This window comes from Ranitomeya imitator, chromosome 2 (genome assembly GCF_032444005.1).
Source record: "Ranitomeya imitator isolate aRanImi1 chromosome 2, aRanImi1.pri, whole genome shotgun sequence".
NCBI lineage: Eukaryota > Metazoa > Chordata > Amphibia > Anura > Dendrobatidae > Ranitomeya > Ranitomeya imitator.
Window position 1 is genome coordinate 134,197,848 of NC_091283.1, and position 288,358 is coordinate 134,486,205.

The 288,358-nt window shown below is 43.5% G+C and overlaps 1 protein-coding gene across 6 annotated transcripts; it reads left to right on the top strand.

The window, feature by feature from the left end:
* Positions 1 to 27,883: 27,883 nt before the first annotated feature.
* Positions 27,884 to 217,919, top strand: NLGN3 (neuroligin 3). Of its 6 annotated transcripts, XM_069747287.1 has the most exons (9): positions 27,920 to 27,999; positions 146,130 to 146,180; positions 174,036 to 174,869; positions 179,603 to 179,662; positions 205,878 to 205,937; positions 207,073 to 207,222; positions 212,591 to 212,776; positions 214,249 to 215,038; positions 215,406 to 217,919. In XM_069747287.1, the coding sequence occupies exons 3-9, from the start codon at positions 174,431 to 174,433 to the stop codon at positions 216,250 to 216,252; spliced, it is 2,532 nt and encodes an 843-aa protein (XP_069603388.1). In that variant the 5' UTR covers positions 27,920 to 27,999; positions 146,130 to 146,180; positions 174,036 to 174,430; the 3' UTR covers positions 216,253 to 217,919. The 6 variants fall into 6 exon arrangements, with proteins under 6 accessions (XP_069603387.1, XP_069603392.1, XP_069603390.1 ...); XM_069747286.1 differs by lacking the exon at positions 146,130 to 146,180 and having other exon boundaries at positions 27,884 to 27,999; positions 174,259 to 174,869; XM_069747289.1 differs by lacking the exon at positions 179,603 to 179,662 and having other exon boundaries at positions 27,886 to 27,999.
* Positions 217,920 to 288,358: the final 70,439 nt, after the last annotated feature.

The window sequence follows — 288,358 nt, forward strand, 5'->3', positions numbered from 1 at the left end:
TGACAGAAATGAAAATGTGTATTTTTACCACCAAAATGTCGGTAACTTCTGAACAGGTTACTACAGCTGTCAGACTCTAAGGCCGCTATTTGGTCGTGAATTGCCATCGCAAACATCAGGACCACATAATCATGATCTGAGGATTTGGATAAAGAGGGAGCCCCCACGCTCTGTTAACCATTTATAATGATGTAGTGACTATTGACAGCAGCATCTAAGGGGTTAAACAGATATGTACGGTGCCAACACTGATCGTGGCTGAAACAGCAAGTTGTCAGCTATAGTGTACAGCCGACAGCTGCTGGATTGTCACCTGTATGGGGAGGCTATTCTCTTAAATCTCAGGTCAGTTAAAAGACGTATTGGCTGTCATTAAGGGATTAAATGTTATGTTTTCGGATCCCTTTTTTTTGCCATTTTTATAATTATATTTTGGGTACCCTTTTTTCCAATATTGGTTGGCTATCAACCCTTTGCTGAGCATAATGTTGTTACTAGGCAAACTTCACCTGCATTCTAGACAGTGCCATCTTATGACCGTTAGTTATTACTGCAGCCCACAGGGGAATTACAATTGTTATAACTAGGAAACATATCAGGAACAAAACATTATACACACTCCCCACCACAGTAGCATTGATGTCTTCAGGGCGAACACGGCAGCTGGTCCATCTCCTTACATTTGTTCTTTCTTTAATAATGGTCGTCCTCGACCATCTGGTAAACTTGCAAGACACCAATCCATAAAATCAAACAAAAACGCACATTAATTCTTTGCATCTCCAGAGTCAGCATGACTTTGTTTCTTCGGGTCAGTATGACCCCAGTCCCATTAGGCTGGGACCCCGGAATCAAGTGTCCATGTCCATATTTGACAGAAGCACACAGGCCAACACAGCAGTAGCCGTACCTGTCCAAGGACAGTCTTCAAGGTTCCTGACCTGGCTGGAACATCAGGTCATCCGTTTCCCCAAACGTTATTCCTAACGACCAGGACACGGTCCATGTGAAGTACAGTCCATTGTTCCCCACCAATCCATATTGAACGAAGTCGATGGGGGCTTTGTCCCAATGCCCCTAATTGGAAGGGCATGGTGCCCAGCGAATGGTGTAGAACCCTCTCGCAGCTCAAGGTTCCTCAACAAACAGGGAGGGGAATAGGCATGGGGCAAACCAAACCTTCAGCTATCTGCGGCCAAAAACAAAGTCCTGTACAGATGGGTCCTAGACCCGCCGAAACATTCGTCCTAGCGTTCCAAGCTGCTCCAGACAAATGTGCAACTAGCACCACGTGTACTTCAACAACAGACTCAGTTTTCCTCACCGGTCCTCTTATTTTTCTCTAGGTGAGCGGATGACCTTTACCGCCAGATCACATGGCTGCACTTTAGCATTAGGCCGCAGGTCTGTATCTCTCCTGACCCTGGATGGGCTTGTGACAGGAACTGGTACCTCTTGGGATGACACCTTCTCACTCAGGACTGGCGTCTGGCTGGACAGAGAGGCGATCACTTCCTCCATAAAGTCGTCCTTCAACCCCTGTCTCACGAGGGCCATTAACTTCCACAGCTGACCACAGCTACTACAGGCCCACCAGCCCTCGAGGATATCTTGAACAGTCCCTCCGATTCCTTTTAGGAAAATCACACAGGCTTTCTGGTCACGAAGGTACCAACAGTCCTTCTAAAAATAACAAAGGCGAGGAGCCTTAAACTGCGCTTCCTGAGACTTGACTGGTCTCTAGCCTTTAAATTGGGGTTCCTCGGAACGCCATCCCTCAAAATAGCCTGCAGGACCCACCGAGTAACTGCAACTGCCCAAGTGGCACCATGGTTTCTGCTCAGGTGTTTCCTGGAATTTCTCCATCTTCTTCCAGACTGTTCTCAGGCAGAACCAAGCCACTTCCAGATTTCCAGATGAAGTCATCACTGGAACTACCTGCACATCTGCATCAGGCTCTCAGAGTGAAGTAAAGGCCTAAAGTCCTTCCTGGAGCTCCTCTACCATCTTCCTCCCCTCGGCATACCAATGCTCAACACTTCTGAGGAATTCTGTTGTGAATTCTGTGGTTGAATTCACTCCTGTGGTCACAAGTGGTACTGCAGCTTCTGAGCTTCCTCCCTCAGGTGTTCTGGTGAGCTCGTTGGCTGTTTTGTTATTTAACTCCACCTGATTCTGTCTTCCTTGCTCCTTGTCAATGTTCCAGTGTTGGACCTGAGCTTCTGGATCTTTCCTGTGGCCTGCTGCTCTGCTTAGATTAGTGTTTCTTTGCTTTTGTTGCTGCTTTTTCTGTCCAGCTTGTCTATTCGTTTTTGCTGGAAGCTCTGAGACGCAAAGGGTGCATCGCCGTGCCGTTAGTTCGGCACGGTGGGTCTTTTTGCCCCCTTTGCGTGGTTTTTTGCTTTAGGGTTTTTTGTAGACTGCAAAGTTCTCTTTGCTATCCTCGCTCTGTCTAGAGTATCGGGCCTCACTTTGCTGAATCTATTTCATTCCTGCGTTTGTCTTTTCATCTTGCTAACAGTCATTATATGTGGGGGGCTGCCTTTTCCTTTGGGGTATTTCTCTGAGGCAAGTCAGGCTTGTTTTTCTATCTTCAGGCTAGTCAGCTCCTCAGGCTGTGCCGAGTTGCATAGGTAGTGACAGGCGCAATCCACAGCTGCCTTTAGTTGTGTTTAGGATAGGTTCAGGTATTGCGGTCTACAGAGATTCCACGTCTCAGAGCTCGTTCTATTGTTTTTGGGTTATTATCAAATCACTGTATGTGCTCTGATTGCTGGCACACTGTGTCACTGGATTGCCTTCATAACAGTACAAGGAGCCGACCTAATGATTGTCAATAGAGGGAAAAAAGAAGTTCTGACATCATTTTTTTTTCTCAGCTCTGTGTTCAGTCTTTTTTTTCCCCTAGACATTTGGGTGTTTCAGGACACAGGTGTGGACATGGATATTCAGGGTCTGTGCTCTTCAATGGATAATCTCGTTACAAATGTACAAAGGATTCAAGATACTATTGATCAGAAATCTATGTTAGAACCAAGAATTCCTATTCCTGATTTGTTTTTTGGTGATAGAACTAAGTTTCTTAATTTCAAAAATAATTGTAAGCTATTTCTGGCCTTGAAACCTCATTCTTCTGGTAATCCTATTCAACAGGTTTTGATTATTATTTCTTTTTTGCGCGGCGACCCTCAGGACTGGGCATTTTCTCTTGCGCCAGGAGACCCTGCATTGAGTAATGTAAATGCGTTTTTCCTGGCGCTCGGATTGCTTTACGATGAGCCTAATTCAGTGGATCAGGCTGAGAAAAATTTGCTGGCTTTGTGCTAGGGTCAGGATGATATAGAAGTATATTGTCAGAAATTTAGGAAGTGGTCTGTACTCACTCTGTGGAATGAATCTGCGCTGGCAGCTTTGTTCAGAAAGGGTCTCTCTGAGGCTCTTAAGGATGTCATGGTGGGTTTTCCTATGCCTACTGGTTTGAATGAGTCTATGTCTTTGGCCATTCAGATCGGTCGACGCTTGCGCGAGCGTAAATCTGTGCACCATTTGGCGGTATTGTCTAAGATTAAACCTGAGCCTATGCAGTGCGATAGGACTATGACCAGACTTGAACGGCAAGAACACAGACGTTTGAATGGTCTGTGTTTCTACTGTGGTGATTCCACTCATGCTATTTCTGATTGTCCTAAGTGCACTAAGCGGTTCGATAGGTCTGCCGTCATTGGTACTGTACAATCCAAATTCCTTCTGTCCATTACCTTGATATGCTCTTTGTCATCGTATTCTGTCATGGCGTTTGTGGATTCAGGCGCTGCCCTGAATCTGATGGATTTGGATTATGCTAAACGTTGTGGGTTTTTCTTGGAGCCTTTGCGGTGTCCTATTCCGTTGAGAGGAATTGATGCTACACCTTTGGCCAAGAATAAACCTCAGTACTGGACCCAGCTGACCATGTGCATGGCTCCTGCACATAAGGAAGTTATTCGCTTTCTGGTGCTACATAATCTGCATGATGTGGTCGTGTTGGGGTTGCCATGGCTGCAAACCCATAATCCAGTATTGGATTGGAACTCTATGTCGGTATCCAGCTGGGGTTGTCAGGGGGTACATGGTGATGTTCCATTTTTGTCTATTTCGTCATCCACTCCTTCTGAGGTCCCAGAGTTCTTGTCTGATTATCAGGATGTATTTGAAGAGCCCAAGTCCGATGCCCTACCTCCGCATAGGGATTGTGATTGTGCTATCAATTTGATTCCTGGTAGTAAATTCCCTAAAGGTCGATTATTTAATTTATCTGTGCCTGAACACTCCGCTATGCGCAGTTATGTGAAGGAATCCCTGGAGAAGGGACATATTCGCCCATCGTCATCACCACTGGGAGCAGGGTTCTTTTTTGTAGCCAAGAAGGATGGTTCGCTGAGACCATGTATTGATTACCGCCTTCTTAATAAGATCACTGTTAAATTTCAGTATCCCTTGCCATTGTTATCTGACTTGTTTGCTCGGATTAAGGGGGCTAGTTGGTTCACTAAGATAGATCTTCGTGGTGCGTATAATCTGGTGAGAATCAGGCAAGGAGATGAATGGAAAACTGCATTTAATACGCCCGAGGGTCATTTTGAGTATCTAGTGATGCCGTTCGGACTTGCCAATGCTCCATCTGTGTTTCAGTCTTTTATGCATGACATCTTCCGTGAGTATCTGGATAAATTCCTGATTGTTTACTTGGATGACATTTTGATCTTCTCAGATGATTGGGACTCTCATGTGAAGCAGGTCAGAATGGTTTTCCAGGTCCTGCGTGCTAATTCTTTGTTTGTGAAGGGATCAAAGTGTCTCTTCGGTGTGCAGAAAGTTTCATTTTTGGGGTTCATCTTTTCCCCTTCTACTATCGAGATGGATCCGGTTAAGGTCCAAGCCATCCAGGATTGGACTCAGCTGACATCTCTGAAAAGTCTGCAAAAATTCCTGGGCTTTGCTAATTTTTATCGTCGCTTCATCTGTAATTTTTCTAGCATTGCCAAACCATTGACCGATTTGACCAAGAAGGGTGCTGATTTGGTTAATAGGTCTTCTGCTGCTGTGGAAGCTTTTCAAGAGTTGAAGCATCGTTTTTGTTCTGCCCCTGTGTTGTGTCAACCAGATGTTTCTCTTCCGTTCCAGGTCGAGGTTGATGCTTCTGAGATTGGAGCAGGGGCGGTTTTGTCACAGAGAGGTTCTGGTTGCTCAGTGTTCAAACCATGTGCTTTCTTTTCCAGGAAGTTTTCGGCTGCTGAGCATAATTATGATGTGGGCAACCGAGAGTTGCTGGCCATGAAGTGGGCATTCGAGGAATGGCGTCATTGGCTTGAAGGAGCTAAGCATCGCGTGGTGGTATTGACTGATCATAAGAACCTTACTTATCTCGAGTCTGCCAAGCGCTTGAATCCTAGACAGGCCCGTTGGTCGTTATTTTTTGCCCGCTTCGATTTTGTGATTTCGTACCTTCCGGGCTCTAAAAATGTGAAGGCGGATGCTCTGTCTAGGAGTTTTGTGCCCGACTCTCCGGGTTCATCTGAGCTGGCGAGTATCCTCAAGGAAGGAGTCATTGTGTCTGCCATCTCCCCTGATTTGCGGCGAGTGTTGCAAAAATTTCAGGCGAATAAACCTGATCGTTGTCCGGGGGAGAAACTGTTCGTCCCTGATAGGTGGACTACTAAAGTTATCTCTGAACTTCATTGTTCGGTGTTGGCTGGTCATCCTGGAATATTTGGTACCAGAGAGTTAGTGGCTAGATCCTTCTGGTGGCCATCTCTGTCACGGGATGTACGTACTTTTGTGCAGTCCTGTGGGATTTGTGCTAGGGCTAAGCCCTGCTGTTCACGTGCCAGTGGGTTGCTTTTGCCCTTGCCGGTCCCAAAGAGGCCTTGGACACATATTTCGATGGATTTCATTTCTGACCTTCCCGTTTCTCAAAAGATGTCAGTCATTTGGGTGGTCTGTGATCGCTTTTCTAGAATGGTCCATCTGGTGCCCTTGGTTAAATTGCCTTCCTCCTCTGATTTGGTTCCTTTGTTCTTCCAGCATGTGGTTCATTTGCATGGCATTCCTGAGAATATTGTTTCTGACAGAGGTTCCCAGTTTGTTTCGAGGTTTTGGCGAGCCTTTTGTGGCAGGATGGGCATTGACCTGTCTTTTTCCTCGGCTTTCCATCCTCAGACTAATGGCCAGACCGAACGAACCAATCAGACCTTGGAGACATATCTGAGATGTTTTGTTTCTGCAGACCAGGATGATTGGGTGTCCTTTTTGCCTTTGGCTGAGTTCGCCCTTAATAATCGGGCCAGCTCGGCTACCTTGGTCTCTCCATTTTTCTGCAATTCTGGGTTCCATCCTCGTTTCTCTTTAGGACAGGATGAGTCTTCGGACTGTCCTGGTGTGGATTCTGTGGTGGACAGGTTGCAGCAGATCTGGACTCAGGTAGTGGACAATTTGGCCTTGTCCCAGGAGAAGGCTCAACTTTTCGCTAATCGCAGACGCCGTGTGGGTCCCCGACTTCGTGTTGGGGATCTGGTTTGGTTATCTTCTCGTCATATTCCTATGAAGGTTTCCTCTCCTAAATTTAAACCTCGTTTTATTGGTCCGTATAGGATTTCTGAGATTCTCAATCCTGTGTCTTTTCGTCTGACCCTCCCAGACTCCTTTTCCATACATAATGTATTCCATAGGTCGTTGTTGCGGAGATACGTGGCACCTATGGTTCCATCTGTTGAACCTCCTGCCCCGGTTTTGGTGGAGGGGGAATTGGAGTATATTGTGGAGAAAATTTTGGATTCTCGTGTTTCTAGACGGAAACTCCAGTATCTGGTTAAATGGAAGGGTTATGCTCAGGAGGATAATTCCTGGGTTTTTGCCTCTGATGTCCATGCTCCAGATCTTGTTCGTGCCTTTCATGTGGCTCATCCTGGTCGGCCTGGGGGCTCTGGTGAGGGTTCGGTGACCCCTCCTCAAGGGGGGGGTACTGTTGTGAATTCTGTGGCTGAATTCACTCCTGTGGTCACAAGTGGTACTGCAGCTTCTGAGCTTCCTCCCTCAGGTGTTCTGGTGAGCTCGTTGGCTGCTTTGTTATTTAACTCCACCTGATTCTGTCTTCCTTGCTCCTTGTCAATGTTCCAGTGTTGGACCTGAGCTTCTGGATCTTTCCTGTGGCCTGCTGCTCTGCTTAGATTAGTGTTTCTTTGCTTTTGTTGCTGCTTTTTCTGTCCAGCTTGTCTATTCGTTTTTGCTGGAAGCTCTGAGACGCAAAGGGTGCACCGCCGTGCCGTTAGTTCGGCACGGTGGGTCTTTTTGCCCCCTTTGCGTGGTTTTTTGCTTTAGGGTTTTTTGTAGACTGAAAAGTTCTCTTTGCTATCCTTGCTCTGTCTAGAGTATCGGGCCTCACTTTGCTGAATCTATTTCATTCCTGCGTTTGTCTTTTCATCTTGCTAACAGTCATTATATGTGGGGGGGCTGCCTTTTCCTTTGGGGTATTTCTCTGAGGCAAGTCAGGCTTGTTTTTCTATCTTCAGGCTAGTCAGCTCCTCAGGCTGTGCCGAGTTGCATAGGTAGTGACAGGCGCAATCCACAGCTGCCTTTAGTTGTGTTTAGGATAGGTTCAGGTATTGCGGTCTACAGAGATTCCACGTCTCAGAGCTCGTTCTATTGTTTTTGGGTTATTATCAAATCACTGTATGTGCTCTGATTGCTGGCACACTGTGTCACTGGATTGCCTTCATAACAGAATTCACTGCAGACTCCTTGGGTTGACAACTGAGCACAATGCAATAGTTGCTGGTCTGTGTCCAGCCTTACTGAATGTGATGGAGCTGAGGCTTACATACCTTCTGCAGGGGGCTCTGCCTCTTCATGGTACTCTGGAGTGGTCATGAACTCTCCTGTTCCTTGAGCGGTGTACACTGTGTGTCTCCCTTCAGGCTGAACCACAATAACTGTGGATGGTAGTATCTCTGGAACTACTTGATTGCGGTAATCAGGTCCCCAGGGCAGACAAAAGATTCCAAATCCCCACCAGTACTCGTCCACTGCATACGGGTCCCCATATTGGCTCTCACCACTCATGTCCTCCATCTCCTCATCGTCACTGCCAATGCTCATTCACCAAGCAGGATGTGCCATTTCCATGGGGAGACTCCTGCTGCACTCCTCACCTCTCACGCGTCACAGGGAAAACGGTGCCTAGAGCTTCTGATGCCACACTTCCTGCGCATCTGTTTCCGCTTCTCTCCAGGGCAGAACCTCTGACGCGACCGCCGTGTCACACTTCACTCTTGGCCGCTCCGCCTTCAATACACAGCTTGTCTGGTGCCTCCCGACACTTTGATAATCATCATGACGGCTATCTCAGCAAATTGAGGGTTAATGCCATTGAAAAAATTCCTCCACTCAAAAGGGGAGGTGACAGAACACGTATCTTAAAACACAAGGAAGTGTGATGGTGTGATATGCTATGTGGGTATCATTTTTGTGTATATTTCTATTTTACTTATTTTCATGGTGTTCTCTTGTAGAAAGAGTTATTTGCTAATTGATGAATGGCTGTTGCTGCCATCTGATATCAGCCCCACAGTACTGTATTGTATGCTAATGACATGTTGACCTAGCTTGTTGAAACAATGAGCCCCTGAGACCTTCCCCCTCCTGACCTGTGAATGAGGAGGGAGACTTAAAATATCAGGGAGGTGAGACAGAGTCAGTCCTGTGTGGAATGATCATGTGTTCACAGCATCTCAGAGAGAAAGAAGAGTATATGGAATATGCTATCCTCTGTCTGTTGGATTGTTGGACTTTTATCCTGTTACTGAACTGCATTCGGCTTCTGGACTATTTTATCCTTTGTGTGGTGGATTATATATGAACCTTTCGTATTTTTTGCCTAAATAAAGGTCTTGGAATTGTTTACTATACTCTAGCTCTGTTGATTGTGTGATACCGGAGAAGGACCCCGTGACAGGAAGCATCATGGATTTTGAAACTAAACACCAGAACACCAAATGGCATGAATATTAGAACATATTTAATATATATTTGTTAAAGGAATTAACTTAAAAAACAATAAATGTAAGATATAAGTAATTAATATTTTTGTTAATGAATGGTGATCTATTCACATCATTTCCTGTAATATTACTATTTAAAACAACACCCAATACTGGGATATCATATCACACTATGACTAAGAATGCACCAGATAAAAACGTGTCAGTTTGTGCATATCCCATGGAACTGCACTTTTTTACCGTGACTATTTTTTAATATATTTTTTCAACAAAATGTTTTTGTACTAAAATATTTTTCCCCTGATACATCCATTTTCAATTGAATTAGTCTTGCCGCCAACTGAAGTTCCACATCCTTGCACTTTGATTCCCCTAAACATAGTATGATGTCCCCTCAGTACATTCACCCCAAACACAGTATGATGTCCTCACAGCATATTCCCCCGCACACAGTATGATGTCCCCACACATAGTATGATGCCACCACAGTACATTCACATACACAGAATGATGCCTGCATAGTATATTCCCTCACATACCATATGATGCTTTATGGTATATTCCCCCACACAGCAAGATGCATCCACGATAAATACAGCACACACAGTATAATGCTCCCACAGCCAGGGCCGTATTTAGAGTTTGTGCTGCTCTAGGCACTTTTAGTCCTGCCTCCTCCATTGGTGAGTATGACACTATCAGCAGTGACTTTGCCATAAATCGCTGATGTGAAAGTAGCCTTTTGCAGCAGATCTGCCACGTAACGGATCACTTACAGCAACACTGCGTTCGGCCTCATTCATTCCCCATGGGACTTGCGGACATGTGCGGCATTTGCGGTTTTGCAGCGATCCAGCAAATGCGGTACTTACAGCAATGGAAAAAAAGGCTGCTAGCAGTGTTAATTTGTCTCACCGCAAGTGCAAAACCGCAAGTGCTGCACATGTCCGCAAGTAGCCATCACCACCTGTCCCTGCACCTTGCTAGCTCATCCCTCTCTGACCTAAAACTGCACTATAAAGCTTTAGAAAAACAATTTATTAACTGACATAGTCCTATGATAATGAGGGCTCCAGGCTATGACGTAGAGTGGGACGGGCAGTCTCAGGGTCTCCATTCTCTCTATGTGCACACCCTCAGTCCCTACCTCACTGCCTGTGCTGCACTGTGCACAGACATCCCTCCACCGGACCCGGTAATCGCCGCTCGCAGTAGCATACCGGCAGAGGTGTATCTAGGTTTTCTGGCACCCGGGGCAAGAATTCATTTTGGCCTACCCCCCTTCCCCACCAAGGACATATGCGATTTGCACACTTAGTCATTTACCCACAAGCTCCTCTCCCTAATGTTCTCAATGCTCAGTGAAAAACTGAGAGAAGCTGGAAGAGAAGCTCGTCGTCACAGGACCACAAGTATGAAAGTCGCATATGAGTGAAGTGTCTATGTGACGACTACTGGAACCTGCAGAGCTGAATCCTGACATCACAGCTTCTGAATTCTCACAACTCATGCACTGCACACTTTTAGGATTCTCCCTTGCCGGACAATCATGTCAGCACAAGCATGTGATTTGTATACTTCTGACCACATTCCGACTAGACGTGCCCGGCCTCGCTCAGTTCATTTTCATAGAGTGAGGCCACACATGTCTAGTCAGCACGTGACCGCATGTATGTAAATCGCCAGCATGAGAGAATCCTCAGAACTCAGAAGTCTGCAGTCACAAAGAATGACTACAGAATCATTACAAACCTGGACATACCCTTTAATGCTCCTAACATAAATAAAAACGTAAGAATTAGTCAATATCACAAATAACATTTACATCCAGGTGCCTGATAGATGACGTCGTCTCTGGAGTCGTTCTCTGTCTTTTCTTCATCTTGTCCAGACCCCATGATGAGTTTTCTCATCCACAGCCGTCTCTGCAGACTTCCATCTTCTCCGTTCTTTTGCAGAAAATCTCCACATGATGCCCTTAAAGATACAAGTGTCATTATAATGCTCCTGAATAAAAAAAATTGCCCCTCACTATATTGTCTGCACAAAATATGACTCCAACATTGTCCCTCTTATGGTACATGCTCTTTACACGGCTGCAGCCGGAGCCTGCGCTCTTTTCTCCTGCCTTGGGCAGGTGCAGTGAGCGCTGCCCGTCTGTCCTCATATGCAGTCCAGCTGACTGCGCCTGTGCGCCCGCCCTGCCTGTGAATCCCAGCCCCGTAGTATGAATAAATAAGAAGACACTGTGGAGCTGGGATTCACAGGCAGGGCGGGCGCACAGGCGCAGTCAGCTGGACTGCATATGAGGACAGAGGATGGGCAGTGCTCACTGCGCCTGCCGAAGGCAGGAGAAAAGAGCGCAGGCGCCGGCTCATTTAAAAACATCGGTGAGGAGGCGGCGCCCGGCGCCAAGAAGATTTGAGAGACGGCTGTGTGGTGTCTGCAGCAGGGGGAAAGGCCTGCCTCCTTGACTGAAGAAAAGGTATTTAGGACAAATTACAAAACTGATTATTTCGGCAGTTACAGCACCCAGAACTAAAAGAGCCACTTTGTCAGAATGCAGCATTACTGCTGCACAAGGTGGCTCTTTTAGTTAAAACCGCCGGGGGGGGAAGGGGGGGAATGACAGGTTCCCTTTAAAAACTTCCATCCCCACTCAAATTCTCCACACATAATAAATCCCCCCATCCCCACTCAAATTGTCCATCCCCCCCATCCCGTGCACTTAATATTCGGTGTCTTCTGCTCCACTGGAGCACTTACCACCAATGTTCGCCTCTGCAGCGTGAGTGAACGACGTCAGCAGCGTGATCACATTATCTTTTGTAAGATGCGAGTACAATTGATCCCTGGGCAGGGATCAACAAACTGACAGCTTGGGGCCCCTGTGCAAGAACTGTGTCTGGGCCCCCTCCTTTTATGGCAACAAAGCTATATTTGCCACGGAAACTGGGTAAGCTTATTGACTCGAGTATAAGCCGGGTATGTATTGTCCCCTCATTCCAATCCCTGTATGTGTGGTTCCCCCCATCCTGTCCTGCTCTGTGTGGCTCCCCCTGTTGTATGCATGGCTCCCCTGTCCCATCCTGTATGCGTGGCTCTGCTCCCCCTCCTCTTATCCTTGTATGCGTGGCTCTGCTCCCCCCTCCTCCCTTCCTTGTATGCGTGGCTCTGCTCCCCCTCCTCCCATCCTTGCATGCGTGGCTCTGCTCACCCCTCCTCCCATCTTTGTATGTGTGGCTCTGCTCCTCCCTCCTCCCATCCTTGTATGCGTGGCTCTGCTCCCCCCTCCTCCCATCCTTGTATGCGTGTATTATTTACAAAGGGCGGGGGTAGCTATGGGTGCTAAGTTCTCACCCTCCCTCGCAAATTTGGTAATGGCCTATTGGGAGATGGAATTTATTTTTTCTGTGGCCAACCCATTTTTGGAGGATGTGGTGTGGTATGGCAGATACATAGACGACACCCTCATTATATGGGGGGGCTGTGTGTCTGCCATACCACACTTCATCAATTATCTCAATTCCAATGAATACAATATTAGATTCACATACAAGCATAGTTTGACTAATGTTTCTTTTTTGGATCTGGAACTTATGGGACAGGTGGGTAAAAATATAATAACTAAGACATATCATAAACCATTAATAGGTAACACCATCTTGCATGCTCAAAGCAGTCATTGTAAACACACTATCAAATCTATCCCAGTAGGTGAGCTCACAAGAATTAAACGAAATTGTAGTCTAGATACAGATTTAAAGGGTGAATTTGGACGAGTAACCAAGAAATTAAGAGATAGAAAATATCCTCAATGGACAATAAATCGGGCCAGGGGAATTGTGGACAGAAAAAATAGAAAAGAACTAGTAATGTCTAACAAGAAAAATAATAGTAACTCAGAAATGGAAAAAAAAAACCATATATGTTTTCAGTATAGCCCATAATTTATTAAAATCAGAAATATTATACATAAATACCTGCCCATTCTATATGAGGATCAAAAACTTACATACTGGATACAGGAATAAATGTAGTCTCAAGAAGAGGACCAACAATTGGAAACAAAATAGCCCCTAGCATGTTTTCCAGTGAAGGGAACAAATGTACTAGAACCTGGTTAAATTATTTGGGGTTTTTTAGATGTGGAACAAATAATTGTATGACTTGTCAACATGCTGGTGTCTCAAAAAGTTTTTACAATGCAGATGGAACAGTACAATTTGACATAAAACAATATATTAATTGTAATTCCACCAACATTGTATACAAAATTGACTGCAAAAAATGTAATCTATCATACGTGGGATGCACGGCCAGAAAGCTAAAAACACGAATAAGAGAACACTAATATGATATAAAAAATAATCAAAATACAAATAGAAATATATCATCAGCAGCAAAGCACTTTATTATGCATCATGCCCGTAGTACTATGTACCTCCAGGTCCAGGGGATAGAACATGTTAATGCATCACCGCGGGGTGGAGACATCAGGCGGCGTCTCCTAACAAGAGAAGCATTTTGGATTTTTCATTTAAATACACGTTTCCCCACAGGATTAAATAAGCGCAACGAAGTAATGCTGCATTATTGTTAATTATGAGATGAATTCTTATGTATTGTTTATATGTTTGCACTGATTTTATTGAAGGACCTGTCTAAAGGTCATGTGACTAGTAGATGGGATCTGATTGGATAATGTTTCCTATAACTAAGGTGATCAGCTAGATCACAGTATGGCTTTGACAAAGATCGTTTGATCGAAACGCGTCGCCGTGTCTCTGCTGTCCATTGGCACATACTGGAGGGAGAATGTACACCTTGTACAATATGTTTTTAAAGGCATCAATAAAAGAATTATTTTAAGGAGCTGGAACTCAACCCCCCCCCCCCTTTTTTTTTTCTATGGAATACTACGCTTGTGGGCAGCAGAGTTCCGAGCACCTGTGGTGAAGACTGGTGAGGTGGCTTATGTTTTATTTTTTGTATATACCGTATATACTCGAGTATAAGCCGAGATTTTCAGCCCAAAATTTTGGGCTGAAAGTGCCCCTCTCGGCTTATACTCGAGTCACGGTAGGTGGCAGGGTCGGCGGGTGAGGGGGAGAGGGCGCTGAGGCATACTCACCTAGTTCCGGCGGTTCTGACGCTCCCTCTGCCCGTCCCACGGTCTTCAGTGCTGCAGCTCTTCCCCTGTTCAGCGGTCACGTGGGACCGCTGATTAGAGAAATGAATATGCGGCTCCACCTCCCATAGGGGTAGAGCCGCATATTCATTTCTCTAATCAGCGGTGCCGGTGACCGCTGATAGAGGAAGAGGCTGCGGCACCGAAGACCGTGTGACAGGCAGAAGGAGCGGGACGCCGGGAGCAGGTAAGTATGTAATATTCACCTGTCCACGTTCCACACGCCAGGCGCCGCTCTGTCTTCGCGTCCTCTTGCTCTGACTGTTCAGGTCAGAGGGCGCGATGACGCATATAGTGTGCGCGCCGCCCTCTGCCTGATCAGTCAGTGCGGAGAGACGCCGGGACGAGACGCTGGGAGCTGCAAGCAGCGAGCTGAGTATGGCATTTTTTTATTGCAGCAGCAGCAGCAGCAATGGCACAGCTTTATATGGCACAGCTATGGGGCAATAATGAACGGCGCAGAGCACTATATGGCACAGCTATGGGGCAATAATGAACGGTGCAGAGCACTATATGGCAGCTATGGGGCAATAATGAACGGTGCAGAGCACTATATGGCACAGCTATGGGGCAATAATGAACAGTGCAGAGCACTATATGGCACAGCTATGGGGCAATAATGAACGTGCAGAGCACTATATGGCACAGCTATGGGGCAATAATGAACGGCGCAGAGCACTATATGGCACAGCTATGGGGCAATAATGAACGGCGCAGAGCACTATATGGCAGCTATGGGGCAATAATGAATGGCGCAGAGCACTATATGGCAGCTATGGGGCAATAATGAACGGCGCAGAGCACTATATGGCAGCTATGGGGCAATAATGAACGGTGCAGAGCACTATATGGCACAGCTATGGGGCAATAATGAACGACGCAGAACACTATATGGCACAGCTATGGGGCAATAATGAACGGCGCAGAGCACTATATGGCAGCTATGGGGCAATAATGAACGGTGCAGAGCACTATATGGCAGCTATGGGGCAATAATGAACGGTGCAGAGCACTATATGGCACAGCTATGGGGCAATAATGAATGGCGCAGAGCACTATATGGCACAGCCATGGGGCAACAATGAACGCGCAGAGCACTATATGGCACAGCTATGGGGCAATAATGAACGGCGCAGAGCACTATATGGCACAGCTATGGGGCAATAATGAACGGCGCAGAGCACTATATGGCACAGCTATGGGGCAATAATGAACGGCGCAGAGCACTATATGGCACAGCTATGGGGCAATAATGAACGGTGCAGAGCACTATATGGCACAGCTATGGGGCAATAATGAACGGTGCAGAGCACTATATGGCACAGCTATGGGGCAATAATGAACGGTGCAGAGCACTATATGGCACAGCTATGGGGCAATAATGAACGGTGCAGATCACTATATGGCACAGCTATGGGGCAATAATGAACGGTGCAGAGCACTATATGGCACAGCTATGGGGCAATAATGAACGGTGCAGAGCACTATATGGCACAGCTATGGGGCAATAATGAACGGTGCAGAGCACTATATGGCACAGCTATGGGGCAATAATGAACGGTGCAGAGCACTATATGGCACAGCTTTCTATGGTACATCTATGGGGAAATAATGAACGGTGCAGATCACTATATGGCACAGCTATGGGGCAATAATGAACGGTGCAGAGCACTATATGGCACAGCTATGGGGCAATAATGAACGGTGCAGAGCACTATATGGCACAGCTATGGGGCAATAATGAACGGTGCAGAGCACTATATGGCACAGCTATGGGGCAATAATGAACGGTGCAGAGCACTATATGGCACAGCTTTCTATGGTACATCTATGGGGAAATAATGAACGGTGCAGAGCACTATATGGCACAGCTATGGGGCCATAATGAACAGTATGGAGCATCTATTTTTATTTTTGAAATTCACCAGTAGCTGCTGCATTTCCTACAATAGGCTTATACTCGAGTCAATAAGTTTTCCCAGTTTTTTGTGGCAAAATTAGGGGGGTCGGCTTATACTCGGGTCGGCTTATACTCGAGTATATACGGTATTTTACATTTTAAAACTTACAAAAAAGAAAATGGGCCAATGTAAAAGTTTGGGCACCCTGCATGTTTAGTACCTAAGAATCAGGATCCACTGAAGCATGCTACATAAACATCGAACTGGCAAAATGACACAATAGAAGACAAGAAAAAAGTATTAAAGGACTCTCCCAATACAATTAATCCTAAAAAAAATGGAGTGAATATCCACAGATTTCTAATAGTTAATATCAAATAAGTTTATTAAATCATGAGGCATAATACATATAACGAAGAACGTAATAAAAGTCAAAAGACAGAAACGGCTCAGGTGTGAAGGACATCAATACATCATATACGTGATTATTAACAAGTTCCCCCTGGGTAGTTTTAGGTTGATTTCTCACTTTCCTCATTATCAAGGATACCCCACGAGGTGAGATTTTGCATGGTGCCCCAGATCGATGTTGATTGACAGTCATTTTGTATTTCTGCCATTTTCCTACTATTGCACCAACAGGTGGCCCCTTCTCACCCAGCGTCTTACTTATGGTTTTGTAGTCCATTCCAGCTTTGTGCACAGGGCCGCCATCAGGGCATTACAGCCGTGACTGGCGTATGGGGCCCGGTGAGCAGAGGGGGCCCGCATCGGGCCCCCTCTTACCTGCTCACCGGGCCCCTACCGGCAGCCGCAGGCTGAACCGGGCCCTTAGCGGCGGCCGGCGCTACAGCTGTACGCTATTGACATGCGGGCCCGCGCCTGCACGTCAATAGTTAACAGCCGCCAGCCGCAGCGTGCAGGTCGCCGGCGTCTGACGTCATTGTCAGTCGCCGGCGAGTGCACAGTGCAGCTGCGTGGAGAGATCAGGAGCGCGGCAGGTAAGCAGAACTTTTTTTTTTTTCTATTGAGAGCGGCGATCGGGGGGGGGGGGGGGGGGGTTTGGAGGGCAGAAGGCCGCTGGACACAGGGGGCAGTAAAGCTGGACACAGGGGGGGGGCAGAAGGCTGGACACAGAGGGGGCAGAAGGCCGCTGGACACAGGGGGGCAGTAAAGCTGGACACAGGGGGGCCAGAAGGCTGGACACAGAGGGGGCAGAAGGCCGCTGGACACAGGGGGGCAGTAAAGCTGGACACAGGGGGGGCAGAAGGCTGGACACAGAGGGGGCAGAAGGCCGCTGGACACAGGGGGGCAGTAAAGCTGGACACAGGGGGGGCAGAAGGCTGGACACAGAGGGGGCAGAAGGCCGCTGGACACAGGGGGGCAGAAGGCTGGACACAGAGGGGGCAGAAGGCCGCTGGACACAGGGGGGCAGTAAAGCTGGACACAGGGGGCAGAAGGCCGCTGGACACGGGGGCAGTAAAGCTGGACACAGGGGGGGCAGAAGGCTGGACACAGAGGGGGCAGTAAAGCTGGACACAGAGGGGGAAGAAGGCCAATGGACACGGGGGCAGTAAAGCTGGACACAGGGGGGGCAGAAGGCCGCTGGACACGGGGGCAGTAAAGCTGGACACAGGGGGGGCAGAAGGCCGCTGGACACAGGGGGGCAGTAAAGCTGGACACAGGGGGGGCAGAAGGCTGGACACAGAGGGGGCAGTAAAGCTGGACACAGAGGGGGCAGAAGGCTGCTGGACACAGGGGGGCAGTAAAGCTGGACACAGGGGGGGCAGAAAGCTGAACACAGGGGGGGGGCAGAAAGCTGGACACAGGAGGGGGGGCAGAAAGCTGGACACGGGGGGGGCAGAAAGCTGGACACAGGGGAGGGCAGAAAGCTGGACACAGGGGGGGGCAGAAAGCTGGACACAGGAGGGGGCAGAAAGCTGGACACATGGGGGGCAGAAAGCTGGACACATGGGGGTCAGAAAGCTGGACAGAGATGGGGCAGAGTGCTGGACAGAGATGGGGCAGAGTGCTGGACAGAGATGGGGCAGAGTGCTGGACAGAGATGGGGCAGAGTGCTGGACATGGGGCAGGATTGGAAACAGATGGGGCAGAATGGAGACAGATGGGGCAAGATTGGAGACAGATGGGGCAAGATGGATACGATGGAGACAGATGGGGCAGGATGGGGAGATCATATGGGGCAGAATGGATACTCATGAGGGCAGGATGGGAGAACATATGGCTGGAGCCTGGAATGAGACACATGGGGGCTAGGATGGCGAATATTACCATAGGGGCTAATTAAGGGATATTATTATTGCAGTGATGTGTTTATTTTATTTTTTGAGTATACTGTTTTAAATGGGGGGTCGGTCCTGTTACTGTGTAGAGTGATACTATGTTGCCTTCTTCATGTGGTGTAATGTAGAAGTTGGGAAAATTAAGTAATGTGTTCTACAAGCGGAACTCGAGATAACTGTTTTATTTCCTGCAGAGACGAGTCCTGGCTGGATGAAGTGATGGCGATCTGTGCTGGATGAAAGATGAAGGACTTCACTGGTGAGTCAGTGTTACCTATACACTGACACTATACACTGTATACTATATACAGAGGTCCTGTGTACAATGTCACTAGTGATCACTGTATTACCTATACATTATATACAGAGCTCCTGTGTGTAATGTCACCGGTGATCACTGTATTAACTGTACACAGACACTGCTTACTAATTACAGATCTCCTGTGCATAATGGCACTGATGGTGATAGTATTGTGGGTTTTTTTTTTTTATTACTGATCAGTATTGTAGTATTCAGTCATTGGTGGTAATATGCGGTCTGGTCATGGTGTAGCGGTATTTGTTCCTTGTATTTTATATTATTCGATCACTGTGGTGGTAATATGTCATATGGTCATAGTGCTGTGGTATTTGTTCCTTGTATGTAGTATTATAGGTCATTTTAAAAATTGAAAAATAAATAAAAATATACCTAAATTGTATTGCATATTTTAACAAATATTTAGTAGGTTACAGTAGAGTAGGGCCCGGCCAAAAGTGTCTACCTTGTTGTGGTGGCGGCTTAAAAAATCTTTTGGCCAAAACAAAAGCTGCCGGCTATATGTGTGATCTGGTGATGGGAACTGTTAATGTGTGATAGGTGAGAAGTGGAGATTTTCCAAGAGAGAGCAGTGGGACTGTGGACAGTTCGTGGGGTGGAGCCTGGAGGCGGGGCTGGGGTGGAGCCTGGGCGGAGTTTCAAGGGGGCCCCGAAAATTTTGCCAGTATGGGGCCCCGAAATTTCTAGTGGCAGCCCTGTTTGTGCATGTCTATGATCTTGTCCCTGACATCCTTATAAAGCTCTTTGGTATTGCCCATGTTGTAGAGGTTAGAGTCTGTCTGATTAATTGAGTCTGTGGACAGAAGTCTTTTATAGAGGTGAGTCTGACCATGTAAGACAGATGTCTTTAATGCAGGTAACGAGTTGATTAAGAGCGTGCCAGAACGCTTAATAGTTGGTAGGGGATCAAATACTTATTTCTCACTGCAAAATGCAAATACATTTACATAATTTATACAATATGATTTTCTGGATTTTGATATTTTATCTCTCAATGTTAAAATTAACATACTCTTAAAATTATAGACTGTTCATGTCTTTGTCAGTGGGCAAACTTACAAAATCAGCAAGGGACCAAATACTTATTTCTCTCACTGTAAATACCTCTAAAACAGAGGCCTTACCGTTGAACATTCCCCCTAATATCCTTGACAATTTAAAGACAAACTTTAAATTTAGATGGAAATCAGAGGATATTAAATACTAGGGGGTTAATCTGTCCTCTTCCTATAACAATTTATATAACTGTAATTATCCATCTCTTTTTGGAGAATTGAGGATGCTATTGACTAAGTGGATGCCACTTTCGCTCTCACTGATTGGCTGGATAGCTTCAGTTAAAGGGAACCTGTCACCCCCCAAATTGAAGATGTGCTAAGCCCACCAGCATCAGGGGCTTATCTACAGCATTCTGTAATGCTGTAGATAAGCCCCCAATGTAACCTGAAAGATGAGAAAAAAAGGTTAGATTATACTCACCCAGGGGCGGTTTGATCGGATGGGCGTCGCGGTCCGGGGCCTCCCATCTTCATAGGATGACATCCTCTTCTTGTTTTCACGCTGCGGCTCCGGCGCAGGTGTACTTTGTCCTGTTGAGGGCAGAGCAAAGTACTGCAGTGCACAGGTGCTGGGCCTCTCTGACCTTTCCTGACGCCTGTGCACTGCAGTACCTTGATCTGCCCTCAACAGGACAAAGTACGCCTGCGCCGGAGCATGAATACAAGAAGAGGACGTCATCGTAAGAAGATGGGAGGCCCCAGACCGGGCCGCGACGCCCATCGTACCGGACAGCAGCAGGACTGCCCCTTGGTGAGTATAATCTAACCTCCTTTTCTCATCTTTCAGGATACATCGGTGGCTTATCTACAGCATTCCAGAATGCTGTAGCTAAGCCCCTGATGCTGGTGGGCTTAGCTCATCTTCGATTTTGGGGGTGACAGGTTCCCTTTAAGATGGCTCTCCTGCCTAAGGCTGGTTTCACATTTGCGTCTGTGCGCGCAGCGCTTGATCCACATGCATCCACATGCGTTATGCGTACATATATTTAACATGGTGTACGCATGGACATGCGTTTGCGTACACATTCATAGTTTCGCGGTGTGCGGCTGGGCATGTTGAACGCAACATGTTACATTTTTGGAAGCGTCAAAAACCCATCAAATATGCGCAGGCATGCGGATGAGTGTGTTAAAAACGCATTACTGTCTATGGGAACGCATGCTTACGCAAGCATTCAATGCGCTTGCGTACTTCGGACTGCGCATTTACAGGAACTGTTTTGAGACACGCCCATTGAGACACACCCTCCTGGAAATATCGAACACACGCGCATAAAAAATCCAAACGTAGGCAAAAAACGCAAACGCAAAGTGTTTTTTTGGCCGCCATGCATAAGCTGATGCGGATAAAAATGCTGCATTTGCATGCGTTTTGGCATGCGTTTGCGTATGCAGATGATACGCTGCGCACATATATGCAAATCTGAACTTAGCCTTAGCTACTTTATTATTTTTAGACTCTCCCCATTAAGGCTTCCCTTGGGGAACTTAGATCTCTCCAAGCTGCTATAATGAAGATCATATGGAACAAAAGACGCCAAAGAATATCCAAAAGTGTTCTCACATCTCATAGATCACAAGAGCACTTGTCTGTTCCGGATATCGTTACATTCTATTGGGCAGCACACCTGAGGAGAATTCCCTCTTGTGCTTCATTATGGGCTTACCATATTTGGACTGAAATACAAAAGATATGGTTGATTAAACCTATTAAGATACCATTTACTTTGTTGAGCCCTATGCAGTTTACGAGGCATCTTTGGCTCTCATGTGCAAGGCGTTTTGGGTTGGTCTCCCCCAATGATATCTTTTATATACCAACCTCTGATACTAAACAGTTTGGAACTGACAATTATCCACCCTTGGATTTTGGCAGGATTATTTAGATTTGTGGATTTGGTGGATGGAAACACATTGGAAGTTCTTTTGTTTGATGCAATAAAATCTAGATTTGTTATAACTAACAAAGAGTTTGTCACAATCCATTTTTGGATGCGTGACAGCTCGGGTTCCACTATGATTTAAATGTAGATTTTTTCCTTTCAGGCCAGCAGGGGTTAATGTCAGTTTCCCTTGCTGGCTGTGTACTGCAATTGTAGTGTTGCTAGATCAGCTGATGTTGGTGGTGACCACTCCCACCATCCTTTAAAAAAATCACCTGATGCATCAGCTGACTGTTGGTGATGGAGCAATCTATTTTTTACCAAGCCTAGAGTAAGGAGCTCTCTCGCTGCAGTGGTGAATCTGCTGGTTTCATGGAGTTCATTGTCCTGGTGCCTTTATTCTGCTGTGCGGTGCTTTGCAGCAGAGAACGTTGTTACGCTAAGTTTGGTGTTTTTACCTCGTCGGTCTCGTGTTTGTCACTGTCCCCTGTGTTGTACCATCTGCAGTGATGCGGCTGGCGCCCTTGCTAGCCAGTGCACTAGCCAGGGCAGTGCAAGGTGACAGCGAGGGACGAGGTTCTTGATGGTGGTGGGAGAAGGACCCATTTAGGGCGTTAGGGGAGTGCAGGGACAGGCTTAGGTTGGAGTTCAGGAGGTGTCCATCCCTCATTCTCTATTGGTAGGGCCTTCCTCTTCCCAATATCAAAAGAAAGGCGGGCACCACGAGATGTATAATGAATAATTAAACGGAGGTGCAACCAAATTCGCTAAAAAATGTGTGTGAGAGCAAATAAAACAGTAGCGCAATAAACGGTGCACACACCCACAATAGAAACATGAAAAAAGCCTTTAATGAGATGCCAGTGCGAATGAACGTTAAAGACAATTAAAAAACACACCAGACAAAAGTGCATCTGTAATAAGGTGCACAAAAAACAGTCTGAAAAAATAGGTCAAGTAACCAGAGATGAAGTTTACAATATCATTCAAAATGAGGCTCAAATGAACGTACAATGAATAAATATTGGACAATGCACGGAGTATCAATGAAAATCTACTGACCCTGAGACAACATAGCCCCAACCCCCACCTCCAACGCATCCACTTCAACGACAAAAGGTTGACTGAGTATAGGTACAGTGTCAAAACATCTCTTTAAGAAGGAAAAAGCCTGCTGAGCATCATTCGACCATTTAGAAATATCAGACCCCTTCCTTGTCATGTTAGTAAGGTGTTTCACCATTATCTAATAATTTTGAATAAACTTCTGGTAGAAATTAGTAAAACCCAGAAAACACTGTAATGCCTTCAGGTTCTTGGGACAGTCCCAATCAAGTACAGCACAAACCTTCTCCGGATCCATCTTAAAACCTGAAGATGATAACAGGTACCACAAAAGCTGCACCTCCTTGACAGCAAAAACACATTTCTCTAGTTTGGCATAAAGCTTGTTATCCCTTAATATCTGAAGCACCTGTCTCACATGCCCCTGATATGAGACAGGTGGGAAGGGGGGGAAGCACAAACATTAGGGAAGGGAGAACTGGAGACCCCTAGGCAGATCTAACACCCTGTCTCACCTGACGTCCATAAATAGGTTCCACACCTACCGCCGAGCAGTAAAATAATCCTTGCCTGACCCTAGCAATATGCCCTGGATAGGGAAGGGATGGGGTGTGTGGTAGTCAGTCCCCACTACAACTAAATACCGAAAGGGTTGACAAACGAGAGGATACACTTAACTTGAGAAGACCACCGAGATATCACCCTAGCAATCCTCCAAGACTTCTCCACGAAGACACGAGGCGACTGCTAGAATTCCAACCAGAGAGAAATTGAGCTCACACCAGAACCTTGCTGAAGAGACTGAAAGTATTTAAACTTTCAGCATGGGTGTGTTAATTAGCAGCAGAAGGTGGAAGTAACTGTTGGGTTCTAGAGGGAGAAGGATATCACTTCATAACAGAGATGCAAAAATCAAGAATGTGCTTGTAGAGCTAATCACAATGACCTTCTACAGCCAGATCCAGGATGACTGTCTGTCACACCTGACACACCCACGACAATTACCCATGATCGGTGCTAGAACCTATTGCGGGCATTTAACTCCTGTGATGCCGCTGTCAATAGTGACAGCTCCCTCTGTGCTCCTATCGGCACAAAGCAATGAGATCGCGTTATGCCGATGGTCTCCATGGTGATCCCGGCCGAAAGAAGGCTGCAGGGTCACCGAAGGATGGTGTCCTGTAAGCTCATGCTCAGAGCACAAGCTGACACACCTCTTCCCTGCATGTCAGATGCTGCTCTAATGCTTTGCAAAGCAGAAATATTTCAGAATATTAGATCAGCAATCTGTCAGTGTAAGAAAGATGTCCTAGCGTGGAAAAATAAAAAAAGTTTAAAAAAAATTTAAATTTTTTTTTTAAATCACACAATAAAAAAACAATTATTAATCCAATAACTACATTTACTTATGTAAACAAAAAAGTACACATTTGTTACTGTTGCATCCTGAAAGACCCGATTTATAAAACTGTCCCACAAGTTCACCCCTTCAGTGAACACCGTTTAAAAATTAAAAAAAAGAGGCAAAAAACTATGCTTTATCATCATACTGCCAAACAAAACTCGATCAAAAAGATGAATGTAAATAACATGGTATCTCTGAAAACGTCATCTTGTCCTGCAAAAACAAGCCACCATACAGCTCCGTCAGTGGAAAAAAAGTTATAGCTCTCAGAATAAAGTCATTGAAAAATAATTTTTTCTATAAAATAGTTTTTATTGTGTAAAAGCGCCATAAACAAAATATAAATGTGGTATCGCTGTAATTGTACTGACCCGAAGAATAAAGTTGCCTTTAACAATTTTTCCACACACAGAACGGAATAAAACCCCTTTCAAAAAACAATTCCTGAATTACTAGTTTTTGTTCATTATACCCCCCAAAAATCAGAATAGAAAGCAATCAAAAAATATCATGTGACTGAAAATAGAACCAATAAAAACATCAACTCGTTCTGCAAAAAACAAGCCATCACATGACTGTCAGCCGAAATATGGAAAAATTATAGCTATCAAAATATGGCGATAAATAAATAAAACCAATTTTTCACCTGCTGTTGATTTGTTATATCTGTCTCCCAAAGATCAAAGGAAGACTCGGCTCACATTTATCCTGCGCTCTGCGCTGGGCGCTTACATCAAGGTTTCTGTGTAAATCTCTGATTCAGACAGAACCCCTGGCGGAGGATTCACTATAATGAGGCAGATAGAGGTGTTGTGTGGCGCCTGGGCACTAGAACGTACTGGTGACTACAACATACTAGTGACTACAACGTACTGAGCACTGCAATGTACTGTGCACTACAATCACAGTTTTCAATTTTCACTCAACAACATCCACTGTTGCTTTTTTTCTGGAAAACATCGATGGAGTCAAAATCATCACTACACCTGTAGATAAATTCCCAAAGGGGTATAGTTTCCAAAATGGGGTCACTTGAGAGAGGATTCTGCTCTCCTATCATTAAGGGGCTCTGTATATGGAGTGTGCAAACTATTCTAGCAAAAACTGCGCTCCAGGAGGAAAATAGCAGTACTGCACAGCCACATATTGGGTATTTGCACATTCAGGAGAAATTGTGGGACAAATTTTGGTGCCATTGTGTGAAAATGTGAAATCTGGGGCTAAAACTAAATTTTTCTGGTAAAAATGTAATTTTTTCTTCACTGCCCATTGGTATAAAATTCTGCCACACACCTGTGGTGTCAATATGATCACAGCTCCTGTAGATGAATTGATTGAGAGGTGTTGTTTGTAAAATGGGGTGACGTATGATGGGGGGGGGGGGGGCGGTTTCTACCAATGCGACATGGCACCTTCAAACCAGTCCAACAAAACCTGAACTTCAAAATGGCGCTTCTTCCTTTCTAAGCTTTGCACGTGTCTTTAAAGTATTTTTTGACCACATATGGGGTATTGGTGTACTCCGGATAAATTGGACAACATATTTTGGGTACATTTTGCCCTGTTAAATAAAAAAAAATTGGGGCTAAACACTTGTGGAGTGTGTTTTTTTTAATTTTCTAGACTCAACATTATATACTTTGTGAAGCACCTAGGGATTCAAGGTGCTCATCACACATCTAGATAAGTTTCCTGAGGGGTCTAGTTTCAAAAATAGGGTCACTTTTCATGGGGGTTCCACTGTTTAGGCACATCAGGGGCTCTCCAAACCTGACATGACACCTGCAGAACATTCCATCAAAATCTGCATTCGATAATGTCACCCCATCCTTTCTGAGCCCTTTCGTGCCCTCAAACAGTAGTCCTTCCCCCATATCTGCGTACTCAGGAGAAATTGAGCAACACATTTTGGGGTCCATTTTCTCCTGTTACTCTTGGGAAAATAAAAAATTTGGCGCTAAAACATTTTTGTGTGAAAAATGTGATATTTTTACAGCTCAACGTTATAAACATCTGTGAAGCACCTTGGGGCTCATGGTACTCACCACACATCTAGATAAGTTCCCTGGGGAGTCTAGTTTCCAAAATGGTGTCACTTGTGAGCTGTTTCTGTTTAGGCACATCAGGGGCTCTCTAAACGTGACATTGTGTCCGCTAATTACTCCAGTAAATTTTATATTCAAAAGTCAAATGGCGCTCTTTCCCTTCTAAGATCTGCCATGCGCCAAAACAGTAGTTTTCCCCCACATATGTGGTATTGGCGTACTGAGCAGAAATTGCACAAGTTTTGGGGTCCATTTTTTCCTGTTACACTTGCAAAAACAAAAACAAATTGGGGTCTAAAGTAAAAATTTTATGAAAAAAAGTTAAATGCTCATTTTTTCCTTCCACATTGCATTAATTCCTGTGAAGAATTAATAAACTTCTTGAATGTGGTTTTGCACACCTTGAGATGTGCAGTTTTTAGAACGGTGTCACTTTGGTGTATTTCTGTCATATAGGACCCTCAAAGTCTCTTCAAATGTGAGGTGGTCCCTAAAAAAAAAAAGGTTTTGTATATTTTGTTCGAAAAATGAGAAATCGCTGGTCAAATTTTAACCCTTCTAACTTCCTAACAAAAAAAATTATGTTTCCAAAATTGTGCTGAGGTAAAGTATACATGTGGGAAATGTAATTTACTACCTATTTTGTGTGACATAACGCTGTGATTTAAAGGCATAAAAAGTGTCAATTTTTAAATTGCAAAATTTTCAAAGTTGTGTCCAAATTTCCTTTTTTTTCACAAACACAAGAAGTCATATCGAAGAAATTATAACGATCATGAAGTACAATATGTCTCGAGAAAACATTCTCAGAATCAGTGGGATCTGTTGAAGCGTTCTAGAGTTGTGACCTCATAAAGGGACAATGGTCAAATTGTAAAAATTGGCCTGGTCATGAAGGTGAAAACAGACTTGGGGGTGAATGGAGACAAAAATATGAGGAAGTCAGAGGACTAGTTACATATCAAGATATATCGGCTATTAAACTAATGTTAAAAGCAAGTATATTAAGTACTGTGAAGATTTGCTCTGTCCGACATCTGTGACCATGTGTCCCCCCCCCCCCCAAGCTATGATGCACTGGGGTCCCTGCCATGATTAAAAAGAATTTTCCAAGTTGGCAAAAAAAAAAAATGGTCAAAGACAGTGAATAATAAAATATTACAAAACAACCCTATTCTCACATTATGCTGCAGCCAATTACTGGCCTCAATGTATTATGGCACATGAGCAGTGAGGCCTGTGATGGGCTGCAGCGGTCAAGCGGGATGTGACCGCTGCTGCCATGCACTAATGCTGCGGTGCTGGAGCGCTGATTTCACAGGTGACCTTAGGCTGTGTGATTATTTCACCACCTTCCCGCCTTTGGTTATTTTCTGCTTGTGTGGTAAACCTGACTTATCATAGACAAGATGGAGAATCTCTTCCCACACTAGGGGTCAATTATCTTCATGATATTTTTTGTAAACTCCCTCCCAAGGTCAAGCAAAGACCCCAGCAGCACATGACAGCACGGAGCTCAGGGCTGCCCCTTCCAGTCAGCTGCACTCCCAGCAGCATCCAGTCCACATTCCCAGCATCCGCACCAGGCGCCAGTATCTGTACCAGCAGCCGTGGCCCCGCCCCGCGCCGCGCGCCCCCGCATCCTCCGGTCCCTCGTCCTCCTCCTCCTCATCCTTCTGTGCGCGCTCCCGGAGCTGCTGCTGCTGCTGCTGCTTCTGCTGCTGCGGGCGGCGGGAGACGAGGGACATCGGAGAGGCCCGGGGCCGGACACACCCGGAGCGGACACACAGCCGGGTGAGAGCACAGCTCTGTGTTTGTAGATGTTGCACTTTATGGCCGCTGGCGAGGATCTGTTCTGTATTCCATGTGTACAGGATGCATCACCGCTACGGACATCAGTATTCCTGCTGGCTCCCCCCAACCCATGCATACATACATGCAGACAGCAAGTGACAGAGTCCGCTTATACCGCCATCCACACAGCGTCCGCTTATACCGCCATCCACACAGCGTCCGCTTATACCGCCATCCACACAGCGTCCGCTTATACCGCCATCCACACAGCGTCCGCTTATACCGCCATCCACACAGCGTCCGCTTATACCGCCATCCACACAGCGTCCGCTTATACCGCCATCCACACAGCGTCCGCTTATACCGCCATCCACACAGCGTCCGCTTATACCGCCATCCACACAGCGTCCGCTTATACCGCCATCCACACAGCGTCCGCTTATACCGCCATCCACACAGCGTCCGCTTATACCGCCATCCACACAGCGTCCGCTTATACCGCCATCCACACAGCGTCCGCTTATACCGCCATCCACACAGCGTCCGCTTATACCGCCATCCACACAGCGTCCGCTTATACCGCCATCCACACAGCGTTCGCTTATACCGCCATCCACACAGCGTCCGCTTATACCGCCATCCACACAGCGTCCGCTTATACCGCCATCCACACAGCGTCCGCTTATACCGCCATCCACACAGCGTCCGCTTATACCGCCATCCACACAGCGTCCGCTTATACCGCCATCCACACAGCGTCCGCTTATACCGCCATCCACACAGCGTCCGCTTATACCGCCATCCACACAGCGTCCGCTTATACCGCCATCCACACAGCGTCCGCTTATACCGCCATCCACACAGCGTCCGCTTATACCGCCTATACCGCCATCCACACAGCGTCCGCTTATACCGCCATCCACACAGCGTCCGCTTATACCGCCATCCACACAGCGTCCCCTTATACCGCCATCCACACAGCGTCCGCTTATACCGCCATCCACACAGCGTCCGCTTATACCGCCATCCACACAGCGTCCGCTTATACCGCCATCCACACAGCGTCCGCTTATACCGCCTATACCGCCATCCACACAGCGTCCGCTTATACCGCCATCCACACAGCGTCCGCTTATACCGCCATCCACACAGCGTCCGCTTATACAGCCATCCACACAGCGTCCGCTTATACCGCCATCCACACAGCGTCCGCTTATACCGCCATCCACACAGCGTCCGCTTATACCGCCATCCACACAGCGTCCGCTTATACCGCCATCCACACAGCGTCCGCTTATACCGCCATCCACACAGCGTCCGCTTATACCGCCATCCACACAGCGTCCGCTTATACCGCCATCCACACAGCGTCTGCTTATACCGCCATCCACACAGCGTCCGCTTATACCGCCATCCACACAGCGTCCGCTTATACCGCCATCCACACAGCGTCCGCTTATACCGCCATCCACACAGCGTCCGCTTATACCGCCATCCACACAGCGTCCGCTTATACCGCCATCCACACAGCGTCCGCTTATACAGCCATCCACACAGCGTCCGCTTATACAGCCATCCACACAGCGTCCGCTTATACCGCCTATACCGCCATCCACACAGCGTCCGCTTATACCGCCATCCACACAGCGTCCGCTTATACAGCCATCCACACAGCGTCCGCTTATACAGCCATCCACACAGCGTCCGCTTATACCGCCATCCACACAGCGTCCGCTTATACAGCCATCCACACAGCGTCCGCTTATACCGCCATCCACACAGCGTCCGCTTATACCGCCTATACCGCCATCCACACAGCGTCCGCTTATACCGCCATCCACACAGCGTCCGCTTATACAGCCATCCACACAGCGTCCGCTTATACCGCCATCCACACAGCGTCCGCTTATACAGCCATCCACACAGCGTCCGCTTATACAGCCATCCACACAGCGTCCGCTTATACCGCCATCCACACAGCGTCCGCTTATACAGCCATCCACACAGCGTCCGCTTATACCGCCATCCACACAGCGTCCGCTTATACCGCCATCCACACAGCGTCCGCTTATACCGCCATCCACACAGCGTCCGCTTATACCGCCATCCACACAGCGTCCGCTTATACCGCCATCCACACAGCGTCCGCTTATACCGCCATCCACACAGCGTCCGCTTATACCGCCATCCACACAGCGTCCGCTTATACCGCCATCCACACAGCGTCCGCTTATACCGCCTATACCGCCATCCACACAGCGTCCGCTTATACCGCCATCCACACAGCGTCCGCTTATACCGCCATCCACACAGCGTCCCCTTATACCGCCATCCACACAGCGTCCGCTTATACCGCCATCCACACAGCGTCCGCTTATACCGCCATCCACACAGCGTCCGCTTATACCGCCATCCACACAGCGTCCGCTTATACCGCCTATACCGCCATCCACACAGCGTCCGCTTATACCGCCATCCACACAGCGTCCGCTTATACCGCCATCCACACAGCGTCCGCTTATACAGCCATCCACACAGCGTCCGCTTATACCGCCATCCACACAGCGTCCGCTTATACCGCCATCCACACAGCGTCCGCTTATACCGCCATCCACACAGCGTCCGCTTATACCGCCATCCACACAGCGTCCGCTTATACCGCCATCCACACAGCGTCCGCTTATACCGCCATCCACACAGCGTCCGCTTATACCGCCATCCACACAGCGTCTGCTTATACCGCCATCCACACAGCGTCCGCTTATACCGCCATCCACACAGCGTCCGCTTATACCGCCATCCACACAGCGTCCGCTTATACCGCCATCCACACAGCGTCCGCTTATACCGCCATCCACACAGCGTCCGCTTATACCGCCATCCACACAGCGTCCGCTTATACAGCCATCCACACAGCGTCCGCTTATACAGCCATCCACACAGCGTCCGCTTATACCGCCTATACCGCCATCCACACAGCGTCCGCTTATACCGCCATCCACACAGCGTCCGCTTATACAGCCATCCACACAGCGTCCGCTTATACAGCCATCCACACAGCGTCCGCTTATACCGCCATCCACACAGCGTCCGCTTATACAGCCATCCACACAGCGTCCGCTTATACCGCCATCCACACAGCGTCCGCTTATACCGCCTATACCGCCATCCACACAGCGTCCGCTTATACCGCCATCCACACAGCGTCCGCTTATACAGCCATCCACACAGCGTCCGCTTATACCGCCATCCACACAGCGTCCGCTTATACAGCCATCCACACAGCGTCCGCTTATACAGCCATCCACACAGCGTCCGCTTATACCGCCATCCACACAGCGTCCGCTTATACAGCCATCCACACAGCGTCCGCTTATACCGCCATCCACACAGCGTCCGCTTATACCGCCATCCACACAGCGTCCGCTTATACCGCCATCCACACAGCGTCCGCTTATACCGCCATCCACACAGCGTCCGCTTATACCGCCATCCACACAGCGTCCGCTTATACCGCCATCCACACAGCGTCCGCTTATACCGCCATCCACACAGCGTCCGCTTATACCGCCATCCACACAGCGTCCGCTTATACAGCCATCCACACAGCGTCCGCTTATACAGCCATCCACACAGCGTCCGCTTATACCGCCTATACCGCCATCCACACAGCGTCCGCTTATACCGCCATCCACACAGCGTCCGCTTATACAGCCATCCACACAGCGTCCGCTTATACAGCCATCCACACAGCGTCCGCTTATACCGCCATCCACACAGCGTCCGCTTATACAGCCATCCACACAGCGTCCGCTTATACCGCCATCCACACAGCGTCCGCTTATACCGCCTATACCGCCATCCACACAGCGTCCGCTTATACCGCCATCCACACAGCGTCCGCTTATACAGCCATCCACACAGCGTCCGCTTATACAGCCATCCACACAGCGTCCGCTTATACCGCCATCCACACAGCGTCCGCTTATACAGCCATCCACACAGCGTCCGCTTATACAGCCATCCACACAGCGTCCGCTTATACCGCCATCCACACAGCGTCCGCTTATACAGCCATCCACACAGCGTCCGCTTATACCGCCATCCACACAGCGTCCGCTTATACCGCCATCCACACAGCGTCCGCTTATACCGCCATCCACACAGCGTCCGCTTATACCGCCTATACCGCCATCCACACAGCGTCCGCTTATACCGCCATCCACACAGCGTCCGCTTATACCGCCATCCACGCAGCGTCCGCTTATACAGCCATCCACGCAGCGTCCGCTTATACAGCCATCCACACAGCGTCCGCTTATACAGCCATCCACACAGCGTCCGCTTATACAGCCATCCACACAGCATCCGCTTATACAGCCATCCACGCAGCGTCCGCTTATACAGCCATCCACGCAGCGTCCGCTTATACCGCCTATACCGCCATCCACACAGCGTCCGCTTATACAGCCATCCACACAGCATCCTTGTCACCGCCAGACCCTACCATGACCAACAGCATGGTGTATACCGGGGCAGGCTACACGGCACATATCAGGGCAGGCTACACGGCACATATCAGGGCAGGCTACACCGCTACACGGCACATATCAGGGCAGGCTACACCGCTACATGGCACATACCGGGGCAGGCTACACGGCATATACTGGGGTAGGCTACACGGCACATACCAGGGCAGGCTACACCGCTACATGGCACATACCGGGGGCAGGCTACACGGCATATACTGGGGTAGGCTACACGGCACATACCAGGGCAGGCTACACCGCTACATGGCACATACCGGGGGCAGGCTACACGGCATATACTGGGGTAGGCTACACGGCACATACCAGGGCAGGTTACATGGCACATATCAGGGCAGGCTACATGGCATATACTGGGGTAGGTTACACGGCACATATCAGGGCAGGCTACACCGCTACATGGCACATACCGGGGCAGGCTACACGGCATATACTGGGGTAGGCTATACGGCACATACCAGGGCAGGCTACACCGCTACACGGCACATATCAGGGCAGGCTACACGGCATATACTGGGGTAGGCTACACGACACATATCAGGGCAGGCATCTCCACTACATGGCACATACTGGGGGCAGGCTACACGGCATATACTGGGGTAAGCTACGCCGCTACACGGCACATATCGGGGGCAGGCTACACTGCTACACAGCACATACCAGGGGCAGGCTACACCGCTACACGGCACATACCGGGGCAGGCTACACCGCTACATGGCATATACTGGGGTAGGCTACACGGCACATATCAGGGCAGGCTACATCGCTACATGGCATATACCAGGGGCAGACTACACCGCTACACGGCACATACCGGGGGCAGGCTACGCCGCTACACGGCACATATTGGGGGCAGGCTACACTGTTACTCAGCACATACCGGGGGCAGGCTACACGGCATATACTAGGGGCAGGCTACACCGCTACACGGCACATACCGGGGTAGGCTACACGTCACATATTGGGGCAGGCTACACTGCTACTCAGTACATACCGGGGGCAGGCTACACCGCTACACGGCATATACTAGGGGCAGGCCACACCGCTACTCAGCACATACCGGGGGCAGGCTATATCGCTACACGGCATATACCAGAGGTAAGCCGCACGGCACATACCGGGGGCAGGCTACACCGCTACACGGCATATACTAGGGGCAGGCTACACCGCTACTCAGCACATACTAGGGGCAGGCTACATCGCTACACGGCATATACCGGGGGCAGGCTGCACCGTTACATGGCAGACACTGGGGGCATGCTGCTCCGCTACATGGCAGATACCGGGGTCAGGCTGCACCGTTACATGGCAGATACCGGGGGCAGGCTGCACCGTTACATGGCAGATACCGGGGGCAGGCTGCACCGCTACATGGCAGATACCGGGGGCAGGCTGCACCGCTACATGGCAGATACCGGGGGCAGGCTGCACCGCTACATGGCAGATACCGGGGGCAGGCTGCACCGCTACATGGCAGATACCGGGTCAGGCTGCACCATTACATGGCAGATATCGGGGGCATGCTGCACCGCTACATGGCAGATACCGGGGTCAGGCTGCACCGTTACATGGCAGACACTGGGGGCATGCTGCACCGCTACATGGCAGATACCGGGGCAGGCTGCACCGCTACATGGCAGATACCGGGGGCATGCTGCACCGCTACATGGCAGATACCGGGGTAGGCTGCACCGCTACATGGCAGATACCGGGGGCAGGCTACACCGCTACATGGCAGATACCGGGGTCAGGCTGCACCGTTACATGGCAGACACTGGGGGCATGCTGCACCGCTACATGGCAGATACCGGAGCAGGCTGCACCGCTACATGGCAGATACCGGGGCAGGCTGCACCGCTATATGGCAGATACCGGGGTCAGGCTGCACCGTTACATGGCAGATACCGGAGCAGTCTGCACCCCTACATGGCAGATACCGGGGCAGTCTGCACCGCTACATGGCAGATACCGGGGCAGTCTGCACCGCTACATGGCAGATACCGGGTCAGGCTGCACCGCTACATGGCAGATATCGGGGGCAGGCTGCACCGCTACATGGCAGATACCGGGGTCAGGCTGCACCACTACATGGCAGATACCGGGGTCAGGCTGCACCGTTACATGGCAGACACTGGGGGCATGCTGCACCGCTACATGGCAGATACCGGAGCAGGTTGCACCGCTACATGGCAGATACCGGGGCAGGCTGCACTGCTACATGGCAGATATCGGGGGCAGGCTGCACCGCTACATGGCAGATACCGGGTCAGGCTTTACCATTACATGGCAGATATCGGGGACATGCTGCACCACTACATGGCAGATACTTGGGGCAGGCTGCACCGCTACATGGCAGATACCGGGGTCAGGTTGCACCGTTACATGGCAGATATCGGGGGCATGCTGTTCCGCTACATGGCAGATACCGGGGTCAGGTTGCACCGTTACATGGCAGATACCGGGGCAGGCTGCACCACTACATGGCAGATACCGGGGTCAGGCTGCACCGTTACATGGCAGATACCGGGGGCATGCTGCACCGCTACATGGCAGATGCCGGGGCAGGCTGCACCGCTACATGGCAGATATCGGGGGCAGGCTGCACCGCTACATGGCAGATACCGGGGTCAGGTTGCACCGTTACATGGCAGATATCGGGGGCATGCTGTTCCGCTACATGGCAGATACCGGGGTCAGGTTGCACCGTTACATGGCAGATACCGGGGCAGGCTGCACCACTACATGGCAGATACCGGGGTCAGGCTGCACCGTTACATGGCAGATACCGGGGGCATGCTGCACCGCTACATGGCAGATGCCGGGGCAGGCTGCACCGCTACATGGCAGATATCGGGGGCAGGCTGCACCGCTACATGGCAGATACCGGGACAGGCTGCACCGCTACATGGCAGATATCAGGGGCAGGCTGCATGGAATTTAGATATCAGAATGGATGTGATGCCCTCTTACCTGTGAAGACTTTCATCTTCTGTGAATCTAACTGCAGATTGGATCCTGACTCCAGATTATGGTTTTAGGCTAGCTTTGCCATAATACATTTTGGTATCACCCCTACCCCTCCTCTACTACAAAGGGAGCTTGGCATAAATCTGTGCACCCTCATCCTACAGTGGCTGTCACCCACCATTTGCAGAGCGAGAGCTCATCCAGCGCTCACTCCCTGATATATTCCTAGATAATCCCTGAGAAGTACATATTGCTTTCCTTCCTCGCTGTGTTATGTGACGTCCGTCAATCCTTGAATTCCTTTTTAGGTTGTTGGTTTTGTTGTCATTTTAGATTAAGTGCTTTCTTTAGATCTGTGTTCTATTTTTTTTCTCCTCAATCACGTCGGTATAATTGCGAGTTCCCCGTATAGATTTGTTCCAGTGTTTACTTAATCTGGATATAATGTTATTGTAGAAAAGTCAATATTTAGACTTTGTGCATATTGTAACGTTTTTGCTTTAGATGACATCACGAGATGACATGCGTCATTTTACTGTACCCCATCCTTTATATTTTCGATGACAAAGCCGTAGCAATAAAGGTAATTGAAGTGTCCCTGTTCTAGCACAGATCCCAGAGGTGCTCCAATGCTTTATGTCCGTCTCTGACTGTACTTTCCTTGCATGGTCGTAGCCCTTTCTTGAAAGCATATCTTTTAACACTATATTGGTAGAATAATAGCTACAATCCCAATGGGATGCTACAAACTAAAGGCTATAAAGCCATTTAACATTTCACATTTTATATAAAAATGTTGTAAATTTGAGTAGACGTGATGCTCTCATAGCTCATGTGGAATGTGCTGTTGGTTTTTCCTTTAAATTAAATTAGAACAGGAATGTCTGCTAAAGTGAAGAGTTCGTTAAACACATTTTGGTCCAGCAAGTGCCACTTCCTCTTTAGTAGATTTGGCTTCTCTACTTTTTTTTTTTTTTAAATTTCCTTAGGCTTTATACATCAACTAGATGGTAGCCCGATTCTAACGCATCGGGTATTCTAGAATATGTATGTAGTTTATTTATGAAGATTTTAGAATAATACATTGAATACACAGGATTTGGCCGGCCGGGACCAATAAGCGAAGTGTGGTTCAACTCCTGCGCCAAATTCGTGGCCGGACTGCGCCTGTCGCTGATTGTTCGCGGTCGGCCACGTAGTATATAGTACAGCCACGTATATAACAGCCCACGTAGTAAATAGCACAGCCACATAGTATATAGCACAGCCCACGGAGTATATAGCACAGCCCACGGAGTATATAGCACAGCCCACGGAGTATATAGCACAGCCCACGGAGTATATTGCACAGCCCACGGAGTATATTGCACAGCCCACGGAGTATATAGCACAGCCACGTAGTATAGAGCACAGCCCACGGAGTGTATAACAGCCCACATAGCATATAACACGGCTCACGTAGTATATAACATCCCACGCACGCAGTATATAACACAGCCCACGTAGTGTGTAACACAGGCCACGTAGTGTATAACACAGGCCACGTAGTGTATAACACAGGCCACGTAGTGTATAACACAGCCCACGTAGTATATTGCACAGCCCAAGTAGTACATTGCACAGCCCACGTAGTACACTGCACATCCTACGTAGTACATTGCACAGCCCACGCAGTATATTGCACAGGCCACGCAGTATATTGCGCAGCCCGCGTAGTATATTGCACAGCCCGCATAGTATATTGCCCAGCCCGCGTAGTATATTGCCCAGCCCGGGTAGTATATTGCACAGCCCACGTAGTATATTGCACAGCCCACGTAGTACATTGCACAGCCCGCGTAGTACATTGCACAGCCCGCGTATTATATTGCACAGCCTGCGTAGTACATTGCACAGCCCACGTAGTACATTGCACAGCCCACGTAGTACATTGCACAGCCCACCTAGTACATTGCACAGCCCACGTAGTATATTGCACAGCCCGCGTAGTACATTGCACAGCCCACGTAGTACATTGCACAGCCCACGTAGTACATTGCACAGCCCGCGTAGTACATTGCACAGCCCGCGTAGTACATTGCACAGCCCACGTAGTATATAACAATGTGGGCATCATATCCCTGTTAAAAAAAGAGAATTAAAATAAAAAATAGTTATATACTCACCTTCCGGAGCCCCCGGATCCAGGAAGAGTTTACTCACGCTCCTCGCGTGCTCTGGTCTCAAGAGTGTATTGCGGTCTCGCGAGATGATGTCGTAGCGGTCTCGTGAGACCGATATGTCATCATCTCGCGAGATCGCAATGCATGGAGCGGTCACTGGAGCGTCGCGAGGAGCGGGAAAGGCCTGTTCTGGGGCCGACGGACGGTGAGTATATAACGATTTATTTTTTTTATTATTTTTAACATGAGATCTTTTTACTATTGATGCTGCCTAGGCAGCATCAATAGTAAAAAAGTTGGTCACACAGGGTTAATAGCAGCATTAATGGAGTGTGTTACACCGCGGCATAACCCGGTCCGTTAGCGCTGCCATTAACCCTGTGTGAGCACTGACTGGAGGGGAGTATGGAGCGGGCACTGACTACGGAGAGGAAGGAGCGGCCATGTTGCCGCTGGACTGTGCCCGTCGCTGATTGGTCGTGGCAATGGTCGTGGGCGTTTTGCGATGACCAATCAGCGACTTGGATTTCCATGACAGACAGAGGCCGCGACCAATGAATATCCGTGACAGACAGACAGAAAGACAGACAAACAGACAGACGGAAGTGACCCTTAGACAATTATGTAGTAGATGGAGGGAAAGTTATTGTATGGGAGCTTAGTGGATTTACTGAGGGCTTGTAAACCTAAAAAATATAGATTGTGCACATGAATATGGGCGGCGCTTCAATTGTAATACATGCCTGTGGCTAGGCAATACTTAAAAAGCGGGTAGCCAATGTGCCTACAATTTTTACCTATCTTTTTTGGCCTCTTTTGGTGTGTTTTTTTTTTAATTTGTCCATCTACCTTCTATTCCCGGCTAGTAAGTAAGTCAAAATGGGCTGTAGGAGTGATATAACAGGTTCCTGGTAGTGATGAGTGAACCTGCTCGGGTAAGACGTTATCCGAGCATGCTTATGTGCTAACCGAGTGACTTCAGCGTGCTCGAAAAATATGTTTTAGTCCCTGCACCTGCATGTCTCATGGCCGTTAGCAACACATGCAGGGATTATCTATTTGGTAGACAATCCCTACATGTGTTGCAGATGTCGAATAGCTGCGAGACATACAGCTTCTGTTTGAGCACGCCGAAGACACTCGGTTAGCACCCGAGCATGCTCAGATAACACCTTTTCTAAACAGGTTTGCTCATCACTAGTTCCTACTGTATGCAATTGGTTTTCGACTCTGGAAGAATGATCATGGTAATGTTGAAAATGTGTTTAATTACTGGGGTAGTGTCCATACAAGTGGGACATAGACAAAGTGTGTGAACTTTCATCAACACACTAAAGCAGACTTACTAAGACTGTCATACACAAGCTGTAATCCAGATTCTTTGGAGCAAACTGTGCCACAATAGCTAACAGTAAGTGGTAAGTGTTAATAAGTTTGGCTTGTCTTTGACTGACTTTGCTTTATTAATTGAATAGAGATAGATTTGTGCTAACACTTGTATCAATCTCTGGTGTAACGAATGATAAATGGTTGTTCCTTCTCCTCCTGTGTTTAACTCGTCCCTCTTTTCTCATTTCTGAATTAGTAAATGGTGTAAAAAGTCACCAAAGTGCTGATACTGTGTATGCCAAAATATGCAACTTTTTTATGGCACAAAAGTGGCATGAAGCCATTGACAAATGCCACCATGTTGTATACTTGCATGGATGCTATGTTAATAAGGCTTCCATCACACTAGCAGTATTCGGTCAGTATTTTACATCAGTATTTGTAAGGCCGGTTTCACACGTCAGTGGCTCCGGTACGTGAGGTGACAGTTTCCTCACGTACCGGAGAAACTGACTCACGTAGACACATTGAAATCAATGTGTCTCTGCACATGTCAGCGTGTTTTCACGGACCGTGTGTCCGTGTGCAAAACACGGAGACATGTCAGTGTTCGTGGGAGCGCATGGATTACACGGACCCATTAAAGTCAATGGGTCCGTGTAAAACACGTACTGCATACGGACGTTGTCCGTGTGCAGTCCGTGTGCCGTGCAGGAGACAGTGCTACAGTAAGCGCTGTCCCCCCCACGTGGTGCTGAAGCCGCCATTCATATCTTCTGTCCAGCAGCGTTTGCTGTAGAGAAGATATGATAAATCCTTTTTTTTTTTTTTTCATGTCTAAAATAAAGATCCCTGTCCCCAGCCGCCTCCCACCCCCTGTGCGCCCGCCCGCTGTTAATAAAATACTCACCTGGCTCCCTCGCGGCGTCCTGTCCTGGCCGCACTTTCTCCTGTATGAGCGGTCACGTGGGGCCGCCGATTAGAGTCATGAATATGCGGCTCCACCTCCCATAGGGGTGGAGCCGCATATTCATTACTGTAATGGGAGGCCCCACGTGACTGCTGACAGAGGAAGAAGCTGCAGCCAGGACAGGACGCTCTGAGGGAGCCGGGTGAGTATTTTATTACCAGCGGCTGGGCGCACAGGGGGTGGGAGGGGGTGGGGACAGGGATCTTTATTTTAAACACGAAAAAAAAAAAAAAGGATTTTTTATATCTTCTCTCCAACGAACGCTGCTGGACAGAAGATATGAATTCAGCACCAGATGCAGGGGACAGCGCTTATCTCTAGCGCTGTCTGCTGCACGCTCCGTGTGGTACCCAGTCGGCACACGGGCGGCACACGTGTGCCACACTGATGTGCCACATAAACGCACGGACACAGATAATTCCGTTACCGATTTTTCTGGTACCGGAATTATCTGGACGTGTGAGACTGGCCTAAGCCAAAGCCAGGAGTGGAACAATTAGAGGAGACGTATAATAGAAACACATCACCACTTCTGCATTTATCACCCACTCATGGTTTTGGCTTACAAATACTGATGTAAAATACTGACCAAATACTGATAGTGTGACGGCAGCCTAATAATGGTTCTTAATCCTGGACTTTGGATCAGGTTTTAGAGTCTGAATGAGAAGATAAAGTTTACATTTAGAAGTATACGCATGTGGCAACAAGCATAAAGCTAGTAAAGGTGGCCATCACCTTTCAATGAAATGCGTACATACAAATGAAAGCTGTGTAAATTAGAAACGCTACTAATAAACTTTTTTTTTTTTTTTTTTGAGGGCTCAGTCAAAGATTTCAAGGAGGTGTCTTTTTTTTCTTTTTTTTACACATGCTCCCTCTGTATTCTACATACTCTATACTCCTGACATTCTGCTCACAAAGACATAGGCCACGTGCACACGTTGCGGAAAGTGGTGCTGATTTTTCCAGACTGATTTTGGTAAATCCGCAGGTAATCTGCACTGCGGATTACCTGCGGAATTATCACGTATTTTTTTGCGGATTCCACCTGCGGTTTTACCCCTGCGGATTTCTATTATGGAGCAGGTGTAAACTGTTGCGGAATCCGCACAAAGAATTGACATGCTGCGGAATAAACAACGCTACGTTTCCACGTGGTCTTTTCCGCAGCATGTGCACTGCGGATTTTCTTTTCCATAGGTTTACATGGTACTGTAAACTCAGGGAAAACTGCTGCGGATCCGCAGCGGCCAATTCGCTGCGGATCCGCAGCAAAATCCGCAACATGTGCACATAGCCTTAAAGGGCTGCAAGTTTCCAGTCACACTATGTAACATAGTAACATAGTTAGTAAGGCCGAAAAAAGACATTTGTCCATCCAGTTCAGCCTATATTCCATCATAATAAATCCCCAGATCTACGTCCTTCTACAGAACCTAATAATTGTATGATACAATATTGTTCTGCTCCAGGAAGACATCCAGGCCTCTCTTGAACCCCTCGACTGAGTTCGCCATCACAACCTCCTCAGGCAAGCAATTCCAGATTCTCACTGCCCTAACAGTAAAGAATCCTCTTCTATGTTGGTGGAAAAACCTTCTCTCCTCCAGACGCAAAGAATGCCCCCTTGTGCCCGTCACCTTCCTTGGTATAAACAGATCCTCAGCGAGATATTTGTATTGTCCCCTTATATACTTATACATGGTTATTAGATCGCCCCTCAGTCGTCTTTTTTCTAGACTAAATAATCCTAATTTCGCTAATCTATCTGGGTATTGTAGTTCTCCCATCCCCTTTATTAATTTTGTTGCCCTCCTTTGTACTCTCTCTAGTTCCATTATATCCTTCCTGAGCACCGGTGCCCAAAACTGTACACAGTACTCCATGTGCGGTCTAACTAGGGATTTGTACAGAGGCAGTATAATGCTCTCATCATGTGCATCCAGACCTCTTTTAATGCACCCCATAATCCTGTTTGCCTTGGCAGCTGCTGCCTGGCACTGGCTGCTCCAGGTAAGTTTATCATTAACTAGGATCCCCAAGTCCTTCTCCCTGTCAGATTTACCCAGTGGTTTCCCATTCAGTGTGTAATGGTGATATTGATTCCTTCTTCCCATGTGTATAACCTTACATTTATCATTGTTAAACCTCATCTGCCACCTTTCAGCCCAAGTTTCCAACTTATCCAGATCCATCTGTAGCAGAATACTATCTTCTCTTGTATTAACTGCTTTACATAGTTTTGTATCATCTGCAAATATCGATATTTTACTGTGTAAACCTTCTACCAGATCATTAATGAATATGTTGAAGAGAACAGGTCCCAATACCGACCCCTGCGGTACCCCACTGGCCACAGCGACCCAGTTAGAGACTATACCATTTATAACCACCCTCTGCTTTCTATCACTAAGCCAGTTACTAACCCATTTACACACATTTTCCCCCAGACCAAGCATTCTCATTTTGTGTACCAACCTCTTGTGCGGCACGGTATCAAACGCTTTGGAAAAATCGAGATATACCACGTCCAATGACTCACCGTGGTCCAGCCTATAGCTTACCTCTTCATAAAAACTGATTAGATTGGTTTGACAGGAGCGATTTCTCATAAACCCATGCTGATATGGAGTTAAACAGTTATTCTCATTGAGATAATCCAGAATAACATCCCTCAGAAACCCTTCAAATATTTTACCAACAATAGAGGTTAGACTTACTGGCCTATAATTTCCAGGTTCACTTTTAGAGCCCTTTTTGAATATTGGCACCAGATTTGCTATGCGCCAGTCCTGCGGAACAGACCCTGTCGCTATAGAGTCCCTAAAAATAAGAAATAATGGTTTATCTATTACATTACTTGTATGCCATCCGGACCCGGAGATTTATCTATTTTAATCTTATTTAGCCGGTTTCGCACCTCTTCTTGGGTTAGATTGGTGACCCTTAATATAGGGTTTTCATTGTTTCTTGGGATTTCACCTAGCATTTCATTTTCCACCGTGAATACCGTGGAGAAGAAGGTGTTTAATATGTTAGCTTTTTCCTCGTCATCTACAACCATTCTTTCCTCGCTATTTTTTAAGGGGCCTACATTTTCAGTTTTTATTCTTTTACTATTGATATAGTTGAAGAACAGTTTGGGATTAGTTTTACTCTCCTTAGCAATGTGCTTCTCTGTTTCCTTTTTGGCAGCTTTAATTAGTTTTGTAGATAAAGTATTTTTCTCCCTATAGTTTTTTAGAGCTTCAATGGTGCCATCCTGCTTTAGTAGTGCAAATGCTTTCTTTTTACTGTTAATTGCCTGTCTTACTTCTTTGTTTAGCCACATTGGGTTTTTCCTATTTCTAGTCCTTTTATTCCCACAAGGTATAAACCGCTTACACTGCCTATTTAGGATGTTCTTAAACATTTCCCATTTATTATCTGTATTCTTATTTCTGAGGATATTGTCCCAGTCTACCAGATTAAGGGCATCTCTAAGCTGGTCAAACTTTGCCTTCCTAAAGTTCAGTGTTTTTGTGACTCCCTGACAAGTCCCCCTAGTGAAAGACAGGTGAAACTGTACAATATTGTGGTCGCTATTTCCTAGATGCCCGACCACCTGCAGATTTGTTATTCTGTCTGGTCTATTAGATAGTATTAGGTCTAAAAGTGCTGCTCCTCTGGTTGGATTCTGCACCAATTGTGAAAGATAATTTTTCTTGGTTATTAGCAGAAACCTGTTGCCTTTATGGGTTTCACAGGTTTCTGTTTCCCAGTTAATATCCGGGTAGTTAAAGTCCCCCAAAACCAGGACCTCATTATGGGTTGCAGCTTCATCTATCTGCTTTAGAAGTAGACTTTCCATGGTTTCTGTTATATTTGGGGGTTTGTAACAGACCCCAATGAGAATTTTGTTACCATTTTTCCCTCCATGAATTTCGACCCATATGGACTCGACATCCTCATTTCCTTCGCTAATATTCTCCCTTAAAGTGGACTTTAGACAAGACTTTACATAGAGACAAACCCCTCCTCCTCTCCGATTTTTACGATCCTTTCTAAACAGACTGTAACCCTGTAAGTTAACTGCCCAGTCATAGCTTTCATCTAACCATGTCTCGGTTATTCCCACTATGTCAAAGTTACCTGTAGATATTTCTGCTTCTAGTTCTTCCATCTTGTTTGTCAGGCTTCTGGCGTTTGCGAGCATGCAGTTTAGAGGATTTTGTTTTGTTCCAATCTCCTCGCTGTGGATTGTTTTAGAAATGTTCTTACCTCCCTTCTGAGTATGTTTTCCTGGGTCTTCTTTGTTCGAGTCTAATGTTTTTCTTCCCGTCCCCTCTTCTTCTAGTTTAACGCCCTCCTGATGAGTGACTGCAGACTTGGGAATCCTCACATCTCACACACTGCATGCTGTGAGGATTCTCTGGAGCGTGACCCCAAATATATTATTTGAATGTGCGTGGTCACATGCCAACTAGATGGGCACAACCTCACTCAGTGCAAGTGTATAGAATGAGGCCTGACACAGTCTAGTCTGAATGTGGCCAGGAGTATGCAAATCACATACTTGTGGTCATGTGGCTGCCCGCTCCCTGGAGTCTAAACTCCCTTGGATATACAGATGTAGTCCATGTGCTTTCTGCTCCAGTGCTACATTTAGTACATATATGGTACAGTGCAATCATTTAGCAATTTTGGTGTTCATAAATCTGAGCCCTTGATAAAACTTTATAATGTCTTTTGTTGCCATTTATTATTTTGTATGGCTTTCTTTTTTGTCCTTGGGTATTAACTCATATTTAGAAAATTCCTTGTCTAGTAAGCGTCATGGATTTCAAAACATTGTTAGGCCACGTTCACATGTTCAGTATTTGGTCAGTACTTTACATCAGTATTTGTAAGCCAAAACCAGGAGTGGAACAATCAGAGGAAAAGTATAATAGAAACACGTCACCACTTCTGCATTTATCACCCACTCCTGGTTTTGGCTTACAAATACTGATGGAAAACACTGACCAAATACTGCTAGTGTGCATGTGGCCTTAAAAGGTTTTTTGATATTTTAACATTGAAGACCAATCCATGGTGTAATGGAGCTCAGCCAACTAAAAGTCACATTGTCTTCATTCTTCATCTTCTCCCAATCATTGATATCTTGTCCGGGCTGCAAGGATAAAGTAGAAATTAGAGGTAATCTATCAGTAGGTTTTTGTTATGTAATGTGAGAGCACCATGATGTCAGTGACCAGACCCTGATTCCAGCAATGTGTCACTCACTAGGCTATGTGTTGCTATTTCAATAAAATCAGTGTTTTATCAGCCGGAGATTATCACCAAAAGACTAGGTGTCTTCTGCTTCCTAGTCAACTGTTCTATGTAACTTTACCCCCACCACTGATTGTTAGCTTTATCTTTACGCCGTACGACATATCGCTGGAATCTGGATCTGTGCCCCTTCATAGTGCTGCTCTCAGATTACATAGCAAAAACCTGATTACAGATTTGCTTTAGCAAAAGACTGGCTGTGCATGTCAGCAGCTTTGTTCATCTCTTGTAGCTTTACTGTAGAGAATGGGGGCACTTCAACTGTTTTCATGATTAATGGAGGTCTCAGAGCTCAGACCTTTATCCTTTCACTTTGGGGGATGCACCTGTACATTACTTCTGCTGTGTTGGCTTGCTTCTAACAGCTGGAGAAGTCCCAATAACAGGTTGGAAAGGGTAAAATTGTTTGAAAACTAAGAGGTGATTTTTATATATTTTCCATCGCTGAACTCAGTAAAAATATAGAAAAAATGTCACCATGTACAGTTTTTTCACAAACACTGACTCTTACGCCGTGCTTTGATCCCTTTGGGTGACCATTAGTGGATGATTTTGGTGTCAGAGTGCCACAGCTTTTTTCCACAATTCTAATTACCATATATACTCTAGTATAAGCCGACCTGAGTATAAGCCGAGGCACCTACTTTTGCCACGGAAAACTGGGTATAAGCCTATGGGTGCGAGTGAGACAACGCACATCACTTGGATATCATCCTAGTGCTGTGTGATATGCGCCGACGCCGGCAATTGAGGAGATAGAGAAATTAAGGTACCTTCACACATAACGATATCGTTAACGATATCGTTGCTTTTTGTGACGTAGCAACGATATCGTTAAGGAAATCGTTATGTGTGACAGCGACCAACGATTAGGCCCCTGCTGGGAGATCGTTGGTCGCTGAGGAAAGTCCAGAACTTTATTTCGTCGCTGGACTTCCCGCTGACATCGCTGGATCGGCGTGTGTGACACCGATCCAGCGATGTCTTCACTGGTAACCAGGGTAAACATCGGGTTACTAAGCGCAGGGCCGCGCTTAGTAACCCGATGTTTACCCTGGTTACCAGCGTAAACGTTAAAAAAACAAACACTACATACTTACCTTCAGCTGTCTGTCCCCGGCGCTGTGCGTCTCTGCACTCCTCCTGCATCCTGTGTCAGCGCCAGCCAGCCGGAAAGCAGAGCGGTGACATCACCGCTCTGCTTTCCGGCTGGCCGGCGCTGACAGTGCAGAGGAAAGCACAGCGCCGGAGGACAGACACGGAATGTAATTATGTAGTGTTTGTTTTTTTAACGTTTACGCTGGTAACCAGGGTAAACATCGGGTTACTAAGGGCGGCCCTGCGCTTAGTAACCCGATGTTTACCCTGGTTACCGGTGACCTCGGGATTGTTGGTCGCTGGAGAGCTGTCTGTGTGACAGCTCTCCAGCGACAAAACAGCAATGCTGCAGCGATCAACATCGTTGTCGGTATCGCTGCAGCGTCGCTTAGTGTGACGGTACCTTTAGTTTCTCCGCCTCCTCCGCAGCTGTGCTCTGATTCTCTCTAAGCGAGAGGCTCGGAGCAGGAGCCGAGGGTCATTAGCATATCGCACCCGATGCTCTCTCATCAGATGCAATAAGCTAGCGTGACTCTGACCTTGGTCAGAGACTTGGACCTGCCTTAACATTCTGCAGAACTTTTAGGCTCAAGACTAAAAGGAAAAGAACCTGCTAGCTCCTGGTACCTGTTTTTCATGGTACAGAATCTTAGGAAAAAGAATTCCTTCTATACTTTTCTAAAGACGGTGCTCTAGTGTATTGCAGTGATGTTCTTGGGCTGATTAAAAAATGTAATATTGAGTGCAATATGAGCGAGTGGAAACTTTATTGATGAATCATCCAAACAAAAGTCTGAAAGCTGTGCTACTGCACAGTGGCAGCAAGCATGCTTCAGTGCCTGTAGGACATTCTGTATACCTGAAGGAAGTCTATGAGAAGTTAGATTTTATTAATTTCTCAAAAAACTTAACTACGAGGATCAGGGATGGTCAATATCTCATGATCTGAAAGTTCTCTTTGCTCCTTGGCAGGATGCATGAAGTACCAATGCTTTTTAGGTGAATGGGAAAAATAGGATAGGACTTGGCCAACGAGAACATCTTTACGACCTGGACTCAGTAACATAGTTGGGAAATATTTTGTTGCTCCCACTAAAGTTTTCATGCCACCACTTCACATTAAGCTTGGACTGTTGAAACTGTTTGTGAAAGATGTACCGAAAGAAGGAGAGACTTTTAATTACCTGTGTACCAAGTTTAAGGGACTGTCCGAGGCAAAACTGAAGAAAGGCATTTTTGTGGGTCTGGATATTAGGAAACTGAAGAAATGAAAGTTGTTGAGAAAAGGGCTTGGGATTCTTTTAAAGAAATCGTGAAGAAATATCTAGGTAAAAGCAAAGATCCAAAATGTGTCCATCGTGGAGAACATGCTGAAATGTTTCAGAGCCTTGGGATGTTTATGAATTTGAAGTTACATTTTTTACATTCCCATTTGGACTACTTTCCTGAAAACCTTGGTGCCGTTAGCGAAGAGCAAAGAGAAATATGTCATCAGGATATCAAGGAGATGGAACGACGATAGCAAGGTAGATGGAACGTGAACATGATGGTGTCTACTGCTGGATACTTCACAGAGAAGAAACACAGGCCTTCTATATGAGAAAAGGTGTCAAGAGAAGCTTTGAAGAGAAAAGGAAAAGGCACAAGAATTAATTTACAGTAAAGTTGCGGAATGAATGTTCAATAAATTTTTATATATAATATTGTGTACATTTCTGGCTACAATAAAGATTTTTCTTGTTCATCTCGCTTGTACGTAATTTCACGCTCGTTTTGTAGAAAATCCATACTTCAAGGTGAAAAATTGAGTTGTTTTTTTTAAATCAGGGCATAAGAACACATAAGAATCAGTTTTGCATACCTGTGTAATTGTCTGATAACATGCTAGTCAATCGCAATAGAAGGAGGGCAGCAGCCGGTATCCCCACTGATGCCAGTCAAGAGCAGGTCTGACTTTGTTTCCATGTGATAGTTGTTCCATTAAGCCTATCAGATCATACAAGTGCAGCGTCCGGGGCCGTCATGTGACTTCTGATCGGTTACATGGAAGCTGATGATGAGCAGTCATTTAATAGCCTCTCTTACACCGGCTGACTGCTCATCCATGCACACAGAATGATGAGTAACACCATTATACTGCTCGCATAGAATATCATTTTTCTCTACTGTACATATCCTGTTTACCCAGGACAATGTGCTTCCGAGGACAATGATTTTCAAGCAGGTTCAAATTTAATTTCACCCAATGAATGAGCATTTTGCTTTTTGGGTGATCGGCAGCAGATAAGGCTGGGTTCACATTGCGTTAGTGCAGTCCGTTCAACGCGTGTGTTAAACGGACTGCGTTAGCGCAAGTGCCGAAAAAGATTGCGTTATGCGATCGCGCTAGTGCGGATGCTCTATCTGCGCTAGCGGTGACGGACCCGGAAATGCTGCAGCCCGCGTCCGAGGGTCCGTCACAGAATGACGGCGCATCGCTAGCGCATGCCGATTATGGCATGCGTTGGCGATGCTCCCAATAATAGGGGTTAATGGCAGCAATAACGGACTGCCATAACGCAATGTGAACCCAGCCTTATCACGAAACAACTCGTTTCCCAATTATCGGCCAGAGTGTAAGTGCATCTTATGTCATACCAGTGTATTTTTCAGTTGGGGAGTTTAGCAAAAAAGGTTTGTGACCTCTTTACATTTCTCACATCTGTCATTGTTAGTTAGGTGCTTATAAAACCACAACTTTGCACACTGTTCGCACTACGTATCCATCTGTCTGTCTCTGTTTCCTTTTGTATGTTCTGGGGAAATTGCATGACATTTTAGTTGACCAAACTTTTTTTGGGCCGTGTTAGTTATGGTCTGCAATTTCTATATTTCAAGGAGAAAAGAAAATGTGGGGTTTGCTCACTTGTTTCTTTGCTGACATGGCCTCTTACCTGAGACATTACTGCACAGAGACCTCTGAGATCAACCAATCTGCTATATAATACATGGATACTCCATTCCCTCCAGAGCGAGACCTTAGGCCGTGTTCACACGTTCAAACGCCAAAACCAGGACTGGGAGAAAAATACAGAAGTGGTGCATATGTTTCTATTATACTTTTCCGCTGTTCCTCTCCTGGTTTTGACTTACAAATACTGATGTAAAATACTGACCAAATACTGACCGTGGGAACATGGATGGTCTGTATCATGCAACAGTAGGACTGAATGTAACTTCTGACTCAATGTAGCTGAATCAAGCCTCTGAATCTGCTTCTCTGCTGTGTCCATGGGACAAATAATGTGCACTTATCATTTATTTTCCTAAACGTCTCCTAATGCCTACCAATAAGGGTACCGTCACACACTGCCATTTTGATCGCTACGACGGTACGATTCGTGACGTTCCAGCGATATCCATACGATATCGCTGTGTCTGACACGCAGCAGCGATCAGGGATCCTGCTGAGAATCGTACGTCGTAGCAGATCGTTTGGAACTTTCTTTCGTCGCTGGATCTCCCGCTGTCATCGCTGGATCGGTGTGTGTGACACCGATCCAGCGATGCGTTCGCTTGTAACCAGGGTAAACATCGGGTTACTAAGCGCAGGGCCGCGCTTAGTAACCCGATGTTTACCCTGGTTACCATTGTAAATGTAAAAAAAACCAAACAGTACATACTTACATTCCGGTGTCCGTCAGGTCCCTTGCCGTCTGCTTCCTGCACTCACTGACTGCCGGCCGTAAAGTGAAAGCAGAGCACAGCGGTGACGTCACCGCTGTGCTGTGCTTTCACTTTACGGCCGGCAGTCAGTGAGTGCAGGAAGCAGACAGCAAGGGACAGACACCGGAATGTAAGTATGTAGTGTTTTTTTTTTTTACGCTGGTAACCAGGTCCTGCGCTTAGTAACCCGATGTTTACCCTGGTTACCCGGGGACCTCGGCATCGTTGGTCGCTGGAGAGCTGTCTGTGTGACAGCTCTCCAGCGACCACACTACGACTTACCAACGATCACGGCCATGTCGTATCGCTGGTCGTGATCGTTGGTAAATCGTATAGTGTGACGGTACCCTAAGAAACAATGTGAGATAAACAGGGTGCGTTGTAACCATTCTCCTTTTCCCAGAGACCCAAGAATTGCTTCATAGGTGACAGATTAGGCATCTCTGTGTTCTGCATTTTAGAAGAACCTGCGGGATTTGTGAAGAGCTTTTTTTTTTGCACTCTAACGGGCAGAAGTCATTGTATTTTCTGACACATACATAGTGCAAAAGAAACAAAGCAAAATCTACTTTTTCACTAACCTGACTTGTTCTCTTCGATCCAACTGTGCTCTCAGTGAGGTTCTCTGATGGCCAACTGAGTCCCCAGGAGACTGCTAATGAGTCAAGGTAATTTCAAGGAAAATAAAATATTCATTTCTGGGGAAAATCTGTGAGTGGTAATCTTGCTGATTCAAACAGCCGCACTCTGATTCATTCAGACATAGTTAAATTCAGTGAACTATATTGTCATTTCCAGTCCATTAGAGAAACAATTTTTAGACTGGATTGCCAAGAGAGTGTGGGACCAGAGTCTGTTTTGAGGTCCCAAGATCATTATTAGTTCTTCTATTATCATCATTGTTATTAGTTCAAATCTATTTCCATATTTTTGAAAAGTTAGAATAACAAAGAAAGCAGAGAATAATATGGGGAAGGTTAGAATGAAAAGGAGAATATCTACTATATAATTGTCTAAGGGTCACTTCCGTCTTTCTGTCTGTCCTTCTGTCTGTCACGGATATTCATTGGTCGCGGCCTCTGTCTGTCATGAAATCCAAGTCGCTGATTGGTCTCGCCAGCTGCCTGTCATGGCTGCCGCGACCAATCAGCGACGGCCACAGTCCGATTAGTCCCTCCCTACTCCCCTGCAGTCGGCGCCGGCTCCATACTCCCCGCAGTCACGGCTCACACAGGGTTAATGCCAGCGATAACGTACAGCGTTATGCCGCGGGTAACTCACTCCGTTACCGCCGCTATTAACCCTGTGTGACCAAGTTTTTACTATTGATGCTGCCTATCAAGAACACCCTGGGACCGGAAGCTGCCGACGGAACTACAAGGGGCCCTCGGATCGGAAGGTGAGTATGTTTATTTTTTAACCTGTGACATACGTGGCTGGGCAATATACTACGTGGCTCTGTGCTGTATACTACGTCGCTGTGCAATATACTACGTAACTGGGCAGTATGCTCTGTGCTGTATACTACGTGGCTGGGCAATATACTACGTGGCTGGGCAATATACTACGTGACTGGGCAATATACTACGTGGGCTGTGCAATATACTACGTGGCTCTGTGCTGTATACTACGTCACTGGGCAATATACTACGTAACTGGGCAATTTACTACGTGGCTGGGCAATATGCTCTGTGCTTTATACTACATCGCTGGGCAATATACTACGTGGGCTAAGCAATATACTACGTGGGCTGGGCAATATACTACGTGGCTGGGCAATATACTACGTGGCTGGGCAATATACTACGTGGGCTGTGCAATATACTACGTCACTGGGCAATATACTATGTGGGCTGTGCAATATACTACGTAGCTCTGTGCTGTATACTACGTCGCTGGGCAATATACTACGTCGCTGGGCAATATACTACGTGACTCTGCAATATACTACGTGGGCTGTGCAATATACTACGTGGCTCTGTGCTGTATACTACGTGGCTGGGCAATATACTACGTGGGCTGGGCAATATACTACGTGGATATGCATATTCTAGAATACCCGATGCATTAGAATCGTACCACCATCTAGTCTATATCATATGAACGTTCCCATAACCTACAATTTACCATATGGTTCACCTGCCAATGCAAAAATACGTCCACATGGTTTCCAGATAGTGCTATAGAATACCCCAAAAATGTCAGTGTGCGGATACGGCGTGTATGCAGTGTTCAGGTGGTGTCTTACAGTTCTGAGATCGTGCGATACAGTTCCTGGTTTGTTCTATACTGAGTGCAAAAAAAATGTTTACGGTGCCCAAATAACTGCACAAAGGGTCCGGATAGTATGATGAAATGCCCAAATACATTTCTAGCGTGCCTTACGGTTCAATAATACATTTTGTGCAGTTAAGTTGTATATTGTTTTATAAACAACAATTTGAACTGCAGTAAGGCTCAGTGCACACTGCGCTCATGGCCTCCGGTCCCATCAGAGTCATGGCTGGTGTGACTGATATGTTTGTTTAATGGAATTCAACGAATCCCATTGCCTTTAAAGGGACACTGTCACCTGAATTTGGAGGGAACAATCTTCAGCCATGGAGGCGGGGTTTTGGGGTTTTTGATTCACCCTTTCCTTACCCGCTGGCTGCATGCTGGCTGCAATATTGGATTGAAGTTCATTCTCTGTCCTCCATAGTACACGCCTGCACAAGGCAATCTGAATTGGAAAGAAAATAATTTGGCTATGTTCACATTGAGTTTTTTTCAGAAGTTCATAAACCATGAATTTTAAAGCAAAGCCGCTAGGGTTGAGCGAAACGGATCGTTCATTTTCAAAAGTCGCCGACTTTTGGCAAAGTCGGGTTTCATGAAACCCGACCCGATCCCTGTGTGGGGTCGGCCATGCGGTATGCGACTTTCGCGCCAAAGTCGCGTTTCGTATGACGCGCTTGGCGCCATTTTTTTCAGCCAATGAAGGGGCGTGGGCAGAGTGATGACATAGGTCTTAGGGGCGTGGACGCCTATCGCCATGCTGTCGCTTGTGCGCTGTAGCGATTTGCACTGTGTAACACCAGCTTTTCAGGAGAGAGAGAGAGAGAGAGAGAAAAAAAAAAAAAAAAATTCCCATTGGGTTTCGTGTTTCGGTCGATCCTCGACTTTTCGCCATAATCGGCCGATTTCACTCGACTTTTGAGATAGTCGGGTTTCGCGAAACCCGGCTCGACCCTAAAAAAGTCAAGGTCGCTCAACCCTAAAAGCCGCTATAGGAAAGGCTCATTTTTTGGGGAGGTTTTGCAAATGTTTTTCCTTTCCTGAAGGTTTTTTTTTAAGCTGTTTTGGGATAAATTCACACAATGTTTTTTGTTTTCGGATGATTTCAGCAGCAACCTAGGAGAAAATGCTCAAAAGAATGAACATATTCCTTTCTCTGTAAAAACTACTCGTTCATATGTTCAGCCTTTTGAATGGTTTTTATCCGCTTCAGGCCTCCAAACATGTCAAGCGGTTAAAAGAATAGACGTGTCCTTTCTCCTCGCATTTTCCACTCTGAACACGCTCTGTACTTTTCTATACAAGTCAGTGAGAAAAGTCAAAAGATGTCTGAACATGTTTTGGAGCATTTTGCTGTAGTTTTTTTTTTTCTTTTAAAGCAAAAAAGACGCTAGCAGTTCCTTCATTATTCAATGGGGTGAAAAAAGAAAATAAGGGAAAAATGACAGTAACAAAAACCATGGGAAAACCTTCCAAAAAACACATTGCCAAAAGGATTGTAAAAATGCTCAAGAAAAATTTGAAAAAAACTACAGAAAAGGCAACAGGGTTTCTGCTTCAAAAACTGGTTGGGTTTGCCTTAATTTCTTGGTATATTCCCAGGTAAAGCCGCTGGCTGTCGTTTTCCCATAGCTGCTTCGCTGGCAGCTTTACTGTTTTCTTTTTCTAGCGGCGGTTCCACTGCCGGCATCTTTCGCTCTATACTCTCTATACAGAGAGCAGGTGACCTCCCATTGGAAGCGATCTGAGGAATGATCATGTTATTTCTTTTAACAGCTTTAGGCTGACGTGTGGTCAGTGGCTCCGGTACGTGAGGTGACAGTTTCCTCACGTACCGGAGACACTGACTCACGTAGACACATTGAAATCAATGTGTCTCAGCATATTCATGACTGTAATCGGCGGCCCCACGTGTCCGCTCATACAGGAGAAGGTGCGGCCAGGACAGGACACTGCGAAGGAGCCGGGTGAGTATTTTATTAACAGCGGGCGGGCGCACAGGGGGTGGGAGGGGGGTGGGGACAGGGATCTTTATTTTAAACACGAGCAAAAAAAAAAAAAGGATTATTCATATCTTCTTTCCAGCGAACGCTGCTGGAGAGAAGATATGAATGGCGGCTTCAGCACCAGATGCAGGGGACAGCGCTTATCTCTAGCGCTGTCTCCTGCACGCTCCGTGTGGTACTCAGTCGGCACACGTGTGCCGCACGTGTGCCACACTGATGTGCCACATAAACACACGGGCACGGATAATTCCGGTACCGATTTTTCCGGTACTGGAATTATCTGGACGTGTGAGACTGCCCTTAGGGTTTCTGAAATCCTTGATTTGACATTGCTGTCCTCTATGGTCATTTTATGGAATGCCTTTCCAGGCGGAAAGATGCCACTTGCACATTTCCTTAAGGCTATGTGCACACGTTGCGAATTCGTATGCAGATTTTTCCGCACTGGTTTTGCAAAATCCGCAGGTAAAATGCACTGCAGATTAACCGCGGATTTCCTGCTGTTATTGTGCGGATTCCACCTGCGGTTTCCTATTGAGGAGCAGGTGTAAACCGCTGCGGAATCTGTACAAAGAATTGACATGCTGTGGAAAATACAACGCAGCGTTTCCACATGGTATTTTCCACAGAATGTGGACTGTAGATTTTGTTCTCCATAGGTTTACATAGTACTGTACAACGCATGGAAAACTGCTGCAAATCCGCAGCGGCCAAACCGCTGAGGATCCACAGCAAAATACGCAACATGTGCACACTGCCTAAAGATTTCGTATGCAAATACCCTTAGGCTATGTGCAGACGTTGCGGATTTTGCTGCGGATCCGCAGCGGATTGGCCGCTGCGGATTTGCAGCAGTTTTCCATGCATTGTACAGTACCATGTAAACGTATGGAAAACAAAATCCGCAGCTGATCCACAATAGGAATCTGCAGGTGGAATCTGCACAAAAACCTCAGGAAATCCGCAGGTAATCCGCAGTGAGTTTTACCTGCTGATTTTGCAAAAACGGTGCGGAAAAATCCGCACACGAATCCGCAACGTGTGTACATAGCCTCACAAAGGTTTTGAAGAATTATGGGAGGGTTTTTTCTTTCTGAAGAGTTTTATGTAGCCTTTTGATTGGAAAGGGACTATTTTGGAGAGATTTCCTTCAGTAAACGGAGTAGAGAAAGGTGCACAGCCCACAACGGTGGCCTCATCCCCAATTGTCAGGCAAGTGCTAGTTCTCCTCTGCCTGCGCCCATTTTGAGGCCTGGATGGCACGGTTGCAGTGGGATGGCTTTTACGCTTATTCATAAAAAATGTCAACTAAGTACCCTATGTTTTTCATTTGGTGCCATTTAGTTACTTAGTGTGGTTACACATTATGTTTTTATTCTAGGTTGTATGAACTTGGCCTTCCAAGCAATGGTACTTTAATAAAAAGTCAAGGAGATTCACATTTAATAGCCGTTATTGTATAGCAAGTCATTTCCTCACAATTCAGTTCTTTAACATTAATAAAAATGCTTCATAAAGAAACCTTTCAGTCTTCTGTAACAACGAGGCTATGTTCTCAGATGCAGAAAGACAGTGTTTTTTTATGCAGGTGTCCACACCAAAATATACATTAGGCTGCTCTAATGCTTTTCTGAAGCGGCTTTGCCAGGAAAAACTTGGAGGCTACATCGGCATCATATCCTTAGGTATTCTTGCTGAGTCTTTGAAGCGGAAAAAAGTTTTTGCAGAGGGTTTTAGAAAGCTTGATGTGTAAAAGCAAACCTTGCCTGACCAATGTGTGTAAATAAACAATGTCTACCAACTCGATAGACTGCCAACTTCTTGGGTAAACTATTCCCCTCCCCTCGCTTTTTTGGTCAGAATAGTCACTATTTTTTCAGACATTAAAAAACTTTTTCATTTAAAGAATTTGATCATACGATGACGTCCTCTTCTGGTCTTCCTGCCGCGGCTCCGGCGTACTTTGTCTGCCCCAGTTGAGGGCAGAGCAAAGTACTGCAGTGCGCAGGCGCCGGGCCTCTCTGAGCTTTACCAGCGCCTGCGCACTGCAGTACTTTGCTCTGCCCTCAATAGGGCAGACAAAGTACGCCTGCGCCAGAGCCGCAGCGTGAAGACAAGAAGAGGACGTCATGGTATGAAGATGGGAGGCGCCGGACTGCGACGCCCATCAGACCGGACCGCAGCGGGACCGCCCCTGGGTGAGTATAATATAACCTGTTTTTCTTACCTTTCAGGTTACATTGGGGGCTTATGTACAGCATTGCAGAATGCTGTAGATAAGCCCCTGATGCCGGTGGCCTTAGCTCATATACGATTTTTGGATTGACAGGTTCCCTTTAAATCAGGTTATTTGAGTTTTCCATTGCGTTTGGGTGTATTTTTTTTATCGCGCTTTTGATGCTTCAGTTTGTGTTTTTTTGGTGTGTTATGCTTTAAATAAAGCTGCTTTGTTTTTGATGATATTTAGTTTGACAAAACATTTTTCTTTTTTTTTAAAATACTTAGGTGCGGATTACATATGTTTTTGATGTGTTTCCGCAGCGGAAATGCACTAAAACCGCATTGGGCATTTACCTGCAGAATTTTGGCACAATACAAGTCTATGGGGGAGATGCTGCACAAAAAAACTCAGCGTATCCGCAGCAGAGATTGACGTGCTGCATATTTCAAGCTCGCACCGTAGGTCAGTTTATACTTTGTTAACAAGAAGCACAATGGGCAGGAGAGTTCTATAAATCCCCTCCACTTTGTGTCAGAAACGCACCAAAAGCTCATCTTTGGATCGTAGCATAAGAGTATGTTCACACGGAGTCATTTTACTGAGTTATTTGGTCAGAAACTGGCTATGTGCACACCGCTTCCATGCAGTTTCTGCTCCCAAAACTTCTTGAAAAACCTCTGTGTGCACATAGCCAGTTTGTGCTCCAAAAACTCAGCAAAAAGACTGACTTTTTTACCCCACTTGGAAACGTGCTTAAAAGGTGCTAAAAAATGTCCAGTGTTTTTGCGCTTCTTTAACCACTTCAGGCCTTGTAAGTTGTAAAAGAGTTGAAATATACTTGTATAAGTAATGTAAAGCACAATGTAGTGTAAAATAAAGTAAGGGTAAGTTCACACGTTGCGTTTTTGCTGTTTTTTTTTTTAGGCTAATTTTCATCTGCTTTATATAGTACCAACTAAGCCTATGAGATTTCAGAAATCTCATGCACACATTGTTTTTTTTATCATCAGGATTTTGTGCTTTGCATGGTATTTTGGATATAGGGCATGTCACTTCTTTCAGCATTTTTTCAGCATTTTTCACCCATTGACTTGAAACGGTGGTGAAAAAATAAAATCTGATTCTATGTAATAGGCCTTTTTCTCCCCCCCCAAACACTAAACTTTATCTGCATGCACAAGAGACAAATCTAGCATGCCAAAACAGCTGCAAAAACGAAAAAGCGAAGGAAAATATGTTGTTTTTTTTGCAGCTGCTTTTGTGTCAAGAGATCAGGTTTTGCTGCAGAAAAAAATACTCTGAAAAAACACCTAGTGTGAACTTGACCTAAAAAAAAAATGGAATGTAAAATAAAAATGCAGACAGTAAAGTCATAGCAGAAGATGACACAACAGAAGGCAAAACAAACTTCAGGAAAAATTTTGGCAGCGTCTAACGTGTGCACATACTTTGTAAGCTGTTTCACACTAAAATCAGTAGGAAACTTTTTCAAAGAGAATTGGTTGCGGTTTCCATGTGGATTGTTTAATTCACATTAAAAATTATTTAAATACTCTTTGAATAAATTACCTTTTGATTTCAATGGCGCAGTAGTCTTTTGTTGTCGCTTTTTTCTTAATTTTTTTAATATTTCCCATTTTAAATCAATAGTAAGCTTTTTTAAAACAAAGTTTGATGCATTTTTCATGTGGATTTTGAAGCAGAACTTCAGGTTCAAAATCCTTGTGAAAAAGCTCTTTGAACATACCCTTTCAAATCTGAAGTGTTTTTAATAGCTTTTTGAAACTTTTTTTTTTCTATACAATGTTTAGACATTACAGTGTTGGATTTGGAGCATTTTCCGTGAGGAATATGCATTAAAGAAGTAAAATACCAGTTTTCACTTCCATGGCATGATTTTTAAAACGTCTGAAATGGTTCACTTTGAGCAGAAATGTGTCTTTCCCGTTGAAATCAATAGAGAACATATCCAAAGAGCATTTGATTAGGTTTTTGTGGATTCTGAATTGAATCTGCTTAAAAATGTACATAAAAAAACAGCCTTAAAAAATTCCAATGTATTTTCCATCATAGTAGTCAATGCTACATTGCATGTGAATCTGCTGAAAGTTAATAAGGTAGTAACTAGTAACATCCTTTATAAAAAAAAGAATAGAATTCTCCACAATATGCTCTCAAGTACACTCGTCGACACTGAAATTACAACAGCAAGAAGGAAAAGTTATGGAATTATGGAAATCACAGGATGGACGGACAGGTTACTGATATTCAAATGTTGAAAAAAATGGAAACAACATTTTCAAAACATCTCGATTTATACAGTATCGAGTATGAGTTCCACTCAAAGAAATCCCAGCCCTTGCATGCCTTGGCTGCTATCCATGAGGTTTGTAATGGCTGAGGAATGTTCTGCTACGCTGAATGCACTTGGCCAAGTCATCAAGATCCACTGCTGGCAGCTGCCTTTGTAAGTGCGGACCAATGTGCTCGATGGAGGACAAGTCCAGGCCATGGTAGCACGTTTAGTCCATTCAGGCTGTTCACAGTAGCACAAGCGACATCTGACTTGGCATTATTGTATTGAAAATTGGCTCCTGGGACACTTCGGAGAAATGGCTGTTCCACCACTAAATTTATATAATGCTGATCTATTCTTGTGCCTGAAATCAAGACTAGAGGAGTTCGACTACTCTACATTATGCCACCACACACCATAAACCCGGGAGAAGACCCTGTGAGACATTCCCTTGTGAAGGCTTCTTAATTCATGCTCAAAATCTAACATGATGAAGAGTAAGACCACAATGGAGACTGGAATGGAGGTCTAACCTCTGCCACAATGTTTCCTGCTTTTTACTGAGATGTAATGATTTCTGGAAATTTTTCAGGAGTGCGCGTGGGCAATGCCATGGAAAGCACTTAATGAGGGAACTTATTTTTAATACAAAAACACCAGGTCATATGTTGCCCATTGCTCAAGGCAAAACTGCTCCAACTCCTTTAAATTAGATGGTTTTGCTCAAGAATTTCCCTGTATTTCACGCCATCCATCTATCCGTCATCTCTGACCATTTTTCTTGTCCCTGCTGCCGAATAACATTGCCACAGCATGATGCTTTCACCGTGTTTCACTGTGGGGATGTTATTCTTGGGGTGATGAGCTGTGTTGGTTTGGCACCAGACATAGCGTTTACCTGGTGGCTAAAAAGTTCAATTTTGGTCTCGTCTGACCACAGCACCTTCCTCCATACATTTGGGGGGTCTCCCACTTTTGACAACCTCAAAACGAGCCTTACAATTTTTGTGTGCAGGTAAAGGCTTTTTTCTGCCTACACTTCCACAAAGATAAATGTATATTGTACACTTCCGTAAAAGCCATCTCTATAGCGTGTAATGCTTGTTGTGGTTGTATGGACATATACTTCAATGTCTGCTTGGGAACTCTGCATCTCATTCAGGGTCACCTTTGGTCTCTGCTGCCTCTCTTCTTAATGCCCTCCTTCCCCGGGCTCAGAGTTTTCGTGGGTGGCCCTTTCTTGGCAGGTTTGTTTTGGTACCATGTTTTTCCATTTGATGATAATGGATTTCATGGTGCTCCATAGGATCATCAGAGATTGGGATATTTGGTTATAACCCCAACCTGACTTATACATCTCAAGAACTTTGTCCCTGACTTGTTTGGAGATTTCCTTGGTCTTCATGGTGTTTGGTTAGTGGCGCTTCTTAATGGTGTTGCAGCCTCTGTGGCCTTTCAGAAAAGGTAAAGTGTAATATACTGACAGACATGTGACACTTAGTGAAAGAAAGTCCACCTGTGCAGCATTATATGGGGGCAAATATCTGTATGGGGCATCTTATGTGGCCATGTGCTTCATGATATGGGGGCAAATATCTGTATGGAGTATCTTATGTGGCCATGTGCAGCATGATATGGGGGCAAATATCTGTATGGAACATCTTATGGGGCCATGTGCAGCATGATATGGGGGCAAATATCTGTATGGGGCATCTTATGTGGTCATGTGCAGCATTATATGGGGCAAATATCTGTATGGGGCATCTTATGTGGCCATGTACAGCATGATATGGGGCAAATATCTGTATGGAGCATCTTATGGGGCCATGTGCAGCATTATATGGGGGCAATTATCTGTATTGAGCATCTTATGGGGCCATAATCAGCATTTGTGCAGCATTATATGGGGCATATTTTACTATGGAGCATCTTATGGAGCCCATCATAAACTGTATAGAGCATTATATGGGGCTCCTGATTCAATATGGATATTCAAAAACACTTAAAGGGAACCTGTCACCCCGAAAATCGCTGGTGAGGTAATCCCACCGGCATCAGGGGCTTATCTGCAGCATTCTGTAATGCTGTAGATAAGCCCCCGATGTTACCTGAAAAAGGAGAAAAAGACGTTAGATTATACGTCCTCTTCTGATCTTCAGCCACGGCTCCGGCGCAGGCGTACTTTGCTCTGCCCTCTTGAGGGCAGAGGATAGTACTGCAGTGCGCAGGCGCCGGAAAGGTCAGAGGCCCGGCGCCTGCGCACTGCAGTACTTTGTCTGCCCTCAACAGGGCAGAGCAAAGTACGCCTGCGCCGGAGCCGTGGCTGAAGATCAGAAGAGGACGTCATGGAAAGATGATAGGAGGCGCCGGAGCGGACCGGAGACGCCCATCCGACCTGACCAGCAGCGGGACCGCCCCTGGGTGAGTATAATCTAACGTCTTTTTCTCCTTTTTCAGGTAACATCGGGGGCTTATCTGTTATGTTTGCTAATGACAGGTGTTATGAAGGCAATCCAGAAACACAGTGTGCTTAGCGATCAGAGCGCACACAGTGATCTGACAAATACCCAAAAAATACAAGAACGAGCTCTCAGACGTGGAAACTCTGTAGACTGCACACCTGATCCTATCCTAAACACAACTAAAAGCGGCTGTGGATTGCGCCTAACAACTACCTAGGCAACTCGGCACAGCCTAAGAAACTAGCTAGCCTGAAGATAGAAAAATAGGCCTGACTTGCCCCAGAGAAATTCCCCAAAGGAAAAGGCAGCCCCCCACATATAATGACTGTGAGTAAGATGAAAAGACAAAACGTAGGGATGAAATAGATTCAGCAAAGTGGGGCCCGATATTCTAGGACAGAGCGAGGACAGTAAAGCGAACTTTGCAGTCTACAAAAAACCCTAAAGCAAAACCACGCAAAGGGGGCAAAAAAAACCCACCATGCCGAACTAACGGCACAGCGGTACACCCTTTGCGTCTCAGAGCTTCCAGCAAAACAAAAGACAAGCTGGACAGAAAAAAAGCAACAAAAAAGCAAAAAGCACTTAGCTATACAGAGCAGCAGGTCACAGGAACAATCAGGAGAAGCTCAGATCCAACACTGAAACATTGACAAGGAGCAAGGATAGCAGCATCAGGCGGAGTTAAGTAATGAAGCAGTTAACGAGCTCACCAGAACACCTGAGGGAGGAAGCTCAGAAGCTGCAGTACCACTTGTGACCACAGGAGTGAATTCAGCCACAGAATTCACAACAGTACCCCCCCCTTGAGGAGGGGTCACTGAACCCTCACCAGAGCCCCCAGGCCGACCAGGATGAGCCGCATGAAAGGCACGAACAAGATCGGAAGCATGAACATCAGAGGCAAAAACCCAGGAATTATCTTCCTGAGCATAACCCTTCCATTTAACCAGATACTGGAGTTTCCGTCTAGAAACACGAGAATCCAAAATCTTCTCCACAATATACTCCAATTCCCCCTCCACCAAAACCGGGGCAGGAGGCTCAACAGATGGAACCATAGGTGCCACGTATCTCCGCAACAACGACCTATGGAATACATTATGTATGGAAAAGGAGTCTGGGAGGGTCAAACGAAAAGACACAGGATTGAGAACCTCAGAAATCCTATACGGACCAATAAAATGAGGTTTAAATTTAGGAGAGGAAACCTTCATAGGAATATGACGAGAAGATAACCAAACCAGATCCCCAACACGAAGTCGGGGACCCACACGGCGTCTGCGATTAGCGAAAAGTTGAGCTTTCTCCTGGGACAAGATCAAATTGTCCACTACCTGAGTCCAGATCTGCTGCAACCTATCCACCACAGAATCCACACCAGGACAGTCCGAAGACTCAACCTGTCCTGAAGAGAAACGAGGATGGAACCCAGAATTGCAAAAAAATGGAGAAACCAAGGTAGCCGAGCTGGCCCGATTATTAAGGGCGAACTCAGCCAACGGCAAAAAGGACACCCAATCATCCTGGTCTGCAGAAACAAAACATCTCAGATATGTTTCCAAGGTCTGATTGGTTCGTTCGGTCTGGCCATTAGTCTGAGGATGGAAAGCCGAGGAAAAGGATAGGTCAATGCCCATCCTACCACAAAAGGCTCGCCAAAACCTTGAAACAAACTGGGAACCTCTGTCAGAAACAATATTCTCAGGAATGCCATGCAACCGAACCACATGCTGAAAGAACAAAGGTACCAAATCAGAGGAGGAAGGCAATTTAGCCAAGGGCACCAGATGGACCATTTTAGAAAAGCGATCACAGACCACCCAAATGACTGACATCTTTTGAGAAACGGGAAGGTCAGAAATGAAATCCATCGAAATATGTGTCCAAGGCCTCTTTGGGACCGGCAAGGGCAAAAGCAACCCACTGGCACGAGAACAGCAGGGCTTAGCCCTAGCACAAATCCCACAGGACTGCACAAAAGTACGTACATCCCGTGACAGAGATGGCCACCAGAAGGATCTAGCCACTAACTCTCTGGTACCAAAGATTCCAGGATGACCAGCCAACACCGAACAATGAAGTTCAGAGATAAGTTTATTAGTCCACCTATCAGGGACGAACAGTTTCTCTGCTGGACAACGATCAGGTTTATTCGCCTGAAATTTTTGCAGCACCCGCCGCAAATCAGGGGAGATGGCAGACACAATGACTCCTTCCTTGAGGATACCCGCTGGCTCAGATAAACCCGGAGAGTCGGGCACAAAACTCCTAGACAGAGCATCCGCCTTCACATTTTTAGAGCCCGGAAGGTACGAAATCACAAAGTCGAAGCGGGCAAAAAATAACGACCAACGGGCCTGTCTAGGATTCAAGCGCTTGGCAGACTCGAGATAAGTCAAGTTCTTATGATCAGTCAATACCACCACACGATGCTTAGCTCCTTCAAGCCAATGACGCCACTCCTCGAATGCCCACTTCATGGCCAGCAACTCTCGATTGCCCACATCATAATTACGCTCAGCGGGCGAAAACTTCCTGGAAAAGAAAGCACATGGTTTCATCACTGAGCAATCAGAACCTCTCTGTGACAAAACCGCCCCTGCTCCAATCTCAGAAGCATCAACCTCGACCTGGAACGGAAGAGAAACATCTGGCTGACACAACACAGGGGCAGAACAAAAACGACGCTTCAACTCCTGAAAAGCTTCCACAGCAGCAGAAGACCAATTAACCAAATCAGCACCCTTCTTAGTCAAATCGGTCAATGGTTTGGCAATGCTAGAAAAATTACAGATGAAGCGACGATAAAAATTAGCAAAGCCCAGGAACTTTTGCAGACTTTTCAGAGATGTCGGCTGAATCCAATCCTGGATGGCTTGGACCTTAACTGGATCCATCTCGATAGTAGAAGGGGTAAAGATGAACCCCAAAAATGAAACTTTCTGCACACCGAAGAGACACTTTGATCCCTTCACAAACAAAGAGTTAGCACGCAGGACCTGAAAAACCATTCTGACCTGCTTCACATGAGACTCCCAATCATCTAAGAAGATCAAAATGTCATCCAAGTAAACAATCAGGAATTTATCCAGATACTCACGGAAGATGTCATGCATAAAAGACTGAAACACAGATGGAGCATTGGCAAGTCCGAACGGCATCACTAGATACTCAAAATGACCCTCGGGCGTATTGAATGCAGTTTTCCATTCATCTCCTTGCCTGATTCTCACCAGATTATACGCACCACGAAGATCTATCTTAGTGAACCAACTAGCCCCCTTAATCCGAGCAAACAAGTCAGATAACAATGGCAAGGGATACTGAAATTTAACAGTGATCTTATTAAGAAGGCGGTAATCAATACACGGTCTCAGTGAACCATCCTTCTTGGCTACAAAGAAGAACCCTGCTCCCAGTGGTGATGACGATGGGCGAATATGTCCCTTCTCCAGGGATTCCTTAACATAACTGCGCATAGCGGCGTGTTCGGGCACGGATAAATTAAATAATCGACCTTTAGGGAATTTACTACCAGGAATCAAATTGATAGCACAATCACAATCCCTATGCGGAGGTAGAGCATCGGACTTGGGCTCTTCAAATACATCCTGATAATCAGACAAGAACTCTGGGACCTCAGAAGGGGTGGATGACGAAATCGACAAAAATGGAACATCACCATGTACCCCCTGACAACCCCAGCTGGATACCGACATGGAATTCCAATCCAATACTGGATTATGGGTTTGTAGCCATGGCAACCCCAACACGACCACATCATGCAGATCATGCAACACCAGAAAGCGAATAACTTCCTGATGTGCAGGAGCCATGCACATGGTCAGCTGGGCCCAGTATTGAGGTTTATTCTTGGCCAAAGGTGTAGCATCAATTCCTCTCAATGGAATAGGACACCGCAAAGGCTCCAAGAAAAACCCACAACGTTTAGCATAATCCAAATCCATCAGATTCAGGGCAGCGCCCGAATCCACAAACGCCATGACAGAAAACGACGACAAAGAGCATATCAAGGTAATGGACAGAAGGAATTTGGACTGTACAGTACCAATGACGGCAGACCTAGCGGACCGCTTAGTGCGCTTAGGACAATCAGAAATAGCATGAGTGGAATCACCACAGTAGAAACACAGACCATTCAGACGTCTGTATTCCTGCCGTTCAACTCTAGTCATAGTCCTATCGCACTGCATAGGCTCAGGTTTAACCTCAGGCAGTACCGCCAAATGGTGCACAGATTTACGCTTGCGCAAGCGTCGACCGATCTGAATGGCCAAAGACAAAGACTCATTCAAACCAGCAGGCATAGGAAATCCCACCATGACATCCTTAAGAGCCTCAGAGAGACCCTTTCTGAACAAAGCTGCCAGCGCAGATTCATTCCACTGAGTGAGTACTGACCATTTCCTAAATTTCTGACAATATACTTCTATATCATCCTGACCCTGGCACAAAGCCAGCAAATTTTTCTCAGCCTGATCCACTGAATTAGGCTCATCGTACAGCAATCCGAGCGCCAGGAAAAACGCATCGACACTACTCAATGCAGGGTCTCCTGGCGCAAGAGAAAATGCCCAGTCTTGAGGGTCGCCGCGCAAAAAAGAAATAATAATCAAAACCTGTTGAATAGGATTACCAGAAGAATGAGGTTTCAAGGCCAGAAATAGCTTACAATTATTTTTGAAACTTAGAAACTTAGTTCTATCTCCAAAAAACAAATCAGGAATAGGAATTCTTGGTTCTAACATAGATTTCTGATCAATAGTATCTTGAATTTTTTGTACATTTATAACGAGATTATCCATTGAAGAGCACAGACCCTGAATATCCATGTCCACACCTGTGTCCAGAATCACCCAAATGTCTAGGGGAAAAAAAAAAAGTGAACACAGAGCAGAAAAAAAAAAAAAAATGATGTCAGAACTTTTTCTTTCCCTCTATTGAGAATCATTAGTTGGGCTCCTTGTACTGTTATGTTTGCTAATGACAGGTGTTATGAAGGCAATCCAGAAACACAGTGTGCTTAGCGATCAGAGCGCACACAGTGATCTGACAAATACCCAAAAATACAAGAACGAGCTCTGAGACGTGGAAACTCTGTAGACTGCACACCTGATCCTATCCTAAACACAACTAAAAGCGGCTGTGGATTGCGCCTAACAACTACCTAGGCAACTCGGCACAGCCTAAGAAACTAGCTAGCCTGAAGATAGAAAAATAGGCCTGACTTGCCCCAGAGAAATTCCCCAAAGGAAAAGGCAGCCCCCCACATATAATGACTGTGAGTAAGATGAAAAGACAAAACGTAGGGATGAAATAGATTCAGCAAAGTGGGGCCCGATATTCTAGGACAGAGCGAGGACAGTAAAGCGAACTTTGCAGTCTACAAAAAAACCCTAAAGCAAAACCACGCAAAGGGGGCAAAAAAAACCCACCGTGCCGAACTAACGGCACGGCGGTACACCCTTTGCGTCTCAGAGCTTCCAGCAAAACAAAAGACAAGCTGGACAGAAAAAAAGCAACAAAAAAGCAAAAAGCACTTAGCTATACAGAGCAGCAGGTCACAGGAACAATCAGGAGAAGCTCAGATCCAACACTGAAACATTGACAAGGAGCAAGGATAGCAGCATCAGGCGGAGTTAAGTAATGAAGCAGTTAACGAGCTCACCAGAACACCTGAGGGAGGAAGCTCAGAAGCTGCAGTACCACTTGTGACCACAGGAGTGAATTCAGCCACAGAATTCACAACACTTATCTACAGCATTACAGAATGCTGCAGATAAGCCCCTGATGCCGGTGGGATTACCTCACCCGCGATTTTCGGGGTGACAGGTTCCCTTTAACCTACTGATGTCTCAATTAATTTTACTTTTATTGGTATCTATTTTTATTTTTGAAATTTACCAGTAGCTGCTGCATTTTCCACCCTAGGCTTATACTCGAGTCATTAAGTTTTACCAGTTTTTTTGTGGCATAATTAGGGGGGTCGGCTTATATTCGAGTCGGCTTATGCTTGAGTTTATGCGGTAGTTAAAAAGCCAATGGGGTGAATACTTTCACAATCCTCTGTAGATGTATACTGTTGTCTTTAGGCTTCCATTGTGCGGATGTATGAAATAAAATTGTATCCTGAGTCTATGTTTGGGTTTACGTTAACTTTTTTTCAGCGGCATTTCTGCACTTGCAAACATTGAAAAAATTCTGTGTCAAATCTGCACCAAAAATAAGTGGAAAACGCAGCAAAAATTGTAACAAAACACAATAATCAGAGCACCTTGACGTTCCCTATTTTGGTGCAGACACCTGCAGAAAAGGCACATTGGAAAAAAAATTCAGCCTTTTCGCACGTGGGAACATGGTCTTAATGGTTGTTGCAAGAGCGTGTCAAGCACTTGTTGTTTTATGACATATTTATCGGTTCCTAAAAACAGAGTTTTGTCTTATATAACTGGAGCGGATCACATTTGACAATCTAATCTCTATGGAAGCTGACAGATGCTGTCTCGGCGTCCAGTATTGTAGTCAACATGGGTCTTGCTGTGTGGGTTTTTTACTGTCTGATACTTTTGTTTGCCTTGGAGCTAACGTCTACCAGACTTATATAGCAGCCGTTTACCCTCTGAGTATTTTTCAAGAAAGTGTACAAAAATTGGGTATAAACCTGCGATAACCCTAGGCAGAATAATTGCCTATGGCCAAGATTACCAATTGATGGTTAATGTATCGAGTATCGGACTGGGTTGGCAAAGGCCCACCAGTAACAGTGATTCTTGAAGCCCACTACATTCAGAAATAACCTGATCCTAGTAAACAAATTTATATTTTCTTTTATGTAATATTAATTTGGGTAGCTTGTCTGATGATTAGAATATACCTTTTTCAGCAAATTGTCAGTCAAGTGTAATAGCACTAATCAATAGCACTCCTTGACAGGGGGGCCTACCGGAGGATTCTCCTGTCCCCCCGTTGGCCAGTCCGAGCCTGCATGTTTCCACAGCTGTTATGGCGATTTTATATACATGCTTGGGCATGGATATGTCTGACGTTGTAAGGTTCATCAAACCACAAGAGTCCCTTGTTAGGTATATAAACTTTAGAAGCTTTGGGATTATTTTCAGCCACACGTTGATTTAAGGACTAAATCATTGGAATATTGGGCTATAAAGTGCTGTCGTGTGTGCACCACATAACTGAGCTAAATAATGTGAATGGAATGAGTGTTTCTACTTAACTGAATCTGTGCTCCATGCTGTCTTTTCATCCCTTACCTTACATTTGTCATAATTGAAAAGCATCTTAAGAGCAATTAAAGGCACTTTTTGACATTAGTATATATCAAAGGCTGCCTGTTTCTGTGCTAATAATACGCACGAAATAACTTATACACACAATGGCCCCAATTCATCAGTCATTTTTGTACACCAGTTTTGATGAAGTGCGTGTTCGAGTAAGATGCACCAAATTCAATAAGAGGCACGGTCCTATTAATGAATTTGACGCATCTTCAGCTGCCATGGCCATGAAACTCACGGACTGTCTTATATTTCTGGTATAATTGATGAATGAATTGTGATGAGTTTGTCGGCTTCGCTTGGTCATGGACCCTCTTGGCAAACTTTTCAAAAAGTTGGCATAAAAAAATGTAGCAACATTCCAAACCGTTTTATGCCAGAAACCTGTAGGAAACGGCTTGATGAATTCTGCCCTTATTTATCCTTATGTTATAGTGTTGAAATATTGATTTTCTTGGAAAAAGGAAACCAATATTTACGATAACGTTCTGATTGTGTTCACAGGTACTTTTGTACATTCTGCATTCTTCCAGTATCATAGTAAATTCTCTTAAGTGGAGATTCCCTATGTCATTGTTAGGTCCAAGACTATTGCTGCTTAATTTCTTAATAATTTCTGAATAGACATAGCATTTTTTTTTTGGCTGCCTCCAGCCATAACTAGAGTGAGCATTAGCCTTTACGGCATACTGTCTAAGTTATTATTGAGCTTAGTATATAATGCTGTGCAGAACGCTATTTCTAGTGGAATCTACATTTCTGTAGCATTTCTGTATTTTGCATTTTTAATAATGTAGCCTCAGTTAGAGTAATACTGCTACAAAAACTAAAATAAACGGTGCAAAAAAAAAAAATAAACAAGGAAAAGAATGGGTATGTTTTGTATGTAATTGTTCAGAATGGAAAACATTGTCCCGTAATTTTTGAAGGGGGCTCTACAGTTTTATCTATTAGTAAATGATCGGAGCACGTAGAGTCCGCTGGTTTTGTAATTGCTATGTGTTTCTAAGTGACCCTCAAGAGGAGAGCTCAGAAACCACTACTTATCGCGCGTGTGATTGCTTGTCCAGGCAGAGGAGCGAGCCATGATACGTGTGCAGAATTTATATGTGTATGTCCTGTGCTTGGCCTTGGTGGGAACCGTGCCAGCATCTGTAAATATACACACTGGAAGTGGTCTCCTCTGAAATCTCCTCTGTGGCCTATTTCAAGGTCACAATCCCCTTAACAACAACTATAACCATGATGCACTTAGTTGGGGTTAGCAGAATGTTGTTTTCTTCCTCATATATAAATAGTTGAGTGTGTATATTAGGCTAGGTTCAGATTGCGTTAGTGCAATCCGTTTAGCGCCTAGCGCTAGCGGATTGCGCTAACGCAATGTGTTGTAAAGGGGTCGCGTTAAACGTCCCCAATCTCCGATCACAAAACACCGGCACATCGCTAGCGCGTGCTGAAAATGGCACGCGCTAGTGATGCGCGTCCCCATTGCTGTTAATGGGCGCGCTAACGGACGCATTGCACGGCGTTAATTTCGCCGTGCAACGCTGTCCGTTAGCGTGGTCCCATTAACGCAATGGGAACCTAGCCTAAGGAATTTGACTATACCGGACTAGCATATTTTTAGAAGTTTTTTTTCTCCTTCTATCGGCTCCATTTCTAATGTTTAGTTTCCTTGAGTGTTCAGCTCAAGCGTTGATTGAGACTAGTTCTAGTCTTGAGGACTAGATGAGACCTTCAAAAGACTAATCCTCAAAAACAGCATGGGAAACATTATGCAGGAGTACAGAGCAATGTAGCTGTGACTCCAGCTCTGAATTGGCTGTGGGTTTTTCTTTGCATTTATTTCCCTCACACCTCTTCCACTTCCACGCACATCTATGGACAGCACCTGCAATTTGATCCTTCAATGAGCTTTTGACTTGAGTTCACCAAAGATGGATATTATCAGTATATTCTGAGGGAATAATCAGTTATTTCCTAGGTTCTAGAGAAAGGTTATCCAGCTTTAAAATGTAGTTTGAAATCTGCTGCCAATAGTATAAAATATCAAAAAAAGCTTTACTCCCCTTTTTCCCCTAGGAATCCAGCACTGAAACACTGGTGGTCCTACTAGTCCTTGGTTAACAGTGGTCAGCATGTGAAATACAAGTCTCATTGCAGTTCTCAAGCTCCAGTAAAATGTAGCGTGGTTCTGTTATGGTATACACTAGCTCAGCTGCTCTTATACACGGCCCTGGCTGGTCCTGTACCTAATTCCCATTTAGGTCCCTGCATTCTGCTGAATGCCATCGCCAATCATGATGATGTCCTCTGCCTGGGATTTAGTGCTGGAAACCCATTTTAAGAGGTATTCTCCTTCCACGTAAATGATCTTCATTAATAAAGATAAGAACATGTCCTCTGTCAACACCGAGTTTATGAAAACGCAGATCAATCAATAAACAGGAAATGCTGTAATGGATTGATTTTGCATGGTAGTACAGATTAAGGAAAATAGCAATCCAATTATATAGACAGCTCTACGAATGAAATGACGCAGGAAATGTTATTGAAAACTGTGACCTCTTACTCGAATCTTCATGCGAGTAGCAGGGACACAGATCTGGTCAATTCTTCATCAACATAGATTGGCCATGGTTTTCGTATACCAGAACATACTTTACAGATTTTTGTGTAGATTGTTCGTTAAAGGGGTTGTCCAGCTTGATAAAGGTGTCTTTTGATGCAGTGGTATAAGTAAGGGCCCCGGTGCTAAATTTGGACAGGGGCCCTCACAAACATGTTGGTCAGGGGCCCTCACAAACATGTTGGTCAGATCTATGGGCTTCTGAAATAAAGTCCCCATCCTGTAATAATATTCCAAGGCCTATCATAATGTCCCTCATCGTGGCACCTTTCTATTATAATAACGTCTCCCATTCAGACCTTGTCTTGACTCCTTTATTTAAAAAGGGAACCTGTCACCAGGTTTGGCCGATAAGAAATACGGCCATCACCTTTCAGGGCTGATATACAGCACTCTATAATGCTGAGTATCTGCCCCGAACCCGACCTGTAAGAGAAGAAAAAGAACTTATTATACTCACCTATGGGGTGGTCCGGTCCGATGGGTGTCGCAGGTCTTGGTCCAGCGCCTCCCATCTTCTTACCATGCCGCCCTTTTGCTTACTTCGTGTGCATGATGCGTCCCTTCGTCATCACACAGTCTCCCCGACATTGCACGCCTGCACAGGCGTACTTCTCTGCCCTGTTGAGGGCAGAACAAAATGCTGCAGTGCGCATGCGCCGGGGCTCTTTGACCTTTACTGGCACCTGTGCACTGCACTACTTGGCTCTGCCCTCAGCAGGGCAGACAAAGTATGCCTGCGCAGGAGCACGGTGCTGAAGAGGCGCGTCATCCACAAGAAGCAAGCAGGAGGACGGCATTGCAGAAGGAAGGGAGGCGCCAGACCAAGAAGAGCGACACCCATAGGACAGGACCGCCCCGCAGGTGAATATAATAAAAGTTATTTTTCTTCTCTTACAGGTCGGGTTGGGGGCAGAGATACAACATTATAGAATGCTGTATAATGGCATTCGTCCTTACCCTTTTATTCAATAATGTCCTCCATTATGGCACAGTCCTGTGTTAATGTCCTCCATCCTTGGCTGCCTCCTGTAATAATGTCCTCCTCCCGACGCTCTTCTCAAACAAATTTAAACATAAAAAAATTAAACAATTCTTCTTACCTTTCTTCTCTCCCACAGCGAGCAGTGCCCTCCTCCTCCATAGCCAGCGCAGGAGGGTGGGCTGTGCATGGAAGTGATGTCATGCACCGCCTGCATCGGGGCACACCGATGCCTGCTGCCAGCCTATGAAAGGCTGGTAGCCACTGTAGCTGGTGGATTCTCAGCTCTGAAATATATTTCAGCTGAATGTATGTCAGAGGACACACATCCATTTGAAAATGGCCCCATCTCCAAGACCCTATCCCAATATATTGTAGGTGTAACAATAATACTAGCAAATACCTCCAATTAGAAATGTAGTATACGGTAGTTTTTCTGATTTCTCATGTCTTTTTCCTCACGTGCAGGCATTACAAGACCTTAGGTATCTATGGTTAGGACCACTGCTACAGTGACAGTAAAACTATTTGATATCTGCAGGAGTCTCCTGTGGTTGTCATACCTGGATAACTATTTAATAACAATTAAAAAATATAGAAAATACATAGATTTGGTATCGCTAAGGTTCAGAATTGCCCGATCAATAACTAAAATTAATCTGATCGGTAAATGGCGTAATGAGAAAAAAACAAAAAACTCCAGAATTACGTTTTTTGGTCGTCGCAACATTAGAATAACAGGCAATCAAAAGGTATCCATGATAAAAACGTCAGCTCGGTGTGCAAAAAAACAAGCCCTATGGGAGGTGGAGCCGCATATTCATCACTGTAATGTGCGGCACCATGTGACCGCTCATACAGGACTAGCAGCGACGCTGAGAGGAAGCATCGAGGGAGCTGGGTAAATATTTTAATGCTAGCGGGCGGGCGCACAAGGGGAGGGAGGCGGGAGCTGACCGGGAACTTTATTTTAAACACACACACAAAAAATCCCCTGATTTTTCATTCCTTCTCTCCAGCGAACGCTGATGGGAAGAAGGAATGAATTCTGGATTCAGCACCCAAAGCAGGGGACAGCGCTTAACTCTAGCGCTGTGTCCTGCACGGTGCGTGTGGTACCCAGTCGGCACACGGACAGCATCCGTGTGCGGTATGTGTTTACACGGACCCTTTGACTTTAATGGGTCCGTGTGATACATGCGCTCCCACAAACACTGACATGTCTCCATGTTTTTCAAACGGACACACGGTCCATGAAAACACGCTGACATGTGCAGAAACACATTGATTTTAATGTGTCTACGTGAGTCAGTGTCTCCGGTACGTAAGGAAACTGTCAGCTCACGTACCGGAGCCATTGACGTGTGAAACAGGCCTAATACAAAGCCAACTTATCCAAGTTGTAGGGCAGGGAAATTAAGCATTTCAGAATGTTTTAGGCAGGATTTTAGCTTTCTAGGGGCAAATTTGTCCAGTGGTTTGGCCATTAAAGGGACACTGTCACCTGAATTTGGAGGGAACAATCTTCAGCCATGGAGGCGGGGTTTTTGGGTGTTTGATTCACCCTTTCCTTACCCGCTGGCTGCATGCTGGCTGCAATATTGGATTGAAGTTCATTCTCTGTCCTCCGTAGTACATGCCTGCACAAGGCAATCTTGCCTTGCACAGGCGTGTACTATGGAGGACAGAGAATGAACTTCAATCCAATATTGCAGCCAGCATGCAGCCAGCGGGTACGGAAAGGGTGAATCAAAAACCCCAAAACCCCGCCTCCATGGCTGAAGATTGTTCCCTCCAAATTCAGATGACAGTGTCCCTTTAATCTTTTAAAAAAATAAACTTTTCCTCTTGTATTCCCTTTTTTTTGCAAATATTTCAAGGACGGTTGGTCCTAGAGAGCTGAGTTACTCAATGGAAAACTTTCTGAAGCAAGCAATTTACCTATTTTCCAGATTTGGCGCCAGGTGGTTCAGTCATTTGACTGTAAATTAGTATTTGCATTTAGGTTCCATTTTTGGGGAATATCTCAAACTCTTGTATTCTCATTTTTTTGGTCAATATGTCAAGTAGGTAGGTGCCAGAGAGCTGAAACCTGGTCTAAAACCTTCCAAAGTTCCTGATCTACCTATGTAGCAACTTTGGGGCCGTTTGGTCCAGTTGTTTAGCCGTAAGGGTATGTGTCCACGGGCCGGATTACATCTGGATTAGCTGCAGATTGAACGCTACGTACAGCTACAGCGTTCAACCCGCAGCGGCCAGATGTTACAGTATAGTGGAGAGGATTATATGAAATCCCATCTCCACTATGCGTGTGAACATGCATCCGGCGGCCCTGCGTTTCCCGTCATGCGACGCATCTTTTTACAATGCAGCATGTCTGTTTACCTTACGGCGATGCTCCGTTGCCGCAAGGTAAATATCAGAGTCCTATGTATAGGGTGCGGAGATTCCGGATGTGTGCAATGAACACATCCCGAATCACCGCGCGTACAGAAGGGTCGGCGCTTTGGGCAGAGCGGGTTTTCTGCTCCGTCCAAAGCCCTGTCAATCCAGACAGTGGACACATACCCTAAGGCCGGCCTCACACTCAGCGTGTAAAAATACGGTCCGTATTTTACGGCCGTAATACGCCACAAAATTTAAAAAAATGGTGATCTGTAAGTACTCCGTAGGCAGGGTGTGTCAGCGTATTTTGCGCATGGCATCCTCCGTATGTAATCCGTATGGCATCTGTACTGCGATATTTTCTCGCAGGCTTGCAAAACCGACATACGGACATACAATGGATCCATGTGCTCAAAAGATCGTAAAAACATATATACTGTCATATATATCATACAGCGCTAGATAGCTTAAAAGCCGGTAATTCAGTTGCCGGCCTTTCCTATCTCCTTCTCAAACCCGACATGATATTAGACCTGGTTTACATACAGTAACCCATCTCAAATCCCTTTTTTTTGCATATTCCACACTACTAATGTTAGTGGTGTGTATGTGCAAAATTTGGGCGCTCTAGCTATTAAAGTAAAGGGTTAAATCGCGGAAAAAATTGGCGTGGGCTCCCGCGCAATTTTCTCCGCTTGAATAGTAAAGCCAGTGACTGAGGGCAGATATTAATAGCCTGGAGAGGGTCCATTATTAATCTGGCTTAATGTCACCTTACCATAGCAAGGTGACATTAACCCTTCATTATCCCATATCCCACCACTACACGGGAATGGGAAGAGAGTGGCCAAGTGCCAGAATAGGCGCATCTTCCAGATGTGCCTTTTCTGGGGTGGCTGGGGGCAGATGTTTTTAGCCGGGGGGGGGGGGGGCCAATAACCATGGACCCTCCCCAGGCTATTAATATCTGCTCTCAGTCACTGGCTTTACCATTCTGGCGGAGAAAATTGCGCGGGAGCCCACAACATTTTTTTCCGCGATTTAACCCTTTAATTTAATAGCTAGAGCACCCAAATTTTGCACATACAAACTACTAACATTAGTAGTGTGGAATATGCAAAAAAAAAGGGATATGACATGGTTTACTGTATGTAAACCATGTCTCATATCATGTCGGGTTTAGGAAGGAGATAGCAAAAGCCGGCAATTGAATTACCGGCTTTTAAGCTATCTAGCGCTGAATGAAATATTAATATATATACATATATGTGTCTCACTGACATATATACAGTGGGGCAAAAAAGTATTTAGTCAGTCAGCAATAGTGCAAGTTCCACCACTTAAAAAGATGAGAGGCGTCTGTAATTTACATCATAGGTAGACCTCAACTATGGGAGACAAACTGAGAAAAAAAAATCCAGAAATTCACATTGTCTGTTTTTTTAACATTTTATTTGCATATTATGGTGGAAAATAAGTATTTGGTCAGAAACAAACAATCAAGATTTCTGGCTCTCACAGACCTGTAACTTCTTCTTTAAGAGTCTCCTCTTTCCTCCACTCATTACCTGTAGTAATGGCACCTGTTTAAACTTGTTATCAGTATAAAAAGACACCTGTGCACACCCTTAAACAGTCTGACTCCAAACTCCACTATGGTGAAGACCAAAGAGCTGTCAAAGGACACCAGAAACAAAATTGTAGCCCTGCACCAGGCTGGGAAGACTGAATCTGCAATAGCCAACCAGCTTGGAGTGAAGAAATCAACAGTGGGAGCAATAATTAGAAAATGGAAGACCTACAAGACCACTGATAATCTCCCTCGATCTGGGGCTCCACGCAAAATCCCACCCTGTGGGGTCAGAATGATCACAAGAACGGTGAGCAAAAATCCCAGAACCACGCGGGGGGACCTAGTGAATGAACTGCAGAGAGCTGGGACCAATGTAACAAGGCCTACCATAAGTAACACACTACGCCACCATGGACTCAGATCCTGCAGTGCCAGACGTGTCCCACTGCTTAAGCCAGTACATGTCCGGGCCCGTCTGAAGTTTGCTAGAGAGCATTTGGATGATCCAGAGGAGTTTTGGGAGAATGTCCTATGGTCTGATGAAACAAAACTGGAACTGTTTGGTAGAAACACAACTTGTCGTGTTTGGAGGAAAAAGAATACTGAGTTGCATCCATCAAACAGCATACCTACTGTAAAGCATGGTGGTGGAAACATCATGCTTTGGGGCTGTTTCTCTGCAAAGGGGCCAGGACGACTGATCCGGGTACATGAAAGAATGAATGGGGCTATGTATCGTGAGATTTTGAGTGCAAACCTCCTTCCATCAGCAAGGGCATTGAAGATGAAACGTGGCTGGGTCTTTCAACATGACAATGATCCAAAGCACACCGCCAAGGCATCGAAGGAGTGGCTTCGTAAGAAGCATTTCAAGGTCCTGGAGTGGCCTAGCCAGTCTCCAGATCTCAACCCTATAGAAAACCTTTGGAGGGAGTTGAAAGTCCGTGTTGCCAAGCGAAAAGCCAAAAACATCACTGCTCTAGAGGAGATCTGCATGGAGAAATGGGCCAACATACCAACGACAGTGTGTGGCAACCTTGTGAAGACTTACAGAAAACGTTTGACCTCTGTCATTGCCAACAAAGGATATATTACAAAGTATTGAGATGAAATTTTGTTTCTGACCAAATACTTATTTTCCACCATAATATGCAAATAAAATGTTAAAAAAACAGACAATGTGATTTTCTGGATTTTTTTTTCTCAGTTTGTCTCCCATAGTTGAGGTCTACCTATGATGTAAATTACAGACGCCTCTCATCTTTTTAAGTGGTGGAACTTGCACTATTGCTGACTGACTAAATACTTTTTTGCCCCACTGTATATATATAAACCCTATACTATGTGTAGACATTTATCTTAGCTATTCTATTCTAACATGTCAGGGTGATTTTACTGTACACCGCACTGAATTGCCGGCTTTTCTATAGAACACCGCTGCGTATTTCTCGCAAGTCACACTGTTGGTCCGTGCGTAATCCGTATTTTTCTGGCCCCCATAGACTTTCATTGGCGTATTTTTTGCGCAATATGGTGACAAACGCAACATGCTGCGTTTTTCTACGGCCGTAGAAGACCGTATAATTCGGATCAGTAATAGGAGCTGGGGCATAGAGAAGCATTGTACCGTATGCAATCCGTATTTTCAGCACACCTCTCTTACGTCCGTAAAACACGCTAGTGTGAGGCTGGCCTAAATCAGTGTTCCCCCAACGGCGGTCCTCAAGGGCCACCAACAGGTCATGTTTTCAGGATTTCCTTAGTATTGCACAGGTGATGGAATTATTGCCTGTGCAGGTGATGCAATTATCACCTGGGCCATGCTAAGGAAATCCTGAAAACATGACCTGTTGGTGGCTCTTGAGGACCGGAGATGGGGAACACTGCCTTAAATGTTTGGTTCCAGTTTTTTCTTTGCAAATATCTTGAACGGTTGCTCAGAGAGCAGAAGACTCCACAGAAGTTGCATACGTTTCTACCATCTCAGAAAACCACTTTTAGGTAAAGCTCCTCTTTTAGCGTGTGAAGATCAAAGTATCTTGGCCAGGTCAATGATTTTTCTTACACCAAGCATTGTTGTTTTGCTTATACCGTGAATGAAAATTAAACAGGCTCATCCATGACTCTATAGGGGGTATGATGCTTTATTTTTAGGCAGGGTTGTGAAAATTACTAAGTTGGAAAGGTGAGCATGTCCCAGAAAATTGGTGGGTGGAGGTAGTCTGCTGCATCTCATGAATACATCAGACTCCTTTCTGGCATAACACTGAAATTTAATAATCTGTAGCTGTTTCAAAAGCCAAAATATTCCTAGTGACACAAGACGTCACTGAAATCAGTGTAGGGCACACCAGGGGAGGTGGACCCGCTAAGCTTCTGCTTTGGGCGGGCACACGGACCCCAGGCATTGGTGCAGTTTCCAGAGGACATGTGGCATTGTAAGAATTAAGAATATCTGGAGACTCAGGAGTAGATGGATGGATGTGAGTTGAAACACAGTAGTACGAATATTGGAGCATACCAAACAAGGGACACTAGTCCCAATCCCAAAACACGTGTGTGACGATGGGCCCTAAATAGGTCTAGGAGATTATCATTGATCCACGCGGGGTAACCTACAAACCTCACGTGGACACAACAGAGGGCAGCAGACCTAGGAGAAGGGAGCGGAGCCCGGTATAGCTGGGACAGGTGTGTAACAATCGGCATGTCTAGCAGTACTTTTTCCGCCGCCCAGAGTGGACAAAATAAACGGATACAACATGAATAATGTTTGGCATATAAACACCCAACATATTGCAGGGATTTAGATCTCTGTGTAGATTCACACAAACCCCTATTTAACCCTGCTGTTCTGTTCGGTCTGGGGAGACCTATTTTGAACTTTGGTATTTTTTGGGGTGTTCAAGATGCGGTTCTGAAACTTGTGGTTGATTGACTTAAATGAGGATGGGTCGGTCGGCCACGGGTTTCAGAGCCGCATCTTGAATATTTTAAAGAATATTGAAGTTCAAAGTCGGTCATTTTTGACCAACAGAACAGCAGGGTTAAAATGCGATGCAAGGTTGTGTCGCGGCAGTAGCGGGAGGTCCCTTTTCTGCTGCTACTTTATCACCCACCTTTTGGCTGTAAATATTAGTGACAACTCTTCTCTGTCACAGCCCCAGATTAGGTCCTGCAGATTACAAAGTGAAGCAGCCGTTCATCATTTTATATTTCGGTCATGTGTTCCTTATCTGGTCCATAACAGGGATGTGTCGTAAATAATAGATATTCGGAAGTAAAAGGGGCCTTGTTCATCTCCTACAGCATTGTGCCGTGCGCTTTAGGATCAGAAAATGGAGGAACTGACGTCTGCTATAACATTTCTATGAAAGAAACAGTAGCTGCTAAAACCGACAGCGTGCCGGGCATTGTACAATACAGCATCATACAGGTAACGCAGCGTGGGCACAATATTTCGGAAATGTAAACTGACTGTATTCAACGTTCTGTCCGAGGTGAGAATAAAAGAATAGGCAGGTTATCTATTTAATATCCTATTTATAAACTACAGTGAGAATTTGCAATTCCAGTTGGCATGAAAGTAATCAATGTGGTCCGGTCTGTGAAGCATTAACCTAAGCTGGCCCCTAAATATGGACTTAGACATCCTGTCCAGTCATTGTGCCACCCCGGCAATTTGTCCAAACGTTGCCTTTTTTTTTTTATGCTTCAAAGACTGTAAGATTAATTTTTAAAGTACTGCGTTGTATGGTAAAAAAAATCCACCACTCAGACTCCACAACCCTGCTTGTCAGGTGTGGCGGCATCTTAAAGCTGTCTTGTGCACATAACCTTAGGCAACGGTACAAGCATGAGATTTGGGGTAGCCTGGTGGTGACTACAGCGGCAGAGCGAATGACCATTAAAGGGAACCTGTCACCTGAATTTGGCGGGACCGGTTTTCGGTCATATGGGCTTGCCTTGCGCAGGCGTGTACTACGGAGAACAGAGAATGAACTTCAATCCAATATTGCGGCCAGCATGCTGCCAGCTGCTAAGGAAAGGGTGAATCAAACACCTGAAAACTCCGCCCATATGACCGAAAACCGGTGTCGCCAAATTCAGGTGACAGGTTCCCTTTAAGACCAGAGGGCTAGACACTGGACAGCATGGCCACTCCGGACAACATAAACACCCACTGGACCCTTCACAGGTTAATAGCGAACAACACACCACTATAAAAAAATAATTTTACTCACTTTTGCTGCAGATATACGGTAATTGTAAAGTCATCTATTACGGCACGGTGGTGGTTTAGGATGTTAAAATGACGTAACAGGTTCCCCTGATACTATATTAATTATATCCGATTTTATATTTAGAATATTTTTCGGGGTAAGATGTAATCAGAATGTATTGGGAGAAAACAAGTGATCATTTGGTGTTGTAAATATTCTAAAGAAATCTTATTGTGAGATAATTCTCTTGGGTTTTTTTGTCTTCTGATGTCTCCCATTGAATCGAGGCTCATGGGGAATATTATTAGAAACTTGAACAGACGGTTGACATAGTGACGAGCCTAACTGTGAAAATTCAGCGGCGAAGAGCTTTTTATGGAACTGTATTTCCATTATAGAAGTCAATGGAGACTAAAATACCGATCTGTCATTTAGCCTCCATTGTCCTGTACAGCAGAGAATCCACTACAGCAATCATGGCTGCCAGGAATGTTCAGCTCTTCTCTACTCGGAGCTTGGCCAGCTGACCATGATGACGTCTACATTGCTCGTTGCCTTCATATTACCTTTATTTGAATGGAAGTGGTGGTTGTTTGTTTTAGATTGCACTCGCTGACTTTTATTATAGAGGTTTGGAAATTGAAGTGAGAGTCTGGAGGGCATTATTACAAGGTTGCCAGTCCAGCCTATTTATGAGCCAGAATTGCTCTCCGCCATATAGTCAGTGATTGACAGCTCCATACCGTACGAAGACGTTATGTGCACTGTATACAGAACCTATAAATGTAGTAAACTTTTTTTTTTTTTTTTGAAGTCATAGTCTTGCAGTTATGATACATTATTATAGCTGACATAAAAGAAGTGATGGTATACAACAGGCTTTACAAACCGCATAAAGGGAACCTGACAGCTGATTCTTGTTGCCCGATCCACAGGCAGGACAGGTCAGACACTGGCTGCATGACTTCAGCTGTGGCATTCCAGAGGAAAACATACTTTAACCCCTTAGTGACTGGAGACTTTTTTCGGTTTTGCGTTTTCGTTTTTCGCTCCCCTCCTTCCCAGGGCCATAACTTTTTTTTAATTTTTCCGTCAATATGGCCATGTGAGGGCTTATTTTTTGCGGGACTAGTTGTACTTTTGAATGACACCATTGGTTTTACCATATCGTGTACTAGAAAACAGGAAAAAAATTCCAAATGCGATGAAATTGCAAAAAAAGTGCAATCCCACACTTGTTTTTTGTTTGGCTATTTTGCTAGGTTCACTAAATGTTAAAACTGACCTGCCAGTATGATTCTCCAGGTCATTACGAGTTCATAGACACCAAACATGTCTAGGTTATTTTTTATGTAAGTGGTGAAAAAAAATTCCAAACTTTTCTAAAAAAAAAAAAATGCGCAATTTTCCAAGACCCATAGCGTCTCCATTTTTCGGGATCTCGGGTCGGGTGAGGGCTTAATTTTTGAATGCCGAGCTGACGTTTTTAATGATACCATTTTGGCGCAGATACGTTCTTTTGGTCGCCCATTATTGCATTTTAATACAATGTCGCGGCGACCAAAAAAAACGTGATTCTGAACTCGGCGATCTACCAAATTATCTGTAGGTTTGATTTTTTTATTGTTTTATTTTGAATGGGGCGAAAGGGGGTGATTTGAACTTTTTATATTTTTGGGGACAGTGATGATAATGTGTGCAAAACTGTAAAGCGCTGCGGAATATGTTAGCGCTATATAAAAATAAAGATTATTATTATTATTATTATTTTTTTTTTTTTTTTCATATTTTTTAAAACATTTTTTTTTTACTTTGGCCATGCTTCAATAGCCTCCATGGGAGGCTAGAAGCTGGCATAGCCTGATCGGCTCTGCTACATAGGAGCGATGCTCAGATCGCCTCTACTTGCTATGAGCGCCGACCACAGGGTGGCGCTCACAGCAATCTGGCATCAACAACCATAGAGGTCTTCAGGTTGTTGTGCCAATGCGCAGATGACCCCCAATCACGTGATGAGGGTCGTTGCTGCGCATATTTCCGGCCAGATGCGCTTGTTAAATGCTGCTGTCAGCGGCATTTAACTAGTTAATAGCGGCGGGTGGATCGCGATTCCACCCTCCGCTATTGCGCGCTCATGTCAGCTGTACAAAACAGCTGACATGTCCCGGCTTTGATGCGGGCTCACCGCCGGAGCCCCCCATCAAAGCATGGGATCTGCCATCAGACGTACTATTCCGTCCGATAGCAGAAAGGGGTTAAAAGCCGCTGGACGGTAAAGCTAAGTTCACACTAGGTGTTTTTGCGGCGTTTTGTTTTCGGCAGCAAAACCTGATCTCTTGGCAGGAAAGAATTTGCAGAAAGAAATCATGTTTTCCTTGGTTTTTCTTTCGTTTTGGCATGCTAGATTTGTCTCCTGTGCATGCTAATAAAGTTTAGTATTGAAAAAAAGTCCTATGTCAAAGAATGAGGTTCTGGCACAAAAACGCTGCAAAAAATTATACCTATGTTTTTGGTACTTTTTTCAGCATTTTTTTTACCACCCATTCAAGTCAATGGGTGAAAAACGCTGAAAAAAAGTGACATGCTCTATGTTCAAAATACCAGGCAAAGCACAAAGTACTTAGTTGTGCATGAGATTTCTGAAATCTCATAGGCTTTTCTGGTACTGTAAAAAGCAGCTGAAAATTAGCATAAATAACGCAGCAAAAACACCCAGTGTGAACTTAACCTAACTGTCCAGTGTGGCTTCTCCACACCTGCTGCCCTTGAATGACTGTCTACATGCAGGGTGAGACCTGTCAGTCATTGGCAGTGGGTGGGGAGAAGCCCCTAGGAACTGACCTCTTCCACTGATCACTATAGGCTTGGTTCCTGGCAGCTATTAAAGTAGGTTTTTCTCATTTGACTCGTCAGCATGTATCAGCTGTCAAGTTGCCTTTAACATGCATTTACACTGGTCCATAAGGCCGGTGTCACACTCAGCGTAGGGAAATACGGTCCGTATTTTACATGCGTAATACGCAGAAATGATCCCAAAACAGTGATCCGTAGGGATTGGCAGCGTATTTTGCACATGGCATCCTCTGTATGTAATCCGTATGGCATCCGTACTGCGAGATTTTCTCGCCTGATATATATATATATATATATATATATATATATATATATATATATATATATACTAGATGGTGGCCCGATTCTAACGCATCGGGTATTCTAGAATATGCATGTCCACGTAATATATTGCCCAGCCACGTAGTATATTGCCCAGCCATGTAGTATATTGCCCAACCACGTAGTATATTGCCCAGTGACGTAGTATATTGCACAGCGACGTAGTATACAGCACAGAGCCATGTAGTATATTGCCCAGCCACGTAGTATATTGCCCAGCCACGTAGTATATTGCCCAGTGACGTAGTGTATTGCCCAGTGACGTAGTATATTGCACAGCGACATAGTATACAGCACAGAGCCATGTAGTATATTGCCCAGCCATGTAGTATATTGCCCAGTGACGTAGTATATTGCCCAGTGACGTAATATATTGCCCAGTCACATAGCATATTGCCCAGGGACGTAGTATATTGCCCAGTGACGTAGTATATTGCCCAGTGACGTAGTATATTGCCCAGTCACATAGTATATTGCCCAGGGATGTAGTATATTGCCCAGTGACGTAGTATATTGCCCAGCCACGTAGTATATTGCCCAGGGATGTAGTATATTGCCCAGTGACGTAGTATATTGCCCAGCCACGTAGTATATTGCCCAGTGACGTAGTATATTGCTCAGTGACGTAGTATATTGGCCAGCTACGTAGTATATTGCAGAGCAACGTAGTATACAGCACAGAGCCACGTAGTATATTGGCCAGCGACGTAGTATACAGCACAGAGCCACGTAGTATATTGCCCAGCCACGTAGTATATTGCCCAGCCACGTAGTATATTGCCCAGCCACGTAGTGTATTGCCCAGCCACGTAGTATATTGCACAGCAACGTAGTATACAGCACAGAGCCACGTAGCATATTGGCCAGCGACGTAGTATATTGCACAGCCACGTAGTATGTTGCCCAGCCACATAGTATATTGCCCAGTGACGTAGTATATTGTCCAGTCACATAGTATATTGCCCAGGAACGTAGTATATTGCCCAGTGACGTAGTATATTGCCCAGTGACCTAGTATACTGCCCAGCCACGTAGTATATTGCCCAGCTTCATAGTATATTGCACAGCAACGTAGTACACAGCACAGAGCCACGTAGTATATTGCCCAGCCACGTAGTATATTGCCCAGCCACGTAGTATATTGCTCAGCCACGTAGTATATTGCCCAGTGACGTAGTATATTGCCCAGTCACATAGTATATTGCCCAGGGACATAGTATCCTGCCCAGTGACATAGTATATTGCCCAGCCACATAGTATATTGCCTAGCCACGTAGTATATTGCCCAGTGACGTAGTATATTGCCCAGTCACATAGTATATTGCCCAGCCACGTAGTATATTGCCCAGCCACATAGTATATTGCCCAGTGACGTAGTATATTGCCCAGTGACGTAGTATATTGCCCAGTGACGTAGTATATTGCCCAGCCACGTAGTATATTGCCCAGCCACGTATGTCACAGGTTAAAAAATAAACATACTCACCTTCGGATCCGAGGGCCCATTGTAGTTCTAACATACTCGCCTTCGGATCTGGCGCAGGCGATGAGCGCGTGGCTGCCGCCATCTTCCGTTCCCAGGATGCATTGCGAAATTACCCAGATGACTTAGCGGTCTCGGAGTTTAGCATTTCGCAGTGTCCTCCTGCGTTTTATATTCTGCCACAGATTGTTTCCATAGTTTGAAGATCTCCTCTGCTTAGTTACCGTGGATTGTAATGGTGATTGTATCATGGTGCCACTTTGAGTTTTGCTTGTAGCAGATGAACAATTGGTGTCAAAGCAGAGAAGACCATGTAGAACAAAAGTTAGGGATTCTATTGCGGATCTTTTCAGCAGCACTTGTGATGTTGCTCCAAGTAAAGTATCATTGTGAAGATCATGTCCTCCCTCGTTGTGTACTCGGAGTGTGTTCTCAGATGCCTCGGAAATAATTAGAGGTCTATGATATGATATGATATGGTATTATAGTCTGGACGGTTTTCCTAGACCTTTACGTTATTGTTAAATGCTGAATTCATAATGTGTGTACAAATAAAGGAGCGTAACTGACATCCATGATTATACATGATACGCCTGTGCTTCGGGAAGTTTGTCAGCCCCAAATAACGGGTTTATTTGCCCTTTGTAATATTGGCAGCGTCTCACGCTGACTCTCAGCGTCTTTTACACTACAATTGTGAGTAATGAGCCTGTGATAAACACACTTGAGTTTGACCTGTTACAATTGCCGGTTTCACAACAGCCAGGCAATAACTAAAATATGGAGTTACATTTATCTATCGAGAATGGAGTCTGGGTGCAAACCTACTTGTAATGTAGACAATGCTGCCCACAGCTTGAAAAATGGGGATGGCTGTTAAAAAGATTAATTCAATACTAGACATAATAATTGGCATTTGTTTAAAAAGAAAAGAACGTGATGGATCCAAGTACTGCTTATAATGTACAGGCAACTGATGATTATGGCTTCTGATTCATGGTTAGGGCCTGATTGTAGAATGATGGAAGCAGAAAACTGTAGATTACGTGTGAGGGGTATTCACATGTTAAAGCAGTATGCTACATATATCTCAACTGTATAAGGCTACGTTCACATTTGCGGCTTTGGACGCAGCGTCGTGGACGCAACGCACGGCGCACGAAAGACGCAAGTAGAACGCATGCATTTTTGACGCATGCGTTCAACCCTTTGTTAATATATAGGGTCTTTTCAGTGTCTCTATTTTTAAAGTAAAGAACGCATGCGTCCTACAACGCACAACAACGCAATTACTTGCGTCTTCTGCGTTGCCAATACACTTCAATGGAGGTTTTGAAGTTTCGACGACGCAAATACAACGCAGGTGCGACGCAAGCGGTTTTTAAAAATTTTGGACGCAGAAAAAATGCAACATGTTGTGTTTGCAACGCACTGCCAGGTGCGTCGAAAGGACGCATGCGTCGCAAAACGCACCGAAACGCATGAAAACGAACGCACATGCGTCCCCAATGTTAAAGATAGGGAAGCATGACGCGTGCGTTGTTTTGCGGCGACGCCGCTGCGTCCAAAGCCGCAAATGTGAACGTAGCCTAAACTGTCCCCCGCCCCCCCCCCCCCCAAAAAAAAAAATAAAAATAATAGAACCATAATGTTTGGCAGAATGCAGTTACACAGCATTAACTGTGGATCCAATAATCACATGTGTGCAATTAATCATTGGAGTAAAAGCTAGAGCTGCTGTAAGCACCTGGCTATGGGAAGACATGCCCTGGATCTTTTGCCAGGTGCCTTAAGTCTCTTGGCATAACATGAGCACCCCTTCTGCCAGGTGTCTCCAGCGTCCACTAACACTGCATTTGGGATTGTAGCTGTTTGAACATTAATGTTCGAATGGCTTTATAGCCCCTTTTAAAGGTTTTCCTGTCCAATTTTTTAAAATGATAATTTTATCATTCCATATGTCAGAGAAAGCTCACAAGTCCAGAGTGATTATGAGCCAAACTCAAGCATGATCCACCTAGCTTGATTGACTGCTCCTCTCAGCGTCCCTCCTCCCCCGTTGACATCTTACACTCATCAGTAGAAGCTGCTCAGTTGAGATGGATTGGTGGAGATTAAGTTTAGCTCATGAATATGCCAGGACTCAAGTTCTTGTTCTATTTATTTTAACATCAAGCTTGAAAATTTCAGAAAGGATTATACTGCCATTCTGACAGTGATTTTCAAAGTAAATACACCAATCTTATCGGAGATCTATATACAAATATATGCAGTTTGTATTGTACAATCTGCAGACAGATCTTGGTAAATCCTTTTAATATATTTTTCCATGCATAATTCAAGACTTTTAACATCTTTTTGGATGCGTGTTGTTCCATATTTATCACTTTCCTTATGTGTATACCATTTTTAATTCTTCACCTGATTTTTTGAATAGGTAGATCTCACTAAGCATCATTCAATTGATCTTCACACCCATCTGACATCACTATTTTCCTAAACTACAATATTAGTTTTAATATTGGTATTATTTTAACATTTTTCTTTGTCCGTCCAAGAGAATCAAATCATCAATTTTTGTTATTTACAGTACAGACCAAAAGTTTGGACACACCTTCTCATTTAAAGATTTTTCTGTATTTTCATGACTATGAAAATTGTACATTCACACTGAAGGCATCAAAACTATGAATTAACACATGTGGAATTATATACTTAACAAAAAAGTGTGAAACAACCGAAATGATGTCTTATATTCTAGGTTCTTCAAAGTAGCCACCTTTTGCTTTGATGACTGCTTTGCACACTCTTGGCATTCTCTTGATGAGCTTCAAGAGGTAGTCACCGGGAATGGTTTTCACTTCACATGTGTGCCCTGTCAGGTTTAATAAGTGGAATTTCTTGCCTTATAAATGGGGTTGGGACCATCAGTTGTGTTGTGCAGAAGTCTGGTGGATACACAGCTGATAGTCCTACTGAATAGACTGTTAGAATTTGAATTATGGCAAGAAAAAAGCAGCTAAGTAAAGAAAAACGAGTGGTCATCATTACTTTAAGAAATGAAGGTCAGTCAGTCCGAAAAATTGGGAATACTTTGAAAGTGTCCCCAAGTGCAGTGGCAAAAAATCAAGCCTCTGAAAAATGATCATTGGGGAGTTAGTGAGAAGCCTTTGCCTGGGAAGACTCGTCAGATCGCCAAATACTTATCGTGGGAACTTAGCCTTAAATAAAATCATTCTTATTGTCACATGCAACTGCGTTTCTTGAAGTACCATGGGCTGGAGTACACTGGATCACTGTTCCTCTCACACTGGCTGGCTCCAAGCACCCTGATATTAATACTTACGTATAAAAATAAAAAAATACCCAAACTATCCAGTGGATTTTTAAACTAGAGAGATGGCTCCTCTTCGGAAAAGGTCTTCTACAAATACCTTTGCTTACTTTGATATTGATTCTGGTACTGACAGACTCCCTTTTATCTGTAGTGATTCAACTAGTAAAGTGAATATAGTCCCCCATTAGAAAGGACATTGTTTAACTCTTTAAAGGTATTATCTAGGACTATTCCTTTTTTTTTTTGACTATAGGCGTAACAACTTACAGTGAGGTAGTTGCTAACTACCAGTCTGTTCTACCTGTCGACGGCTCAGAGCAATCACTAACCGCTCCTGCCGGCGATTCTGCTGCTTCATTTCAACAGAACAGCTCTTCATCTTCCAGGCTGCTCTGTTGACAGGTCGTTAATGACAGCCGACTTCCGGCAATTAAGCAGCGTGGAGCAGGCTGTGAATCGGCATGATATCAGCAGTCACGTCCGTCAACAGAGCAGAAGAGAAGCAGCTGCTCTGTTGACGTGATGTCACTGTAAGCCACATGAGCCGTCTGTGAACGCTGTGAGCCAGCAGAGATTGTCAGGGGGCAGAACACGCAGGTAGTTCACAGGCCCAATGTTAAAAAAAAAAAAAAAAAAAAAAAAAAAAAGATAAAATGGTCCCGGATAACCCGTTTAATGATCTGTGACATACATTTTCAGGAGCTGAGCCGTCTAAAAACATGTCAGATACCATCTGGAGCATGTTAGATACACTTAATTCCTCTATTGTATTGGAAGGTTTATTCCCATCTCGGACATTTGTTCCATACATGTACGATAGAATGTATTAAGGGTGCTTTGCCACCTGAAACGCGTAGATAGTGTTTTTTATCTATATTGTGCTGATGTTTTATCCTCTGCTTCTCATATGAAGTGAATAAAGTACCAAGTTTTTACTTTTCACTGCCTCGTCGAGCTGGAAATTTTTTTTCTTTTCCATGATAGAATGAAGCCCCTCTGTCGCTCCAATTTTTGTAATTCGTATATATCCTGCAAATGTTCCACAATGGACAAGATGGGGTTAATCTAATCCTGCAACTGATAATCTGGAAACTCTATTTGTCTTGATGTGTTTCCAGTACAGAACAGCAACTATTTTATTAACATTTTCTTTGTAGACCAGTTACAAATAGAATTCTTGATCTGACCTGGTGATATTATTAGCCTGCACGGCACAGACAAGAGGCCACGTGAGCAATGCGCCAAAGTTAATAAATCTCCCCCCATGTTTATAGCCTTTTATGTAGAGGAAACATGTCCTTCCCAGAACCGGATTTATGGGAAGATGCTGTCATGTGATGATGTCACAGCTTTTACGGTGTATCGACCCTGCCATGTTCAGTCTGCAATGTGTACCAGGTGAATGCATGCTATCAAAAACTAGGTAATAAGTGGAAAGACAGCGTAAATGCACAGTGCTTGTTTGCAAGCTGTGACCTGCAGACTTATTGTATATGAGGTTGTATAAGAGGTTGTCCGGTCCCAACCGATAAGTCTGCAGACTTATGAATCCCCCTAGCGCACGCACTGTGCACTGCGAGGATTTGCCAGTTTCAGACCCGGGAACGGAGGGTGTTGTATGAGTTATACATACTCCTTGGAAATGGATGCGACCTTGCTCCATACACTATGTGTGCTGTGGGGGGATTCATAAGTCTGCAGTCACACAGAGTGACTGCAGTCTTATCGGTTTTGACAGGACAACCCCTTTAAATACTTTGATCAAAGTGATTTGTCAAGGTGACCAGTTTGGGTAAAGTAGTGTAACTTGTAACTGTACTTGGGGGTCTCAGAAAGCCATCTGTTCTCTAATGATAAGGTGCCCGGTGACTTGGCAAAATCCATGCAAACTACTAATACCATAAGAGACATTTGTAACTGGCTATACATGTTTACTTGCTCAATAGAAATCTAAATGTTCATATCCCACTTCTAAGCAACATAAAATTGGGTTTGATCATGACTTGCCTCAAGGCTCCCAATTATCTTACATGTACAGTTAGGGCCAGAAATATTTGGACAGTGACACAATTTTCGCGAGTTGGGCTCTGCATGCCACCACATTGGATTTGAAATGAAACCTCTACAACAGAATTCAAGTGCAGATTGTAACGTTTAATTTGAAGGGTTGAACAAAAATATCTGATAGAAAATGTAGGAATTGTACACATTTCTTTACAAACATTCCACATTTTAGGAGGTCAAAAGTAATTGGACAAATAAACATAACCCAAACAAAATATTTTTATTTTCAATATTTTGTTGCAAATCTTTTGGAGGCAATCACTGCCTTAAGTCTGGAACCCATGGACATCACCAAACGCTGGGTTTCCTCCTTCTTAATGCTTTGCCAGGCCTTTACAGCCGCAGCCTTCAGGTCTTGCTTGTTTGTGGGTCTTTCCGTCTTAAGTCTGGATTTGAGCAAGTGAAATGCATGCTCAATTGGGTTTAGATCTGGAGATTGACTTGGCCATTGCAGAATGTTCCACTTTTTGGCACTCATGAACTCCTGGGTAGCTTTGGCTGTATGCTTGGGGTCATTGTCCATCTGTACTATGAAGCGCCGTCCAATCAACTTTGCAGCATTTGGCTGAATCTGGGCTGAAAGTATATCCCGGTACACTTCAGAATTCATCCGGCTACTCTTGTCTGCTCTTATGTCATCAATAAACACAAGTGACCCAGTGCCATTGAAAGCCATGCATGCCCATGCCATCACGTTGCCTCCACCATGTTTTACAGAGGATGTGGTGTGCCTTGGATCATGTGCCGTTCCCTTTCTTCTCCAAACTTTTTTCTTCCCATCATTCTGGTACAGGTTGATCTTTGTCTCATCTGTCCATAGAATACTTTTCCAGAACTGAGCTGGCTTCTTGAGGTTTTTTCTGCAAATTTAACTCTGGCCTGTCTATTTTTGGTATTGATGAATGGTTTGCATCTAGATGTGAACCCTTTGTATTTACTGTCATGGAGTTTTCTCTTTACTGTTGACTTAGAGACAGATACACCTACTTCACTGAGAGTGTTCTGGACTTCAGTTGATGTTGTGAACGGGTTCTTCTTCACCAAATTAAGTATGCGGCGATCATCCACCACTGTTGTCATCCGTGGACGCCCAGGCCTTTTTGAGTTCCCAAGCTCACCAGTCAATTCCTTTTTTCTCAGAATGTACCCAACTGTTGATTTTGCTACTCCAAGCATGTCTGCTATCTCTCTGATGGATTTTTTCTTTTTTTTCAGCCTCAGGATGTTCTGCTTCACCTCAATTGAGAGTTCCTTTGACCGCATGTTGTCTGCTCACAGCAACAGCTTCCAAATGCAAAACCACACACCTGGAATCCACCCCTGACCTTTTAACTAATTCATTGATTACAGGTTAACGAGGGAGACGCCTTCAGAGTTAATTGCAGCCCTTAGAGTCCATTGTCCAATTACTTTTGGTCCCTTGAAAAAGAGGACGCTATGCATTACAGAGCTATGATTCCTAAACCCTTTCTCCGATTTGGATGTGGAAACTATCATATTGCAGCTGGGAGTGTGCACTTTCAGCCCATATTATATAATTGTATTTCTGAACATGTTTTTGTAAACAGCTAAAATAACAAAACTTGTGTCACTGTCCAAATATTTCTGGCCCTAACTGTAGCTGATTATTGGTGGTTTAACAGCCGCTGGTGACATGTGTAAGCCTAGCATAAGTTGCCAGAATGAGATCAGTGGTGCCCAACACTTTGTGAATGTTCCCAAAATTCCTAGAAGGTGTCACGCCATTCTGTCTGTTTCTGGTTTTCGGCGTGACAGTGCATATGTTTGCTTTAACCCTTTACTCTTTTCCCCCTAACTTGAGCTGGGATACTGTTGACTGTTACCTGGATGGAGCCTTCTCTGTTCCCTGCTCTGCTGCGCAGTCGTACATGGGTGTTTAGGTATTTGCCCTGCTGCATACCTTCCTCGTGTGCGGTCCCTGGTGGCTGCTGTGAAGCTGTCTGCGGGTTGTGAGGTCATTTGCAGCTGGTGCATGTCTTTCCATGTGGGTCAGTGCATGCAATTTCAGTCAGGTGCCCTGAGCCTCAGATCCTGCACTGTTTGTGCTGTAATGGTTTCTGTGTGTGCTTAGGGCGTGCACGGCCACACCTTCGCTGCTTTTATCAGGGTTAGGATGTGTACTAAAAAACCTGTCCCCAGCCAATTGCTGAGGGGCAGCTCATATATAAAGTTCCCCTGCCCTATGGGCAGGGCCTGAGCTACTCACAAAGCTCCTGAACTTTGTTATGTGTGTTTGTGTTCCTGCACCTCTCCTGTCTATGTTTTGGTACCAAAGTCCTTGCCTTGATTCCTGTTTTGTCCTGTTCTGGCGCCTGTCCTGGAGGCGGTATATCCAGGCCTGAATCCTTGATCCTGTACCTGTCCTCCCTGTGTCTGATATCCTGATGTAACTGATGCCCTGGCTGCCACGCCAGTGTCCCAGTCGATGACCTGGGCTGCCATGTCAGTGTCCCAGATGTCTATCCGGTATTCCTGATGTCCTGAGGTCTTTCCTGAGTCCAGATGTCCTGTCTGTAGCCTGATGTCTTGTCTGCGCCCTGATGTCCTTGTGTACCCTGATGTCCTGCCTGTGACCTGATGTCCCGCCTATGTGTGCCTCGGGGATCCGTTGGTGCCTTGGGGTCCACTGGGTGGTACCCTTCTGAGGTGTGGAATCGGGAGCCTGACATTGCCATGTTTTGTTTATGTACTGTGTGACTTTACTTTAGTAAACTTTACTTTCTCTATACCTGAAGTTGTGAAGTGTAATCAAGTCCTACGTGTCTCTTTCCTTGTCCACATGCTCAGCTGCCACAGAACCCCGGTCGCTGCCCTCCCCTATTTCGGGGAGGCCGGGTCCCCCTCTGCGGTTTAAAGGGTCCGTATTGCGTCCCCGTATTGGCCTTCTGAGGTTAGTTGGCTTGGGCGCGTCTGTGGGCTGGGCCGCATCTGCGGCTGCAGCTGACCGTGACAGAAGGTAGAAACATTGCTATAAACTAAAGACAATCTTGAACATTGTTTCTACTAGCACGCAGTATGTTTTATAATTTTAGAAGGACTGCTAGAGGTTGAAAACAGAGGTTTTTTTTTTTTTTTTTTTAAGTGAATCGATCACTAGGTCCATTCTGCCTGTACCACGAGTAGCATGAATCAGATGCTTGCTGCACAATTGCAGCCATTTGTATTTTTGGGAAAAGCTGAGGTGTTTCAGAGTAAACTTACCGTATATACTCGAGTATAAGCCGACCAGAGTATAAGCCGACCCCCCTAATTTTGCCACAAAAAACTGGGAAAACTTATTGACTCGAGTATAAGCCTAGGGTGAAAATGCAGCATTTACCGGTGAATTTCAAAAATAAAAATAGATCATTATTTCCCCATAGCTGTGCCATATAGTGCTCTGCACCGTTCATATTTCCCCATAGCTGTGCCCCATATAGTGCTCTGCACCGTTCATTTTGTCCCATAGCTGTGCCATATAGTGCTCTGCACCGTTCATTTTGTCCCATAGCTGTGCCCCATACTGTGCTCGGCACCGTTCATTATTGCCCCATATCTGTGCGCCATATACAATGCTCTGCACCGTTCATTATTGTCCCATAGCTGTGCCCCATACTGTGCTCGGCACCGTTCATTATTGCCCCATATCTGTGCCCCATATACAATGCTCTGCACCGTTTATTTTGTCCCATAGCTGTGCCCCATACAGTGCTCTGCACCGTTCATTGTGCCCCATATCTGTGCCCCATATAGTGCTCTGCACCGTTCATTGTGCCCCATAGCTGTGCCCCATATACAGTGCTCTGCACCGTTCATTGTGCCCCATAGCTGTGCCCCATATACAGTGCTCTGCACCGTTCATTGTGCCCCATAGCTGTGCCCCATATACAGTGCTCTGCACCGTTCATTGTGCCCCATAGCTGTGCCCCATATACAGTGCTCTGCACCGTTCATTGTGCCCCATAGCTGTGCCCCATATACAGTGCTCTGCACCGTTCATTGTGCCCCATAGCTGTGCCCCATATACAGTGCTCTGCACCGTTCATTGTGCCCCATAGCTGTGCCCCATATACAGTGCTCTGCACCGTTCATTGTGCCCCATAGCTGTGCCCCATATACAGTGCTCTGCACCGTTCATTGTGCCCCATAGCTGTGCCCCATATAGTGCTCTGCACCGTTCATATATCCCCATAGATGCTCCACATAAATCTGTGCTGCTGCTGCTGCAATAAAAAAACAAAACAAAACATATACTCACCTCTCTTGCTTGCAGCTCCCAGCGTCCGGTCCCGGCACCTCCATCTTCCCGGCGTCTCTGCTCTGACTGATCAGGCAGAGGGCGCCGCGCACACTGTATGCGTCATCGCGCCCTTTGACCTGAACAGTTAGAGCGCAGACGTTGGGAAGATGGAGGCGCCGGGAAGATGGAGCGACACCCGGCGGCTGGAACGCGGACAGGTGAATATTACATACTTACCTGGTCCCAGCGATCCTGACGCTCCCTCTGCCTGTCACAGCTGGTCTTCGGTGCCGCAGCCTCTTTCTCTATCAGTGGTCACCGGCACCGCTGATTAGAGAAATGAATAGGCGGCTCTATCCCTATGGGAGGTGGAGCCGCCTATTCATTTTTTTAATGAGCGGTCCCACGTGACCGCTGAAGAGGGGAAGACGCTGCAGCACAGAAGACCGTGGGACGGCAGGGGGAGCGCCAGGATCGCCAGGACTAGGTAAGTATGCCTCAGCGCCCTCACCCCCTCACCCGCCGACCCTGCCACCCACCTTGACTCGAGTATAAGCCGAGAGGGGCACTTTCAGCCCAAAAATTTGGGCTGAAAATCTCGGCTTATACTCGAGTATATACAGTACTTGAAAAAGCAGTCTGAGGACTGTGCATCTTAATTACATAGTTATTAAGGTTGAAGGAAGACTAACATGCTCTAACATGTTGATCCAGAGGAAGGCAATAAAAACCCATGTGGCAAATAGTAAGCTCCACATTGGGGAAAAAAATTACTTCCCGACTCCACATACGGCAATCAGACTAGTTCCCTGGATCAACGCCCTATCAAGGAATCTAGTATATATACCCTGTAACATTATACTTTTCCAGAAAGGTATCCAGTCCCCTCTAAAATTTTAGTAATGAATCACTCATTACAACATCATACGGCAGAGAGTTCCATAGTCCCACTGCTCTTACAGTAAAGAATCCGCATCTGTTATTATGCTTAAACCTTCTTTCCTCCAGACGTAGAGGATGCCCCCTTGTCCCTGTCTCAGGTCTATGATTAAAAAGATCATCAGAAAGGTTTTTGTACTGTCCCCTCATATATTTATACCTTAACATAAGATCACCCCTTAGTCTTCGTTTTTTCCAAACTAAATAGCCCCAAGTGTAATAACCTATCTTGGTATTGCAGACCCCCCAGTCCTCTAATAACCTTGGTCGCTCTTCTCTGCACCCGCTCTAGTTCAGCTATGCCTTTCTTATACACCGGAAACCAGAACTGTGCACAGTATTCTAAGTGTGGTCGAACTAGTGACTTGTATAGAGGTAAAATTATGTTCTCCTCATGAGCATCTATGCCTCATCTTGAATGACTACTCCCCAGGCCCCAGGTCGTCTTCTCCCTGCCTTCCTTCTGTTGATTGACAAGTCTCTCCCGTGTGTACATTCACAGAAAGTGTTGTAGGGATTTAAGCACTTCGACGGCTGGCAGCATACACACAGGCAATGGGATCTTGTCCAACAACATGGGGTTTATTTCCTTCATAAACTCCAGTGGACAGACAACAAAAAGAAACTGCTTCTTCTGGGCACAAAGGTAACAGAAAATAAATAGTCCATATATAGCCCAGGTTCACCTGTTTAGATACCAGTCTTTTTACTCATAGGCTCTGGCAGAGACTGAGCAACATAAACAAGGTCTTTCCCTCTCCACACACAGACCTTGAATGTATGAGGCAGCTGGACTGCCTTGAAAAGACCATTCCAAGACCTGAAACTGGCAGCATGGGAATGATCAGCCCCACCCAGCTCTAGTGGCCATTCCTAAGACAAGGACCCAAAATCCAGGCCCATTAAATCTCTCAGCACTCTCAGTAGAGCCTGTGCTGCTAGTTTCACAACACTGAGGCTGGGCACCTCGGTGACACATACAATCCATCCAGGAATTGCCCGGCTGAAATCTTTTACAGTATTCATAGTCACAGAGACAGCTGGGGGCTGCATCAGACTTGTTCCAAGACACACAAACACCAATTCATCAAAGCAAATTTGGCAGAATTTTGTCGTAAATTGCTTTGAAAACTCGCAAATTTTTTGTATATTGTGCAACTTGAAATAGCACAAAAATGTTGTCATTTTCGCTCTAGTTTCTCTCAGCTCCACCAAAATGCTTGGAGCTGGTGTAGGACAGAATAGCTGCCTCTTAATGAGTCAGGAGCGTCTGACTCCACTATGCCCTCTCATCAAGATCGGCGTGAAAATTGCCATTCTTGATGAATCGGGGCTATAGTTCCTGGCCAGCTTTTCAAAGTACGCCTACTCTGAAACTTCGCAGTGTTTCATTGAAAGACGTAATTTTCTGCAATGGCGCAGCCGGTGTCTGATTCATGCTGCCTGTGATTCGGACAGCGTTAATCTAATGACAGGTTGCCTTTAGGTAAAAAGTAGGTACTGTACTTAGAATGTTGAAAACTTTCAACATTACTGTTATATTAATTATTAGAAGACACAAAAGAGAATAGTGAAACCAAAAACACTCAGTTTGAAAAAATGTTGCAGTAATCCGCAAGTGCTAGTAAAAGATGTAAAAAACAGGGTATTTGGTTGATACGTTTTTTGCAAAAAATGTATACTAAGCTGCTCTACCAATCTTCACGGTATACCCTTATCAGAGCAGTCCTAACTAATGTATGCAATCCCTATCTGATGTATTTAAAAACCTGATCATCTGTACATAACCTGTGTGAACAGGGTTCAGAGAGGAAAAATCCATGTGTGCATACAGGGTAGAACAGCTTTTGTGCAGATAGCCCAAGAGGAGTGGTGGAACTCGCCAGTCTTGTAGACACAAGAGAACAATTATGGAAACAGGAACACATGAGCTACTTGCACAGTGAACAAGTCTGTATGATCATGTTCACACACCACCAAGAAACCTGAAGACACAAAAGAGAATAGTGAAACCAAAAACACTCAGTTTGAAAAAATGTTGCAGTAATCCGCAAGTGCTAGTAAAAGATGTAAAAAACAGGGTATTTGGTTGATACGTTTTTTGCAAAAAATGTATACTAAGCTGCTCTACCAATCTTCACAGTATACCCTTATCAGAGCAGTCCTAACTAATGTATGCAATCCCTATCTGATGTATTTAAAAACCTGATCATCTGTATATAACCTGTGTGAACAGGGTTCAGAGAGGAAAAATCCATGTGTGCATACAGGGTAGAACAGCTTTTGTGCAGATAGCCCAAGAGGAGTGGTGGAACTCCCCAGTCTTGTAGACACAAGAGAACAATTATGGAAACAGGAACACATGAGCTACTTGCACAGTGAACAAGTCTGTATGATCATGTTCACACACCACCAAGAAACCTGAAGACACAAAAGAGAATAGTGAAACCAAAAACACTCAGTTTGAAAAAATGTTGCAGTAATCCGCAAGTGCTAGTAAAAGATGTAAAAAACAGGGTATTTGGTTGATACGTTTTTTGCAAAAAATGTATACTAAGCTGCTCTACCAATCTTCACGGTATACCCTTATCAGAGCAGTCCTAACTAATGTATGCAATCCCTATCTGATGTATTTAAAAACCTGATCATCTGTATATAACCTGTGTGAACAGGGTTCAGAGAGGAAAAATCCATGTGTGCATACAGGGTAGAACAGCTTTTGTGCAGATAGCCCAAGAGGAGTGGTGGAACTCCCCAGTCTTGTAGACACAAGAGAACAATTATGGAAACAGGAACACATGAGCTACTTGCACAGTGAACAAGTCTGTATGATCATGTTCACACACCACCAAGAAACCTGAAGACACAAAAGAGAATAGTGAAACCAAAAACACTCAGTTTGAAAAAATGTTGCAGTAATCCGCAAGTGCTAGTAAAAGATGTAAAAAACAGGGTATTTGGTTGATACGTTTTTTGCAAAAAATGTATACTAAGCTGCTCTACCAATCTTCACGGTATACCCTTATCAGAGCAGTCCTAACTAATGTATGCAATCCCTATCTGATGTATTTAAAAACCTGATCATCTGTATATAACCTGTGTGAACAGGGTTTAGAGAGGAAAAATCCATGTGTGCATACAGGGTAGAACAGCTTTTGTGCAGATAGCCCAAGAGGAGTGGTGGAACTCCCCAGTCTTGTAGACACAAGAGAACAATTATGGAAACAGGAACACATGAGCTACTTGCACAGTGAACAAGTCTGTATGATCATGTTCACACACCACCAAGAAACCTGAAGACACAAAAGAGAATAGTGAAACCAAAAACACTCAGTTTGAAAAAATGTTGCAGTAATCCGCAAGTGCTAGTAAAAGATGTAAAAAACAGGGTATTTGGTTGATACGTTTTTTGCAAAAAATGTATACTAAGCTGCTCTACCAATCTTCACGGTATACCCTTATCAGAGCAGTCCTAACTAATGTATGCAATCCCTATCTGATGTATTTAAAAACCTGATCATCTGTATATAACCTGTGTGAACAGGGTTCAGAGAGGAAAAATCCATGTGTGCATACAGGGTAGAACAGCTTTTGTGCAGATAGCCCAAGAGGAGTGGTGGAACTCCCCAGTCTTGTAGACACAAGAGAACAATTATGGAAACAGGAACACATGAGCTACTTGCACAGTGAACAAGTCTGTATGATCATGTTCACACACCACCAAGAAACCTGAAGACACAAAAGAGAATAGTGAAACCAAAAACACTCAGTTTGAAAAAATGTTGCAGTAATCCGCAAGTGCTAGTAAAAGATGTAAAAAACAGGGTATTTGGTTGATACGTTTTTTGCAAAAAATGTATACTAAGCTGCTCTACCAATCTTCACGGTATACCCTTATCAGAGCAGTCCTAACTAATGTATGCAATCCCTATCTGATGTATTTAAAAACCTGATCATCTGTATATAACCTGTGTGAACAGGGTTCAGAGAGGAAAAATCCATGTGTGCATACAGGGTAGAACAGCTTTTGTGCAGATAGCCCAAGAGGAGTGGTGGAACTCCCCAGTCTTGTAGACACAAGAGAACAATTATGGAAACAGGAACACATGAGCTACTTGCACAGTGAACAAGTCTGTATGATCATGTTCACACACCACCAAGAAACCCGAAGACACAAAAGAGAATAGTGAAACCAAAAACACTCAGTTTGAAAAAATGTTGCAGTAATCCGCAAGTGCTAGTAAAAGATGTAAAAAACAGGGTATTTGGTTGATACGTTTTTTGCAAAAAATGTATACTAAGCTGCTCTACCAATCTTCACGGTATACCCTTATCAGAGCAGTCCTAACTAATGTATGCAATCCCTATCTGATGTATTTAAAAACCTGATCATCTGTATATAACCTGTGTGAACAGGGTTCAGAGAGGAAAAATCCATGTGTGCATACAGGGTAGAACAGCTTTTGTGCAGATAGCCCAAGAGGAGTGGTGGAACTCCCCAGTCTTGTAGACACAAGAGAACAATTATGGAAACAGGAACACATGAGCTACTTGCACAGTGAACAAGTCTGTATGATCATGTTCACACACCACCAAGAAACCCGAAGACACAAAAGAGAATAGTGAAACCAAAAACACTCAGTTTGAAAAAATGTTGCAGTAATCCGCAAGTGCTAGTAAAAGATGTAAAAAACAGGGTATTTGGTTGATACGTTTTTTGCAAAAAATGTATACTAAGCTGCTCTACCAATCTTCACGGTATACCCTTATCAGAGCAGTCCTAACTAATGTATGCAATCCCTATCTGATGTATTTAAAAACCTGATCATCTGTATATAACCTGTGTGAACAGGGTTCAGAGAGGAAAAATCCATGTGTGCATACAGGGTAGAACAGCTTTTGTGCAGATAGCCCAAGAGGAGTGGTGGAACTCCCCAGTCTTGTAGACACAAGAGAACAATTATGGAAACAGGAACACATGAGCTACTTGCACAGTGAACAAGTCTGTATGATCATGTTCACACACCACCAAGAAACCTGAAGACACAAAAGAGAATAGTGAAACCAAAAACACTCAGTTTGAAAAAATGTTGCAGTAATCCGCAAGTGCTAGTAAAAGATGTAAAAAACAGGGTATTTGGTTGATACGTTTTTTGCAAAAAATGTATACTAAGCTGCTCTACCAATCTTCACGGTATACCCTTATCAGAGCAGTCCTAACTAATGTATGCAATCCCTATCTGATGTATTTAAAAACCTGATCATATGTATATAACCTGTGTGAACAGGGTTCAGAGAGGAAAAATCCATGTGTGCATACAGGGTAGAACAGCTTTTGTGCAGATAGCCCAAGAGGAGTGGTGGAACTCCCCAGTCTTGTAGACACAAGAGAACAATTATGGAAACAGGAACACATGAGCTACTTGCACAGTGAACAAGTCTGTATGATCATGTTCACACACCACCAAGAAACCTGAAGACACAAAAGAGAATAGTGAAACCAAAAACACTCAGTTTGAAAAAATGTTGCAGTAATCCGCAAGTGCTAGTAAAAGATGTAAAAAACAGGGTATTTGGTTGATACGTTTTTTGCAAAAAATGTATACTAAGCTGCTCTACCAATCTTCACGGTATACCCTTATCAGAGCAGTCCTAACTAATGTATGCAATCCCTATCTGATGTATTTAAAAACCTGATCATCTGTATATAACCTGTGTGAACAGGGTTCAGAGAGGAAAAATCCATGTGTGCATACAGGGTAGAACAGCTTTTGTGCAGATAGCCCAAGAGGAGTGGTGGAACTCCCCAGTCTTGTAGACACAAGAGAACAATTATGGAAACAGGAACACATGAGCTACTTGCACAGTGAACAAGTCTGTATGATCATGTTCACACACCACCAAGAAACCTGAAGACACAAAAGAGAATAGTGAAACCAAAAACACTCAGTTTGAAAAAATGTTGCAGTAATCCGCAAGTGCTAGTAAAAGATGTAAAAAACAGGGTATTTGGTTGATACGTTTTTTGCAAAAAATGTATACTAAGCTGCTCTACCAATCTTCACGGTATACCCTTATCAGAGCAGTCCTAACTAATGTATGCAATCCCTATCTGATGTATTTAAAAACCTGATCATCTGTATATAACCTGTGTGAACAGGGTTCAGAGAGGAAAAATCCATGTGTGCATACAGGGTAGAACAGCTTTTGTGCAGATAGCCCAAGAGGAGTGGTGGAACTCCCCAGTCTTGTAGACACAAGAGAACAATTATGGAAACAGGAACACATGAGCTACTTGCACAGTGAACAAGTCTGTATGATCATGTTCACACACCACCAAGAAACCTGAAGACACAAAAGAGAATAGTGAAACCAAAAACACTCAGTTTGAAAAAATGTTGCAGTAATCCGCAAGTGCTAGTAAAAGATGTAAAAAACAGGGTATTTGGTTGATACGTTTTTTGCAAAAAATGTATACTAAGCTGCTCTACCAATCTTCACGGTATACCCTTATCAGAGCAGTCCTAACTAATGTATGCAATCCCTATCTGATGTATTTAAAAACCTGATCATCTGTATATAACCTGTGTGAACAGGGTTCAGAGAGGAAAAATCCATGTGTGCATACAGGGTAGAACAGCTTTTGTGCAGATAGCCCAAGAGGAGTGGTGGAACTCCCCAGTCTTGTAGACACAAGAGAACAATTATGGAAACAGGAACACATGAGCTACTTGCACAGTGAACAAGTCTGTATGATCATGTTCACACACCACCAAGAAACCTGAAGACACAAAAGAGAATAGTGAAACCAAAAACACTCAGTTTGAAAAAATGTTGCAGTAATCCGCAAGTGCTAGTAAAAGATGTAAAAAACAGGGTATTTGGTTGATACGTTTTTTGCAAAAAATGTATACTAAGCTGCTCTACCAATCTTCACGGTATACCCTTATCAGAGCAGTCCTAACTAATGTATGCAATCCCTATCTGATGTATTTAAAAACCTGATCATCTGTATATAACCTGTGTGAACAGGGTTCAGAGAGGAAAAATCCATGTGTGCATACAGGGTAGAACAGCTTTTGTGCAGATAGCCCAAGAGGAGTGGTGGAACTCCCCAGTCTTGTAGACACAAGAGAACAATTATGGAAACAGGAACACATGAGCTACTTGCACAGTGAACAAGTCTGTATGATCATGTTCACACACCACCAAGAAACCCGAAGACACAAAAGAGAATAGTGAAACCAAAAACACTCAGTTTGAAAAAATGTTGCAGTAATCCGCAAGTGCTAGTAAAAGATGTAAAAAACAGGGTATTTGGTTGATACGTTTTTTGCAAAAAATGTATACTAAGCTGCTCTACCAATCTTCACGGTATACCCTTATCAGAGCAGTCCTAACTAATGTATGCAATCCCTATCTGATGTATTTAAAAACCTGATCATCTGTATATAACCTGTGTGAACAGGGTTCAGAGAGGAAAAATCCATGTGTGCATACAGGGTAGAACAGCTTTTGTGCAGATAGCCCAAGAGGAGTGGTGGAACTCCCCAGTCTTGTAGACACAAGAGAACAATTATGGAAACAGGAACACATGAGCTACTTGCACAGTGAACAAGTCTGTATGATCATGTTCACACACCACCAAGAAACCTGAAGACACAAAAGAGAATAGTGAAACCAAAAACACTCAGTTTGAAAAAATGTTGCAGTAATCCGCAAGTGCTAGTAAAAGATGTAAAAAACAGGGTATTTGGTTGATACGTTTTTTGCAAAAAATGTATACTAAGCTGCTCTACCAATCTTCACGGTATACCCTTATCAGAGCAGTCCTAACTAATGTATGCAATCCCTATCTGATGTATTTAAAAACCTGATCATCTGTATATAACCTGTGTGAACAGGGTTCAGAGAGGAAAAATCCATGTGTGCATACAGGGTAGAACAGCTTTTGTGCAGATAGCCCAAGAGGAGTGGTGGAACTCCCCAGTCTTGTAGACACAAGAGAACAATTATGGAAACAGGAACACATGAGCTACTTGCACAGTGAACAAGTCTGTATGATCATGTTCACACACCACCAAGAAACCTGAAGACACAAAAGAGAATAGTGAAACCAAAAACACTCAGTTTGAAAAAATGTTGCAGTAATCCGCAAGTGCTAGTAAAAGATGTAAAAAACAGGGTATTTGGTTGATACGTTTTTTGCAAAAAATGTATACTAAGCTGCTCTACCAATCTTCACGGTATACCCTTATCAGAGCAGTCCTAACTAATGTATGCAATCCCTATCTGATGTATTTAAAAACCTGATCATCTGTATATAACCTGTGTGAACAGGGTTCAGAGAGGAAAAATCCATGTGTGCATACAGGGTAGAACAGCTTTTGTGCAGATAGCCCAAGAGGAGTGGTGGAACTCCCCAGTCTTGTAGACACAAGAGAACAATTATGGAAACAGGAACACATGAGCTACTTGCACAGTGAACAAGTCTGTATGATCATGTTCACACACCACCAAGAAACCTGAAGACACAAAAGAGAATAGTGAAACCAAAAACACTCAGTTTGAAAAAATGTTGCAGTAATCCGCAAGTGCTAGTAAAAGATGTAAAAAACAGGGTATTTGGTTGATACGTTTTTTGCAAAAAATGTATACTAAGCTGCTCTACCAATCTTCACGGTATACCCTTATCAGAGCAGTCCTAACTAATGTATGCAATCCCTATCTGATGTATTTAAAAACCTGATCATCTGTATATAACCTGTGTGAACAGGGTTCAGAGAGGAAAAATCCATGTGTGCATACAGGGTAGAACAGCTTTTGTGCAGATAGCCCAAGAGGAGTGGTGGAACTCCCCAGTCTTGTAGACACAAGAGAACAATTATGGAAACAGGAACACATGAGCTACTTGCACAGTGAACAAGTCTGTATGATCATGTTCACACACCACCAAGAAACCCGAAGACACAAAAGAGAATAGTGAAACCAAAAACACTCAGTTTGAAAAAATGTTGCAGTAATCCGCAAGTGCTAGTAAAAGATGTAAAAAACAGGGTATTTGGTTGATACGTTTTTTGCAAAAAATGTATACTAAGCTGCTCTACCAATCTTCACGGTATACCCTTATCAGAGCAGTCCTAACTAATGTATGCAATCCCTATCTGATGTATTTAAAAACCTGATCATCTGTATATAACCTGTGTGAACAGGGTTCAGAGAGGAAAAATCCATGTGTGCATACAGGGTAGAACAGCTTTTGTGCAGATAGCCCAAGAGGAGTGGTGGAACTCCCCAGTCTTGTAGACACAAGAGAACAATTATGGAAACAGGAACACATGAGCTACTTGCACAGTGAACAAGTCTGTATGATCATGTTCACACACCACCAAAACCCCGAAGACACAAAAGAGAATAGTGAAACCAAAAACACTCAGTTTGAAAAAATGTTGCAGTAATCCGCAAGTGCTAGTAAAAGATGTAAAAAACAGGGTATTTGGTTGATACGTTTTTTGCAAAAAATGTATACTAAGCTGCTCTACCAATCTTCACGGTATACCCTTATCAGAGCAGTCCTAACTAATGTATGCAATCCCTATCTGATGTATTTAAAAACCTGATCATCTGTATATAACCTGTGTGAACAGGGTTCAGAGAGGAAAAATCCATGTGTGCATACAGGGTAGAACAGCTTTTGTGCAGATAGCCCAAGAGGAGTGGTGGAACTCCCCAGTCTTGTAGACACAAGAGAACAATTATGGAAACAGGAACACATGAGCTACTTGCACAGTGAACAAGTCTGTATGATCATGTTCACACACCACCAAGAAACCTGAAGACACAAAAGAGAATAGTGAAACCAAAAACACTCAGTTTGAAAAAATGTTGCAGTAATCCGCAAGTGCTAGTAAAAGATGTAAAAAACAGGGTATTTGGTTGATACGTTTTTTGCAAAAAATGTATACTAAGCTGCTCTACCAATCTTCACGGTATACCCTTATCAGAGCAGTCCTAACTAATGTATGCAATCCCTATCTGATGTATTTAAAAACCTGATCATCTGTATATAACCTGTGTGAACAGGGTTCAGAGAGGAAAAATCCATGTGTGCATACAGGGTAGAACAGCTTTTGTGCAGATAGCCCAAGAGGAGTGGTGGAACTCCCCAGTCTTGCAGACACAAGAGAACAATTATGGAAACAGGAACACATGAGCTACTTGCACAGTGAACAAGTCTGTATGATCATGTTCACACACCACCAAGAAACCTGAAGACACAAAAGAGAATAGTGAAACCAAAAACACTCAGTTTGAAAAAATGTTGCAGTAATCCGCAAGTGCTAGTAAAAGATGTAAAAAACAGGGTATTTGGTTGATACGTTTTTTGCAAAAAATGTATACTAAGCTGCTCTACCAATCTTCACGGTATACCCTTATCAGAGCAGTCCTAACTAATGTATGCAATCCCTATCTGATGTATTTCAAAACCTGATCATCTGTATATAACCTGTGTGAACAGGGTTCAGAGAGGAAAAATCCATGTGTGCATACAGGGTAGAACAGCTTTTGTGCAGATAGCCCAAGAGGAGTGGTGGAACTCCCCAGTCTTGTAGACACAAGAGAACAATTATGGAAACAGGAACACATGAGCTACTTGCACAGTGAACAAGTCTGTATGATCATGTTCACACACCACCAAGAAACCTGAAGACACAAAAGAGAATAGTGAAACCAAAAACACTCAGTTTGAAAAAATGTTGCAGTAATCCGCAAGTGCTAGTAAAAGATGTAAAAAACAGGGTATTTGGTTGATACGTTTTTTGCAAAAAATGTATACTAAGCTGCTCTACCAATCTTCACGGTATACCCTTATCAGAGCAGTCCTAACTAATGTATGCAATCCCTATCTGATGTATTTAAAAACCTGATCATCTGTATATAACCTGTGTGAACAGGGTTCAGAGAGGAAAAATCCATGTGTGCATACAGGGTAGAACAGCTTTTGTGCAGATAGCCCAAGAGGAGTGGTGGAACTCCCCAGTCTTGTAGACACAAGAGAACAATTATGGAAACAGGAACACATGAGCTACTTGCACAGTGAACAAGTCTGTATGATCATGTTCACACACCACCAAGAAACCTGAAGACACAAAAGAGAATAGTGAAACCAAAAACACTCAGTTTGAAAAAATGTTGCAGTAATCCGCAAGTGCTAGTAAAAGATGTAAAAAACAGGGTATTTGGTTGATACGTTTTTTGCAAAAAATGTATACTAAGCTGCTCTACCAATCTTCACGGTATACCCTTATCAGAGCAGTCCTAACTAATGTATGCAATCCCTATCTGATGTATTTAAAAACCTGATCATCTGTATATAACCTGTGTGAACAGGGTTCAGAGAGGAAAAATCCATGTGTGCATACAGGGTAGAACAGCTTTTGTGCAGATAGCCCAAGAGGAGTGGTGGAACTCCCCAGTCTTGTAGACACAAGAGAACAATTATGGAAACAGGAACACATGAGCTACTTGCACAGTGAACAAGTCTGTATGATCATGTTCACACACCACCAAGAAACCTGAAGACACAAAAGAGAATAGTGAAACCAAAAACACTCAGTTTGAAAAAATGTTGCAGTAATCCGCAAGTGCTAGTAAAAGATGTAAAAAACAGGGTATTTGGTTGATACGTTTTTTGCAAAAAATGTATACTAAGCTGCTCTACCAATCTTCACGGTATACCCTTATCAGAGCAGTCCTAACTAATGTATGCAATCCCTATCTGATGTATTTAAAAACCTGATCATCTGTATATAACCTGTGTGAACAGGGTTCAGAGAGGAAAAATCCATGTGTGCATACAGGGTAGAACAGCTTTTGTGCAGATAGCCCAAGAGGAGTGGTGGAACTCCCCAGTCTTGTAGACACAAGAGAACAATTATGGAAACAGGAACACATGAGCTACTTGCACAGTGAACAAGTCTGTATGATCATGTTCACACACCACCAAGAAACCTGAAGACACAAAAGAGAATAGTGAAACCAAAAACACTCAGTTTGAAAAAATGTTGCAGTAATCCGCAAGTGCTAGTAAAAGATGTAAAAAACAGGGTATTTGGTTGATACGTTTTTTGCAAAAAATGTATACTAAGCTGCTCTACCAATCTTCACGGTATACCCTTATCAGAGCAGTCCTAACTAATGTATGCAATCCCTATCTGATGTATTTAAAAACCTGATCATCTGTATATAACCTGTGTGAACAGGGTTCAGAGAGGAAAAATCCATGTGTGCATACAGGGTAGAACAGCTTTTGTGCAGATAGCCCAAGAGGAGTGGTGGAACTCCCCAGTCTTGTAGACACAAGAGAACAATTATGGAAACAGGAACACATGAGCTACTTGCACAGTGAACAAGTCTGTATGATCATGTTCACACACCACCAAGAAACCTGAAGACACAAAAGAGAATAGTGAAACCAAAAACACTCAGTTTGAAAAAATGTTGCAGTAATCCGCAAGTGCTAGTAAAAGATGTAAAAAACAGGGTATTTGGTTGATACGTTTTTTGCAAAAAATGTATACTAAGCTGCTCTACCAATCTTCACGGTATACCCTTATCAGAGCAGTCCTAACTAATGTATGCAATCCCTATCTGATGTATTTAAAAACCTGATCATCTGTATATAACCTGTGTGAACAGGGTTCAGAGAGGAAAAATCCATGTGTGCATACAGGGTAGAACAGCTTTTGTGCAGATAGCCCAAGAGGAGTGGTGGAACTCCCCAGTCTTGTAGACACAAGAGAACAATTATGGAAACAGAAACACATGAGCTACTTGCACAGTGAACAATTCTGTATGATCATGTTCACACACCACCAAGAAACCTGAAGACACAAAAGAGAATAGTGAAACCAAAACACTCAGTTTGAAAAAATGTTGCAGTAATCCGCAAGTGCTAGTAAAAGATGTAAAAAACAGGGTATTTGGTTGATACGTTTTTTTGCAAAAAATGTATACTAAGCTGCTCTACCAATCTTCACGGTATACCCTTATCAGAGCAGTCCTAACTAATGTATGCAATCCCTATCTGATGTATTTAAAAACCTGATCATCTGTATATAACCTGTGTGAACAGGGTTCAGAGAGGAAAAATCCATGTGTGCATACAGGGTAGAACAGCTTTTGTGCAGATAGCCCAAGAGGAGTGGTGGAACTCCCCAGTCTTGTAGACACAAGAGAACAATTATGGAAACAGGAACACATGAGCTACTTGCACAGTGAACAAGTCTGTATGATCATGTTCACACACCACCAAGAAACCTGAAGACACAAAAGAGAATAGTGAAACCAAAAACACTCAGTTTGAAAAAATGTTGCAGTAATCCGCAAGTGCTAGTAAAAGATGTAAAAAACAGGGTATTTGGTTGATACGTTTTTTGCAAAAAATGTATACTAAGCTGCTCTACCAATCTTCACGGTATACCCTTATCAGAGCAGTCCTAACTAATGTATGCAATCCCTATCTGATGTATTTAAAAACCTGATCATCTGTATATAACCTGTGTGAACAGGGTTCAGAGAGGAAAAATCCATGTGTGCATACAGGGTAGAACAGCTTTTGTGCAGATAGCCCAAGAGGAGTGGTGGAACTCCCCAGTCTTGTAGACACAAGAGAACAATTATGGAAACAGGAACACATGAGCTACTTGCACAGTGAACAAGTCTGTATGATCATGTTTACACACCACCAAGAAACCTGAAGACACAAAAGAGAATAGTGAAACCAAAAACACTCAGTTTGAAAAAAATGTTGCAGTAATCCGCAAGTGCTAGTAAAAGATGTAAAAAACAGGGTATTTGGTTGATACGTTTTTTGCAAAAAATGTATACTAAGCTGCTCTACCAATCTTCACGGTATACCCTTATCAGAGCAGTCCTAACTAATGTATGCAATCCCTATCTGATGTATTTAAAAACCTGATCATCTGTATATAACCTGTGTGAACAGGGTTCAGAGAGGAAAAATCCATGTGTGCATACAGGGTAGAACAGCTTTTGTGCAGATAGCCCAAGAGGAGTGGTGGAACTCCCCAGTCTTGTAGACACAAGAGAACAATTATGGAAACAGGAACACATGAGCTACTTGCACAGTGAACAAGTCTGTATGATCATGTTCACACACCACCAAGAAACCTGAAGACACAAAAGAGAATAGTGAAACCAAAAACACTCAGTTTGAAAAAATGTTGCAGTAATCCGCAAGTGCTAGTAAAAGATGTAAAAAACAGGGTATTTGGTTGATACGTTTTTTGCAAAAAATGTATACTAAGCTGCTCTACCAATCTTCACGGTATACCCTTATCAGAGCAGTCCTAACTAATGTATGCAATCCCTATCTGATGTATTTAAAAACCTGATCATCTGTATATAACCTGTGTGAACAGGGTTCAGAGAGGAAAAATCCATGTGTGCATACAGGGTAGAACAGCTTTTGTGCAGATAGCCCAAGAGGAGTGGTGGAACTCCCCAGTCTTGTAGACACAAGAGAACAATTATGGAAACAGGAACACATGAGCTACTTGCACAGTGAACAAGTCTGTATGATCATGTTCACACACCACCAAGAAACCTGAAGACACAAAAGAGAATAGTGAAACCAAAAACACTCAGTTTGAAAAAATGTTGCAGTAATCCGCAAGTGCTAGTAAAAGATGTAAAAAACAGGGTATTTGGTTGATACGTTTTTTGCAAAAAATGTATACTAAGCTGCTCTACCAATCTTCACGGTATACCCTTATCAGAGCAGTCCTAACTAATGTATGCAATCCCTATCTGATGTATTTAAAAACCTGATCATCTGTATATAACCTGTGTGAACAGGGTTCAGAGAGGAAAAATCCATGTGTGCATACAGGGTAGAACAGCTTTTGTGCAGATAGCCCAAGAGGAGTGGTGGAACTCCCCAGTCTTGTAGACACAAGAGAACAATTATGGAAACAGGAACACATGAGCTACTTGCACAGTGAACAAGTCTGTATGATCATGTTCACACACCACCAAGAAACCTGAAGACACAAAAGAGAATAGTGAAACCAAAAACACTCAGTTTGAAAAAATGTTGCAGTAATCCGCAAGTGCTAGTAAAAGATGTAAAAAACAGGGTATTTGGTTGATACGTTTTTTGCAAAAAATGTATACTAAGCTGCTCTACCAATCTTCACGGTATACCCTTATCAGAGCAGTCCTAACTAATGTATGCAATCCCTATCTGATGTATTTAAAAACCTGATCATCTGTATATAACCTGTGTGAACAGGGTTCAGAGAGGAAAAATCCATGTGTGCATACAGGGTAGAACAGCTTTTGTGCAGATAGCCCAAGAGGAGTGGTGGAACTCCCCAGTCTTGTAGACACAAGAGAACAATTATGGAAACAGGAACACATGAGCTACTTGCACAGTGAACAAGTCTGTATGATCATGTTCACACACCACCAAGAAACCTGAAGACACAAAAGAGAATAGTGAAACCAAAAACACTCAGTTTGAAAAAATGTTGCAGTAATCCGCAAGTGCTAGTAAAAGATGTAAAAAACAGGGTATTTGGTTGATACGTTTTTTGCAAAAAATGTATACTAAGCTGCTCTACCAATCTTCACGGTATACCCTTATCAGAGCAGTCCTAACTAATGTATGCAATCCCTATCTGATGTATTTAAAAACCTGATCATCTGTATATAACCTGTGTGAACAGGGTTCAGAGAGGAAAAATCCATGTGTGCATACAGGGTAGAACAGCTTTTGTGCAGATAGCCCAAGAGGAGTGGTGGAACTCCCCAGTCTTGTAGACACAAGAGAACAATTATGGAAACAGGAACACATGAGCTACTTGCACAGTGAACAAGTCTGTATGATCATGTTCACACACCACCAAGAAACCCGAAGACACAAAAGAGAATAGTGAAACCAAAAACACTCAGTTTGAAAAAATGTTGCAGTAATCCGCAAGTGCTAGTAAAAGATGTAAAAAACAGGGTATTTGGTTGATACGTTTTTTGCAAAAAATGTATACTAAGCTGCTCTACCAATCTTCACGGTATACCCTTATCAGAGCAGTCCTAACTAATGTATGCAATCCCTATCTGATGTATTTAAAAACCTGATCATCTGTATATAACCTGTGTGAACAGGGTTCAGAGAGGAAAAATCCATGTGTGCATACAGGGTAGAACAGCTTTTGTGCAGATAGCCCAAGAGGAGTGGTGGAACTCCCCAGTCTTGTAGACACAAGAGAACAATTATGGAAACAGGAACACATGAGCTACTTGCACAGTGAACAAGTCTGTATGATCATGTTCACACACCACCAAGAAACCTGAAGACACAAAAGAGAATAGTGAAACCAAAAACACTCAGTTTGAAAAAATGTTGCAGTAATCCGCAAGTGCTAGTAAAAGATGTAAAAAACAGGGTATTTGGTTGATACGTTTTTTGCAAAAAATGTATACTAAGCTGCTCTACCAATCTTCACGGTATACCCTTATCAGAGCAGTCCTAACTAATGTATGCAATCCCTATCTGATGTATTTAAAAACCTGATCATCTGTATATAACCTGTGTGAACAGGGTTCAGAGAGGAAAAATCCATGTGTGCATACAGGGTAGAACAGCTTTTGTGCAGATAGCCCAAGAGGAGTGGTGGAACTCCCCAGTCTTGTAGACACAAGAGAACAATTATGGAAACAGGAACACATGAGCTACTTGCACAGTGAACAAGTCTGTATGATCATGTTCACACACCACCAAGAAACCTGAAGACACAAAAGAGAATAGTGAAACCAAAAACACTCAGTTTGAAAAAATGTTGCAGTAATCCGCAAGTGCTAGTAAAAGATGTAAAAAACAGGGTATTTGGTTGATACGTTTTTTGCAAAAAATGTATACTAAGCTGCTCTACCAATCTTCACGGTATACCCTTATCAGAGCAGTCCTAACTAATGTATGCAATCCCTATCTGATGTATTTAAAAACCTGATCATCTGTATATAACCTGTGTGAACAGGGTTCAGAGAGGAAAAATCCATGTGTGCATACAGGGTAGAACAGCTTTTGTGCAGATAGCCCAAGAGGAGTGGTGGAACTCCCCAGTCTTGTAGACACAAGAGAACAATTATGGAAACAGGAACACATGAGCTACTTGCACAGTGAACAAGTCTGTATGATCATGTTCACACACCACCAAGAAACCTGAAGACACAAAAGAGAATAGTGAAACCAAAAACACTCAGTTTGAAAAAATGTTGCAGTAATCCGCAAGTGCTAGTAAAAGATGTAAAAAACAGGGTATTTGGTTGATACGTTTTTTGCAAAAAATGTATACTAAGCTGCTCTACCAATCTTCACGGTATACCCTTATCAGAGCAGTCCTAACTAATGTATGCAATCCCTATCTGATGTATTTAAAAACCTGATCATCTGTATATAACCTGTGTGAACAGGGTTCAGAGAGGAAAAATCCATGTGTGCATACAGGGTAGAACAGCTTTTGTGCAGATAGCCCAAGAGGAGTGGTGGAACTCCCCAGTCTTGTAGACACAAGAGAACAATTATGGAAACAGGAACACATGAGCTACTTGCACAGTGAACAAGTCTGTATGATCATGTTCACACACCACCAAGAAACCTGAAGACACAAAAGAGAATAGTGAAACCAAAAACACTCAGTTTGAAAAAATGTTGCAGTAATCCGCAAGTGCTAGTAAAAGATGTAAAAAACAGGGTATTTGGTTGATACGTTTTTTGCAAAAAATGTATACTAAGCTGCTCTACCAATCTTCACGGTATACCCTTATCAGAGCAGTCCTAACTAATGTATGCAATCCCTATCTGATGTATTTAAAAACCTGATCATCTGTATATAACCTGTGTGAACAGGGTTCAGAGAGGAAAAATCCATGTGTGCATACAGGGTAGAACAGCTTTTGTGCAGATAGCCCAAGAGGAGTGGTGGAACTCCCCAGTCTTGTAGACACAAGAGAACAATTATGGAAACAGGAACACATGAGCTACTTGCACAGTGAACAAGTCTGTATGATCATGTTCACACACCACCAAGAAACCTGAAGACACAAAAGAGAATAGTGAAACCAAAAACACTCAGTTTGAAAAAATGTTGCAGTAATCCGCAAGTGCTAGTAAAAGATGTAAAAAACAGGGTATTTGGTTGATACGTTTTTTGCAAAAAATGTATACTAAGCTGCTCTACCAATCTTCACGGTATACCCTTATCAGAGCAGTCCTAACTAATGTATGCAATCCCTATCTGATGTATTTAAAAACCTGATCATCTGTATATAACCTGTGTGAACAGGGTTCAGAGAGGAAAAATCCATGTGTGCATACAGGGTAGAACAGCTTTTGTGCAGATAGCCCAAGAGGAGTGGTGGAACTCCCCAGTCTTGTAGACACAAGAGAACAATTATGGAAACAGGAACACATGAGCTACTTGCACAGTGAACAAGTCTGTATGATCATGTTCACACACCACCAAGAAACCTGAAGACACAAAAGAGAATAGTGAAACCAAAAACACTCAGTTTGAAAAAATGTTGCAGTAATCCGCAAGTGCTAGTAAAAGATGTAAAAAACAGGGTATTTGGTTGATACGTTTTTTGCAAAAAATGTATACTAAGCTGCTCTACCAATCTTCACGGTATACCCTTATCAGAGCAGTCCTAACTAATGTATGCAATCCCTATCTGATGTATTTAAAAACCTGATCATCTGTATATAACCTGTGTGAACAGGGTTCAGAGAGGAAAAATCCATGTGTGCATACAGGGTAGAACAGCTTTTGTGCAGATAGCCCAAGAGGAGTGGTGGAACTCCCCAGTCTTGTAGACACAAGAGAACAATTATGGAAACAGGAACACATGAGCTACTTGCACAGTGAACAAGTCTGTATGATCATGTTCACACACCACCAAGAAACCCGAAGACACAAAAGAGAATAGTGAAACCAAAAACACTCAGTTTGAAAAAATGTTGCAGTAATCCGCAAGTGCTAGTAAAAGATGTAAAAAACAGGGTATTTGGTTGATACGTTTTTTGCAAAAAATGTATACTAAGCTGCTCTACCAATCTTCACGGTATACCCTTATCAGAGCAGTCCTAACTAATGTATGCAATCCCTATCTGATGTATTTAAAAACCTGATCATCTGTATATAACCTGTGTGAACAGGGTTCAGAGAGGAAAAATCCATGTGTGCATACAGGGTAGAACAGCTTTTGTGCAGATAGCCCAAGAGGAGTGGTGGAACTCCCCAGTCTTGTAGACACAAGAGAACAATTATGGAAACAGGAACACATGAGCTACTTGCACAGTGAACAAGTCTGTATGATCATGTTCACACACCACCAAGAAACCTGAAGACACAAAAGAGAATAGTGAAACCAAAAACACTCAGTTTGAAAAAATGTTGCAGTAATCCGCAAGTGCTAGTAAAAGATGTAAAAAACAGGGTATTTGGTTGATACGTTTTTTGCAAAAAATGTATACTAAGCTGCTCTACCAATCTTCACGGTATACCCTTATCAGAGCAGTCCTAACTAATGTATGCAATCCCTATCTGATGTATTTAAAAACCTGATCATCTGTATATAACCTGTGTGAACAGGGTTCAGAGAGGAAAAATCCATGTGTGCATACAGGGTAGAACAGCTTTTGTGCAGATAGCCCAAGAGGAGTGGTGGAACTCCCCAGTCTTGTAGACACAAGAGAACAATTATGGAAACAGGAACACATGAGCTACTTGCACAGTGAACAAGTCTGTATGATCATGTTCACACACCACCAAGAAACCTGAAGACACAAAAGAGAATAGTGAAACCAAAAACACTCAGTTTGAAAAAATGTTGCAGTAATCCGCAAGTGCTAGTAAAAGATGTAAAAAACAGGGTATTTGGTTGATACGTTTTTTGCAAAAAATGTATACTAAGCTGCTCTACCAATCTTCACGGTATACCCTTATCAGAGCAGTCCTAACTAATGTATGCAATCCCTATCTGATGTATTTAAAAACCTGATCATCTGTATATAACCTGTGTGAACAGGGTTCAGAGAGGAAAAATCCATGTGTGCATACAGGGTAGAACAGCTTTTGTGCAGATAGCCCAAGAGGAGTGGTGGAACTCCCCAGTCTTGTAGACACAAGAGAACAATTATGGAAACAGGAACACATGAGCTACTTGCACAGTGAACAAGTCTGTATGATCATGTTCACACACCACCAAGAAACCTGAAGACACAAAAGAGAATAGTGAAACCAAAAACACTCAGTTTGAAAAAATGTTGCAGTAATCCGCAAGTGCTAGTAAAAGATGTAAAAAACAGGGTATTTGGTTGATACGTTTTTTGCAAAAAATGTATACTAAGCTGCTCTACCAATCTTCACGGTATACCCTTATCAGAGCAGTCCTAACTAATGTATGCAATCCCTATCTGATGTATTTAAAAACCTGATCATCTGTATATAACCTGTGTGAACAGGGTTCAGAGAGGAAAAATCCATGTGTGCATACAGGGTAGAACAGCTTTTGTGCAGATAGCCCAAGAGGAGTGGTGGAACTCCCCAGTCTTGTAGACACAAGAGAACAATTATGGAAACAGGAACACATGAGCTACTTGCACAGTGAACAAGTCTGTATGATCATGTTCACACACCACCAAGAAACCTGAAGACACAAAAGAGAATAGTGAAACCAAAAACACTCAGTTTGAAAAAATGTTGCAGTAATCCGCAAGTGCTAGTAAAAGATGTAAAAAACAGGGTATTTGGTTGATACGTTTTTTGCAAAAAATGTATACTAAGCTGCTCTACCAATCTTCACGGTATACCCTTATCAGAGCAGTCCTAACTAATGTATGCAATCCCTATCTGATGTATTTAAAAACCTGATCATCTGTATATAACCTGTGTGAACAGGGTTCAGAGAGGAAAAATCCATGTGTGCATACAGGGTAGAACAGCTTTTGTGCAGATAGCCCAAGAGGAGTGGTGGAACTCCCCAGTCTTGTAGACACAAGAGAACAATTATGGAAACAGGAACACATGAGCTACTTGCACAGTGAACAAGTCTGTATGATCATGTTCACACACCACCAAGAAACCTGAAGACACAAAAGAGAATAGTGAAACCAAAAACACTCAGTTTGAAAAAATGTTGCAGTAATCCGCAAGTGCTAGTAAAAGATGTAAAAAACAGGGTATTTGGTTGATACGTTTTTTGCAAAAAATGTATACTAAGCTGCTCTACCAATCTTCACGGTATACCCTTATCAGAGCAGTCCTAACTAATGTATGCAATCCCTATCTGATGTATTTAAAAACCTGATCATCTGTATATAACCTGTGTGAACAGGGTTCAGAGAGGAAAAATCCATGTGTGCATACAGGGTAGAACAGCTTTTGTGCAGATAGCCCAAGAGGAGTGGTGGAACTCCCCAGTCTTGTAGACACAAGAGAACAATTATGGAAACAGGAACACATGAGCTACTTGCACAGTGAACAAGTCTGTATGATCATGTTCACACACCACCAAGAAACCTGAAGACACAAAAGAGAATAGTGAAACCAAAAACACTCAGTTTGAAAAAATGTTGCAGTAATCCGCAAGTGCTAGTAAAAGATGTAAAAAACAGGGTATTTGGTTGATACGTTTTTTGCAAAAAATGTATACTAAGCTGCTCTACCAATCTTCACGGTATACCCTTATCAGAGCAGTCCTAACTAATGTATGCAATCCCTATCTGATGTATTTAAAAACCTGATCATCTGTATATAACCTGTGTGAACAGGGTTCAGAGAGGAAAAATCCATGTGTGCATACAGGGTAGAACAGCTTTTGTGCAGATAGCCCAAGAGGAGTGGTGGAACTCCCCAGTCTTGTAGACACAAGAGAACAATTATGGAAACAGGAACACATGAGCTACTTGCACAGTGAACAAGTCTGTATGATCATGTTCACACACCACCAAGAAACCTGAAGACACAAAAGAGAATAGTGAAACCAAAAACACTCAGTTTGAAAAATGTTGCAGTAATCCGCAAGTGCTAGTAAAAGATGTAAAAAACAGGGTATTTGGTTGATACGTTTAGTATCAACGGTATTCACGGTGGAAAATGAAATGCTAGGTGAAATCCCAAGAAACAATGAAAACCCTATATTAAGGGTCACCAATCTAACCCAAGAAGAGGTGCGAAACCGGCTAAATAAGATTAAAATAGATAAATCTCCGGGTCCGGATGGCATACACCCACGAGTACTAAGAGAACTAAGTAATGTAATAGATAAACCATTATTTCTTATTTTTAGTGACTCTATAGCGACAGGGTCTGTTCCGCAGGACTGGCGCATAGCAAATGTGGTGCCAATATTCAAAAAGGGCTCTAAAAGTGAACCTGGAAATTATAGGCCAGTAAGTCTAACCTCTATTGTTGGTAAAATATTTGAAGGGTTTCTGAGGGATGTTATTCTGGATTATCTCAATGAGAATAACTGTTTAACTCCATATCGGCATGGGTTTATGAGAAATCGCTCCTGTCAAACCAATCTAATCAGTTTTTATGAAGAGGTAAGCTATAGACTGGACCACGGTGAGTCATTGGACGTGGTATATCTCGATTTTTCCAAAGCGTTTGATACCGTGCCGCACAAGAGGTTGGTACACAAAATGAGAATGCTTGGTCTGGGGGAAAATGTGTGTAAATAGGTTAGTAACTGGCTTAGTGATAGAAAGCAGAGGGTGGTTATAAATGGTATAGTCTCTAACTGGGTCGCTGTGACCAGTGGGGTACCGCAGGGGTCAGTATTGGGACCTGTTCTCTTCAACATATTCATTAATGATCTGGTAGAAGGTTTACACAGTAAAATATCGATATTTGCAGATGATACAAAACTATGTAAAGCAGTTAATACAAGAGAAGATAGTATTCTGCTACAGATGGATCTGGATAAGTTGGAAACTTGGGCTGAAAGGTGGCAGATGAGGTTTAACAATGATAAATGTAAGGTTATACACATGGGAAGAGGGAATCAATATCACCATTACACACTGAACGGGAAACCACTGGGTAAATCTGACAGGGAGAAGGACTTGGGGATCCTAGTTAATGATAAACTTACCTGGAGCAGCCAGTGCCAGGCAGCAGCTGCCAAGGCAAACAGGATCATGGGGTGCATTAAAAGAGGTCTGGATACACATGATGAGAGCATTATACTGCCTCTGTACAAATCCCTAGTTAGACCGCACATGGAGTACTGTGTCCAGTTTTGGGCACCGGTGCTCAGGAAGGATATAATGGAACTAGAGAGAGTACAAAGGAGGGCAACAAAATTAATAAAGGGGATGGGAGAACTACAATACCCAGATAGATTAGCGAAATTAGGATTATTTAGTCTAGAAAAAAGACGACTGAGGGGCGATCTAATAACCATGTATAAGTATATAAGGGGACAATACAAATATCTCGCTGAGGATCTGTTTATACCAAGGAAGGTGACGGGCACAAGGGGGCATTCTTTGCGTCTGGAGGAGAGAAGGTTTTTCCACCAACATAGAAGAGGATTCTTTACTGTTAGGGCAGTGAGAATCTGGAATTGCTTGCCTGAGGAGGTGGTGATGGCGAACTCAGTCGAGGGGTTCAAGAGAGGCCTGGATGTCTTCCTGGAGCAGAACAATATTGTATCATACAATTATTAGGTTCTGTAGAAGGACGTAGATCTGGGTACTTATTATGATGGAATATAGGCTGAACTGGATGGACAAATGTCTTTTTTCGGCCTTACTAACTATGTTACTATGTTACTATGTTAGTATACATTTTTTGCAAAAAACGTATCAACCAAATACCCTGTTTTTTACATCTTTTACTAGCACTTGCGGATTACTGCAACATTTTTTCAAACTGAGTGTTTTTGGTTTCACTATTCTCTTTTGTGTCTTCAGGTTTCTTGGTGGTGTGTGAACATGATCATACAGACTTGTTCACTGTGCAAGTAGCTCATGTGTTCCTGTTTCCATAATTGTTCTCTTGTGTCTACAAGACTGGGGAGTTCCACCACTCCTCTTGGGCTATCTGCACAAAAGCTGTTCTACCCTGTATGCACACATGGATTTTTCCTCTCTGAACCCTGTTCACACAGGTTATATACAGATGATCAGGTTTTTAAATACATCAGATAGGGATTGCATACATTAGTTAGGACTGCTCTGATAAGGGTATACCGTGAAGATTGGTAGAGCAGCTTAGTATACATTTTTTGCAAAAAACGTATCAACCAAATACCCTGTTTTTTACATCTTTTACTAGCACTTGCGGATTACTGCAACATTTTTTCAAACTGAGTGTTTTTGGTTTCACTATTCTCTTTTGTGTCTTCAGGTTTCTTGGTGGTGTGTGAACATGATCATACAGACTTGTTCACTGTGCAAGTAGCTCATGTGTTCCTGTTTCCATAATTGTTCTCTTGTGTCTACAAGACTGGGGAGTTCCACCACTCCTCTTGGGCTATCTGCACAAAAGCTGTTCTACCCTGTATGCACACATGGATTTTTCCTCTCTGAACCCTGTTCACACAGGTTATATACAGATGATCAGGTTTTTAAATAAATCAGATAGGGATTGCATACATTAGTTAGGACTGCTCTGATAAGGGTATACCGTGAAGATTGGTAGAGCAGCTTAGTATACATTTTTTGCAAAAAACGTATCAACCAAATACCCTGTTTTTTACATCTTTTACTAGCACTTGCGGATTACTGCAACATTTTTTCAAACTGAGTGTTTTTGGTTTCACTATTCTCTTTTGTGTCTTCAGGTTTCTTGGTGGTGTGTGAACATGATCATACAGACTTGTTCACTGTGCAAGTAGCTCATGTGTTCCTGTTTCCATAATTGTTCTCTTGTGTCTACAAGACTGGGGAGTTCCACCACTCCTCTTGGGCTATCTGCACAAAAGCTGTTCTACCCTGTATGCACACATGGATTTTTCCTCTCTGAACCCTGTTCACACAGGTTATATACAGATGATCAGGTTTTTAAATACATCAGATAGGGATTGCATACATTAGTTAGGACTGCTCTGATAAGGGTATACCGTGAAGATTGGTAGAGCAGCTTAGTATACATTTTTTGCAAAAAACGTATCAACCAAATACCCTGTTTTTTACATCTTTTACTAGCACTTGCGGATTACTGCAACATTTTTTCAAACTGAGTGTTTTTGGTTTCACTATTCTCTTTTGTGTCTTCAGGTTTCTTGGTGGTGTGTGAACATGATCATACAGACTTGTTCACTGTGCAAGTAGCTCATGTGTTCCTGTTTCCATAATTGTTCTCTTGTGTCTACAAGACTGGGGAGTTCCACCACTCCTCTTGGGCTATCTGCACAAAAGCTGTTCTACCCTGTATGCACACATGGATTTTTCCTCTCTGAACCCTGTTCACACAGGTTATATACAGATGATCAGGTTTTTAAATACATCAGATAGGGATTGCATACATTAGTTAGGACTGCTCTGATAAGGGTATACCGTGAAGATTGGTAGAGCAGCTTAGTATACATTTTTTGCAAAAAACGTATCAACCAAATACCCTGTTTTTTACATCTTTTACTAGCACTTGCGGATTACTGCAACATTTTTTCAAACTGAGTGTTTTTGGTTTCACTATTCTCTTTTGTGTCTTCAGGTTTCTTGGTGGTGTGTGAACATGATCATACAGACTTGTTCACTGTGCAAGTAGCCCATGTGTTCCTGTTTCCATAATTGTTCTCTTGTGTCTACAAGACTGGGGAGTTCCACCACTCCTCTTGGGCTATCTGCACAAAAGCTGTTCTACCCTGTATGCACACATGGATTTTTCCTCTCTGAACCCTGTTCACACAGGTTATATACAGATGATCAGGTTTTTAAATACATCAGATAGGGATTGCATACATTAGTTAGGACTGCTCTGATAAGGGTATACCGTGAAGATTGGTAGAGCAGCTTAGTATACATTTTTTGCAAAAAACGTATCAACCAAATACCCTGTTTTTTACATCTTTTACTAGCACTTGCGGATTACTGCAACATTTTTTCAAACTGAGTGTTTTTGGTTTCACTATTCTCTTTTGTGTCTTCAGGTTTCTTGGTGGTGTGTGAACATGATCATACAGACTTGTTCACTGTGCAAGTAGCTCATGTGTTCCTGTTTCTATATTAATTATTGTAGTAATTATTTCTATAGACTTATAGAGTGGATGTGATCTTCTCATTATCACAGGCAAATTGGGAAATAAATTGCAGAGAAAGTATCCTCTATTTGTCATAACCGCTTCATAATAGGTTGTAGACACTTGTATTTCAAAATGAGCATGTCCTATAAAGGCACTTTCTATATATACGACCTCATGTACTCTCGGCAGCACATAAAGTTATGCTTCCGGACCAGGTCTATTAATGTCACAGAACGTAATGCAATGGCCTCTTCTTATTTGTTTGTTTTTGTTTCCAAACTCTTGCATTAATGTGACTCATTTCCACTTATCAATTTTCTACAATGGATAGCCTAGAATGATTCTGCTGTATGTTTTATTTAATTGGCTGTAAGTCTTAAAGGCTGCAGATGGGTCAATAAAATAATTTATTTCCGTTGCTTAGTAAAGTCTGGAATGATTGAATATTTAGAGCAACATAGAAAGTTTGTTTGCCAGTAGGCAAAGACTGAAATGACAATATACGCATTGATCGTTTCCTCTGTTCACAAGTCTGGGCCTGGAATACGGCTTCTATGGCTTTTGTCAGAGACTGCCATCGCTGATAATGGACTGGACTATAATATTTAGTTGCTAGCTGAAGGCTTGACAGTATTCAACCTCCTAACAGATGAGTTTTGGTCAGAGCAATCTTTGTGCGTTTCAACCCCTGATTTAGCAAAGGTTTAAAAAACCTGGTCTAGTACTGAGGGGGCAGCTTTACTTTGTTCAGTAAAACAGTAGGATTATTTTATACAAGTTAATTAATTAAAGAAACACTCTCAAGAAAATTGTATTCCCTGAACCGGTCTAAATGTATAAGTACAATAAAATATTTACCTATCACCTGTTCCAGTGCCGATCTGCCCATTTTCTGACTTGTGTGACTTACATTGTAAGGCCATGTTCACACATTCAGTATTTGGTCAGTACTTAACATCAATATTTATAAGCCCAAACTACACATATTTAGACAGATTTAGGGAATAAATACCTTATTGCTAGTGTGTCTTTAATCTTGATTGCATCATTAGCGCATGGATAAAATGCCCGTCAAGATTTATCTGTTAGCCTCTATTAAAACGTGCTCTGTCATTTCTGTGAATATTGGAAGCGGGTACCAGATCTGTCATATGACTGAAAGAGTAACCACACATTTTTATTTATTTTTTTTTATTTTGTTCTTCATGAAAAGTTATGAAACTTTGCAAGGGGGGTCTAGGTCATTCAGTGCAGTTTAAATTTGCAAACAGCCTATTCAGCTGGGAAGACGACTTGAAACTTTGAAAATCACTGTAATAGGGGATTTGTCTTCATTCCTGTAAAAAAATAAATTACCCGTATTTTTCGGACTATAAGATGCACTTTTTCCCCAAAAAAGTTGAGGAAAATGGAGGGTGCATCTTATAGTTGGAATGCAGGCTTACCGGCAGTGTGGCGGCGGCAGAGGTGCGGGGATGATGAGGCGCGTTGAGCGGTATGGCGTGAGCAGGGTCCCTTCCACAGTTGAGGTGACGCCACGGCCCAGCATCCAAGGCAAGCAGCAGAGCTGGGTGAATCACGGCTTTCTCTGTGGCGGCGGCCATCTTCCTGAGGCCGCACATGCGCAGATTGAGTTTTCTGCTTCCCGGGGCTTCAGGAAAATGGCCGCGGGAGGCCACGCGTGCTCATATTGAGATCGCGGCTGCCATTTTCCTGGAGCCGAGTTCGCAGACTGAGATTTCGGCTTCAGGAAAATGGCCACGGCGCCAATTTTCCTGAAGCTCTGGGAAGCAGAGTACTCAATCTGCGCATGCGCGGACTCAGGAAGATGGCCGCCGCCACCGAGAAACACAACTCTGCTGCACACCTTGGATACCGGGCCGCGGCGTCACCTCACCTGAGGAAGTGACTGCACAACTGCCGCCGCCACAGCACTGCCGCAACCCCCCCAGGTGCACCCCGTACCGCCCACTGCGCCTCAGCATCACCGCACCTCGCGCTGTTTTCCCATGGAATCCGGCGCCTGCACTGTTTAGTACTGGCCGCACAGGCGCAGTCTGCAAGACTGCATGTGAGGTCAGACGGCCAGAGCTCACTGCGCCTGCACCAGCCAGTACGAAACAGCGCAGGCGCCAGATTTCATGGGAAAACAGCGTGGCGGGGGCAGCGCCCGGTGCCCCAGAAGATTTGAGTGACGGCAGTGTGGAGTTTCCAGCAGGGGGGTTAATACCTGCCTCCCTGTCTAAAGAAAGGTATTTTGGCGAAATTATAAAAAGCTTTATTTTGGCAATAACTGCACCAAAAACTAAAAGAGCCACCTTGTTAGAATGCAGCATTACTGCTGCACAAGGTGGCTCTTTTAGTTTATAACGGCTGGAGGGGGTGACAGAGTCCCTTTAACCTCAGTATTTGGTCACTATTTTACCTCAGTCTCTGTAAGTCAAAGCCAGGAATGGGCGATAAATACAGAAGTGGTGACGTGTTTCTATTATACTTTTCCTCTAATTGTTCCTCTCCTGTTTTTTTTCTTACAAATACTGAGGTAAAATACTTTTTCGTACCCAAAAATAACGCCTGCATCACATTAGATCTGCTCGTTAGTCTGCATCTAAAAAGAAGTGATCACACCTTGGAGAGCTTTTGCACCAAGTGGACTGACATGAATCATGGCTCCAACACCAGGGATGTCAATTGAAACAAAGGAGAGGATTATCAAACTCTTAAAAGAGGGTAAATCATCACGCAAGATGTTGGTTGTTCACAGTCAGCTGTGTCTAAAATCTGGACCAAATACAAACAACATGGGAAGGCTGTTAAAGGCAAACATACTGGTAGACCAAGGAAGACATCAAAGCGTCAAGACCGGAAACTTAAAGCAATATGTCTCCAAAACAGGAAATGCACATCGAAACAAACGAGGAACGAATGGGTGGAAACTGGAGTCAACATCTGTGACCGAACTGTAAGAAACCGCCTAAAGGAAATGGGATTTACATACAGAAAAGCTAAAGGAAAGCCATCATTAACACCTAAACAGAAAAAAACAAGGTTACAGTGCACTAAGGAAAAGCAATCATGGACTGTGGATAACTAGATATATTCAGTGATGAATCATGAATCTGCATTGGGCAAGGTGATGATGCTGGAACTTTTGTTTGGTGCCGTTACTATGAGATTTATAAAGATGACTGCCTAAAGAGAGCATGCAAATTTCCACAGTCATTGGTGATATGGGGCTGCATGTCAGGTAAAGGCACTGGGGATATGGCTGTCATTACATCTAATATATAATTGCCTAGAATACTACTTCCTGCTAATGTCCGGAGCTAATGTCCGGAGCTAATGTCCGGAGATAAGTGACGTCAACAGTGTCCAGTGTCTGATTGGTTGCCGCCTGCTGTGAGCGACCAATCAGAAACATGCCGTACTGTGACACACTCCGCCCGCCATTTTGGTGTGATTTTTGAATTTTTACCTCACAGCAAGTCTCTACTGCGTGGAGGCGGGCCCAGTGACGTTGCTCTTCAAGCTCCTGCCGAATTTCAAGTATATATGGATTCTAGACTCCCGATTCTTTAGAATCGGGCTGCCATCTAGTCTTTAATAAATGCACAAGTTTATGTTGATATTTTGGACACTTTTCTTATCCCATCAATTGAAAGGATGTTTGGGGATGATGAGATCATTTTTCAAGATGATAATGCATCCTGCCATAGAGCAAAAACTGTGAAAACATTCCTTGAATAAAGACACATAAGGTCAATGTCATGGCCTGCAAATAGTCCGGATCTCAATCCAATTGAAAATCTTTGGTGGAAGTTGAAGAAAATGGTCCATGACAAGGCTCCAACCTGCAAAGCTGATCTGGCAACAGCAATCAGAGAAAGTTGGAGCCAGATTGATGAAGAGTCCTGTGTGACATGTTGTGAATTCTGTGGCTGAATTCACTCCTGTGGTCACAAGTGGTACTGCAGCTTCTGAGCTTTCTCCCTCAGGTGTTCTGGTGAGCTCGTTAGCTGCTTCATTACTTAACTCCGCCTGATGCTGCTGTCCTTGCTCCTTGTCAATGTTTCAGTGTTGGATCTGATCTTCTCCTGATTGTTCCTGTGACCTGCTGCTCTGTATAGCTAAGTGCTTTTTGCTTTTTTGTTGCTTTTTTTCTGTCCAGGTTGTCTTTTGTTTTGCTGGAAGCTCTGAGACGCAAAGGGTGTACCGCCGTGCCGTTAGTTCGGCACGGTGGTTTTTTTTTTGCCCCCTTTGCGTGGTTTTGCTTTAGGGTTTTTTGTAGACTGCAAAGTTCGCTTTACTGTCCTCGCTCTGTCCTAGAATATCGGGCCCCACTTTGCTGAATCTATTTCATCCCTACGTTTTGTCTTTTCATCTTACTCACAGTCATTATATGTGGGGGGCTGCCTTTTCCTTTGGGGAATTTCTCTGGGGCAAGTCAGGCCTATTTTTCTATCTTCAGGCTAGCTAGTTTCTTAGGCTGTGCCGAGTTGCCTAGGTAGTTGTTAGGCGCAATCCACAGCCGCTTTTAGTTGTGTTTAGAATAGGATCAGGTGTGCAGTCTACAGAGTTTCCACGTCTCAGAGCTCGTTCTTGTATTTTTGGGTATTTGTCAGATCACTGTGTGCGCTCTGATCGCTAAGCACACTGTGTTTCTGGATTGCCTTCATAACACCTGTCATTAGCAAACATAACAGTACAAGGAGCCACCTAATGATTCTCAATAGAGGGAAAGAAAAAGTTCTGACATCATTTTTTTTTTTTTCTGCTCTGTGTTCACTTTTTTTTTTTCCCCTAGACATTTGGGTGATTCTGGACACAGGTGTGGACATGGATATTCAGGGTCTGTGCTCTTCAATGGATAATCTCGTTATAAATGTACAAAAAATTCAAGATACTATTGATCAGAAAGCTATGTTAGAACCAAGAATTCCTATTCCTGATTTGTATTTTGGAGATAGAACTAAGTTTCTAAGTTTCAAAAATAATTGGAAGCTATTTCTGGCCTTGAAACCTCATTCTTCTGGTAATCCTATTCAACAGGTTTTGATTATTATTTCTTTTTTGCGCGGCGACCCTCAAGACTGGGCATTTTCTCTTGCGCCAGGAGACCCTGCATTGAGTAGTGTCGATGCGTTTTTCCTGGCGCTCGGATTGCTGTACGATGAGCCTAATTCAGTGGATCAGGCTGAGAAAAATTTGCTGGCTTTGTGCCAGGGTCAGGATGATATAGAAGTATATTGTCAGAAATTTAGGAAATGGTCAGTACTCACTCAGTGGAATGAATCTGCGCTGGCAGCTTTGTTCAGAAAGGGTCTCTCTGAGGCTCTTAAGGATGTCATGGTGGGATTTCCTATGCCTGCTGGTTTGAATGAGTCTTTGTCTTTGGCCATTCAGATCGGTCGACGCTTGCGTGAGCGTAAATCTGTGCACCATTTGGCGGTACTGCCTGAGGTTAAACCTGAGCCTATGCAGTGCGATAGGACTATGACTAGAGTTGAACGGCAGGAATACAGACGTCTGAATGGTCTGTGTTTCTACTGTGGTGATTCCACTCATGCTATTTCTGATTGTCCTAAGCGCACTAAGCGGTCCGCTAGGTCTGCCGTCATTGGTACTGTACAGTCCAAATTCCTTCTGTCCATTACCTTGATATGCTCTTTGTCGTCATTTTCTGTCATGGCGTTTGTGGATTCGGGCGCTGCCCTGAATCTGATGGATTTGGATTATGCTAAACGTTGTGGGTTTTTCTTGGAGCCTTTGCGGTGTCCTATTCCATTGAGAGGAATTGATGCTACACCTTTGGCCAAGAATAAACCTCAATACTGGGCCCAGCTGACCATGTGCATGGCTCCTGCACATCAGGAAGTTATTCGCTTTCTGGTGTTGCATAATCTGCATGATGTGGTCGTGTTGGGGTTGCCATGGCTACAAACCCATAATCCAGTATTGGATTGGAATTCCATGTCGGTATCCAGCTGGGGTTGTCAGGGGGTACATGGTGATGTTCCATTTTTGTCGATTTCGTCATCCACCCCTTCTGAGGTCCCAGAGTTCTTGTCTGATTATCAGGATGTATTTGAAGAGCCCAAGTCCGATGCTCTACCTCCGCATAGGGATTGTGATTGTGCTATCAATTTGATTCCTGGTAGTAAATTCCCTAAAGGTCGATTATTTAATTTATCCGTGCCCGATCACGCCGCTATGCGCAGTTATGTGAAGGAATCCCTGGAGAAGGGACATATTCGCCCATCGTCATCACCACTGGGAGCAGGGTTCTTCTTTGTAGCCAAGAAGGATGGTTCGCTGAGACCGTGTATTGATTACCGCCTTCTTAATAAGATCACTGTTAAATTTCAGTATCCCTTGCCATTGTTATCTGACTTGTTTGCTCGGATTAAGGGGGCTAGTTGGTTCACTAAGATAGATCTTCGTGGTGCGTATAATCTGGTGAGAATCAGGCAAGGAAATGAATGGAAAACTGCATTCAATACGCCCGAGGGTCATTTTGAGTATCTAGTGATGCCGTTCGGACTTGCCAATGCTCCATCTGTGTTTCAGTCTTTTATGCATGACATCTTCCGTGAGTATCTGGATAAATTCCTGATTGTTTACTTGGATGACATTTTGATCTTCTCAGATGATTGGGAGTCTCATGTGAAGCAGGTCAGAATGGTTTTTCAGGTCCTGCGTGCTAACTCTTTGTTTGTGAAGGGATCAAAGTGTCTCTTCGGTGTGCAGAAAGTTTCATTTTTGGGGTTCATCTTTACCCCTTCTACTATCGAGATGGATCCAGTTAAGGTCCAAGCCATCCAGGATTGGATTCAGCCGACATCTCTGAAAAGTCTGCAAAAGTTCCTGGGCTTTGCTAATTTTTATCGTCGCTTCATCTGTAATTTTTCTAGCATTGCCAAACTATTGACCGATTTGACCAAGAAGGGTGCTGATTTGGTTAATTGGTCTTCTGCTGCTGTGGAAGCTTTTCAGGAGTTGAAGCGTCGTTTTTGTTCTGCCCCTGTGTTGTGTCAGCCAGATGTTTCTCTTCCGATCCAGTTCGAGGTTGATGCTTCTGAGATTGGAGCAGGGGCGGTTTTGTCACAGAGAGGTTCTGATTGCTCAGTGATGAAACCATGTGCTTTCTTTTCCAGGAAGTTTTCGCCCGCTGAGCGTAATTATGATGTGGGCAATCGAGAGTTGCTGGCCATGAAGTGGGCATTCGAGGAGTGGCGTCATTGGCTTGAAGGAGCTAAGCATCGCGTGGTGGTATTGACTGATCATAAGAACTTGACTTATCTCGAGTCTGCCAAGCGCTTGAATCCTAGACAGGCCCGTTGGTCGTTATTTTTTGCCCGCTTCGACTTTGTGATTTCGTACCTTCCGGGCTCTAAAAATGTGAAGGCGGATGCTCTGTCTAGGAGTTTTGTGCCCGACTCTCCGGGTTTATCTGAGCCAGCGGGTATCCTCAAGGAAGGAGTCATTGTGTCTGCCATCTCCCCTGATTTGCGGCGGGTGCTGCAAAAATTTCAGGCGAATAAACCTGATCGTTGTCCAGCAGAGAAACTGTTCGTCCCTGATAGGTGGACTAATAAACTTATCTCGGAACTTCATTGTTCGGTGTTGGCTGGTCATCCTGGAATCTTTGGTACCAGAGAGTTAGTGGCTAGATCCTTCTGGTGGCCATCTCTGTCACGGGATGTACGTACTTTTGTGCAGTCCTGTGGGATTTGTGCTAAGGCTAAGCCCTGCTGTTCTCGTGCCAGTGGGTTGCTTTTGCCCTTGCCGGTCCCAAAGAGGCCTTGGACACATATTTTGATGGATTTCATTTCTGACCTTCCCGTTTCTCAAAAGATGTCAGTCATTTGGGTGGTCTGTGATCGCTTTTCTAAAATGGTCCATCTGGTGCCCTTGGCTAAATTGCCTTCCTCCTCTGATTTGGTACCTTTGTTCTTTCAGCATGTGGTTCGGTTACATGGCATTCCTGAGAATATTGTTTCTGACAGAGGTTCCCAGTTTGTTTCAAGGTTTTGGCGAGCCTTTTGTGGTAGGATGGGCATTGACCTATCCTTTTCCTCGGCTTTCCATCCTCAGACTAATGGCCAGACCGAACGAACCAATCAGACCTTGGAAACATATCTGAGATGTTTTGTTTCTGCAGACCAGGATGATTGGGTGTCCTTTTTGCCGTTGGCTGAGTTCGCCCTTAATAATCGGGCCAGCTCGGCTACCTTGGTTTCTCCATTTTTTTGCAATTCTGGGTTCCATCCTCGTTTCTCTTCAGGACAGGTTGAGTCTTCGGACTGTCCTGGTGTGGAATCTGTGGTGGATAGGTTGCAGCAGATCTGGACTCAGGTAGTGGACAATTTGATCTTGTCCCAGGAGAAAGCTCAACTTTTCGCTAATCGCAGACGCCGTGTGGGTCCCCGACTTCGTGTTGGGGATCTGGTTTGGTTATCTTCTCGTCATATTCCTATGAAGGTTTCCTCTCCTAAATTTAAACCTCGTTTTATTGGTCCGTATAGGATTTCTGAGGTTCTCAATCCTTTGTCTTTTCGTTTGACCCTCCCAGACTCCTTTTCCATACATAATGTATTCCATAGGTCGTTGTTGCGGAGATACGTGGCACCTATGGTTCCATCTGTTGAGCCTCCTGCCCCGGTTTTGGTGGAGGGGGAATTGGAGTATATTGTGGAGAAGATTTTGGATTCTCGTGTTTCTAGACGGAAACTCCAGTATCTGGTTAAATGGAAGGGTTATGCTCAGGAAGATAATTCCTGGGTTTTTGCCTCTGATGTTCATGCTTCCGATCTTGTTCGTGCCTTTCATGCGGCTCATCCTGGTCGGCCTGGGGGCTCTGGTGAGGGTTCGGTGACCCCTCCTCAAGGGAGGGGTACTGTTGTGAATTCTGTGGCTGAATTCACTCCTGTGGTCACAAGTGGTACTGCAGCTTCTGAGCTTTCTCCCTCAGGTGTTCTGGTGAGCTCGTTAGCTGCTTCATTACTTAACTCCGCCTGATGCTGCTGTCCTTGCTCCTTGTCAATGTTTCAGTGTTGGATCTGAGCTTCTCCTGATTGTTCCTGTGACCTGCTGCTCTGTATAGCTAAGTGCTTTTTGCTTTTTTGTTGCTTTTTTTCTGTCCAGCTTGTCTTTTGTTTTGCTGGAAGCTCTGAGACGCAAAGGGTGTACCGCCGTGCCGTTAGTTCGGCACGGTGGGGTTTTTTTTGCCCCCTTTGCGTGGTTTTGCTTTAGGGTTTTTTGTAGACTGCAAAGTTCGCTTTACTGTCCTCGCTCTGTCCTAGAATATCGGGCCCCACTTTGCTGAATCTATTTCATCCCTACGTTTTGTCTTTTCATCTTACTCACAGTCATTATATGTGGGGGGCTGCCTTTTCCTTTGGGGAATTTCTCTGGGGCAAGTCAGGCCTATTTTTCTATCTTCAGGCTAGCTAGTTTCTTAGGCTGTGCCGAGTTGCCTAGGTAGTTGTTAGGCGCAATCCACAGCCGCTTTTAGTTGTGTTTAGGATAGGATCAGGTGTACAGTCTACAGAGTTTCCACGTCTCAGAGCTCGTTCTTGTATTTTTGGGTATTTGTCAGATCACTGTGTGCGCTCTGATCGCTAAGCACACTGTGTTTCTGGATTGCCTTCATAACACCTGTCATTAGCAAACATAACAGTGACACTCATTAAGTCCATGCCTCAGAGACTGCAAGCTGTTATAAAAGCCAGAGGTGGTGCAACAAAATACTAGTGATGTTTTGGAGTGTTTTTTTGTTTGTTTGTTTTTCATGATTCCATAGTTTTTTCCTCAGAATGGAGTGATTCCATATTTTTTTCCTCAGAATGGAGCGATTCCATAATTTTTCCCCTATGCTCGGTTTAAAAAAGTAACCATTACTGACTACCACATTTTTTGTTCTTGATTTCTTTTAGTGTTTCTTAAAGCCAGAAAGTTGCCATTTGAAATGACTTTAGTTTTGTGCCATGTCTGTGATCTGCTTTTTTTCTACAAAATTAAACAACTGATATGAACATCCTCCAAGGCCGGTGATTCCATAATTTTTGCCAGGGGTTGTACTATGTCTCAAATAGAAGTCCTGAAGAAAGTCTCAATTAGGGGCCTTTTTAATCATATTCCTTAATTCATTGATTCCCAAGCAGTCACTCGTGAACCCAACAAGGCTCAGGACACTATTATCGGCCATAATTATTGGCCATATTCCTCAATGTTCTCAGCAGGGCCTACGCTGAAGGATTTAACTGTATATCTATATTGAAAGTTATGATCGATGGACCAGTTTTTATGGGAGAAGATGGTCAACTAAATAGAATATCTCCATTTTATAGACGTAAGAGAATGCTTCCAAAGTAGCAGATATTTCTTCCCCACCGCTGCGGCATCAAAGCGCTAATATTTAGGATTAATACCCAGCGAACCAGATGGCACAATATATGTTTTAGCATATGTGCGAAATAAAAGATTACATTTCCTAGTATTCTGAACAGTAGTAGCTTTTCCATGCCCCGTTACTTATTAATTACTCTTTATTTAGCTCCGTAGCAACGCTGTATTATTATTGTGGGTCAGATCATACAGAAGTAATGCGAAGGCAGGGCGACTTATGTCAGCGAAGTTCATAGATCACCTTTTTAATAGACGAGAATCTCTTTCTTGATTTCAGCATGTGAATCAGTTTTTACTTGGATGAGCAGTGATAATTAAAGTGAATTGTGAAGCACTGCGTATATGAACCATGCACACCCAATCTACAGGAACTGTTTCTACGAGGGGGATATTAGTGCTACTTCTGAGATCATGAAGTCATTAGGCAGACTTATTAAATCCGGTCATAATTGCTTCTTTCTTTGTAAACAAACTTACTCCCTGTCCTCGTAGCTACTCTGGGGTTCCTAATGACATTTTCCATGTAGGAAACGGTGGCATCTAAAATATTATTTACCTTTCAGTAGTGCCATGTTCACACTTTATCTTCTCTAGTGTTTTCTTGTACTGATCACTGATTCCAGTGATATGCCACTTACTGGGCTGTGTTTTGCTGTTTCAATACAATCAGTGTTTTATAAGCAGGACATTATCACTACAGGACAACTGCCCTGGTGCCTTCTAGTCTGACCCCAGCACTGATTAGCAGCTCTGTCACTATAAAATGTACCCAGAAAGATGTAGGGTGAGCTCTGCTAGATCTGCAGCAGAGAAAGCTGTTACTATCAAAACTGCTGCACACAGTATACAAAGTGATACATTGCTGGCATCATGGTCTCTATCCCTACATCATTCTGCTGTCAGATTATGTAGGAAAACCTGCTGACAGATTCCCGTTAACTCCACTATGCTTGTACTGGTTGTGACTCTGTCCTTGTGTCCTTGGAGGTAGTTTGGTTTCTTTCCATATCTTATAAACTCATACTGAATAATCAGTCGCCTTCTAATGAAATTTTGTGTGATTCTGTGTGTGCCGACATAAAACAGGAAAATATGCATCTCTCTAGAGATGGGGATTAATGTGATGCACAAGATGTTGGCTGTGCATAAATAATGAGCTATAAATAATGATCAGTTTTGCCAGTAATAAATAAGGTTTATTTTTGTCAGCGTGCCATGAATTTACATTATACACCTATGCTCGTAATTGTTTAGGCAGTGTGGCTTGTATCTGCACCCTCGGTGGCAGAGCTGACGGATTTGTCCACCCAATAGCCCTGCATTATGTACACCGAAGTCCATACTTACCTTTCCAAGAATTTTATTAAGGTTTCCAATTTATCGTAATACAAATTTAATACATCATCACAACGTAATTTCAGAGTTTACCAGATGAAAGCAAAAAATCCATGAGGCGAATACTAATTGCCCCATGTTAGGGGAAAAACTCTTTCCTGACACCACACGTGACGTGGTATTAGACTACCATACTTCTCCGGATTATTGTCTCCTCACAGAATCTAGTGCCCTTGACATACTAGAGATTGCAATTCACATCACAACCACTGGATAGAAGCATATAACATAAAGATCTCCTGTATCAAAATTATATATATATATATATTATTATTATTATTTATTATTATTATTTATTGTTATAGCACCATTTATTCCATGGCGCTGTACATGTGAGGAGGGGTATACAAAATAAAAAACGAGTACAATAATCTTAATCAATACAAGTCACCACTGGTACAGGAGGAGAGAGGACCCTGCCCGCGAGGGCTCACAATCTACAAGGGATGGGTGAGAATACAGTAGGTGAGGGTAGAGCTGGCCGTGCAGCGGTTTGGCCGATCGGTGGTTATGGCAGGTTGTAGGCTTGTCAGAAGAGGTGGGTCTTCAGGCTCTTTTTGAAGGTTTCCACAGTAGGTGAGAGTCTGATATGTTGTGGTAGAGAGTTCCAGAGTATGGGGGATGCGCAAGAGAAATCTTGTATGCGATTGTGGGAAGAGGAGATAAGAGGGGAGTAGAGAAGGAGATCTTGTGAGGATCGGAGGTTGCGTGCAGGAAAGTACCGGGACACGAGGTCACAGATGTATGGAGGAGAGGTTGTGGATGGCTTTGTATGTCATGGTTAGGCTTTTGTACTGGAGTCTCTGGGTAATGGGGAGCCAGTGCAGGGATTAACAGAGAGGAGAGGCCGGGGAATAGCGGGGGGACAGGTGGATTAGTCGGGCAGCAGAGTTTAGAATAGATTGGAGGGGTGCAAGAGAGGGGAGGCCACAGAGCAGGAAGTTGCAATAGTCAAGGTGGGCGATGATAAGGGCATGCACTCATGTTGGAAAATTTTAAACCAAGAGAAATGCAAAGATCTGTAAAAGATGTGAGCTGATAAAGTAAAATTTCTTCTAAAAATGTTTTTCAGTTTTGTTTTCTTTGTTTTTTTGTTTTTTTTACCAAAAACCGTTATGTAAAGATTTAGGCCTCATTCCCCCTTTTGTATAAAATCAGCAAATGTAAATGTGAGTGCGAATGTGAGAAAAATTTTCATTGCACTCATACCAATGTTATTTAATGCTCATCTGCGAGTTTTTCCTCAGCTGAAATTGGACTGAGGAAAAAAATCACACGCTGCTGCAATTGACCACGTATATTGGACGAGACTCACCAATGCAAGTTAATGGGCACGAGAAAAAAATTGCCCAGCACACGGACGATGCATGTGCAGTTTGATTTTTACACACTCATCTTGAAAACCGACGTTTCATCAGACTCTACAGTAAAATCACAGCCTGACAGAATAGATAGAATAGATATATACACATAGAATAGATAGATATAAAGATGTCAAGTCACATATATAATTAGTATAGTGCTTGTGTAGCTTACTGTACATGTATTTTACTAAGAAATAAATATCTGAAAAAAAAGCATGGAATCCCCCGATATTTTATTAACCAGAGAGTTGCGCTTACGCAATATGTAACTGTTGACCCGCGCTTGCGCATTGTCTATAGGGGATCCGAGCATGCGCCGTGACGAGCGGCTCTCCACGCGTGCGCACTGAAGCTGGTTTTAGTTTCATCTTCACTGACTGCGCACGTGCTGAGAGCCACTCGGTGCATGCGCGGGTGGCCGATGGACAATTCGCAAGTGCGGGTCAACATTCACGTATTGCACAAGTGTAGCTCCCGCAGTACACACTGCGCAAGCGCTGCAAAACAATAAACACCAATAAAATACAAGCGCGGGATTTACACTGACGTCGATGTAACCCTGGGAACATAATTCAAATTGCATGGGTGATACATGGGAGCTTTCTAGGTAAGTTCCCACGATCTATGAACAGCCAGCAGAGGGCGCCTCACCGCAAATGAAGCTAAATATAGATCATTGACCTATATTTAGCTTCATTCCCCGGGGTTTTGCAGCAAGGAGCAGCCTGCATTAGCGGAACTCCTTGCTGCAAAATGTTTTAACCCCTTCAGATGGATCTACATCGTTGGACTTTACAGATCTGCGGAAGGTAAGTATATTGTTGGTTTATTATGTTTTTTCTTTTACAGAACGAGGGTCTTTAGTGATTGGATTGGGCGTTAAATAAAATATTACAACAACCTTTGTTTTTATTTCATTAAAATAATTTTTAATAATGTGTGTTTTTTTTTAACCCTTTCATTCAATTGGATTAATAATGGATAGGTGTCATAATTGATGCCTCTCCATTATTAATTAGGCTTAATGTCACCTTACAATAGCAAGGTGGCATTAACCCTTCATTACCCCATATCCCACCGCTACACGGGAATGGGAAGAGAGTGGCCAAGTGCCAGAATAGGCGCATCTTCCAGATGTGCCTTTTCCGGGGTGGCTGGGGGCAGATGTTTTTAGCCGGGGGTGGGGGGGGGCAATAACCGTGGACCCTCTCCAGGCTATTAATATCTGCCCTCAGTCACTGGCTTTACTACTCTGGCGGAGAAAATTGTGCGGGAGCCCACGCCAATTTTTTCCTCCATTTAACCCTTTATTTTAAGAGCTAGAACGGCCAAATTTTGCAGATACACACTACTAACATTAGTAGTGTGGATTATGCAAAAAAAATGGTGATATGAGATGGTTCACTGTATGTAAACCATGTCTCATATCATGTCGGGTTTAGGAAGGAGAAAGCAAAAGCCGGTAATTGAATTACCGGCTTTTTGCCATCTCGCGCTGTAGGAAGGAATAATATATATATATATATGTGTCTACTGACATATATATATATATATATATATATATATATACAGTGGGGCAAAAAAGTATTTAGTCAGTCAGCAATAGTGCAAGTTCCACCACTTAAAAAGATGAGAGGCGTCTGTAATTTACATCATAGGTAGACCTCAACTATGGGAGACAAACTGAGAAAAAAAATCCAGAAAATCACATTGTCTGTTTTTTTAACAATTTATTTGCATATTATGGTGGAAAATAAGTATTTGGTCAGAAACAAACAATCAAGATTTCTGGCTCTCACAGACCTGTAACTTCTTCTTTAAGAGTCTCCTCTTTCCTCCACTCATTACCTGTAGTAATGGCACCTGTTTAAACTTATCAGTATAAAAAGACACCTGTGCACACCCTCAAACAGTCTGACTCCAAACTACACTATGGTGAAGACCAAAGAGCTGTCAAAGGACACCAGAAACAAAATTGTAGCCCTGCACCAGGCTGGGAAGACTGAATCTGCAATAGCCAACCAGCTTGGAGTGAAGAAATCAACAGTGGGAGCAATAATTAGAAAATGGAAGACATACAAGACCACTGATAATCTCACTCGATCTGGGGCTCCACGCAAAATCCCACCCCGTGGGGTCAGAATGATCACAAGAACGGCGAGCAAAAATCCCAGAACCACGCGGGGGGACCTAGTGAATGAACTGCAAAGAGCTGGGACCAATGTAACAAGGCCTACCATAAGTAACACACTACGCCACCATGGTCTCAGATCCTGCAGTGCCAGACGTGTCCCACTGCTTAAGCCAGTACATGTCCGGGCCCGTCTGAAGTTTGCTAGAGAGCATTTGGATGATCCAGAGGAGTTTTGGGAGAATGTCCTATGGTCTGATGAAACCAAACTGGAACTGTTTGGTAGAAACACAACTTGTCGTGTTTGGAGGAAAAAGAATACTGAGTTGCATCCATCAAACACCATACCTACTGTAAAGCATGGTGGTGGAAACATCATGCTTTGGGGCTGTTTCTCTGCAAAGGGGCCAGGACGACTGATCCGGGTACATGAAAGAATGAATGGGGCCATGTATCGTGAGATTTTGAGTGCAAACCTCCTTCCATCAGCAAAGGCATTGAAGATGAAACATGGCTGGGTCTTTCAACATGACAATGATCCAAAGCACACCACCAGGGCAACGAAGGAGTGGCTTCGTAAGAAGCATTTCAAGGTCCTGGAGTGGCCTAGCCAGTCTCCAGATCTCAACCCTATAGAAAACCTTTGGAGGGAGTTGAAAGTCCATGTTGCCAAGCGAAAAGCCAAAAACATCACTGCTCTAGAGGAGATCTGCATGGAGAAATGGGCCAACATACCAACAACAGTGTGTGGCAACCTTGTGAAGACTTACAGAAAACGTTTGACCTCTGTCATTGCCAACAAAGGATATATTACAAAGTATTGAGATGAAATTTTGTTTCTGACCAAATACTTATTTTCCACCATAATATGCAAATAAAATGTTAAAAAACAGACAATGTGATTTTCTGGATTTTTTTTTCTCAGTTTGTCTCCCATAGTTGAGGTCTACCTATGATGTAAATTACAGACACCTCTCATCTTTTTAAGTGGTGGAACTTGCACTATTGCTGACTGACTAAATACTTTTTTGCCCCACTGTATATATATATAGAGAGATAGATAGATAGATATTATATATGTTTTTATTTTTTTTTTTAACACATGGATCCCTTGTATAGGCGTATGTCGGTTTGGCAAGCCTGCGATAAAAACACGCAGTACGACTGCCATACGGATTACATACGGAGGATGCCATGTGCAAAAAACGGTGACACACCCTACCTACGGAGGAGCTACGGACCACTATTTTCGGGACTTTTCAGCGTATTACGGCCGTAATATACGGACCGTATTTGCATACGCTGAGTGTGACGCAGGCCTTATAAGGATTACAATGGCGATTTTAATGGAATATAAGTGCTAGTGATGCACATTGCATCACTAACAACGCACTGTGGACACTTTAGATGCTACAAATGACATGACAGGTTCCCTTTAACATCGAAATGATTCTCTCAACGATAATATATAAAATCGTGGGACCCATGTCTTACAAAAATAATTTGTGGCAGTAGAAAAAAAAACTTCTATATTTCACAGCACGCTGCTATCTCTGCCCTTTGTGATTTTGCTATGAATTTCTTCTATTGTATTAGAATACCCAAAAATCAGACTGTATAAATCCGCAATGTAAAGTGATTAGCATGATCCCAACCAATGACTAAAATTTATACTCCTGTCAGTATACCATGATGTATACATTGTGATCATGGTGATCTTTGTTGTGGATTCTGTTTTTGGGCTCCCTCTGGTGGGTACAGATGGTACTGGGTGACTTGTGTTCTCTGCGGTCTCTGGTGTACACCTGTTCTATCAGGATATGGGAGTTTCCTATTTAACCTGGCTTTCTTGTCATTTCCTCGCCGGCTATCAATGTAATCAGTGTGTCTTGTTACCTCTGCTTCCCGCTTCTGTATTCTTCAGGACAAGCTAAGTTTTTGATTTTCCTGTTCCACGTTTTGCTTAATTTTTGTCTTAGTCCAGCTTGCAGATATGTGATTCCTTTTTGCTGGTTGCTCTAGTGGGCTGATATTACTCATGTTCCATGAGTTGGAACATGAGTTCAAGTAATTTCAGGATGGTTTTTTGTAGGGTTTTTCGTTGACCGCGCAGTTCACTTTTGTATCCTCTGCTATCTAGCTTTAGCGGGCCTCATTTTGCTGAATCTGTTTTCATAACTACGTATGTGCTTTCCTCTCATTTCACCGTCATTACATGTGGGGGGCTGCTATTTCTGTGGGGTGTTTCTCTGGAGGCAAGAGAGGTCTGTGTTTCTTCTAATAGGGAAAGTTAGTTCTTCGGCTGGCGCAAGACGTCTAGAATCATCGTAGGCACGTTCCCCGGCTACAGCTAGTTGTGTGTTGAGGTTCAGGATCGCGGTCAGCTCAGTTTCCATCACACTAGAGCTTGTTTTGTTTTTTGTGCTTGTCCTTTTGTGATCCCCTGCCATTGGGATCATGACAGTATAGCCGGCCAAAAAGTGGTAATCGTATTGGCTGAAATAGGAGGAGAAGTAGTCTGAGGAAGTTTTTTTTTTTTTTTTTTTTTTCCCCCCCTCAGAGTTTGCTGCATAGCCTTAATTGCAGCCTGGCTGCGTCTTACCTCCTCTTAATCCTTGAATGGCTCTGACCTCAGCTGTTTATCATGGACGTCCAGAGTTTGGCTTCCAGCCTGAATAATGTTGCTGCTAAGGTTCAAAATATACAAGATTTTGTTGTACATGCTCCTATGTCTGAACCTAGAATTCCTATCCCAGAGTTTTTTTCTGGAGATAGATCTAGTTTTCTGAATTTTAGGAACAATTGCAAGTTGTTTCTTTCTTTGAAATCTCGCTCTTCTGGAGACCCTGCTCAGCAAGTCAAGATTGTTATATCTTTCCTGCGGGGTGACCCTCAGAATTGGGCATTTGCATTGGCACTAGGGGATCCTGCGTTGCTCAATGTGGATGCGTTTTTTCTGGCATTGGGTTTGCTCTATGAGGAACCTAACCTAGAGATTCAGGCTGAAAAAGCTTTATTGGCTCTCTCTCAGGGGCAAGATGAAGCAGAAATATATTGTCAGAAATTCCGGAAATGGTCGGTGCTTACTCAGTGGAATGAGTGCGCCCTGGCTGCAAGATTCAGAGATGGCCTTTCTGAGGCCATTAAAGATGTCATGGTGGGGTTCCCTGCGCCTACAGGTCTGAATGAGTCTATGACTATGGCTATTCAGATTGATCGGCGTTTACGGGAGCGCAAACCTGTGCACCATTTGGCGGTGTCTTCTGAACAGGCACCTGAGACAATGCAATGTGATAGAATTCAGTCCAGAAGTGAACGGCAAAACTATAGGCGGAAAAATGGGTTGTGTTTTTATTGTGGTGATTCAGCTCATGTTATATCAGCATGCTCTAAACGCACAAAAAAGGTTGATAAGTCTGTTGCCATTGGTACTTTACAGTCTAAGTTCATTCTGCTGTGACTCTGATTTGTTCATTATCAGCCATTTCCGTCGATGCCTATGTGGATTCAGGCGCTGCCCTGAGTCTTATGGATTGGTCATTTGCCAACCGCTGTGGGTTTAGTCTGGAGCCTCTGGAAGTCCCTATTCCTTTGAAAGGAATTGACTCTACACCTTTGGCTATGAATAAACCTCAGTACTGGACACAAGTGACCATGTGTATGACTCCCGTTCATCAGGAGGTGATTCGCTTCCTGGTACTGTATAATTTACATGATGTCTTAGTGCTTGGTCTGCCATGGTTACAAACTCATAACCCAGTCTTGGACTGGAAAACGATGTCTGTGTTAAGCTGGGGATGTCAGGGGGTTCATGATGATGCACCTCCGATTTCTATCGCTTCATCTACTCCTTCTGAGGTTCCGGTATTTTTGTCTGATTATCGGGATGTTTTTGAGGAGCCTAAGCTCAATTCGCTTCCTCCTCACAGGGATTGCGATTGTGCTATAGATTTGATTCCTGGCAGTAAATTTCCTAAAGGTCGTTTGTTCAATCTGTCAGTGCCAGAGCATACTGCTATGCGGGATTATGTTAAGGAGTCCTTGGAAAAGGGACATATCCGTCCATCTTCGTCCCTTTTGGGAGCAGGTTTTTTTTTTGTGGCCAAAAAAGATGGTTCCTTGAGGCCTTGTATAGATTACCGTCTTTTGAATAAGATTACAGTTAAATATCAGTATCCTTTGCCATTGTTGACTGATTTGTTCGCTCGCATTAAGGGGGCTAAATGGTTCACTAAGATTGATCTTCGGGGTGCGGTGCATATAATCTTATACGAATAAAGCAAGGTGATGAGTGGAAAACCGCATTTAATACGCCTGAGGGCCATTTTGAGTATTTGGTGATGCCTTTTGGACTTTCTAATGCTCCTTCTGTCTTCCAGTCCTTTATGCACGATATTTTCCGTGAATATCTGGATAAATTTATGATTGTGTATTTGGATGATGTTTTGGTTTTTTCGGATGACTGGGAGTCCCATGTTCAGCAGGTCAGGAAGGTGTTTCAGGTCCTGCGGGCCAATTCTTTGTTTGTAAAAGGTTCAAAGTGTCTCTTTGGAGTCCAGAAGATTTCTTTCTTGGGGTATATTTTTTCCCCTTCTACTATTGAGATGGATCCCGTCAAGGTTCAGGCTATTTGTGACTGGACGCAGCCTACATCTCTTAAGAGTCTACAGAAGTTCTTGGGCTTTGCAAATTTTTATCGTCGTTTCATAACTAATTTTTCTAGTGTTGTTAAGCCTTTGACGGATTTGACTAAGAAGGGTGCTGATGTTGCTGATTGGTCTCCTGCGGCTGTGGAGGCCTTTCAGGAACTTAAGCGCCGGTTTTCTTCTGCTCCTGTGTTGCGTCAGCCAGATGTTTCGCTTCCTTTTCAGGTTGAGGTTGATGCTTCCGAGATTGGAGTGGGGGCGGTTTTGTCACAGAGAAGCTCCGATTGCTCAGTGATGAAGCCATGTGCGTTCTTTTCTAGAAAGTTTTCGCCCACTGAGCGGAATTATGATGTTGGTAATCGGGAGCTTTTGGCCATGAAGTGGGCATTTGAGGAGTGGCGTCATTGGCTTGAGGGTGCTAGACATCGTGTGGTGGTCTTGACTGATCACAAAAATCTGATTTACCTTGAGTCTGCCAAGCGTTTGAATCCTAGATAGACTCGTTGGTCACTGTTTTTCTCCCGTTTCGATTTTGTGGTTTCATACCTGCCAGGTTCAAAGAATGTGAAGGCGGATGCTCTTTCTAGGAGTTTTGTGCCTGATTCCCCTGGAAATTCTGAGCCCACTGGTATCCTTAGGGATGGGGTGATTTTGTCGGCTGTCTCCCCAGACTTGCGACGTGCTTTGCAGGAGTTTCAGGCGGATAAACCTGATCGTTGTCCGCCTGAAAGACTGTTTGTTCCGGATAATTGGACCAGTAGAGTCATCTCCGAGGTCCATTCTTCTGTGTTGGCAGGTCATCCTGGAATATTTGGTACTAGAGACTTGGTGGCCAGGTCTTTTTGGTGGCCTTCCTTGTCTAGGGATGTGCGTTCTTTTGTGCAGTCTTGTGAAGTTTGCGCTCGGGCTAAGCCTTGCTGTTCTCGGGCCAGTGGATTGTTAAGCCTTTGACGGATTTGACTAAAAAGGGTGGTGATGTTACTGATTGGTCTCCTGCTGCTGTGGAGGCCTTTCAGGAACTTAAGCGCCAGTTTTCTTCTGCTCCTGTGTTGCGTCAGCCAGATACGTCGCTTCCTTTTCAGGTTGAGGTTGATGCTTCCGAGATCGGAGCAGGGGCGGTTTTGTCACAGAGAAGCTCCGATGGCTCAGTGATGAAGCCATGTGCGTTCTTTTCTAGAAAATTTTCGCCCGCCGAACGGAATTATGATGTTGGTAATCGGGAGCTTTTGGCCATGAAGTGGGCATTTGAGGAGTGGCGTCATTGGCTTGAGGGTGCTAGACATCGTGTGGTGGTCTTGACTGATCACAAAAATCTGATGTACCTTGAGTCTGCCAAGCGTCTGAATCCTAGACAGGCTCGTTGGTCACTGTTTTTCTCCCGTTTCAATTTTGTGGTTTCATACCTGCCAGGTTCAAAGAATGTGAAGGCGGATGCTCTTTCTAGGAGTTTTGTGCCTGACTCCCCTGGAAATTCTGAGCCCACTGGTATCCTTAGGGATGGGGTGATTTTGTCGGCTGTCTCCCCAGACTTGCGACGTGCTTTGCAGGAGTTTCAGGCGGATAAACCTGATCGTTGTCCGCCTGAAAGACTGTTTGTTCCGGATAATTGGACCAGTAGAGTCATCTCCGAGGTCCATTCTTCTGTGTTGGCAGGTCATCCTGGAATATTTGGTACTAGAGACTTGGTGGCCAGGTCTTTTTGGTGGCCTTCCTTGTCGAGGGATGTGCGTTCTTTCGTGCAGTCTTGTGGAGTTTGCGCTCGGGCTAAGCCTTGCTGTTCTCGGGCCAGTGGATTGTTGTTACCTTTGCCTATCCCGAAGAGGCCTTGGACGCACATTTCCATGGACTTTATTTCGGATCTCCCTGTCTCTCAAAAAATGTCCGTCATCTGGGTTGTGTGTGACCGCTTTTCTAAGATGGTTCATCTGGTACCCTTGCCTAAGTTGCCTTCCTCCTCTGAGTTGGTCCCTCTGTTTTTTCAGAACGTGGTTCGTTTGCATGGGATTCCGGAGAACATCGTTTCTGACAGGGGATCCCAGTTTGTGTCTAGATTTTTTGCGGACGTTCTGTGCTAAGATGGGCATTGATTTGTCCTTTTCGTCTGCATTCCATCCTCAGACGAATGGCCAGACGGAACGAACTAATCAGACCTTGGAAACTTATTTAAGGTGTTTTGTTTCTGCTGATCAAGATGACTGGGTTACCTTTTTGCCGCTTGCCGAATTTGCCCTTAATAATCGGGCTAGTTCTGCTACCTTGGTTTCTCCTTTCTTTTGTAATTCGGGGTTTCATCCTCGTTTTTCCTCTGGTCAGGTGGAGCCTTCTGATTGTCCTGGAGTGGACATGGTGGTGGATAGGTTGCATCAGATTTGGAGTCATGTGGTGGACAATTTGAAGTTGTCCCAGGAGAGGGCTCAGCAGTTTGCTAATCGCCGTCGCCGCGTGGGTCCTCGACTTCGTGTTGGGGACTTGGTGTGGTTGTCTTCTCGTTTTGTTCCTATGAAGGTCTCTTCTCCTAAGTTCAAGCCTCGGTTCATCGGTCCCTATAGGATCTTGGAAATTCTTAACCCTGTGTCGTTTCGTTTGGATCTCCCGGCATCGTTTGCTATTCATAATGTGTTCCATCGGTCGTTGTTGCGGAAGTATGAGGTACCTGTTGTTCCTTCGCTTGAGCCTCCTGCTCCGGTGCTGGTGGAGGGAGAATTGGAGTATGTTGTGGAGAAGATCTTGGATTCTCGTGTTTCCAGACGGAAACTCCAATATTTGGTCAAGTGGAAGGGTTATGGTCAGGAGGATAATTCTTGCGTGGTTGCCTCTGATGTTCATGCTGCTGATTTGGTCCGTGCATTTCATAGGGCTCATCCTGGTCGCCCTGGTGGTTCTCGTGAGGGTTCGGTGACCCCTCCTCAAGGGGGGGGTACTGTTGTGGATTCTGTTTTTGGGCTCCCTATGGTGGTTACAGATGGTACTGGGTGACTTGTGTTCTCTGCGGTCTCTGGTGTACACCTGTTCTATCAGGATATGGGAGTTTCCTATTTAACCTGGCTTTCTTGTCATTTCCTCGCCGGCTATCAATGTAATCAGTGTGTCTTGTTACCTCTGCTTCCCGCTTCTGTATTCTTCAGGACAAGCTAAGTTTTTGATTTTCCTGTTCCACGTTTTGCTTAATTTTTGTCTTAGTCCAGCTTGCAGATATGTGATTCCTTTTTGCTGGTTGCTCTAGTGGGCTGATATTACTCCTCATGTTCCATGAGTTGGAACATGAGTTCAAGTAATTTCAGGATGGTTTTTTGTAGGGTTTTTCGCTGACCGCGCAGTTCACTTTTGTATCCTCTGCTATCTAGCTTTAGCGGGCCTCATTTTGCTGAATCTGTTTTCATAACTACGTATGTGCTTTCCTCTCATTTCACCGTCATTACATGTGGGGGGCTGCTATTTCTGTGGGGTGTTTCTCTGGAGGCAAGAGAGGTCTGTGTTTCTTCTAATAGGGAAAGTTAGTTCTTCTGCTGGCGCGAGACGTCTAGAATCATCACAGGCACGTTCCCCGGCTACAGCTAGTTGTGTGTTGAGGTTCAGGATCGCGGTCAGCTCAGTTTCCATCACCCTAGAGCTTGTTTTGTTTTTTGTGCTTGTCCTTTTGTGATCCCCTGCCATTGGGATCATGACAGATCTTATCGGTGTTGACTGCATTTGCAAGATCAGCGGCAGGAACAGGGCCCTGATACACCGCCCTGATACACCGCCCTGATACACAGCCCTGATCCTGCCACAACTACTGGGATTGCTGAACAGTTTGATGTCGGGGTTGGGTGTAACCCCTTCAATGTTCCCTTCAATTATGATTGTATCATATGCCTATTCTGTGCACAGAATAGCAAAAGTATGACAGCATATTCCCTCTGCAACAGTAATGTTTTGCATACATGATTTCAAAAAACAAACAGAAAACAAAAACAATTTTTTAAATACTTTATTTTGTAAAATAACATACATATAACATGAGATAACCTGCATTTATTTAGTATCACCTTGTGTATAGCAGCCTATAGTTCATGGAAGCCCAGGTTGCTTTGATAGCAGCCTCCAGCTCGTCTGCATTTTTGGGTCTGGTGTCTCTCATCTTCCTCTTGACAATACCCCATAGATTTAAGGTCTAGCGAGTTTGCTGGCCAATCAAGCACAGTGATACTGTTGTTTTCAAACCAGGTATTGGTACTTTTGGCAGTGTGGACAGGTGCCAAGTCCTGCTGGAGAATGGCCTTTTCTTAGCAATCCTTTCAAGGCTGCGGTTATCCCGGTTGCTTGTGCACCTTTTTCTTCCACACTTTTTCTTTCCACTCAACTTTTCATTAATATGCTTGGATATATGTTATGTTTGCTAATGACAGGTGTTATGAAGGCAATCCAGAAACACAGTGTGCTTAGCGATCAGAGCGCACACAGTGATCTGACAAATACCCAAAAATACAAGAACGAGCTCTGAGACGTGGAAACTCTGTAGACTGCACACCTGATCCTATCCTAAACACAACTAAAAGCGGCTGTGGATTGCGCCTAACAACTACCTAGGCAACTCGGCACAGCCTAAGAAACTAGCTAGCCTGAAGATAGAAAAATAGGCCTGACTTGCCCCAGAGAAATTCCCCAAAGGAAAAGGCAGCCCCCCACATATAATGACTGTGAGTAAGATGAAAAGACAAAACGTAGGGATGAAATAGATTCAGCAAAGTGGGGCCCGATATTCTAGGACAGAGCGAGGACAGTAAAGCTGGACAGAAAAAAAGCAACAAAAAAAACAAAAAGCACTTAGCTATACAGAGCAGCAGGTCACAGGAACAATCAGGAGAAGCTCAGATCCAACACTGAAACATTGACAAGGAGCAAGGATAGCAGCATCAGGCGGAGTTAAGTAATGAAGCAGTTAACGAGCTCACCAGAACACCTGAGGGAGGAAGCTCAGAAGCTGCAGTACCACTTGTGACCACAGGAGTGAATTCAGCCACAGAATTCACAACAGATATAGCACTCTGTGAACAGCCAGCTTCTTTAGCAATGACTTCTTGTGGCTTACTCTCCTTGTGGAGTGTGTCAATAACTGCCTTCTGGACATCTGTCAAGTCAGCAGTCTTCCCCATGATTGTGGAGCCAACTGAAACAGACTAAGGGACCTTTTTAAAAGCTTAGGAAGCCTTTGCAGGTCTTTTTTGTTATAATTTACTGAGATAATGACTTGTGGGTTTTTATTGGCTGTAAGCCATAATCATCAACATTAACAGAAATAAACAGTTGAAATAGATCACTCTGTTTGTAATGACTTTACATAATATGAGTTTCACTTTTTTTTATTGAAGAACTGAAATAAATTAACTTTTTGATGATATTCTAATTTAGTGAGAAGCACTTGTACCTGCTTGTTGTGCTGGCTCAGAAGGGTCAAAGAACGTTCCTGTTGGCGATTCTTCTACTTCATGTCAACAGAACAAGCTCATCCTCTTGTGGGCAGCTCTGTTGATGGGTCATAACTGTCGACATGCTGATTGACATCTGGCTTCCTGCCCCTTCAACAGAGCAGAGGGGAAGAAAAACAGCTACTCTGTCAATGTGACGTCACCAGAAACAGCAAAATCGCTGGCAGGAGTGGTCAGTGACTGCTTAGAATACTAAAGTGGTTTTCCGGTCTAGAATGACAAGTCTGCAGTCACTCTATGTGACTGCAGACTTGTGAATCCTCCCAGCACACACAATGTGCATTGTGTAGATTCGCCTGTGTTTATGCCAGGAGCGGTGGTCGGGTGTGCCATATGCATTCTCCCGGGCAGAACTTGACTAATGGGTGCATACAAGTGTGCTGATGACACACTGACATTGTCCAAACTCTCATGGCATATAGACCATCTTATTGCGAATGTGGACAAACACTGATATTTGAATGAGGTGTAAAGCATATCTCTAAATACTCTCCGCAGAAGCTAAGGCAAATTGAGTAAATAAAAAAAATGCTATCACCGGAAAACTAAAGCCGTTTATAAGAACAGAAAATGTTTCAGTATCCGGTTTCAATTATATAAGAAAATAAATGTGGAACATTCTCGTTAATGGAGTAATTTGGTTTAGGAATATTTAAAGTCACTGCAGGAAACCTCTGCAGTGTGTGAATCTGGGCTAAGTGTTGGAAATCCATCATGTAGATGGTGTTGCCTTCACATTAGCTGGCATCCATACAGTCAGCCTTTGTTTCCTGAGTCACTAAATAAATATGTATAGTGAATGGGGAGCAAAATACTGTATTATGTATAAATATGCACTAGAGGCCTAAAAGGTTACTCCCTTAAGGATGCAGATATTTTTGTGTTTCCTTCTAGGAACCATAACTTTCTTTATTTTTCCATCTACATATCAATAATGCCCCCCATACGCATTAGTCTAATGTCGACCAAACTGTCTGATATCTCCATGTCTGGCCAACAGTCTAATATGTATGACGGTGCTGGCCAACTGAGTGACAAATCCGATTTCACCCTGCCGATCATATTGTTCTCCCAGTGATGAACCAATGGCCAATATGTCTGCCGATGGCTTCCTCACAGAGAACATATGAGCGATCAGCTGATCAGCAGGGGTGCTGGGTGTCGGACCCCGGCCGATCCAACATTGATGACCTACCCTAGGGATAACGTAGTGGACAACCTCTTTAATGGCCGACTCTCATCTCCAAAAACAGATAAGAATCGGACATGCTCTGAATTTAATGGGTCAGTTTTTTCATGGATGTGTGAATGGTTCCTTTAAACTCTGTGGGTCCATTGAAAAAAAAAAAAAGGACAACAAGTGAAAGAGAAAATGGGTGTGTGAGTGAAGCCTAATTCTCCATTCTTACGACTGTTCATTGCTTGATTTGTAAAGTATGGCATCAGTGGCCAACAGATCTTGTAATGTTTCCACGACTGGTGTTTAGTCTGCTTCTTCTGACTTCTCACTTCCAGTTGTAGTTCATTTCTGTTTTGTCGACTATTTAAAATAGAGCCATATAAAATATGTGACAATTGGTGACTCTCGCACTTCTGGCCAGACCTTCCGCGGTCTCAGGAATACATGCTGTATTTTGTTATTGGCATCGTTGGCTGTGTGAACAGAAAAAAACAGCTGTCAGAGGAATAACAGAGCCAGAAAAAGCCACACCATGATTAACTATGGAAACTACTGTATGATGACGCTGTATGTGGTCTCTTTATAAGCCAAAATAGTTTTTACTTGATTTCTTCTGTACCCCCTGCTAAGTAGTAAATACTAAGGCTATGTGCACACGATGCGGATTTGCTGCGGATTCTGCCAGGAGATGCGGATTTTGTGCAGAAAATTCTGCACCTCTTTTCCTACGTGTGCACATAGCCTAACACTTCCTAAATGGAATTTGTCACCAGGTTTATGCTCCCCTTTCTGAGAGCAGCATGATGTAGGAGCATTTACCCTCCTCCTTCCAGTGATGTGTCATTTACTGGGCTGCTTGTGGAAGTTTTGATAAAACTTGTATCTGTTGCAGATCTAGCAGTTCTCTAATGCTGAGCTTTGTATAACCACACCCACATCACTGATTGGCAGCTTTCTGCCTATGCACAGTCTACACAGAAAGCAGCCAATCAGTGTTGGGGGTGGAGTTATACAGAGCTCATGAATATGGAGGACTACATAGCAGCAGGTTTACTAGTCCTCTAGAGATTATCTCCTGCAGGGATTATATCAAAACTACAGCAAGCAGTCCAGTAAGTGACACATTGCTGGAATCAGGCTTTTTGTCTCTACATTATGATACTATAAGATTAGGTGTCAAATACCTAGTGGACAAGCATGTGCGTTTAAAATACTAAATGCTCTTAATGCATAAATGTTTCCATGTGGAGTGATGCTAGGCCAAATTATTCTTCACCTTGGGGAAAGTGACAACGGTATGGTCTAATTTAGATGATCTTATAGCAGCCATATTTCCTTCTCCGTATTACAGCTGCAAGCCACGGCCCAACCACTTATCTCATGACCGAGACCAACATTCTCCTATTTGCTTATGATGCTGTTAGTTTGGGTCCCAACACCCCAGGTCAGGCTGTATATTGAGAAAGGTAAAATTGCAACATATTACTGTTAAAAGTTTGAAGATTGTTAACACTAGTTTTATCCGTCGCTAGCTTAACTGCTATGGTCAATGAGACAGTTCTAGTTCTCAGTCTCAAGGCGTCACCAGCACAGTGGGAGTCCAATCTTTCCTTTTTCTGCAAGAAGAGGGAACAATCAGAAGATTTTCCATCGTATAAATCACTTCTAATCATCATAAGCGCTTTATAGCTCCCCATACGTGACCCATTTTTGGACCTGATCAAGAAAGCGTAGTCAGCTTCTGCATGGTCAAAGTAGAAGCGTACGTGCAGCACCTACTGTGACATTGACCTTCATTAGAAGAGCATATCTATAAAAATCTACAATAAATATACAGATATTTCATTATTTTACTTGATTATACAGTGCAATTAATTCCCCAGCACTGTACAAACATTATCATCACTGTCCCCATTGGAGCTCCTCATCTACATTCCCTATCAGTCTTTGTGTGGGAAGAAATCAGAGAGCCCAGAGGAAACCCAAGTAAACACGGGGAGAACGTAGAAACTCTTTGCAGATTTTGTCCTTGGTGGCATTTGACCCCAAGACCCCAGCGCTGCAAGGGTGTAGCGGTAACCGCTGAGCCACCATGATACTGTTATAGTAAAGTTATCAGAATAGTATGTTACCATAAAGTCTGATTGACCGATAAGTCCACAAACTCTGTGTCCTCTGCACAGTATCCCACCAGAGTGCCACCATGATAAAATTGTTTGCCCTGTTCTAGGACAAGAATATAGATATGTGTGAGGAGGTAGTATTAAGCACCTTTAATTACCTGAAGGATTTGGAGTTTAACGTGTTGATTTCTTCCATAAAAATAGATGTTTCTTCATCTTTATAGTCATTTTTTTGGTTTTCCATTTTATATATCATCAGTAGGGATGAGCTGACCTTGAGTGGAAGATCAGGTTATGATACCCAACCCAAAAATTATTCAAAAGTTCAGTTCGGGTGCCAGCACTGTACCAGGACTTGCACTAAAACCTGAACCCCATTGAAAACAGTAGGAAGCCGGACTTTTGAACCAAAAAATCAATCTCTGTCGCTTTTCTTTCTTTCTGTCTCTTTCTTTATCTCTCCATTTCTCTCTCTCTGTCTCACTTTATTTTTCTCTCTTTTTCTCTCTAATCCGGAACTCCGAACACTGTAACGGACTTCTGGGGAAAGTCTGTGTCTGACATTTATCACCGGGCACTAACTATCCGGTACCAACGCCGAACTTATAAGTTCAAGATCGCTCATCTCTACTCATCAGCAGTTATAAACATTAACCAAAAAAAGTTTAAAAAAATTGAAATGTTTCTTTAAAAACAGGTAAAGTTGATCCATACGGTATCTGATTTTTTGGGGGGCATCCACAAACAGTGTAGTGGGATCACCCTTAGGCCGGGGTCACACTTGTGAGTGTGATGCGAGAAACTCGCGCATCAATACCCGGCACTGCTGCAGCTGAACTCTCCAATCCCGAGTGCCGGTGGCAGTGCCGGGTATTGATGCGCGAGTTTCTCGCATTGCACTTGCAAATGTGACCCCGGCCTTATTCTCATTTGCACGTGGAAACATGAGAAGTAATGGAATGAAACTGAAAGGCAGACGATACAGATTAGATATTATAAAAAAAACTTTTTGACAGTGAGGATGATCAATGAGTGGAACAGGCTGCCACGAGAGGTGGTGAGTTCTCCTGCAATGGAAGGCTTCAAATCAAGACTGGACAGACATCTGTCTGAGATGGTTTAGTGAATCCTGCATTGAGCAGGCGGTTGGACACGATGACCCTGAAGGTTCCTTCCAACTCTAACATTCTATCATTCTATGAAAAAGAAAAAAAAAGGTCATCTGAACAACCCCATTCAACAATATTGGTCCAATCACGGTCAGTTTTTTTTTTGCATGGACTGAAAATACAGTCCTATGTTCCTAGCCATACAATCAGAAAAGCTCTTGGGAAATAGTTTGACCTTCTTGGTCAGGTCTAAGTCCAGAAACAGTTCTCACATTGACCATTGGAGCTACTGGGACATGTCACCTTGTATGACAAGCACCTTACATATCTCCTATACCCCTGTGTGGCGGCCCCCTGATATTCCCCTGTACCCCACTACCCTTCACTGTAACAGGTGGTTTTCAGTACGTTTTCTTTTCCCAGAATCGTGTTGGAATCTCCTAAGGTTTTTTTTTTTTGCGTTTTAACAGCTGATTTGTAATTCTGCATATGGAGCTATGTGCATCATCTGCTTTTCTGGAATAATTTGCCGTTGATCACATATTCCATTTCTTGTGAGCCAGACGCGGAGAAGACAACGCCGCATTTACTTTTCCTGAGATCTGTCTAAACAGATGTTCAGTACCTTTTTATGTTAAAGAAAACCGCCAAATAGCTTTATGTGATTGCTCGCGGTTTATAAAGCTTACACTATCACGACTATAGCGCCTTTTACTGGGGCGGCCATGTTCGCAGTCACCTAGGGGGTAGGCAGCTTGGTCAGTTTGTGTTATGCAGTGTAAATGGCTATAGAGAGCTACACTTACAGCTGTGCTCATAGCTATGCAGATGTGGATCTGAGCAATTTTCCTAGGTGATTAGTATAACAGATGTATTGATGCTTTGTACTTGGTCAGGCTGCTCATTTCCATAAATATTGCGCATGCAGGCAGGGCTGAGGCGCCGCTCATTAGGGCAGTGGGGGTGGGTGGATTACACAGGTGAGCACCAATGGAACAGAGCTGTTCTTCGTGATCTCAGGGAAGTTGTCCTAGTGTTGGATGGAGCGGTTTTCTGAAATGCTAGTTAGCAGGTGCCATCCAGCTCCAATGGCCTCTTCTGTCCACTTGCTCCTGGAAGGATGGGCATCTTTGCAGCATTGCGCTCTCCCCGGTGCTGATGCTGCTGCATCCTGCACATCTGCCTGTTGCTGCAGAGAGCGGCACCTGCATTCGCCTGTAATGCCTGTTGCTGCAGGATGGCTCAGTCACTAAAGTGTTACAGAAAGGTTGGGGGAGGGAAGCGGTCCTGAATGGAGGCGCGCGACAGCCTGCAGTTTCCTTGGCAACGGCGTGAATGAGTGAACATGAAAATGAGCCGCAGACCCTCACTGCAGGAGAGAAGAGGTGGGGAGAGGGTGCTCCTGTATTACAAGGGGAGGGGGCAACATTGAAGCGCTTGTCTGAAGAGGTGGCGGTGGGGAGGGATATGTTCCGTATTTTTCTCTATTTTTGCACCTTTCCATCTCTCTGCTTAGTTCTTTTTTTTCAATGCCTTTTGTTTCTCATCACTTCTTTTCCCGCAGTCCTCTACACATATTTGGCTACTGACCGACCTTTCGTTCTCATTCAGTACTTCCATCTGTAGCCTACCTAGATTGTACTGCACCGCCATGTAATCCACCAGTGTGTCCAGCCCATGGCCATGGATGATGCTTGTGCTTCCCTCTCCTCTCTTGATTACCTCTCCTCACCTCACATTTTCCTGGACCAGATTCTTGCCTCTTTCTTGAGCGCCTCCGTTCTTCCTCCTTGTTTCTGAGTGCTGTCCTATTTTCCATTCTCGCCTTGGGTTATTCTATCCTCACCTCTCCTCCTACCTCTCTTCAACCTTCTTTGCTCGCTCTCTATTCATGTTCCTGCTGAAGCACATCCTTGCCTCCATAGCTCATCCCCTCCTTGTTTTGTTCCCTTCGCTCCCACTCTTCTTTGTGCTATGCCTTTAGCTCTGTCTCACCTACCACCTTCATTCAGTCATTTCCTTGTCACCTCATTCTTTTCTATTTTCCTACTCTACATTTTTAGTGACTTGTGCTCCTGCCTGGTTAGTCCCTTTGCCATCCATCCACCATTATTTGGCCGACTGTGCATCGTGACCTGTGTGTGCCCATCTTTACATTTTTGTCTGTTCCCTGTGCCTCACGGCTAGCATCCCACTCTCCTCGCCTGTACCTCTATGCCCTCCCTTTCTGTGACACACTCAGCCTCCATTTACATTCTGTTGTTGTGTCTCTTCTGTCACCGTCTTAAAGCAGCAGAGCTCCAAACCCTGCAGGAGAGAAGGTCGTCTGCTCCGTATATTCAGTGTGTAGCGACATGGCTTATTAAGAAATAATTCATGCATGACTCGGCCTCTACTAGAAGAAAACTATCCAGTTGATATCACCCTTCAAAAGTGTCACTTTTGGCTGCAGGATAAATACTAGTGTGTGGTGAATTAGAGAGCGTGCATGGCATCGAGAGAATAAAATGGAATGCCATTACACCGAGACAGTCGTCAAAATGTCAGGAATGAATCTGTACAAATTTATATGCAAACTGCGGGGTGAGAAATTGGGAGCAGAAGTGAAGTGGAGGAGGCATCTGGGAATAGTTCACAGTCTCATTCTTGGTGCATGTCCCATTCAGTGGAGCATGCTGGGCGACGTGCCACGTGCAGGCCTGCCTAAGTCAAGGGTAGGCACGGGATAATATAGCAAAGTAGACCTGAAGCTTATACCGTACAATTAGGCACTGAAGGAAGAAGCAAGAGGTGGACTAATATGTTCCTTTTATATGTTTAGGAATTTTATTCTAAGAGTATAATGTGTTACTAGAGGTAAAGAGTCATGACCTGCAATTTTCGTAGTGTACAGCAGAACTTATGTATTGAAGAGAATACCACTGTGGCATACACAGCAAGTATCGAATTAATGTCGGAGGTCGTGGTTAAAGATGGTTCAATGCTATGCACAAGGGATCTCTAATGAACTTCTAAAGAACCTCATACACATTAGACTAATATCGGCAGAACGTGCCAATCTCAACAGGATCGAAAGTCTAATTGGTATGAGGGCTTCCAAACTGTCCCCTATAGATGATTGTCAGGGGATGGAGGGATGCGGCATGTCTGCGGACTGCTACCAATTTTGTTCTTTAAAAGATAAGCCGCAACAGATGTCTGACGGTGGCTGTCTCGTAGAGAACACTGGAGAGTTTGGGAAGATTGACGCCGGCAGCACGATTGACCAAATCATTGTTTGACTGATAGTTATCTAAAGTGTATGGAGGGGGCTTATGACAATCAGAAGAAAACCATTAGGTCATCATGAAAAAAGAAGGGAAACATGTAAGGAAGAGGGGGTGGAGGAAGGTGTATACATATGTGGGAACTAACCTTCAAATGATCAAATTGTTTATGGGCTGTTAGAGGCCAACCGGGACCTGAACTTGTCCAACTACTTGAGCACTTATACATTGAAGGAAGGCAGAGTCTGTCAGCTTAAATGGAAGTTAGCTCCTCCACTCACTTACCGTGGTTGACACTTTCTAAGGAGGCACCCATAGGATAGTAGGTAATACAGTATGCGTCCAATGGTGTACAGCTGCTAGAAGCCAGAAAGTGTCTGAATGAGACATTTTATAGACATACAGTAAGCTAGGGGCCTGGAATCAGAAACAACAAAGCAATATCTAGAAGACAAATTATCTTATGGCCATATGAACTGAAATTTATTTAATTTGCCATAATAATTCAGATTTTCGTTAAATGCTCTGTGTATGTTTTTTGTTTTTAATATAGTGCCAGGAGGTAAGTCGAAGAGATTATAAAAATCTCTCTTTTGCGTTGTGGTAATTTTCTGCTCATCAATGGTTACACAGGGCTCATTTTGAAATCCACAGGATTGCAATCCTTTTTGCGGAATTCATTATGGATTTCAATTTTTGCAATGCATGAGGTTACATTAGTAACAAAGTCCACGTGTAAGAATTATACATTTTGCTTCAATTTTGCCATGATTCTCCAGCAAAATATATTGCACATTCTGCCTCTTGTGCAGTCCATTATTTCTTTCTAGGAATGAGCTGCATGATATTTATGAATTCAGAACACCGGGTTAATCTTACTATAGTTTGACATATAAATATAAGTATTTTTGCGCACTGAACATTGACTTTAAATTTGTTTTAGAATACTTTTACATGGATGACCTATCTATATGATATGGCGTTCAGAATCGCCCGATCTATCAATAAAAAAAAAAGGATTAACCTGATCGCTAAACGTCATAGTGAGAAAAAAATTCTAAATGCCAAAATTAAGTTTTTTTGGTCGCTGCGACATTGCATTAAAATGCAATAATGGGCGATCAAAAGAACGTATCTGCACCAAAATGGTATCACTAAAAACGCCAACTCGGTGCGCTAAAAAATAAGCCCTCACCCAACCCCAGATCACGAAAAATGGAGACGCTATGGGTATCGGAAAATTGCACAACTTTTTTTTTCTTTTTTAGCAAAGTTTGGATTTTTGTTTCACCACTTAGATAAAAAATAACCTAGACATGTTTAGTGTCTATGAACTCGTAATGACCTGGAGAATCATAATGGCAGGTCAGTTTTAACATTTAGTGAACCTAGCAAAAAACATGCATGGGATTGCACTTTTTTTTGCAATTTCACCGCACTTGGAATTTTTTCCCATTTTCTAGTACACCTCATGGTAAAACCAATGATTTCGTTCAAAAGTACAACTCTTCCCGCAAAAAATAAGCCCTCACATGGCCATATTGACAGAAAAATAAAAAAGTTATGGCTCTGGGAAGGAGGGGAGCGAAAAACGAACACGGAAAAATCCCAGAGTCATGAAAGGGGTTAAAGAGTACTTTATAACTTTGGAGTTGGTGTGCTGCCTCAACTTTTTTTGAAATTATTTACAAGGACTGGTTTGTACCTGTCAGGCGCTTACACCCTACCCTCTAACTGTGCTGTTTTCTTTACTCTTTTTCACTATATATATATATATATATATATATATATATATATATATATATTGTATGTATATGCACAGTCATGGCTGAAAGTGTTGCCACCCTCAACTTAAAGGGAACCTGTCACCTGAATTTGGCGGGACTGGTTTTCGGTCACATGGACAGAGTTTTCGGGTGTTTGATTCACCCTTTCCTTAGCAGCTGGCAGCATGCTGGCCGCAATATTGGATTGAAGTTCATTCTCTGTCCTCCGTAGTACACGCCTGCGCAAAGCAATCTTGCCTTACGCACGCGCAGTATGCTTTGCCCAACTGCGGGCAAAGCCGAAAAGCATTAGTGCGCATGCGCCGGTGCACTATGTTCCGGAACACAGCGAAATACTTCCGGGACATAGTGCGCCGGCGCATGCGCACTAATGCTTTTCGGCTTTGCTCGCAGTTGGGCAAAGCATACTGTGCATGCGCAAGGCAAGATTGTTTTGCGCAGGCGTGTACTACAGAGGACAAAGAATGAACTTCAGTCCAATATTGCGGCCAGCATGCAGCCAGCGGGCAAGGAAAGGGTGAATCAAACACCCGAAAACTTCGCCCGTATGACCGAAAACCGGTCCCGCCAAATTCAGGTGACAGGTTCCCTTTAACATTTGGTTGCACACCCTTTGGAATAAATGTCTGCAATCAGTTGCTTCAGCAAACTTCCTACACTTCTCACCTGGAATTTTGGACCACTCTTCTTTTGCAAATTGCTCCAGGTCTCTCATATTTGAAGGGTGCTTTCTTCCAATAGCAATTTTAAGATCTCTCCACAAGTGTTCAATGAGATTTATATCCGGACTCATCCGGCCACCTCAGAACTCTCCGGCTGGGTTTCCCTTTTTTTTCCATTCATTTTTGGGTCCTTCTTGAAGTATGTTTGGGGTCATTGTTCTGCTGGAAGACCCATGACCTAGGAGGTAAACCAAGCTTTCTGAGGCCGGTTTCACACGTCAGTGGCTCCGGTACGTGAGGTGACAGTTTCCTCACGTACCGGAGACACTGACTCACGTAGACACATTAAAATCAATGTGTCTCTGCACATGTCAGCGTGTTTTCCCGGACCGTGTGTCCGTTTGAAAAACATGGAGACATGTCAGTGTTTGTGGGAGCGCACGTATCACACGGACCCATTAAAGTCAATGGGTCCGTGTAAAACACGTACCGCACACGGATGCTGTCCGTGTGCAGTCCGTGTGCCGTGCAGGAGACAGCGCTACAGTAAGCGCTGTCCCCCCAGCTTGTGGTGCTAAAGCCCCAATCATTTCTTCTCTCCAGCAGCGTTCCCTGGAGAGAAGGAATGAAAAATCTTTTTTTTTTTTTTTTGTTAAAATAAAGTTTCCGGTCAGCTCCCCTCTCCCTCCCCCTGTGCGCCCGCCCGCTGGCATTAAAATACTTACCCAGCTCCCTCGGCGCTTCCTCTCAGCGTCGCTGCTTGTCCTGTATGAACGGTCACGTGGTGCCGCACATTACAGTGATGAATATGCGGCTCCACCTCCCATAAGGGTGGAGCCGCATATTCATCACTGTAATGTGCGGCACCACGTGACCGCTCATACAGGACAAGCAGCGACGCTGAGAGGAAGCGCCGAGGGAGCTGGGTAAGTATTTTAATGTCAGCGGGCGGGCGCACAGGGGGAGGGAGGGGGGAGCTGACCGGAAACTTTATTTTAAACACAAAAAAAATAAAAAAAACAATGATTTTTCATTCCTTCTCTCCAGCGAACGCTGCTGGGAAGAAGGAATGAATTCTGGATTCAGCACCCAAAGCAGGGGACAGCGCTTACTGTAGCGCTGCCTCCTGCACGGTGCATTTGGTACCCAGTCGGCACACGGACGGCACACGACTGCCGCACGTGTGCGACACTGATGTGCCACGTGAGCACACGGACACGGATAACTCCGGTACCGATTTTTCCGGTACCGGAATTATCTGGACGTGTGGGACAGGCCTGACACTGGAGACTACATTGCTACCCAAAATTTTTTTTGTAGTCTTAAGATTTCATGATGCCTTGCACACAGTCAAGGCACCCAATGCTAGAGGCAGCAAAGCAATTCCAAAACATCTTTCAACCTCCACCATATTTGACTGTAGACACTATGTTCTTTTCTTTGCAGGCCTCTTTCCATTTTTGCTTAACTGTAAAATGATGTGCTTTACCAAAACGCTCTATCTTGGTCTCATCTGTCCTCAAGACGTTTTCCCAGAAATATTTTTGGCTTAGTCACAAACATTTTGGCAAACCACAGTCTAGCTTTTTATGCCTCTGAATCAGCAGTGGGGTACTCCTTGCTCTCCTGCCATAGTGTTTCAATTCATTGAATGTTGACGGATACTTCACACTGACACTGATGCACCCTGAGCTTGCAGGACAGCTTGAATTTCTTTGGAACTTGATTGCGGCTACGTATCCACCATCCGGACGATCCTGCATTGCAACCTTTCATCAGTTTTTCTCCGCCATCCACTTCCAGGGAGATTAGCTACAGTGCCATGGGTTTTAAACTTCTTGATTATGTTGTGCAACGTGGACAAAGGAACATCAAGGGGTTTTGTGTGAATATATATAACAACGTCATTTTTTAAATGAAAAATGGTTTATTTATTAAAAAAAGTGCAAAAACAAATATTTCGTAACCCGTACTATTAAATCTGTATTATTTATTCGAGTCACTGATTATAAAAAATATATGCCTAAATGATGCCAATAAAAGTTTCAGCTTGTTACTCAAAAAAAAAAAAGCCCCTGTGCAGTTCTGTACTCATTATACTATTATACTCCATGGTGAACCCCATAAAGTTAAACTAATACCGTATTTATTTTTTTTAGCAATGCCTACTGACAGATGAATTACAAAATGGTTAAAAAGGCCTCTGTACCCATAAAAGTTACAGCTTGTCCCTCAAAAAAACAAGGCTTCTCATACTTCTGGCTACAGAAAAATAAAAAGTTATGGGTATCAGAATATGGTAAACAAAACAAAGGAATTTTTTTGCATAAAAGTAGAAAACCATAAAAAAATAAAGTATTGGTATTTTCGTGATTTTGTTGACCCGCATAATAAAAATAACATGTCAATTATACTTAGCAGCAAATTTTTTTTCCCAATAAAAAGTTAATAAGAGTTACAAAATAAGTTACATGTACACCAAAATGATTCCACTAACATAGGAATCATACCCAAATGAGCATTCATACGACTGTTTTACCCCGAAAAATGAAGAAGTTATGGCTTGTAGAGTATGACAGTAAAAATAAAAGTTGTCATAAAGACCAAAACTGTCTGTGACGCCTAGGGGCTAATGGCGTGAACTTGTGATTTCACATTCACATTCCAAAGCCCCATCGGGGACAGCGATGATAATGTGTGCAAACTGTAAAGCGCTGCGGAATATGTTATATAAATATAAAATTAAAGATTATTATAAGATTATTATATAAAAATAAAGATTATTATGTGACTAGATGGTGGCCCGATTCTAACGCATCGGATATTCTAGAATATGTGTTTATGTATGTATATAGCAGCCACATACTATATAGCACAGGCCACGTAGTATATAGGAGCCATGTAGTATATAGCAGACAAATACGTGGCCTGTGCTATATACTATGTGGCTGCTATATACATACATATTGTAGAATACCCGATGCGTTAATACAGACCACGCAATATATAACAGTGGCCACGCAGTATATAACACAGCCATGTACTATATGACACAGCCCAGGCAGTATATAGCAGCCACGCAGTATATAACACAGGCGACGTAGTATATAACACAGGCCACGCAGTATATAACACTGGCCATGTAATATATAGCACAGCCCACGCAGTATATAGCAGCCACATAGAATATAACACTGCTCACGCAGTATATAACAGTGGCCACGTAATATATAGCACAGCCCACGCAATACATAACACAGCCCACGCAGTATATAACACTGACCACGTAATATATAGCACAACCCACGCAGTATATAGCAGCCACGTAGTATATAACACTGCCCACGCAGTATATAGCAGCCATGTAGTATATAACACTGCCCACGCAGTATATAACAGTGGCCACGTAATATATAGCACAGCTCACACAGTACATAACACAGCCCACATAATATATAACACTGCCTATGTAGTATATAGCAGCCACGCGGTATCTAACACAGCCCATGTAGTATACAGCAATGTGGGCACCATATCCCTGTTAAAAAATAATTAAAATAAAAAATAGTCATATACTCACTCCTGGGATCCAGCGAAGTTCCGGCGATACGCGTGCAGCTGCCGCCATCTTCCATTCCCAGGATGCATTGCGAAATTACCCAGATGACTTAGCGGTCTCGCAAGACCGCTAAGTCTTCTGTGTAATTTCGCAATGCATTGCCGGGAACGGAAGATGGCGGCAGGCTCGGCGGACTATGGAGGGTGAGAATAGCAGGTTTTTTTAAAAATTATTTTTATGTTTTTACTATTGATGCGCATAGGCCGCATCAATAGTAAAAATTTGGGGACACAGGGTTAATAGCAGCGGTTACGGAGTGCGTTACCCACGGCATAACGCGGTCCGTTACCACCGGCATTAACCCTGTGTGAGCGGTGACTGGAGGGGAGTATGGAGCGGGCGCTCACTGCGGGGAGTAAGGAGCGGCCATTTTCTTCCGGACTATGCCCATCGCTGATTGGTCACGGCAAAGCAGCCACGATCAATCAGCGACTTGGATTTCCATGACAGACAGAGGCCGCGACCAATGAATATCCGCGACAGAAGGAAAGACAGAAAGACAGAAGTGACCCTTAGACAATTATATAGTAGACTAGATGGTGGCCCGATTCTAACGCATGGGGTATTCTAGAATATGCATGTCCACGTAGTATATTGCACAGCCCACGTAGTATATTGCACAGCCCACGTAGTATATTGCACAGCCCACGTAGTATATTGCCCAGCCACGTAGTATATTGCCTAGCCACGTAGTATATTGCCCGGCCCGTAGTATATTGCACAGCGACGTAGTATACAGTACAGAGCCACGTAGTATATTGCCCAGCCACGTAGTATATTGCACAGCGACGTAGTATACAGTACAGAGCCACGTAGTATATTGCCAGCCACGCAGTATATTGGCCATTCACGTAGTATATTGCCCAGCCACGTATGTCACAGGTTACAAAATAAAATATAAACATACTCACCTTCCGAGGGCCCCTTGTAGTTCGGTCTCATGACCGTGACGTCATGGCAGGTCCTTCTCACGCAGGCGCGCAGGACCTATGATGACATCGCGGTCACATGACCGTGACGTCACGGCACGTCGTTCTCGTGCAGGTCCTGTGATGACGTCGCGGTCACATGATCGTGACGTCATGGCAGCTCCTTCTCCCATACCATCCTTGGCAGCGGAAGCTGCCGGAGGTCACCGGAGCGTCGCGAAAGGTGAGTATATAATGATTTTTTTTTTTTTTTATTATTATTTTTAACATTAGATGTTTTTACTATTGATGCTGCCTATGCAGAAACTTGGTCACACAGGGTTAATAGCGGCGGTAATGGAGTGTGTTACCCGCGGCATAACGCGGTCCGTTACCACTGGCATTAACCCTGTGTGAGTGGTGACTGCGGGGAGTATGGAGCGGGCGCCGACTGCAAGGGAGCAGGGAGGGACTAATTGGACTGTGGCCGTCGCTGATTGGTCGTGGCAGCGCCGGCCGGCCGTAAAGTAGAGCACAGCGGTGACGTCACCGCTCTGCTTTACGGCCGGCGCTTACACAGTGCAGGGAAGCTGAGGCTGGGGGACGCGACAGACACCGGAATGTAAGTATGTAGTGTTTTTTTTTTTTACATTTACAATGGTAACCAGGGTAAACATTCGGGTTACTAAGCGCGGCCCTGCACTTAGTAACCCGATGTTTACCCTGGTTACCCGGGGACTTCGGCATCGTTGGTCGCTGGAGAGCTGTCTGTGTGACAGCTCTCCAGCGACCACACAACGCCTAAACAGCGACGCTGCAGCGATCAACATCGTTGTCTGTATCGCTGCAGCGTCGCTTAATGTGACGGTACCTTAACACCCCCTGGACTAGTCAAAGCACTGATTTACATATCATAAAATGACTTTAGAAATACTTTTTCTAAAGATCTGTTTGTGTGTAAAATAACTCAGGGAATGTTAGGCAGTGTGTCTACATATGCAGATAACTGCTGGTGGTTCTGGGGGCGCGGGCGACCTGACACGTTACCTCTAAAGCAAATGTAGCAGACAGTACAGAAGGGCAAAGAGAGACTGAAAACCAGAGGGGCATATTTGGCACTAACATTTGTTGATGCCAAAGGCTGAGGTCAGGACAACTGAGAGGAGTTAGAGAACTTTCACAAGTAACAAGCTCTTCTGATCTCCAATAGTGTATCACAAATAAAGTCAACAAATTTATCGAGAAAAAAAAAAATGAACAAGAAAAAGTTGTAATTGTTTGCCTAACTTTATCTAATCATTCATTAATGATCTCTGGTGATAATATTTGCATCAACTAAATGCTATTCTGATTTGTGGGGTCTACACTTGACAGTAAGGGTCTTGGAGGGCCTTTAGCCTTTGTCATTCAGTATTTGGTCAGTATTTTACATCAGTATTTATAAAATGTTCATAAAGTTTGTTTGAAAAAGGAGCAAAGTGTAGCAGGGAAATGATGACAATGAGCTGCAGCACTTGGCTCTGCAACACCCATTTTTTTCTAGGATTTTTGGGTTGCTGTGCCCGAATTGCCATCTTTCAATAACTGAAAACCATTTTCCCAGTTAGAGGACCCTTCAGCTATCCTGGCATGTATTTTTTAGTAATTACGGTAACTGTCTCTATGAGAGAACAATTCTGGATCATCTTTTTATAGAACCTTGCATTGTGCTGTTCCTCAATTATTCCTCTTAGAAATGTAGGAATGCATTGACAATTGTTAACATTCCCCTGTTAATAGGATGCGTCCTTAGGCCGGTTTCACACGTCCAGATAATTACAGTACCGGAAAAAATCGGTACCGGAATTATCCGTGTCCGTGTGCCCCTACGTTTCTGTGGCACATCAGTGTGGCACACGTGCGGCACACGTGTGCCGCCCGTGTGCCCACTGGGTACCACACGCACCGTGCTGGGTACCACACGTACCAGCATCTGGTGCTGAAGTCGCGATCCATATCTTCCCTGCAGCAGCGTTTGCTGCAGAGAAGATATGAATAATAGTGTTTAAAATAAAGATCTATGTGCCCCCCGCCCTCCCACCCCCTGTGCACCCCCTTCCCCCTGCTGTTCTGAAAATACTCACCCGGCTCCCTCGTTGGTTGTCGCTTCTTCCTGTTCTGGCCGCAGCTTCTCCTGTATGCGGTCACGTGGGGCCGCCGATTACAGTCACTGTAAATGAGCGGCCCCACGTGACCGCATACAGGAGAAGATGCGGCCAGGAGAGGAAGCAGCGCCGGCGAGGGAGCGAGCCGGGTATTTTCAGAACAGCGGAGGGGCGCACAGGGGGTGGGAGGGCGGGGGGCGCATAGATCTTTATTTTAAACACACTTATTCATATCTTCTCTGCAGCAAACGCTGCTGCAGGGAAGATATGAATGGCGGATTCAGCACCAGTGGGGGGGGACAGCGCTTAATGTAGCGCTGTCTCCTGCACGGCACACGGACTGCACACGGACAACGTCCATGTGCGGTACGTATTTTACACGGACCCATTGACTTTAATGGGTCCGTGTAATACGTGCGCTCCCACGAACACTGACATGTCTCCGTGTTTGGCACACGGAGACACGGTCCGCAAAAAATCAATGACATCTGAACAGATGCATTGATTTTTATGTGTCTACGTGTGTCAGTGTCTCCAGTACGTGAGGAAACTGTCACCTCACGTACCGGAGACACTGACGTGTGAAACCGGCCTTACACAGTCTGATAATATCTGCGCAGATTGATTAAATCATTGATAAATAGGCAACACACCCCTAGAAAACAGGATGGATTATTATTGGAGCCAAACCAATTGCGCTCCCATCGGAATGTAGCGAATAATAATGGAAGAAACAGCACCCCGAGAGGCTTGGAGGATCGCTTACAAGATTATTTATTTTGAAGATCGTATATCCATTAATCACACTACAACAGGCTAGGGTCTCGACAGTAAAAAAAAAAAAAAAGTTCAGCATTGCATACAGAAAAGTGGGATGATTTTTTTCTCACTTCATCCATGTGCAGTCAGTACTCAATCTGTTTTTTTTTTTTTAACTCAGCAGTCGATAATCATTTCCGTACCCGGCAGCCACAATAAAGCGATTCTTATTGCCACATATGACTTGGCCATTTTATGCGCTAAGTATTCTCAATTTTTCCAATTTTCCAAAGCAGTAATGCAATTCAGACTTCGTGTATTTCATGTTTTTATGCTATAGCGCTACAGAGTGCTACTTTATTTGTTGGTTATATATGGAGATGGCTACTCTTAGTAAGCGCCTGTTCACACCTGCTTTCTGTTTGGAAGTGACGGTCAGTCTTTTGATATTTGTATACTTTAGATTGTATGCATAAGTTTAATTTTCTCTTTTACTTCCGATGTCTGGCAGAGGCTATTTTTTAATTTTCTCTTTTACTTCCGATGTCTGGCAGAGGCTATTTTTTTCCCAAAGTATCTTAGTATTTGTATCTATCCAGTTTCCCTTTCATCCTTACCTGAGCCTCCGTGCGTGCCAAAGTGAAGAAACGGCCTAGCCTCATGCAGCGACCAGCATGCCCGACAGCGGCTTCCGTGTTCTATTGATGATGAGCTGTGTTGGCTTTACACCAAACCTGTCTCTTGAAAATAAGGCCAATAATTTCTGCTGTGGTCTTAATATCAAAACCACGATTTGTCTTCTTCTAGATTTATGCTTTGTTTTTCCTGCAGGAGCCTAGCAGGAAATATAAGAGTAATATTATGGCTCGGTCAGTGTGTTCCGTGGAAGCAAGAAGCGATACAACTATTTTACAGATCCATGCTTAAGAGCGAATAACCCCTTTAACTCTGGTTGTTTGACAACGGGCGACCACTACTCTTCATCCTGTGGAGATTCCGCCTGCTTCTCGTGGCCTAGTAAAATGTTGAATTACAGATACAATTTTTTTGTTCTGATTTAGAGTGTTTTCATGCCTTATTCTCTTTTCCTATGAATAGCTGCTTTCACTAAATTCACACTGAACATAAAAATAAACTTATCAGAACTCCACAGTCAGAAATAACCTAAAATCTCGTTTGTGCTCCATTTACGTGTTCTATTTGTGTTTTTTTATGGATTGAACACGTACCCTTTATGGTCTTTGGGCATGTTCACATGTCACTTTATTTGTAAACCTATTGCCAAAAAAAAAATCAAAACAGATTTTTTTTTTACTTTTTTTTTATCCAATGTGTGGATCAAAGTAGTCCACACAAGGGTGAAAAAAAAAAAGATAGCACTTGGATGGCACGTGGATGGCATTGGTGTGCTGTCTGCTTGTTTATGAATAGGAGAACATTTTATGGGTAAAAGTTTGTATTTTTTGGGGGGGTGTGGGGAGGTTACACTTATCCAACACTTACGGTAGAACCAGACACAACATTTAAAAATGTATGAAAATTGGATCCAGTGCACTGATGAAAAATGTTCTGTTCTTGTTTTCTTGTACGCAGGCTCATATGAATAAATCCATAGTGCTGACATCAGAGCTCCCACATGCTGCTCTTTGATCGTGCAAAATCGGAATTTTCAATATAGTCATAGATGTAAATGCAGACGAAAACACGATGGGTTACATGTATCAAAAGTATGTTATATTAGCTGGTAAAATCCATTATATAAAAAGAGGGGAAAAAAAAGCTATAAAAGTGCAAATGCCATGTACTTATATAAAGTGCATAGTCCAAATCAATAAATAAACATGTAAACAACAAACAAGGCTAAATCCTAAATAATTTGATAACCTAATACAACCCTTGCTTAATGGGACATTTTTAAGAGAATAATGACCAAGGTAGGCAATAAGGGTCCTTGCTAAGAATCCCCATGTGTATTTCTGTACACGACAGCTTATGGTGTACACTGTACTTGCTTCTTAGGACCCTTATTGCCTGCCTTGTTCATTATTCTCATTATCTTAAAAATGTCATCCTTTTTAATCAAGGATTTTTTGGTTATGACATTTTTTTATGATTAGTCTGGTTTGTTGTTAACATGGTTATGTATTGATTTGGAATATGCCCTTTATATAAGTATATGGCACTTGTGCTCTTGGTATTGGTACAACTGATATTCTATTTTTCCATTGGTGAGCTTATTATGCATTTTTGATCATAATCATTTCTTGTTCTTCGTTTTTGATCATTATTCCAGACCTTTTTGTGTACACTTTTTTTAAAATATTTGTAGCTATTTTTTTTGTACACATTTTTAAATATTTTTAGCTATTATCATGGGTTTTGATTATGCTTTTGTAATTATTATTATGGTAAATTATTTACACACACATTTATATAGATTTTTTTTTGTGAAGTGCGCCCTAATTAGTGTATCATTTCTTTCTTTATACACATAGCTAGTACTCTTATCATGTGCCCACGCTTTGTAAATTAATATTAGCTGGTAAAAGCTGGGTTTGCTTGTTATGTGTGGCATTAACTTCAGTGATGCATTTGTCAACTATGGTTATTTTGTTACAAAATACATAACTGCTATTGACACGCACTGTCTGAAAGTATGTCACTTTTTGCCAGGTTCTGTATAGAGTAGAGGTGCATTTTTTTCTCTCCTTTGCAACCTTATTTGCATTTTAGAAATGTAATCATATTTCTATCATTTAGACATTTTCTAAAAAGCAATACTGGGCACAAATAAACTGGGCAAAGCTTTAGACAGGGCTGTATCTATTTTTGTGTCAGAGTTGGTATAAAATGGACCAACTCTGACTCCTAAAATATATATTTGGGTACAGTAGTACAATGCAGGATGGGCTGTAAATGTTTTCATAAGCATTTGGGAAAGTTGTGAAATGTCCCCTAAAGGTCTGTCCTGTTCCTGATCTAAGGATCTTGGCTTTTAGATGAGATGAATCTGTGCTGCACTTTATGTACATGCTAAGTAGTGACCAGTGCTGTGGGGTCAGAGGTGAGATGAATCTGTGCTGCACTTTATCTACATGCTCAGTAGTGACCAGTGCTGTGAATTTGTAGATGAGATGAGTCTGTGCTGCACTTTATGCCCATGCTCAGTAGTGACCAGTGCTGTGAGGTTGGAGGTGAGATGAATCTGTGCTGCACTTTATGCCCATGCTAAGTAGTGACCAGTGCTGTGAATTCGTAGATGAGATGAATCTGTGCTGCACTTTATGTACATGTCAGTAGTGACCAGTGCTGTGGAGTCGTAGATGAGATGAATCTGTGCTGCACTTTATGTACATGCTCAGTAGTGACCAGTGCTGTGGCGTCGGAGGTGAGATGAATCTGCGCTGCACTTTATGTACATGCCCAGTAGTGACCAGTGGTGTGGGGTCAGAGGTGAGATGAATATGTGCTGCACTTTATGTACATGCTCAGTAGTGACCAGTGCTGTGGAGTCGCAGATGAGATGAGTCTGTGCTGCACTTTATGTACATGCTCAGTGGTGACCAGTGCTGTGAGGTCAGAGGTGAGATGAATCTGTGCTGCACTTGATGTACATGCTCAGTAGTGACCAGTGCTGTAGGGTCTGAGATGAGATGAATCTGTGCTGCACTTTATGCACATGCTCAGTAGTGACCAGTGCTGTGGATTCGTAGATGAGATGAGTCTGTGCTGCACTTTATGTACATGCTCAGTAGTGACCAGTGCTGTGGGTCAGAGGTGAGATGAATCAGTGCTGCACTTTATGTACATGCCCAGTAGTGACCGGTGGTGGGGGGTCGGAGGTGAGATGAATATGTTCTGCACTTTATGTACATACTCAGAAGTGACCAGTGCTGTGGAGTTGGGAGTCATGGCGTCGGAGTTGAAAGTCAAGGAAATTGAGGAGTCGGAGGTTTGGCTTACCGGCTCCACCTCCCTGGCGTTAGATGCATGATATTTGGCCAGAAAGGTGTTTATGCGACAACACATTAAGCCAATTAGGATAGTAAATAACTTCTAATGCGGCTCAAGATCTGTGCAAGACGGATACTATTTCCAACGCCCATTAAACGTTTACATAGGTTTCTAACAGCGGAGCGTTGTAAATTGTTCAAAAGCGGAGTTTCTTCAATGGCAAAACCCAGGAATCCTCTGGGAAATGGCAGATTATGTAGAACATGACCAGGACAAGATTATCATGATGTCAGTAAACACCTTGAATGTTGTATAATTTACATTTATTAAAGAGAAGGTGCAGAGGGGAGAAGCAAGAATGTCTTAGAAGAGGCAGAGAACAGTCAGCGACGAACACAATAGCGGAAGCAGCCAATGCCCTTAGTTATTCATGTAGACAGGGCAGCAGGACGGACATAAGGTGAGTAATGTATGGCACGAGTGAGCAATGGATGGCATTTTTAGTCATTATATTGCAAACTAAAAATGAGCAAAGCTAGCATTTTTCAATAGTAGTTGATATTGCAATCAAACGACCAACATTTATTTTAGAAGTAGTAATAGTAAATGATACAAATGAGCAAAGCTCTGCAAATTTTATAGATAGATGTTATAAGCGGGGAAATTCCAAAGGTTTTCCAATGTCAGTCAAGATTTTCAGAGCAAAGAATACTTAAAATGGCCAAAATACTTTTCCCAATTAGGACGCATTGTTTTAGTAAATATTTGTATCCCCCATAAGATAGCAATCTTGGATTATATTTTTCTGTAACTCTTTAATACGTAATTTATCTGTTACTATAGATAAATTGATGAATGGCCATTACTATTTCCCTTGTCAAAGGGTTGTCACCGCCCCCGGACTGACAGTGATTAGACCATGTCACCTCCAGGTAACCCCCGTCTGTCAATTTATTTATACATTTCTAATAGAGTTTGTCTATATTTGACCATTTTATCTGTCTGAAATAAATAGTAATCATAAAAAATATTCCTTGTCCATGAAGGGAAAAATCCCCAAATACCTAACCCAAATATGTAAATGTAATTGTTTTTAATTATTATTATTTTCCTGATATCCAAAGCTTTTATTAACTATAGCGCCAAGTCCCAATATGCATTAACATTTAACCATTTAAACGGGTTTCAAAACTCGCCAAATCCTATGTTGTTTTTTGTTATAGAACTTTATATTGTATTTTTGATGCAATATTGCAGTGTTCAAGAGATTGCTATACATGGCTTCCTTTATGGTGTACTAAAGGTTTGCTTTTATAATGCTTTAGAATATGCATCTAGGAGTTTTCTAAGGAGTGAAGAATTTATTTTGTTTTACAAATTTATTTTTGAGAAAAACCAATTAGTTTGAGGCTGCGGTCCCACGAGCAATGGTTGTCTCATGCAAGAGAATTGGGCTGTCAGACTTTGAGCAGAATATCATCTTGCGAAAAGAAAAACACCTCCGCACAGCTGCACCGACTCAAAACGCCATATCAAATAGCCAAGCAATACTGCTGGTCCCTTCCGACAGACTTGGTGGTGCAGTATCCAAAAGTTGCAAGACAATAAATATCCATATACAAAAGAAGAAGAAGGAACGCCCTCACCAGTCTTGTAAAATCCAATCCTTTATTCAAAGCATGGACAGACTTAGCAGGGAGGGGTGTGGACGATGACGGACGACGAGCGCTTCTACGGGTCCCAGTGGAGGCAGGAAGTGGGGAGGTCTCTTTTCACCTGTGCAGGTTCAAGGTAAACTCCCACACAGCCTGCGTCCTGGCCATAAGCTCCGCCTAACGAAACAATTTACACGTGACATAAAATTGAAATATAAAAACAATAGCACAAAAGACATCTCAAGAACACAAAAGAACTATCAGAAAAGCCGCTTCACAAAAAAACCGCCATATCGATTTTATCGTTAAGTCCCGCCGGTCCAGTGGCATTTGCTCGTATTATTCACCTGGCTTCTCTTCTCAAGAGGAGCCGATGCCAATCTCCTCCATGGCGCGGTGTGTCCACTCTTTCTAGCCCCGCAAAGCGTAATGTATTAGTATCGCCCGCATGTACCTGCCTTACATGAGAGATCAGACGGGGGACCCCCTTTCTGGTACGTATGGAATTCAAATGCTCCCTAATTCTTTTAAATAAGGGTCGTATTGTTTTACCAATGTAGAAGAACCCACATGGACAAAAGATTATATACACAACGTATGTGGTCCGACATGAGATAAAATCTCGAACCTGATGATAAATGGGACCCACCTGTATTTTGTCTCCTGCGAGGTGTAATGGGCAAAAACTACATTGGCCGCATTTAAAATTACCCTTAGGGATACCGGCTTCCAGCCAACTGTCATTTTGTGTTTCAAAACGATTTCGTACCAGAAAATCCTTGATGTTCTTACCACATCTACAAGCAAAAAGCGGACCTTTATCTACCATCTCTTTTAAGTCTGTGTCCGACCCCCCCCCAGGATGTGCCAATTTTTCCTCACCGCTGATCTAATTTGGGCATCCATAGGGCCATACTTAAAGCTAAACACGAATTTCCTATCATCTCTATTCGTCTGTCTATTCCCTACCCCGTGTCTCGGGGAGTCCACATTATTCTGTGTAGCCTTACCCAATGCTTTGTCCAAGACAGGACGGGGGTAGCCACGTAGGACAAATCTAGCATACAGTTCTTGTGACTGACATATAAATCCCCCCTCACTGTTGTTCACCCTTTTGACCCTTAAAAATTGGCTGTACGGTAGAGCATGCCTAGTGTACACTGGATGAGCGCCATCATAGTGTAGCAATGAATTGGATGCAGTGGGTTTGCGATATATTTCTGTATAGATATCTCCTGATTCTACCCTCAATGTAACATCCAAAAACGCCTATTCTTCTCCCCCGAAATTAGAAGTGAATCTCGTATTCATGGTGTTGGATGTTCCCAGGTGGTGAACAAAAGCTTCAAACTCTTCCCGGGTACCATCCCACACCATGAAAATGTCATGATGTGATATATCGCAAACCCACTGCCTCCAATTCAGAGAGAAGAGAAGCCAGGTGGATAATACGAGCAAATGCCACTGGACCCACGGGACTTAACGATAAAATCGATATGGCGTTTTTTTTGTGAAGCCGCTTTTCTGATAGTTCTTTTGTGTTCTTGAGATATGTCTTTTGTGCTATTGTTTTTATATTTCAATTTTATGTCACATGTAAATTGTTTCGTTAGGCGGAGCTTATGGCCAGGACGCAGGCTGTGTGGGAGTTTACCTTGAACCTGCACAGGTGAAAAGAGACCTCCCCACTTCCTGCCTCCACTAGGACCCGTAGAAGCACTCGTTAGCGTGAAACAACCGTCGTCCGTCATCTTCCACACCCCTCCCTGCTAAGTCTGTCCATGCTTTGAATAAAGGATTGGATTTTACAAGACTGGTGAGTGCGTTCCTCCTTCTTCTTTTGTATAAGAATATCATCTTAGTGTGCTCTGATTCTTTCACATGGGCGAATCGTATCACAGGTACGGAGAAGACAGAGAACTGAAATTCTCCATCTTCTTCATTGTTTGAGTCTGTGGATGTCAGACTGCACTTGGATGACATCCGAGTGCAGTTCAGTGTTTCACACGCACCCAAAGACTTGAATGGGTGCGCGTAATTGAAATTCTGGAACAATATGCAGCATGCTTTTTCGGTTTGTAGAAAAATTGCAGATCTGTACTGCCCTATAGTATAACATCAGTCCGAGTGCTGTCCGATAAAATATCGTCTAACACTCGTCTATCTTATGTGCTCATGTGAACAGGCCATAATAATGTAGGCTTTGTGTTACATTTAGAGCTGGTGATATTAGTAACATAGTTTAGATATCTGTATATAAAAGCTCATGCTGACGGCCGTGTTATTGGTCCGAGTGCGATCCAACAAGATATCGCTACATGCCCCGAGTTTGATCCGATATTCGGATTCTATGGATAACATCAGACTGTACCTGGATGACATCCAAGTATGGTGGGATTTTCTTGGACTGACACAATGGAGAAGATGGAGACATTTTTTTTTCCATCTTCTCATATGAGAAAACCAGATCACACCATGCTCACACTCTGATCAAAGTCTAATCAGAGATTGATTAGCATAATTGGCCTGATTTTCTTGGATGAGATAATATACTCTGGTGTGACCCTAGCCTAAATGTCAGGATAAACTGAAAAGTTGCCATGCTGATCGGGAATTCAGGTTTTGAGCCACGTTGGCGACATTAATGATAATGTCTGTACTGCACCATGGAATATGATGGTGCTATATGAGTGAGACAAATACATACAAATTCCAAAAGATCAGAGATAACTTGTATGAAATAAAGATAACTATTATTCCACTCTTAAAAGCACGTAAGAAAGATTAAAGAGCAAGGTAGGCAGGGTAATGTTTCAGACATATTTTTTCCTTTTTCAAGAAATACAATAATAAAAATACAGCTATAGCTTAAGGATGGAACAAAAGTTATGTTGTTTTCATATCTTATCTCTGATGCCTCAGATCTTTTGGAATTCTGACTAAGCATGTGCTCAAAGACATAGGGAGATGCGATAGAGTCCTATAGCATATTAACCTAAAACTGATCATAGGGGCTCCTGCAGCCAATGTTATCTTGGCAACTGGATGGTGCCAGAACAAAAATATGATGTTTAAATGGCATCTACTTGTATCAATGTACCATCAGAATCCCCTTTATGACATTTATATTCATTAATATGTCTTCATTGGCTGAATCCCACCAAACACAACATTTCCATACAGTTTATGTCGGCCTCCTAACAAATACATACTGATAGGGAATTTAGATTGTGATCCCCAATGGGAACATTGATAATGTATGAGCTGTGGAATTAATGGCACTGTATGAGTAAAATAATACATTTGGGTTCATACTTTATTAAATGGACACAACGTAACTTCTGTATGACTTAATAACACTGCTAATACCAAATTATCAGAACCCGCAAAGGGTGATCAAGGATTACTTTTATATCCCTGAGCCAATTTGTGATTGTTGGATCTTAGAAATTGTGAACCGATGGTTAGACCTGGTTAGAATTTGTCCATATGCCAGAATATATGTTTGGGCGATGGGTTTGAAGAGCTAAAAGTGCTTTTGGGTACGTTGAGAAAGCATAAAGTAGAAATTTTGCAATTCCGGGAGTTTGTGAACCCTCATATGTTTGTCGAAAGCATTAGTAGTGCGAGTTTGGTAGCGTTTGAGGTTATTGTGGCCGTTTTTATTTTTCTGTTACTGACAATATCTCTTTTGTCTGCAGGTCTCGTGGATGCTGGCTCCTGCCGTCTGTGTCGCTGCTTGTCTGTCGTGGCCTTAGACTTTGGGATACAGGATGTGACTGACGTGTCCTGTTTGGGGGACCTTGAATTTCTCTAACCCCCTTACCCTGGTGGTGCTTACATTCTGGATGCTAGGACTGTACTGTTCATACCATGCGTGTGGTTGGGCTTGGTGTGGCCCCTGGGAAGCTGAGCCTGGCCCTGTGGGTTCTGAGTGTGACTGCTCGTGTACTCACCTCTCATGCACAGGTATATTCGCAGACTGTGAACACACACTACGGCAAGCTGCGTGGCATGCGGGTGGCTCTGCCCACCGATATATTAGGCCCTGTGGATCAGTACTTGGGGGTGCCTTACGCCGCACCGCCTGTGGGAGAGAAACGTTTCCTCCCCCCAGAGCCTCCCCCTTCTTGGTCTGGAATACGAAACGCCACACACTTCTCACCCGTGTGCCCACAGAACATACAGAATGCAGTGCCCGACATCATGATGCCAATCTGGTTCACCTCAAACCTGGACACTGTGACCGGATACCTACAAGAACAAAGCGAGGATTGCTTATATCTGAACATATATGTTCCTACAGAGGATGGTGAGTAATGAGGGGCGCGGTAAGATCCCCTCGCCAAACCGGGGATCCAAGCTGGTCTGCGTGTAGTCCCTCCAGTGTTATGTGCACAGCATGGAGGGGGGAGCGTGCCTGCTGCATGCGTGTGTCAGCAACCAGTGCTGTCTGCTAATCATGCCTTCAGCACTGTCTCTTCTCCCATCATCCAGTCAGTATTTATTTTAAATCCTCCTCAGATCGGATTACTTCTTATATTCTTTAACCTGTGCCCTTTTATCGGGAGAGGGTATTTTCCCCGTCTGCTTCCTACATGTCTTTTTATTTTTTATTTTTTTTTACATGACCATACGAGTTCATCGCTCAACATTTCCAGTTACAACACTGTAGCAGTTCCTTTATCACAATTCTTGTAACTTTCTTTCACGTGTAAAATTTCATCTTCTTATTGCTACATTTCCATTCTCCAGTGCAAGTGTTTTTTTATGAAGATGATAGGCTCTTTTCACACTAGCAGTCATCTCCTTGTATTTGTAGCATTGCCTGATCCACTGGCATAAGCAGTAAAGCAAAAAAACGTAAAGCTTTCCTTTTTTTACCATTATATTTAATGGCTTCTTGTTTAGATCTGTCAAGAAGTATTCACAAGAAATGTTGGAAGCCATGCGATTAGTGTGAACAGAACCTTAAACCTGTCATCCAGCTTTTTTTGTGTGTTTGCTCCTGGTTCTCATATTTTAATTATGTTGTGCGGATTCCAGCTCCTCGACATTTCCATATTTGACAGTCTCCCGTACTGTACCCAATGTGGCCCAAAGGTATATCATCAGCCTCCGCTATTAGTCATCCTGTTGAGTTCTTGCATTTCAGTGACTCTTCATTTTCGCTGTAGATTAACCGCTCATCATCACGGTAGCTCCTTTCAGTCATCAGCATGTCATCATCCCTACGAGCTCCTGGAGAAAATTGCTACCAGTCTATGTTTAGCATCCACATGTATTCACATTTATAATGGTATACTGATTTATCCATAATATTAGGGTCAGAAAACATAAACCACGCATACATGTGTAGTAGCTGATTTCAGTCAGGATTGACTTCCATGATCGATTCAGCTTCTTGGCAGAAGATTAAAACAGGACTGCATCTTAATAGATTTCCTTATAAAATTGTGAAACAACGTGGTGGCCATCATTAATTTTACATTTCGGGTCCTGGATTTCTGCATTGTTAATTCATTTTACAACACCCGCTTTAATTTGACATTTTTGTTGTTGTTTTTTTTTTCTTTGCATTTCATTTTGAGATGGTTTTTACATTCTATCATTCTTTTCATGGTTTTCCAACATGTAGAGCCTTTGCTTAGTTTCCCAGTAAGAGATATTGTTTAAAGCACCATTTTTTTCCCCCTAATTTGGGTGCGTGCACACCACGTCTTCTTCACGTTCCCACTAATGGTTCTTCTGATCCCCTCTAATGGCCTTTGCTGGGACCAGAAGGGACATCCTATTTATCACTCACCAGACTGCTGCAGCCAATCAGTAGCCTCTACAGTCAGGTAACTTATGGACGTGATGATTTTACTGTGGAGGCCAATGGAGCAGTGGAACCCAGGGCTGCTGGAATAGTTAAGTGATGCTTATTTTTGACATACAGTATAATTTCCATTTCAAACTTGAACGAGTATTGGACAAACATGTGAATCCATTTTTCAGCTCTACGGCCAATATGTTCTAATTACTTGGAAAATGTAGTGTTTGGCCTGATCAGGATATTCACTGTGAAAGTGACCGCTGAGGCCACTATTGGCTTCTACAAAAGTCGAAACGCGTTGATCATTTCTAGGCTCTGAGCCAGTGTGTATACAGTGCTGGACACCATAGGTTTGGATTATTTTTGCTTGTGCCTATTAAAAGTTCCTTTTTACCCTCACTATTGGCTGGACACACCTTGTTGTCTATAAAAGATAACATTCCAATATGGAAAGATAAACCCTGAAGGCGTCATTGCTTTTTTTATTGCAGGAATTCCAGTGTCCATTCTGCTAATCATTTACTTGATATTGTCACTGATGAAATATGTGTTTTCTCATCATGAAATAGTAGTGATGGTTTCAATACCAGACTGTCATACAGTATTTTTTGTTCTTTTGACATTTCCCAATTTCTTTCTTTCAATCTTCGGTCTTGTCCATTCCCCGTCCCATTGACGTTCCATCTAACTTGTTTGAATTGCTTTCATCATGTATATAATGACGTTATCATTACTTTTTTTTTACTACCATCATAAATGCTTGAGTGTATTTTACATCAGTTTTAAGAGGAAGTATCACTTTTAATGTTCTTTTTTTTTTAAGCCTGCGGAATAGATGGTGCCCGATTGCTTTCATTCATAATTACTCCATGACCAAGTATACAGTACATATTTCTTCACACCATCCTTCATTATCCAATGCAAAAGAGAAGTGGACAGGCACATCCAATAATACAAAAAAACCACTTATTATTGGATGTGCCTGTCCGCCTCTTTTTTGTATTGGATATTTTTGGTTGGTCAGCAGCATTAGAATGGCACTTGGGAAAATAAAGACAGGTGTTTCCTAAAATGTGAGTGTGATGGAAATGTTCTCTTATGTCTCTGTGGAGTACATCCTCCATTATCATTAAAGTAGTAACTGGGTTATAATTAATTTCCTCGACCAAAGAAATGGAATAAAAGAAACATGAGATATGATACTTCCACTTAAAATTTTGGGATCTGAGCCAGTATTTTAGTTGTGTTCCTGTATCATATACCTGCAGTTTACACTTTTATTTGCTTTTCTGCCTGTCGAAATTTCTCTAACCTGCTAACTGATTTAATTTCTATATTGGATGATATATTATTGCTATATTATGTTAATCATTTTATTTTGATAAAGCTCTCATTTTTTTTATTTGAAGATTTTTTTTATTTTATGTCTACTTTCCTCTTCTAAATTAGTCATTTAGTTAATCAGATTTTTGTTATATGGTTGTTTCCAATTTACATTCTCTCATTTAATGATTTAAGTCCTTTTCCATTTTTGTCGTGGTGTTTCATTTTATACCTTCCATTCAGTGTAGTTTTAGAACTACATTACTATTATACCTTTTCACTGTCATTTCTTTACCTCTTGTGTTTAAAGGAGCGCTAAACAAAGCAAAGCAAAATGTACAAAACACGTCCTCTCGAGAGGTTTCACCTTCACCTTCCTTCAGCTGTCCCATGATAAGCTTGTGAAGCAAAAACTTTGCGAAAAAGGGGACGGTTAGGATACAGTAAAAGTATACCTTCCCCTCTATTCTTTCTCCAGTGGCAACTTATCAGGTTTACCTGGCGCAAAGCTAAAAAAAAAAATGGAGGACACAGATCTTTGTTGTTTTTTTTCTACCAGATTCCAATTGTTTGCTTCACAAGTCTGTAAAAGTCTTGTTGACTGACGCATGTGATTTATGATTGTGCTGTGTTTTTCAATCATTTCAAGGTTTAGCGCTCCTTTAATTAATTCCTTTATTAGTATTTTTCCCTGTAGTATTTCTTTATCCTATTATCATCCCACATGAATATTAGATGATGTCCCACTGTTTCATGCTCAGGTATTGTTATGCTTTGCTTTCTTACAATGAGGGTGATCATTTATCTTTGACATTTTAATGATATTTTCATACCATTTTGCATCTTATTAATTAACCTTCATCTTGACCTGTTATGTGGCTCTTTCATCGCACCTCCTCTCTCCAGCACTGACTCTTCTTGTTTACTTGCCTACCGCTGTTTGGTCTCGTATGATTACTCACTGTCGTCATACATATCTGGTCATGCATCCATTAATTCTCGAAAGCATCATTTTAGTGACTCCATATTCCCACTTGTGCTATTTCTTACCTTTCACTAAGCATCCATTTTGACTTTACTTTTCCTTTTGTTGTTTTTACCTATGAACATTTTGGAGTAAACCTTTCTGTTCCGTCTTCTCATAATTCTTATTTCAAGGTCCCCATGCCATTATCTTTGATTTCTTGTTTGTTTTGTTTGTGGCTTGTCATCTTGTTTCTCGGAGCTTCTTTGCTTGGCTGCCCTGGTCTCATAATTATCTCCTACCTGGTTATTCGCTTTCCCAAGCCCATTATGTTTGACCCTTTATTCATTTGGTCGTGACCAGATTCCTGCTTTGTTCTGTTTCCTCCCATTTTCTGATCACTTAGACTCCGCTTCACTCTCCTCACCTACGCTGAGTCTTGCCTCACTTTTCCCCCAACCTATATGATGCCCTTTTCTTAGTTTTTTTGCAAAAAGATGTTTCAACTGTAACTTACATTCTCCTATTGCTATCAAATACTTTGATTCCTTTCAACCCTTGGTGGGCATAATCTTAGTGTTTGTGGGGTTTCTGGGTCAAAACAATGTAACGACTATGTAAAAATGGGGAATGTAAGATGGACGTATGTTATGTCCCTCAGATTACCACTTAGCATCTCTCATGTTATGTAAAAAAGAGAGAGCTGCTCAGTGTTAAATCTACTACCTTGTGGCCCTCATTACCCAGTTTGATAAGTTAATTATCCTTCATGAGATGGGAGGAGGCTGCATGGGGCAGGGACTCACTAGGGTCACCTGGTACATAAAAGTTCTACTCCTTCCTCTCAGAGGTTTGAGGGGGAGCACAGCCATTTGGGCTTGCATGACCCCCCCAAGGGTGGAACCTCCTGTTATTTTGGAGTCTTTTATTCATTTTACAGTAAAACGGATTTCCAAGGAGTGTGTCCGAAAACCCAACAAGAAAATATGTAGGAAAGGAGGTATGTAATCCCAAGGTGTGTGGCAAGGACAAACGCCAACCCAAAAAATTAGTGGGAAACCAGACCAGAAATTCCATATAAAAACAAGAGAGGTAAAATATGGCCCCGTAATTCTAGAAAGCAGTTCAAGTTGTTCTTTTGATAATCATGGAAGGAACTGAGGCAGGACTTACACAAATGAAAGACATAGAAAGACAAAAAGTGATGCAACTGTTTTGAGAAGGCACAAATTAAGTAGCACTAAAATATCACAGCGTTAACACGTCAGTATGGACATCGAGGAAACACACAAAAAGCAACTGTGAAAGTAAGAAAATGATTTATAGTCTCACTGAGCAATAACTGAAATCTTGCATATGCCAAACCACACGGATTCACGCAAAAAGATAAAAGGGAAGATTTGGTGCAAAATTGTGTCAACTTTTGTGTGGCTTCACTGACTTTCCCATGTAATGCATTACAAAACAAGTGGTTTCCAATAGTCACACTGATTAGATGTAGGATACACTTACTCTGTCCTTGAAGGGGTATCCCATCTCCAAGAGCCTACCCTATTATATAGTTGGTGTGCTAATAATATTAGAAATGTAGTATAGTTCTTCTGATTACCCCATGTGCAGGGCATCCATGGTAACGACCACTCATATAGTGACAGTTAGTTGTTAGTGGTCGTAACCATGGATACCTAAGCTATTGCAATGCCTGCATATGGAGTAAGCAACAGATTGAATCAGAAGAACTGTATTACATTTATTTGGAGCTATTTGCTGATAGAATTATGATTATACCTACATATATTAATATTATTGCATATTGGAATAGGATTGTGGAGATGGGAATACCCTTTTTAACTCTCACAACTTCAAAAACAAAAATAGTGATTATTCTGCAGCTTCTTACTTTCCCTTGCATTAGCGGGGGAAGGTGTATATTTCTTCTTCTACAGGATATTATCATTCCAATTGTGAAATGATAATGCTTGTTTTTTACGTCTTTGTCCTCTTCATGTCAGTTTGCTTGTACTAAAAATCCATAACTACACATATTGTAATGTGATTTTATTCAAGCATTTACCTTTATACTTGATGGCCCAAGGTAATATCTGATTGACTTCTATTGTCTTCTGCACATTGGAGTGTTTGCACTTACACTTGTAATTCCCCCCTCCTTAGCATTAGCAGCAGACAGATTTGTGATGCAGTGGATTGAGATATAATGATATCTATCGATTACATTTTTAGGCTTGTCTCGTTTTTTTGTTTGGTCCAGATAAACCTTTGTGTGTCTTATTTGTTGAGTCCAAGTGATTAGCGAGGACTGTCTCACTGTGCTGTTTAGTGTGTTTTTATGTCTGCGTATTAATTACTGACCTTGTAAAATCAAACCTAAAATACAGAAAGCACCGATTTTCTTTACCAATAGAAATATCAATTAGTAGCCAAAGGTTTTTACGTGAATATGACTGTGATAGTAATAACTCCTCAGTATAAGGGACCCGCTCTTGTATAAAAGGGTCTGCTGTCTGTTGTACATGTCTTTGTTCTTTTGCAGGGAAGAAAATGGTAAATGTGATCATGTCAGAGTTGATCCGATTGCTCTGTTATGTTATTACTGTTATATGGATGGTTTATAGAGATGAGCGAATTTCAGTCAGACAAGTTCAGTACAATTTTACAATTTTTGTAATTCACTTTGAGAAAATTTTGCAAAATGACAGGCACCATTTTGCCGATGTCTAGATACATACAAGCCCCATACACAGCACTGGCCACTTGTGCTTACAGAAAACTGTAAGTGGAATTGTTAGCACTTTCTACATAAAATTTGTTCAGATTATTTTCAAATCATCCAGCTGCCAAATTATAAAAGGTCATTAAAAGGGATTTAAAAAATTAACTTCTCCACTTGCCTGCCCTCCCGTTGCCGGAGGCTACTATCTGATCCACATTTCCATCCGGCCTCCTCTTTCCTTCAATGCGTGATGTCATCTTCAGGCATTTATGTGTACAGTTCTGATGTAACGGCTCGCGTTGGAGGCCTTGATTCAGAATGTTAAAGGCCAACTCAGCACTGGAAGCCCGGACACAGAGTGAATTTGCCTGAAGAGGACATCATGCGATTCAAAGGAAGGAGGAAAGAAGAGGCCATACTTAGTGGAGGACTAGACGGTGGGCTGCGGCAGTGGTGAGATGGGTGTGTAACACGATGAGTAGTAGGGTGTATATATATATATATATATATATATATATATACTGTATATATCATGTTTATTATGCTCTTTGGTCCCCAAAGCATAGGTAAGGAACATTTCATAACTTCGATGGAAATCGCACATCTTTGCCACATGTGTGAAATATGTCCCATTCGAACTTCTGCTGATTATCTCATCTCTAGTGGTTTAATGTTATGCACCGTGCCTTTAGATCATCAGTTATGTACAAGCATGTGTTTTATTGCTGCACTTTATTGTTAGATGAGGTTGTTTTTAATGGCCCATTAGGCCTCAGAACACATGGAACATGAAGCAGGAGCGAATTGCTTCTAGGGATGCCAGATAGTGTGTTGTGCCGGACAGTGTGTTGGATACTGAGGCAATATGGCAGCTGGTGGGTAACTGCGAAGTATGAATCAAGGCGGTGATACCTGATTGAGTATGTGATTTGTACTCTTTGGTATAGAGGTTATCCTTGTGGGTGATAGGAATTAATGTTCTAATGTTAGTATTGTCAATATTGTGCATTGGGAGCCCTTGTGGTATTTAAATTGTGGACTGGTATCTATTTTGTTATTATATCTATTATATGTGTTTCATGATGTGCGGTGTCATTGATGTGCACAGGCCTCAATAGCTCATGTTTTGAAATCTCTGAGTTGGAGTATGGAGTTTTCAGATTGTTTTCTTGTTTGTATGTTTCATTTCTTTTTTGTGTCTAGTACCAAAGAAAATCCCTATCAAGTATGTTTGCTGATCTAACATTAAACCATACATGTAGCAGTTATATGACAGAATGCAGTCGGGTCTACTACTACGCAGTCAGATGGGACCATCTTCTTCCCTACAATAGATTGTATCTTCATTGGCTCTCATTAATCAACTTTAACTCCAAGTTTAGAATATTTGCCACCAGCCCAGCATATCTGTATGAGGAAATATGTCACTCCATAAGATACCTTAAGTAAATATTTTGTCATTAAAGGGGAACGTCCACAGCAGCAGAGCTTAGATGTCTCATTACAAACACTTCCAGATCTGATCTCATGGCAGTCAGTGTGATGGGAGGGTGAGAGGTGACATTACTGTTGAGATGAGATCTAGAAGTATTTGTAATTATTCATAACTCAGCTCAGCTGTATTTCTACATAGTAGCCACAGAGATCAGTAAGGAGAGGAGAGAGTGTTCTATTTTTCACAGCATGATCTTGCTCAACCTCATTCAGGGGAAGAAGTACACCCACCAGAGACAAATATCTGGTAACAACCAGTTGAACTATAACCTAAATTATAACTTAAACTTTACAAGCTAATATCTCCACATATCTTACCATAACAGACTTGTCAGGAATGGGGACAGGTCCTATTTACCACAGCCCTTCCAAGTACACTCAGAGATAAGTACATGCCCTATGAAGGACACATCTGCCTTGATGGCCATTGTCCGTGTGGATTAAATAAAACATTCTTTCATTATACATTTGGGTCTTCTGGCTGTAAAGATGGTGCGTTAAAGGGGTTGACAACCAGAAAATAATTTGTTTAGATGTGTTCAAAATCTAGATGTAAAGAACTAATACATTTATATTCACAAAGGTTTTCTGATCATTTCAATAGCTAAGACAATCCAGAGAAGAGGGCCGTGTCACCTATTGAAATGAACCCGACTTACATGGCACAATCACATGTGCACCCAGGAAACTCTTTCCTGTGTTGTACAGAAGCTATAAATGGAACTTTTGGGATCAAGGACTGACTTTGACATTTTGGGATCAGGATTTCTTTGTTAATAGAACTAAAGTTGTATATCTCGAACACATCTAAAGATATTTCTTTTTCACATATCAAGGTATCATATTATTCAGCTTCCTGTGAGCTATATGCCAATATAAATGGCTTTTGGAGGGTTGATCCTACTGACCGATTCCTTTTAAAACCTAATATAGGAAAGTAAGAAGGAGAATGGGAGCAATGGCTGATCTCAGAGTATTTCTGTATAATATTGCTACAAAATGACAAGTATTACAAACCATAAAGAAGGATCCAGGATCATCTAATGTGAGACTGTGCCTGCAGGAAGATGCCAATACACAGATCTCTACAGTGAATTTGTCAGGCAATGTTTGCCATGCTGCATGCTCGGCCCACTTTGCCAAATCCAGCTTGGGACTAGCATAAGAAAGCCAAAAGTTGCTAAATTTTCTGAAATCTGGCAAAAACTCTTTGAATCAGGGCCATAGAATATTAGGAAATTACAATAAATAATTATTTTACATAACCTGGTGAAGTCCATCAAATAGTTTATATATATATATATATATATATATATATATATATATATATGAAATTCTTGACGCTGCTTGACAAATGTTAAATTTGATCCCATTTTTATTTAGGGTATGTGCACACGTCAGGATTTCTTGCAGAAATTTCCTGACAAAAACTGGACATTTCTGCCAGAAATCCGCGTGGTTTTTTTTGCGTTTTTTGTGCTTTTTTTTGCGTTTTTTCCCAATGCATAGAATAGCGGGAAAAACTAAAAAATCCGCAAAATTAATGAACATGCTGCTTTTTTTTACCACGATGCGTTTTTTTTTCGCGGAAAAAAAACACATCATGTGAACAAAAATTGCAGAATGCATTCTAAATGATAGGATGCATATGTATGCGTTTTTATAGCGTTTTTATCGTGAAAAACGCGAAAAAAACGCAAAAAAACCTGAACGTGTGCACATCCCCTCAAAATGGAGTACATAGATACTGTTTATGGCTTTGGGTGGAAATACTGCAGATGACTGTAGAGTGGTTGAAACTTCAGTTTCATATGTGTAAATATGAATTTATTCAGAAACTTTATGACTATTTATTTTGTGGCTTTAAAAATGACTAGTATATTTGTATGAAAGAAGCAATAAAAATTATATGAACATTAAAGGTGTCTATTGTTAGGGCTAGCGGAACGCACCAAATGATAAGACAGATAGAGTATGGTGCGTTCGCAGCCCGGGGTCCACCGTGCAGAGATGGAACCTGCTGCCAAGTAATGACGGACTATATGGCGGTACTCATAAGTATACACACGTGGGTTAAACTTCACCCAGCGTGAAGGAAGCGATCCTGTTGCATCACAGGACCGCGGTACCGCACATAGAGCACGAGCAAGTAGTCAGTGAACTCAACCCCAACTAGGATTGAAGTCCGATTAGACCCTTGCTGGCACAACACCGCAACTGGGTGTGTAAGGAAACTCAATAACAATATTAAGGCACAAGAGTGCATGCGGTGCCGCACTGACGAACGCCACTAACCACCCAGGCTTGGATAAGGAAAGCACAGAGGAAGTGCACGGCGCCGTACTGGCGGTCACAGCAACTGGACGCTGTAATGTGTGATTCGTGCTGTAGGATAAGTCGGGCGCTAGATAGCAACCATACACCTTCCGCGAACAGACATTCAATAGGGTAGGGGTATCCAAGGACGACTTGCACTCACAACATACACACATTAACAATTGTACACTAGCGCATGGCCGTGCGGTCATGCGCAGTTTATATAGTTGCAGCACAGGAAGTGGCCACAGAAACTTTGCCCTTCCAAGACCTGCCAAGAGGACCAATGGAATGTGCTGCAGAGCCTGAGCACATGACCCTCGATCTCCAACGGGAGATCTTGCCCTGGGCATGCTCAGTGTGTGCAGACAAGGACTTAGTCCCAGAGAAGTCCGCTCGCTGCTGACCAGCACTGGCTTTAATGGCAGAAGCTGAAGAAGCAGCAGTAACTCTCTGTACAGAGTGAGACTGAGCAAGACGCTGGGACCGACGTCCTTGCTGAGCAGACTCCACTGCGGCTGGATAAGAATGGGAGACCGCAGCCGAGATGACTCGAGATTCCCCCTGTGCAGAAGCGGGAACTCGAGACCTAACATTACCCCCCCCTCCTAGGACCCCCCTCCTTGGGCCTCGCTACGCTCGAAGGCAGCAATGAGCTGTGGGGCCTGAATGTTTTCAGCAGGCTCCCATGACCTGTCCTCTGGGCCATAACCCTGCCAATCCACCAGATAGAACTTTTTGCCGCGTACCACCTTGCACCCCAAAATAGCGTTCACCTCGTAATCGTCCGTAGACGAACCCGATGTCCCGGCAGATGACTCGGAAAACCGGGACATGTATACGGGTTTCAAGAGGGACACATGAAAGGTGTCGGTGATACCCAAGCGTGGCGGAAGAGCCAAACGGTAGACCACAGGATTAACCCGTTCGAGAACCTTGAAGGGACCCAAGTAGCGAGGAGCAAACTTAGTGGACTCAACTCGCAGCCTGATGTTACGGGCGGAGAGCCACACCAAGTCGCCAGGAGCAAAGGTCGGAGCGGGGCGCCGATGAACATCGGCGGAGGACCTCATTCTCTCCTTGGAGGCCCAAATGGCATCCTGCGTGCGGTCCCAAATGTCCCGTGCCTCCACAGCCCAGTCTGCCACCCTGGAGTCAGCAGAAGACACAGGCATGGGCACAGGAACACGCGGATGCTGGCCGTAATTTAGGAGGAATGGAGTCTGACCGGTGGAGTCGGCTACGGCATTGTTAAGTGCAAACTCTGCCCACGGTAGCAAGGATGCCCAGTCATCCTGCCTGGCAGAAACAAAATGTCGTAAATATGTGACCAAGGTCTGGTTGGCCCTCTCTACCAACCCATTCGTCTCGGGATGATATGCCGAAGAGAGATTCAACTCAATACTGAGTAGACGACAAAGCTCTCTCCAGAATCGAGACGCAAACTGGGGACCCCGGTCACTAACAATTTTGTCTGGCATACCGTGTAGGCGAAAGATATGCTTGACGAACAAGACAGCCAACGCCCGTGCAGAAGGTAGCCGTGTAAGAGGCACCAAGTGCACCATTTTGGAAAAATGGTCGGTGATCACCCAGATAATGGTGCAGTTACGAGACTTGGGTAAGCCCACCACAAAGTCCATCCCGACCATCTCCCAGGGCCTGTCCGCCACCGGCAGAGGATAAAGCAAACCAGCTGGCCGTTGCCGAGGAGTCTTGTTCTTGGCGCAAGAGACACACGCCCGAACATACTCTGCGACATCACGAGCCATATGCGGCCACCAGTATGTCCTCGCCAGTAACTCAGATGTCCTTTTGGTACCAAAATGTCCACCCACCCTGGACGAGTGTGCCCAAGAGAGAACCTCCGGTCGCAAACTGGATGGAACAAAAGTCTTGCCCGGGGGCACAGACTCTAGCGAAACCGGGGCCACAGTTCTCAAGCTCTTGGTGGGGACAATAAGCCGAGGCTCCTCCTCCTCCTCCGCAGATGACACAACGGAGCGAGAGAGAGCGTCGGCCCGAATGTTCTTCTCCCCAGAAAGAAAATGGAGGGTGAAATGAAACCGGGAGAAGAATAAGGACCATCTGGCCTGGCGAGAATTCAACCGCTGGGCTGTCTGCAGGTACACCAAATTTTTATGGTCTGTGAAGACTTGGAAGGGAAAACGTGCTCCCTCCAAGAGATGTCTCCACTCCGAGAAAGCCAACTTCATGGCTAGCAACTCCCTGTCCCCGATGGAATAATTCCTCTCTGCTGGTGAGAAGGTCTTGGTGAAAAAGAAGCAAGGATGCTTCCGACCTTGAGCATCCTTTTGGAAGAGGACTGCTCCAGCACCAACAGAAGAGGCATCCACCTCCATGATAAATGGCTTATCAACATCGGGGCGATGTAGGATGGGAGCGCTAGCGAAGTGTGACTTTATAGAGTTAAAGGCCTTGGAGACCTCCTCAGACCACAATTTGGGATTCGCCCCCTTCTTGGTGAGGGCAACCAAGGGAACTACCAAAGTTGAGAAGTGCGGGATGAACTGCCGATAATAATTAATGAACCCCATAAAGCGCTGCACCGCTTTAAGAGAATGGGGTTCCTGCCAGTCCATCACAGCCTGTAGTTTGGCAGGATCCATAGCCAATCCCTGGGCAGAGATGATGTAGCCTAGGAAAGGTAAGGACTCCTGCTCAAACATACACTTCTCCAACTTGGCATAGAGGGAGTTTGCCCGTAGGAGGTCGAAGACTTTGCAAACATCTCTCCGGTGGGAGTCAATATCTGGAGAGTAGATGAGAATATCATCCAGATAGACTACGACCGAGGTGGAAAGCATATCCCGGAAGATATCGTTCACAAAGTCTTGGAAAACGGCTGGGGCATTACAGAGCCCGAAGGGCATCACCAGATATTCATAGTGCCCATCCCTGGTGTTAAAAGCCGTCTTCCATTCGTCCCCCTCACGGATGCGAATCAGGTTGTAAGCACCTCGCAGATCTAGTTTAGTAAATACCCTTGCTCCCCGAAGCCTATCGAAGAGCTCAGATATCAAGGGCAAAGGATACTTATTTTTAACGGTGATGGCATTAAGACCCCTGTAGTCTATGCATGGACGCAATTCCACATTCTGCTTCTGCATGAAGAAGAACCCTGCCCCAGCAGGTGACACTGACTTCCTAATGAATCCTCTTGCCAGATTTTCCTGGATGTACTGTGACATTGCCTCCGTCTCCGGGAGAGATAGCGGATAGACTCGACCCCGGGGAGGCTCAGCACCAGGCAAGAGATCAATAGGACAGTCATAGGGGCGATGGGGTGGAAGGATCTCCGCCGCCTTTTTGGAGAACACGTCTGCATAAGACCAATACTGCTTGGGGAGAGAGGAAAGATCTGCGGGTACCTCTGTAGAAGCAACCTGAACGCACTCCCTCTGACACCTACCCCCACAAGATTCACCCCATTCCAGGATTCTGCCAGAGGACCACTCGATATGAGGAGAGTGGTACCGTAGCCAAGGTATTCCCAACAGGACCTCATCAATTCCCTCAGGAATGACGAGCAGCGATATAATCTCCTGATGAGATGGCGACATGGAGAGAGTAAAAGGGATGGTCTGGTGTGTTATCTGTGAGGGCAGTGTCGACCCATTCACCACTCGTACCGTTACTGGTTGAGCTAGCATAACCAGGGGTATTGCGTGACGTTGGGCGAAGGCAGAAGACATAAAATTGCCCTCCGCCCCAGAATCCACGCAGAGCTCTACCGAGTGGGAGAATGAGCCTATAGTAATTGTCCCCTTAAAGGACAATTTAGAGGCAAACGTCGCCGTGTCTAGTGTACCTCCACCTACTACCACTAGACGCTGACGTTTCCTCGACCGCTGAGAACATCTGGTGGCTAGATGTCCTGACTGCTGGCAAACATAACAGACCTTGAGTGCACAAGCGGTCCGGGACTTAGATCCTGCTTGTGACACTTCCCTGGCCTCATGTGACTCAGGAACCAGGACCGGAGATTCCAGAGGTTTGGCGAAGGTAGGAGCCAGCCGAAACCTCTGCCTACACTGGGCTCGTTCTAACCTCCGCTCGTTAAAACGGAGGTCAATTCGAGTGGAGACAGTTATTAACTCCTCCAGTGTGGCAGGAATCTCCCTAGTGGCCAGAGCGTCCTTAACGTGGTCAGCCAGACCCCTCCAAAATATGGGGATAAGAGCTTTATCTGACCAATCCAGCTCAGAAGCTAAAGTGCAGAATTGGACGGCAAAATGACTGACCAAGGGCTCACACTGAGTTAATGCCAGCAGTTGGAGCGCAGTATCATGGGTGACTTGAGGTCCCAAAAAGACCTGTTTCAGAGTGCTCAGAAACAGCGGAGCACTCTGCACCACATGATCGCCACGCTCCCACAGCGGCGTAGCCCATTCCAACGCCCTGTCCGACAAGAGAGACACTATAAATCCCACCTTAGCCCGCTCTGTGGGAAAACGTGCAGCCAGGAGCTCGAGGTGAATAGAGCACTGACTCACAAATCCCCTACAAAATTTGCTATCACCAGAAAATTTTTCTGGCAGCGGGAGGCGAGAAAATGTCGGAGCAGGGGTGGCAATGGACAGGGTTGCTGCAGCCACGCTAGCAGCCTGTACAGCAACTGCGGTAACATCCACAGCTGAGGTTGCGCTCTCAAGAGCCGCCAACCTACCCTCCAGCTGCTGAATATACCGCAAGGATTGCTGTTTGTCCATCATTACTAGCCAGACCCTGGCGCTAGTGTAATGTTAGGGCTAGCGGAACGCACCAAATGATAAGACAGATAGAGTATGGTGCGTTCGCAGCCCGGGGTCCACCGTGCAGAGATGGAACCTGCTGCCAAGTAATGACGGACTATATGGCGGTACTCATAAGTATACACACGTGGGTTAAACTTCACCCAGCGTGAAGGAAGCGATCCTGTTGCGTCACAGGACCGCGGTACCGCACATAGAGCGCGAGCAAGTAGTCAGTGAACTCAACCCCAACTAGGATTGAAGTCCGATTAGACCCTTGCTGGCACAACACCGCAACTGGGTGTGTTATGAAACTCAATAACAATATTAAGGCACAAGAGTGCATGCGGTGCCGCACTGACGAACGCCACTAACCACCCAGGCTTGGGTAAGGAAAGCACAGAGGAAGTGCACGGCGCCGTACTGGCGGTCACAGCAACTGGACGCTGTAATGTGTGATTCGTGCTGTAGGATAAGTCGGGCGCTAGATAGCAACCATACACCTTCCGCGAACAGACATTCAATAGGGTAGGGGTATCCAAGGACGACTTGCACTCACAACATACACACATTAACAATTGTACACTAGCGCATGGCCGTGCGGTCATGCGCAGTTTATATAGTTGCCGCACAGGAAGTGGCTACAGAAACTTTGCCCTTCCAAGACCTGCCAAGAGGACCAATGGAATGTGCTGCAGAGCCTGAGCACATGACCCTCGATCTCCAACGGGAGATCTTGCCCTGGGCATGCTCAGTGTGTGCAGACAAGGACTTAGTCCCAGAGAAGTCCGCTCGCTGCTGACCAGCACTGGCTTTAATGGCAGAAGCTGAAGAAGCAGCAGTAACTCTCTGTACAGAGTGAGACTGAGCAAGACGCTGGGACCGACGTCCTTGCTGAGCAGACTCCACTGCGGCTGGATAAGAATGGGAGACCGCAGCTCGAGATTCCCCCTGTGCAGAAGCGGAAACTCGAGACCTAACATCTATATTCTTTAAAGGGGTTGTCCAGTACTAGTACAACCGCTTCTTGATTAAAATGTTTGGTCCCCATAAAATAATTAAGCCTATACTCCCCATTCCCGTGGTGTTGGCACTCGCTCTCCTGGGGCTCCTGTGCTGTTGTTGTGACACGTGACCCCGGCGCCCAATCAGTGTAGGTATCGCTGACCCCGTCTGCAGACAAATCGAACATGAAGAGGAAGTCCGGGCTGCAGCGGCTCTCACTTCCTCTTCATGTTCAATTCGACAGGAGGCGGGGACAGTGACGCCATCACTGATTGGGTGCCGGGGTCACGTGTCACAACAGCACGAGAGCCCTGGGGAGCACGAGTGCTGACACCGCGAGAACGCCGCTAGCACTGGAGGCGAGTTTAGGCTTTATTATTTTATGGGGGCCAAGCGTGGGGAATGAGAAGGGGTTGTCCAAGTAGTGGACAACTTATTTACGTAGAAACAATGTATCTAGCACTCATCCCAAGGGTCAATGAAAAAAAATTACCGTACACCAAGCAAGAAACCAGCCCTTATACAGCTCTGTCGGCAGGAAAATAAAAAACCAAAAAAACAAAATGAAAGTGCAGAAACTAAAATTGGCCGCAGCAGGAAGGGATTAAGGGATCTTGCGGTAAGCCTCATTAATTTAATAAATCTGCCTCCTTCTCCATCACGGATGATCTAGAGACGACAAAAGGGGCTGACTTAGCTAAAAGCAGAACAAGACCGACCCCCTCCATTGTGTCACTGATACAACCTATGCTGGAAGGGGCATGAAAGTGAAGCTGCTGAAACCAGGAGAGGTGATAAATTGCAGGATGTGGGCAGATTTGGAAATAAAGTATAGTAGGAAATTCATTTTTTATGACTGTATTTTTCTGCCACTGGACTTTCCTTTTTAAAATGTGTTTCTTAAATTCACTGATTAAAATGACCTTGAATTCTATTTAGGCTTATTAATATATATCGATAATGAGCCATCATGTATCATCGGCATATTTTCAGCATTCTATTAGTTTTTCTTCAGTCTTACTACAGTTCCTCTTCCAGTGAGAAGTGGGAAACACATAATTAAACCTTTTTGAAATACAGATGAAATACTATATACTGTACACAGTGGCTTATGAATTCATCTGTATACTCTATAGACTTCAATGTTTTTTTTTTTGCAAATGGACAGCGCTCAAACCCATCAATTGCAAATACATATTTTTATACGGCCATGTGAAAGCCCTTTTAAATTAACATTGATTTTTCTGAAATAAACAGTATAGAACTGGATGAAAAATACTGGGAAACTGCCTATGTTTCTGAAAGTATACACAGTGTAAATTACCTGTAGTCCATTTCTTAAACATGGAATGGATATTGTATTTTTGTACTGTTCCCGGGTATAGTCCAAGGCTGCTTTCTTGGTAGATTTCCCATGGGTTCTGAAACATGGGGTGTACATTATATAATTTGTGTTTTACGGATTTATACTGTAACTCTGGACATACTTGGGCATACTTCCATGCAGATTTCCCATGTGTAACGTACTACGGGACATAAATGAACAGTTAGACATGAACATGGCGCATAAATTATGTCATGTAAGACACTCGTAATGTCTCTGGACTACAAATCCAAGAATCATTGGAGCTATTTGAGAGATCTATCCACGTTTCCAGCAGTTTACTATCTGGACCCAAATGGAGGATGCGGAAGTGACTTTTTTTAGTCCTTTTTTTTAATGGAAGTTCTGTTGTTTCTGTTGAGTGAGAATGTTTCACGGAATAATATAACAGCGTTTATCTGAATTAAATATCCGTTCTAAGATTATATAAAAGTGTGAACGTATACTACTTTAATTGGGGAATTTAGTAAACACTTAGCTGTAAAGTGGAGGTGCTTAAATTTAGCAATTTGTGGTCCATTTAGATGAGCCGATAATTGGCAAACTATTATTGGGCCTTGTAGACATGCTGACGATCACCCGACGAAAGAGCAAAATGCTTATATATTGGGTGATCAGCATATTATTATGTCAGCATAACAATCACCATTATAATGGGGTAGTACTGCCATGTTCACACGTACATACTTGGTCAGTATTTTACATGAGTTGTTATCATTGCAAAATAGGAGCATGTTCACACTGGCCATTTAACAGACAAAGCCTAAAACAGAAACAAAATGAACATACACTGTGTTAGGAGTCGAGTTTCCTCTGCTGCACAGGGGGAATCTCGATCCCTGTCTGCTGCGGTCTCCCATTCTGTACCAGCCGCAGTGGGGCCTGCTCAGCGGAGGCGTCGCTCCCAGCGTCTTGCTGGGACTGATTCTGTGCAAAGGGTTACTGTTGCCTTTTCTGGCTCTCCTGTTGTACCCTGCACTGATCTGCGGCGAGCGGGCTTCTCTGGGACTAAGTCCTTATTTGCACACACTGAGCATGCCCAGGGCAAGATCTCCCGTTGGAGATCGAGGGTCACATGCTCAGGTACTGCAGCACATTCCATTGGTCCTCCAGGAAGGTCCTGAAAGGGCAAAACTTCAGTAGCAGCTTCCTGTGCTGCAACTATATAAACTGCGCATGACCGCACGGCCATGCGCTAGTATTGTCTTGATAATATGTGTGTGTGTTGTGTGTGAAAGTCGCTCTTTAAAATACCCTCCCTATTGGATGACTGTTCGCGGAAGGTGTATGTTTGCTGTCTAGCGCCCGACTTTTCCAACAGCACGTTACACACATAACAGCGTCTAGTTGCTGTGACCGCCTGTACGGCGCCGTGCGCTTCCTCTGCGCTTTCCTTACCCAAGCCTGGGTGGTTAGTGGCGTTCGTCAGTGCGGCACTGCATGCACTCTCGTGCCTTTATATACTATTTTAACCCCTTCCCGACCCATGACGCCACGTAGGCGTCATGAAAGTCGGTGCCAATCCGACCCATGACGCCTATGTGGCGTCATGGAAAGATCGCGTCCCTGCAGATCGGGTGAAAGGGTTAACTCCCATTTCACCCGATCTGCAGGGACAGGGGGAGTGGTAGTTTAGCCCAGGGGGGTGGCTTCACCCCCTCGTGGCTACAATCGCTCTGATTGGCTGTTGAAAGTGAAACTGCCAATCAGAGCGATTTGTAATATTTCACCTATTATAACTGGTGAAATATTACAATCCAGCGATGGCCGATGCTGCAATATCATCGGCCATGGCTGGAAATACTAATGTGCCCCCCCCAGCCCTCCGATCTGGCCAGTACACTGCTCCGGCTCCCCTCTGTCCTGTGCTCCGGCTCCCCCCGTGCTTTTGTCCGCTCCCCCGTGCTTCAATCACCCCCCCGTGCTCCGATCACCCCCCCTGCACTCCGATCCACCCCCCTCCGTGCTCCGTTCCACCCCCCGTGCTCCGTTCCACCCCCCCGTGCTCCATTCTACCCCCCCGTGCTCCGTTCCACCCCTCCCGCGCTCCGATTCACCCCCCCATGCTCCGATCCCCCCCCCGTGCTCCCCCCCACCCTATCATACTTACCGATCCTGCCGGGGTCCGTCCGTCTTCTCCCCGGGCGCCGCCATCTTCCAAAATGGCGGGCGCATGCGCAGTGCGCCCGCCGAATCTGCCGGCCAGCAGATTCGTTCCAAAGTGCATTTTGATCACTGAGATATAATCTATCTCAGTGATCAAAATAAAAAAAATAATAAATGACCCCCCTCCCTTTGTCACCCCCATAGGTAGGGACAATAAAAAAATAAAGAATTTTTTTTTTTTCCACTAATGTTAGAATAGGGTTAGGGTTAGGGTTAGGGCTAGGGCTAGGGCTAGGGTTAGGGGTAGGGTTAGGGGTAGGGTTAGGGGTAGGGTTTCGGTATGTGCACACGTATTCTGGTCCTCTGCGGATTTTTCCGCTGCGGATTTGATAAATCCGCAGTGCTAAACCGCTGCGGATTTATGGCGGATTTACCGCGTTTTTTCTGCGCATTTCACTGCGGTTTTACAACTGCGATTTTCTATTTGAGCAGTTGTAAAACCGCTGCGGAATCCACACAAAGAAGTGACATGCTGCGGAATGTAAACCCCTGCGTTTCCGTGCAGTTTTTCTGCAGCATGTCTACAGGGATTTTTGTTTCCCATAGGTTTACATTGAACTGTAAACTCATGGGAAACTGCTGCGGATCCGCAGCGTTTTCCGCAGCGTGTGCACATACCTTTAGAATTAGGCTATGTGCACACGGTGCGGATTTGGCTGCGGATCCGCAGTGGATTGGCCACTGCGGATTCGCAGCAGTGTTCCATCAGGTGTACAGTACCATGTAAACATATGGAAACCAAATCCGCTGTGCCCATGGTGCGGAAAATACCGCGCGGAAATGCTGCGTTGTATTTTCCGCAGCATGTCAATTCTTTGTGCGGATTCCGCAGCGTTTTACACCTGTTCCTCAATAGGAATCCGCAGGTGAAATCCGCACAAAAAACACTGGAAATCCGCGGAAAATCCGCAGGTAAAACACAGTGCCTTTTACCTGCGGATTTTTAAAAAATGATGCTGAAAAATCTCACACAAATCCGCAACGTGGGCACATAACCTTAGGGTTAGGGTTGGAATTAGGGTTGTGGTTAAGGGTGTGTTGTGGTTAGGGTTGTGATTAGGGTTATTGCTACAGTTGGGATTAGGGTTAGGGGTGTGTTGGGGTTAGGGTTAGGGCTGTGATTAGGGTTATGGCTACAGTTGGGATTAGGGTTAGGGATGTGTTGGGGTTAGGGTTAGGGCTGTGATTAGGGTTATGGCTACAGTTGGAATTAGGGTTGTGGTTAGGGTTAGGGTTGGAATTAGGGTTGTGGTTAGGGTTAGGGGTGTGTTGGGGTTAGGGTTGTGGTTAGGGGTGTGTTGGGGTTAGGGTTGTGATTAGGGTTATGGCTACAGTTGGGATTAGGGTTAGGAGTGTGTTGGGGTTAGTGTTGGAGGTAGAATTGAGGGGTTACCACCGTTTAGGCACATCAGGGGTCTCCAAACGCAACATGGCGCCACCATTGATTCCAGCCAATCTCGTATTCAAAAAGTCAAATGGTTCTCCCTCAATTCCGAGCCCCGACGTGTGCCCAAACAGTGGTTTACCCCCACATATGGGGTACCAGCATACTCAGGATAAACTGCGCAACAATTACTGGGGTCCAATTTCTCCTGTTACCCTTGTGAAAATAAAAAAATGCTTGCTAAAACATCATTTTTGAAGAAAGAAAAATGATTTATTATTTTCACGGCTCTACGTTGTAAACGTCTGTGAAGCACTTGGGGGTTCAAAGTGCTCACCACATATCTAGATAAGTTCCTTGGGGGGTCTAGTTTCTAAAATGGGGTCACTTGTGTGGGGTTTCTACTGTTTAGGCACACCAGGGGCTCTGCAAACGCAACGTGACGCCCGCAGACCATTCCATCAAAGTCTGCATTTCAAAAGTCACTACTTCCCTTCTGAGCCCCGACGTGTGCCCAAACAGTGGTTTACCTCCACACATGGGGTATCAGCGTACTCAGGAGAAACTGAACAACAACTTTTGGGGTCCAATTTCTCCTGTAACCCTTGGGAAAATAAAAAATTCTGGGCTAAATAATTATTTTTGAGGAAAGAAAACGTATTTATTATTTTCACGGCTCTGCATTATATACTTCTATGAAGCACTTGGGGGTTCAAAGTGCTCACCACACATCTAGATAAGTTCCTTTCAGGGTCTAGTTTCCAAAATGGGGTCACTTGTGGGGGGTTTCTACTGTTAAGCCACATCAGGGGCTCTGCAAACGCAACGTGACGCCCACAGAGCATTCCATCAAAGTCTGCATTTCAAAACGTCACTACTTCACTTCCGAGCCCCGGCATGGGCCCAAACAGTGGTTTACCCCCACATATGGGGTATCAGCGTACTCAGGAGAAACTGGACAACAAATTTTGGGGTCAAATTTCTCCTGATACCCTTGGGAAAATAAAAAATTGCAGGCTAAAAGATCATTTTTGAGAAAATAATTTTTTTTTTTTTTCATGGCTCTGCGTTATAAACTTCTGTGAAGCACTTGGGGGTTCAAAGTCCTCACCACACATCTAGATTAGTTCCTTTGGGGGTCTAGTTTCCAAAATGGGGTCATTTCTGGGGGATCTCCAATGTTTAGGCACACACGGGCTCTCCAAACGTGACATGGTGTCCGCTAATGATTGGAGCTAATTTTCCATTTAAAAAGCCAAATGGCGTGCCTTCCCTTCCGAGCCCTGCCGTGCGCCCAAACAGTGGTTTACCCCCACATATGGGGTATCAGCGTATTCAGGACAAACTGGACAACAACATTTGGGGTCCAATTTCTCCTATTACCCTTGGCAAAATAGGAAATTCCAGGCTAAAAAATCATTTTTGAGGAAAGAAAAATTATTTTTTATTTTCATGGCTCTGCGTTATAAACTTCTGTGAAGCACCTGGGGGTTCAAAGTGCTCAATATGCATCTAGATAAGTTCCTTGGGGGGTCTAGTTTCCAAAATGGGGTCACTTGTGGGGGAGCTCCAATGTTTAGGCACACAGGGGCTCTCCAAACGCGACATGGTGTCCGCTAACAATTGGAGCTAATTTTCCATTCAAAAAGTCAAATGGCGCGCCTTCCCTTCTGAGCCCTGCCATGTGCCCAAACAGTGGTTTACCCCCACATATGAGGTATCGTCGTACTCGGGAGAAATTGCCCAACAAATTTTAGGATCCATTTTATCCTATTGCCCATGTGATAATGAAAAAATTGAGGCGAAAAGAATTTTTTTGTGAAAAAAAAGTACTTTTTCATTTTTACAGATCAATTTGTGAAGCACCTGAGGGTTTAAAGTGCTCACTATGCATCTAGATAAGTTCCCTGGGGCGTCTAGCTTCCAAAATGGGGTCATTTGTGGGGGAGCTTCAATTTTTAGGCACACGGGGGCTCTCCAAACGTGACATGGTGTCCGCTAAAGAGCCAATTTTTGATTCAAAAAGTCAAATGGCGCTCCTTCCCTTCCAAGCCCTGCCGTGCGCCCAAACAGTGGTTTACCCCCACATATGAGGTATCAGCGTACTCAGGACAAATTGGACAACAACTTACGTGGTTCAGTTTCTCCTTTTACCATTGGGAAAATAAAAAAATTGTTGCTAAAAGATAATTTTTGTGACTAAAAAGTTAAATGTTCATTTTTTCCTTCCATGTTGCTTCTGCTGCTGTGAAGCACCTGAAGGGTAAATAAACTTCTGGAATGTGGTTTTAAGTACCTTGAGGGGTGCAGTTTTTAGAATGGTGTCACTTTTGGGTATTTTCAGCCATATAGACCCCTCAAACTGACTTCAAATGTGAGGTGGTCCCTAAAAAAATGGTTTTGTAAATTTCGTTGTAAAAATGAGAAATCGCTGGTCAAATTTTAACCTTTATAACTTCCTAGCAAAAAAAAATTTTGTTTCCAAAATTGTGCTGATGTAAAGTAAACATGTGGGAAATGTTATTTATTAACTATTTTGTGTCACATAACTCTCTGGTTTAACAATATAAAAATTCAAAATGTGAAAATTGCGAAATTTTCAAAATTTTCGCCAAATTTCCGTTTTTATCACAAATAAACGCATAATTTATTGACCTAAATTTACCACTAACATGAAGCCCAATATGTCACGAAAAAACAATCTCAGAACCGCTAGGATCCGTTGAAGCGTTCCTGAGTTATTACCTCATAAAGGGACACTGGTCAGAATTGCAAAAAACGGCAAGGTCTTTAAGGTCAAAATAGGCTGGGTCATGAAGGGGTTAATAGTTTCCTTACACACCCAGTTGCGGTGTTGTGCCAGCAAGTGGTCTAATCGGACTTCAATCCTGTGTTGGGGTTGTGTTCGCTGACTTCTTGTTCGCGCTCTATGTCCTGTGACCCAACAGGATCGCTTCCTTCACGCAGGGTGAAGTTAACCCGTGCGTGTATACTTTTAGTACCGCCATATAGTCCGTCTTACTAGCAGCAGGGTTTTTACCTGCACGGTGGACCTCGGACTGCGAACGCACCTAGTTTCATATCATCTATACTTGGTGCGTTCCGCCAGTCCTTAACACACCGTGCTATAAACAAATAAGTAAAAACAATAGTCCATATAAAAAAAAAAACATGGGGTTCTTAGTAAACAATTCAACATTTTTTTTCACTGTTGCATTTAAAGCGCCAAAACAATTTTTATTTTTCCCTTGGCGTAGTCATATAAGGGCTTGTTTGTTTGTTGGATGATTTTTTATTCTTCAGTGGCAACATTTTTTTGGGTAAGTATGACTTAACCAACTTTTACTAACTCTTTATGGGAATTTTTTAAAATCGAAAAAAAAAATTCAGTCATTGGATTTTTTACATTTTTAAATTTAAACTGTTTACTGTGCTGAAAAAACGAAGCGTTATTTTTATTTTGCGGGTCAGTACGATTATGGCGATACAAAGTGATATAGTTTTATTTATAAATACCTAATCGGAGAACCACATGAAGACCCCACACGGGTGGCCCCGGAGCATGCGCATATCATTAGCTGAAAACTGAAAATAAAGATTAAACCACAACCACAAGACGGGTTTCATCACACAGGTATCATTAATCAGTATAATGGCGCCGACCTGACAGTGTGTGTAGGTTACTGGGCACAATCCTGCTGACAGGTTCCCTTTAAATATCTGCTTATTCTAGGACAGTGTCGGTCAGCTTTCCTTTTTCCGTCAGAATGGGTTGATGGTTAGACAAAGGCACAAGCCTTTTTTTTGTCAATATATTTGTGGACAACATTTTCTCCATGTAATTAATTTAACTGAAAACAGGTTTAGACAAAGCAGAAAAGGAAACGAGCAAATTACATATGAAAGGAACACACACCACAGGTATATTAAAAGCCCCATAAAAAGGCACTAAACCCAACTTTTGGAGATGTCTCCTTCATGGGGTAACAATAATTGCTTTTACGTTCTGTATGGTTGGAAGAGCGCTGGTCCCTGAGTATTATGATGTTGAAGACGGCAGGGCCATATAGATTTCCCTTCATGAACCACCCTCGGACCACCGGTTCGACCACTAAGCATAGTTTCACATTGTTCAATAAGGTAACAGCCACAATTTGGATGAACAAGTAACCAAAATAAAAAGATTTATATTTTAAACCCACAAAGAAGCTAATAACTAATGTGGTGGTGGCCATACATCAAAGGATGTCTCTCCAGCCCCCCTGTACCACCAGCAGCATCTCGTAGACATTCATGGTTGCACATGACAAGCGAAACACCTGTCCTCCCTTCTCAAAAGAAAGATTTGTGTTTACTGGACAGAGATCTTTCTGTATTTGGACCCCACATGGCCCCTGCTGTGTAATCATCCCATTTCTGGCCAGCATAGGTGTTTTTACCATTCATTGACTAAACTTTAGTTATTGAGATGTATATGTGTCTTTGTGTTTTTGTGTGTCTTTTGTTTGCCTTGTCTCTATGTTGAATTTATAGTTGTTTTTTTAAATCTACTACATACCTACAAGGAAAAGCATACAGTACCCTACTGATTGGTGCCCTTCAGCTATAAACCTGTATAACAAGTATATTTTCAATCATATATAAAATTTGTCATTGATATGAAAAATTATGTTTCTCAGCTGAGATGCTATTCTTAGTAATTTTAACTACCGTACTCAAGATTGAAAACTGCTTATTTGAAGGAGTTTTTCAGAATCAAAAAAGTGCCCCAGAGCCGGAAGTGTTAATAAAGAAATGACAATTACTTGCTCTGCTGTGTCGCCAGTCCTGCAGTGACGATTGCTTGACCACTGCAGCCAATCACTGGCCTCAGTAGTCATGTATCAAGCATCACCACTGAGGCCAATAAATGTCTGCACTGGCCGGATGACTGTTGGGTGGGATGTCATCACCGCAGGACTGGTGGTATCCACCGGAGCATTGGTGCTGGAGCAGCAGGGGATTCAGAGGGTAATTGTTGTTGTTTATTCATATTTTAACATCCACAATCTTTAAAAAAAAAATGTTCAAAAACCCCCTCAAGCACCAAACATGTTAGGCTGGAGAGGTTGCCATTCCCCAACTTAATTATTTTACCATTTATTGTTTTAGATTCTTACTTTGTGTTTAATACAAAATTAGTGCAGGTATGTATGGTTGTAAATTACTGTACTATAGTACTTTTCATATTTCCCTTATATGCCCTTATTTATCAAGTGACTGCACTTTTATTATTTCTTAGTGATGTAGTTTTCAACATTAGGCACACATTTTATGTAGGAGCTATCTCTTAAATATAGAACATTATTCTAAGCATCATATCAAGCTTCTTGTATAGTATAAGACCCAATTCATGACTTAGCCTTTTACGATATGCCTATGATCCAGGCATGACTATGTAATTCTGTCCAGAAACCAGCCTTCCATAGCGATAAATGCTTCTTAAGTCACTGGCACATACAGCATGAAAAATTTAGCTCATGCAGACCAATATAGGTGAAATATCAAAAGATGGTGATAGCCTGCTGGAGGGTCTACACGTGCTTCATATGTTGTCAACAAGGGACCCAAATTAAAACCACAATAATTGGCTAAACACACATTATATAGCACAATAAAACAGTGATAGGAAAAGAGGACCTACAGGGTATATGTACCCAATAAAAATGCTCTATTCACTTAGTACACTAGGTATACAAATAGTAAATAAACAGAGGCTGCTAAGCACACATGCAGAGGAACATAGGCATATGCAAGAGGTGAAATGTATGAAAAGTATAAGGCTATGTGCACACGTTGCGGATTAGGCTTAGGAATTTCTGGTGCGGATGCTGCCTCTCCTGGCAGAAAACACACCTGCGGATTTGTCACGTTTTTTGTGCAGTTTCGCAGCATTTTTGCTGCGATTTTCTTGCGGATTTGCTGCGTTTTTTACCCCTGTGGTTTTGTATAATGGAATAGGTACAAAAACGCTGCAGATTCACAAAAAAGTGTCATTCTTCTTTTTTTAAACCGCAGCGTTTCCGCAGCGGATTTTCCGCAAAGTGTGCACAGCATTTTTTTTTTCTCATTGATTTATATTGTATTGTAAATCAATTGCGGATCTGCAGCGTTTCTGCACCTCAAAAACGCTGCGGATCCGCAGAGAATCCGCAACATGTGCACATACCCTAACATGAGTATAGCAAAACTCATTCAATATACTGTAATCAGTTGGAGGTGTCCTGATTTAGAGATAACAAAACGTGCGTTGGGGTGGTGCGAACTCTGCAGGTAGCTGGTGATATTGATATGTGAGTGAGACTTTTTTTATCCTTCTGTTCTATATATGTTTATGGAAAGTTCTATCCAACTGATTACAGTATATTCAGGGGGGTTTGCTCTGCTAAAGTTATTCTTTTCATGTATTTCACCTCTTGCATATACCTACAAGTACTTCTCACAAAATTAGAATATCATCAAAAAGTTAATTTATTTCAGTTCTTCAATAAAAAAAACCCTCATATATTATATAAAGTCATTACAAACAGAGTGATCTATTTCAAGTGTTTATTTCTGTTAATAATTATGGCTTACAGCCAATGCAAACCCAAAAGTCATTATCTCAGTAAATTAGAATAATTAGCAAAAAATACCTGCAAAGGCTTCCTAAGCATTTAAAAAGGTCCCTTAACCTGTTTCAGTAAGCTCCACAATCATGGGGAAGACTGCCGACTTGACACATGTCCAGAAGGCAGTCATTGACACACTCCACAAGGAGGGTAAGCCACAAAAGGTCATTGCTAAAGAAGCTGGCTGTTCACAGAGTGCTATATCCAAGCATATTAATGGAAAGTTGAGTGGATGGAAAAAGTGCACAAGCAACCGGGATAACCGCAGCCTTGAAAGGATTGTTAAGAAAAGGCCATTCAAAATTTTGAGGGAGATTCGCAAGGAGTGGACATATGCTGGAGTCATTGCTTCAAGAGCCTCCATACACAGACGTATCCAGGATATAGGCCACAAGTGTCGTATTCCTTGTGTCAAGCCACTCATGACCAATAGACAACGCCAGAAGCGTCTTATTTGGGCCAAGGAGAAAAAGAACTGGATTGTTGCTCAGTGATCCGAGGTGTTGTTTTCAGATGAAAGTAAATTTTGCATTTCATTTGGAAATCAAGGTCCCAGAGTCTAGAGGATGAGTAGCGTGGACACAATCCAAGCTGCTTGAGATCTAGTGTGAAGTTTCTACAATCAGTGATGGTTTGGGGAGCCATGTCATATGCTGATATAAGTCCACTGTGTTTTTGCAAGACCAAATTCAGCGCAGCTGTCTACCAGGAAATTTTAGAGCACTTCACGCTTCTCTCTGCCGACAAGCTTTTTGGAGATGATATTTCTTTCTCCAGCAGGACTTGGCACCCGTCCACACTGCCAAAAGTACCAATTCCTGGTTTAAAAACAACAGTATCACTGTGCTTGATTGGACAGCAAACTTAACTTGCCTGACCTTAACCCCATAGAGAATTTATGGGGTATTGTCAAGAGGAAGATGAGACACCAGACCCAACAATGCAGACGAGCTGAAGGCTGCTATCAAAGCAACCTGGGCTTCCATAACACCTCCGCAGTGCCACAGGCTGATCGCCTCCAAGCAACGCCACATTGATGCAAAAGGAGGCCCAGCCAAGTATTGAGTGCATTTACTGAACATTCTTTTCAGTAGGCCAACATTTCGGACTTTCATATAATTTTTCAAGCTGATGTTATAAAGTATTCTAATTTATTGAGTTAAGGACTTTTGGGTTTTCAGTGGCTGTAAGCCATAATCATCAACATTAGCGGAAATAAACACTTGAAATAGATCACTCTGTTTGTAATGATTCTATATATTATGAGTTTCACTGTTAGTATTGAAGAACTGAAATAAATTAACTTTTTGATTATATTCTAATTTTGTGAGAAGCACTTGTACAGTATGTTTATCTGCATGCGTGCTTAGCAGTCTGTTTTTTACTATTTTTATTCCTTGTGTACTAAGTTAACAAAGTATTTTTATTGGGTTCATATACTCTGTAGGTCCTCTTTTCCTACCTCTGTTTTGTTGTGCTACATGCTTTATATGGACAGAAGTATTGGGAGTCACATCTTAATCTTTGAACTTAGGTTCTTCATTCAGTCCCATTTCTGAAGGTGTATAAAATGCAACCCCTCGCCATGCTGACATTTGTGATGGAATGGGTCGTTCTAAAGAGCTCACTGGATTTGCGTGTAGGACTCTTGATAGGGTACCACCATTACAACACGTCAATTCTTGAAATTTCTTCCTGCTCAAATAATCTACTATGAATAGAGTGAAAGTACTTATGAATCACAGCAACCTGTGTAAATATACAAGTCAGGGTCTCCGAGTGCTAAGACTCCTGGTGCATGACTGTGGCCAACGCTCTGCTGACTCGATAACTGCATAGTTCAAACTTCCTCTAGTATCAGCTCAAAAGCTGTGTGCTAGGAGCTGCATGGCATTGGGTTTCCATGGCCGGTGCATGCAAGTCTTGCATCACTAAACACAATGCCAAGCGTCAGATGGAGTGGTGTAAAGCAGCTACTGGACTCTAGAGCAGCGGAAAAGTGTTCTGTGGAGTGATAAATTACCGTACTTCTCTCTCTGACAGTCTGAAGGACAAGTCTGGGTTTAACAAATGCCACAAGAACGTTACCTGCGTTATCCCATCTGTGGGATAATTCAATGGGAATGTTTCTCAGGGGTCGAGCTATGCTCCTTAGTTCCAGTGAAAGAACTCTTAGTGCTTCAGCATACAGACATTTTGGACAATAGTTTATTTTCAACTTTTTGAGAACAGTTTACGGTAGGTCCTTTCCTGTTGCCCATGACTATGCCCCAGTGTTCAAAGCTAGGTCCATAAAGTCATAGATGGGTAAGACTGGTGTGGAAGAACTTGACTGTTCCGCAGAGAGTCTTGACCTCAACTCCATCAAACGCCGTTGGGATTACATAGATTGGAGATTACAAGCCTTCACCTCTCATCATAAAAATTTCCAAAGACACTCTCCAAAATCTTTTATAAAATATTCCCAGAAGAATGACACTGTTATAGCTGCAAAGGGGGCTGGACGGGTAACTCCATATTAATGTATTTAGAATGGGATATGGTAAAAGCTCCTGTAGGTGTAATGTGTTGATGCAACAATACTTTTGTCCATATTATGTACATACATGCACTGTATATGTTTCTGAGAAAGGGAACAGTTGCATTTTAGTTGCATTTTAATGTATATTATTGCTTATAATTGATTAACAGGGTCTAGGTGTGTTACATACAAATAGTATTACTAGACCACGAAGGACGGGCAGTGCCACTACACCATTAACACATGACACCATTATTTTCTGTACCTCCGTGGCACCCCATACACACAGATGTATAAAAGTCGTTCCAGGATAGAACCCCTACTGATCTTCAGTCATAAAATTAATCCTATGCGCTTTTCAGAAAAAGAATACAACCGTACTACTTTTTGCCATGTCTGATTTCTGAAGCTATTAAACCAAGTAGGATATGTTAAAAAGCACATAAGAGATATTGTCACTTCAGGCAGAAGCCATATTGAATAGTGCAGCCAGGAGTTAGCACATTTCACCTATTTTACACTATGTTGAATAATCTGTTTTAAAGACATCAAGTTGTTATTGGAAAAGTAATTACTTGATATCGTTAAAAGTATTGACCTGTTCCCCAAAAATGCCGTTTTGTAGTTTTGTGCAGAACCCAGAGTATTGCAGTGTTAGTGTGACCCTTCTTTGTACACGAACCCCTGCATTGTGAGAGCTGTCCTCCAACCCCAGGGTAAGAGCTCATATTCTTTACGCTCTAGACCTGTTATCTCTTGAATTCTCTTGTTTGTTTCTATTTGTTCGGCTCGGTCTCCTGCTCTGCTCAGGACCCAGCGCTAAGAAACAGGGGGAAGAGGTATCGGATAATGACGAAGACGAGGAAGGAGGTATTTGCTGGCTGAGGCTGATGCATGGAACTTGTCATCCTCATACCTTCCTTCCATCACTCCTTCCCTCCTTCCATCCATTAGAAAATATGTCAACAGGGTATTCATGTACTTTTATGCACTGCTCATCTCTTAAATCTCACATCTTCCCCAATTCCTCCATGACTCCCAGTTTCTATTTTTACCGAGTCCATTTGTCAAGTCAGATTTGCACCTGTTCTTTCTAGCGTTTTTTTTTCTGGTCCATTTAGGAATGTTCTTTCCTTTGGTTAGCTTTAGGGTTATTAACATGCTAGTTAGCGCACTGAAGCATAGGTTACAATGGCCAAAGCATTGGGTGGGGGCCGTAAGGTGTCTCGGGTGGATACCGCGTATGCAGCACTCTGTTTGCAGAGCTGGCGATGAATAGGTCTAGAGGTAGACAGTAAATTACACCTATGATCCTCGCCTTTTCTTTTCCGTTCATTGTCAATTCCCAAATCATTATTTTTGGGTTGCAATCCCTATGAGTGAGGAGTAGGATTATTACATTTTTGGGTTATTTCTCATTGCTGTATTTAACCCTCTCTGCTCCTTTCTTGTAAGCCTTACATATACCTTCTTTAGATTGAGCTGAGGCGGCACATTCGCCCTCTGCAGAAAAGTGCTTTTCTCTTGTCTGTTCATGTTACTATATCCATATACTTTGCTTGATGTCCATGACTTTCTCCTGGAAATAGGGCAGCGCCATGTTTCTTGCTGGGGAATTCATTTCACAACCTTGTGATCTTCTTTCACAGGACTGTGCGTATTCCCATAAGCTGCTGTCAATCTCACAATGGAGATATCTCACGCTCACAGTCCTGAGAAAGTGCTTGTCTAGTCTTTGGCATGAAATGCATGCTTTCTTGCTTCTGCATTCAATGCTGTGGAAGGCGATGGTAGAGCTACAGGGGGCTATTCCCGGTGTGTGTTGAATTGGCCGTCTTTACTTCATTCCCCTTATTGTGTTTTGTCTATTGTATGTGAACTTCTTGAGGCACCTTGATTGTTCCTTGGTTCCTCGTATGAAAGCTAACCTGACCTAGGAGATTTTTTTTTTCTTCTAACTCAGTAACTTGTTCAGGATCCATTATTTTTATTTCTCCCTTTGCAGATATTCGGGACACAGGTGCCAAACCAGTCATGGTGTACATCCACGGAGGGTCCTACATGGAGGGCAGCGGCAATATGATTGATGGAAGTGTACTGGCCAGCTATGGCACCGTCATAGTCATCACCTTAAACTATCGTGTGGGAGTTCTGGGTTGGTGACTATTTATCTCATCTTCACTCCCTCTCTGTATTTTTTTCACCTTCTCTGTACCTTCTTTCCAAATATGCCTTTAGCTTTATGCATATGTAGTTGTTGAATAAAATGCAGTAATTAATAAGTCCATTTATTGTCATCCTCAGGGCACCATCAAAGATAATGGGTTTCTTGAAGCATTTAATATTAAAATTATGAGTTAGTAATGGGGAGCTCATTTCATTAATTTACTGCCCTTCCCCCCCCCCCCCCCCCTTAGCTTTTTCATTACTTCCCTCCCTTGTTTTTCCAAATTAAGATTTATTTTTTCTTACTTATTCAACATGTTAGGTGCCCTGGTGTCAAGTTGTTATTCTGTAATGTACGGCAGAAGGCTTGCAGTGTAGTGCGCAATGTCTAATTATGTGTTTTATCCTGGATACCCTGCTGTAAAAGTAATGACGGCCCATATTACCTCCAGGCTACCAATACGTCTCAGCTGTACAAGGGTGGCTATATGTTTATTTTCCATCAAGCATTTCTTACTTTTCATCAAAAATTGTGTATAAGTTGCCATTTCGGTACCAATTTTCCTACTGCCAGAGGAGTCTGCGTGATGGGGGAGGCAGATGTCTTAGACAGCAGGACTCCCTATAGAGATGGCAGACATGGTTTATTACTATCTCTACCTTCCCGATTGCTTATTATACAACAATACCGGCTTTATTAGTCCCTGTGATCGCAGGATAAATCTTGTGATCCTTGACTAGCCAGCAGGAGCCCAGCAGCCTTCATAGGTGATAAGTTGTGATTCTATCTACAGAATCGGTGATAAATGGCTGATTGCTGGGGTCTAAATGATGGAGACTCCACCGTTCAGAAAAAAAAGGGGTCCTTTGTACCGAGTTTGAATGGCGCAGCAGTGGCACTTCATTTAAGGACTATCGGATTCATTTTAACAGAGATGCCTGACTTTAGTTCTCAGGATAGAAACTTGTAAAATGAGTGTATTTGGCCACACTGCTTCCAAATATCGCAAACCTCTTTAATTCAAACAATTTGTACGTTGAAAGATGCATTTCAGGGTCGTACAGAACTCTTCACCAGGACAATTTATCAAGCAAATAATATGATATAAAATTTTGCCAAAATAGGAGACCACCGGGATGACTTGTCTGGTACTCTACCCTCCAATAAATAGACAATAAATAATTTATTCGTTGATAAGTTACATTTATCGTTCTGGTATTACCTAATTACTATGGTTAGGTGCTATACTGGGAACCTTGTTATATGTAGGAGCAATATTAAGTGGTTTAAAAGGCTCTATAGGGTAATAACAGATTCATTTACATTCAGTTACTCAAGAATTAGTTTTCCATTAATATCCAGAACATCTCTCTTTTCTTCAACGTGTCAAAACAGTTGTAAGTATTGTCCATGGATCCAGGTAATTGAGGTCACTGGTAAGAGTATCAAAGTTGTTGCTATGTGTGAAGATGTTGTGTCTCAAGAGACCATGCCTTTTGAATTCTTTAACATTAGACCTATGTTTAGGCGGCTGTGCAGTGCTTGTTTGGTACGTCCAGTATTATTTCCCACGCTCACAATTCACTAGATACGCCACGTAGCTGGACTAGCCGTTTTGGTGGAATTTGATATTCGAGGATTCTTCTGTTGTAGATGATTTAAAAGTGTTTTTTGATGATTCTTCTTCTTAGAAGATGAACATTATTTGCTCTTTTACAGATGTAGCATACTACACTACCGGTATATATACTAGTTGTCCTAAATAATAACATAACGAGTACATTTTCCTAGTGTCACGTAAGCACTTATTTGTCCTTTACTTTACCACCTCATTTTCGTGGATAGTAATCCACATTACTTCATAGCATCCAGCTAGAATACAGTCTTGCGATTGACAACATTAGGATTAGATGTGCCCTGTATTCCCCCATTTGTGGGCTAAATATGTATCAACTCCATACCACACAATCCATAGCTGTATCTGTTCGATGACTTCCATGGTGGTATTGCTTAGGTAATCAGGCAAAAATTCTCCTAATACTCTCAGAAAATACACACTTATTTATGGGTTGTATTTTAATATGACTTCATGTACGTACTTACCGGACATGAGAGGAACAAGGCGTCAGAGTTTCCTTCAGACTGTTTAGAAGAGAATATAGATCCCACATAGTGCTATCAATGAGCTTAGTAGCTACCACATATATCCCGGGTTCCCGCAGAGATCGCACGCCTTTCTAGGCTCTTTGACACTCGTAGGCTTCTGTAGTTGCTAAAATTTGCTATGTCAGACAAATCTTTGATTTATGTTTCCATGCATTCATAATGTCATCATCCATCCACTGGTGGAAATATTTTAAGTGGTCACCCTTGGTAGTCTGTTATTACCCTATAGAGCCTTTTTAACCATGTAATATTGCTCCTAAATATACTGAGGCTACTGGTATGGTATCAAGACATAGTAAATAGGTAAGACCTGCAAGATAAATGCTTTTATCCATAAGATAGTTGTATTTTATGAATATATGGTTTATATATTAATTTTCTCAAATTTTTTTTTGGGGGGGGTGGGTGACATCCTGTCATACATCATCCTGGTGGTGTGCTATTTTGGCTTAATTTTTAAGATATTGTTGTTACTTATTGCCTCATAATTTGAATGATAAATTGCCCTGATGAAGGGGTCTGTTAAAATGTGTTATATAATTGTTATATCTCACTAAACAAATATTTTGAATTAAGGAAGAAGTAATTTTTACTGCCCATGGGAAAAAAACTCTTGTTTCTATCTTATTCTAACTGCGGAGCGGAGTGGATCTCAGGAGAGGACTAACACCGCCAGCTTCTGTTGGAAGCTGATCAACGTGTTGTGTCCTCTACACAATACCAGAAGGGAAATGGAAAGGGGTTGAGGGAGATCCACATAAACTCTTGATTTCATGATAAAGGTCTTTTCCCACTAACAAACCTCATTTTAATCAATGGATTTTGGAATAATAATTTCCACAATTGGATATGTTTAAATCAAATGTCCCTGTGCTGAGATAATCTTATAAATGTGCCCCTGCTGTGTACTGTGTAATGGCTGTGTCTGACTGTGCAATAACATGGTCTGATCCTACCACAGCCAAACAGAACTAAAACCAGTGTAAATCTGGATTCTCTGTAATCACACAGACCCAAAGAATAAAGTCGTCTAATCAATTATCCATCATGAGGAATTGCGTAAAAAATAAATTAAACCAATTCTTCACTCGCTGTTGGTTTTTTCATTCAGCCTCCCAAAGATTGCAGTAAGGCTGGGCTCACATTTATCCTGCGCTCTGTGCTGAGCACTTACACCTGCGTTCCCGTGTAAATTTCTGAAATATGTGATTCAGACAGAACTAGTAGTACACAGGCTCTGGAAAAGCGCTATAGCTTCTGGTCCCCCAAAATAAATCCCCTTAATTTGTTGGTCCCAAATCCAAATGCTCCTCTCCCTTCTGAGCCCCACATTGTGCCCAAACCACCGTTAGCACAGATGTTTGGATTTCTGTAGTGATGAAATCCCTCTTAATTTACAGGTGCGTGTCTCCAGAAATATGAGCTGGGCACAATGTATGGACACTACACCTGCAGAGTTGCAATTTTCATTTAGCAATATTCACTGCTACTTGTTTTTGGAAAACACCCATGGAGTCAAAATAGTCTCTACATCTGTAGATAAATTTGCAGATTCTACGATAATTTGTTCTGCAAGAGTCAAATAACGCTCCTTCCCTCCAAAGCCTCGCCGTGTGGCTAAGCAGTATTGTACAACCACATATAGAGTATTGCCACGTTTAGCAGAAATTGTGTGACACATTTTGGTGCCATTTTTACCCATGTCTCCATGTGACAATGTAAAATCTGGGGCTAAAACAACATTTTTGTGTGAAAAATGTAATTATTTTTTATTCCCTGCCCAATTTTGTAAGTTTCTATGACACACCCGTCAATACGATCACTGCATCCCTAGATTAATTCATTGAGAGGTGAAGTTTGTAAAGTGACATCACTTATGGAGGGTGTTTGCTGTTCTGGCACATCAGGGACTCTGCCAATGTGAACATGGCACTCTTGAATCATTTGAGAAAACTCTGCACTACAATTGGCGCTCCTTCTGAGCTTTGCCTGGTGCCTTAAAAGTAATTTTCGACCACATATGAGGTATTGGAGTACTCAGGAGAAAATGGACCACAAAATATTTTATGCAATTTCACCTATTATTCCTTTTGAAAATTGAAAACTTGAGGCCAAAGTAACATTTTAGTATAAAAAAATGGTAATTTTCCATTGACTGATCCCAATGTTATGCAATTCTATGAATCACTTGAGGGTTAAAAATGCTCACTACACCGCTAGATGAATTCCCCAAGAAGTGTAGTTTCCAAAATGGTGTCACTTGTGGGGGTTTCTGCTGTTTTGGCATGTCAAGGGCATTCGTAATCTGTTCCAGGCAAAATTGCCCTCCAGTATTCAATTAGCGCTCCATCCCTTCCAAGCCCTGCTCTGCGCCCAAACAGTAGTTTTCCTCCACATGCAGGGTATCGGCGTACTTAAAAATTGCATAATATATTTTGGGGTCCATTTTCTCTTTTTACCCTTGTGAAAAAAAATTTGGGGCTAAAAGTAAAATTTTTGTGAAAAAAAAAAAGTAAAATGTTCATTTTTTTCCTTCCACGTTGAATTAATTCCTATAAAGCACCTGATGGGTTAAAAAGCACCTGAAGGGTTAATAAACTTCTTGAATGCGGTTTTGAGGACTTTGGCTGGTGCAGTTTTTAGAATGGTGTCACATTTGGGTTTGTCCTGTCATATAGACCTTCACCCCCCCCACCCCCCCAAAAAAAAAAAAGTAATGTCAATGTGATGTGGTCCCCAAAAAATGGTTTTATAAATATTGTTGGAAAAATGTGAAATTGCTGATCAACTTTTGACCCAACCTTTGAATTTTTTTCTAACTTCCTAAGAAAAAAAATGCATGCTTCAAAAATTGTGCTGATGTAAAGTAGACATGTTGAAAAAAATTTTTGTTAACTTTTTTTGTGTGACATAACTCTGGTTTAAGGCATAAAAATAAAAACTTTGATGGGAGTGCTTTTTGAATGTATGGTCACGTGCAGCAGATTTGTGGCAGAAGTTTGAGAAATGAAGAATCTGTCAGATGTAGCTAAATGAGGTTTGTAAGAATCATATAACATACACAGTTAATATATATATATATATGTATGTACACACACACTAGTGTTTTTACTGCAAATTGTCTTAACGTATAACTGCTTAACACAAAACTGCAAAAGTATTACTAACCACAATGCACTTATCTTCATAGGGTTCTTAAGTACTGGCGATCAAGCAGCTAAAGGAAATTATGGACTTCTTGATCAAATTCAGGCTCTTCGTTGGGTTAGCGAAAATGTGGCATTTTTTGGAGGTGACCCTCGCAGGATCACGGTGTTTGGCTCTGGCATTGGAGCCTCTTGCGTCAGTCTCCTCACCCTTTCTCATCACTCTGAAGGTATATTGAATTTGCAGTGATGTCCTGACATTATAGCAGGATTGTCGTGTGATCGTTCCTTAGTAGAATAATGTCTTTCTGTGTCTGTATTTACTCCATGAACACCATTCAGTAACCATCACACTTTGCCATTGTTTCATGATTACACGGTGTAACTCCATGTCTGTATGTCTGTTCCACAACATTGAAGGTCTTTGGATCACCTGACATTATTCCATGATTCCATCACCAGATGCCTCTGTTTGGGCCAACTGTTAAGGTACTGAAATAACCGAAAAAAAGAGCACCCTTATATTTAACATTCTATGTTCGTTACCCTGAAAATCCTTCTGTTTACTTTCATTGTTACATTACTTTCATTCTGTTATATTCTTCCATTGTATTTTCCTTTTCTCGTGCCCCCCAATGGCCTTAAAGGGATTGAACAGGATTAGAAAATCATGGTTGCTTTCATCTAGTAACAGTGCCACTCATATCCATGAGTTATATCTAGCATTGTAGCTCAGCTTTATTGACGTGAATGTGGTTGAGGTGCAATACCAAACGTAGTATGGGGACAAGTTTCTGTAAAGCTACCACAACCCTTGTAGAGGAACACACACAAAGCAAAATTAGCAGGGACACAAATGCACCAACCTCTTGGCTCCTGAAGCGCTAGGCATAACACGATGCATCGGTTTTGCTTGGAGGATTTTCTTCTATATTTATAATTGTGACTTCTCTATGAAATGTATTAGGCCTTCCGTGAATATATCAGCACCTGCAGAATCATGTTTCCCCTTTGCCTCGTTAATTTTATGGCAGTCTGTCATTTGGAAACTATTACCTGACTACTGGCTGTGGTAAAGATGCCGCCTACAGACTAATCAGATTAGGAAAGTCACAGTTTCTCATTCCTCCTTGTGTGAAACGCAGTGTTGTTCCTATGTATATATAGAATAATTGCCAGAAAGAAATTCCCTATGGGCTAGTGAAGTATAGTTCCAAAGTGGAGATACAGTTTACGTTGAATTTGGTTTGTGATAAAGTGGTTTATATTTGAATGCAATCTTCCTGCTATCAGCAATATCATACCATCCATTTTTAACCTTTGTTCTCCCTTACTTTCCAACTTGCTCTCTTCCTCTTCTCTGATTCCATTCATTTTTCTCTATCTCCCCTTTTTAGAAAGATCCCCTTGTGCTGTGTTTCTTCCCTGGCACACACTGAGACCAGCTGGGCAGGAAGTTGGGCTGCAGATCTTTCTCTCTGTGTCCGTCTTTCTGCCTCACAGTGTCTGATGCTGAGATGAAAACCAGAAGCACCCACTTCTAAGGCAGTACTGCATGTTGTATGGTGCTGAGGTTCTATCCGTAATTGTATATGGGTATAGAGGTGTACCTCTTCAAAGAAAGTCAAAAACTACAACTTTTGAATGGAAATTGTTAAATTAGGTACAACCGGTTTCATGCGGTTTTCTGCTTTCTTGACAGGTCTGTTCCAGAGAGCTATCATACAGAGCGGCTCAGCTCTCTCCAGCTGGGCAGTTAATTACCAGCCCGTTAAGTATACGCGATTGCTTGCAGAAAAAGTGGGTTGTAATGTGCTAGACACTGTCGACATGGTTGATTGTCTTCGTCAGAAAAATGCCAAAGAGTTGGTGGAGCAAGATATTCAACCAGCCCGGTATCATGTAGCATTTGGTCCAGTTATCGATGGAGACGTCATTCCAGATGATCCTGAGATTCTCATGGAGCAAGGAGAATTTCTCAACTATGATATAATGCTAGGAGTGAACCAAGGAGAAGGCCTCAAGTTTGTGGAAAATGTGGTAGATGCAGAAGATGGTGTTTCTGGGAGTGATTTTGATTACTCCGTTTCAAATTTTGTGGATAACTTGTATGGATACCCAGAAGGGAAAGACACACTTCGAGAGACCATCAAGTTCATGTACACAGATTGGGCAGACAGAGACAATCCCGTGACTCGTCGAAAAACATTAGTTGCTTTGTTCACTGACCACCAGTGGGTGGAGCCGTCAGTGGTAACAGCCGATTTACATGCTCGATATGGCTCGCCAACTTATTTTTATGCCTTTTATCATCACTGCCAGAGCCTGATGAAGCCTATATGGTCTGATGCAGCCCATGGCGATGAGGTGCCCTATGTATTTGGTGTCCCCATGGTGGGTCCAACAGATTTGTTTCCCTGCAATTTTTCCAAGAATGATGTGATGTTAAGCGCTGTGGTCATGACCTACTGGACTAACTTTGCCAAAACTGGGTAAGTAAATGGCGCAGCAGTTTTTCATTCTTTAACAGATAATGATGTGCAGTTTGCAAAAGTGTATCAAATGGATTAAAACCAAAGGAAGATTTATATGACCAACAACTATTACAACTATTTTTTAATAATTGTCCTCCAGTGTTTTTAATTTATCATCATGAAATATAGCTATTGGCTCCAGGGAGCACTTGGAGGTTTCCATAACAGGTGGCAGGCCTAATAGCAGTCTAATTCACATGTCTTTAAGTGGTTTTATATCATGATATAGGAACAAAATTTGCGGCTAAGCTTTATTTCTTCACGTTCTGGACACATTTTTATAAAAAAGATTTATCCATTTACATGTCTTAATTTTCTTTTCCAGTGACCCCAACAAGCCTGTCCCACAAGATACCAAGTTCATCCACACAAAAGCAAACCGTTTTGAGACTATGGCATGGTCGAAATACAAGCCACAGGATCAACTTTATCTACACATTGGTCTAAAACCACGTGAACGTGATCACTACCGTGCGACCAAAGTGGCATTTTGGAAACACCTGGTTCCCCACTTATACAATCTCCATGATATGTTTCATTATACTTCGACTACCACCAAGGTGCCACCATCTGACACTACTCAGAATTCACATATAACCCGTCGACCCAAGGTTTGGGATACTAAACGACCAGCTGTTTCTCCCACACTTAATGGTCCAGCATCCAAATGGAACCCAGACCTGGACCCGGTGGACCCAGTTGTGATACAGGATCCAAGGGACTATTCTACTGAACTTAGTGTTACTATTGCAGTTGGAGCCTCTCTGTTGTTTCTTAATGTGCTGGCTTTTGCTGCACTGTACTACCGTAATGATAAACGTCGTCAAGACACACAACGACAGCCTAGTCCACAGCGTGCCTCAGCCACGCGGGATCCAACACACAGCCCTGTACCTCCTGAGGAACTCAATTCTCTTCAGATAAATGCTGGACACCCTGATTGTGAGGGAGGAGGGGTCTCCGGCCATGATAATCTGCGTATGGCCACTCTTCCTGACTACACACTTACTTTACGTCGTTCTCCAGACGATATTCCACTCATGACACCTAACACCATCACCATGATTCCAAATTCTCTGGTGGGACTGCAAAGCCTTCATCCATACAACACCTTTTCTGCAGGCTTCAACAGCACTGGCCTACCCCATTCACACTCAACCACTAGAGTATAGCACCCCATCATGTTGCACTTCCTCCTTGCCTGGACAATACATCTATATAAAGTGTCAGAGGCAAGGGAGAAGTGGCAGAAATGACACATTCCATACCCCCAAAGAGGAAGGGGGACCGGTGTTGGGCTCTGCTTCTATGATGATGATGGTGGTGTAAAGGGTCTGTTCAGCCAAGACCCATCAAGAACACACGTCTTCTGCGCTCTTGTATTGTAAAGTGCTTTTACCATTGTGAAGGCACATAGAGAGTTACGGAAGCTTAGCTGAGGAAAGGATATGACCTTACAGATAATGGTCTGCAACTAAGAATATGTATAAGGAGGAGCAGGAGATTGTGAGTGAAGAAGAGGCAGGAGGAAGACAAGCCTAATTTTCTTACCCCATCCTAGAAATCAATGCCATCTAGGTGTACAATAAAGCTATACTGGCTTGGAAACTGGAACTACAGTGTAGATAAGCTGCTGCTGCTGCAGAAGAAATGTCTTCTTTACTCTCCAAAGTACGATGTAAATCAAATTTTTCAAAATAAAATGTTTTCAAAGAAAGACTAAAGAAAATACAATTACGGTAGTTACAAAATTAAAACAAATTAAAAAATATGCTCATTGACTTAATTTTCTTACCTCCCTCAGCGATATCCCAAATGTGTGCCAAATTCTTATACCAGCTGTGGAATGGGGTGGAAGTCACTTCAATTTCTATACTACCTTAATCCTCCCAGTGCCAAATATAGAAAGCCAGCCATCTTTAAAAGATTGCAATTATTGGCCTCTACTCCCAGCGTAGGCAGTCTCTCTAGTAATCATTGAACTTCAAGTCCTAGTAACTGCATCTAGTCATTAGCTGTGTAGGTTACAGATGTCTAGCCACTGAATGAAACCCTTTGGGATTGGTATACTGACTTTTTCTAATTTTCGAGAAAAGTGTGCCAACTTTCCAACTTTTTCTTCAGTGGGAGCTCCAGTGAGACATATTAGTTTGGTCAGATAGCCTGTCTTTCTGAGTTTGGGTAAATACTCTAAGAAGAGACTTATTTTGTTATTCTCTTTATTACCTTTTATTCATAGATGTGAATGGGGATGAGATGTGTACAAAATATTGTCTGTTTGGGTTTCGACTCTTGGAGTTAGAGCTTTGAGCATAATATGTACCAGAGATCTTAAAATGTCGGGTGTATACATTAATTGACGTGGCAGCAGACACCTTATAATATTTTTACATAAAAATATGTATTTCATACACAAAGTTTCCCACCTCTGCCTTCTTGGGTATGTTTGTAAATGGGTGTAGAACAAATTGTTTGTGCATGTATGTGGGTATATGTATGAGTATATACCTGTGTATGTGTGCGTATATATGTATATACACATATATATATAGAAGCATACACAGGAACACTAACAAACTGTTGTACATATGAATACTCACATAGATGTTTGCTCCCCCTCCCACTTCTTCTTCCAAATGGGATCCGACGCCTTTTCAGCTTTTCTACCATTTGCCATGATTTTTGGACATGGGTTTTGTGACATGGAGGGACGCCATGGGTTCAAGTGACAGTTTTGTGACACAGAGGGGCACCTGGGGTCAGTATTTATAGAATGTATTTATACTGTATCACAGGAGAGTAGAAAACGTATTCCAAATAAAGAAAACTCATATTTTTAGATACTGGTCAATTATTTGTTACTTGTGTAAATGCGGAACTTTAGTGAAGAATTCTAACAATCAATGAAGATATGAAAAGTTCAGCATGTTTCACAGACATTTGTAGAAGCAGTGCATGGTCACCTGGGTTGGCATAGGCCACCATACATCTTCCTTCGTGCAAAGATTTTTCAGCTTTTTTTTTTTTTTTGAGCTTACAAAAAACATTGTCATTTTTAAATATTTTTGTAGTTTTTAATTTTCAGAAGTTTTTTTTTATACACAAATGCATTTTTTTGTGTCCAGTAGAGAAGCCTATGGGAAAATTCCTCGACACGTTATCTTCATCTGCTACTTTAACATGGCCAACATAGGCTTAAGCTGCAGCCTGGAAAGCTCTATATCTGAGCAATGGAGTCGTTCAAGTAAGTGAAACTGTAAGGCTACATTCCTACGTTGAGTTTTTGATGAGTATTTTTTACGCTGTGTATTTTTGAGAAACCTACCGTATTTAATGGTTGTGGAAAATCTGCAACATCAAAAGCTCAACTTGGGAACATAGCCTAAGGGTGTAAACCTGGCATTAAGATGCATATTCCAGGGGTAAGGGGAACAGGCATAGCCTGCAAAGTGCACATTGTGTGACATGAAATGAGATGTGACCTGCAAATGGTGAATTTATACGCACTGAATAATTCTGCAGCTCGTGCCACACGCCTGCTTCTCCCAGCAAAACATTTCTAGAAGTATGGAAAAAAGTATTCACCTATGAAAACCACACTGTGAACTTTCTGCTTTTTTTATATATCCGCATTCCATCCCTTATCTCAGATACTTCATGGATGGAGCCGCCCTGTCCTAATCTACTTTTGGAATTATTCTGTGGCTGACCATGACTGATAGGTAGACCTCATGTTCCTTGAAATTGAAAGTGACGTCATTTTATTAACAGATTAATCAAGACAGGAGGACATCATTTGGAGCATCAAACAGGATAATGGATACAGTCTTGGAATTCCCAATCTGTTTATCTGATCCCAACAGTTCCTTGCACTGCAGCAATAGTACAGCTTGGACCATACTCCAAATATTTTCATAGAAAGTGCCAAAATGAAGTGGATCATATAACATTACAAACTGGGGTTGTATAATGCCTGCTAATATTGGTTGTCACCAGTGATGAGCGAGTGTACTCGTTGCTCGGGTTTTCCTGAGCACGCTCGGGTGACCTCTGAGTATTTGTTAGTGTTCGGAGATTTAGTTTTCATCGCCTCAGCTGAATGATTTACAGCTATTCGCCAGGCTGAGTACATGTGGGGGTTGCCTGGTTGCTAGGGAATCCCCACATGTAATCAAGCTGGCTAACAGATGTAAATCATTCAGCTGAGGTGATGAAAACTAAATCTCCGAGCAGTCATAAATGCTCGAAGACCATCCGAGCGTGCTCAGAAAAACCCGAGCAACGAGTACACTCGCTCATCACTAGTTGTCACTCTATATCTTTATCAGGTTCAGAAGTGTCTGAGTAGAAGATGAAAGGAGTTATTATACTTGAAGTTTTGCTGTACTCCCTGGACCATTGTACAAAGTTTGACCTGCCTTGATGATCCCGTTCCTGGTTAATTGACTTCTGAGGCGGCCCTTTGTATGCCATGCCTGCTCTCCACTACTCACAGCACATCAGATTCTGTTTTTTTTTCTGGATAAGCTGATTTTCATATTTTATTTCTAGAAACTGCACCACTCTTGTGTACAGGCAGTGTTTGCTATTGCAGCTCGGCCATATCCAATTGAATTCGACTGAACTGCAATATCAAAGTCTATAGACAAGACTGGCGCTGGAATATGTTGGTACTATAGAAATGAAAATTATTTGTAAGGAAAGAAACTATTTTATTTATCTCATGTAAACCCTTTAAGATGTCAAAGTCGTTGTCCTGGGGACTCTTTACTCTTACAAAGACATTTATCTTCAGTGAACATATCGTTTCTAATGTGGAAAGATGAGACATAGAGCGTCTGCAACTGTTTGTTAAAAATCTTATACATTACCATTTAAAAATAAATCATGAAATTAAACATTTTTTATCCCTAAATACAACCTACCAGCAATCCAATCTGCTGCATTACTCACTACTTTCCTACCCTCCAATGCAGGGAACAAAACACCCCGCTCACTTACTTTACTCCACCACTTCTCCCAATACTTTCTTCTCCTCATATCTTTACTAACTCCCTCAAAGAGTAACTGACGGTTTAATTTTTATGTCATAACTCAATAATACAACTGAAATTCTGTTTCTCTCCCTGGACTCAACTTTCACTCTCAATTCATGGGAAAAATCTGCATTCAGTGAAGACAGATATTCGCATAACAGAGAGGAAGATGGCATTTGGCTATTAAAATTCTATGGAGAGAGTAGCTGGAGGCACACAGACCTTTTACTGCAAGTGACATTTTACTTTCACCCTGAAGTCTATTTTCACCTTCCTGACCAGGACAATTTTACAATTGCAGTGTCACTTTTATGTAGTTATAACTCTGAAACCCTTCAAAGGATCCCACTGATTCTGAGACTGTTTCTCATGACATATTGGACTCGATAATAGTGGTTAAATGTGTTCGATATGGCTTGCATTTATTTGTGAAAATATTGGAAATGTGGGGAAAGTTTAGCAATTTTCAAACTTTTAATTTTTATGCCATCAAACCACAGTTATGTCGCAAAAAATAGCTAATAGATAACTTTTCCCACATGTCTACTTTACAGCAGCACAATTTTTGACACATAATTTTTTTCCCGTTAGGAAATTAGAAGGGTTAAAAGTTGACCAGCTATTTCTAATTTTTTCAACAAAATGTACAAAACCATTTTTTTGGGACCACATCACAATTGAAGTGACTTTGAGGGGTCTATATGACAGAAAATACCCAGACGTGACACCATTCTAAAAACTGCACCCCTCAAGGTGCTAAAAATCACATTCAAGAAGTTTATTAACCCTTCAGGTGCTTTACATCAACTGAAGCAATGTGGAAGGTAAAAATGAACATTAACTTTTTTTCACCAAAATTTTATTTTAGCCTATGATGTGCCTAAACAGCCCCACCCACACACACACACAAATTGCCCCATTTTTGGGTAGACCCCCCAAGGAATTTAGCTAGATGTGACGAGCACCTTGAACCCACTGGTGCTTTGCAGAATTTTACGTTAATCTGAGGTGCGAGAACAGCAGAACCACTCATAAATGATCCTATTTAGTAAACTGCACCTGTCTATTAATTTATCTAGGGGTTAAGTAATATTGACATGAGTGTGTTGCAAAATGTTATACCATTGGGCAGTAAAGAAAAAATATACATTTTTACCACCAAAATGTAGTTTTAGCCCCAGATTTTACATTTTCACACTGGGAAATGAGTAAAAATGGCACCAAAATTTGTCCCACAATTTCTGCTGAACTTGGCCATACCCCATATGTGGCTGTACAGTACTGCTTATCCACAGGGCAAGACTGATGAGGTGTAGTTTGTAAAATGGGGCAATTTATGGGCGGTCCTGCTGTTCTGGCACCTCAGGGGCTCTACCAATGTCACATGGCACACTCAAACCAGTCCAGCAAAATCCCAACTCCAATATGACGAATCTTTAATTTTGAGCTTTGCAGTGTACCTCCAAAGTAGTTTTTGACCACATATTGGGTATCGATGTACTCAGGAGAAATTGCACAACAAATTTTCGGGTCCACTTTCTCCTGCTATCCATGTGAAAATGAAAAAAATGGGCGCTAAAACAACATATTTGTGGGAAAATGTTTTTTTTTTTTTCATTTTCACAGATTAATGTTGTTAATTCTGAGAAGCGCCTGTGGGTTCAAGGTGCTTACCACACCTATAGATAAATTCTTCAAGGAATCTAGTTTCCAAAATGGGGTCACTTGTGGAGGGTTTCCCTGTTTAGGAATAGCAGGCTCTACAAACACAAAACATTTCATCAAAATCTATGTTACAAAATTTTTTTGATCTATTTTCTCCTGTTACCCTTATGAAAATAAAAAAAAAATGGGAGTAAAGAAAAAAAAATTTGAAAAAAGTTAAATGTTAATTTTTACCTTCCACATTGCTTCAATTCCTATGAAGCACCGGAAGGGTTAATAAATTTATTGAATGTGGTTTTGAGCACCATGAGGGGATCCGTTTTTAGAATGATGTCACTCTGGGGAATTTTCTGTCATATAGCTCTCAAAGTCAATTCAAATGTGATGTAATCCCTAAAAAAATAAATAAATGATTTTGTAAATTTTGTTGAAAAATTAGAAATCGCTGGTCAACGTTTAACGCTACTAACTTCCTAACTCACCAAAAAAATGTTTTGAAAATTGTGCTGATGTAAAGTCGACATGTGGGAAATGTTATTTATTAACTATTTTGTGTGACAGACCTCTGGTTTAAGGGCATAAAATGTAAAAGTTTGAAATTTGCCAAATTTCCAATATTTTCACAAATAAACTCAATTCATATAGAACAAATTTTACCACTAACATGAAGTACAATATGTTACAAAAAAAGTCTTCAAATTACTGAGATCCATTGAAGCGTCCCAGAGTTATTACCTCATAAAGTGACACTGGTCAGAATTGTAAAAGTTGGCCTAGTGAGGAAGGTAAGAACAGACTGGTGGTTAAAGATTTAAACTACTACATGCGTTGTTACCATATGTGATGCAAAGGTAAGATGTTTGATGCATTTACCAAAATTCTTTCCCATAATTATTTGAAATGCTCCTTATTCTTTTACAATGTGCAATAGAAAACAAAGTTTATTGTGGTACCATGTTAGCCAGAAAACTCTATGTAAATACTTTTGTGCCAAAAGTATTCTAAAGTGATTCCCTTATTGATTGATTTATCGTGCCTTTAAATATTCGATTCTGTGCGCTGCCTACTATATATATATATATATATATATACACTGCTCAAAAATATAAAGGGAACACTTGAACAACAGAATATAACTCCAAGTAAATCAAACTTCTGTCAAATCAAACTGTCCACTTAGGAAGCAACTCTGTTTGACAATCAATTTTACATGCTGTTGTGCAAATGGAATAGACAACTGATGGAAATGATTGGCAATTATCAAGACACACTCAATAAAGGAGTGGTTCTGCAGTTGGGGACCACAGACCACATGACAGTACCAATGCTTTCTGGCTGATATTTTGGTCACTTTTGAATGTTGGTTGAGCTTTCACACTCGTGGTATCATAAGACGGGCTCTACAACCCACACAAGTGGCTCAGGTAGTGCAGCTCATCCAGGATGGCACATCAATACGAGCTGTGGCAAGATTTTCTGTGTCTGTCAACGTAGTGTTCAGAGGCTGGGGCGCTACCAGGAGATAGGCCAGTACACCAGGAGATGTGAAGGGGGCTGTAGGAGGGCAACAACCCAGCAGCAGGACCGCTACCTCAGCCTTTGTGCAAGGAGGAACAGGAGGAGCACTGCCAGAGCCCTGCAAAATGACCTCCAGCAGGCCACAAATGTGCATGTATCTGCACAAATGGTTAGAAACCAACTCCATGAGGATGGTCTGAGTGCCTGATGTCCACAAATGGGGGTTGTGCTCACAGCCCAACACCGTGCAGGACGCTTGGCATTTGCCACAGAACAGGATTGGCAAATTCGCCACTGGGGCCCTGTGCTCTTCACCGATAAAAGCAGGTTCACACTGAGCACATGTGACAGATGTGACAGTCTGGAGACGCAATGGAGAGCGATCTGCCTGCAACATCCTTCAGCATGACCGGTTTGGCAGTGGGTTAGTAATGATGTGGGGTGGCATTTCTTTGGAGGGCCGCACAGCCCTACATGTGCTCACCAGAGGTAGCCTGACTGCCATTAGGTACCGAGATGACTTCCTCAGACCCCTTGTGAGACCATATGCTGCTGAGGTTGGCCATGGGTTCCTCCTAATGCAGGACATTGCCAGACCTCATGTGGCTGGAGCGTGTCAGCAGTTCTTGCAAGATGAAGGCATTTAAGCTATGGACTGGCTCGCCCGTTCCCCAGACCTGAATCCGATTGAACACATCTGGGGCATCATGTGTCGCACCATCCACCTACATCACGTTGCACCACAGACTGTCCAGGAGTTGGCAGATGCTTTAGTCCAGGTCTGGGAGGAGAGCCCTCAGGAGACCATCCCCCACCTAATCAGGAGCATGCCCAGGCGTAGGGAGGTCATACAGGTACGTGGAGGCCACACACTACTGAGCATCATTTTATTGTCTTGAGGCATTTTCACTAAAGTTGGATTAGCCTGTAACTTCATTTTCCACTGTGATTTTGAGCATCATTCCAATTCCAGACCTCCATGGGATATTAGTTTCGATTTACGTTGACCAGTTTTAGGTTTTATTCTCAACACATTCCATTATGTAATGAATAAAGATTTACAACTGGAATATTTCATTTAGTGATATCTAGGATGTGGGATTTTAGTGTTCCCTCCATTTTTTTTGAGCTGTGTGTGTATCTATATATATAATTGTCTAAGGGTTTTTCCGTCTGTCTGTCTGTCCTGGAAATCCCGGCTCTCTGATTGGTCGAGGCCGCCAGGCCTCGACCAATCAGAGACCGGCACGCCAGGCCTCGACCAATCAGCAACGGGCACAGCGACGATGATGTCATAAAGGACGTAGACATCCTGCGTCTCTGATTGGTCGAGGCCACTAGGCCTCGACCAATCAGCAACGGGCACAGCGACGATGATGTCATAATGGTTGCCATGGCGACGATGTCATAAAGGTTGCCTTGATTAATCAGCGACGGACACAGTCTGCCGCGAATTCTGGAATCATCATTGTCCATATATTACAGGGACATGCATATACTAGAGTACCCAATGCGTTAGAATCGGGCCACAGTCTAGTATATATATATATATATATATATATATATATATACACTGTATATAGCAAATATAATTTTCCTGATTAATCGATAAAGGTATGACGCTTCTGGCATAAACTCCTGTTCATAGTTCTTAATCCTTTACTTTTTTCTCCTATCCACGCTGGGGAATTACTCATTACACACATTAATTGTGGCAATGTGATAATTCTTCTTGGTAACCCTATTCAGTCAGCCATTGAATCTTACTCCGTATCGTTATGCATCCTCTTTATAAATGAGTCCATATTGTTTGTCATATATTTGCTGAGATCTTTTGTAATTATTATCCCTGAGTATTTAGACATTCCCTCTGTATTCAAAACATGAAGTCTCTCCTATCTCCAACTACGGATCCGATGGTAAAAACAAAGATCTGGCCAAGTTAATTTTCAACTAATTCCAAACGGGACATTTCCCCAAGTATATCTAATATTTTTGTCAAATAAGTGAGGGTTTTGTCTGTATCTCTCAAAAACAAAACAACATATTGTCTGACTTGTCCTCTCCCCCTTCACTCTAAAACCCCCATATTCTTGGATCTTCCCTGATCTTAATTTCCACTGGCAAAGCAAAGCGTAAGGAGGAGTAAAGACAACCCTGTTTAGCACTTCATCCAAAAATAAAATCACCAGATGATATCCCATTAAGTAATAACTTATCTATTGGTTTCAATTACATTATACCGCCCTAAAAATGCTCCAGAAACCATTTGATGACATCATTTCTCATAGATACTACCACTCCATGCTATCAGATAATAATAATCTTTATATAGCGCTAACATATTCTTCAGCGCTTTACAGTTTGCACACATTATCATCGCTGTCCCCGATGGGGCTCCCAATCTAGAATCCCTATCAGTATGTCTTTGGAATGTGGGAGGAAACTGTAGTACCCTGAGAAAACCCATGCAAACACGGGTAGAACATACAAACTCCTTGTAAATGTTGTCCTTGGTGGGATTTGAACCCAGGACCCCAGCACTGCAATGCTATCTACTGAGCCACCGTGCTATCTTCTCTGTATCCAAAGGCAGCATGGAGTAACCGTAACCCTCTTCCAACACTTCAAGATTTGCCCAGACTCTAAAAATGGTTGTCCAACGTTGATTTTGGTGGCATAAACTCACCCTCGTCTTCATGCGCTAAAATATTAATTACTCAATTTTGCTGCTACAATCTTTACCAAAACTTTAATATCCCTGTTATTCTGTTCATCTTCCACTTGGAATCAGGATTATATTACCTTCATACATGGGAGCAGGCAGCTTTTCATGTTGAAATGCCAAATAAAAAATCCTTTTCAAATGCAACAAAAATTAACTTTATATATTTTTTTACACATTTCTGTTCCTAAGCCTTATTTGCTTGGCCATTTACCCCATGACTTTAATGTTTGTGAATATTGCTTCAACTGAGTACTGTACTCAAGTGCTATCAATTGTTTATTATGATCGCAAAATACATTAACCCCTTTCTGACCTCGGACGGGATAGTACGTCCGAGGTCAGATCCCCTGCTTTGATGCAGGGCTCCGCGGTGAGCCCGCATCAAAGCCGGGACATGTCAGCTGTTTTGAACAGCTGACATGTGCCCGTAATAGGCGCGGGCAGAATCGCGATCTGTCCGCGCCTATTAACTAGTTAAATGCCGCTGTCAAACGCAGACAGCGGCATTTAACTACCGCTTCCGGCCGGGCGGCCAGAAATGACGTCATCGCCGACCCCCGTCACATGATCGGGGGTCGGCGATGCATCAGGATGGTAACCATAGATCGCTGCTATGTAGCAGAGGCGATCGTGCCGTGCCTGCTTCTAGCCTCCCATGGAGGCTATTGAAGCATGGCAAAAGTAAAAAAAAAAAGTAAAAAAAAATGTGAAAAGAATAAAAAAAATATAAAAATTTAAATCACCCCCCTTTTGCCCCAATCAAAATAAATCAATAAAAAAAAAAATCAAATCTACACATATTTGGTATCGCCGCGCTCAGAATCGCCCGATCTATCAATTAAAAAAAAGCATTAACCTGATCGCTAAACGGCGTAGCGAGAAAAAAATTTGAAACGCCAGAATTACGTTTTTTAGGTCGCCACGACATTGCATTAAAATGCAATAACGGGCGATCAAAAGAACGTATCTGCACCAAAATGCTATCATTAAAAACGTCATCTCGGCACGCAAAAAATAAGCCCTCAACCGACCCCAGATCACGAAAAATGGAGACGCTACGAGTATCGGAAAATGGCGCAATTTTTTTTTTCTTAGCAAAGTTTGGAATTTTTTTTCACCACTTAGATAAAAAATAACCTAGTCATGTTAGGTGTCTATGAACTCGTACTGACCTGGAGAATCATAATGGCAGGTCAGTTTTAGCATTTAGTGAACCTAGCAAAAAAGCCAAACAAAAAACAAGTGTGGGATTGCACTTTTTTTGCAATTTCACCGCACTTGGAATTTTTTCCCCGTTTTCTAGTACACAACATGCTAAAACCAATGATGTCGTTCAAAAGTACAACTCGTCCCACAAAAAATAAGCCCTCACATGGCCAAATTGACGGAAAAATAAAAAAGTTATGGCTCTGGGAAGGAGGGGAGTGAAAAACGAACACGGAAAAACGAAAAATCCCAAGGTCATGAAGGGGTTAACAACCTACTCAACTTTTTTTTTAAAAGCCTTTTTTATTTCCAATTTCTCTTATAAAAGCCGTATTTTTCTGTCATTATACTATCTTTACCAGTGTTCTTCTTGGGTTACCCCTATATTGATAAATTTGAGCATTTGCAAATACAGTCGGTTGATTTATTTCTCATCTAGATGTCTATTCATACTAGAATTGGCTTTTTGCTACTTTACGGATAAACCCCTGACTTAACTTCCTTATATTCTTTTCCTGCTTTTTGATTGCCTGTGCAAATTCTTTTTCTTTAATCCTAGTACTCATTTCAAACATGTGAATTCACTAAACATTCCCTCCACCCTCCCCCTAATACAAGCCTTACTAACATGCCATATAATCTCTTCAGCAAACTTAGCTTTTTTTAAAAAATCAATTTCTGTTGTAATATTATGAGATTGAATTAGCTCCAAATGGTATGGATTCTTGCTAAAGTCCTTACGGTGCCTACCCAATAGTTTAAGAAGATTGTAAATATGGTCCGAAATTGTCCATCTCTTGAATTATATTCTTCTCAACACCATCATGTCATTCCCCAAAACAAGATCAACCCACTGAAACTCTTTACAAACACCTTAACCAAGAAATTTCCACATTCTTTGGGATCATCACCACTAATCCCTCTAATGTAAAAATACCATTCTTGTATCAGTTCCTCTAGCAAGGAGAAAAGTTACCCCTTGGATCTCGGTCAGACGTGTCTCTCCCAGCAAAACCAGATCTCACACTTTGCACTGACAAGAGTCAGTACCCTAAACCACAATGTCTGCAAATTGAGATTCTGGTTTTGGATTTTATCCTAAGTCATGTGACAAGGTTCGTTGGAGAGTCAATATTGACTTCTAGGATAGCTACTTCAGGTACGCAGAACTAGAGTTTTGGTCCTCTTCCTCTCTGGAGAGACCATTTTCTTTAATGCAGAACCTTCAGCTCGACCTTTCCACTCTTTTGTTCTCTGTCTATCCATCTCTTCATTGGAAACTTAATTAAATTCCACCATAATTAATACAGGTATATTTGGTATATAATTCTATAAATTTTATGCTTCTATAAATTCTTATACCATGAAGAGAACATCTCGATGGAAGGTATATAAACGAATGCCAGGAGACAGAGAGAGCCATCAAGGACACAATGTAAAAATGCAAATCTGCATTTTGGATCAATTTTGCTTTTCAAGTATATATAGTTTATACTCCTATGAATTAGGACTCTCACGCCTCTAGCTTACACAGAGGGCATTGAGTGATATTGAGCTGCAGTCTACTTCCTGGTGAAAATTCCCCAGTATCACAGGTCAAGTGCTTTTTAATAATACAAGCTATTCTGGGAAGACAAACAAAATAGTATTTTTAATCTTTCCTCCTGTCCCCTGGTATTCTACACCACCATCGAAAGATTGAAAAGAAGTACAAAAGAAAGAAAAGGAAACAAAACACATACATCCCCCTAGTACTGAAACATACTCCCCGCGTTCCGGACCACATATGTAGCTATTCTATACATATTCCTTCCCTGCTAGGCATTCAACAAATTATACCTCTATCATGTGCTAATTGTTCCCCTAATTACTACATTTTTGTACATATTTCCACCCAGTCCAATGCTTCTTTTGGTGATTCAAAACAAGCAAGTTGTATCTTGGTGCATAACATGCAGTTTAGTTGGGTGGATTAAAGGATATGTCACCGCAGACACTCTCAGCTGCAGCTAGGCTTTTAGAAACATGGCTCTCCTTCTGAGCTACTGAATAATCTGAGAAAACTATAATTGTAGAACCATCTATGCCCAAATTTTCCATCTGTCTTGCATTTTTCAAAAGTCTTTACCATTATAACAGTGCACCTTCGCGATTATAGTACTAGGAAATCATGCTGGCTCAGCAGGTTTAACTTGGATTCTATGAGCTCGTTCTACACAGAATGTTGGAAATATTTTTTGCCACATATCTCCAGAATCCACTTCCCAACAATTCTCAGCTTCCCCCTACAATTTTGATCCTTCTACTTTTTTCTTTTTCATTTCCCAGTTTTCACTAGGATCAGATCATCTAAGACCTCTCTTTAAGATTATGCTCCAAGTCACTGATCCTTTTTTCATGCTCTAATATTCTTCTTTTCCGCATATTATTGAACCTACTTTGGATTATTGCAACCTTTTGTGTTATCTGGCTGAGGCACCATGTTCATCAGTGTCTAATTACAAATATTTATGGCAGAAAAACTTTCTTTACAGTTGCTTAAAGGGAACCTGTCACCCCCAAAATGGAAGTTGAGCTAAGCCCACCCCCATCAGGGGCTTATCTACAGCATTCTGTAATGCTGTAGATAAGCCCCCGATGTAACCTGAAAGATGAGAAAAAGAGGTTAGATTATACTCACCTGGGTGGGCGGTTCGATCTAGTGGGCGTTGCGGTCTGGTCCGGGGCCTCCCATCTTCTTACAATGATGTCCTCTTCTTGTCTTCACGCGGCTCCGGCGCAGGCGTACTTTGTCCTGTTGAGGGCAGAGCAAAGTACTGCAGTGCACAGGTGCCGGGAAAGGTCAGAGAGGCCCAGCGCCTGCGCACTGCAGTACTTAGCTCTGCCCTCAATAGGGCAGACAAAGTACGACTGCGGCGGAGCCGCATCGTGAAGACAAGAAGAGGACGTCATCATATGAAGATGGGAGGTCCCGGACTGGACAGCGACACCCATCGGACCAGACCGCAGTGGGAACGCCCCTGGGTTAGTATAATCTAACCTCTTTTTCTCATCTTTCAGGATACATCGGGGGCTTATTTACAGCATTCCAGAATGCTGTAGATAAGCCCCTGATGCCGGTGGGCTTAGCTCAACTTCCATTTTGGGGGTGACAGGTTCCCTTTAAGTCTCTTCTTGTTGTACTCAAAGGTGCAATGTCCCCTTGCTGAGTTTATTATTCATTTTTAATTATTTGACTCCTTGCTTAACTGCACAGCGTCACTTTTAGATGTGTCTGGCGATGCACTGATGTATTTGTCCAGCTTATCGTCCCCTTCAAAGCTTTTCCAATTCTTTTGCGATGAGGTGTCCCCTTCTCCACACTTGGCTGCAGTTTGCACCATTTTGGTGCTGCCTGGGAAGGGACAATATTTCAGACTAATATGGATGCCAAATAAGCTTCATGGTCATAATTCATACAGCAGCAAAAAAAAACATAAGTAGCGCGAAAACACACTCCTGCAAAAAGTGTTTAATCCAATGGGAAGTAGAAGACTTGATGGCCTTCCTTCCTTTATTGAGAACATCAACAAGGTCTCATCTTTCCTAAAAAGATAGTTCTTTTGATATTGTAAATCTTCAAACATCTGGTAAGATCAAGAAGATGTCAATAATTCTCTTGGCCATATCTAAAACTTGCTTAAAGGACAAAAAGTGAAATAAATTGGTAACATTAACAAAAAATGGCACCCTTGCCCTAAATTGTGGAATAAATCTGAGAGAAACTGTCAGGTATAAAGGAAATACAGACCTGGTCAAAATTGTTGGTACCCCTCGTTTAATTACAAAAAAAACCACAATGGTCACAGAAATAACTTGAATCTGACAAAAGTCATAATAAATAAAAGATCTATGAAAATGAACAAATGAAAGTCAGACATCTGAGTGACAGTGAAAGATCTCTGGATTCAGAGACTTCTGTCCCAGAACTCTTAAGCATCTGCTTAATCTGTCCACAATAATGTTGAGGGCCTCTAGGATATACACAACTGGAAAGTTTAGACGGTGTAATTCTGCAAAGAATGAGAGAAATTTCATTAATTAGAGGTAGGGATCTGGTTTCCCTTTTCAATTTACTTAAAGGGGTTTTCCCATGAACAAAAGTTCATTTTAATCAGTAGATCTTGGAATAATAATAAGTTCCACAATTTGATGTGTTTAAATAAAATGTTCCTGTGCTGAGATAATCTTATAAATGTGCCCCTGCTGTGTACTGTGTAATGGCTGTGTCTGACTGTGCAGGGACATGGTCTGATCCTACCACAGCCAAACAGAACTAAAACCAGTGTAAATCTGGATTCTCTGTAATCATACTGACCCAAAGAATAAAGTCGTCTAATCAATTATCCCTCATGAGGAATTGCGTAAAAAATAAATAAAACCAATTCTTCACTTGCTGTTTGTTTCTTCATTCAGCCGCCCAAAGATTGCAGTAAGGTTGGGCTCACATTTATCCTGCTCTCTCTGCTGAGCACTTACACCTGCTTTCCCGTGTAAATTTCTGAAATATGTGATTCAGACAGAACTAGTAGTACACAGGCTCTGGAAAAGCGCTATACCTTCTGGTCCCCCAAAAGAAATCCCATTAATTTGTTGGTCCCAAATCCAAATGCTCCGCTCCCTTCTGAGCCTCACAGTGTGCCCAAACCACCGTTAGCACAGATGTTTGTGACTGACTGTGCAGGGACATGGTCTGATCATACAACATCTCCTGCCCCTGCTGTGTACAGTGTAATGACTGTGACTGACTGTGCAGGGACATGGTCTGATCATACAACATCTCCTGAGCAGGGGAGGAAGCAAAAGTGAGTATACAGACAGGACTGCACGGGATCACAGCTGATTATTTTTTTGAGGTGAAACATTGTTTAAAAACAAAAATAATTGGCTGTGATCCCCTGCTGTAATGTCTGTATACTCTTTTGCTCCCTCCCCTGCCCAAGAGCTATGGTATGATCAGACCATATTCCTATACGGTCAGACACAGCCATTACACAGTGCACAGCAGGGGCACTTGTATAAGATTATCTCAGCACAGGAACATTTAAACACATCCAGTTGTGTAAGTTATTTTTACTCCAAGATGTATGGATTAAAGTATACTGTTGCTTGTGGTAAAACTCCTTTAAGCTGATATTTTGTAGATCAAACATCTATTTGGGTAAGTGTGACGACATTAATACTCCTGCCTTTAACCGGGACCCTTGATCTTTTAAACCTAGATGAGAGGCACCTTACGTAATTATTTCACACTGAATAGGAGCGAAAGATCTTCTGTTTGGAGGACTCAACTGCTAGGTGAGGTACTTTTTGCATAGTGAGGGAAGACTGCATAGTCTGTCCAGACCTTCTAGAGTCTTATTCCATTTCTTTAAGAAATCCAATTGGAATGGTCTTGGATGACTTCTTTCCCAACAAATGACCTCAATGAATAAACTCATGACACTTAATATTTTGCAGACAAAGACCCTTTTTCCGCAAATTAACCTAGATGTAACTTCTCGGGACATGTTCAAATAAAATATATAATGCTGTCTTTTCTATTTATCAGATATATTAAATAAAGGATTTCTGTATGTCATGACCATTGATTTTTCCTAGTCCATTAACCACCCTATACTTCAGAGAAGAAGAAAAGTCTGACGACGATGGTCCAGGGGAGTAGATTTGGGCACTGCATGAAGAAGTTATTCATCCTGGTAAGCGATAATGCACCTACCTATTATTTTACCCCTACAACAGAAGACTCCACCTTTTGTGAATACAAATGGAGCTGATGTTCTGAATGGAAGAGCTTGAAATTGAAAATGCTCTTTAGCCTTGAATGAATAGTGACTATCGCTGTTCTTAATAACTTTTGGGATTTTTTATAGAAATGTGAAGGAACGCATCATTTAGGTCTAGGGAAATCCTTATTCCCGCTGATGAAGAAGTGGAAGGAAAGAAATTGAGCTAACAGAGACCTCCACAACATTGAAAACAGGAGCCTAAGTTAATAAAGCCACATCCTTATAAATGTAAAAACATATATGAGAACATAGAGCAAAATAAATAAGACAAAGATGAGAAACCAAAATACTAGCTGAAGAGCCCGGCATTGCCTGGGCATAGTAAATATCTGTGGTTATAGCACCTCACTTCTCTTATTTTCCCATCACGCCTCTCATTTTCCCCCTCACATCTCTCATTTTCTCCCTTACACCTCTCATTTTCCCCCTCACTCCTCTCATTCCCCCCTAACACTTGTCATTTCGACTTCACATCTGTCATTTTCCGATCACTCCACTATTTTCCCTCCTCTCATTTTGCACTCACACCTCTCATTTTCCCCTCAGTATATACATGTTTGTTATCTCCCTTATATATAGTATACACCTGTATGTCATCTCCTGTATATAGTATATACCTGTATGTCATCTCCCCTGTAAATAGTATATACCTGCTGTATGTCATCTCCTGTATATTGTATATACCTATGTGTCATCTCCTCCTGTATATAGTATATACCTGTATGTCATCTCTTCTGTATATACTAAATGTCAGGGGTCGAGTTCCCGCCGCTGCACAGGGAAAATCTCGAGCCGTGTCTGCTGCGGTCTCCCATTCTGCATCAGCCGCAGTGGAGCCTGCTCAGTGGAGATGTCGGTCCCAGCGTCTCATTGAATCTGATACTGTGCAAAGGGTTACTGCTGCCTCTCCAGGCTCTGCTATTGTACCCTGCACTGGTCTGCGACGAGCAGGCTTTTCTGGGACTAAGTCCTGCTTTGCACTCACTGAACATGCCCAGGGTATGATCTCTCATTGGAGGTACATGCTCATGTACTGCAGCAACTTCCATTGGTCCTCCAGGAAGGCCCTGTACCTGATCAAGTTCTGTGGCAGCCTTCCATTGGTCCTTCTAGGAAGGTCCTGAAGTTGCTGCAGCTATAAAAGGTTTTCATGACCACACGGCCATGCGCTAGTATCAAATATGTATGAGCTCAGCGCCAGTGTGGTCGTGTTTGTGGTCAGGGACCCGGCTGAAATAAGCTCCTAGAATGCTGGCACCTCCTGCGAGTTTTTGTGTGTATGCAGTCAGGGACCCAGCTGAAATAAGCCCCTAGAATGCTGGCACCTCCGGCGAGGAGTTTCTCATGAGTGAATTCAGGGCTGGCTAATAGCCATTAGAATTCCGGCTCACCTGGAGAGGAGCAGCGTGTTTGGTTGGGACTGCATGACCACTGTTGGCTCTACTCAGTAGCTGTGTTCCCTGGGAGCTAAACAGGGCACAGCGTTCTCTTTACTATGGGCTCTGTGAAGTAACAGAGTTCATTTATACTAAGTTACTTCACCGCCTTACTTAGCAGCAGGTTCTTTCCTGCATGGTGGATCCCGGGTTACGAACGCACCTATCTCATCTAATAAATATATTCGGAGCGTTCCGCCTACCCTAACACTATATACCTGTATGTCATCTCCTATATGTAGTATATACCTGTATGTCATCTCCTGTATATAGTATATACCTGGATGTCATCTCCCCTGTAAATAGTATATACCTGCTGTATGTCATCTCCTGTATATACCTATGTGTCATCTCTTTTATATAGTATATACCTGTATGTCATCTCCTGTATATAGTATATACGTGTGTCATCTCCTCCTGTATATAGTATATACCGGTAAGTCATCTCCTCCTGTATATAGTATATACCTGTGTGTCATCTGCTCCTGTATATAGTATATACCTGTGTCATCTCCTGTATATAGTATGTACCTGTATGTCATGTCCTGTATATAGTATATACCTGTGTGTCATCTCCTGTATATAGTATATACCTGTGTGTCATCTGCTCCTGTATATAGTATATATCTGTGTCATCTGTATTTAGTATATACGTGTGTCATCTCCCCTGTATATAGTATATACCTGTGTGTCATCTCCTGTATAAAGTATATACCTGTGTGTCATCTCCTGTTTATAGTATATATCTGTGTGTCATCTCCCCTGTATATAGTACGTACCTGTATGTCATCTCCTGTATATAGTATATTCCTGTGTGTCATCTCCTCCTGTATAAAGTATATATTTGTGTGTCATCTCCCCTGTATATAGTATATACCTGTGTCATCTCTCCTGTATATAGTATATACCTGTGTGTCATCTGCTCCTGTATATAGTATATACCTGTGTCATCTCCTGTATATAGTATGTACCTGTATGTCATCTCCTCCTGTATATAGTATATACCTGTGTGTTATCTCCTGTATATAGTATATACCTGTGTGTCATCTGCTCCTGTATATAGTATATATCTGTGTCATCTCCTGTATTTAGTATATACGTGTGTCATCTCCCCTGTATATAGTATATACCTGTGTGTCATCTCCTGTATAAAGTATATACCTGTGTGTCATCTCCTGTTTATAGTATATATCTGTGTGTCATCTCCCCTGTATATAGTACGTACCTGTATGTCATCTCCTGTATATAGTATATTCCTGTGTGTCATCTCCTCCTGTATAAAGTATATATTTGTGTGTCATCTCCCCTGTATATAGTATATACCTGTGTCATCTCTCCTGTATATAGTATATAACTGTGTGTCATCTCCCCTGTAAATAGTATGTACCTGTATGTCATCTCCCCTGTATATAGTATATACAAGTGTTTCATCTCCTCCTGTATATAGTACATACCTGTGTGTCATCTCCCCTCTATATAGTATATATGTGTGTGTCATCTCCACCTGTATATAGTATATACCTGTGTGTCATCTCCTGTATATAGTATATATGTGTGTCATCTCCCCTGTATATAGTATATATCTGTGTGTCATCTCCCCTGTATATAGTATATATCTGTATATCATCTCCTTTATTAGACTGCGTTCACACGTTATTTGGTCAGTATTTTTACCTCTATTTGTAAGCTAAATTGGCAGCCTGATAAATCCCCGGCCAACAGGAAGCCCTCCCCCCTGGCAGTATATATTAGCTCACACATACACATAATAGACAGGTCATGTGACTGACAGCTGCTGTATTTCCTATACAGTACAGTTGTTGCTCTTGTAGTTTGTCTGCTTATTAATCAGATTTTAATTTTTGGAGGATAATACCAAACTTGTGTGTGTTTTAGGGTGAGTTTCATGTGTCAAGTTGTGTGTGTTGAGTTACATGTGGCGACATGCATGTAGCGACTTTTGTGACATGAGTTTTGTGTGGCGACATGCGTGTAGCAACTTTTTGTGTCGAGTTGCATGTGACAGGTTAGTGTAGCAAGTTGTGTGCAGCAACTTTTGCGCATGGCGAGTTTTGCGCATGGCGAGTTTTATGTGTGGTGCGTTTTGAGTATGTGCAAGTTTTGTGTGAGGCAACTTTTGCATGTATAATATATAACAAGAGAAAAAGCTGTAGACCATAGACTGGGGATCACCAAAATAAATACAATAATAATCTTTATTGAATACAGGACCAACATACATAATAAAAACAATTAAAAGTCATCCAACATGACAAAAATACACCCAAAATACCGGTATATACCTGGCACACAACAATATTACAACCTGCCAATGTGCCTATACTGCAAGGTAAATCATGTTGCTGAAAAAAATGAGCTGGCAAAATGGTAGAGGGCATGCGGTAAAGGCCTAAACAATTAGCAGGGAAGCCATGCCCATCAAGCACAAAATAAATTCACCATTTAGAGCTGATAATACAGACCAAAGCACCGCTTGCAGCATAGAAAACCCAGGGTTTTCTATGCTGCAAGCGGTGCTTTGGTCTGTATTATCAGCTCTAAATGTATGGTCATTTTTTTCAGCAAGATGATTTACCTTGCAGTATAGGCACATTGGCAGGTTGTAATATTGTTGTATGCCAGGTATTTACCGGTATTAAAACATTAGGTCTTTATTCACATTATGGCATGTGTATTGTGATTTATACTGTATAGTACACTTTTGCAAAGCCGATATTGTAACCTGGCATTTTGCTTGCCATGTATGTGGTTACTAGTCTAGGATGGGAGTGCTCTTAAGCTTTATTATAAGCTAGTTTTTTGGGGGGGGTTTTGTCATGTTGGATGACTTTTAATTGTTTTTATTATGTATGTTGGTCCTGTATTCAATAAAGATTATTATTGTATTTATTTTGGTGATCCCCAATCTATGGTCTACAGCTTTTTCTCTTGTTATATATTGTTATATATACAGTAGATAGGGGGTATAACCCATGGTGGCGTGGACCCGATTGTTGTAGGTCCAGACCAATTCCGGCAGATAGTCTGGCCAACACGCCTTCTTATCCTCCTCCAACGTTCTCAGCGTTTGAAGTAAGATTCAGTTGAAGCGTTCACAAGCTTTGCCTTGAGGGTAGTAAGGGGTGGTCCGGGACCGCTCGATGCCATACATACGATACAATTCTTCCATCACCTTGCCTTGGAAACATGTGCCTTGGTCGGAATGGATACGCTTTGGGCACCCATACACCCGGATGAAGTCTTGACAGATGGCTCGCGCCGCCGATTCCGCAGTCTGATCTCTAGTCGGAGTGACTACTGCGAACTTAGAGAAATGATCGGTCATCACCAAACAGTTTTGCAGCCCCCGAGCCGAGGGTCCCACGAGGAGGTAGTCGATTATCAAGACTTCTAGCGGTTCCTTAGTTTGTATGGTCTGGATGGGTGCCCTCCGTTCGGTACTCTTAATGAGGTCACATACTTGACATTGCCGGCAAACCTCTTCCACCACAAACTCCAACCGGGGGCAATACACATACCGTTGTAACCATTGGTAAGTCTTCGTGGGCCCGAAGTGCGCTCCAAATTTGTGGGCTTCTTTAGCTGCTACTTGAGCCATTCTTCCTGGGATGACAACTTGCCACCTTACTTCCATATCTTTTGGCTGTTGCCTCTTATGATATAGCACTGACTCTCGCACCTCCAGTCTATCCCACTGATGTAACACACTCCTCATTTCAGAATCCAGATCATCTCTCTCTTGTTTGCCAGGGTTCTGCTTTTGAGTTACCCACCATTTCATCTGTCTCAGTCCTTCGTCTTCATCTTGAACGTGTCCCCATTCCTCATTGTTTCTCCCCAGGGACGGGGGTAATGCGCAGGCCTCCCTTCTTGACTGGGCTGCAACCATTGGGGGCTAAAACTTGCGAAAGTCTGGGGTTTCCTCCTCTTCGAGTTGCTCATCAAGATCCCCCACTGGAGTCTCCACAGTCACTCTTGACGGCCCATCAGCATTTGCGTTTTCAGTAGCAGAGTGATAACAGATGGTAAAGTCGGACTTGGCTAGGCGAGCCACCCACCGTTGTTCTAAGGCCCCCAATTTAACATTCTCAAGGTGGGCCAGGGGATTATTGTCTGTTCGAACTTGAATCTTGGTACCTGTCAGGAAGCCTGCAAACTTTTCTGTCATGGCACACACCAGGGCCAGGAGCTCTAACCGGAAGGAGCTGTAATTGTGAGGGTTTCTTTCGCTGTCTCGCAGGGACCTGCTGGCATACCCGATGACTCTCTCATGTCCATCCTATATCTGAGAAAGTACTGCACCGAGTCCATGAAGGCTACCATCTGTGTATAACCGGAACGGTTGATCGAAGTCTGCGTAGGCCAAAATCGGGGCTGAAGTAAGGGCATTCTTTATATCCTGGAAGGCCTCGTCTTGTTCCTGTGCACAGGGAATGCGCCGGGTCTTCGGCACTCCAGCGGTCCCCCTCAGCAACTCATTGACAGGACCCGCCACCTTTGCGAAGTCTTTAACAAACCGGCGGTAGTACCCAGCGAGTCCCAGGAAGGCCTGGAGCTCTCTCACTGTTCGAGGGACTGGCCACTACTGGATAACAGCCACTTTTTCTGGCGAGGGTAGAACTCCATCTTGTGACACTATGTGGCCCAGGTACTCAATCTCTCTCTTGGAGAGGTGGCACTTCTTTGGCTTCACCTTCAGGTTATGAGCCCGCAGTCTTCCGAGTACCTGTCCAAGCCGGACAAGGTGTTCTTCGAATGAGGCCGAAAACACAATGTCATCCAGATAGATCAGGGTAGGCTCAAAATTTAAGTCTCCCAAACACTTTCCAATCAACCGTTGAAATCTGCCTGGAGCATTGGAGAGCCCGAAGGGCATCCGGTTAAACTCGAACAGCCCCATAGGGAGGATGAAGGCGGTTTTCTCTTTGTCTTTCTCTGCCACGGCTACTTGCCAGTATCTGCTTGCTAGGTCCAGGGTGGAGAAGTACTTGGCTTTCCCCAACGCTGTCAAGGATTCCTCGATGCGGAGCAATGGATACGTGTCTCGAACAGTGCAGGCATTGAGTTTCCTATAATCTATAGAGAACCGGATGGTCCCATCCTTTTTCTTGACGAGCACCACTGGGGCTCCCCAAGGGCTCTGACTACTCCGCACCACTCCTGAATCCAGCATCTGCCTCAGTAATGTTTTCACCTCTTGATACATCTTGGGCAGGATCTGCCGGTATCGTTCTCGAATTGGACGAGCTTCCCCAGTCGGTATCTCATGTGTGATGGCTTCAGTACAACCAAAATCTTCGGCGTGGCGGGCGAATGCGGCCTGATTTTCCCACAGCATAGTTTCTATTGCTTGCACACGCTCAGGGCCCAGAGCCTTCACATCCACTTCCATTTGATCAAGGATGACCCGTCCACTCCAATCCGGGGATGGTGTCTCTTCGTCCCCCGCAGCAACTGCTAGGGTCCACCCCACACCTTCTTTCAGTGATAAAGACATCTCCTTCTGACTCACCACTTCACCCTTATGTAGGTAGACCAGGGCCAGATCTGTCCCTCGTGGCAAGGTGACCTCCCCGGGGCCCACATTCAAAGCTTATGGGGACATGTCCTCCCTGGACCACAGCTATCGTACGAGCTATCATAACTTCTTGGTCCACTCCTCCGCCTACCACAGGCTGAACAACCACTTCCAACCCATCAAGGTTGCGGTGAGTCCCCACTGGAAGGTATACTATAGTTTCTCACTCGGGAGGTAGGATTACAGGTTCTTTACCAGGAGCCCGGATGACCCCTACCGTCTGATAAGATGGCACACTCTTCTGCGTCCCACAGACGCGGATCAGTCGTTGAAGGGCTTCTTGAGTAGGCTTATGTGGAGTAGCCTTCTTCCAATATCCAGGTCCCCGTTTGGTAAACATAATCTGATCGAGTTCACGTAGGATATTCATTCCCAGTACTACAGGCACATCTTCCTTGACAGGCTCAGGGACTAGCAGGATCCCTTTTCTTCCAATTTCTTGCCCACAGATTCGAATATTCATCCACACGACCCCTGTGACCGGAATCGGTTGTTGGTTGGCAGCAAACAAGCGAATCAATGTCTCTTTTTCTGGCTTGGCCAGGTTCTGGAAATATATAAGAAGCGTGGTGTGTTTATCCAAAGAAATATATACTGTATAATAGCAAATGGATAAAATTTAACCTTTGTTAGGTATATATAAAAAAGATGCCTGTGTAGGCTCTATTGAAAAACCAGAAAAATACTACCAAGACAAACACAAAAATGAAAACCAAACGTGATGTGTGCCCTATTACCCACACAGAATGGGAAACCGACAAAAAAACAGACAGATACAAATAACAAAAATACTCTAAAGCACTGACTATGCTGGCAATGTATTGCTAATTCACAATAATCCTTAAAGGCTCACTAAAAGTAGGCCAGCTACTATATAACCCAGCTGGACATAACTATATAGACACTAGATACTCCACTGTATCAAAATATGTGTCTGTTAAATTATAAAAAATGTCCACTTTTCAAAGCTGGTATCTAAATAATAGAGGATATTTGTAACGTGTGCCTGGTACGGAGCTCTAATATATAATTACTCTACCAGGATATACACATGTCCCTATATGGGATTAGATTAATGTCAGTGCCGAGTAGCAGACCACATATGCAGCATTATGGGATGTCCAACAGTTGAAAACACCCTTCAATATAACTTTTGGGATACATATTAACTCATTTCAACATGCTATGAGCGTTCCCTGATGGGTTCAGTTGTGACATCTTAAAGGGTTAACGAAGGTGGGATATAAACATGGGAGCGCTGTGATGCACGAGATCAGATATACAATAACCATATGTATTGGTGAGATCTCACCAATCCCATAATGGACATCCCATAATGCTGCATATGTGGTCTGCTACTCGGCACTGACATTAATCTAATCCCATATAGGGACATGTGTATATCCTGGTAGAGTAATTATATATTAGAGCTCCGTACCAGGCACACGTTACAAATATCCTCTATTATTTAGATACCAGCTTTGAAAAGTGGACATTTTTTATAATTTAACAGACACATATTTTGATACAGTGGAGTATCTAGTGTCTATATAGTTATGTCCAGCTGGGTTATATAGTAGCTGGCCTACTTTTAGTGAGCCTTTAAGGATTATTGTGAATTAGCAATACATTGCCAGCATAGTCAGTGCTTTAGAGTATTTTTGTTATTTGTATCTGTCTGTTTTTTTGTCAGTTTCCCATTCTGTGTGGGTAATAGGGCACACATCACGTTTGGTTTTCATTTTTGTGTTTGTCTTGGTAGTATTTTTCTGGTTCGTCAATAGAGCCTACACAGGCATCTTTTTTATATATACCTAATAAAGGTTAAAGGGAACCTGTCACCTGAATTTGGCGGGACTGGTTTTGGGTCATATGGGCGGAGTTTTCGGGTGTTTGATTCACCCTTTCCTTACCCGCTGGCTGCATGCTGGCTGCAATATTGGATTGAAGTTCATTCTCTGTCCTCCATAGTACACGCCTGCACAAGGCAAGATTGCTTTGCGCAGGCGTGTACTATGGAGGACAGAGAATTAACTTCAATCCAATATTGCATGCAGCCAGCAGGTAAGGAAAGGGTGAATCAAACACCCGAAAACTCCGCCCATATGACCCAAAACCAGTCCCACCAAATTCAGGTGACAGAGTCCCTTTAAATTTTATCCATTTGCTATTATACAGGTTCTGGAAATGCTGCTTGAAGTATGCTTCTGGCATCGTTGTCACTTGTGACCCAGTATCTATCAGGCAATCCACTAGAACTCCTTTGAATTCAGCACGTAGGATGGGGCTCCCAGCAATCAAGTGTTTGTTATGATATGGAGCGGCCTCTCTCCTCACCTCCCCCGCAGAGTGTTGCACTACTGCGGGGGTTGCTAGTTTAACGGCGACTTCCGCTGGCCTTGAGTATAGTTCCGACAGTCTCTGGCAAGGTGCCCCCTTCCTCCACATTCCCAGCATTGGATGCCTCCTCACTGGGGGGTACCTCGAGCCTGTCCTCGTGCCTCCGATGCCTGACGGGAGGGGGCTTGCTCCCACTGATCCCTTATCGGTCAGGCTGAAGTATGGTTGCATGAGTATGGTGGGTCAGACTGAGAAGTCACTTCTCAATGTAAGTCTATGAGAGCCAGAACAAAGCTATCATAGGCTTATTTTGCGAACTTGTCACGGTTGGCTGTGACTTCAGTCACGAGCTGTGGTCAAATAATCGTGGAACGGGACATGAGCAGTGTCGGGAAGAGCAGAAGACAATGGCTGGTAAGTATTTTTCTTGGAGGCAAATAACAGACATTAGTGATACCATTCCAGTGGTAAAATAATTTTAAAAATCCCACCATGCTACCTTCACAATAACAACCCTTATCAGTCTCTATATGCTTTTGTGTTTCATATTTTTTATTTTATTAAAAAGACAGTACCCTGCTCGCAGCGCCACTTGAAGCGATGGCCGGGGGACTACCACGGTGCAGGAAGACTACTGTACACAAGATGAGGTGCAAATAACAAAGGGTAGATTTATTGGAGGGCAAGGAATGAAGGGAATGAGGAAGATGCAAACAGGGGTATACAATGGCAACAGACAATTTACAACAGCAATAAACTTTATATTTTCCGTAAAATAGCACAGTGCTCCAACTATTGAAGACTCAAAGTATGTCTAACAAGCAAATGTAAACAATAAACAAGTGATGATGCTACTCTACGTATAACCTCCCTGGCCTTTACTAAGCAGGCCACATGGCTCCCGTGTACTGACTATTGAAGCCTACACTAGGCCCTAACAGGTGATGTTGGAGAATCAGGTCCAATCCCAGGGGGCCCCCAGCAGTCCAATACGGTGGTGCACACGGCTTTCTGTCAGCTCTGTGAAACGTGGTCTTCTCCTTGCTTCTGGATCCTAGGGATGCTCCTGGAAACTGTAAATCCCTTTCTCTGTATCTTCGTGCCTCTCTTGCAGCTATATCAGGACACAGTTCTTCTCTCTTTCAGCTATCAGCACAAAAAGTCCTCTGTGCAGCAGCCTCAGCTCACACACGCTGCTCCGGCTCCACACCTGCACTCTGCACCGACTAGTTCATTACAACGATTATCACAGGGGAGAAGCAGAACATTCCATCATGCCAGACAAGGGGGTGCAGCTTCTTAAAGTGACAGCATGTTCCTTACTGTCCATAACAGCACCACCCTCTTACATGACCTCCTTGATGGCTACAGAATTTGTTGGATAACCTGGAAGTCACTTCTCAATGTAAGTCTATGAGAGCCAGAACAAAGCTATCATAGGCTTATTTTGCGAACTTGTCACGGTTGGCTGTGACTTCAGTCACGACCTGTGGTCACATAATCGTGGAACGGAACATGAGCAGTGTCGGGAAGAGCAGAAGACGATGGCTGGTAAGTATTTTTCTTGGAGGCAAATAACAGACATTAGTGATACCATTCCGGTGGTAAAATAATTTTAAAAATCCCACCATGGTGCCTTCACAATAACAACCCTTATCAGTCCATATGCTTTTGTGTTTCATATTTTTTATTTTATTAAAAAGACACCAGAATATATCCCTGTAAGAAAGAGCCACCTCAAATAATTGATTACACATAATTTACAGCTTTATTTCTAGTACAGTATAGTAGTTGGTGGTGAGAAATCCTTTTCCTGCTTTGATGGTGCAACTGGCATTAATGAGCAACTCTTGATACAAGATACCTGCATGAATCCAGATCACACTCTACTTCAAAGAAAGCTGCACAGCAACATTTGTGAAAATGAGGTCTACGCTCGGATGTATGACTTTTTTTTAATCAATTTATCAAACCCTGACTAGTGAGTGATGAGTATCACAGCCTTCATAAGAAACATTGCAAGCAAGCCTCAAAACCACACATGGAGACAGCATCAGCAAAAAACACCATCCCTGTCTATGCTGCTTTCAGCAGTCTGTCACTTATGTGTATTTGTGCAGTAAATTTCTAAAACTTTTATCATTAACTTTGCCGCTCATAGCCAGTGAGGAAACCACTGTGCTGGAAGAAGCCCTCCAGTCACAGATTGACACATTGTTCCCTATGCACAGTATTAGGTAGGTTTCACACGTCCATGAATCAGACCAGGCTCACATTGCAATACAAGGCACTAACACCAGGTCTCATAACTTGGAACAAATGTACTCATGGGACAGCTCAGGTCCGGAGACCCAGCAGTTTGGCTGGCTTCTGAGATTCATGCATGATCCGTATTTCATAGACATGTGAAACAGGAATTAGGGATCAATCAATGACTAGAGGACAGGGAGCACATACAGTTGAAACTAGAAGTTTACATTATATAAAAAGACATATACATGTTTTTCTCAATATCTGACATGAAAGCAGAATAAACCTTTCCCGTTTTAGGTTAATTAGGAATGACTTGGGTCAAACGTTTGGGTATCCTTCCACAAGCTTCTCATAATACAGGGTGGGCCATTTATATGGTGTAGCATGGCTAAAGGGTTTGTGGTCGATGGGAGGTATGTGCCACATAAGTGCCTGATTGCTGTAATGTAGCCCGGAGTATTCCTTTCTTGCACATAATCTTGTATATGTGTTTCAGGACCTGTGGTAATGTCAGACCACATGGCTAATCATGTGATGGGTTACTGGGTGGGGTTAGCTCTTTATAAGACTGGCTAATCCTTTACACAGGAGTTATGTGTGGAGGTGAAACCCTCCTGAGTGTGTTACGGCTTCAGGACTGAGCCGGATGAACTGGACACTTGCTTTTCTTTGCCTGAACCAAAGGCCCATTTTGCTTTCTGTTATTTGCCACATGGTTTATGAAGCAATAAACCCAGTGAACTTTAAAGGAACACGTCTCCTGAGTGTCAGCCGTCGCAGCTGAGTGAGTGAAATCCTTACAATTGGTGGAGACGTGCGAGCAGCGTTCCCAGCGGAGACGTGAGTTTATTTTTGAATGTCCTGGGTCAAGGCTGTTACAAGCCAGCAAGCATTGCCGGAGAAAATGGAGGACCTGCTGAAACACTTGGTCCAGATGCAGTCACAGCAGGAGAAAAGGCAGCAAGAGACCAACAGGCTGTTGATGCAGCAGATACAACAGAGCCAGCAGGAGCAACGGCAGAGTCAGCAGGAGCAACGGCAGAGTCAGCAGGAGCAACGGCAGCAGATGCAGCAGAGCCAGCAGGAGCATCAGCAGCAGATGCAGCTTCTGGCAACCGCCATCCAGGGCAAGGCGAGCGCCCCAACCCCAGGTTTGGCTGATGACACCCACGTCCGGAAGACGGTAAGACGCGCATTGCAGAAAATGACTCCCGGGGATGATGTTGAGGCCTTCCTGACGGTGTTTGAGAGGGTCGCTGAGAGGGAAAAACTTCCGCCAGAGCAGTGGGCAGAGGTACTTGCGCCATACCTGACGGGAGAAGCCCAGAAGGCGTACTATGATTTGACCTTGCAGGATGCCAAAGAGTATCACAAATTGAAAGCCGAGATTCTCGCACGTTTGGGGGTGACACTGACTGTCAGGGCACAGCGAGTTCACTCCTGGGGCAATCACCGGGACAAACCACCTCGTTCCCAAATGTTTGATCTGTTGCACCTGGTCCAGAAATGGCTGCAGCCAGAATCCTCTGCGCCTGCACAGATGGTAGAACGGGTGATGATGGATCGGTTTGTCCATTCCCTCCCGAGGCCTATACAGTCTTGGGTTGCCCAGGGTAATCCCCAGAATGCCGACGAGCTGATCGGACTGGTTGAGAGATACCAAGGGTTGGAAGGCTCCTTCGGGAGGCAGCCCATGCCGTACTGGGGGTCCCAGAAGGCAGCTGAGTCCCAAAAAGGGGTGGTGCGTCCAAGGTCACAAAGGGCGGGGGAGGTGGTGCCCAAGGTCCCCACGGGTGATATTATTTGTTGGAGGTGCCACAAGCCAGGACATATAGCTGCCCGTTGTTCCCAAACCACTGAGCAGATGGACTGCAGCATGGGACGCCGTTGTTCATACTATGCGTATCCAGCCTGTAGTGTGAACTCTCCATCCAACGAGGGACCTCAAGCGTGTCCCGTAAAGGTGAACGGTCGAGCAGTAACGGCACTGTTAGACTCGGGGAGCCTAGTGACCCTGGTGAGGGCCACTTTTCCTCTCCACCTGCTCCCAGGAAAGAAGGTCGGAGTGTGGTGCATACATGGTGATGCAAAGGACTACCCTATGGCCAGGGTGGACATTGAAACGGCATGTGGCACTGAGTCCCACATAGTCGGCGTGGTTCAGGACTTGTTGCACCCTATAATTATTGGCCGGGATTTCTGTTTGTTTTGGGATTTGTGGGGAAATGGTTCTGAGCTCCCTGGCAGGGAACCAGTGAACCCTGGAAGGGTATTGCCACACCCAGAGGCAGACAGTTTTCCTTTTTGTGTTCTGGTTGGGGATGAGGAGGAAGTATCCCCTACATCTGACATTCTGGAGTTAGAAGTTACCGGTGAAAATTTTGGGACTGCCCAACATAGGGACCCCACTCTGAGGGAAGCCTTTAATAATGTCACAGTTATTGACGGGGTGGTACAGGAGCCGGGGGCAGACACAAGATTTCCCCATTTTCTGTTGAGGGGGGAGTTGTTGTACCGTGTCACGAAAATACGGGAGGAGTTGGTAGAGCAGTTGATAGTGCCGGGTCCGTATAGACGGAAAGTGTTGGACATGGCCCATTCACACATCTTGGGTGGACACCTGGGGGTGGAAAAAACGCAGGAACGGGTTGTGCAGAGGTTCTATTGGCCTGGGTGTCACCGGGAAATAGTGAACTATTGCAGGTCCTGCCCTACATGTCAGCTAACTGCTCCTACTCCTCATTTCCGGAACCCCCTTGTGCCACTGCCCATTATTGAGGTACCGTTCGAGAGAATTGCCATGGACTTGGTCGGTCCCTTAGTTAAATCAGCTCGGGGCCATCAGTATATATTAGTCATCCTGGACTATGCCACACGCTATCCTGAGGCAATTCCCTTGAGAAATTCTTCCTCAAAAAGCATAGCCCGCGAGTTGGTCCATGTCTTTTCCCGGACAGGTCTGCCAAAGGAGATCCTGACTGACCAGGGTACACCTTTCATGAGCAAGGTGATGAGGGAGTTATGCAAAGCCCTGAAGATCTCCCAGTTGAGGACCTCGGTGTACCATCCCCAGTCAGATGGCCTTGTTGAGAGGTTTAACAAGACCCTAAAGAGCATGCTGAGAAAAGCTATAGAGAAAGACGGTAGAGACTGGGATTGTCTCTTACCCTATCTGATGTTTTCCATTCGTGAAGTTCCACAGGCCTCCACAGGGTTCTCACCGTTTGAGCTTCTATATGGCCGACATCCACGAGGACTCCTGGATATAGCCAAGGAAACCTGGGAGGCCGAAGTCACACCCCACAGAAGCGTCATTGAGCATGTGGCCCTGATGCAGCAGAGGATTGCAAAGGTGATGCCTATCGTGAAAGAACACCTTCTCCAAGCACAAGAAGCTCAAGCCAGGGTCTACAACCGGTCTGCAAGAGTGAGGCAGTTCAATCCGGGAGACCGAGTTCTTGTGTTAGTTCCAACGGTGGAAAGCAAGTTCTTGGCCAAATGGCAAGGGCCATATGAGGTTGTCGAGAAACTTGGTGAGGTAAATTATAAAATTCACCAACCAGGAAGACGGAAACCATTCCAAGTTTACCATGTCAACCTCATCAAGCCATGGCAAGATAGAGAGCCGACAGCAACTCCATCATTGTTAACCAACCCAGAAGGTGAGGTTGTAGCGGTTACTATAGCAGAGACGCTATCAAAGACCCAGAAACAGCAGTGCCGGGAGTTACTCCAGAAAAACAGGGACCTGTTTTCAGAATTGCCAGGATACACGAAGGTCATAGAGCACGAGGTCCTAACAGAGCCACATGTGCGGGTGAATGTGAAACCTTATCGTATTCCTGAGGCTCGTCGAGAAGTTATCTCCAAGGAAGTGGAGCGTATGTTGAGGCTTGGGGTCATTGAGGAATCCAAGAGCGGTTGGTCGAGCCCAATTGTCCTGGTCCCAAAACCTGATGGAGAGTGGAGGTTTTGCAACGACTATCGGAAGTTGAATGAAGTCTCCAAGTTCGACGCTTATCCCATGCCCCGTATTGATGAGCTCATCGAAAGGCTTGGGCACGCCAGATATATATCCACCTTGGATTTGACAAAGGGGTATTGGCAGATCCCCATGGCACAGGAAGCCAAGGAGAAGACGGCCTTTTCGACACCTGATGGATGCTTCCAATATGCCCGGATGCTGTTTGGCCTACAGGGAGCTCCGGCGACCTTCCAGAGGGCTATGGATAGAGTCCTTGCACCCCATAAGGCCTACGCTGCTGCGTACCTAGATGATATCGTCATCTTTAGCCCGGACTGGGAGAGTCATCTGGAGAAAGTCCAAGCGGTGTTGGATGCTATAAGAGAGGCCGGATTTACTATAAACCCGAAGAAGTGCGCCTTGGGTAAAGAAGAAGCTAAGTACCTTGGATACATAGTGGGTCATGGAGAAATAAAACCCCAAATCAATAAAGTGGAGGCAATCCAAACATGGCCAAAACCAGTTTCCAAGAAACAAGTTAAAGCCTTCCTGGGAATCGTGGGATATTACAGGAGGTTCATCCCAAACTTCGCCACGATGGCTGCGCCTCTGACTGACCTGCTAAAAGGGACAAAATCAGTAATGGTTAAGTGGTCCGAAGAAACAGAGTCAGCCTTCCAAGAAATGAAAAACGCTTTGTGTAAGCAACCCGTTCTGATGGCCCCAAACTTCAAGAAAGAGTTTATTCTTCAGACAGATGCCTCAGATGTTGGGGTGGGAGCAGTCCTTTCCCAAGAACTACATGGGGAGGAGCATCCTGTTCTCTATCTGAGTAGGAAGCTGTCCTCATCTGAAAAGAACTACTCAGTCGTTGAGAAGGAGTGCTTGGCCATAAAATGGGCAGTGGACACATTGCGGTACTATCTGCTGGGACGTAAATTTAGACTGGTATCTGACCATGCCCCGCTTAGGTGGATGAGAGAAACGAAAGGAAGAAATGCTAGAGTCACCCGTTGGTTCTTAGCCCTGCAGGACTTCAGTTTCCATGTGGAACATAGGGCCGGAAAGCTGCACGGTAATGCGGATGCCCTATCGAGAATCCCTTGTTTAGTGGGGGAAAGTGCCAAGCCCCACGGCTTTAGGCAGAGGGGGGAGGTATGTAGCATGGCTAAAGGGTTTGTGGTCGATGGGAGGTATGTGCCACATAAGTGCCTGATTGCTGTAATGTAGCCCGGAGTATTCCTTTCTTGCACATAATCTTGTATATGTGTTTCAGGACCTGTGGTAATGTCAGACCACATGGCTAATCATGTGATGGGTTACTGGGTGGGGTTAGCTCTTTATAAGACTGGCTAATCCTTTACACAGGAGTTATGTGTGGAGGTGAAACCCTCCTGAGTGTGTTACGGCTTCAGGACTGAGCCGGATGAACTGGACACTTGCTTTTCTTTGCCTGAACCAAAGGCCCATTTTGCTTTCTGTTATTTGCCACATGGTTTATGAAGCAATAAACCCAGTGAACTTTAAAGGAACACGTCTCCTGAGTGTCAGCCGTCGCAGCTGAGTGAGTGAAATCCTTACAATGGATACACCTAAATAAAATGGGAATGGTTGGTGATATCAACCTCCTGTTTGTGGCACATTAGTATATGGGAGGGGGAAAACATTTCAAGATGGATGGTGACCATGGCGGCCATTTTGAAAAAGGCCATTTTGGATCCAACTTTATTTTTTTCAATGGGAAGAGGGTCATGTGACACATCAGACTTATTGAGAATTTCACAAGAAAAACAATGGTGTGCTTGGTTTTAACGTAACTTTATTCTTTCATGAGTTATTTACAAGTTTATGACCACTTATAAAATGTGTTCAAAGTGCTGCCCATTGTGTTGGATTGTCAATGCAACCCTCTTCTCCCACTCTTAACACACTAATAGCAACAACACAGAAGAAATGCTAGCACAGGCTTCCAGTATCCGTTGTTACTGATGCTGCACATCTAGTATCTTCACAGCATAGACAATTGCCTTCAGATGACCTCAAAGATAAAAGTCTAAGGGGGTCAGATCGGGAGACCTTGGTGGCCATGCAACTGGCCTACAACGGCCAATCCACGTTCCAGAAAACTGTTCATGTAGGAATGCTCAGACATGACACCCATAATGTGGTGGTGCACCATCTTGGATGTCAGGTCCGAGCATTCCTACATGACACACATTAGTATGTCTCTAATTAACTCAGATGTTGCCAAAAACAAGCTTCCAAACGCATGACATCATCATATGGGCAGTCCAGAATTGTTTGAAAGCATATCTTAGTGTATGTAAACTTTTGACTTTTGCAGTAAATAATAGAAATGTCTTAAAACATTCTCTCATTATTCTGGCATTTGGCAAATATTAATATTTATGGTAATCCATCTGTCTTTTTCTGTAGTGTAAACTTCAACTCTACTTATTGGTGATCTCATCGGAATCTTCCTGAAAACTCTTTGTACACCTCACACTGCATTGTTTTAGATGCAAGACCTACAACTTCTGTAATCTGCGGTGCTACTTTATTCTAGGCGGAGGTTTTCTATGATTTTCTATCTCGTGTACTATCTTTAGGCACGGAAATTTTCTTATGAAACCAGATGTATAGTGTGATTAGGGTTATCTTCTTCTGCGGGAGTTTAACACCGATTTTTTATATATCCAAACATCAGAGGGTATGTGATTCTTGCTCTCCTCAGTGCATTTCATTTGCTTTTCTAATTAACATCTTTGCAGTTTTGCATTCAGTTCATATGGCTTAAGGACTGACCAGCGTACAACATTACACTGCCCTATAACCCTGAGAACTATTATTAGCTCTTTATGGAAATTTTATGAATATACAAACTAATTTCATTGCTGCCCCTAAGGTCTACAGCAGAATTCATAAGATGTTCTGTACTGAGGATTAATAAAGACTTGGCTTAGACTTGCAAGAGTTTCCCATCCGAGGACAGAAGTCCTAAGCAGGCCTCGACTAATCGCCTGCCGGCAAGGGCAAATTGCCGATGGGTTGGACTTCTTAAAGCCAAGGTGGATTGCCTGCTCTTGCAGCCTCGCCCCCAGTGCACACAAGCCTTGCTGTGGAGTACAACTGCCTGGCTTGTTAATACCCCCAGGCAACAGTCTCTGCAGAAAAAGGGGTCCGAGTGAGGAAGGGGTATAGGTAACACTACAAAAGCACACCATAAAAATCTTATCAGCGGTAGTTGGAGCCTACAATGGAGGCAGAGTCTTCCATTTTCAGAATCAGAAATGAGCATTGGATGTGGTAAGTATTCCTAAGGCCGGGATCACACATGCGAGAAACACGTCCGTGTCTCGCATGTGAAATCCAAGCTCTGGTGCCGGCACTCCAGAGCGGAGCGTGCGGCTCCATGTGTTGCTATGCGGCCGCACGCTCCGCTCCACAGTGCCGGCGCCAGAGCTTGGATTTCACATGCGAGACACGGACGTGTTTCTCGCATGTGTGATCCCGGCCTAACAGTGTGGCTGATGCCTTAGGCTACGTTCACATTTGCGCCTTGGGGCGCAGCGTCGTCGGCGCATACCAACGCATGCGTCATGCGCCCCTATCTTTAACATGGGGGGCGCCGGTATGCGTTATACTGCGTTTTACGACGCATGCATCTCATAGACGCACAAGACAGGGCGCAGAGGATGCTACTTGTAGCGTCTTCCCTGCGCCGAAAGTCTTGATCAATAGGGTCTTATGACAATGCATGCGTCGCAAAACGCAGCGTTGTGAATTTGCGTTGTTGGTTGCATCGCGTCGCCGACGCTGCGCCCAACAACGCAAATGTGAATGTCGTAGCCTTGCTGACGTGTATATGTGGTTTGTGAAGTTATAATTGTGTGAAACGAGTGCCGTGAGTTGTGAGCACTGTGAGACTTGTGCTCTGTGAGGCTTGTGACCTGAGCCTGTTCAATATTTGCCATTACATTGTGCAACACATGCGCTCTGCTTCTGTGTCCTGTGCAATGTGTGCCCTGTGCTCGAACGACATGTGCAACATGTGCCGTTTGCCATGAGCTGGTGCAATGTGGGGGCTGTGTATAATGCTAGCAGTATGTGACTTATGATTATGTGACATGTGAACTGTGCAAGTTCGACATTTGCATAATTTATGCATGCCATGTGACAAATAACCTGTGCTTCTGTGACGTGCGCCATGTGCATTGTGAGTAGTGTGACATGGATATGTGTGCCTTGTGGTTTTCTGATGTATGCCCTCTGCTTTTGTGACTTGTGCCCAGTGTATGTGTGATGTATACGGTGTGACGTGATCTGTGCTTATGCGACACATGACCAGTGTTTCTGTGCCATGTGTGTTGCAAGGTGTTTGACATGGATATACAGGTCCTTCTCAAATAATTAGCATATAGTGTTAAATTTCATTATTTACCATAATGTAATGATTACAATTAAACTTTCATATATTATAGATTCATTATCCACCAACTGAAATTTGTCAGGTCTTTTATTGTTTTAATACTGATGATTTTGGCATACAACTCCTGATAACCCAAAAAACCTGTCTCAATAAATTAGCATATCAAGAAAAGGTTCTCTAAACGACCTATTACCCTAATCTTCTGAATCAACTAATTAACTCTAAACACATGCAAAAGATACCTGAGGCTTTTATAAACTCCCTGCCTGGTTCATTACTCAAAACCCCCATCATGGGTAAGACTAGCGACCTGACAGATGTCAAGAAGACCATCATTGACACCCTCAAGCAAGAGGGTAAGGGTACCGTCACACTATAACATTTCGATCGCTACGACGGTACGATTCGTGACGTTCCAGCGATATCGTTACGATATCGCTGTGTGACACGCAGCAGCGATCAGGGATCCTGCTGAGAATCGTACGTCGTAGCAGATCGTATGGAACTTTCTTTCATCGCTGGATCTCCCGCTGTCATCGCTAGATCGGTGTGTGTGACACCGATCTAGCGATGCGATCCAGCGATGCGTTCGCTTGTAACCAGGGTAAACATCGGGTAACTAAGCGCAGGGCCGCGCTTAGTTACCCGATGTTTACCCTGGTTACAAGCGTTAAACTAAAAAAAAACAAACAGCACATACTTACATTCTGGTGTCCGTCAGGTCCCTTGCCGTCTGCTTCCCGCACTGTGACTGCCGGCCGTAAAGTGAAAGCAGAGCACAGCGGCTGTGCTTTCACTTTACGGCCGGCAGTCACTGAGTGCGGGAAGCAGACTGCAAGGGACCTGACGGACACCAGAATGTAAGTATGTGCTGTTTGTTTTTTTTTAGTTTAACGCTTGTAACCAGGGTAAACATCGGGTAACTAAGCGCGGTCCTGCGCTTAGTTACCCGATGTTTACCCTGGTTACCCAGGGACCTCGGCATCGTTGGTCGCTGGAGAGCTGTCTGTGTGACAGCTCCCCAGCGACCACACTACGATTTACCTACGATCACGGCCAGGTCATATCGCTGGTCGTGATCGTAGGTAAATCGTATAGTGTGACGGTACCCTTAGACCCAGAAAGAAATTTCTCAACAAATAGGCTGTTCCCAGAGTGCTGTATCAAGGCACCTCAATGGTAAGTCTGTTGGAAGGAAACAATGTGGCAGAAAACGCTGTACAACGAGAAGAGGAGACCGGACCCTGAGGAAGATGTGGAGAAGGACCGATTCCAGACCTTGGGGAACCTGAGGAAGCAGTGGACTGAGTCTGGTGTGGAAACATCCAGAGCCACCGTGCACAGGCGTGTGCAGGAAATAGGCTACAGGTGCCGCATTCCCCAGGTAAAGCCACTTTTGAACCATAAACAGCGGCAGAGGCGCCTGACCTGGGCTACAGAGAAGCAGCACTGGACTGTTGCTAAGTGGTCCCAAGTACTTTTTTCTGATGAAAGCAAATTTTGCATGTCATTCGGAAATCAAGGTGCCAGAGTCTGGAGGAAGACTGGGGAGAAGGAAATGCCAAAATGCCTGAAGTCCAGTGTCAAGTACCCACAGTCAGTGATGGTGTGGGGTGCCATGTCAGCTGCTGGTGTTGGTCCACTGTGTTTCATCAAGGGCAGGGTCAATGCAGCTAGCTATCAGGAGATTTTGGAGCACTTCATGCTTCCATCGGCTGAAATGCTTTATGGAGATGAAGATTTCATTTTTCAGCACAACCTGGCACCTGCTCACAGTGCCAAAACCACTGGTAAATGGTTTACTGACCATGGTATTACTGTGCTCAATTGGCCTGCCAACTCTCCTGACCTGAACCCCATAGAGAATCTGTGGGATATTGTGACGAGAAAGTTGAGAGACGCAAGACCCAACACTCTGGATGAGCTTAAGGCCGCTATTGAAGCATCCTGGGCCTCCATAACATCTCAGCAGTGTCACAGGCTGATTGCCTCCATGCCACGCTGCATTGAAGCAGTCATTTCTGCCAAAGGATTCCCGACCAAGTATTGAGTGCATAACTGAACATTATTATTTGATGGTTTTTTTGTTTGTTATTAAACACTTTTATTTGATTGGATGGGTGAAATATGCTAATTTATTGAGACAGGTTTTTTGGGTTATCAGGAGTTGTATGCCAAAATCATCAGTATTAAAACAATAAAAGACCTGACAAATTTCAGTTGGTGGATAATGAATCTATAATATATGAAAGTTTAATTGTAATCATTACATTATGGTAAATAATGAAATTTAACACTATATGCTAATTTTTTGAGAAGGACCTGTACTATATGTGCAGTTTGAGATGTGTAACAGGGACTTGTGCCCTATGCATGTGTGTCCTGTGCGTGTGTGGCCTGTGCCCTATGCATGAGTCCTGTGCTGGTGTGACATGTGCTCTCTGCTTATGTGACTTGTGTCTTAGGCTTTTGCAATGTGTGACCTGTGAATTTGTGATATGTGCATAATGCTTGTGCGGCATGTCACTGGCTGTGATTGTGTCATGTGTGAGGCATTTTTTAATGCGTTTACTGTGTTATTTGTGTGTACAACATGGTTTTGTTGTCTGGCATTTTTCAAGGAAAGGGTTACATGCACCATTCTTGCACAGGGCCCTCTGATCTCGGTGTGGCCCTCTGATCAGTTCCTCTTTACAATAGTAAAAGGGATTTTCTGAGTGTGAGGTAAATTTCTTCAACCCCTCCATTTGGCGGATCCTGAGGCTGCCGTCACACTATCAGTATTTGGTCAGTATTTTACATAAGTATATGTAAGCCAAAACCAGGAGTGGGTGATAAATGCAGAAGTGGTGCATATGTTTCTATTATACTTTTCCTCTAATTGTTCCACTCCTGGTTTTGGCTTACAAATACTGATGTAAAATACTGACCATATACTGCTAGTGTACGGCAGCCTGACTGTCAGGATTACCCTCAATTGCCAGAATAAGCAAATGGTCACGTGACTGCGATCTGCATATTTAGGGTGAGTTCACACAGGGCGTTTTTGCTGCTGCAGGTTTAGATGCGTTTTGGGTGCTTTTTTTTTGGTGCGTTTTCTTCTCGTTGTCCATGTTAGAGTATGTTTCCACGTTCAGGAAACGCTGCGTGTTTGACGCTGCATAGAGACGCAGCGTCAAACATGTAGCATCCAGATGTTACAGCGTAGTGGAGGGGATTTCATGAAGTCCCGTCTCCACTATGCGTGGTAACACGCATTCGGCGGCCCTGCGATTCCGGACATCCAGATCGTAGCATGTCCGTTTACCTTGCGGTGACACTGCGTCGCCGCAAGGTATAACACAGGGCCCTATGTGTGGGGTGCGATGATTCCGGATGTGTGCAATGAACACATCCAGCATCATCGCATCTCCAGAAGGGGGCGGAGCGAGTTTGCCGCTCTGTCAAAACCTCCGGCCATCCTGAACGTGGACATGTACCCTTAATGTCCTTGGATTTTCAGCAGCAAAAACGCAGCAAATAATGATACCTGCGTTTTTGCTGCTTTTTTTTCAACATCCGTTCAAGTCAATGGGTGAAAAAAACGCTGAAAGAAGTGACATGCTCTATGTCCAAAAAACGCAGCTAAGCACAAAATACTGATCAAACAAAAAACCAATGTGAGTGCATGAGATTTTTGAAATCTCATAGGCTTTGCTGCTATTGTAAAAAGCTGCTGAAAATTAGCATAAAAAAGCAGCAAAAACGCCCTGTGTGAACTTACCCTTAGAGTCACTTGCTAACTACATTCTCATCAGCTTCTCTCAATAGAACATTGAGCGAAGCACATGAAAACCTCGCCGGCATGTGATCACCTGCTCAATCTGACAATTGAGGGGAATCTTGAGGCTATGTGCACACGTATTCTGGTCCACTGCGGATTTTTCCGCAGCGGATTTGATAAATCCGCAGTGCAAAACCTCTGCGGATTTACCGCGTTTTTTATGCGGATTTCACTGCGGTTTTACAACTAGGGATTTCTATTGGAGCAGCTGTAAAACCGCTGCGGAATCTGCAGAAAGAAGTGACGTGCTGCGGAATGTAATCCGCTGCGTTTCCGCGTGTTTTTTTCTGCAGCATGTGCACAGCGTTTTTTGTTTCCCATAGGTTTACATTGAACTGTAAACTCATGGGAAACTGCTGCGGACCCGCAGCTGCGGAAACTATGCGGATCCGCAGCGTTTTCCGCATTGTGTGCACGTACCCTGACAGTATTTACCAATATGCAGTCACATAAAGTAGTTGCAGAAAATTACCTGAAGTCTCAAAAACCCATTAAATCTTCTGTTATATGCTGCAGACTATAATAAAGGGGCTGAACACTAATGGAGTTTAATCAATTCAGGACACAAATTAAAATAAAAAGCAATGAGCGGCTGCTGTTTGGCTGCCGTTCATCAATATTCCATCAGGGCAGACTTCCACTAAGATTAAATAGTTAAGGTTGCAGCTTATAGAGGTTGTTCACTACTTTAGCATTGATGACCTATCCATCAATGTCTGATCAATCGGGGTCCGACACCTGGCACCCCGCCGATCAGCTGTTCTCAGTGGCGGCAGTAGAGAACAGCTGCCTTTAGGGTATGTGCACACGTTGCGGATTCGCAGCGCTTTTTGCGGTGCAGAAACGCTGCAGATCCGCAATTGCTTTACAGTACAATGTAAATCAATGAGAAAAAAAAAAGCTGTGCACACGTTTCGGAAAATCCAGTGCAGAAACGCTACGGAAGAAGTAGCATGTCACTTCTTTTTGCAGATCTGCAGCGTTTTTTTACCCATTCCATTCTAGAAATCTGCAGGAGTAAAAAAACGCAGTAAATCCGCAAAAAAAACGCACAAAAACCGCTGTGGATCAGCACAAAAAACGCGACAAATCCGCAGCTGCATTTTCTGCCAGGAGAGGCAGAATCCGCACCAGAAATTCCTAAGGCTAATCCGCAACATGTGCACATAGCCTAAATCTTTTTAATTTAAAACCCACTGGACAGGACCTCCATATGGGCTGACATGTGAATGTTTTCTGGCTCAGTGTATGGTCAGATTAAAATTAGCGTATCGCATCCGACAATCGGCTCCTTATCTGCTGTGAGCGTGAGCCGAGTGTCAGTGCTCTGTGCTCCGATCCTCTCACATCAGAGAATAGGAGCACAGCTACAGAGGAGACGGAGAAATTCACCCGAGTGACATCAATGATTTACACCGTAATTGATCAAACTTATTAAAATATATACATATGTAAATCGGGACCAAAATTGATATGATCCTTAACCGTGAACCTCCAGTTCAATGATCTCTTATTCAAAGATTGAATTCTATCTTGATGGAATCTACTCCCTTTAATTATGGCCACTTATGATGAAACGATAAATTAAATAATAGCTGTACTTTAAAGTGAATAAATGTCTGGAAAAAAAGCATAGTGTGAACATACAGTGATCTGCAATTGGCTTTGTGACTGTCCATTGATAGGCGGCGCAGTGGTTAGCACTGTTGCTTTGCAGCGCTGGGGTCCTGGGTTCAAATCCCACCAAGGACAACATCTGCAAGGAGTTTGTATGTCCTCCCCGTGTTTGCGTGGGTTTCCTCCATGTTCCCCGGTTTCCTCCCACATTCCAAAGACATACCGGTAGGGAATCTATATTGGGAGCCCCATCGGGGACAGTGATGATAATGTGTGCAAACTGTACAGCACTGTGGAATATGTTACCGTTATATAAAGATTATTATTATTGAGGCATTTATAGTGTGAACTAGTGAATATAATAATTTAATTTCTATATCGCCAACATATTCCACAGCACTGTATGAATGTGATCATATGCTGACACTGCAGGTACATTATGCTAGTATTGTTTTATACTTATAGATGTTATGAAATGTCTGTGAGACTGTGATTCGGGCAGTTTTATGACCTGTTATATCCAGTTTGTGTGTTGGGTCCTTGCTTGTCACTGATAAATGTAGAGAAATATTAGTCATTCAGCATACTAAGACATTTTGAAGAATTGTTTGCTCACAGTTTATGGAAACAGTTTTGGGAAGGTCCTTTTCTGTTCCAATGTGTCTGTGCACGTTGGAAGGTCCAGGAAGGAAGACCTTTGGGATGAACTGGAATGAATTTTGCAAGCCAGTCCCTCGTGTCTAACCTCACTGTCTGACTTTACAAATGCTCTTCTGGATGAATGGACAATTATTCCTACAGACAAACTCCAAAACCTTGTAAAACCTCTTTTCCAAAAACAGGAAAATGTTTTAGTTGTAAATGCAGGGCCAACTTTGTATTAACCCCTTATGTCATATGTTGTGTCCCAGTCTTTAGTTGGGGACACACACAATGTATAAAAACATGGTCCGTTTTACACGTCCGAGAATCGCACAATTGTTTACAAAATAGTGATCCGTGTACAGTGCGAGGATGCGATTTCCTCGCATCAAATTATCCGTATGGCATCCGTACAGCGAGATTTTCTCGCTGGCTTGCAAAACGGACATAGAACGGATCCATGGCCTCAAAAATTATTAAAAACATATATACAGTCTATATGTCTCTATCTATCTATCTATCTATATATTTCATACAGCGCTAGATAGCAGAAAAGCCGGTAATTCAATTGCCGGCTTTTGCTATCTCCTTCCCAAACCCGACAGGATGAGACATGGTTTACATACAGTAAACCATTTCATATCCCTTATTTTTTTTACATATTCCTCACTACTAATGTTAGAAGTGTATGTGTGCATGAGGCATGGGCCCTTCATGCCACAACTATTTGTTACTTACGCCACCTGATACTGGGCATATACTATGGAGCATCTTATGGAGCAGCGTATGGGGCATATGGATGGGAGCAGCAAATTAAAGAACGGTGCCGCAGGATGGGAGCAGCACATGACAGAACGGGGGTGCAGGATGGCAGCAGCGCATGACAGAACGGGGGCACAGGATGGGAGCAGCACATGACAGGATGGGAGCAGCAAATGACAAAACGGGCGCAGGATGGGAGCAGCACATGACAGAACGGGGGCGCAGGATGGGAGCAGCACATGACAGAATGGGGGCGCAGGATGGGAGCAGCACATGACAGAACGGGGGCGCAGGATGGGAGCAGCACATGACAGGATGGGAGCAGCAAATGACAGAATGGAGGTGCAGGATGGGAGCAGCACATGACAGAACGGGGGCGCAGGATGGGAGCAGCACATGACAGAACGGGGGCGCAGGATGGGAGCAGCACATGACAGGATGGGGACGCAGGATGGAGCAGCACATGACAGAATGGGGGCGCAGGATGGAGCAGCACATGACAGGATGGGGACGCAGGATGGAGCAGCACATGACAGGATGGGGGCGCAGGATGGAGCAGCACATGACAGGATGTGGACGCAGGATGGAGCAGCACATGACAGGATGGGGACGCAGGATGGAGCAGCACATGACAGGATGGAGACCATATACCAATATAAATGCTCGCCACCCGGGCGTAGAACGGAGCTAGTATATATATATATGTGTGTGTGTCTCACTGATATATATATATATATACAGTGGGGCAAAAAAGTATTTAGTCAGTCAGCAATAGTGCAAGTTCCACCACTTAAAAAGATGAGAGGCGTCTGTAATTTACATCATAGGTAGACGTCAACTATGGGAGACAAACTGAGAAAAAAAAAATCCAGAAAATCACATTGTCTGTTTTTTTATCATTTTATTTGCATATTATGGTAGAAAATAAGTATTTGGTCAGAAACAAACAATCAAGATTTCTGGCTCTCAGAGACCTGTAACTTCTTCTTTAAGAGTCTCCTCTTTCCTCCACTCATTACCTGTAGTAATGGCACCTGTTTAAACTTGTTATCAGTATAAAAAGACACCTGTGCACACCCTCAAACAGTCTGACTCCAAACTCCACTATGGTGAAGACCAAAGAGCTGTCAAAGGACACCAGAAACAAAATTGTAGCCCTGCACCAGGCTGGGAAGACTGAATCTGCAATAGCCAACCAGCTTGGATTGAAGAAATCAACAGTGGGAGCAATAATTAGAAAATGGAAGACATACAAGACCACTGATAATCTCCCTCGATCTGGGGCTCCACGCAAAATCCCACCCCGTGGGGTCAGAATGATCACAAGAATGGTGAGCAAAAATCCCAGAACCACGCGGGGGGACCTAGTGAATGAACTGCAGAGAGCTGGGACCAATGTAACAAGGCCTACCATAAGTAACACACTACGCCACCATGGACTCAGATCCTGCAGTGCCAGACGTGTCCCACTGCTTAAGCCAGTACATGTCTGGGCCCGTCTGAAGTTTGCTAGAGAGCATTTGGATGATCCAGAGGAGTTTTGGGAGAATGTCCTATGGTCTGATGAAACCAAACTGGAACTGTTTGGTAGAAACACAACTTGTCGTGTTTGGAGGAAAAAGAATACTAAGTTGCATCCATCAAACACCATACCTACTGTAAAGCATGGTGGTGGAAACATCATGCTTTGGGGCTGTTTCTCTGCAAAGGGGCCAGGACGACTGATCCGGGTACATGAAAGAATGAATGGGGCCATGTATCGTGAGATTTTGAGTGCAAACCTCCTTCCATCAGCAAGGGCATTGAAGATGAAACGTGGCTGGGTCTTTCAACATGACAATGATCCAAAGCACACCGCCAGGGCAACGAAGGAGTGGCTTCGTAAGAAGCATTTCAAGGTCCTGGAGTGGCCTAGCCAGTCTCCAGATCTCAACCCTATAGAAAACCTTTGGAGGGAGTTGAAAGTCCGTGTTGCCAAGCGAAAAGCCAAAAACATCACTGCTCTAGAGGAGATCTGCATGGAGGAATGGGCCAACATACCAACAACAGTGTGTGGCAACCTTGTGAAGACTTACAGAAAACGTTTGACCTCTGTCATTGCCAACAAAGGATATATTACAAAGTATTGAGATGAAATTTTGTTTCTGACCAAATACTTATTTTCCACCATAATATGCAAATAAAATGATAAAAAAACAGACAATGTGATTTTCTGGATTCTTCTTTGTCAGTTTGTCTCCCATAGTTGAGGTCTACCTATGATGTAAATTACAGACGCCTCTCATCTTTTTAAGTGGTGGAACTTGCACTATTGCTGACTGACTAAATACTTTTTTGCCCCACTGTATATATACACCTATACTATGTGTAGACATTAATTTTATTTGTTCTGTTCAAACATGTCAGTGTGATTTTACTGTACACTGCGCTGACTTGCCGGCTTTTCTATGGAACACCGCTGCGTATTTCTCGCAATTCACACTGATGGTCCGTGTGTAATCCAATTTTTTCTCAGCCCCATAGACTTTCATTGGCGATTCTCGGCCAAAATACGCTGACAATCGCAGCATGCTGCAATTTCACTCGGATCCTGAATACGGCCGAGAAAACAACGGATAATAGGAGCTGCCCCATTGATTAACATTGAGCCGAGTGCTATGCGATTTTTTTTTTTTTAATCGCATTGCACTCGGCCGTATTACGGTGTAGTGTGACTCCGGCCTTAGATGCAGGCTTGCATGCTGAGCGCGCGTCTTTCCCAGCAGATGATGGCTGATTTAATCAGCTATAATCTGCCTCTAACACCTGAATACCAAAGTCAATCTCTAAGGCCGGTTTCACACGTCAGTGGCTCTGGTACGTGAGGTGACAGTTTCCTCACGTACCGGAGACACTGACTCACGTAGACACATTAAAATCAATGTGTCTCTGCACATGTCAGCGTGTTTTCACGGACCATGTGTCCGTTTGAAAAACACGGAGACATGTCAGTGTTCGTGGGAGCGCACGTATTACACGGACCCATTAAAGTCAATGGGTCCGTGTAAAACACGTACCGCACACGGATGCTGTCCGTGTGCAGTCCGTATGCTGTGCAGGAGACAGCGCTACAGTAAGCTTTGTCCCCCCAGCGCGGTGCTGAAGCCGCCATTCATTTCTTCTCTCCAGCAGCGTTCGCTGGAGAGAAGATATGAAAAATCTTTTTTTTTTTTTGGTGTTTCAAAAAAAGATCCCTGTCCCCAACCCCCTCCCACCCCCTGTGCGCCCTCCCGCTGTTAATAAAATACTCGGCTCCCTCGCTGCTTCCTCTCCTCGCCGCAGCTTTTCCTGTATGAGTGGTCACGTGGTGCCGCCCATTACAGTGATGAATATGCGGCTCCACCACGTGACTGCTCATACAGGAGAAGCTGCGGTGAAGAGAGGAAGCAGCGAGGGAGCCGGGTAAGTATTTTATTAACAGCGGCGGGGGGGTTGCACAGGGGTGGGAGGGGGTTGGGGACAGGGATCTTTCTTTTAAATGCCAAAAAAAAAAAAAGATTTTTCATATCTTCTCTCCAGCGAACGCTGCTGGAGAGAAGAAATGAATGGCGGCTTCAGCACCAGATGCAGGGGACAGCGCTTAACTGTAGCACTGTCTCCTGCACGGTGCGTGTGGTACCCAGTCGGCACACGGATGCCGCACGTGTGCCACACTGATGTGCCCTGTGAGCACACGGACACGGATAATTCCGGTACCGATTTTTCCGGTACCGGAATTATCTGGACGTGTGGGACAGGCCTAACAGGGGCAGGGGGTGCGTCATTCTACACACCCTTCGGAGCGCCCGTGATTTGATTGCGGGAAGCCCATGGGTTGCCGTGACAGCCCCGTGTTTTTCATTATGATACTTCTGTGAAAATCAGCGTTTAGCTGGCATTCATAGGAGCTTGTGATTTTAGCTATAGCTTGCACAAGTGATCAGGTGAGGACACACCATCATGTTCCCTAAGGAGACTGACAAGTAAAGTAAAAAGTAAGGAAAAATGTTTTTATAAAAAGTAGAAAAAATACAAAAGTTCAAGAGTCACCCTCCCCCCCGCCCCCTTTTGCCCTATTAGGCTATGTGCACACGTCAGGATTTTTAGCGTTTTTTTTTGCAGAATTATAATAATAATAATAATTTTTATTTATATAGCGCCAACATATTCCGCAGCGCTTTACAAATTATAGAGGGGACTTGTACAGACAATAGACATTACAGCATAACAGAAATACAGTTCAAAACAGATACCAGGAGGAATGAGGGCCCTGCTCGCAAGCTTACAAACTATGAGGAAAAGGGGAGACACGAGAGGTGGATGGTAACAATTGCTTTAGTTATTCGGACCGGCCATAGTGTAAGGCTCAGGTGTTCATGTAAAGCTGCATGAACCAGTTAACTGCCTAAGTATGTAGCAGTACAGACACAGAGGGCTATTAACTGCATAAAGTGTATGAGAACATGATGCGAGGAACCTGATTTTTTTTATTTTTTTTTTCATAAATAGGCCATACAGGGATCGTTAGGTTAATGCATTGAGGCGGTAGGCCAGTCGGAACAAATGAGTTTTTAGGGTACGCTTAAAACTGTGGGGATTGGGGATTAATCGTATTAACCTAGGTAGTGCATTCCAAAGAATCGGCGCAGCACGTGTAAAGTCTTGGAGACGGGAGTGGGAGGTTCTGATTATTGAGGATGCTAACCTGAGGTCATCAGCGGGGCGGAGGGCACATGTAGGGTGGTAGACTGATACCAGGGAGGAGATGTAGGGTGGTGCTGAGCCATGGAGTGCTTTGTGGATGAGGGTAGTAGTTTTGTACTGGATTCTGGAGTGGATGGGTAGCCAGTGTAATGACTGGCACAAGGTAGAGGCATCGGTGTAACGGTTGGTGAGGAATATGATCCTGGCAGCAGCATTCAGGACAGATTGGAGCGGGGAAAGTTTGGTAAGAGGGAGGCCGATTAGTAGAGTTACAATAGTCCAGACGAGAATGAATAAGTGAAACAGTAAGAGTTTTTGCAGAGTCGAAAGTAAGAAAAGGGCGAATTCTAGAAATGTTTTTGAGATGCAGGTAAGAAGAGCGAGCCAGTGATCGGATGTGGGGGGTGAATGAAAGGTCAGAATCAAGGATGACCCCAAGGCAGCGGGCATGTTGCTTTGGAGTAATGGTGGAACCGCACACGGAGATGGCAATGTCAGGCAAAGGTAGGTTAGTAGAACACGAGGAGTTCAGTTTTTGACAGGTTTAGTTTCAGATAGAGGGAGGACATGATGTTAGAGACAGCGGTAAGACAATCACTGGTGTTTTCTAAAAAGGTCGATGTGATATCAGGAGAAGAAGTGTATAATTGGGTGTCGTCAGCATAGAGATGGTACTGGAAACCAAATCTACTGATTGTTTGTCCAATAGGGGCAGTATACAACGAAAAGAGGAGGGGGCCTAGGACTGATCCTTGAGGAACCCCAACAGTAAGGGGAAAGTGAGATGAGGAGGAACCAGCAAAACATACAGTGAAGGATCGGTCAGAGAGATAGGAGGAGAACCAGGAGAGAACGGTGTCCTTGAGGCCGATGGAGCGGAGCATAGTGAGGAGGAGCTGATGATCCACAGTATCGAATGCTGCAGAGAGATCCAAGAGAGTTAGCATGGAGTAGTGACCATTAGAATTTCGCCATAAAAACGCTTTAAATCCGCTAAAAAAACGCTAACATTATGCATCCTATCATTTAGAATGCATTCCGCATTTTTTGTGCAGATGTTAGCGTTTTTTTCCGCAAAAAAAACGCATACCGCAAAATACCCGGACATGCTCTATCTTTTTGCGGATTTTTTGCAGATTTCCTATCAAAAAGGACATTCCGGAAAATTTAAAAAAAAACGGAAAAAATCCGCACAAAAAACGCGCAAATTCTGCGAGAAATCCGCGCAAAAAAAGCACGCCGATTTCTGGCAGAATTCTCAGGATTATGTCAGGAAAAAATCCTGACGTGTGCACATAGCCTTAAACATAAAACAATTAAAAAAATATATATTGCATTCAAAAAAGCCTGATCCATCAAAATATAAATTAAATTATTCCAATCAGCAAACGGCATAACGAGAAAAAATAGCAAGACTCTTGAATTAGGTTTTTTGGCCACTGCAGCATTGCAATAAAATACAATGAGGCGATTAAAACATCATATCTACCCCAAAATGATATAAGTAAAAACTTCAGCTCAAGCCGCAAAAAATAATAAGCCTTCACCCAGCCCCAGATCCAAAAAAGTAACAACGCAATGGGTCTTGAAAAATGATAACAAAAGCTATATTGTTTTTATTTTTTTGCAAGTTTCCAAATTTGTTTTCACCACTTAAATAGTAAAAAAACTATACATGTTTGGTATGTGCGTACTCACATCGATCCGGAGAATTATATTGTCAGCCCTGTTTTACCGTGTAGTGAACCTTGTAAATAAAAAATCCCCAAAACCATTCTGGAATTGCACTTTTATTTTTCAATTCCAACGCACTTGAATTTTTTTTTCCACTTTCCCATGCATTACATGATAAAATTAATGGTATCATTCAAAAGTACAACTCGGCCCGCAAAAAAACAAACCCTCATACAGCTGTGTGGAAAAAGCAACTTATGGCTCTTGGAATAAGGGGGAGAAAAAACAAAAATTCAAAAACAGAAAATACCCGTCATGAAGTGGTTAATAGCTGTGGATTAGGAATGGGATGTCATAAAAGCTTTTGTAGGTGTAATAAGAGGATGTTCAGATGCTTTTGTCTAGGTAGTGTATGTGCTCCCTAACCTCTGGATGCAATTTATGTCTTTTCTTACTGCTGATTGTTCTTTGATCATCGATTGTTGATCTTTTTACTTATCCTGTGCAGTCCTTTGTCTTTTTATTTATTCCAGAACCTGAGGAGAGCACTTTATATAAGAGAAGAAGCCTTAGGCAGAATTGATCCAGGCCCTCAGGTAAACACATTTGTTGCTTCCACTTTTGCCTGGGGTTACCATGTTGTCTGCTACTCTGTTAACATTTTCAGCACCAAAACTCAATTGACTCTTGGTTCCTTGGTGAGTTTGTTTCTGCTGCATCTCCTGACCTTTGGATTGGTCTTTACAATCTGTAGCTTCTGCTTAGGCGATAAATGTAAAAATCAACCTAAAATTGGACAAATTGCCGATAAATAAATACCATACAATGTTTTTGCAAATAACTAATTTTGTGGAGAGGGATAGGCCATCCTCAGATGTTTGGTGACATTTTTTACAAATTTTACAAATGACAAATCATCATACATCGCATACTGTTTCAGTTGCTTTTTTGTCATTTGAAGTAGTATTCCCACCTTGGACATTAATGGTTATATCTTAAATGTGTCTTCTACATTGTACACAAATCTATGTAGAAAATGAACCACCTTTCTATTTATTTACTGCCCATATTAAAGGGGTATTCTCATCTCCAAGATCCTATCCCAATATGTAGTAGGGATAATAATAAAAATATTAGCAAATACCTCCAATTATAAGGGTATGTGCACACGTTCCGGATTATTCGCAGATTTTTCATGCGATTTTTCGTGCGTTTTTCCGGCGGCTTTCCGAGGCAAAAACGCTTAAAAAACGCATACATTAAGCATCCTATCATTTTTAATGGTTTCCGCATTTTTTGTGCATATTTTTCTTTTTTTTCGGCTGCGGTTTTCTTGCGGATTTGCTGCGTTTTTTACCCCTGTGGTTTTCTATAATGGAATGGGTACAAAAACGCTGCAGATTCACAAAAAAGAAGTGACATGCTACTTCTTTTAAACCGCAGCGTTTCTTCCGCAAAGTGTGCACAGCATTTTTTTTTCTCATTGATTTACATTGTACTGTAAATCAATTGTGGATCTGCAGCGTTTCTGCACTGAAAAAAACGCTGCGGATCCGCAGAGAATCCGCAACATGTGCACATACCCTTACTGTACACACATAAATGAGCGCTCACATATTCCCCAGCCTCTTTTTTTTTTTTTTTTTTTTCTCCCTCTCAGTGTACTGTGCTGTGTTTTAGACAGACGTGGAGCAACTGCAAGATGTTTTTTCTTTTCATTAGATATTTTATTAGATATTTAATTTGCAGTTTTTTAGAGGGTTTATAGTCTTTTCATTTAATATACTTAGTGACCTTACACCTTTTTTTATTAATTTTTTTCTGATGTAAACAGCAGAAATACTCTCCCTCCTGGTAGAGCTGAACCAGGGGTCAATGTTTTTTCTTTCTGGACAGCTTACCAAAAAATCATGGACAGACAAATTTTTATTTGGAAAAACTTACAAATAGAGAGTAAAGATTAGTTATGAGTCCACAGGCAAGATTCTAAAATAGCTGTATTCATGATATAGTCACAATCACTTCATAAGCTCCGGACCTGCCAGTTTTCTATCAGACAGTAGGAAAAAAATCCTCTTTTTATGGACTGTTCTGGAATTTACAGTCAGTTGGACTGTAGAATGGACTGAACTGTTATTTAGCTTGTTCTCTACTTGTTTATGCAGATGTATTGTAAGAATGAAATAAGACGACATTCCGACTGCAGTGGAACTAATAAATGGAACACAGAACTAATAATAAAATAAATGCTTTTTAATTTACTGGCTGTGAAAAAAAAAAAAAGCCTAAATATGTTGACATGCTTTAGACCTCTGTCATTTTTAGGTGTGTTTATTCTAGTAAATATCTGAAAATACCATAAAAATACATATTGATAATGGTACAGAGAATGTATAATCAGAAAATCACAAAATAACTGATAGTCAATAAGTAATTTGTCCACTTCAACGTCATTGCTCTCGTGGAGGTCCATCTGGTCTATATGATGTCTCCTGTATGGATGACATGCCAAACCAAGTGGATGCACTTGTGATCAGTCCACTGCTACCAGTTACTGGCCTCAGGTAGGTGTGTGATCACGGAGACCAGTAATTGGCTGATGCATATTATTTATTACAGTATTTTATCTCTTTCTGTATTGTAAATGTTTTTGGACAAACCATTTAAAGGGAATCTGTCATCTGGTTTTTGCTATTTAATCTGAAGACAACATGTGGTAGGGGCTGAAACACAGAATTCAGCAATGCCTCTCTTATCAAGCTCCTTTGTTTTGTTTGCTTTTAATGATTGCTTTAGCACCGGGAGCTTATCATTGCTGGGACACAGCAGCATGTGCATGCTAGTCTGACACGCCCCTTCCTGTGATAAGCACCTCCCTGTCTATAGATATTGTAAATACAGACCCTGGTGTGGGCGGGGTTAGGCTCCTCAGCTCTGCTGTATTGCTAAATGTAAAAACTCTAATAGTGTGAGAGTGGCTACACCCAGTAATCTAAGGGATACATAGTTGGATTCAGCTTCTCTTTCCCTACATCAGGCTGTTTTCAGATGAGGTAGCAAAAACCTGCTGACAGGTTCCCTTTTCTCTGACTGCTTCAGCCAATCAGTGGCCACAGTGGTGCCACGCTATACTAATAGCTTCAGTGCTGAGCCATGATGCAAGTAAGTCCGGATTGTGACTACTGCACCCTAGACAAATTAATCAGCGTAACAATTTATCATCAGTTTCATATGCAACAGTTCAAGATATAACCTAATTTATACCCCTTTACTTTCTGAGGAGGATTCTATAATTTCAGAATTTATACAAAAAAATGCAGAAGTCCAATTTAGAAAGAGCATGGAAACGATTGTTTGTTCCGCTAACAATCACTGGCCATATTTCATGCTTCGCTGATACATCGTTCAGGATCAGTAGGCATTCAGATTCTATAATGCTTTTTTGTTTAGAGTGGATTTGTGAAGTTAATATATAATGATCTGTTAAAGAAAAGTGTTAAAAGCGATTAATCAGTAACAATGATATAGGAATGAAATAAAATAAAAATTAAAATATAATTCATAATGCAAGAATAGATGAAAATAATAAAAATGCAAGCTAAAAGCTGTTTTCTTTCTGAGTAATTTTCTGAAAGACATTATCATTCTCAACTTTATTTATGCAATTTCTTCCCCCTTGATAAAAAAAAAACACTTTTTAATTCATATGCAAATGATGTGTAAGTGCTCTTGGAGTGTCAAAAGCACTTCCCAAACCTCTACCTCCCTGGTTCCCTTCCCCACTGATAAAGAAAATAATTAGCTATTATAATCTATAATTTGATATGTTATATTACTTGTTTTATGCCACCTATAATAATTTTGTTAATTTCAGCTAAAGAAACCAGATAGTCCTGCAGACATCCTTGCAATGTTCTGTACGCTAATGTTCTCTAGATAAAATGTACTCGCAGGAACGAGGTATTTTAAGGCTAACGGTCTATGAAAACTAATGATTTTTTATATTTTTCTTATGAATTGTTTAATTATTACTGCCATTCACCATTCTATGACTTGGGCATGCACATAGACTCCAAGGCTGTGAATCAGGTTCTCCGAGAATTGTTATAAAATGAAGAAAATAAATAATACACATTTAAATACTATTTTTTTGTTCTAAATAAAAAAAAAAGCGCTATGCCTTATCTAGTGTACGCTGTCAGGATTTAAAAAATGGCAGCTTCCACAAATCATTGGGCACCCATCCTAGATTTCAATGGACATACAAGCTGCGTAAAGAACATCTGCTCGAGACAGACGTCCTGTCAAGCAGCGCCCAGTCAGGCATGGCGAGCGCACATTCCTCCGTTCAGTCCACCTGACAGGACACTGAGTGGAGCCGGAGTACAGGAGAAGATAAACCCCTTTCTTTAGCTGACTGAGAATGAACATTTATCGCAGTCAGCCTGACAGTCTTAGTCAGTGGCGTATCCAGGGGGGGGGCAGCCGGGGCATGTGCCCCAGGCGCAGCTGACAGGGGGGGCAGCGGGGCCGCCTGGCCACCCCCTGATGTGATGTGGCATTGCGGCTGTGTGCTGCCTGTTGAAGCCAGGCTCCTCGTCAGCGGCATTCTGCCCCACAGTGAGATAATCCCGTGCTGTGTGCTGCGCTAGTATCGCCGCCGGTTACGGTTCGCTTGCTTGCCTGAGACAAGCGAGTCCCTTCCTTCAGTGCCCCTGACAACCGCTGAGAGGCGCTGAGACCGCCGCTGGCACTTCCGCATCAGGGAAGCGCCAGCAGCGGCTGACGTCACAGTCTGACTCTGAGCGTGTGACAGGCTGCAGCCGCTGCTGCTTCGTGTCATTGCGCTGCAGCACCGGTGACTCGGTTCGGGTGTTGCGCGGCGTGTGCAGTCAACCTTCAATAACTCACTGTGTATAGGGGTGGTTGGAGTGGACGGTGACATCTTCGGTGCCGGTGGTAATTCAGTGCTCCAGACCGCGGCCACGGGGACCGGGTTGAGCTGAAGTTAGTTTGAAGACACCGATGAGTCACCGAAGAGCCTGCCTGCATGCATGATAGGGGGAGGGGGAAGGAAAAGCGGCCAGGGCAGGGGCAACAGCCAACAACGCAAAATGGGTATCTATGTCTGTGACTCTGTCTCTGGAGACTGTCAGACTCACTGTTGTGAGAATGTGAGTCTGACTACTGTCACTGTGAAGCAAAGCCTTAGCCAAGGGGGCAGGTGAGGCAGCTCAGCTGGATGAAAGACTGGTCTGAGTCTGAGGGAACATATCATGGTATGGGGGGAATGGATGCGGATGGGTTTCAGGACATTAAGGGGGCACAACAAATCAGGACAGTATGGGGGGCACAAATCTGGACATTATGTTATGGGGGCACAGATCTGGACAGTATGGGGACACAAATCTGGACATATGGGGGCACAAATCTGGACAGTATAGGGGCACAGATCTGGATAGTATGGGGGCACAGATCTGGACATTATGGCCCATACTGTCCAGCTCTGTGCCCCCATACTGTCCAGCTCTGTGCCCCCATACTGTCCAGCTCTGTGCCCCCATACTGTCCAGGGGTCGCTTGGGGGGGGGGGGCGCCAAACTGATCCTTTGCCCCGGGTGCAGGAAAGGCTAGATACACCTCTGGTCTTAGTGCAGAGCAGGGAGTACGGTACGTTTGTCTTGGCCCATCCTAGGACAGCTGCACACTGCTAGATGGAAGTTGCAATTAGTGATGAGCGAGCGTGGTGGGATAAGGTGTTATCTGAGCATGCTCGGGTGCTAACCGAGTGATTTCGGCATGATCGAATAATATGTTCGGCTCCATGTCTCGCGGCTGTTAGACAGGCTGTCAAAAAACCAGAAACACATGAGCTACTTGCACACTGAACAAGTCTGTAGGAACCTGTTCACACCACCAAAAAACTTGAAGACACAAAAAAACACAGTGAGGTCAAAAATCCTCTGTTATAAAAGAATCACAGTAATAAGCAAGTGCTAGTCAGAAGATGGGAAAAAAACAGGGTATTTAGTTGATACGTTTTTTGCAAAAAAATGTATACTAAGCTGCTCCACCAATCGTCAAGGTATACCCTTATAGAGCAGTCCTATCTAATGTATATAATCCCTATCTGATGTATTTAAAACCTGATCATCTGTATAGTACCTGTATAAGCAGGGTTCAGAGAAGGAATATCCCTGTGGACATGCAGGATGGAACAGCTTAAATGCAAATGACCCACAGAAGACTGCTCTATAAGGGTATACCTTGACGATTGGTGGAGCAGCTTAGTATACATTTTTTTGCAAAAAAACGTATCAACTAAATACCCTGTTTTTTTCCATCTTCTGACTAGCACTTGCTTATTACTGTGATTCTTTTACAACAGAGGATTTTTGACCTCACTGTGCTCTTTTGTGTCTTCAGGCTATCAAAAAAGCCTGATTAAACTTCCTTCGGTTTTTGCACCAAAAATGCAGCAAAAACTGATACCTGTGGTTTTTTGTTTTTGCACTTACCCATTGTTTCCTATGGGTGAAAAAACGCTACAAATATTCTGCAAAAACGCCGAAGAGGTGACATGCTGCAGTATTCAAAAACGCAGCAGTTTTCCAAATCATAGAGAAAACCCGAGAAGAAACACATAGAGTACATGTCCCAAAATGTAAAAATACGTTTTTATTTATACCAATATATTAAAAATACAATAATAACGTCATAACATATACAGAGTACACAATAAGGGAAAACTAAGGATGGCACTGAAAGTGTTAACAGGACGGAAACCCCCATGCGTCGCTAATTCGGTTTTCTAATGTAAATGCCATAAAGTGCAGATTTTAGAGTAAGGACGCCACCACATCTAACAGTCCGCAAGTGAATAATCACATTTCCCCAGGTGGGGTGCCGCTAATCACAAAAAACGGCCTATATCACATTTTGAGCGGTTAAATGGCTCTTACCCATATACTAGGTCTCCGGTCTCAAGGGGGGGTTTTCACCGCCGCAGCCCCAACGCACGTTTCGCGTTGGCTTCGTCAGGGGGCAGTGCGGTGCAAAGTACTGGGCCTGGTTTTATAATGCCTCACATACCGGATCAGGTGCGCCTAATTGCGGCGCATGTTCCCCATTCGTCCCGCCGGGAAGTGCATCGCGGGCCGCATCCAACATGGCGCCGCGGGTCACAGTCGCGTACTAGTGACGCCACTGACCCGCAGACGTCATTACAGGGCGCCGCCCACAATGCCCCAGACGCAGGACCTGGAAAGACATGCGCACTAGGCACAGGACAACAGGTACAAGTGAAACTAACATTGCAATCACTCGCTGATGCGAGATTGCATGGAAAAAAGTGCAAAATGTGCATACAATATCCCAGCGGAATACACTATGATAATTTATACATGAATAGAAAAAGTGCAGGTGAAAGATAACAGAAAAGAAATTAGTACATCCGATAATACTACAGCTCAAGTGGCACACACAGAGTATGGTAACACTCTGCACCTTGTCCCATAACGATATATACTTCACATATGATTGCTAAATACATGTCATTTTCATAATTAAAACATTATAGACCACACAGAGCTGTATCTTGATGTAACAAAAAATTTTTTTCCTCCCAGTACACCAGGAGGTGAGTGCAAAAATAACACAATATAATGCTATTAATATATACACAGAATATATATAAGGTAAGTATATAAAAAGAGTACAAAAAAAGCAATAGTGAAAGAAACCATACTAGACACACAATAAGTGAAAGAATACATCCACTTTCAATCGTCCGCAATTGGATTTTCCAAACTTCGTGAGTATAAATGGTTCAGTGAAAGAACCTGATGACAGTGCTTCAATCATGGGCGATGTCATATTCATCTACACATCCGATCCGGAAGATTCAATACATAAGCACACAATATGATGTAGGGCATAAGGACTATATATAAAGACAAAAAAACTATATTAGACACAGATACAAAACACAACACAGATAATAAAAAACTATAATACACAAGACTGGAGACAGAGTCTATAAAAAGGAGCTGAAACTAAGATGTTCGTTGAGCCCTAATGGGGACATGGTGTTAAGACGAGTGATCCACCTACACTCACATTGTGCTAATTTGCGCTTCAGATCACCTCCCCTAATGCCAGCACGTACTTTATCGATACCCCATATCTTCAAATGTTTGGGATCACAGTGATGATATAAACGAAAGTGTCTCGGTATCGGTTTTAGATTGTCCACATCGCTCGCGTCTCGGGCTCCCATAATGTCACGTACGTGCTCGCGAACCCGAACACGCAATTCACGTGAGGTTAATCCTACATAAATTAAGTTACACGTGCACACCGCGTAGTACACTACGAAGGTAGAATTACACGTAATGTGTTCCCTAATCTTGAAATTTCTTCCATCCGATGACGCGAACGATGTGGACCTCACCAAGTTCTTACACGCAAGACAACTCCCACATGGGAAAAAGCCGCTTCTCTGCTGTCCCGCACCAAACAGACCTGGTGTTTTTGCGACGTAGTGGCTATGTACCACCATGTCGCGTATATTCACACTCCTACGTGCTGTCATGAGGGGGCGATCAGATAAATGTTTGCGCAAAGTACCGTCCGTCAATAAGACGGACCAATGTTTGTTCATGATGGATCTCATGAGATCCCATCTGTAGTTATAGGTGGATATGAATCGTGGTTGACCGTCCCAATTTTTCTTCTTCCTACTCTCCACTTTCCTATCAGCCAATAAATCATTTCTTTTAGTTCTTCTGGCCCTAAGGTAACCCTTCTTAATTGAACGACCACTGTACCCACGTGCCCTAAACCTCTCCCCAAGGTCCACAGCCTGTCCCTCAAACATAGCATCTGAGGTACAAATCCTTCGAGCCCGAAGAAATTGTCCAACGGGGATGGCCCTTATCGTGGAGGGGGGATGTGAGGACGTGGAGTGCAGGAGGGCATTGATTTTCCAAATCAGTCAGGAAAATAAAACCAATGTGTGTTCATGAGATTTCTGAAATCTCAAAGACTTTGCTGTTGCTGTAAAACGCAACTTAAAATGTGCATTAAAAAAGTCTGCAAAAAAAAACTCTGCAAAAACGCAACATGTGAACATAGCCTGAGAGTGATGTAATGAAATCTCCTCTTCACCAGGTCTCTATACCATAAGGCGTGCACTCCTATGATTCTGCATAGTATTGTGAGCTGTGTAAGCTACACTAGTGGGGCTGTAGCCACCGTAACTACCAGAGAAGGTACTGGAGGGACAGAGCTGTGTTTCTCTGAACATTTTTTACACTGACCAGAAGATTTCCAGTTGTTCAATCTGAAAAGATCAGGCTGTGCGTCCTCCTAGTCACAGCAGCATATAAGAAGGAAGCATGTGTGGAAGAAGAGAAGCACGGATTCCTGAGGAGAAAGGCAGAGCCAGTGGAGGAGATTCCCTGCTCGGTCCGGCTCAGCATACTGAAAGACACTTGATGTTGTGAAGGATATCCAGCATCACAACAATAACCATCTTGAAGCACCATTTACCAGAGAGAAAATCAAAGTGCCGCATGACCCAGTAAGGGCCACGATCATACCCAGTGCCATTACTACATACAAGTAATGCCGCCTACAGGAGCACCAGGCATACCAACTACTTGAATTTGTATGGTTCCAGTTATAGTTGTATCAGATAGTTTCAATCACATTTCCTCTGTGTCTTTCCTAAAAATGTAAATTTCAGAAAATGAACATCATAGCAACAGTAAAATATGGTGGTAGTAGTGTGATGGTCTGGGGCTGTTTTGCTGCTTCAGGATTTGGAAAAATTGCAATGGTAAATGGAACCATAAATTCTGCTGTCTACCCAAAAATTTTGAAGGAGAATTTCCATCCATCTGTTTGTGACCTCAAGCTAACGAGCACTTGATTTTTGCAGCAGGACAATGATCCAAAACACATCAGCAAATCCACCTCCTGAATGGCTTATGAAAAACAAAATTAAGACTTTGGAGTGGCCTAGTCATACTCCTGACCTTAATCCGATTGAGATGCTGTGGCATGACCTTAAAAGGCGGTTCATGCTTGGAAACCCTCCAATGTGGCTGAATTACAACAATTCTGCAAACATGAGTGGACCAAAATTCCTCATGTAAAACACTCATTACCAGTTATCACAAACTCTTTATTGTAGTTGTTGCTGCTAAGGGTGGGCCAACCAGTTATTAGGTTTAGGGGCAATAACTTATTTTATACAGGGCCCTGTAGGTTTGGATTTCTTATTTCCTTAATAATAATTTCATTTAAAAACTGCATTTTATGTTTGTGTTATCTTTTTCTAATATTTTAATATTTTTGGTGATCTGAAACATTTAAGTGTGACAAACATGTAAAGGAATAGGATATCAGGAAGGGGGCAATCACTTTTTCACACATCTGTATATAAGCAATCATATAAAATAAACATCATAATGATGAGAAATTGTTTAAAGGATTACTATCAAGTTGTATTTTGAGCAGCACACATTTTTCCCAGACATTTTTACTTCCTTGGCAGGTACTAGTGGCCAGGCTACATGGGAACGAGCTGTAAACTATGAAAGAATAGAAGTTGTTATTGCAGGAAAATGACAGCAGATAGAAAAAGCAAGCTAATTGCAATCTTGCTTACTTCATGTTGTCTAACAAACTAAGGCTAGGTTCAGATTGCGTTAGGGCAATCCGTTTAGCGCTAAGCATTAGCGGATTGCGCTAACACAATGTCTTTTTCGGGGTCGCGTTTAACTTCCCCGATCTCGCAGATCCCCGATCTGCGAGAGCGGGGAACGGACCTCGGGCGCGCCGCGGACGCTGCAAGCAGCGTCCGAGGCGCGTCACAAAACACCGGCACATCACTAGCGCGTGCCGAAAATGGCACGCGCTAGCGATGCGCGTTCCCATTGCTGCCAATGGGCGCGCTAATGGACGCGTTGCACGGCGTTAATTTCGCCGTGCAGCGCTGTTCCTTAGCGCGGTCCCATTAACGCAATCTGAACCTAGCCTAAAGCAATTTGATTACTGGAGAATATAATATATTTGGTTAATACTTTGTCATTCATGTCCTAGGGCATATATTAGTAGACCAAGGCCAGGCAACGGCCATGTGGCTTACTAGAGAAAGTGATAAAATATTTTTGCGAAAACTTGTGTAGGAAGCTACTTCTCAGGGAATCTGCATTGTCAGGGCATGCTCATACAGGGTTTTCATCATTTGAAATAATTCAAATTTTACGTGACTTTTTCTGCCTGAAAAATGTGACACACGCTTTGTTTATTTGGGTGCAATTTTTCCTTTGCTTCCAGTTCGTTTCAGGGGCAGTTTTGGTCTGTTTTTGTTTTTTTTGTACAGAAAACAATCCAAGAATTAATAAAAAGTTTTTTTTCCATGTGTAAAAAAACAAAAACAAAAGACAAAATGCTTAGTAAACGACAAAGTTTCATTTTCTTGGAAGCTTAGTTGAAGCAGACTTGATACTGTGCCAAAAATTCACAGAAAAAAAACCCCTTGAACATAACCAAATGATATGTGAAAGTGGAATGGAAAGGGCATACAATGAACTAACAACAGGCCCTTCTGTTTTGGGTGGCCAAACCTGGCCGTCTTTTGATCCTTGTCCATAAATATAAGTAAAACCAAAGAACTGTCAACTCAAATTAAACAAAAGGTTGTGGACCTACACAGATGGCAGTGAACGGTTATAAAAAAAAAGCCAGTAATCACTTGAAATGATCTTTGAGCACAAGAAGGATGATAACAACAAAGATTAAAAAGAAGATGATGTCTGGGCTTCTCACCCCTCCATAAAGTGAGACACTAGGCAGTAAAAGAGGCAATGGATCAGGTTTATTACAAAATGTTTCTAGAACTGTCCCATTCTTTTAAGCACATTACTGTATACTGGCTTGTTGTAAGCGGTTCTTGAATTCTGTAACTTACACCTTTGCAGAAGGAGTCAGATTTTCCCATATCCTTAAATATTCCTAACTATATAATTGGGGCAACAATTATGTTAAATCAGAAAAATGAAAAAAAAAATCTAATCTTAAAAAAACATACAGAATGATGAAAGATACACAAAGCCTGAATTTCATAACAGATAAGAAATCAATGACTAAGGACCAAGGATTAAGTTACTTTTTATAGTAACGTTTGATAAAAGAGATATGAGTTTTCAGGAATGTATTTCTAAAACAAAAACCTTGCTCTGGGATAAGAACTAGATCCCTATTGTAGAGACAATTATGTACAGAGGCGGAGAAGATTGCCAGCGGTAACCTTTACAATACATCCATGCACAATAATGAGCTATGTTTAATGGTGTGTTGTAACTGGAGGCATTTTCCTTCCTCTGGATCAGATAAATGGAAGATAAGAATCTGCCTGGAATTCCATGAACTTAGCTTGTTCTCATTATTCAGCCCCAAGGAGCGCGTATCATATCATCATGCATGATATAACCAAACTGTGCCAGGGCCCTGGAAGCAAAGCATATTGTGTGTGCTAATGACAGGACTACCCACCCAGACCTAGATAACCAACTTTGTGTTTTCGGGAAAATACATAGGCGGTATTTGTATATCTGCCAATGACCATACAAAGAAATATTACGACTGAAGATGATGTTTTATTCTGATATAGCACTTATTTTCCATATAATTATGGCATATCCTGTCACAGTGGATATAAATACGTATTAATATGGTATACCATTGAGACATATTGCTTAAACTTTCCATCTCATTATGATAATTAGGGATCGGTCCTCTGGATATATCCCTTAAAGCTGTGATACTCCCCCAACCACCCGCTGTGTAGGAAACTGCCAAACACATGTATTAACATGGAGGTAGGGTACAATGTTCAAACCAAACTAGAGCTGTAGCCCATCACAGGGTCCTGGCAGGGGGTCCCCAGCTATTAACAAAGGATAGCATATCATAGCAAGATATTATCACTAGTGGGAAATCTGATTTAACCCCTTATCACCACAGCCATTTTAGTCACTAGGAAAAATTATGAGATACAATTAAAATGAGCACATAACTGATTAAAGTTATAAATCAAGGCAATAGGTGAAGAAAACATACTGTATATACATCTATATACAAAGTAAAGAAAACAAAAATAGTCGGTGACATGAACTTATTTACATGCATATACATAGTTACATCCAAAGTCAAACTGTGTATTATAGGGGTTTAACAATCCAATTCTATCTATACTCTTGTATCTCTTGTTAACCGGTGCAACCACACCCTCTTGTTTTCCCTAACTGCCTCTTTGCAGTTTTGCACATGTTTATGTATCTATTATGCTCCCTCCACATCTTAATATATTCCATTAGTATTGCACCTCCATATTATCTTTAGGGTTCTTTCCAACAATTGACCTATCCCCACTCATACAGAATTTACTTGTTTAATCTCTAAAATATACAGGTTGACTTAGGATATAAGTATTGTAAGAGGGTCACTGGTAATGTGCTGGACAGGAAATGTTTCACTGAGGTTATTAGCTTTAGTGATATAAATGTAAAAGTTTTGCTCTAGCAAGGTATGTGCTGAGAGGGGTTAATCAGCCATGACAGGGCAAGGTCTATTATGAACAGCTGAAGAGGTGGGTGGGACATCTGTTCACCATATCTCCACCCTAGGAAGGAGTCCAAGAGCTAAAAGTGAAGCCTTTGGACTTAAGGTACCTTCACACATAACGATATTGTTAACGATATCGTTGCTATTTGTGACGTAGCAACGATATCGTTAATGAAATCGTTATGTGTGACAGCGACCAACGATCAGGCCCCTGCTGGGAGATCGTTGGTCGCTGAAGAAAGTCCAGAACTTTATTTCGTCGCTGGACTCCTGCTGACATCGCTGGATCGGCGTGTGTGACACCAATCCAGCGATGTCTTCACTGGTAACCAGGGTAAACATCGGGTAACTAAGCGCAGGGCCGCGCTTAGTAACCCGATGTTTACCCTGGTTACCATGCTAAAAGTAAAAAAAAAACAAACACTAGATACTTACCTACAGCCATCTGTCCTCCAGCGCTGTGCTCTGCACTCCTCCTGTACTGTCTGTGAGCCGGAAAGCAGAGCGGTGACGTCACCGCTCTGCTTTCCGGCTCACAGCCAGTACAGGAGGAGAGCAGAGAAGCAGAGCGCAGCGCTGGAGGACAGACAGCGGTAGGTAAGTATGTACTGTTTGTTTTTTTTTTCTTTTAGGATGGTAACCAGGGTAAACATCGGGTTACTAAGCGCGGCCCTGCGCTTAGTTACCCGATGTTTACCCTGGTTACCGGCATCGTTGGTCGCTGGAGAGCGGTCTGTGTGACAGCTCTCCAGCGACCAAACAGCGACGCTGCAGCGATCCGGATCGTTGTCGGTATCGCTGCAGCGTCGCTTAATGTGAAGGGGCCTTTAATGATTTTTCTGTGTACTCTGCAGGGGAGCTGACCACCAGAGTTGGGCTCTTGGTAAACAGAGATTAATCCTGTTTCTTGTGTGGGCAAGTCCAGCAGTTGTAAGGACTATTGTGAGAGCTGTTTTGGTTATATCAAGAAGACTGAATGTCTATAGTATATACTTGAGTATAAGCCGAGATTTTCAGCCCAAATTTTTGGGCTGAAAGTGCCCCTCTCGGCTTATACTCAAGTCATGGTGCGCGGAAGGGTCGGTGGGTGAGGGGGAGAGGCATAATCACCTAGTCCCGGCGCTCCTGACGCTCCCCCTGCCCGTGCCGCAGCTCTTCCCCTGTTCAGCGGTCACCCATAGGGGTGGAGCCACATATTCATTCCTCTGAGCGGTGCCAGTGACCGCTGACAGGAAGAGCTGCGGAACCCGAAGACAGTGTGACAGGCAGGGGCAGCGTCAGGAGCACCGGGATTAGGTGAGTATTTTATATTCACCTGTCCGCATTCCACCCGCTGGGCGCCGCTCTGTCTTCGCGTCCTCTTGCACTGACTGCGCAGATCAGAGGGCGTGATGACGCATATAGTGTGCGCGCCGCCCTCTGCCTGATCAGTCAGTGCAGAGAGACGCCGGGACGAGACGCCGGGAGCTGCAAGTGCAGCGCCCCAGAGATCTGGTCGTTGCAGTATGACACTCTGCCACTAAGGGGAGTGATGGTACGTCTGATGGCACTGAAGGAATTCTCCTGACCAGGTATCACCAGCACACATTACACTTCACACTCCGGCCACTAGGGGGAGAAAAAGGCTTTATTTATTGGGCCACTCCTCACACTGGTAAAACTAGGTGTTGGGGAGGAAGTTAGTCAGAAGCTGACTGGGTTGGATTCAGGCAACATCCCGTGGCAGGGGGTGTTGCAGGGAGAAGACACAGGGGGGTCCCTGTCAGGCGTGGGAACCTGGCAGGTGCCTAGCGAACAGAACAGAACGTTACGGAACCGCGCCTGCACCTCCTTGTGGCGGTATCCTAAGAAAGAGACAAGAAAGGAAGGATATTGTGGAACAGCGTAAACGAGATCTAGCAAAAAGGAGTACCAGTAGGAGTCGTGCTGTGAGACCGAGGCAACATCCTACTGAGGCGCGTAGCCGGTGGCCGGAGCACCGCAGGAGTAATTGACTTCAGGCCTTACTTCAAACTCCGCAGGACAGTTAATTATAGGTTGGCTGTCTACCTTAAATTTCCTAAGAAGACATAGGGGGCAACATTGGGAGAGGGGCGTCTCTAGGGTCCCGGAAGACCTCCAAGCCTTCCCGTCATACGGGTGCGTCGTAGCCAAAACATACTGGGGGACGAGAAACTAGCAACATCTGGAACTAAAGAGAGAGAGAGAGCTGTAGAGAATGAACGAAACGAGAACAGCAGTTGTGAGGACTATTCCGAATGCTCAGCAGGGTAGGACTACAACACACAGGAAGTGCCCATCAGGCCGGCCTGTCTCTGATAGCCCTGTTAAACGTGCTCTGGATTGAGGATCCTGAAGTCTTCAGTAAAGAGGTAAAGAGACTGCAACCTTGTGTCCTCGTTACCTCACACCATTACCATCCACCTTACTGGCAAGCCCTGGGGACATACTTCACCTGTGGGAAGGTATACCATCCAGCTGCCATTCCATAACCCCAGCGGACCCCACAGCAGCGTCGGTCACCCTGACCGAACACCACAGGTGGCGTCACGAACCCTGACAGACTATACCACCTTTATTGGACGCCCCTTAGCAGGGTCGCGGACAGGGTCTAGCCACCGTGACAGCCTCAGAACCGAACCAGAGAGGCCCGGTACCGAGAACGTGTGGCCCTGTGTCTGGGGGCGATCCACAAGCAAGAGAGGTGAGTGTGGCATTTTTTTTCTTTTATTATTGCACCAGCAGCAATGGCACAGCTTTATACGGAGCATCTATGGGGCAAAAATGAATAGTGCAGAGCACTATATGGCACAGCTATGGGGCAAGAATGAACGGTGCAGAGCACTATATGGCACAGCTATGGGGCAAGAATGAACGGTGCAGAGCACTATATGGCACAGTTATGGGGCAAGAATGAATGGTGCAGAGCACTATATGGCACAGCTATGGGGCAATAATGAACGGTGCAGAGCACTATATGGCACAGCTATGGGGCTATAATAAACGGTATGGAGCATCTATTTTTAGTTTTGAAATTCACCGGTAGCTGCTGCATTTTCCACCCTAGGCTTATACTCGAGTCAATAAGTTTTCCCAGTTTTTTGTGGCAAAATTAGGGGGGTCAGATTATACTCGGGTCAGCCGATACTCGCGTATATACGGTATTTCTTTTGTTTGGACTGGTTTATGAAGCGTGTGTTAATAAACCAGTTGAAAATGTAAACGAGAAGCATTCCTGTGACTACCTCGTTAAGCAGCAGAGTGAGCTGATCTACCACAATATGTATAAACATGTAAATATGTTCATGTTACCTAGTCACGTTTTTTATTTACTATATATAGATATAAATGTTTTCTTCACCTATTGCCTTGCTTTATAACTGTAATCAGTGCTGTGCTCATTTTAATTGTATCTCATCATTTTTCCTAGTGACTAATTTGATAAAGATTCCATTACGTATTGCCACGATCAAGGAACAAGCTCTTACATATATTATTATTTATTTATATATCAATATTAATTCCAAGGTGCTGTGCATGAGAAGGGGTTACATGGAAAGTTATAGATATCATTTACAGTAAACAAATTTACGATGACAAACTGGTACAGAGGTGAGAGGACCCTGTCCTTGCGGACTTACATTCTGCGGTGCTTACATTCTACGTATAAATGCACTTTTACTGTATCTTCTCAAAAAAGCTTCACCATTTTTACTTCACTAATAGAGTGTGCAGTGGACATTTCTTTCTGGACCAGATTTCTGATGCCCTTGTCATCTCTGGACCAGATTCCTGATGCCTTCCCTGCATTTGGACCAGATTTCCGATGCACTCGCCATCTCTGGACCTGATTTCTGATGCTCTCACCATCACTGGACCAGATTCCTGATGCCCTTGCTGTCTATGGAGCAGAATTTTCAGGTGTTGTACTAGTAAGACATACCGTATATATTCGAGTATAAGCCGACCCGAGTATAAGCCGACTCCCCTAATTTTGCCACAAAAAAAGTGTGAAAACTTAATGACTCGAGTAGAAACCTAGGGTGGAAAATGCAGCAGCTACTGTAAATTTTAAAAAATAAAAATAGATACCAAAAAAAGGAAAATTAATTGAGACATCAGTAGTTTAAGTGTTTTTCAATATCCATATTGAATCAGGAGCCCCATATAATGCTCCATACAGTTTATGATGGGCTCCATAAGATGCTCTATATTAAAATACAGTCATGGCCAAAAGTATTCACACCTCTGCAATTCTGTCAGATAATACTCATTTTCTTCCTGAAAATGATTGCAAACACAAATTATTTGGTTTTATTATCTTCATTTAATTTGTCTTAAATGAAAAAACCCAAAAAGAATTGCTCTAAAGTCAAATTGGATATAATTCCACACCAAACATAAAAAAGGGGGTAGACAAAAGTATTGACACTGTTCGAAAAATCATGTGATGCTTCTCTAATTTGTGTAATTAACAGCACCTGTAACTTACCTGTGGCACCTAACAGGTGTTGACAATAACTAAATCATACTTGCAGCCAGTTGACATGGACTAAAGTTCACAAGTTCACTCAACCTCTGTCCTGTGTCCTTGTGTGTACCACATTGAGCATGGAGGAAAGAAAGAAGACCAAAGAACTGTCTGAGGACTTGAGAAACCAAATTGTGAGGAAGCATGAGCAATCTCAAGGCTACAAGTCCATCTCCAAAGACCTGAATGTTCCTGTGTCTACCGTGCACAGTGTCATCAAGAAGTTTAAAGCCCATAGCACTGTGGCTAACCTCCCTAGATGTGGACCGAAAAGAAAAATTGACAAGAGATTTCAACGTAAGATTGTGCGGATGTTGGATAAAGAACCTCGACTAACATCCAAACAAGTTCAAGCTGCCCTGCAGTCCAAGGGTACAACAGGGCCAACCCGTACTATCCGCCGGCATCTGAATGAAAAGGGACTGTATGGTAGGAGACCCAGGAAGACCCCACTTCTTACCCCGAGACATAAAAAAGCCAGGCTGGAGTTTGCCAAAACTTACCTGAAAAGGTCTAAACCGTTTTGGAAGAATGTTCTCTGGTCAGATGAGACAAAAGTAGAGCTTTTTGGGCAAAGGCATCAACATAGAGTTTACAGGAGAAAAAAGGCATTCAAAGAAAAGAACACTGTCCCTACAGTCAAACATGGCAGAGGTTCCCTGATGTTTTGGGGTTGCTTTCCTGCCTGTGGCATTGAACTGCTTAACCGTGTGCATGGCATTATGAAGTCTGAAGACTACCAACAAATTTTGCAGCATAATGTAGGGCCCAGTGTGAGAACGCTGGGTCTCCCTCAGAGGTCATGGGTCTTCCAGCAGGACAATGACCCAAAACACACTTCAAAAAGCACTAGAAAATGGGTTGAGAGAAAGCACTGGAGACTTCTAAGGTGGCCAGCAATGAGTCCAGACCTGAATCCCATAGAACACCTGTGGAGAGATCTAAAAATGGCAGTTTGGAGAAGGCACCCTTCACATATCAGGGACCTGGAGCAGTTTGCCAAAGAAGAATGGTCTAAAATTCCAGCAGAGCATTGTAAGAAACTCATTGATGGTTACCGGAAGCGGTTGGTCGCAGTTATTTTGGCTAAAGGTTGTGCAACCAAGTATTAGGCTGAGGGTGCCAATACTTTTGTCTGGCCCATTTTTGGAGTTTTGTGTGAAATGATCAATGTTTTGCTTTTTGCTTCATTCTCTTTTGTGTTTTTTCATTTAAGACAAATTAAATGAAGATAATAATACCAAATAATTTGTGTTTGCAATCATTTTCAGGAAGAAAATTAGTATTATTTGACAGAATTGCAGGGGTGTGAGTACTTTTGCCCATGACTGTATGACCCATATAATGCTGCACAGATGCTGATTAAGGCCCCATAAGATGCTCCATAGACGCATTTGCCCCGTATAATGCTCCACAAATGCAGATTATGGCCCCATAAGATGCCCCATACAGATATTTGCCTCATATAATGCTGCACATGGCACCATAAGATGCTCTATAGAGATATTTGCCCCATATAATGCTGCACATATGCAGATTATGGCCCCATAAGATGCTCTATAGAGATATTTGCCCCATATAATGCTGCACATGGCACCATAAGATGCTCCATACAGATATTTGCCACATATGCTGTTGCTGCGATTATAAAAATAAAAAATTACATACTCACCTCTCAGGCCCCCGGCACTTGCTATATTCACCTGCTCTCCGTTCCACCGTCGGCACCGCTGTGTCTTCCCCGTCCTCTGCACTGACTGTTCAGGCAGAGGGCGGTGCGCACTAATCGTGTCATCGCGCCCTCTGACCTGAGTGTCACTGCAGAGGATGTGGAACGTGGAGCAGGTGAATATTGCGCACTGCGTTATACTCACCTGCTCCTGGCGCGGTCCCTGCACGTCTGTTCCCCGGCGCTGGCAGCTTGTTCCTGTAGTGAGCGGTCACATAGTACTGCTCATTACAGTACTAAATATGCGGCTCCACCCCTATGGAGGTGGAGTCGGGTCCATATTCATTACTGTAATGAGCGGTACCTTGTGACCACTCATAGTCACTACAGGAACAAACTGCCGGCGCCCAGAGAACCAGGGATGGCAGGGACCTCGCCAGGGGCAGGTGAATATTATTACACAGCTGCCGCTTCCCCTCCCCTGCCAACCCCTGGGTATGACTCGAGTATAAGCAGAGAGGGGCACTTTCAGCCTAAAAAAATGGGCTGAAATTCTCGGCTTATACTCGAGTATATACGGTAAGTCCTTTTGGTCCTACGATCTGGTTAAAGAGGTCTGGGATGAGAGGGAGAGGATAAGGATCCTGGACTGTGATACGATTAAATGTACAGAAACTCAAGGCCGTGGCATAAACCCCATCTTTTTTCTTTACAAAGAAAAACCACGCAGCAATGGGGGGTGAGGATGGTCTCATATGACCCTTTCAGACTTTAGTCTTTCATGGCCTGCCTCTCTGGACCATAGATACAGTGGGGGAAATAAGTATTTGATCCCTTGCTGATTTTGTAAGTTTGCCCACTGACAAATACACAGTCTAAAATTTTAAGGGTAGGTTAATTTTAACATTTAGCGATAAAATATAAAAAATAAAATCCAGAAAACCACATTGTATAAAATATATACATGTGGATTTTGCAGTGAGAAATAAGTATTTGATCCCTCTGGCAAACAAGACTTAATGGTGACAAAACCCTTGTTGGCAAGCACAGCAGTCAGACTTTTTTGTAGTTGATGATGAGGTTTGCACACACGTCAGGAGGAATTTTGGTCCACTGTTCTTTGCAGATCATCTCTAAATCATTAAGATTTTGAGTCTGTCGCTTGGCAACTCGGAGCTTCAACTCCCTCCATAAGTTTTCTATGGGATTAAGGTTTGGAGAATGGCATCCCATTGATGCAGTGATGTAGTCCTGTGCCCTTAGCAGAGGAACCCCCAAAAACATGTTTCCACCTCCATGCTTGACAGTGGGGACGGTGTTCTTTGGGTCATAGGCAGCATTTCTCTTCATCCAAGCACGGCGATTTGAGTTAATGCCAAAGGCCTCAATTTTTTTCTCATCTGACCACAGCACCTTCTCCCAATCACTCACAGAATCATCCAGGTGTTCATTGGCAAACTTCAGACGGGCCTGTACATGTGCCCTCTTGAGCAGGGGGACCTTGTGGGCACTGCAGGATTTTAAACCTTTACAGCATAATGTGTTACCATTGGTTTTCTTGGAGACTGTGGTCCCAGCTCCCTTGAGATCATTAACAAGTTCCCCCATGTAGTTTCAGGCTGATTTCTCACCTTCCTCATGATCAAGGATACCCCACAAGGTGATATTTTGCATGGTGCCCCATATCTATGTCAATTGACATTTTGTTTTTCTTCCATTTTTTACTATTGCACCAACAGTTGTCTCCTTCTCACCCAGCGTCTTACGTATAGTTCTGTAGCCCATTTCACCTTTGTGCAGGTCTATGATCTTGTCCCTGACATTCTTATAAAGCTCTTTGGTCTTGCCCATGTTGTAGAGGTTAGAGTCTGACTGATTAATTGAGTCTGTGGACAGGAGTCTTCTATAAAGGTGACTATTTTAGACAGCTGTCTTTAATGTTAAATGTTAAAATTAACCTACCCTTAAAATTATAGACTGTTGATGTCTTTATCAGTGGGCAAACTTACAAAATCAGCAAGGGATCAAATAATTATTTCCCCCACTGTAGATAGGGACAGACAGATGCATAGAGAGAGATCGAAATAGATGGATAAATGGAGATATAGATAGGTAGAATGAAAGAGACACATAGAGAGATAGATCATAGTTAATCAGATAAATAGAAACATAGATAGATAGAAAGATAGATAGATAGATAG

Bases quoted from the DNA above. Each gene is read 5' to 3' on its own strand.
- NLGN3 (XM_069747286.1), top strand. From the start codon at position 174,431: ATGCGTGTGGTTGGGCTTGGTGTGGCCCCTGGGAAGCTGAGCCTGGCC. The intron at 174,870-179,602 runs GTGAGTAATGAG...TTCATTTTACAG, and splicing joins ATATGTTCCTACAGAGGATG to TAAAACGGATTTCCAAGGAG. The intron at 179,663-205,877 runs GTATGTAATCCC...TGCTCTGCTCAG, and splicing joins GAAAATATGTAGGAAAGGAG to GACCCAGCGCTAAGAAACAG.